General features: G+C 39.8%; 3 protein-coding genes across 10 annotated transcripts; 2 read left to right on the top strand and 1 right to left on the bottom strand.

The window, feature by feature from the left end:
- Window positions 1-94,676: 94,676 nt before the first annotated feature.
- On the top strand, window positions 94,677-110,888 carry LOC306653714 (uncharacterized protein; the record flags this gene model as incomplete). The annotated part of the gene is made up of 5 exons (XM_079126692.1): window positions 94,677-95,251; window positions 97,610-97,673; window positions 98,270-98,349; window positions 104,096-104,155; window positions 109,472-110,888. 2 exons carry the CDS (start codon window positions 94,677-94,679, stop codon window positions 97,611-97,613), a joined length of 579 nt encoding a protein of 192 aa, XP_078982818.1. The 3' UTR covers window positions 97,614-97,673; window positions 98,270-98,349; window positions 104,096-104,155; window positions 109,472-110,888.
- Window positions 110,889-112,019: 1,131 nt separating this feature from the next.
- Window positions 112,020-232,466, top strand: CHD2 (chromodomain helicase DNA binding protein 2; the record flags this gene model as incomplete). Of its 6 annotated transcripts, none has more annotated exons than XM_079127366.1 (39): window positions 112,020-112,607; window positions 112,946-113,076; window positions 132,076-132,307; window positions 136,518-136,604; window positions 138,239-138,300; window positions 144,437-144,544; window positions 145,289-145,429; window positions 146,564-146,697; window positions 147,987-148,212; window positions 148,633-148,733; window positions 149,890-149,934; window positions 150,102-150,280; window positions 152,821-152,945; window positions 154,984-155,200; window positions 156,935-157,024; window positions 157,724-157,914; window positions 168,601-168,789; window positions 172,822-172,984; window positions 173,236-173,388; window positions 176,151-176,222; window positions 178,951-179,100; window positions 180,132-180,280; window positions 181,200-181,296; window positions 181,725-181,817; window positions 184,454-184,624; window positions 185,988-186,163; window positions 191,250-191,291; window positions 192,533-192,672; window positions 197,340-197,478; window positions 197,626-197,776; window positions 198,887-199,009; window positions 200,761-200,889; window positions 201,817-201,957; window positions 204,044-204,178; window positions 211,252-211,430; window positions 213,953-214,052; window positions 216,196-216,409; window positions 225,344-225,590; window positions 228,953-232,466. In XM_079127366.1, the coding sequence occupies exons 2-39, from the start codon at window positions 113,015-113,017 to the stop codon at window positions 229,284-229,286; spliced, it is 5,487 nt and encodes a 1,828-aa protein (XP_078983492.1). In that variant the 5' UTR covers window positions 112,020-112,607; window positions 112,946-113,014. The 6 variants fall into 6 exon arrangements, with proteins under 6 accessions (XP_078983492.1, XP_078983494.1, XP_078983496.1 ...); XM_079127365.1 differs by lacking the exon at window positions 112,020-112,607 and adding an exon at window positions 113,940-116,748 and having other exon boundaries at window positions 112,633-113,076; XM_079127368.1 differs by lacking the exon at window positions 112,946-113,076.
- An 11,938-nt stretch (window positions 232,467-244,404) lies between these two features.
- On the bottom strand, window positions 244,405-286,398 carry RGMA (repulsive guidance molecule BMP co-receptor a). Of its 3 annotated transcripts, none has more exons than XM_079126785.1 (4): window positions 285,982-286,398; window positions 270,600-270,715; window positions 254,759-255,273; window positions 244,405-246,870 (listed from the first exon to the last, which is right to left on the bottom strand). In XM_079126785.1, exons 1-4 carry the CDS (start codon window positions 285,993-285,995, stop codon window positions 246,163-246,165), a joined length of 1,353 nt encoding a protein of 450 aa, XP_078982911.1. In that variant the 5' UTR covers window positions 285,996-286,398; the 3' UTR covers window positions 244,405-246,162. The 3 variants fall into 3 exon arrangements, with proteins under 3 accessions (XP_078982911.1, XP_078982912.1, XP_078982913.1); XM_079126786.1 differs by lacking the exon at window positions 285,982-286,398 and adding an exon at window positions 285,415-285,916; XM_079126787.1 differs by lacking the exon at window positions 285,982-286,398 and adding an exon at window positions 270,874-271,023.
- Window positions 286,399-288,358: the final 1,960 nt, after the last annotated feature.

Genomic DNA, 288,358 nt, shown 5'->3' with positions numbered 1-288,358 from the left:
ATAAAAGTCCATCAACAACTAATAAAAATACTTAAAAAAAAAAAAAAAAAAAAAGAACCAACACATTTTTTTAAATAAACAAACAAATTAGATGGGCCAATGTTAAATCTGGGCTCTTTTAAATCCCTGACCAACAGAAGACAGCAGAAATGACACCGTGACTGTGTCTAAATCTTAAGACAGTTTCTACTTCCTAAGTCATGGGACCCTGCTGCTGCCCTATCAGGAAGCCTAATTTGGTCTATGAGGAGAGACCACATGGAATGGCCAATGAGGGGGTCCCAGCCATCATCTAAAATCACCCACCAGACATAGGAGTAAAAATGCTTCCAGATGTTTCCAGACCCCAGCAGACAAGTCTTCCTCAGCTTATGAGCCTTCCTGGCTGAAGCCCAGATGTCATGAAGCAGAGACCCCCTGTCATGGCTAGGCCTTGCCAAATTCCTCCTTCTTTCTTCCAAGGATCCTGGGTCCTGTGAATGTTTCTCTCACAGCTCTTGGTCCCTCTGATGGGGAAATCAGCTCCTCCATCATAAGATAGTGCTTCCTGAGGTTAGAGGAGGAAAGTAACTTTCAGCAGCTTTCAGTATAATAGATAATGCATGCTTTACTAGACAAAAACAGAGACTGCTTTCTATGAAGTGCCATCCACAATCCCACTACAGGTTAAATAGATAATTGAGGCTAGCCTAGGCTTTCAGACATTTTATGTGAAGAAATACTGTCCAAATCCTAAAATCCAATGATGCAAATGAGTATTTAACAGTTGTTTGGTTTCATATGCACGTACTCTAGTACCATATTTTTTGCTGTTGTTTTCATTTTTGGAGGTTTTGGTTTTGGGGGTTATTTTTTGTTTTGTTTTGTTTTTTTCTAGTCCTGGGAATTGGACCCATGGGTGCTGTACCACTGAGCTATATGCTTAGTCCTTTTATTTTTTACTTTGAGACAGGGTCTCATTAAGTTGCTGAGCCTGGCCTTGAACTTGAGATCCTCATGCTTCAGCCTCCAAGTCTCTGGGATTACAGGTGTGTGTTCCGCCATGCCTGGCTTAGTACCATATCCTTTTCTTTTTCAATACTTTTATTTTATTTATTTTTATGTGGTACTGAGGATCGAACCCAATGCCTCTCTACCACTGAGCCACAACCCTAGACCCCCTTAGTACCATACCTTTTAAACTGTTATTTTTGAAGCACCAAAATGACTATTTTATCAAGAACACTAGCAATGCCCTGAACATCTAAAATAATTTTTTGAAAGTAGAGCTTATATAATGAATGTAATACAGCCAGAGTCTAGCCTGGTCAAACTTCCTGCTCCCTTCAGACTTCCTAGGATCCTCTGGGGAACCTGGGGTTCATGGAACATTCCATTCATAAATTAATCTGCATTTTCATGATCCAACACCAGGGGGCCCAAGGCTGGGCCTCAGCTGTGCTCCACATTCACCATTCTATTTGAGCTTAGGACGATCAAGTTTCCTGTTGCAAACAATTGAAGAGTCCCATTCCAGATCACCAAGTTTAACTCTTTTGGAAATCTGTTTCCATTAAAGTGAAAGTCACTGTAGTGTATCCTGGGAAATTAAACAATTTAGTAACATCATGCTTCAGTGAGATGAGACTTCTGCAGATCTCAAACCAGAAAACAGCTAAAAAGAATTTCAATAATAAGGCAATACACATGGGCCTTGACAGTGGACAAAGCATAAATAAGCTTAGAAAATAATAAAGAACATAAGAAAATAATTACACGATGTCTTTAAACATAATGAAACCATCTCATTAAACCTAAGTTAATTTAAAGGTCAACAATGCATAATTTATATGGACTCATAAAATGTGTTATGTAAATCATGATCAAATCAATGTCCTCTTCTTTTCTCATTTCTGTCCCGGTAACTGCAGAAATACCAGTGCACTGGTATATGTTATATGATAGCAACGAATTTAAAAGATAGCATGCTTTCCCAGGTTATTTCTGATAAAAATAATTCAAAGCCCATGGACACCAAGTTCACTGATGTTTCATCAAGTTCCATGATACCATATTATCAGAAGCAAGGAGCTGTTGGAAAGACCATAGAAGTGACAAGGACAGCCAGTTTCAAAACCTGTCTGGAAACTGTCCCATAGGCCTGGGGCAGGATGAGAGTCCCTATGGAAGAAGATACCCTGATTTAGTCAGCATTTACCTGTTCTGGGCCCTGGGAATACAGACGTGCACACAACAAAAACCCCTGCCTTCATGGAATTTACACCCTTGTGAGTGGATAAACACCATGGAGATAAGATCAATCAGGAAGGATGGAAAAAGACTGAAAGAATAGGTGGAGCTAGGGATTTGTTTTTAAAAAAGGTGGAGAAAGCCTATTCTAGGAAGAGAGGGCAGAAAGGGAAAAGGTGCTACTGCAAGTGCAGCAAACAGCAAGGTTGGTTTGGGAAGCACAGTGGTTAAAACAGGACACAAAGTCAGAGGAAAGGTAGAGTGGGGTTGGGACACACACTGGCAGACAGTACAGCTGACGACAAGGTGTTATGGATGGAATGATTGTGTCCCCCCTTAAATCCATATGTTGAAATTCTAACCCCCAATGTGATGGTGTTAGGAGGCAGGGTCTTTGGCTGGTGATTGGGTTATGAAGGTGGAGCCCAGGGAAAAGGGAATTAGTATTCTAATGAGAAGGGACACAAGAGGCTACTCCTCCTCTCTTCTTTCGCTCTCCTCTACATTATGTGAGGATGTGATGAAAGGAAATCATCTGCCAAGCAGGAAATGGGTCCTCACCAGACACCAGATCTGCCTGCACCTTGATCTTGGACTTCAAGCCTCTAGAAGTGAAAAGCTAAATATTGGTTGTCTAAGCCACCAGTCAATGGTATAATTTTTATAGCAGTTCAAACTGATTAAAACACAAAAATTTGAATTTTGATTGTAAGGGAGATGGGTCATCAGTGGTTTATTAAAAAAAGGAATAAAGTCAGGCATGATAGTGCACACCTGTAATCCCAGCAACTAAGGAGGCTGAGGTAGGAGGATTACAAATTCAAGGCCAGTCTCAGCAACTTAGTGAGGCCCCAATTAAGCAAGACCCTGTCTCAAAATGAAAAATAAAAAGGACTGGGGATGTGTCTCAGTGGTGGTACACCTTCAATCCCCAGTACCAAATAAAAAAGAAGGAATAGCAACATAGATTTCAAGTTCTAACAGAATTACTCTGGATGCTAGAATGAGAATAAGTTATAGGAGGCAAGGGTATAAGAAGGCATATTCCAAAAATATAGGCAAAAAAATAAGAGTAGCTTTGAAACAGCATAGTAGCTTATAGTATTCCTCCTGATGATCACAATTATAACCTCTGAATGAAATATAAAACACAGCTGTTTGAAGACACTGGAGAGTAACCAACAGCAGGCAAATAAAAGGGGATCTGACATTAAAGAAAAAGGGAATCACCCCAAGTGAGGTGAACACACACTCCCCGGTGTATCTGGCATGGCAGAAAGCCTGCTGTCTTATTGGTCTGTGGAATCAGAAGAGAGTTGCCAAAGCAATTTGTTATTGAATAGAGGAGTCACAGAATTCCAAAGAATGTAGGAAGTCCTAGAAGGGGGAACCTTTAATCTCCATATAAACTCCCCTTGTGTCTTTGGCTGACACCTGTGAGTGGCATGTGCACAGAGCAAGACTACAAAGGGTCCATGAGGTAGAACAGCCGGAAGGAAAAAAAGAGCTGAGCTGAGATTTGAGCACACACCCAGTACAGGGAAGACATAGTGCAGAGATCAAGTCCTCTCATGTTAAAGTTTAATTTTTTTAAATTTTTTTTAAAAAAGATCTTCCATTAAAATACCAGAAGGATCACATCTTAGGAGTGAAGACTAACTCCAGGACTGTGTTATTCACCTTAGAGTAAAAGTAAGGGTAAAACCACAATATTAAGATGACATAAAGTAATTCAACCACTTTGAAGAACAAAGCTCAATCTGAACATAGTCATGCTTGCAATCTCAGCAACTCAGGAGGCTGAGGCAGAAGGATCACAAGTTTGAGACCAGTTTCATCAATTTAATGAGATCATCAGCAATTTAGTAAGACTCTGACTCAAAATTTAAAATAAGCTAAGAAGGATTTGGGATATAGCTCAGTGATAAAGCACCCCTGAGTTCAATATCCAGTACCAAAAATAAAAAAAGAACAAACCTTAACATTCTCCAAAGGTAAATAACAGATTTGAAACCCTCTACAGCATTTCTCCTACAAAGTTCAATATATAATTTTGAAATTACTAGATATACAAAGACAAAGAAAATGAGACCTATGTGAGAAGAAGAAATCCAGAGAAAGCAATTCCAAAATGACCCAGAAGTTGGAATTAGCAGATAAGAACATTATCTGTTATGAATGTTTAAAGACATAAAGAACAACATTGCCATAATGAATGAACAAATTGAATCATTAGTGAAGAAATGTTTTGTTGGTTCAAACTGATTAAGAAATTCCCTTCCTGCAGCAACACGGATGAAACTGTTGATCATTATGTTTTAAATAAACCAGGGACAAAAAGACAAGTACTGCATGATCTCACTTATATGTGCAATCTAAAACAGTTGATCTCATAGAAGTCAAGAATAGAATGGTAGTTATCAGAGTTGGGGAAAGTGGGGAGTGGTGAGTAGAGAGGGGGAAAGGTTGATCTATGGGTTCTAGGATACACTTAGATAGGACCTCTGAGGTGCTATTGCACAGTAGGGTGACTATAGATAACAATAATGTGCTATATATTTTAGAACAACTAAAAGAAAGGATTTTGAAGGTTTTCACCCAAAAGAACTAATAACTGTTTGATATGTTTACCCTGATTTAAACATTGTAGTGTATTCATGTATTGAAACATTACGTGGTACCCAATTAATATGTATGATTTTTACATCAGTTAGAAATAAATACATAATGCCCTTCAATAGATGAATGGATAAAGAAACTGTGGTATATATACACAATGGAATATTACTCACCTTTAAAGAAGAATGAAATTATGGCATTCACCAATAAATAGATGAAACTGGAGAATATCATGCTAAGCAAAATAAACTATTCCCAAAGAACCAAAGGCCAAATGTTTTCTCTGATATGCAGATGCTAATTCACAATGGGTTGGGGGTGATGGAGGTATTTTGAACTAGACAGAGGGGAGTGAAGGGAGAGGAGGGGGTGTGGGGGTAGGAATGATAGAATGAATGGGACATTATTACCCTATGTGCATATATGATCATGCAACCTGTGTAACTCTACATCATGTACAACCAGACAAATGGGAAGTTGTACTCCATTTATGTTTGATGTGTCGAAATGCATTCTATTGTCATGTATAACTAATTAGAAATAAAAATATATTTAAAAAAGAAATAAATACATAAATTAAAATTCCTCCCATTAAAGTCTTCATTATTTACTGGGCACATATTAACATTTACTGGGTAATTCCTTAGCACCTGGCACAAAGGGCTTTCCCAGTTCATCCTCATATCCATCTTAGGGGTTAGTACCAACATTATCTCCAGATTATAAATAGAAGAGGATAAGCACCACTTGGCCTCGTTCCCATATTTGGGAAATGGTGAGCTTGAGCTTCAAACCCAAGACCTGACTTTGAAATGTGCACAAATGTCTTCCATTTTCTTTCACAAATCAATGGTTATTATTTTATATTAGAAAAAAAAGTGTCATTTTAATAAACTCCTAATATGTTTTCTCCATGTTAAAATTAAGAAACCAATGTTGATATTTTAGCATTAGAACATGGCTCTTAGGGTGAAGTGCCTCTACCATTAGGAGGAGGCATTATTTGAGATCATATTTTTGTGTTCCTTGGTTTTGTAAAGAAACCTGCGTTTTAATGACAAGGTACTGTCTGCAGTTTGCTCATCTAGAGATTGCTCAGTGCTGCATAAGAGGATTATAAATAGACACATCAAGTGCCTAATACACAATTCATGGCAGCTCTTATTAATATGAAAATCCCACTTGCAAAGGACTTTTTCTACCCAATTGAATTGACCCAATGAAGTAATCCTGTTAAAACCAAAAACCTTTCTCAAGAGGCCCAAGAGTTGTGTGTTACTTGCATAGATTTGCATATCAATCTATAACTAATGAAATTCCTCATTAAGGGGTGAGTTTCTCCAGGCTGCTGAATCCAAGACATGAAACATTTTGAACCAATCAATTTAACAGATTTGGCCTGGACTCTCAGTCGCTACTACCCCTTCTCCCCTTCAAATAATATTAAGTGAACTTTAAGTTTTAGTAAAACCCAAGTTTTACCTGGTTATTATAATGGAAGTGGGAAGATAGGCTAACTTGAATATCCATTGATTGGGGAGTGTGAAGAAAGGAAGCAAGAAGCACTTCAAGTCAGGATCCAGCCCAGATTCAGAGTTACAGCACCTCTCTGAAAACCAGATCTACCTAATGAAGTCCAGATCCCAGGCAGAGGCTGCCAGTCTTCTCCAACACCATCTCTCCTCTAGTGTCCTGTTTCCTTATCCAATCCCCCTTGCCCTACATCTGAATTTCCTTTAATTCCATCCTTACTTTCCATAACACTCTTTCCCTCATCTTCAGTGTTCCCATATATAAAAGGGATATAATAATAATTCTAGGGGCTAGGTTGTGGCTCAGTGAATGAGCGCTTGCCTAGCATGCATGAGGCCCTGAGTTCTATCCTCAGCACCACAAAAAAATAAATAAATAAAGGTATTGTGTCCACCTACAACCAAAAAAAAAATATATATATATATATATATAAAAAATAATAATAATTCTACCTCAAGGATTAAGAAGTGGGAGGCAAGCACTGTACTGTACTTGACAAGCACTAAAAAAAACAAGAAATGTTAGACTATTACTGCATAACAAACTACCCCATGGCTTAGTGGCCTAAAACAACCATTTTGCCTGCTCAAGTTTCTGTGAGTCAGGAATTCAAAGTGGGAACAGTTAGGTGGTTCTTCTGCTCCATGTGGCATCACTGGGGTCATTGACTCAGGAGCATTCAGTCAGATCCAGTCCAGTCGGATGAGCTGGGAGAGGAATTTTCAAGAAAGTTTCACTCATTTTTCTGGCACCTCTGCTTTTCCTGGTGATGTCTCCCTTTTCACGTGGTTAACTTGAGCTTCCTCACAACATGGTAGTCTCAAGGTAATTCAACTTTTTATATAGCCACTAGCTTCCAAAAGAAAGTGTTCCTAATAAGGCAGAAGCAGCCAATCTCTTAGAAATGACACAGTGTTGCTTCTATTGCATTCTATTCGTCAAAATGAGTCCCAAGGCTAGCACAAACTCAAAGGGAACAGAAAGACTCCACCTCTTGGATGGGAGAGTGGCAAAGAATTTTAATACATTGCACTGCTGTTTGGCAATCTCACCACTTTTATGCTCCACCTACTTAGGTATCTCCTAAATCCTACCTATGCTCCTAACAGTCCTCGCAAGCCACCATCACAGATTCTTTGATTACAACTTGGCATTCAAGACTTTTCACAAATTGCTGGACTCAACCTCTCTGGCCTGAACTCTGGTCACCACACACACACACACACACACACACACACACACACACACACATGTACACATAGGTCCTTGCACAATGCACACACTCTTCACAGAAGACATACACATGCACACACTCAAACACATGCCCACTGTCACCCCCACCTTCCCAGAAAAACCACCAGAAGAGGCTGAGCATCAAACCAAGCCATGCTTTTTACTTATCTAGAGTTAGAGACAGCAGTTTCACCTTGACTAAGCCCTAAGAGGATTACAGAAGGGAGAGTCCAAAGTCAGATACTTGTTGGGTTTTGGTATCCAAATGCAAGGGGTTTTAGGTGGGCTCTTTAATATGGGAATCTAATTAGGACTGGACAAAGTTCTTCATGTATAATTTGGGGTGGATAGGGTTTTTTTGTTTATTTGGTTCGGGGAATTAAACCCAGAAATGCTTAACCACTGAGCCATACTCCAAGCCCTTTTTATATTTTATTTTGAGACAGGGTCTCAATCAGTTGCTTAGGACCTCACTAAGTTACTGAGACTGGCTTTGAACTCAACCTCCCAAGCCACTGGGATTACAGGCATGCACCACCACACCCTGCTTATAGTTTAGGATTGAGGTCCACAGTGAGGCAACATCCTTAGAGTAAGCCTTCTCCTTCTTCTCCCTCTCCTTCTCCGTCTCCTTCTTCCCTCTCCCCCTCCCCCTCTCCCTCCTCTTCCCCCGCCCCTTTCTCCTCCTCTTTCTCCTCCTCCTCCCTCTCCTTCTCCTTTTATTTTTTTTGTGGTACTGGATATTGAACCCAGGGATGCTTTATCAGTACATTCCCAGTCTTCCGAGTCTCTGGGATTACAGGTGTGTGCCACCACATCCAACTGGAATGAATCTAGATTGGCACAAACTCATTTGGCAAGTGGACTTTTTTGCTTAGGTGAGCAGCCAACTGTCCCAGGAAGAGGGCTCTGTGCCCAAATGAGCAATCCCTTGTTTGAATAAATTGGTTTTCAGGAATTTCTAAAGCAAACAGTGAAGCATTTGCTGGTTGACAGGTTTATCTTCCTGGACAAGAATTTTCTGGAGTAAATTGTTGTGTTGACACAGGTGTTTTCAGTCTTCAATCCTGATAACTAAGCCACACGGATCTCAGTCCTCAGCACACAATCACTCTCCAGCTCAGCCAGGTTCTGAGTAACCTTCAGCTTCCCCAGACTCTGCAATATTTACATCCTCAGGCCTTTCCTATAAGAAGCTTATTTTCTCCCATTTATAATTGCAATGCAGCTGAGTGTGGTAGCACTTTCCTATACTTCCAATCACTCTAGGGAGACTGGGGCAAGAGGATTCTTGAGCCCACAAGTTTGAGATGAGCTGAGGCAACATAGTAAGAGCCTGCCCCTACATAAGTGAATGAATTATTGTAATGAAATATTATCACTGGAATGTTTGAGAATAAAAAGTTCAGAAGACACTATCATGTATAAATGGGGGTAGCTGCACGGGGGATGGGGAGGCAATGTATTAATTTCCTAGGGCTTCTATAACAAATTACCACAAACCAGGTGGCTTCAAACAAAAAAAATAAAATAAAATTTACCATCTCAAGTTCTGAAGGCTAGAAGTCTGAAACCAAGGTGTTGGGAGTATTGGTTCCCCCTGGAGGCTTTAAGGGAAAATCTGTTCTATGCTTCTCCTCCAGTTTTCTAGTGGCTCCCGGAAACCTTAGGCATTGCTAAGCTTCAGCTGCAAAACTCAGCTCTGCCTCCATCCCCCCATGGCCTTCATCTCTCTGTGTATGTTGCTGTGTGTCCTTTCCTCTACTAACGAGAGTGCAGTCAAAACAAGCCCACCATAAATCCAGAGCCCACCATAAATCCAAAATGATCTCATCTCAAGATCTTCAATCTAATTATATTTGTTAAAACTCTTTACAAATAAATTCACATCTAAGTTTCCAGATGGACTTGAATTCTGGGAGGAGCTGCTATTCAAGTCACTGGGGTATATATGAGACCTAACTCTTCAACTATCTTACCAGGAAGCAAACAGATACCTATACTCATAAGAAATAGCAAGCTAAGCATTGTTTTGACATAACAGGAAGAAATTAGAGGTTTAATCAGGGTTCCCCTGAAGAGCGAGAGAAGCTGTGTGGTAGATAGCTCTCTTTCACACTTGCTACGGTTTTCATCTGGAATGATCCCCAAAGGCTCATATATTGAAAGTGGGTTCCTATTACAGCAAAGTGCAGAGTGGAACTCTTGGGAAATGACTGGATCATGGGCTCAGATGTTGTTCACTGGCTAACCCATTGTTGGATTAATAATTTGATGGCATTATTGGGAGGTGGTGGAAACTGTAGTAAGTAGGACCTAGTTGGAAGAAGGAGACTACTGGGGGATGCTCTGGAAGGGGTATATCTTTACATGGCTCCTTCCTTACTTTTTCTCTCTCCCTCTCCACTCCCCACCCCCCACCCTACCGCCAGCTTTCCTCTGCCAGGATCTTCCTCCATGACATTCTGGACATTCTGCCTCACTTCAGGCCCACAGCAACAGAGCCAGCAAACCACGGACTGAAACCATGAGCCAAGATAGATCTTTCCTCCTTCACGTTATTTATATCAGGTATTTTGACCACCAGCCAATAAAAAGTTGACCAGCACAATACTTATACTACCTCTTTTTTTTTTTCATTTTTTTAAATTATTTTTCATACATGTATATAGGGTTATAATGTCTGTCTCATTCTACTGTCCTTCCCATCCCCACCACTCCCCTCACGCCCCTCTGCATAATCCAAAGTTCCTCATTCTTCCCTACCCACCCCCACTATGGATCAGCATCCACTTCTCAGAGAAAATATTTGGCCTTTGGCCTTTGGTTTTGAGAATTGGCTTATTTCACTTAGCATAATATATATATATATATATATATATATATATATATATATATAGTTTGTTTTGTTTTATTTTTGTTTCTGGTTTTTTTTTGTTGTTGTTGTTGTTGTTTTATTTTGTTTTTGTTTTGTTTTGTTTTTGCAGTGCTGGGGTCTTGTGCTTGACAGGTAAGCACTCTATGAACTGAGCTATATCCCAAGCCCCAGCATGATATTCTCTAGTTCCAACCACTTACCTGCAAATGCCATAATTTCATTCTTCTTTAAGACTGAGTAATATTACATTGTGTATATGTACCACATTTTCTTTATCCATTCATCTGTTGAAAGGCATCTAAGTTGGTTCCAGAGTTTAGCTATTGTGAATTGAACTGCTATAAACATTGGTGTTGCTGTATCACTGTAGTATGCTGATTTTAAGTCCTTTGAGCATAGACCTAGGGATGGAGTAGTTGGGTCAAATGGTGGTTTTATTCCAAGTCTTCTGAGGAATCTCCATACTGCTTTTCAGAGTGGCTGCACCAATTTGCCTTCCCACCACCAATGTATGAGTGTACCATTTTCCCCACATTCTCACCAACACTTATTATTGCTTGTATTCTTGATAATTGCCATTCTGACTGGAGTGAGATAAAAATCTTAGAGTAGTTTTGATCTGCATTTCTCTAGTTGCAAGAGATGATGAACATTTTTTCACATGTTTGTTGATCAATTGTATTTCTTATTCTGTGAAGTGTCTGTTCAGTTCCTTAGCCCATTTATTGATTGGGTTTTTTGTTTTGTTTTGTTTTTTGGTGTTATGTTTTTGAGTTCTTTGTATATCCTGGGGATTAGTGCTCTAACTGAAACTACCTCTTGACTCTAAATTATCAGCTTGCATTTCTTTGATAACCTGAAACTAAGAAAATCACCCACATATTTTTTCTTCTTTATACTTTTCTGAACTTATCTAGAAATTTTTTTGTCATTTCAAATAAATGAAAATCCCTATTATCCAGTGATAATTAGTTAGCACATTGGTACATCATCTCTCAAATTTGTTTAAATTGATTCCACTGTACATGTAATAGGGAAACTAGTTTTGTTCCCTCTAAATTCATAATGTAAACATAGTTTATATTATCTTTGAATGCTAATAGACATTTTCATTGGCTACATAAAAGTCCACCTAGTAAAAAGTCCATCATTTACTTAAATTGGCTTGGATTTTTTTTTCTTTCTTTCTTTCTTTCTTTCTTTCACATTTTAAATAATAATAAAATAAATATATTATTTATGAGCAGTGTTTTTGTTTATTTCTTTGCTGGGCCTAGGGATTGAACTCAGACCTGGTGCATGCTAAGCCTGGCTCTACCACAGAGCTATACCCCCAACCACTTATGAGCAATTTTTGTTTGTTATATTCAGATTATTTCCTTGAAATAAACACCAATTTCTAGAAAGTTATATTACAGAGGTGTGAATGTTTTAAATATTTTGGATATAAATGCCAAATTATATTCTGGAGCAGAGGAAAGTAACAATTTGTCCTACCAACAGATCATATAAAATATATGAATATCCCATTGGTATTTCTTCTCCACATTCTCTTCTCAGTGAAAACCTGTGTAGGAGGACACCAAATAGGCTTTTCCTGCTGCCACAGAAGGTGACCTGTAATCCCAGAGCAAAGAACTCTCAGATTACCCCTATGACTTATTATAAAGTACCCAACTGTCCTTTGATGCTTACCTCCAGTCCTCCATCCAACCAACAGAAGCTTAAAAGGGTAAAGGGAGATGAGCTATCAGCCTGGCAGAAAATGGAACATTTCCCCTTTTGCAAGCCAAAAGAAGTGTCACAGGGACAAGAAGGGCCTTTGAGAGAGACTGGCCTTCCTCTTCTAAGTACTGATGAAGTGAGAAACCCCCAGGCTACTTGGTTCAACTGTCAGTTGCCTGACCTTATGCATTTCTTCCTTAATTACAGATCCCTGATTTTACTCATTACAACAATGCACCCAGAAAAAGATTTTTATTTCCATCTCTTTGGTGGCTACATATGCCCTGGTCAATGCAGTGAAAGTAAAAATGTGGTCTGTGATTTCTGGTAAGGCTCTTTAAAGAGAAATGAAACTAAAAGAATTTTTCTCCTTTCTCCCTTCTGCCACCTGGAATGTAGCAAGATGTTCAGAGTTCTGGCAGCCAACTTGGAATGAAAAGAGTGCTTAAAAATGGCAGAATAGAAATATAGAAGAGTACTGGATCCCTGAGTCTCATGGAGACACTAAACAAGTCCTGAATGGCTTACCTCTGAATTTCATTTACATGAAAAAAAAAATCCTTATGTGCTTAAACCACCTTATGATTTTGTTTTTGTTTTGCTTTTTTATTTTGGAATCATCTTAGATTTAGAGAAAAGTTGCAGAGTTAGTATAACAAGTCCCCAGTTTCTCCTAAAGTTAATGTCTTACATTATTTTGGTACTGTGGTCAAGATTAAGAAACCAACATTGGTAACACCAACTTTTCTACTAATGTCCTTTTTCTGCTCCAGGATCCCATCCAAGGTGCCACATTGCATTTACTCATCATGACTTCTTGTTCCTCTGACCTGTGACAGTCTCTCAGTCTTTCCTCTGCCTTTTTATGATCTTAACCTTTTCAAGAATACTGGCCAGCTCTTTTGTTTAATGTCTCTCAATTTGTCTTTGTTTGATGTTTTCTCATAATAGATTGGATTTAAGGGTTTGAGGAGAGAATACCACCAAGAGAGAATACCCTTCTTGGTGCATGGTATCAGGCAGCACTGATATCAACATGATTTATCACTGGCGATGCTAACCTTGATCATGTTAAGGTGGTGCGGTGGCTTTCTTCCCTATAAAGTCACTATTTTTCCATATTCTCCACTTAGAAATGAGTCATATAATCTAACCTACATTCAAAGAGAAGAAAATTAAGCTTCACCTCTAGGCAAAAGGGAACAGCTACACATATTCTTTGGGAATTATTCTGCAAGAAAGATTAATCACTTTCCCCTCTTACGTATTCAATCATTTTTTATATCGCTATGGGTTCATGGATACTTACCTCCTTTCGGTGATATCTAATACTACTTTATGTATTATATTATTAAAATTGTTCCAGGTTGGACTATTGGGAGCTCTTTCAGCTTAGCTCCTATGTCCTTTTCCATATCTCCATCCACTTCTTATTTTAGTTACATTTTGTTTGTTTTGGTCATTTGGGGTTGTTTTGTTTGTGTTAGTGGTGCTGCTTTATTTGGTTGTTTTTGTGTATTGGAGGTGGAACTCAGGGGCTCTTAACCACTGAGCCACATCTCCAGCCCTTTTTATTTTTTATTTCTTATTTTGAGACAAGGTCTCAGTAAGTTGCTTAGGCCTCACTAAGTTGTTGAGGCTGTCTTTGAACTTGTGATGCTTCTGTCTCGGTCTCTCAAGCCACTGGCATTACAGGCATGCACCACTGCACCCAGCTTTCTTTGGGTTTTCTGATCACTTCTTTACTTTCAGGATCACTTTGTTTTTCCCTGTCCCATCCCTAGAATGAGTAGTTTCTCTAAGAAGCCTTGGTTCCTTTTATTAGAGAATAGTATTTAGAAACCATGTTCTGGACTTTGAGTGTGCTCATTATTACTAGGTGTCACTGCTTCTGGACCCTCTCAATAGATTTCAGCTTAGGTTATTAAACCAGCTTTGGGAATTTTCTGTTTTATACTGAGAATACTTTCTTAAACATTGAGCATTATTGGGAAAGTTTAATGCATACCCCTTGGAGTGTTGGGTCTATCTGAAAACACACTGTCGTCTTCTTCCTATCTAGAGAACACCGAAAGTGGTGAACAGGTTGAGGAGATAGTGACTGCAAGGGCTGCTTAGAGGTGCCCCTGATAGCAGGGGAAAGAAAGAAGCAGTGGAGTAGTCTTCGTTCTCAACATTAGGAATGACCAAGATATGTAAGTTTCTCGTGGGCCAATGTGTATTGAGAAAGGTAGGAATAGGGTCTAAGCCATACTGCATTTTCTCTGTCCAAGAGAACTATCTGCTAGGAAAAGGAATCACAGCAGTAAGATTTGGGTGGTATATATTGCTAAAGTAGGTTTTCCTGGTAAAATATGTTTCCCAGTGAGATTGGAATTTCAGGTAAATAACAACTTTTTTAAATAAGTATGTCCCATGCAAATATAATTTATCTGAAATTCCAGTTTAAGTCCTGTACACTTTTAGGTATTTGTTTGTTGATTGGTTAGTTGGTTGATTAGCTGGTTCATTTTTTGAGTCTTTTTTATTTTCTAAATCTTCAACCTCCCACTGGAAGCAAAAGTTGAAGTAAAGGTTGCTAGAGCTTGGCTGGAGGATGCACCATCACATCAAAGAAGTACGAAACCCTGAGCTTCATAATCCCTGCACCTGAGCCCAACAAAGTCTACCATAGAAAGGGCATCAGCAGCAGCCAAGAAAGATCTACAAAAGCAGCACCAGGGTCAATAATCAAGGCATGCCTGTTATCCTTCAAAAGGCAGCTCAAATGTCACATCATCTTTAAAGCTTCATTTACTCTGTCCCAAGCCAAACAAATAGTCCCTGGCTTATGTTCTCCAAAGCCCAGTGCCCATGCTGTGCAGGCCCTGGAAATCTAAAGAGTTAGGCATTATGAATCAGTGAAGTGGTTGCTCTGCGCCTCTCAGTGTGCCCCCTCTCTCTCTGTTCATCTTTACAACCAGTGTCCACCACAGTTCAAGACAGTTTCCAGAGACTCTAGGAATCTTTGAGGAGCAAGTCAATGAATGAATGGCTGCTCCCATTTTAGAGATGCAACAACCAAGGTTCAGAGCAATTAAAAAATAGAAATAACTTTTTTATTTTTCTATTGTAATGAGTCTACTTTGAACAAGGAAAATAAATAATGCTTCAGAAGCCTCTCATCATGGCAGGAGTCCATGAGGAAGCAAAATCACTTACATCATGAGCCAGGGAGCAAATATAGAGACTGAAAAGGGCAGAGGTCCCAAAATCCCCTTCAGGGGAATGTCCTCAGTGAACTGAGGGCCCTCTCAAAGGTTGCATCACCTCCCAATAGCACCACCCTGGGGACCAAGCCTTTAACACATGGACCTCTGGGGACATTTAAGATCCAAACTGCAGCACGAGTGGCAAGGTCTCCCCTTCCACCCAGCAGCTTCCTTTTGAGTTGGTGTAAAGAAACATGAATGGGGGGCTGGGGAGATAGCTCAGTTGGTAAAGTGCTTGCCTTACAAACATAGGGCCCTGGGTTCAATCCCCACCACTGCAGTAAAAAAGAAACGTGAATGGATCAAAAGCTCTAGGTTCCATTCTGTGACCCTGGGCAAATCCCCATGCCTCAGTTTTTTCCTCCATAAACTGACCAGGATGATGTAAACTAAGCCATGTCTAAAGTGCTGTGAACTTATTTCTCAGTTCATTTATCACCTAGCATTTATTGAAGAAGCCCTTCTATGCAGATCAATGGAGATAAAAAAAAAAAAAAAAAAAAATATATATATATATATATATATATAGTCCCTGAAACTTGTGGAACTCATAGCCTACTAGAAAGAAATGGACTGCAGTGTGACTGGTACCATACTAATAAAGAAATATCATTTATTTTTCATTTACACTTACCATATGCAAGTCACAGTCCCAATTCCCACTACCACCTTGTGAGTAAGGGTCATTTTATTTCTCATTGAGAGAAGTAAAATGACTTGTACAAGTTTTTTTGGCTAATAAATGATAGGGCTGCAACTAAAACTCAAATAAGTCTGACTCAAAAACTAGTTGTCATAACACAATATTCCTTCCCTAATAGAAGTATGTGAAAAGAATCATGGCAGCCGGGTATGGTGGTGCATGCTTATAATCCCAGAGGCTTGGGAGGCTGAGGCAGGCAGAGCTCAAGTTTGAGTTCAGTTTCAGCAACTTTAAGACTCTATCTCAAAATAAAAAAATAAAAGGGACTAGGGATGTAGCTCAGTGATAAAGCACTCCCTGGATTCAATACACACTACCTAAGGAAAAAGAAAAAAAATCATGGTAGTGCAAAGAAAGGTATAAAAAGTCCCTTCAAACTTTTTTTAATATAATACAAAATTCAGAAGCCAAGAAAGTAAATCAAATAATAATAGGCCTCAATTATAGGGCTGTTATGGTTTCATATGAGATGTTCCCCAAAAGTTCATGTGTGAGGCAATACAAAAGTGCTTAGAGGTGAAATGATTAGATTATGAAAGCTAAAACCTAACCAGTTGGTGGGCTGACTGGGTAGGAACTATAGGCAGGTAGGGTGGGGCTGGAGGAAGTAGGTCACTGAGGGAGTGACTTAGGGGTTTATATTTTGTCCATGGTAAGTGGACCCCTCTCTGCTACCTGATCATCATGTCCTGAACTGCCTTCCTCTGCCAGGTCCTTCCATGATCTTCTGCCTCAACTTGAACCCACAGATATGGAGTCTGCCATGGTCTGAACCTCTTGAAACCATGAGCAAAAATAAACCTTTCCTCCTCTAAGTTGTTCTCGTCAGATCTTTTGGTCACAGCAACAAAAAGCTGACTAAAAATGAGGGCTTACCATGTTCTATGTAGAGTACTATTACAAACAATTTCAATGTAATCATAATTTGATCCTCACAAAATCTTATGAGGTTGGTACTATATTCCCATTTTATAGATGAGGAAATGAAACACATAAAAATAAATGTCCAACATCATATGGCTTCCTAGCTGATCTAGAATTTGAACCCAGGCTGGCTCCAGTGCCCCTGCTCCAATCCACTCTGCTGTACTGTCTTAGTCAGAAGTAAATGACAAGTTTGAAGGAAAAAAAATTTTTTTGAAACTGATATTACAAAAAGCTAATTTCCCGAATAAATTAAGAGTTTCTGCCGGGCATGGTGGAGCACACCTCTAATTTCAGCAGCTCAGAAGGCTGAGGCAAGAGGATCTTGAGTTCAAAGCCAGCCTCAGCAACTTAGCCAGGCCCTAAGCAACTCTGTGAGACTCTGCCTCTAGATAAAATACAAAAAAGGGCTGAGGATGTGACTCAGTAGTTAGGTGCCCCTGAGTTTAATCCCTGGTACAAAAATTTAAAAAAAAAAAAAAAAAAAGAAAAGAAAGAAAAGAAAACTGGGGTAAAATATATGAGTAGATAGTCCATTAAAATTGGATGTGTGGGCTGGGGATATAGCTCAGTCGGTAGAGTGCTTGCCTTGCAAGGCCCAGAGTTCAATCCCCAGCACCACACACACAAAAAAAGAATGTGTAACAAGAAAAATGAAGATTTAACCCAAGATACCATTTCTCACGTAACGGATTAGCAAAGACCCCACAGTGTGATAAAACACTGTGAGGCTGTGGGGATGCAGTTTCACATACCTAACTGGTAGGAATCCAAATCACTGTAAGAGTTATGAAGGACAATTTCAAATCACAAATCAATATATCCTTTGGCCCAGCAATTCTATATCACAAAATTATTCTACAGAAAATTCACACATGCACAATGGCATTAATGCAAGTCAGTCATTGCAGCCTTCTTTGTGACAGTAAAGTCCTGCAAATAACCTTAGATGTCCTTCCAAAGGGATTAGTTGAATAAATTCAATGCATCCAAATAATGGAATATTATGCACTTTAAAAGGTTGAGGCAGCTCTTTATTGATTGATATGATACAATTTCAAGATATAGTAAGAGAAGAAAACAATGTACACAACACTACATGATATATTATTCTTTTCATGTATTATATATTCTTTCATGCAAAAAAAAAAAAAGATAAAAGGAATATTCTTGAATATACTTGTCTAGGTATATATTTTTTAAAAATCACCTTGGTACAAGATAGGAAGTGGGCAGATGTGGCAACAAGGAAAGAAATAAGAGCTTTCCCATATACCTTTCACCTTTTCTGAGGCTTGAGCTACGTATGTGTATTACTTCTTTTAAACATTTAAGCCAGGCCAGAGGTGCATGCCTGCAATCCCAGTTTCACAGGAGGTTGAGGCAGGAGGATCATAAATTCAAGGCCAGCTTGGGGAAGTTAGCAAGACATCATCTCAAAATAATAAGAGCCAGAAGCAAGAATGCACTTCTATAATTTCAGCAACACAAATACTGACGTTAGAAGGAGTTCAAGGTGAAGGTCATCCTCAGCAAATTAGTGACATCCTGTCTTAAAATAATAAAAAGTGCTGAGGATGTAGCTCAGTGTTAGAGAGTACCCCTGGATTCCATTTCCATTCCCAAAACCATAAATTTAAAAAAAAACACAGAGGCTGGGAATGCAAGTAGCATGTGTAATTCAGTGGTAGAGCACCCCTGGGTTCAATTCCCACTACTGCAAAATAATTAATTAATTAATTAACAAATAATTTACAAAGAAAAGGAAAGGCTTTTTAGAAGATGTACCCTTTGAGACTCTCAGGTCCCATGATGATAACTCAATGATCCTAAAATGAGACTGATTCTTCACGAAACTATCACGGCTAAAAAATAAAACAAAGGGGACATCAGAGATGCCAGTGAGCGCAAGGACATTCTCTCATACAGCCCCACTTAAAGAGTTCCTATTGCTTTTCCCTATTATACTCCTGAGACTCATTCAAAGCTAACACTGAAGCACCAGTGACATCTGGTAACATGGGTAACCGTGGGCAACCAGCTTCTCTCATGGTTGTCCTGGCAACGGTGATGTTCCTTCAGTTGGATTTTCATTGTGAAGTAATCATCAGGCTTTGTGGCAGGCTCCTTCTCATTTGCAGCTATTTACATCAATGACATTTATGAATGAGCTTCAATTAGATGCAATTTCAGTTGAACTGTTAAAAGGGGCTGTGAACTGAGTCAGATTTACATATCCTTCCATCAAGCCTGGAAAACCTGGTGAATTGCAAGCCTGCTGCCATTCAGGGATGGGGCGCCTTTTGCACTGCAGCTATCAAAAGCTGCTGGATTGCCAAAGACCTGCCATGCTCCAATTCAAGATGGGCAGTCTCTCCTCCTCCCTCTTCACAATCTCCCCCACCACAAGCAGCAGAAGCAAATTCAGCAGGTCCTTGACTTCAACCCAATACAGTATATAAAATAAACTTCCTAATCAACCAAAACTCCATAAAACCCATAACCCTATTTAATAAGCCCCCACTTTACCTTGGAGAAACCTCAAGTTGAGACAACTGTCTGTCTACAGGCAGGTGATAGAGCTAGGATTCAGAACCACATCTCAGAGTTTCTTCCACCAACTCAGGGACCAGGGATCAAATTTTTCTTTGTGCTGTTTGAAAGGTGATAGAGTTTCATGAAGTCCATGTGTCTTAGTGAAAAGAATGTGTGTTCCTGCATCTATCAGCCAGAGGTAAGTAGGAAGTGGCATGGTCCTGGGGTTCAAGGACCAGTCAGTGGATGGCAAGCTCCCAATGACATGTGGACCCTAAACCCCTGATCTGAGTTATATTTGGTCCACTCACATTCAAATGTATCATTACCTCCTTCTCCCTTCCATTATTCCATTACTCTATGCTATGTTCCCTGTTAGAGGAGAATCCACCATTCCAATGTCATGTAAAGTTACAGGAAGGAAGCAAAAGAAACAGGTGTTTAGGACAAACATTAACAGGTTCCCCAACCTGCCCACACTCCTGCCCCAAGTAGGTAACTTATGGCTCTCTTTGAGGCTTCAATCTTTTATGGTAACTTCAAATAGCTAGAGGTGAAGATGTTTAAGGGGGTTAAAGAAAGAGGGTGATCACCCACTTCTATCAGGCTTGGCAAACTCTACATGTGGAAGTCCCAGTAGCCAGGTTTTGCCTTCCTAAGGAAGAAGAATGGTATCAAAAAGTTACAGAAAAGCTTCACTACCTTCAGCCTCTTATTCTTTCCTTTAGGTCCACCAGTCTTCCACAGCAGGTAAAAAACGTATGCCCTGAAGAAGTTGAACTCTGGCATCCTTGTCCTTATGGCAAAGATTCTTAACTTGGGATTCATGTATTTATCCTTGAGTGGACTTTCAGTCATCAGTAAACCCAATGAAGGTGAATGCAAATGGTCGCACACATAGCTGGGTGTGGTGGCACACACCTAAAATCTCAGCAACTCTGGAGGAGGATCGCCAAGGTCAGCAACTTAGCAAGGTCCTAAGCAACTCAGAGAGACCCTGTCTCAAAATAAAAAATTACAAAGGCCCGCGAAGAAAAAAGAAGAAAAATAAAACCACCAATTATCCACTCTCACAAGCAGTGAGTAAGAGAGGAATCAAGTTTGGTTCCAACAAGTGATTTTATTCATGCAGTACACACTCAACATTCCTAATAACAGCAAGTCACATATACATTGAAGATTCACTCTCTTATTCACCTAGAGTCCAATCCCCATGGACTTACTCAATGCAACGTCTCTTAGCCAAGAAGTCAGTCAGAAAGACCGAGGGGATTCTTCTCAGCCATAGCCTCACTCAGCTCCTTGAATGTCTTTGGATGTCCTCAGGTATCTGATAAACCAGAGGCTGGGTGGCAGTCATCACCGCAGGAGAGGTGGTCAGTCTGGCTTCAGTGACAATGGTTGATTAGCAATCAGCGATAGAGCAGACAGCAGCCAGAGCAGTCAAGAGACAGAGCAAAGTGGAATCCTCTGGTCACGGTGCTGCTGACAGTTTGCTCCAAAAGTCCAGGGGTTTAAGTAGTGATTTTCAGCCCAGTCATACTCTGGTCTTTGTTGATAAAGACCAGAAAACGACTATACCAGGAGCCACCATTCAAATCATAGATATAGGTTCATATCGGCATTGTTCAGGAGTGTCATCCTGCCACACAGCAAGTTTGTCACCAGGCGCCTTTATTTTAGTTTTACAAGTCCAGGCAAATACCAAATATAACTTATTATTACTACATAACACACAAGTATAGCAATTCCTATTATTTCCTTGTCTCATTACATCCGCCCCCAAAAGAAAAGAAAAGATAGATGGTGATGCTAGGGAGGAACAAAAAGAAAAAGCAGGAGAAATACAAATAGACTATAATAAGGAGGTAAAAAATAAATCCAAGTAAATCAGTAATTACAATAAATTTAAAGGGTGAAATTTCCCAATTACAAGACACAGATTTTCCAGGTTGGATTTAAGTCAGTTATATCTACTATTTTAAAGAGAGGCCACACCCCTCAAAAAGAAAGAAAGAAGGAAAACATAGAGGAATCAAAAGTATAAAGATGGAAAATTGCCAGGTATGGTATGGGTATGTAATCCCAGGAGTTTGGGAGGCTGAGGCAGGAGGATTATGAATTTAAGGCCAGCCTCAGCAAAAGCAAGGCACTAAGCAACTCAGTGAGACCCTGTCTCTAAATAAAATACAAATAAGGCTGGGGATATGGCTCCAGTGGTAAAGCATCCCTGGGTTCAATCCCCAGTATTACCAAAAAAAAAAAAAAAAGAATATACCAGGTCAAAACTGGAAGAAAGCTAAGGCTAGGAGTTGTTTTAGTCACCTGTTGTGACTAAAGACCTGACCAGAACAATTGTAGAGAATTAAGGGCTCATGGTTTCAGAGGTCTCAATCCACATACAACAGATTACATTCCTCAGAGGCAAGATAAAAGAGCCTGGCAGAGCTGGGTGCAGTGGTGCATGCCTGTAATCCCAGCGGCTCAGGAGGCTGAGGCAGGAGGATCGTCAGTTCAAAACCAGCATCAGAAAGAGCAAGGCACTAAGCAACTCAATGAGAACCTGTCTCTAAATAAAATACAGAATAGGACTGGGTTTGTGGCTCAGTGGTCGAGTGCCCTGGGTTCAATCCCCAAGACCCCCCCCAAAAGACAAGAGTGTGGCAGAGGGAAGCAGCACACATGGTGCTCAGGATGCAGAGAGACTCCATCCTCAGATACAAAATGTATACCCGATAGCCATGTCCCCAATGAACTACTTCCTCCAGCCACATCCCACCTGCCTCCAGTTACCACTCAATTAATTCACAGATTAGGTTAATGCTATAACCCATTCATTTCTCCCCCAAGCCTTATTGCATTGTCTCACATGTGAGTTTTGGGGGAACACCACATCTAGACCATAATAGGGATGTAACTCAGTGGTAGAGCACTCGTCTACCACGCACGAGGCTCTGGGTTCATTCCCCAGTGCCACACACACACACGCACACAGAAAAACAAAGAATAACATCATGCTGATCACCTGACCATAATGCAGTTAACTTAATTACAAAGATTTAAAAAAAAACTGTGATTGAAATTTTAAGATACTCATAAATAATTCATGGACTAAAGAAGAAATCACAATAGAAATTTCAAAACATTTAGAATTTTACCATAACAGAATAATTACATTTTTGAGATGAATGGGATATAGCAAAAGTATCCTCTGAAAGGAAGTTTACAGCCTTAAGAGGCTTACATTTAGAAATAAGAAAGTCACAGGCTGGGCTAGGCATAGACCATTTGCCTAGCACACGTGAGGCAATTCTCAGCACCACATAAAAATAAAACAAGGGTATTATTTCCACCTACAACTAAAAATATATATATATATATATATAAATTATAAAAAAGAAATAAAGTCACAATATTAAGATGCTAAGTTCCTTTTGCTAGGAAGGATTTCCTTCTCGCCCTCTTGCCTCCTCCCATCTCTCTAAATCTCCCCACACCTTGCCAAACCCTTCCTCCTATTCCATGTACTTTCTGAGTTCTTCCCGTCTGCCAGACATCAGTTCCCTCTCCCACAAACTTTATCAATTTTCTGGAAGTATTTAGGTTTCCCTCTCAGCGTATTACTGGACTCCCAGTGTATTACTGGGCTGCCAGTGTATTCCGGGCTCTAATAAGACCCCACCTAGGTGATTGCTGATGCTCACAGGAGGAGTGTGAGATTCACCTGGCAGAGGAGTTTGCAATCTAAACAAGCAGTTTTAAAGCAGTGAGGAGGTGCAGCCACCAAAAGGACCATCACAAGGAGCCATGAAAACCCTTAGAGAGGTGCCTGCCCTGACTTATAATGAAAGGAAGTCCTCTGCCCAAGAAGGAATCACACTTAAGCTGGGCTTTGGAAGAATAGTCAAGCAGACAATGGGAAGCAGGGAAGAACATTCCAGCCTCTGAGAAAGAAAAATGGTAAGATTAGAAGAGAAACTGGCCAGGTGCCATGGGGCAGGTGGCACACACCTATAATCCCAGCAACTGGAAAATCGTAAATTCAAGGTCAGCCTCAGCAACTTAGCAAGGGCCTGTCCAAAAGATAAAAGGGCTGGGGATATAACTCAGTTGTAAAGTACCCCAGGGTTCAATGTTCAATACTACCAAAAAAAAAAAAAAAAAAAAAAAAAGAGAGAGAGAGAGAGAGAGAGAAAGAAAAGAAAACAAGGAAGAAGAAAGAAGAGAAATTACAACAGGTTCAGAAAATAGATTCATGAGAAACCTTAAGTCATTCCTATGAAGGTGTGGCTGTTGCAAAAATGAGAGCAGAGTGCTGGGATGGGGATCAGATCCTGAAAACCATCAGTGCCTAGTAAGATGTTTGAGAACAATGAGGAGTAATTGAGGAGTTACAGAAATGTTAGCCACTGCTAGTGACATCCAGAGTCATCGCTGCTCCATTGATTATACAGTAGAATTTCCAAGCAGGATTTTTTTTTCTCAGGAAACAGGAACATAATGAGTATCACCTTTTATATTAAATTGGAATAAATGAAACAAAAATTATGTGTCACAAATGTCCAGGATGCACATGATTCACTTACCCATCTGTCATGATGTCAGTATGCCAGCATGATTTTACAGTCGTCTGAGCGAGAGGAGGAAGGATAATTTGATCATTTCACACATTTTCATGGGGTGAAACCCACTCAGATGAGCAGATATTGTTGCACTACTCAGGTGCCAATAAAACTATCATACAAATGATGGTAATTAAGGGGCTGGGGCTGTAGCTCAGAGGTAGAGCCTTTGCCGAGCATGTGTAGGGCTCTAGGTTCAATCCTAGTAATGCAAAAAGTAAAACAAAAACAAATGATAATGATTAACTTCAATAATCAAGTATTATTCATCCTATAGAAAGGATATCCGTCACCCCTGAGCTGGACACACTGACCCTTTTGGATCCAGACATAAGCATTTATTAGGCAAGCCTGTCACATTCATCTTGAGGTGGTTTGTTATTACTGCCTTGGCTTAGAACAGAACCTCAAAAGCCTGTGCTTAAACACCGGCTGGGAGGAACGGTGTATAAAGTCTTTGACAAAATCATTTGAGTGGAGCATTTTCAGGTAATTTCTGAATACTGGAATGATCTGATACTGTTAATAAGATTCAATTATTTAAACTCCCCGGGGAGAGGGCCTGGGCGTGTAGTTCAATGATAGAGCAATGTTCTATCATGTGTGAGGCCCTAGCAATTTAGATCCCGTCTCAAAATTAAAAATTAAAAAAGAACTGGGAATCTAGCCCAGTGAAGCACCCCTGGATGCAATCCCAGAACTAAAAACAAAAGAAAAAAAATTTCTCAAGGTAGCTGATACACATGGATCTAAACAGCACTTTATTCTGTCTGTTAAAAATTTTAATCCATAGAAGATCTGGAACTTTGCAGGGACTTGAAGGCCAGAATTTTCCAGACCACAAAGTCAAAAAGCCTACAAAGACAAAGAAACATAAACCAAGAAAGCCAGCCATGAACCCTGCACAGACACTGCACACCCAGTTTTCCTGGAGGCCCTCAAAACAAGGGCACTCACTGGTCCCCTCTTGTAGTATAATTAAGAATGAACATCTTACTGAAAATCAAGGAGTCACAGATTACCCTCCTTGGGTAGGAAATATGTTTGCCACCAACTAGGAGAGTTTTGTTCTGACCCTCATCAATTCCAGTTTTCTAACAGGTACATTTCATGTAATAAATGGCAGATACAATTTGGTACAGTTAAAAAAAAAATGTATTCTGGTGTCTCCTCCCTAGCTCATGTAACCCAGGGAAGGCTGATCGGCTTCCTTTGCTCCTGTAGTAGAGTGCTGTAAACTGCCTGTTACCTTACGTGAAGCAAGGCAAAGGCTCAACACACACCTATCATTCTATCATTCATGTACTGACTCCCTTTTCAGCCAGGAGTACTTCACATCTTGCAGTCATGGAGAATGGACCAGTGTTATAACATCAGTCACCACTAGATGGCAATGATAGTGTTAAGTACAGTAACTGGTTATTAAGACTGGGTCTTAGAAATAAGTAAGTGTTATTTCTCTTACCAGCATTGATTCATTCATCAGCAAATATTTATTCAATGCCACTATGTGCCAGGCACCAAACTATGCAGTCGGGACACAGGGTCAGCAAAGGAAGACACAGTCCCTGCCCACATGGGCCTCAGGCTCTAGGCAAAGAAATAGGCAAAGAATCATACAAATTAAGAACCTGGGCACAAACTAAAAGAAAACAAAAAACTTGGGCACAGTGGTAATCCCAGTGACTCCGGAGGCTGAGGCAGAAGGGTCACAAGTTTGAGGCTAGCCTGTGCAACTTAGCAAGACTCCACAACTTAGCAAGAGTTAACACAAAATAGGGCTAGAGATGTGGCTCCAGTGGTCAAGTGCCTCTGGGTTCAATCCCCAGTACCAAAAAAAAAATGACAGAAATGAGTCACACAATAAGTGCTGTGAGACTCCTTAAAGGGACAACTAGCCTGGTCAGGTAGAAAGTGTCCCTGAGAAAAAGAGAAAAAGTTGAAGGAGTTGAGGGAGGAAGAACAGGAGTTGGTAGGGAACGCCCAAGAAGAGCTGGAAGGCTGGAGCTGGGGAGCAAATGGACATTGCCATGGAGGTGGGCTTGATTGGAGGTGCATTCCTCAAGGTCTGATTTGCAAGGCATTGACCTGTCTGGATTCGACTGAGGAGGAAGCCAAGTGGATGTAGGTAAACCAGTTAGGGAAGGATCACTGGAGGACAGGGGGAAAGCATGTGTCTCAGATTGGGGTAGGGGTAAAGGAAATGAAGAGATAGGCTTTACAAGTGTTAAAGAAATATAGTTATTTGCGACACTTGTTAAAGATGGTAAGGCAGATTTTCTTCAAGGGGACTATGGAGTCAGGTGTAGGGACCAATACTGCAGGGTCCTGAAGTGGGAGAGTAGACTCACCTCCAACTTAGACAGGTGAGGATTTACAACCAAGGAGCAGGATAAGGGGCCACTGGAGGGGAAATTACTAAAAGAAAACATCAAAGATAAGAGGTTTCTAGCTAAACAGACTGATAGGATTACTACTGAAGGCAGGCCAGGTGATAAGGTGATAGGATATCAGTGGTGGAGGATTTTCACTAAACTGACTTGGCAGGATTCTTGCTGGAACTATAGAGGAGAGGAGGACAAAGACAGAAGCCCCAAATGAGGCGCTATAGGGCAGAGGACTCAGAGGAACCTGCCAAAGGAGTTTTTTGGTTGTGTTTTTGTTTTTGGTCTGTACCTTGTTTGTTTTGTGTGGGTGTGTACTGCTGATGAATTGAGAGCCTCATGCATGTTAGGTAAACACTCCACCACCAAATTATTTCCCCAGACATTTGTTTATTTATTTAATTCTTATTTTGAGACAGAGTCTCACTAAGTTGCCCAAGCTGGCCTCAAATTTGTGATCCCCCTGTCTCCGCCTCTTGAGTAGCTGGGACTACAGGCATGCACCACTGTGCCCAGCCTAACTAAAGTTTTGATTAAAAAAAAAAAAAAGGAGTCCATATCAAGAAATAGAAAAAGGCTAGGAGTGCAGCTGAGTGGAAGAATGCGAGTGCCTTAAAGGCAGCTGGGGAGTCCCAGACCTTGATACCCAGTGGGGGGGGGGGGGGGGGGGCAGGAGAGAGCTAGCAGTGGCTCCCAAAGTCTGACTCAGGGTGGAAAATGGAGGGAGGGTGTCTTCACTAGTGCCTGGATGGAGGCAAAGGAAAGTCATGAGCTTATTTCAGACATGTTGATTTTGAGGGGTTTTGGAAATATCCAAATGGAAATGTCTAGAAGGCTAAGGAACATTTGAGTCTAGATTTCCAAGATAAAACTATGTGAGGTAGGTCAGGATAAGTCCACCACAAGCAACTGAAAACAAAGAAGCAAGGCCACCGGGATAAAGACCTCCAGTTTGCACAGTGGGAGGCAGCAAATGATCACTGAAAGATATGCTAGAGCCAGGCATGGTGGCACATGCCTGTGATTACAGAATCTCAGCAACCAGGGAGGCTGGACAAGAGGATTCAGAATGTTCGAGGCTAGCCTCAGCAATTTAGTGAGTATCTGTCTCAAAATAAAAAATGAAAAGGGCTGGGGATGCAGCTAGGCAGTAATGAACCCTGGATTAAATCCCTAGCGCCAAAAAAAGGAAGAAAAAGATATGCTAGACAACAGTAGGGATCTAACAAGAGGGGCTGAGGGTGTACTCCAGTAGTAGAGCACACAATTAACAAGGCAAGGGCCTGGGTTCAATCCCAGCACCATAAGAGAAAGGAAAAAGAAAACAAGAAAAAAAAAAAAAAAAAAAAGGCAGTAAAACCTAACAAGAGACAGAAGTCAGAATAGAAATAAAGGGATTGAGTATGGTGGCAAAGCCTGTAATCCCAATGACTGGGAAGGCTGAAGTAGGAGGATCACACTTTCAGCAATTTAGCAAGACCCTATCTCAAAATAAAATAAAAAGGGCTGGGACTGTTCCTCAGTGGTGGAGCACCTCTAAATCCAAAAAGAGTTTCCAAAAAAAGAAAGAATAGAAAGAGAGGAAGGTTTCAGGAGAACTAAAGCACGCACACATACACACAAAAAGGAAGATGGGATTATAAAAAGCGTATACCTCAATTTTCTTTCCAGCAAATTGCTCTCACTACCAAAATCACCCTTGGAGAAATGGTCACTCCATTCGCTGTCCCCAGTCACTGCAGAACTATTTAAATGACCTGATCCAGAACCCTGAGTGCGGGGATTTATATGGCTTTTTGTTGTTGTTTGTTTGTTTGTTTTGTGGTACTAAGGATTGAACCCAGGGGCACTTTACCACTCAGCTACACCCCCAGATCTTTTTTATTTTGAGACAGGGTCTCACTGAGTGGCTAGGCTGGCTTCAAACTTGTGATCCTCCAGTCTCAGCCTCCCAGTCACTGGGACTATAGGTGTGTGCCACAGCACCTGGCTGGGTTCTGGCATTTATGACATCACACACATACATTCTTCAGTTTACATGCTGTGAGAGGAGACTGCTGCTCCAAAGCAGGGTGTTTAACATTTCAGAGACATTTCCTTTGTCTCTCCGGTTCAAAGCACAACTTGACCCTTGATTTTTCCCAGGAGAAGTACATACAGATCTGGGTTCAAATTCCAACTCCTTCCATTACAAACTGTGACAACCCTGGGTGATTATTTATCCCTCTAAACTCTAGTTTCTCTAACATTAAAATAGGGTTGGCTGAGGGTGAAACAGGTGGTAGAGCACCTGCCTAGCATGCTCAAGGATTTGGGTTCAATCCTCAGCTCTGCAAAATAACAAATAAGTAAAATTAAAATTAAACAGGGCAGGGCATGGTGGCACATTCCTGCCATACCAGTGGCTCCAGAGGCGGAGGCAGGAGGATCTCAAATTCAAAGCCAGTCTCAGCAAAAGCAAGGTGCTAAGCAATTCAGTGAGACCCTGTCTCTAAATAAAATACAAAATAGGACTGGGGATGTGGCTCAGTGGTCAAGTGCCCCTGAGTTCAATTCCCAGTACCAAAAAATAAGAAGAATGCTTTGCAACTCTCTCTCATATAAATTTTAAAAAGAGAGGAAAGTTAAAGCAACTGTGGCAAAAGGGGTGATATGGATGTTTCTGTTGCTACTCTTGTAATTTTCCTGTAGATCTTACATTTTCCTAAATAAAATGTGTCGTGGGTGTATAGAAAAAAATATAACTGGTAGGGAAAGTGGGTGTGAGTATACATTAAATAAGATTGGTCAGCAGCTGAGAATCATTAAAATTGGATGATAGGTACATGGAGCTCACTGATATTATTTTCTACCTCCATACATTGTATATAATTTTTTTCATAAGTAGACATTTTTTTAAAAAAGGGTTTCACCATGGAGTGAAAAATGTGTGACATGTCACCACACAGTTCTCATTTGTTTGATCAAGTTTTTTTTTTTTTCCCCCTCAGTTTCTTCCCATATATTTTCATCAGCCCCTTTGCCCTAGGGGGATAGAGAGTACAAAGTTGTTTCTCTCCAGATTTACAAGATATAAGCTTGATTTTTTTTTTTTTTTTTTTCCTCTTAAAACAAAGCATATCACCCATGCCTGGAATTCTAACAACCTAGGAGGCTGAGGCAGGAGGATAGCCTCAGCAATTCAGAAAGAACCTGTTTCGAAATAAATAAAAACGCTCAGGGGATGTAGCTTAGCTCAGTGATTGAAAGCCCTTGGGTTCAATCCCTAGGAAAGTAGGAAAGGAAAGGGAGGGAAGGGGAGGTGAGGGGAGAGGAGGGGAAGGGGAAGGGGAAGGGAAGGGAAGGGAGCTGATGACTGATTGGAGGATTTGCACCATTCCTTGATTTGAGGAGCCGACAGCTAAGGACATCCCTTCCAAAGGGCATACCAACTCCAAGGTGTAGAAAACTACAAGGATGCTGGAGAGGAACACTGAGGCCACACTGGATTGCTCCACCCAAGGTTGCTGGGATGCTCCAGCTGCTGAGAGGGACCCTGGAGCAATATTCTGTCTGGAGGTTTTCTTATTTCAAAGATGGATATATTCTTTTTCTCCTGGAAGGTTTTGCGTGAGGATGGGGAGAGATGGTGTCTGTGTTCTACTCAGCATGAAGAAACAACTTGACCACCACTTATTATTTATTATAACTAAACAACTTACCAATCCCCACTAAATTATCTCATTCTTGCATCCTTTCCTTGTCAGATGGCAGCCTCCTTGAGAACAGGGCAGATTTTTGTTTGTTTCTCCTTGGCATCTTCACTATCTATCATACCTGGCACATGGTTGAATTTACAAATGACCATATATCAGAATCATATACAGGCTTATTTGGTTTGGTTTGACTTCTTGTTTTTCTTTCAAAATATAGATTCTTGGCATCCAGACCTATTGGGGAAGGGTTCCTGGTTTGTGCACAGTAGTGATCAAGTCAAGGAATGACCCCTCTATGATCTTTGTCAGTATTGCCCCTCATCTCTAATGTGGGCAGCTGACATTTGCTAAATCACACATAAAGTGTTACTAAGACACTTCCAAACAAAATCCTCTTATTCCATCCTGTACTCATTTCCACAGGGTACAATGACAAATTAGCCCCCATTGTCTCACAGGAAATTTTCCAAGACTCCTGTAGATACCTGAAACCATGGATAATTCTAAACTCTATATAATGCTTTTTCCTATACATATATATGATAAAGTTCTACTTATAAGTTAGGCACAGTAAGAAATCACAACAACTAATAAGAGTTGTAACTATAATATAATAAAAGTTACATGAATGTGCTCTCTCACTCTCAAAACATGCAATTTTTTCATGTTAATATTGTTGAACTACAGTTGACTTTGGGTGACTGAAATAGCAACAAGAGAAAACACAGATGAGAGGGGATTACGTTGTACCATAAACAGGGTGGCTTACATGTACTCTCTCACAGCTCTGGAGGCTGCAAGTCTGAAATCAAGGTGTCAGCAGAGACACGCTCTTTCTGAACCCTCTAGGAGAGAATCCATTCCATCCTTTCTCTTAATTTCTGATGTTGCCAGCAATCAGAGGTCTGTGACTTATAGACGCATCACTCCAGTCTCTGCCTCTGAAGTGTATAGTCAAACCTTCCACCTTCTTCCTCTTATGAACTTACATGAGGACACTCAGGAGCCACTGATTATCCACAATTCCTAACTTAATCATATCTGTAAAGCCCCACCCCCATAAAGTAAAAGTAACATTCACAGTTCCCAGGGATTGAGTTGTCTCTGAGGGAGCATCATTCAGCCTAACACATACCGAACTCCATCATATTAAAGGGAAGTGGATTTTTAAATTTTCCATGTGATTCTAGTGCAGCTATTAAAACTATTGTGATGAAGACTTACTATAGGTTTATTGACCGAATTAATGATAAATGGATGAATGAACAAACAGCTTCCTGTTGTGGAAATCCCCATCTCCCATTTCCTTCACTGTTGACTTGTAGTCTTCCATGACCATCAAGAATACTGGAGGAAGAGGAATTATACAGAGTCCCTTTCTCACTTAACCCCCCACCCCACACCTTGGGTACTGGGGAATTAAACCCAGGGGCACTCTACTCAGTGAGCTACATTCCTAGATCTTTTTAATTTTTTATTTTGAGACAGGGTCTCACTAAATTGCTGAGACGGGCCTGTAATTTGCAATTCTCCTGACTTGGCTTCCCAGTAGCTAGGATTCCAAGCGTGCCCCAAAATTCCTGACAGAGTCCCTCTCACAATGACTCAATGCCTAAAAAGGACTTGAAATAAAACACAAACAGAGTTTGGAATTTCTGAAGCTCAAACTACAATGCACCACAGACACCTCTCATCAGAGATGAGTATGTCCTTCCCTTTTGCTTAGCATTCATCTTCACTGGAATCAGAAGTCTCCCCAGCCAGCCCAGTCTCCCCCACTGCTGCTGGAGATGCTTCTGTGGTACTCAACTGACTCAATCAGGAACAACTGGTAACTGACTCACTTCTTGTTTATAATTTTATTAAGAGACTAGGCTGTTGAAATTCTTCAGCCTGAGGCTACTGAGGGATTTGGGGGGTGGTCTTCTTGTAGTACTGGGAACTGAACCCAAGGCGTCTGGGAGGAACTCTTGAATCCAGGCACAATGGAACACTGAAAAACCTGAGAGATTGGGTACTTTTTCTGGCTTCTGCTGAGTAGGACTCCTGCTGTAGAGTAACAGGCAGGAGTATGCTGGTAATTGCTTAACAACATAATCTCCAAAGGGGAAAGGTTTGGATATGCAGTGTTTACCTATTGCTGTGGCATAAGTACTGCCACCCGAGCCAACTTCAAGCTACCAACATGATGTCACTGCCAGCAGACTTGGGAAGAGATGCAAATAATCATTCCTACCAGCCAACTGCAGCACACCACTGCAGCTCCACTGACCTAAAAAAACACCTATCAACCTTCACTCAGTAAGAATTTACAGGAAGAGGAGCTGGACAATGTAGCTTTTAAGGATCACTACATAGAATCAATTTCCTAATTTCAGAGACCAAGTACTACCACTGAGAACAAATGTCAAATATCTCCAAAAATCCTTCCAGGAACATCGAACTGTTTCATCCTCCGAACAGTCATTAAACTTTTTTATTTTTACATCCCATTTGATTTTTTTTTTAAAGGTAAGACTTAAGCACTGTTCCCAATACTCAAATTCCTCATGCCAAACGGTGTAGTATTTGAATATAAATAAGGCACATCTTCACATACACTTTCAAACATTTCTAGATTACTTATATCTAATACAATATAAATACTATGTAAATAACTTACTTTATAATATTTGGGGAATAATGACAGGAAAAAAAGGTCTATACATGTTCAGTACACTTGTATTTCCAATTATCTTTGATCCGCTGTTGACCAAATCCTCAGGTATATAACCTGTAGATATAAATACAGAAGGCCAGCTATGCACACACTGACTCCACACATGTTCACAATAAGCCTCTAAGGCAAGTACTTCATCTCTGTTTTACAGATGAGAAAACTGAAGCACTGAGAGGTTAAGTAACATGCCCTAAGTCACACAGCTCTGAACTGCCTTTGCAATACCCCACAAAGAGTGGCAGAATAAACAGTGACTCCCAACCCAGGAAACTCTTCACATATTTGAGATATAGATTCTGTATAAAAAGAAAAAGCACTACTTAAATATGTTTATACATTATATTTAAGATTTTTTTATGGTACTTTGCAGCTATTGCTAGTAATGAAAACAAGAACTTTATGGTTTCTGGGTCACCCATGGCAATCAAAAAAAAAGTGAGAGAGGCAAAGCCAAAGACATCGACATCCTGATTTTTTTATAGGCTCACTCTGGAAGACACCAGCAAGGAACAGGCCCTTAAAAATTGCAACATGTGACCAGGCATGGAGTCCCATGACTGTGAACCCAGTGGTTTGGGAGGCTGAGGCAGGAGGATCACAGGTTCAAATCTAGTCTCAACAACTTAGGGAGGCTGTAAGCAACCTGGTAAGATCCTATTTCAAAATAAAAAGAGCTGGGGATGTGGCTCAGTGGTTAAGTGCCCTTGGGTTCAATCCTTGGTACCAAAAAAAAAAAAAAAGTGACATGTGACAAGCACCAGGCATCCTCCAGCCTCTATTACCATCTGACACAGGAGCTGAGAGCTCTGTGTGGACTTGTGTGATGTTAATAAACCTGATTTTCTAAAAGAAAATGAATAATTTCATGCACCATACAATGAGCTATGTACAGACCACAATTAACATGGTCATTGTTCAAAAGTTTAAATCAGGAACTAAATGTCTAAGAAATAATTTTTCATTATTACTAATAATACCTTAAGTTTATAGAGCATTTATGTTTAAAATAGTTTTTGTTTTTGTTTCTTGTTTGGGAGGGGTGGTCCTGGGGATTGAACCCAGGTGCACTCAACCACTGAGCCACATTCCCAGCCTTTTTATATTTTACTTAGAGACAGGGTCTTGCTGAGTTGCTTAGAGTTTCCCTAAATTGCTGAGGCTGGATCTGAACTCTATCCTCCTGCCTCAGCCTCTCAGGCTGCTGGGATTACAGGCATACACCACCACACTTGGCAAGATAGGTTTTTCATGTGTTGTCAACACAAGATAAGGAATTTGGAGCCAGTTGGACCTGTTTCTAGATTTATTATAATTTTTAACTATTTAATTTAATCTCATTTGAAATAAGTAATCGATTACAGTTCAATTCAAAAAGTATACACTTACAAAAAATAAAAATCTGGGCAGGTGCTGGCAGGTGGCCCACTCTAATAAGCCCCACTACTCAGCAGACTGAGGTAGGAGTACATCAAGTTCAACATCAGCCTGGGTAACTCAGAGACAATGTCTCCAAATAAAAATTAAATTTGGGAATAGAGGTACACTCCTGTAATTCAGACATTCCAAAGGTTGATGCAGAAAGACCACAAACTAAAGGTCAGCCTCAGCAATTTAGCCAGGCTAAGCCTTAAATTTAGTAAGCTCATGTCTCAAAATAAAAGATAAAAAGGGCTGAGGATATATCTCAATGGTAAAATGCCTCTGGGTTCAATCCCCAATGCCAAAAAAAATAAGACAAAAATTAAAAAGAACTGAGGCTGTAACTTAGTATTACAGCACCGGAGGTTCAGTTCCCAGCTCTGCCATTTTTAGGGCCCTGTTCCTTGCTCATGTCTTCCAGAGTGACCCTATAAAAATATAAAATCTATAAAAATAAGGATGCCTTTGGCTTCCCTCTCCCGTATACACCCTTCCCAACTCAATCACTCTAGCAACTCTCTTCTCTCCCTAGAAATAGAACAATGCTAACAGTTTCTTGATATCTGCAGAGGTATCTTGTGCACATACAGTACAAGCAAATGGCACAGATAACCTTGTACCATCCTACAACAATGTCAGCATTTAATACCCATGGGAAAGTTTGAACAAGTTTCCTTTCCGCTAAAAGAAAGCGGTAAAAGCCTGGTGGGGAGGATTACAGCCAAGAGTTGTGCAAACTGCCTAAATTAGATCCTGGCCCGGAGTTAGCGCTTCACAAAATTTCCCTTTCCTCCCCTTAAACAAGTATGAGGTAAGGGGGGTCTCAGGTGACTCAGGATCACCGGGCGCTTGTTAAGTCAGACTCTCCAGCGCACCCACCCGCACCCCTGGGTTTCCAACTCATAAGGTGCAGGTAGGCCCCAGGATCTGCGTTCCCAAACAGCTTCCTCACGCTGCAGATGTCGCTGGGTACAGGGCCGCTTGACAACCCTGAAGTGGAAACTTAAGGTGCCCGAGATTCCCCAGCAGGCTGCACCACCCGAGCACCCTACTCAGCTCCCTGGGTGTAAAGTAAGACAAGGCCCACGACGGGGAGGCTGCGAAGATTTCTAAGGTAAAGCACAGGCATGGGCCTTGCCCCAGGCTAACGCTCCAGAAATGATACTGATCAGGAGCTCAATGTGAAAGGGACGCGGACCAGCTAAGAATGCAGAGTGCAAGCCCTGCAAGCCCTGCCCGAAACCCGCCAATTCAACAGGGAGAGGATGTCACCGCAGCTGCATCCCCGTGACGCCGCCCACGCAACCGCCCACGCAGGTCGCCCCCTGCCACATCCGGCACAATACACTGTACAGCTTATTTTTAAACTTTTGTGTGGGTAATCTACAGGTGCCCCTTGTCGCCTTGCTGGCACTGACAGAAAAAAGATGTTCACAAACGTGGCACACAGGCCACCCAGTTCGGGGAGGCGCTGTTATGCGCCGGGGTTGGCAGCGAAATGCGGACGTGCAGCGATCTGGAAAGGAAATGGCGGAAACGGCGGGCGGGGCAGGGTGCGGCCCTCACCCCGCGACCAACCACCAGGGGGCAGGCGCGCGTCTGCGTGCCTCGGCCGGCTGGAACCGGTCTGGCCGGAAGTTGGGGCAGGGCCTTCGCTTCCGCAGCCATGCGCCACGTGGCTGGGAAGGACAGGAGAAAACAACAAGATGGCGGCAGGGGCGGGTCCGTTGAGAGGCCGTGAGGTAGCGAGCCCCTTAAAAGACGGCGTTCCGGGGGTAGAGCCGGATAAGATGAAGAGTGTACCGGGTGGAAGCTGCTGAGCCCCGCCTCGGAGGTTGCCTGTCCCAGCTTGTGCAGGAACAGCTGCGTGACGCTATGTGCCCTCCGCCTGGTCCGAGCTCGGGGGCTGGCTCTGAGCACCTGCTGAGTCACCACTGCGCATTCGCTAGAAATCGGCGCCTGCTGCTTTTTTTTTTTTTTTTTTTTTTTCTTTTTTCCTTTTATTTTTTCGGTCCATGAGACCATAGACGGCGGACATGTCTTCATTTGGGACGGGGTTTTTTTTTTTTTGAGGGGGGGGTTAGATTGCCGCAAAATGCTCCTCGTTGGAGCGAATGGAAATGCATTCGCCCCTCCTTGCAGCAGTTTTGATTACCGTTTCCTGCCTTTGTTCAAAGGGTCGGAACTGCCCTCCTCCAAACCAAGGGAGAGGCGTCAGTGTTACAGGCTTTAAAATAGCTCCTCCACCCTGTCCAAGTATTACCGGAATTTTGTTTGACTTGTAGACGTGTATCAGAGTTCAAAGTTCGTTATTTTATATCAGCCACTTGGACATTTTTGCCGAAAAGAAAAATTTACATGTCAGTTGCTGTGTGTGGTAAATTGCAGAAGAAAGCAAAATCGCCCAGTGTTCTAGGCGGTTCCATACAGGCGCCCATCATGTTGCAGCCCTTCCTGGATGTTTCCTTGCGCTCCATAATTCGTTCCTCCTCACCATTTTATATTAAATGAGTTTAGAAACACAAAAGTATCAGTGTAGGCTTAGAGTAAAGCATTTTCGCTAATTTGTGAGGCATGTCTCTGAAGTGATCTGACTTTTTAAAACTTGCCTCCCTAAGATTTGGAAGGTTTAATCAATACAAAATTTTGAATGTAATGAGGGCACACTACAGTGACAGCTCGCTAAAGACGTTACAGTACTTATGAAGGATCTTTAAGGGTTTCCTCGGTCTCCAGGGATTATTAATACTCGTGCTATGATCAAAACTGCATGGGGCTGGGTGTGGTGATGTGTGCCTGTAATCCCAGCGACTAGTGAGGCTGAGGCATGAGGATCACAAATTTCAGGACAGCCTGACCAATTTTGGTAAGGGCCTAAAAAACTTAGACCTGTTTCAAGAAATAAAAAAGACTGGAGATGTGGTTCAGTGGTTAAGAGCCCCTAAGTACGATCAAAAAAAAAAAAAAAAAAAAAATCTGCATTGGTAGTATATGAGGGACTAAGAATGGTATAACGCGTTGGGTTGGGGTGGGGGGTTGGGTCAAAGTTTTTTTTCCTCAAGGCTTAAATTTGTGTTTTTCACCCAATCAGAGGTTTGAGAGATTTGCAGCCACTCCTGTTTGGTTTGGGGGTTTTGTTTTCCTGTTAAATTGTGGAGCCACTCCTTTGTGTACCATGCCCTATGAAGCTTCACTTCAACTGGCAGAGAGGACTAGAGGTTCTAAGAGATTTTGTAACCTAGAGGGGTTTGGAACCTTTCCTATCCTCATGCTGAGAAAAGAATGCAACATCTGCCAGGGGCAGTGTCACACTGTAATCCCAGCATCTGGGGAGGTTGAGGCAGGAAAACCACAAGTTCAAAGCCATCCTCAGCAATTTAAAGAGGCCTGAAGCAACTCAGACCTTGTCTCTAAATAAAATATTAAAAAGGGCCGGGGATGTGGCTCAGTGGTTAAGTTCCCCTGGGTTCAATCCCCAGTGCCAAAAAAAAAAAAAAAAAAAAAAAATGCAGCTTCATAACTTTTTCCACCAAATGAGGCTGGCATTGGCTGGCGTTTTGAGTCGCTGTATTTTCCAGTGATTACCTCTGGGAGTGGGGACTTTTGTACATAGGGCTCCGCTAGAATCTTGGACAACTTTTTCTGAAAATGCCAGTGACATAAAGGGGCTCGAGATGTTCACCGCCAGAATTTCATTAGCACAGACTGTTAAAAGGAAAAAATGGGTCATTGAAGTGTTGCACTCCTGTAATCCAATCAACTCTTAATCCCAGAGATTTGGGAGGCCTCGAGGCTGAGGCAGGAGAATCACAAGTTCCTGGTCAGCTGGGCAGTTTGAAAAAGGGTTTGGGATGTAGCTCAGTGGTAAATTATCCTTGGGTTCCATTCCCAGTACCAAAAACAAAAAAGATGAAAATGCACTTTAGATTCTCAAAATATATTTTATCATAGAAAGTTTAGTTTAAAAAAAATCAGAGATATTAAAACTAAAAGCACCCATATTCTAATAATTCAAAGATATTTGGCCTTCAGTGCAGGTTTAGTTTTGAGAGTTCATACTATATGTACAATTCAGTACCTCCTTTTCTTAACTTTTTAGAATATTTTGTGTCAAGGGGCTGGGTTGTAGCTCTGTGAGTCTCGATTCAATCCTCAGCACCAAAAAAAAAAAAAAGTTTCATTTCATATTACTAAAGCAAATTTTACTCCAAACATGAAAAATACAAAGAAAAACAAAAAAAAAGCCAAAATGCCACTACTAGTAATTAACCACTATTAAAAAAAATCAGCCCATCTATGTCTTAAAATACAATATACATTTTAGAACCTAAATTTTGTGGTTAGTCATATATAATGTACATCTTGATATGTCAACTAGAATCTTCATGATTTTTAGAGACAGCACATTGATATATCATAATTAACCAGTTTTATTCTCTTATTGAATACCAAATCTGCCATTTTTTCTCTTATAAAGTTCACATGAACACTTCAGTGCAGAATTTTTTTTAACATATTAAAAAGTTTACAATAAATCTGAATTTTTATAGTTTCTTTGATATATATTTTGTTTTTTTTTTTTCCATATTGTTTAGTTAATTGTATTGCATCTGGAGCCTTCTAATAATTGCAAATCAGCAATCCCTCTTAGGTCAAATTGTATCTCTTCAACTTTGATTGCCTTCACTCTTTTAAATCAACATTTTTTATTTTTGAAAATTGTAAATTATGTATTCTTATACTATTTTTTATGTGGATATGTGTGTCCAATAAGTACCAGACACAGATGTTAACTTCAAGTAAATATTTTTAAAAGACTCATTTAACTGTATTAACAATACAGAACCCCCTTTTCCTTTTACCTATTTCATTTCTACATGTAGATGTGATGTAAAAGAAACTAATTGCTCAAGTTTTCTGTCAGTGTTCATCATGTATATAAACTTAATAGTTTCCAAAATTATGCATGTGTAAATGAATGGTAAACATTATTATTCTACAATAGTTTTCCTTTTTGTGACAAAACCCCAATGCAAAGATTTATCCCTTGGACTACAGTATTAGAGGCCAATTCAAAGCCTATAAGTAAATCTTTGCAAAGCTACTAAATAGTCTTAACTCTACAAATGCACACCAATAAACATGAGATTTTTTTTTCTAGCTATACCAGCACTATACAGCACTCTTTAGGTTGTCTCACATCTAAGATTAAAATCTATTACCAGAGAGTTCACTGTCATCCTTTCAAAACAGCTCTGGGTTTGTCTTATCATTCAGAGCTGATTATCATTTCAGAGCTGATACCCAAGGCAGAAAATGGATGAATATTTTACATTCCAGGGTTTTTTGTTTTGTTTTGATTTTGTTTTTTTAAGGGAAATTTGACTTTAAACAGCTTTTGGAAGCTAATAGCTCTTAGAAACCTAGGTGCTTAAGTTAAATATCTGCTACTAACATAAATAAAGATGTGGGAGAAGGAGAAGAAATGAAAGAGACAATCTTTAGGTTGTCTCACATCCTGCAATTCAGACCCGAGTCTTGGCTGGTAAATTGGCAAGTCTGGGGTACAAGCAGGGTCATGGCTCACTAGACCTCTGCATCACTGTCTTACCTCAAGTGTCCCCAGATCTCTTCCTCCTTGCCATACCTTGTACTACAGCCTTGCCCCAGTTTCTCTGAAGGCCCTGTGGGGCTGTGATTAAACACTGGGACAGGACTGGAGGGGACTCAGTGGTAGAGTACTTGCCTGGCTTGCATTAAGCCCTGGGTTCTATCCTCAGCACCACAAAAACAAAATAAACAGAACAAAACAGCAAAAACCCTGGGGCTTGAGAGTTGGAAAAAGCCAGAGCTGTGCTCCAGCTCTACCAGCTCTACCTTTAAACCATGTGACTTCTGGCAGGTTAGTATCTCTGGGCTTCAGTTTCTTTCTTTGTAAATGGTGATATTTCTTTGTCATGAGGATTAGATGATGAACAGTATAGAGTGCTTAGCAAAATGCCTGACACAATAAGTTTTCAGTAGATAGTAATGATTGTTCTTTGTTTATTTGTTTGCAGAACTGGGGATTGAACCCAGGGCCACCCCTCTGCTAGACACATGCTCTACCACTGGGCTACCAATCCTTTTTACTTTATTTTAAGACAGTGTTTCACTAAGTTGCCCAGGCCAGCCTCCAATTTGGAATTCTCCTGTTTCAACTTCCCAAGTAGCTGGGATACAGGTGTGCACCACCAAGGCTGGTTGATAGTAGTGATTATTACTCTTCTGCTTCCTTAATCCTTTGGCTCTAAGTGCCTCCTTTACCTTTGGTCAGTTGCTGGTTCCCAGCCTCTGGTTTAGTTCCCTGAGCTGTTTTCTGTTCCTTCTGTCAGTCTCCCCTTTATACATGCTCCTTATTCTCATATCTGCTTGGTAAACTTCTACCTATTTCATCAAAACTCAACTCAAACCTTATTATCCTGATGATGAAAGTGTAAACTGATATAAAGTCTTTGAAGGGGAATTTTGCCACTATCAAAATTTTAAATGCAAGCTAGGCACAGTGATGCACGCCTGTAAACCCAGCAGCATGGGAGGCTGAGGCAGGAAGATCACAAGTTCAAAGCCAGCCTCAGCAATTTAGCAAGGCCCTAAACAACTTAAGGAGACCCTATCTCAAAATGAAATACAAAATAGGGCTGGGGATGTGACTCAGGGTGTTAAGCATCCTTGAATTCAATCCCTAGTACCCTAAATAAGTAAGAGAAAGAATATAATCTGATAGTAGTTGTTGTCTCCGATGGACAACCAATTGTTTGGGTGAGGAAACATTTGCTTTTCACCGTATTCTTTTCTATTGCTAGAAAAAATGTCTAACCATTTGCATAAAGTATTAATTGTTTTTCATTTAAAAACAAACACATACAACTCAGGATCACAAGTTCAAGGCCAGCCTGGGCAACTCAGTAAGACCCAATCTTAAAAAATATAAAGGACTGGGGATGTAGCTCAGTAGTAGAACACCACTGGGGTATATCCCCTGTACCACCAAAACAAACCCCCAAAAAACTGCACACATCTGAATTCCAGCATCTCCTCCTGTGGGGGCCTTGACTGGTCCTCTCCTCCATTCCAGGGTGTTCCTCCCTCCTTGTATTCTCAACTCCCCACAGCCTTTGCAGTGGTGCACGCCTATAATTCCAGCATCTCAGGAGACTGAGGCAGGAGGATCATAAATTCAAAGCCAGCCTCAGCAACTTAGTGAGATCCTGTCTCAAAAAATAAAAGGGTTGGGGATGTAGCTCAATGGCACAGTGCCTTGGGTTCAATCCCCCATACCAAAAGAAAATTTTAAAAAGAAAAGGTCTGTTGTTGGTCTCTCCCATTGCTGCCCTTTCCCTATCCTTGTCTACAAGAGAATGTGGCTCTGTAGACTGGCCTTTATAATCTGGCCCTATCCTATATTATCAGATATCTCCAGCAAACCTCCCACCCTTCACATTTTACTGTTTTCACAGTTGATGGATGGTTTGTCTTGTTTTCTTTTTTCAAAATTTCCTCACATACTTCTTGCCTTTGCATGTGCAATTTCCCTTGTGAATGTCCTTCCCAACTTCTCTGCCAGCTTAGTCTCCTTTGAGACTAGCTCATCAAAATCATTTCCTGTCCCCACTCCCAACCTTAATCAGATCAGGTCAACTTACTCTCCCCAGGGTTCTCTGAGCAAACTGTGTGATCATATCATTTATGACTATTTAACATTTTACATGTTAGTCCACCAGAAAAAAGTGAGAACTGTTCAAGGACAAGGATTTTTACTTTATCTTAACTTCTCAGAACTTATGCCTGGCACATAGCAGGCACTTAATAAATAATTGTTGCATGAATGGATGAATGAACAAGTTAATAGTAAGTGCTCATAATATTCTGCTGGGCTGCACTTGGAGGCCATCATTATTTATTGGGGGCAACCTACCTGTGTGCTATGTTTGTCATGTTCACTTTTCAGCTTGGCACCTTGAACTGGAAGCTTTTTGGTGTTAACCACTCTAATGTAGGTGGAAAAACATAATTACAGGTGCCTTCTCTAAGCCCTCAAAGTAGGATTACCGGATTTTGCAAATAAAAATACAAGTTGCCCAGTTAAATTTCCCAAATACTAACTGAAAATTCTGCTGAAAAATTCTCTGTTGTTTACCAGAAATTCAAATTTTACTAATGTAACAGTTTTATTTGCAATACTACCCAAAGGTTGAGTTTCAAAATCATGCCTTCCTGCATTCAGACTCAGAAATAATTCTTTTTTTTTTTTTTTTTTGTGGTGCTAGGGATTGAACCCAGGGCCTTGTGCTTGACAGGCAAGTACTCTGCCCCAGAAATTTTTGGAAAATTTTTGGAACAGTGCAATTTAGCATCTTTATTACATACATATCAATAAGTCTCCCAATTCTGCTTGCCAAAAATTTTTTTTGCCTTACACTAGGGATTGAACTCAGAGGCTCTCTACAACTTAGCTATACCTGAACCCTATGGTTTTGCCTCATTTGTTTAGTTTTAGACAGGGTCTCATAAAATTGCAGAGGCTGAGCTCAAATTTGTGATCTTCCTGTCTCACAGATATTATAGCTATGCCCCACAACGCCCAGCTGCTTGCTAACTTTTTTTTAGTACCACAGATTGAACCCAGGGGCACTTAACCACTGAGCACATCCCTAGCCCTTTTTAATTTTTTTTTTTATTTTGAGACAGGGTCTCACTAAGTTGCTTAGGGCCTTACTAAGTTTCTGAGGCTGGATTTAAACTTGCAGCCCCCTGGCTCAGCCTCCTGAGTTGCTGAGATTACAGGTGTGCACCACCACACCTGGCTGCTTGCTAAAATTTTCAACATATATTTAAGCATTTTGCTTTCTTTGAAAACTCTTATATTTTAAGCATCAGAGTTAGATTCTAAATTATAGTAATTTGGCCTTTTAGTACTTTACAGAATTGGATTTGAGAGGGAGGATTCCAGTAAGTGCATCTGAATTCTGTTTATTTTTATTATTATTTTTTTCCATTTCTATTCTCCCAGGATGGGAAGCTATTCAGGGTCATTAGGAGCCCTACAGACTTGTCTGGGCTATAAAATGCCCCTTCCCTGCAGAGGAAAAATGATAAGAATACTTACTGTCTAGCTGCAGCACCTGCACCAACCTAACTCAGCAGCCATTGTCTAACACTGGAGACTAAGCTTTGCACAATAAGACTGCTTAGAATTTAGAAACACCATCTTATCTGAAAGGAGGTATTTTCATCTTCTGGATATTTTTTAGCACGGGTAGGCAAAAAAAAAAAAAAAAAAAAAAAAAATGCAGGCACCAACTGCTACGGCACATATTTTTGTTTCAAAGGTACAGTTAACATTAAGTCACATTCCCCTGAAGCTACAAACTGGATGATGGTTCTGCACACTTTTTGTTACCTGTAATTAATTTTCCCTAGGGTTCTAGAAAGTATTTAAAAAAAAAAAAAAAAAAAAAAAGTCATCCCTTTTTTAACATCCAAATTTGAAAATCACAGGCTAGATACTGTTTAGGCACTGTCCTAGGTGTCTAAACACATGCAAAAGATTTGCTTAGTACTCAAAAAATTACGAAGCAAGTATCAGAATTTACTACGTGGCAATTGTAATTTCAGAAAATTTTCTTCTGTGGGGGAAAAAAGGGGGCTTAGGGTAGAGGTGTAATGTGGCTTAATATGGCTGAGAAACATGGGGGAATATGGCCCAATCTGGGAATGGAAAGTCAATTTGCCAGGGTCATGATAAGACTAGAACATCACCTCCAAATTCCGTGAGAATCCATTCTGAAACCCAGGATTCAGAATACAGTAGGAGAGGATGAGTATGCCTGATGGCAATTTACAAGAGTCATTTACCACCACCACCAAGCAAACCGAACGGAGTGAAGGACAATCTTTCATCTTTGGAAATGTATCCAGATATTTACTTTGAGGAGACCGATATTTCCTTTTTATTTCGTTTCAAGGAGGGCTTCCAGTAAATATCCTTTGTTAAGAAGATTAATTCCAAAACAACGGAGTGGAGTAAAATACGTCCTGCATGCTCACATTGCAAAAATCCAGAGCACTGGGTTATTTGTTCTTTTCATGAAAATTTCCAACTTGAAGCTATTTTCTTTTTTTTAACTACTAAGAAGCAGGAAAAAAAAAAACACCTCAGATTTATCCTGCTGTAAAAACTAATCCATTTGGAAAGAATAAGTTTTCTGATTCTGCCCTACTTAAGTTTATCCTTTTTTTTTTTTTTTTTAATTTTTAGTATGCTTTATTTGTCAATCAATTCAACGGTCCAAATGAATTTTCTTTCTTCAAACTTCATTCACTCTCGCCCTGTTGCAGTGTGACTTTTTTTCGTGAAGTTGTTCCTTTTGTCTCCTTCCTGTGCTCAGCTGCTTTCTTTTCTTGCACTAGACATTTTAGGTTCGTTTGGCGTTTTTGTTTGTTTGTTTGTTTTTGGTCTTTTTTTTTTTGTTGTTTTATTTTTTTGTTTTTCTTAACTTGGTTTTGAGGAAGCCTGTGCATTCCAACACTATCTGCCGTAATAGATTAGGGCTGCCCTGGAAACCGACTTCGAACTGAAATTTATTTCCTCTAGGAAGATAAATGGTTGACTCCACTTCGCATTTTGGTTTCCCAGGAGCTACACACAAGAGAGACTAGCACAGGGACCTTGCGCAGGAAACGTTCGGGTGCCTTTAAGAGAAATCCGCGGTAATTTTCCACTGCCGCAGCCACCCTGGCAGACGCAGCAGGCGGTGGAGCGCGGCAGACTGCGGCTGCGCGGCGCGGTGCGCGCTTATGTTGCCTAGATACCACCTCCCCGCCCCCATCGCCCAGAGTTTTGTTTTCAAGATGGCCTCGAAGTTCAGTCTTAGTAGGCCAGGAACAAAACCAGTTTCAGCCAATGAGCTTAGCAGAAAGCAAGAATTGTGTGGCTGGCCTTAAGTGTGCTCAATGTCAATATTTACTTAGTATTATAATATTACAAAAGTCCTTTCAAATGTTCTACTTGGGAGAAAATTCAAGGGAGTGTCCCAAGGTGTATTAGCCATGATTTCAACCTTTACGTGGAAGGGCTTTGGGCTTCAATTTTTGTGATAACTTAGTTATTTCTTTTGATAAGAACTTTAGTTTTTCTTGTTAAACTAGCTCAAAAAGAGGTCTTGAGATTTAAGCTGGGTTATGATGCTTAATTATAGAAGTCATATAATTAACATGGAGTTCACTTAGTATAATAATGCCCCTAGTCATGTACACTCCTCTTTTAAAAATAACTGTTGATTTTTCTTTTTCTTGAAAGATAGTTTATACCCAGATATGATCTTATGGTACTATTATGATCACTATTATGTTGCTTATTCTTTTGAAGATAGAAACTATAGGAGAGAAGGACAGACACTGCAGATTGAACCCAGGGACACTCTAACCCTGAGCTATATGTCCTCAGCCTTTTCTTCTTTCTTTTTAAAATCTTGAGGGCTGGGGATATAGCTCAGAGTGCTTGCCTCGCAAGCACAAGGCCCTGGGTTCAATCCCCAGCCCCGCAAAAAAAATAAATAAAATTTTGAGACAGGGTCTCATTAAATTACTGAGACTGGCTTCCATCTTGCATTCTCCTTGCCTCAGCCTCCCCAGTCACTATATTGTGCTCGGTGGAGTGTGTTTTCATTTTTGTATTACAGAAGTGCTTCTGCTTGTAAGAAATAATGTTAATAAATATACTAATTAATATCTTTTGAGGTTTTTGACTCTGATAAACACCGTGCTATAGAGACCTGTTTCCCCCCATTTTATAGATAGAAAACCAGGAGATAAAAATAATTGCCTTAAGTGCTACAGTTAGTAAGCAGTGGAACTGGCAGAATGAGGATGCACATGTTAGGCTGCAATTGTGCTTTATTGTACTGCCTCTCTAAATATTGCAGGGAGTACATGATTTTCAAAGAGGCATGTGAAAGTATGTTTACCTATGATATGCCCCTCTTTGCATACAGAATTTTGTTGAGAACAGACTTTTCAGGTATTGGTGGTCAGGGCATTTAGATGCTTACCTCTGGGCAGAAAGATCCAAACCTAGCTGACCTTGTTGCAGGTGTTAAAAGAAATAAAAGTAGGTGAAAACATCTCCTGAGCTCAGTGCAATGGTGCCCAACCTATAATCCCAGCACTCAGGAGGCTGAGGCAGGAGGATCTCAAGTTCAAGACCAGCCTGGGCAACTTATCAGGACCCAGACTTAAAATAAAATGAAAAGGACTGGCAATGTAGCTCAGTGGTAGAGCTGCTTGACTAGGAAGCCTTGAATCCCATCCCCAGTACCACAGAGGTACAGGGTGGATCTCACTGATGTAGCTCAGTGGTGCCCCTGAGTTCAATCACCAGTACAACCAAACCAAACAAAAAAAAACACCTGAAACCTCCTGCCAACCCCCAAAGCCTCTTCACAAAGTAAAACATAACAGTTATTTTTTTTAAAATTGAGTAAACAAAGTAAAATGTGATGCACACATGGGCATTCTGCCAGGAGATTGTAAAGACAGAAAGAAATCTCACACTTTCACATACCTAAGCAGATACATCTCATTGCCACAAACATTCTCCAGATGAACCATCTAATCCCCAAATAAGAGGACTTGACAGCACCATTTGTTCCCCACAGTTAATTCAAAATTCACCTGGTAAGGTGGGAAGGGGTGAATTTTGAAGGCTAGGGGGGTGGGTAGAGCGCTTTCCTAGCATGCACAAAAGTCTAGGTTCATTCCGGAGTACTCGGGGGATGGGGGAATCACCTCGAAATTGGTAGCTGGTGATTTCTGTTAGGTAATTAGCTTTATCCAAAGGAAACAAACTTTTTTATAACAGAAGTGAGGTTTGTAACTTAGTGCAAGGCACCCTTCTAAGTTAGATTCTACCCTCTCACAGGAACTAAGAAATAGGGAGAGCACCTTTCTGGTGATTACGTTTCAAAGAGGAAGCTTCTGGGTCACTAAGAAAGTCATTTCCAGATTGTAAAGCTGGCAGAGGAAATCTTTAGAAAGATTTGCATACTTCCCAAAGGGGAAGAGAAAAAATTACCCTTAATTTTTTTTTCTGAGGTACTAAAATGAAGAGAGGTAAGTTTTCTTCCCTTTCTGTAGAAGGGATAGTTACTAGATTTATATTTACCCTACGGAATACAAAGACTAGCTTTTCCAGACTCAAATTTTCACCTTGATGACCCACCCTTTCCATGGATGTAATAATGAATTAAATATTAGGAAGCCAGGAGAAGTGTATAACCAAATGCTGAGGGTTAAATTCTCTATTTTGATTCACATTCTTATTTCTTGGTTTCTTTGAAATTAAACCTAATTTCTAGCAGATGCTGAAGTGAATTTGCATGCTGCACCAGACCACAAGAATGCATCTGAGAAATGCCAAACAGGGAAGGGGCTTTAAGATTCTTTTGAATTCAATCTTCACTCTTTAGCCCTCCTGCTTCACTTACAGCCTCGAGTATGCCTGACAAGGGGACCTCTTTTCCCCCTCACCTCCTGACCTTCAGACGCCTTTCCTTCTGACATCCACCTTATCATCTTTGCCAAAAGACTCAAGCCCTGTGTCTTAGCAAATGCTGATAATGCTGCCTGGACCACCTTCCTCCACAGTTTTTGCTTTCTGGTCTCAACTAGCAAGACAGTTCAGCTGTCTTATCTTCTGGATCTTTCCCTGACCCACCTCCCTGATCATGCACCTATAACTTATTTGGTATCTCCTGGGTTCTCAGATCACTTGGTAATTACTCCATTATAGCACACACATAGTTCTGTGTGTTTAGTCATTTTTAATTTTCTAGTTCATAAAAACTCTTTATTTCATAGTCAAAAGTCTTGTATTGTTTAATCTTTGGGTTCCCAGGACTTCACAACAGGGTACCTATATGAGTAGATCTGAGATTCTCTCTTTCGCCTCCTTTGGTACTGAGGATTGAACCCAAGAGTACTTTACCACTGAACTACATTCCCAGTCCTTTTTACTTTTTTTATTTTGAGACAGGGTGTTACTAACTTCCTAACAGTATTGCTAAATTGCTAAGGCTACCCTTGAACTTGCAATCCTCCTGCCTCAGACTCCCAAGTCGCTGCGATTACAGCCATGTACCACCATACCTGGTAGATCTGAGATCTTTAACTGGTAACCCACAGGCCTAGTCCAGCTTGCCAACCTGTTTGATGTTTGATTTGGCTCTTTAAAAAAAAAAATGTAGTTTTTTTTTTTTTTTTAATTTGTTGCCAATTTCAGCAGATGGATTTTAAGTCAAGGACTTCAGCTTCTCTTGATGAATAAGATGTAGCCACTCTAGGGCCTGACTCCACACGGCAACAGGCACCAGATACAGATATGTGGCTGCCACTTCAGATGGGACACGATCTCTCCTCTTTGTCACATCCTCTGCCATTCCCTACTGCTCCTGGATTGATACTTGGGAGGAAGTGTCATTTATATTGAGTCTGCACAATATTTTTCTCGGAGAAAAGTATCTCTCAGTACAAAATAAATAAATAAATAAATAAATAAATCTAAAGCATTTTTCAAGAATGATGGGTGGGAACCCAAATCTTACTGAAAATGAAGAACTGTCTCTGTGTATTAGGCATAAAAAATGTGTGTTTTCATTTTTCTTAAATTCACCTGCTTTGCTTATTAACATTACTTTCCTGGACCCTACAGATATTTGAGGTTTTGGTTTTAGGGCAGATACTCCAAAAGTATTTGAGGAGCAGCAGTGGGAGGAAGGAGAAATAAGTTCATCAAATGGTTGATTCCAAACCTTCTACTTAAATAAATTTCCCAAATTACCACCATTAGTCAGATCTTTCAATTTCACCCTGAACATCTTTTCTAAGGTTTGCTGCATTTTGGTTCGGTGTGCACATAATACTCAGATTCTTATCGCCACAAATTTAGGCAAAACCAGTGCAATAAGTTCATATGCATGCCTTTCGTCCTCGAGGACACCAAAGGAATAGACTGTACGCAGAAAAAGCTCAGTTCACACGCAGGTAGAACTCAGTTTTTCAGTGTTATTCACAGTAACTTATATGTGTTAGGCGTTTGTTGTGTAGAACTAAAAACTTTTTGCCAATTTTACAAGCCAGAAAATCATTAGTCCTGTTGCTATCAATGCTTGTCTACCAAAATTAGTATCTAAATAAATAATATCTTCTAAACATCAGTGAGATACATACCGATACACTGTGCAAAGCAGAATATTACTGTCCTGTCTCACATAAATAGACCAAAAAAACCATCTCTGTCCGAAGTTATACTGTTTTCAATTTCAGAGATTTAATAAAGCTTTTGTTTTCTTTCGCTTATTTATTATTAATTAAATTTTTTGTTTTCTGGGCATTGAACCCAGGCGTGCTCTACCACTAAGCTAATCCCTCCCACCCTCCCTACCTCCCATTTTTTTTGAGACTGGATTTTGTAAATTGCCCAGGTTGCCCTGGAACATGCGATTCTCCTGCCTCAGCTTCTTGAGTCCCTGGGATTTACAGGCAGGTGCCACTATGCCTGGCCAAGCTTTTGTTTTCATTGAAGGATTTAAATTATGATTTCCCCCTAAATTCTCAGAGCTTAGATTTACATTGTTTGAACTAGAGTCCTGTTTGGTTCAAGAGAATGGAGAATATTTTCTGAACACCTAAGTATTCACTGATCTTTGCAGAAAGGTAGAGAAATGTCTTTGAAGTTATTGACTATGGAAAGTGAAATCAAAGCAAAATGTTCCTCTTCATTCCTGGTTCATGCTGTGACACCAGGAAATAAAATTCAAGTCATCTGTCCCCTTCTTTTTGCCTGAAAGTTAAAAGTCATTAAATTATTGTTTTGCTTGGCCGTATCAGTCCCTTCCAAATCTGCAGAACTATGAGGACAGTGGTTGTGGGTGGGTCAGTCAGGAAAAGTCTGAGTTGATCCTACCATATTTTGCCTTTAAGAATTACTTTTATGGCCACTTAAAAACAACCCAGGGTATACGAGGATTCTCAAGGACAGGGATGCATCAGAGATTTAATGAACTAAATCATGGTGAAGTAGTTCTAGGAACTTGGAGAAAGAACTTTCAGCCATGTAAACATGTAAATCGCCTTTACTCTCAACTTGAGAAAGCAGAATGAACCTGTGACTTACAAGAAAAGGATATCAAGCCAAGTGAGAATCCTGAGAGCCTCATTTCAATGAAAAGACAAGTAGGGAGGAAGGGAAAGGAGCTGGACTGACCAGAAGAAAATGGAAATAAGCATCTCTCTCAGAGCCTGGCAGCTGACTAAAATTTAATTTGGTCTCTATTGGAACTAGACCATTTTGCATATAGTAGGGTTGTGTTCATTCTGTTTGGCTAATCACAGTCTTCCAGATATTTCAACCACCGTGCTTGGTTACGTTATTGGCACGAGGATTTTTTTTTTGGCACTGGGGTTTGAGCCCAGGGGCACTTAACCACTGAGCCGCATCCCCAGCCCGTTTTATTTATTTTTTTTATTTTGTGACAGGATCTCACTAAGTTGCTTAGGATCTTGATAAATTGCTGAAGTCGGCTTCAAACTTGAGATCCTCCTGCCTCAGCCTCCGGAGTCGCTAAGATTATAGACGTGCTATTGTGCCGGGTGGAATAAGGACTCTTGGGCAAATAGATTTTTAAATTATTATTTATTTATTTTTGAACACTAGGGATTGAACCCAGGGTACTCTACCATTGAGCTACATCCCCAGCCCCTTTTGTGTTTTAATTTGAGACAGGGTCTTTCTAAATTGCCCAGGCTGTCCTCAAACTTGTGATCCTCCTGCATCAGCCTTCTGAGTTACTGGAATCACAAGCATGCACTGCTATGCTTGGCTGGCAAATAGATTTGTTGTATAGGATGGAAAGAGAACTACACATTTACTGGTGGTTAGGTGTGAGAAACTGAAGTTTTGAGCATTTGACACTTTTGTAGGCATGCTGCAATAATTGTGTCCTGTCTACTAAAACAGAGTCATGTTTGAGCTCTGCAGGTTTTCATTAGCTTCAAAAATAGTAATGTAAATATTTTGATACCTGATTTTATTTTAAGGATATTGGCGATCAAAGAAAGATATTCAATTTGCTAAATTATAGCATGAATTTGAAAGATAGGGAAATGTTTTTTGCTATTTTGAGTCTTTCTAATTCAGAATCAGCATGAATTTCCACTCATGTGTTTGAGTAGATACTTCTATCATATGAAACCAGCCAAAGCCAAACCAGTCTCCTGTTATTGCAGAAATTTAAAGGCTGCATGAACTGATTAGTATCAATTAAAATAAAGAAATCTGCTGCCATTTTATTAAACACCTTATTTAAACTCCATGCCTTATGTCCACTCTCTCTTTTTCAATATCACCTGTCCTTTATCCTTATTCAGAGTCAGAGTGATGTGGAATCTATTCAGGGCTATTCCTAGTTTGACGAAGACGGTACCCTGCTGCATGCTAACCTCCCAGACTTGAGTAAAGAACCTACGTCTTGAATCCACACAAAACTTTTTTTTTCCTTTTCTTTCTGTGTTTCTTTTTTCCCCACATTTTCCCTTTTGAATATTTTTTTCTTTAAACACCTAAAACTGGGCAAATCCAAGGAAGAGGTCAAAGAAACAAGCATTCAAAGTGAGTGGTATAAAACACCCTTGCAGGAAGGTAGTGAAATATCTTCTAGAGTTGTGATTTTCGGGCTTTTGGACTGTGATGCACTTAAGTAAGGGCAAAGATCCCTTTGGGCAGCAGGGAGAGCTTTGGTTAAGCCAAGTGAGGCTCTAGGTTCCATGCCCAGCACCTAGGGGAGCAAAAAGATCCATAGTCCAGGAATATCCACAGTCATTTCCCTTGGAGTATAAAAGCTGAAAAGAAGGAAGAGTGCCCTCCACCCCCAGTTGTGTTAGGGAATAATTTTTAATCCACTGCTTTAGAAATAGGGATGTGGAAAATTCACTTATGGACTTTGATGCATACCTTACATTTAACTTTAGGAAAATTATCAGTCAAAAATTTTATTTACTCTAATGGTGAAACAGACCACAGCTTTGGATAGACCAGGTGTTTAAACTAAGTTTACTTCATTTTGTAGAATCGTTGATACAAGCCATCGGTCAAAGGAGCTTTGGGTCCCATTCTGTTTGTAGACAGTAAATTTAAATCCTTTGTCCTCGTAGACCAACTCAAAGGCAGTAACCTTGGCTACGGTTGCCACACAAGAAAACACACTCTCCCAGATTCCCACTTCTATATTCAGTTTTAGAAAATTGGTTATGTTGAAAGGGAAAAAACAATTTTACTTTGCCTCGGTTATTGACACCGAAAAGCACTGCTCAGCCTGTTCTAAGGGGAAACAATGAGTCATTCATGCTCTCGGCCCAGGTGGTGCACGAATTCCAGACAGAGGCGGCTGGGTTTAACCCCTGAAGGCCTCTCCCAGCAGAGCCGCAGTGCGCCTGCCGCGGGCTTCCAGCAGCCTCTCGGGGAAGCAGGCGGTCCTAAGCAGGCCCGGGCTGGGGAAGGAGTGAGGAGCCCTGTAACCAAGGCGTACCTCTGCAGTGCCAGTCCCCGGGGGCCTCGGGGCTGTTTGTCACCGTGTGATTGGCTCAGGAGAGGGGTGGAGAAATGAAAACACTCTGTCCAGGATATATTTAGTTGAAGTGCAGCTGGCAAAGCGCTTAAACAAGGGAGCTTTTGTCCTTATGCTGAAGTGCTTTTCTTAACTCCGCAAGGGTGAGAAACTTAAGCCACGTACTGATTTTTTTTTTTCCCCTCCCAGTAGATTTCCTTATTCTGAAAATGTAGGATTTTCTGGGGTGTGTTGTATAAGAGGAAACCGAGCAATCTTCACACAGAACTGACGCAAAAATTTAAAGCACAAGCCTTTGCTGGGAGACACAGTTAAGAAAATTTATTAACTCATCAGAAGTTTGCATTTTGGCAATTAATTTTCTGTCGGTTCAAACTGGAAATTGGGTATTTTCGAACGTCTTTACTTGAACTAATTTATGGAGTTAAAAACATAATTAAGTTTTATAAGCTGACAGAACCCCGTTTCACTTGAGTTGATTCACATTCTCCAGTAATGACAGATTTACTTCTGCGCTGATGAGCCCAGCTTCTTTGCCACAGATTACTGATGAGCCATGTAATGGCTCCTGTTCACATCCTCCTGAGAAAACGGCTGGGAACTGCCACCTTGCTGCAAGGCTTTACGACCAACATGTAAATGCTGTAGATTAGAGGCACATTGTCTATTATGAAGAAGTAATGTAGGAACTATTTTACATGAAAATCCCATTTGCAGTTATCAACCAAGGGCAGAAACTTCAAGACAAGAAACCCATGGTTTTGGTGATACTAGGAAACTAGACTATATTAGTATTCTCCAGAGAAACAAAACCAATAGGATGTCTAAATATCTATAAAGAGATTTATTTTCTGGAATTGACTTGTGATTATGAAAGCTAACAAGTCCAAAATTTGTAGGGTGTGCTAGCAGGCTGGAGACCCAGTAAAGAGTCAGTGTTGTGGTTCAAGTCCAAAAGACACACTGGTGGAATGCCTGAATTTCTCTCTGGCCTAGGGTGGGAGTTGGGGATCTTGTTTTATTCAGGCCTTCAACTGATGGGATGAGGCTTACCCACATTATAGAGGGTAGTCTGCTTTACTCAGAGTTCAACAATTGAGTGTCATCCAAAAACACCCTCACAGACACATCCAGGATAATGTTTGATCAAATATATTGGGCACTGTGGCCCAACCAAGTTGATACATAAAATTAATCATCACACAGGCTAACAAACCCATTTTGGGAAAAATGCACGGTGCCAAAGCAATAAGATTGCTTATCAGGTTGAAGACATTGTGACAATTTAAAAATGGGTGAGATGTGATCTCTGCCTTCAGGGACCTCTGTCCTGCCCTCTCCCCCCATCTTTCCATTCCTCCTACTCCTTTCTTTGGAATCTTGCCTGCTGAACCCAGGCACTGTGTTGTGAGGAAGCCCTGGTCACATGGAACATCCATATATGGGTATTTTAGATGATGGCCCCCAGCCAACACCAACATCAACTACTAGCCATGTGATGATTCTTCCAGCTTCAGAGTTTTCTAGCTGTGCCCAGATGTGGCAGAGACTACCCTCTACTACTGTGCCTTATCTCCACTTCTGACCCACAGAAACCATAAGAAATAAATTAGTTCTATTTTGTCATTAAATACTTAAATGCACAATTCATAACAAATGTAATACAATTATGGTTAACTTTATAAGAAACTATCAAACTATCATTCTGCACAGCAACCTGCAGTGTGTAAAGATTCTAGCTGCTTCACCCTACTAACACTTGGTACTGTCCAGTTGCTCACATTTTAGCCTTTCTAGTAGATGTGGATTTGGGTCTCATTGTCATACTAATTTGTATTTTCCTGATGACACCCACTAACCTTTGATCAGAAATGTCATTTCTCAACTTAGAAACCAGTCTTGCTTATCACAATGTTTCATAGCCACATATCATAAATCCCTGCTCCTACTATTAGTAAGTTTGTGCTTACAGTTCCCACTTGTTATAAAATAATTACTATTCAAATGAGTCTGAAGGTATTGTTGTTAATTATCCATGTCATGATTTGTCAAGTTAGTTTACAAGCCTCTGAAGGAGAGGAATAGAATCTGTCTATTCATAGATGTAGGTATCTTATGTGTGTGTGGTCCTGGGAATAGAACACAGGGTTTCACACATTAGGTAAGTGCTCTACCACTTTTTATTTTATTTTAAGATAGGGTCTTGATAAGTTGCCCAGACTGGCCTTGAACTTGGGATCTTCCTACCTCAGCCTTCCAAATTGCTGTGATTAGTTGTGGGAATCTTGATTGTAACCACACCGTCACCGATAGTTAACTAGCATTACTGTTATTACTGTTTAGTGAGAAACTTTGTTTTCCTTGCAGTAAGGTTACTTAACACAACAGTACTACAAGGTACATTTTATTGTCCTCAACCTATTCCTAAGGAAGAGAAGGTTTAGAGTTTAGAAAACTTGGCTATGACCTGTGAACTGAATTTGAACTCAGAAGTACCATTTTATTTGATCCAAACCAGGTTTTTTCTCACTTCCTTCTAATTTTGTGCCACAATGCAAGACAGTAATTTTGTGTGAACTAAATAGTGGAAACTATTCTAGACTGTGAGCTGGGAGACATACAAAGTTTTGTTTCTGACCTTGCCAATAGTCAATATTTCCCTTGTGAGCAAATCTTTCACAGAGATAGTGGACTGAGACGGACATCATGACCATATGTACATGTATGATTGCAGGAATGATGTGAATCTACATTGTGTACAACCATAGAAATGAAAAGTTGTACCCCATTTGTGTACAATGAATCAAAATGCAGTCTGTAAAAATAAAAAGACTGAGACATAGTACAGATCTCAGCCCTTATATAAAAATAAATCAATTAATTAAACGTTGGGTGAAGGCTTTATCCCACTCAAAAGTTGCTATATACTCTGCACTATTCTAAGCATTTAACAAATATTAACTTGTCTACATCTCATTAAAGCCCTGTGATACAGGGACTATTGCTTTTACAGATGAATAATCTGAAGCACAGACTAAGTAATTTTTCCAAAGTCACAAAACTAGTAAAATGGTAGAATCGTGAATTAAACCCAGGCAGAGTCCATGATGTTATTAAACTAGGCAACACTTATTGAAAGCTAAATTTTAACAATGACTGTATAACCTTAATCTCTTCTCATCCCTTCTACCTTCCTGACAGAGTCTTGCTAAGTTACCAGGCTGGCCTTGAGCTTGCAGTTCTTGTGCCTCAACCTCCCTAGTCTCTGGAATTACAAGCTTGCTATTGCTCTCAGCTAGAAAATTTATCTTGTCTCAACACCCACATATATATAGTCAGTGGTGGAGCCAGGATGGAAAGCCCAGGCAGCTTGTCATCAAAGTCTGCAGTCTAGTGTTCCCAGGAGCCAGAGTCCTGGGGGATGTGGGAGACCACCGCTCACTAACCCCCAGGGAAACTCCTGAAAACACCACATTATAAATGTGACCAGACTTTCTCCTGAAACTCCAGGTTGGCTGTATTTCATTCTTTCTTTTCCTCCCTTCTTACCAAACCAGTTGTCTGAAATTCCAAAATGAGAGCTGCAACTGCCCAAGGGAAGCTGCTGCAGGCACTGGTGGTAGTGGTGGTGGTTTAGGAGCAAGGGAGGGGAAGGTTCCCAGCATACACCTGTGCATGCTGGTGGATATCCCCAGCACACCTCACTGATCTCCATCCTCCTTGCCCAATGTTGAATTAATTATTTGGGATCAAATCTCACACAGAACAGTGAGCTTGGGGGTCCTGAATACTACAGTTGTCGTATAATTGCATTCAGAGTCTGATTTTGTTTCTACTTTTAAAAATTAAGTTATTTTTTAAAAGATAGAAAGCATACACTTGACAAAATGTTTGAAAAGCACAGAAAGTGAAAAATATGCAACCAATATGATTGCTCATCTCACCCCTGCCTCAGTTCCCTTCTCCTGAACTAATCTGTTTCTTTGTGCATTCAGCCAAAGATAGTTTTGCATATATAACTGTGTGTGTGTATTTTTTATATATAACTGTATATATATATATAAAACTGTGTATATAGTTATATATATATATATATATATTCAACCACACAAATAGGCACATACTATTAGTTACACACTGCTTTGATTTTCTGATTTTATTTCTAATTAACAATACAGTGTGGAGATTATTCCTCATCAATACTTAAAGCACCTTCTAGTTTCTTCTTCTTCCTCCTCCTCCTCCTCTTTCTTGTTCTTGTGCTGGAGATAAAACCCAGGGACTTGAGTGTACTAGACAAACACTCTACTACTGAGTTCTACCTCCTACCCTCTTCCTTTTCCTTTTTTTTTTAAGGGGGTTGCACAGTTTTCTGTTGTAGAAATTTGCCATAATTGAGCTTACCAGTCCCCTCTGATAGCCATTTGTGTGTTTCAATTCTGAAGCTCCAAAAAGCCACACATGTGTCTTTATTGCAGGGCCCTATAGGCCCCTCTGAAATCTTTTATATCTTGTGTGTTGGAGGAGGGAGGCTAGTTTATGGCATACCCTCCCCCCAGCCACCAAGGCACATGTTACTGCTGGTGTTTCTTCTTAGTGCTGTAGTCAGAAAAGAATTCATAAGCTTAGCGGAGATACAGCTCAGAAAAAGCATCCAGAAGGCAGCTTCATTGATTGACACCAGCAGCAATGACAGCACAGCGAGCTTTTCCAGCATCTCTGGTCAAAGATGCTACTGTCATCTTTTCCAGGAAGACGTTCAGTCTGAGGGATGAGGCTGGTTCTGTGACTCTCACAGGTGGAGGCCCTGCTTTATGATCCAGGGCAGTGTTTGGGGATGGCTGGGGTGGAGTTCTCTGAGTGCTACCTGTCTGTGGCTGTTTCTTGTGTGCAAAAGCTGGAGCAACTTATTTCAGTTCAGTTCTCACATTCTCTTCACTGACATCAAAGCTTCGGTGGGTATAGCCATTCCTCCCAGAAAAGCCTAGAGCGTGCTTCTGCCTGGCTTTGTCTGAAGATGCTGCGCCTGACTGCCAGCCCTGGGTGAACCTCTCAGTGATTATTTTTCCTTCCTTTTCACCTTTTCTCAGTGAAAACACTGAGAACCCGCAACCCCCCTCTCCAACACACACACACACACACACACACACACACACACACACACACACACACACAAATGCTTTTGCCATGATGGAGAAAAAAGCATTTTTATATTGAAGTCACTCAATATAAAAACTTGAAAATTACGATATAAAGCCATTGGTTCTCAGCACCCCAGCATCTAATTGTAACATACAGAAAAGTTGAAAGAATTATGCTGTAAATACCTATCCATCCACCACTTAGACTCCACAATGAAAATTTTGCTAGGTTTGCTTCCTTCATAACAAATTCTTCCATAGATCCGAGTCATTGATTTCCTTAGGCTTTTTAAAAATCCTGGCTTACATATTCAATTCACTTGCTTTAAAGACTTCAGAACTTAACACGTGTTTAACAAACACAGAATGAAGCCTGATATGGTGGCCATGCTGTAAATCCAGCAACTCAGGAGGCTGAGGCAGAAAGATTGCAAGTTCCAGGCCAGCTTGAGCAATTTACTGAGACTCTGTCTCAAAATCAAATAAATAAATAAATAAGAGGGGCTGGGGCTGTAAGCTCAGTGGTAGAGAGCCCCTGGGTTTGATCTCTAGTACCAATGAATGAATAAATACTGAATGAGTAATTGAATTCTATTCCAATTTAAGCAAGAGAGGAAAGAAAGGTTAGAGGTAAGTGGAGAAGGAGAATGTGGCTGTGTAGGAAAAGAGAGAATCAGAGGAGTGAAAGGGGCCAGAGAAAAGGGTGTGAAGACACAGGAAAAGAGTTTGCAAGTGAGTGTGGGTTGGGTCTGTGGTATGGGTTTCCTACCCAGGCAGCCACTGCTGCACAGTTAAGGACACTGCAGTGGCTCCACCTCCAGCACAGCATGGCTCTTGTTGTCCTCCCCAGCTGCATCTACTCTGGGGCTTCTGGAGGAACAAGCTTTCACATGAAGGGTTCCTGACCAGGACTCCAGTTCCACAAGCAACTTTGAAATGAAGGAGTTCTAGAATCAGAAACAATACCAGCTTTGAATCCTCCTTCTATTGTTTAATTTCTCTGAGCTTCTGTATTCTCATTCATAAAATGGGCATATTAAAATGTATTCTTCATAGGGTTATAAACTGAGACCAATGCATATATGTAATAATGTGTGATGTGTATTGAATGCCAGAAGCTTGTCAGGCACTGGGCTAAATGGTATCCTTATAGCAAAGAGAGTTCCATCACACAAAGCAGAAGACAACTGCTCAAAGCAAGCCATCTGCGGAGAGACCTTGTCAAAGACCAGAAAGGGTGGAGAGGAAGTACACATCATTACTGGCCTCATTTTAGAAATGTGGAGAGTGAAACTCAGGGCATGAAATCCATTTTTTTTTTCCCCCACATAAGAGAGTTTATTAAGCAAACAGGCAGTGTCTCCCTACAGGGTAAGAGAGAAAATGAGAGGAAAAGAAAGAGAGAGAGTGCGCACAAGAGAGAGTGAAAGCCAGGAGGAGAGAGCATGAAAGCGAGAAAGAGAGAGAGCTGAAGTCCCTTTAAAAAAAAAAAAAAATTATTTTTTGGTACCCAAGATTGAACCCAGAGGTGCTTAACCATTGAGGCACATCTTCAGACTTTAAAAAATTTTTTTTGGTACTGGGGGTTGGACTCAGGAGCACTCAACCACTTGAGCCACATCCCCAGCCCTATTTTTATTTCTTTTAGAAACAGGGTTTCACTGAGTTGCTTAGTGCCTCACTTTTACTGTAACTGGCTTTGAACTTGCCATCCTCCTGCCTCTGTCCCCGAGCCACTGGCATTACAGGTGTGCCAGGCTCATGAAGTCCCTTTTGCAGGTGGCCCTGCAGGTACTGATGAAACCAGGCCAAACCCTCCTGGCTGCAAAGCCCACACACTACGTTGCTATTAGCACCATGCCTGCTACTAAACCGACAGGCCTACCTCGTAGGGTTCTTGTAAGAACAAAGTGAGACAACTTGTGAATATGCAGCTACCTACCAGGCCCTTGAAAGTGTTTGTCAATGAATGAGCTGATGTCAATGAACTCCTGAAATTCTTGCCATGTTTCTCAATTGCTTTCTTTTTGGTGGGGTTGGGGGTACTGGGGATTGAACTCAGGGGTGCTTTACCACTGAGCTCCATCTCCATCTCCAGACTGTATCTGGGATTTCATTTAATTGCTTAGGGCATTGGAAAATTGCTGAGGTTGGCCTCAAACTTGTGATCCTCCAGCCTCAGCCTCCAGAGTCACTGGGATTGGGATTACAGTCATGTGTGATCCGACTCGGTTTTACCTGATTTCGTTCTGTGGAGGTCCTTTGGATGGGAAAATTTAATCCTGCACTATATCAATGTCAGATTTAACAAACAGATTATAAATGTGTTGGTCTTTGTGTTCTGACTTTGTTTATATTATAGCAACATTGAACCTATTACATTTTTGGCCTCTGGTCATACTGCAGGGCTGCAGATAATAAATACCAGACTTAGGGCAAGTCCTTCCTTTTCCTGCCTGTTCCAACCTAGCACTGGACTTCTCCAGTTTTTAAGGACAACATAATGCCAGGACTGCCCCGGAAGACAGAACTGGAGCCTCCGCATCCTCCTGCCTTTGATAAAGCCTCTCTGCAGACCAGTGGCACAGCCTGCTTTGAGTAGTTTGTTTTCTGCTTTGTGTGATGGAACTCCCTTTCCAAAGTTGAAAATAGTAGCCCTCTGGATTTAACCCTCCTGCAGTGAAGAGTTCAGGAGGCAGATGGTGGTGATGGTAACAGTATAGTGAGAATGAACTTTATGCCATGAGCTGTACACTTAAAAACTGTTAAAAATGATAAGTTTTATGTATATTTTATTGTGATTAAAATTAATTAATGAGTCTAGAATCACTTCATTTGCATTATAGTAATGTTTTTGTCTCATTTCTCTCTTAGCTGGTTAAAGGGACACCATATTTTTCAGTTTTAATAAGATGCACAAAAGGGAGCTAGGAAAGAGGCTTACGGAGGCAATGAACAAAGTGCAGGGCTTCAAGCCACTAGTTAAGGGCCTGTGGTTGCCACAGTGGTAGAAAGATGATTTCAGCAGAGTTCCCAATGGCCCTGCCCTGGAGTGAAATAACGAGATGATACAATAGTTTGGGAGACCAACTTATGATGCCTAATTGAGGAGTCTTAGGACTGAAGAGCATTTGGAATTGCAGTAGCTCCTGGGAGAGTTTGGGCCCCTAGTACTCTTCAAAGAAAAACCAGAAGCTTGACACTGTATTGGGGTTCACTTCTTGGCTGCTTCTAACTCCAACACCCTAATCAGGACCCAACAAAACAAAACAAAGCCTCCAACACATAAACTTCTGCTTTTAGACAAGACCATATTAAGCCAATCCATCGATTCCAAGGGATGTGTGATGTCTTGGGAGAAAGACTCAGAGCAGAAAATTCCATGGTTTATAATTCACCTCTGGCTGTTAACACTCACACTGTGCTGGAAATTATTATCATTCCTCTCTCTCTTTTCCTTTTCTTCATTCTGCAATGATTTAAAATATCAGCAAGTCCCTATAGCCTAATTCTTTTGTTTGTAGGGTACTAGGGATGGAACTCATGGGCACTTTACCACTGAGCTACATCCTCAGACCTTTATATTTTTTTGAGACAGTCTCCCTAAAGGTTGACCTGGTTGGCCTGGAACTTGCAATCCTTCTGCCTCAGCTTCCAGAGTTACTGGGATTATAGGCGTGAGCCACTGTGTCCAGCTCCTGTGTCTTAATTTTTGTATCAGGGAATGTTACATTTCTCTTTAGCTTCTCACTTCCAAGATAAACTCACCCCATTTATAAAAAGGGCAGGAGCAAGAGTTTCAGCATGTCAATTACAACTAGATATGACTCCCATTCCTATGTGTTCAGGACTGATGTAAAGGAGTTAAAAGCTTTTCATGCCCTTCATTATCTCTTTCCCAGAGGTGAAATTTAACTTAATGTCACAGCAACAATTCTGCAAGTTATGTCCCACATGCTGACTTCTCGTCACACACTTACCTGGCCATGGCTAACAGGCATCCTCTTTGTGGACTTTTGAACATTTGCACGGGCAACATGGTAGGGTGTCTATTGTGCTCAACTGGATAGGGTTCTATTCTGACCCTATCTTTCATAGCAATGTGACCTGTGCCTCCTTCATCTGTAAAATGGGGATAAAAATACCACTTTGGGGTTGCAGAAGGGAGCAGATGAGATAATATTTATAACTGGTAGCTCCTACCTACTAATGGAATTGGATTTTTTTTTTTTCCAAATGTTTGCCAGTCATTTACTTAACCTGTTCTTGAGAATTTTCTAGTAGAAACCTTTGCATAATTATCAGTTGGGGGTTTTATTACTGAAATGTTATCTCTTTACATATTAAGATGATTAATTCTGTTCCATATTGTTAATAAGTAGTTCCCCTAATCTAATGCATGCCTTTTGAGTTTTGATTTAATTAACTTATTTTTGGCCCAGAAGTTTTACATTTTTCTGTGTTCAGTTCCCCCATCTATTGAGTCATCCATAATTCATTTCATTGCCTGTGAGGCTAGAATAACCTACTTATTACATCCTTTCAAGAACTGTGCATAGATGGAAGGGAAGTCCACCTTATGCTTACAGCTTGTTGACAGGACTTAAGTGTTTATTTGTAGAGATAGGTTGAGAATTTATTCCATTTTGAATCTGAGCTATGTAACTTTGAAAGGTGCTGGGGATTGAACCCCGGATATCATTCATCATCAGCACACACTCTACCACTAAGCTATACCACCAGCCCTGAACCCGGTAGCTTTAAGAAACAACTCCGATATCCTTCTTCGTTCTTTACTTTCCTGGCACAATCTCTAAGTGGGACACAAACTGTTCAGAGTTGTCAAATGCCATTTTCTTTTTCTTTCTCTTTTCCCTGCATCCCAGAGTGGAAAATTGATTCTGTTTCTAACTTCTCAGTGGGTTCATTTCTAATCCCTTATTCAAACAACTAATCTTGTTCTCTTGATCACTGTTAAGAATGACCTGCTGGGTGTGGTGGCACACACCTGTAATCCCAGCTAGTTGGGAGGCTGAGGCAGGAGGATCACAAGTTTGAGGCCAGCCTCAGCAACCTAGCAAGACCCTGTTTAAAAAAAAAAAAAAAAAAAAAAGGCTGGGGATGTGGGAATGTAGCTCAGTGGTAGATGATCTCTGGGCTCAATACTCAGTACCAAAGAAAGAAAGAGAAAGAGAGAGAGGGAGAAAAGACAAGAGAAGAGAGAAAGAAGGAAGGAAGGAAAGAGGGAAGAAACGAGGGAAAAGGAAGAGAAGAGAATGAATCTGATTATATAAGTCAGGGTCCTTTAGATAAAAATAGACAATAGTTTATATTTCATATCTATCACTCTAAAGAGGAAAGGGGGGAGAGATAGAAATATTTTAAGAGATTGGCTCACATGATTGTGGGGGCTGGTTAGTTAGGCAGGCTGAAAGCTCAGGCAAGGTTTCCATATTAATACTGCAGCAGAATTCCTCCTTTTCCAGGAAACCTGCTTTTTGCTCTTAAGGTCTTCAACTCGTTCCTTGAGGCAATACTGAGGGTAATCTTTACCTGAAGTCAACTGATCATAACTATTAATAACACCAACCAAATTCCTTCACAGCAACATCTGAACTGGTGTTTGACCAAACAAGTGGGATCGGAGTCCAGTCATGTGGACATGAAATTAGCCTTTACACTGATTCCCCCAGTGGACTGACATTCTTTCCTTGTATCATACGTTCAGGAGGCCACCTAGTCTTCTTTTCCTTTAAAGGTCCCTCTCATCCTGTGCTTCCATGACCCTGAGAGCTTGTCTGCATGCAGGCAGTCTACTGGGTTTTAGTAAATATGTTGTAATATGTTGATAGTATACATTTGTGACCAGTCACTGAAAGAATGTTTCTGTGTCTGGTTTGCTGACTGTACAGATGCATTGTTCCAAAATTCTAAAATTCCGTTCTAGGAATGAGGAATACATTATATATGGCTTTGACAATATGGTTAATGGAGAGTTTCAGATATGACAGGAGGAACTGTTGAGTGTGTGGTTAAGCAGCTGTTGCCTGGAGGTGGTGCAAAGGTCTGGGCTAAAACAGGCCCCTTGTTGATCTTGGGAGATCTAAGCAGGGCCTGGGAAAGGGAGGGCTGGATGTGAGGTGGCCACCATGCTATTCAATCAGAGGAAGATGATGAAACCAGGGGTGAGAAACTGAAATGACAACTGCCCAGGTACTGGGAGTGTGAGAGGTGGAGTCATGCCATGTTAGCCACGGGGAGGGGACCACTTGGGTTGCCACTGCCACACTGGCAATGAAGTGCTGCTCATATATAAGTGCTACAGTTGAGTTAAACAAAAAACCCCTTCATTGGCACTGGTGGTAGGTGAGGAGACAGCACTGCTTCACATATTTCTCTTGCCGGAGGTAAAGTAAAATCTTCCCTCTCAGCATATTTAACAAGACAGGTCAGTCCTCAGGCTCCTGGAGACTCCCCGTCTTGAGAATAAGGGGAGTCACAATCATTTTTCCTAACTGAGGAATCTAAGGCCCAGAGAGTCTAGGTGTCCCCTTACACAATGCCTCGTTGCTATCTGCTAAGATCAATGTATGCACACGTGTTTGGGGTTAAGTTATGGCCCTCATTCATATGTTGAAATCCTAACTCCTGGTACCTCAGGATGTGAACCTATTTGGAAATATTTGGAAATTGCAGATGTGGTTAAATGAGGCACACTTGAGTAGGGTGGGCTCCCGTCCAATATATAGTGTCCTTATAAAAAGGGGAGATATGGACACTGAGCACACAGAGGAGGACTCTATGTGAAGATGAAGGCAGAGATGGGACGATGCTTCCACAAGTAGGAAACCCCAAAGATTGCCAGCGTGCCACTAGAAGCGGAGGCAGAGGCTTGAAGTAGATTCACCTCACAGCTCTCAGAAGAAACAGCTCCGCCAGCACCTTAATTTCAACCTGTAACCACCCCCCCCCCCCAGGACTATGAGACACTAAATTTTGTGGTACATATGACACATAACCATGTTTCAGTCAATAAACCACTGCACATACTTCAGGGGTCCCAAAAGGTTACATAGTGAAGTTATAGAAACTGTAGTCTGTGTGAGTATGCTCTATGAGGTTCAAACAATGGCAAAATTTCCTAAAAAAGCATTCCTCACAACTCGTCCCTGTCAAGTGCCATATGACCATGTTTTGTTACAGTAGCACTAAAGAACTAATATAACATGGAAGCATATATTACTCCTTTTTTTGGACATTGATTCAATTTCTCAATTTAAAATAAGAATGATTCTTTGCTTAACAAATACCTAAGAAATACCTAAGTAGAAGTTCTTATATACCTACCTTATTTAAAAAAAATAGTTAAGTTTCTTTTTTTTTTTTTTTCGGTATTGGATTGAACCCGGGGACACTTTACCACTTCACAATTGAGCTATATCTACAGTCCTTTTTATTTTTTTATTTTGAGAGAGGGTCTCACTAAATTGTTGAGGCTGACCTTGAACTTGCAATCCTCCTGCCCCAGCCTCCTGAGTTGCTGGGGTTACAGACATGTACCACTATACCCTGTTACCCATAGATTTCTCAGTGAAGAAGATTTTTTAAAGATTTATTATTTAAAGATACACATTATTTTGTGTTTATCTGTTCACCTACTGAAAATGATTACATTACCCACAGAAATGTTGACGATTTCTAATTTAAAAATCACAATCTAGGATTACTCAAGAGTTCTACAGAATTTCTCTGTAAAATAAGTAGTAATGCAATATTTAAATTTCTCCCCAAGCTACCCTCAAACTAAACTATGTTTCTTTAGTTTTTATTTTCTCAAGCATTTTCTCTATAAGAGCTGTTCTTAAAGTTACACTGCAATTACATTTGAATTAACTGCAGAGTTTTCTTTTAATTAAGTTTTTAAGAAATATGCTGGAATTTGTTTTAACATATTGAAAGACTGTGCTTCCATATGTTCAGCATCACCATCAGCAGTTCCCCATGAAGACCTTTTCTCCCAGATCTCTAGATAAGAAGCATTTTTAAAATTTTGCCAATCAACAGAATAATACAAAAGATAACTGACTTTCCCCAAGAGTCTCTTAGTAAATCTAATCATGCAGAGGTTAAAGTATAAAAGCAAAGATGGAAATCTTGTTTTGGAGCTTGTTTTGCTTTTGAAACAGAAAATGGTAAAACCATAGTCAATCATAAGCATAAAAATGCTTAAATTGATGGTAATTTGAACCATTAAAAGAGACTTTGGAAATTTTAGTCTGTTCTGTTATCCTCTAAAATCTGAGGAAAGAATTTTGTTGACTGCTTTGGACAGTGTTTGGGCATCAGAAACAGAACATCATTTGATTTGGATATTTATCATCTTGAAGTAAAATAACATCACTGACAATTTCACAGAAAAAGAGCAAGGAAAACTATTTGTGGGGTGATTTCAAAGCTAATGCATGACTTTAAGAATTATTACCTAATGAGAAATATTACAAACTTTTAGTGAATTTGTCATAAAAACAATTTCTATTACAAATATATTCTTTATATAATATTTGCATTTTGAACTCAAGATAATCTTAGTTATTACCACTAAAGATGATCACTGATGTTAAAATATTTAGATAAGAAAAAGTCTTCACCAAATTTATTTATGTTCCAGATCTGAAAGGGAATGGCCACAGTTTAAAAGTGTTTTGAGTTTCAGAAGCAACTTAAGTTCTGAACCATGTGCTGTGGAGAAGGAAGCAAAGAAGAATAAGGGAAGATTCCAGGAATTTACAGTTTGAGAAGAGTAATTATTAGGTAAGCCAGGTGGGGAGAAAATGCTACAGTATAGGCACAAAAATTCCACAGGAAGAATCCGTTAATTCCACCTGGGAAATGAAGTGATCTGTGAGCTTAGGGCTGAAGAGCTAAGGGCTTTTCATGGACAGCAAAGTGGGGGTTGGTGGGGGGAGGGTTTCCAGGAATCTGGAAAAAATTTCAGGGCAAGGGGCCAAGGAGGAGAAAACGGGTATGTACTGAGAGGCCATTAATAGTTTGTAACTGTGCTGGATGCAGCGTATGCATGTTGTCACATTTAATCCCCTTCTGTATCGCTGCAGCTTCTAAAATCTGGGTGTTGTTTTCTTCATTCTACAGATGAGAAACTGAGACTCAAATATGAGTGACTTCCCCAAGGTCAAACAGTCAATAAACAGCCAAATGGCGGCTCAACTAGGCTGGATTGACTCCAGAGCCCGTACTCTCTCTGGTATGCAGGCTGCATCTCCCTCCAGCTGGAGCAGAAAGATGAGTAGGGATGGGAAGTAGCATCAAACACTAGGCTATTTTCACAGAGAATGGAGTTAACTAATATTTTCTGAGAGGAGGAGTGATAGGATCTGGATTCTGCTCTAAGAAGTAGAACAGCAGGCAGATTTCTAGCTATGACATTAGGGGCACGGAGGCCATGACTGGTCTTTGCAATTTCTACCTATCAGACAAGACAACCAGGTCCCCTTTCTAAGGCTGTTGCTTAGTGTATTCAAGTTGCTATAAAAAGTACTGGGTGAAAAAAAAAAAAAAAGTACTGGGTGGCTTGTGTATAATAGACATTTATTTCTTCAAGTTCAGGAGGCTAGAAAGTAGATCAATGTACCAGCAGATTCAGAGTCTAGGGGAGTCTTGCTTCCTGATAGATTGTCTCCTTCCTCTACCATCATGTGGCAGAAGGGAATAAGGATCACTCCTGAGTCTTTTTTTTTTTTTTTGAGATAGGGTGTCACTATGTTGCCCACGCTGTCCTCAAACTCCTGGACTCAAGCAATCCTCCCACCTCAGCCTTCTAAGAGCTAAGATTATAGGTGTATATCGATGCACTGGGCTTCTTGGATCTCTCTCTCTCTCTCTTTTTTTCTTTAATAAGAACCATTCTATTTTTTTTTTTTTTTTTTGGGGGGTGCTGGGGATCGAACCCAGGGCCTTGTGCTTACAAGGCAAGCACTCTACCGACTGAGCTATCTTCCCAGCCCCTCCATTCTATTCGTGAGAACTTCATCTCGTGACCTATCACCTCCCAAAGACCCCACCTCCTAATGCCATCACGTTGGGTGGTAGGATTTTAATTTATGAATTTCAGGGAGACACAAACAGACAACAGATGTGTTTAAAAACAAACAAACAACAACAACAACAAAAAACAAAACAGTTGGCTGCACAGTCTGTCATGTCTCTACGTTTTTTCTTTTTTTTTTTTTCAGGAATTTTGGAAATGAAATAACTGAAAATGCTTAATACAAAGCAAAAATCTAACAATCTTATTTACTAAGAATTTCATGGAGCATCTGCAGAGACTGGTATCTTATTAGATTCATAGAATTTATTTATTCCGGGGATTTCTACAATTCAGTCTGGTGGCTAGGAGTTGACTTTGTTGTTGAGATAACTATAATGTGGTGTAATAAATATCAGGGTATAAACTGCTGAAGATGTTTTATTTTTAGAAGTTACCAACAAGGCTTAGCCAAACATTCATGTTGATTTTGCAGATATTTTGGTGGAAACCTCTGTTATAACAGTCTCAACTCTATACCACTTACTGTAACCATAGGACAACCAGATGCAGTTCTGATTATGTGCAAGTAGTTTAGGAATAGTAAGCTTTTTTTTTTTTTCCTATACTGGAGATTGAACCAAGGGGTGCTCTCCCATTGAGCTATAATTCCAGCGATTTTTATTTTTTATTTTGAGAAATGATCTCACCAAATTGCTGAGGCTGGCCTCAAATTTGTGGTTCTTTTGCCTTTGCCTCCCGAGATACTGGGATTATAGGTGTGTGCACCTGGTTTGTTTTTAATCTATAGAGTTCTTTTTATTTAATTTTTAATAATGCCTATATAAAACATTAACTTGATTTCTAAGTTTAACATGAAAAAAGTTCCTTCAAAGTTCATCCCTGTTGCTTTCTTGTGGTTTCTTGCCTCCCTTTACAGGGAACCATTTTTACTAATTTTGGGTTCATTGTCCATTGTTTCTTTTTGAAGATAGGAGCAAATGCATTTATTCTGTTCTTTACCTTTCGTTTTTGTCCCCTGATAATATATCTTTGGACACTATATGGTATAATATTAATTTTAATAACTGCAAAGTGCTGTACTGTTTGGATGTCCCACAGTTTATTCAAGCAATGCTTATTGATGAACAGTTAGGTTGTTTCCAGTGTTTTGTTTGGTTTGGTTTATTCTTCCCCCCATACTGGGGATTAAACCCAGGGATACATTACCACTGAGCTACATACCCAGCCCTTTTAATATTTTGTTTTGAGACAGGGTCTCCCTGAATTGCCTGACCTTGAACTTTTGACCCTCCTGCCTCAGTCTTCTGAGTAGCTGGGGTTACAAGTCTTTTGTTATTATAAATAGTGTGGCAAGCAATGATCCTGTACATAATGTCATTTCATATTGTTTTCTAGTATAAGTTTGAGATTGATTCCTAGTAAAGAGATTGCTGGATCAAAAGGCAAATGTATATGTGTTTTTGCCTGGTCTTGCCAAATCCCTTTCCAAACAGATTATGCCACTCTGCATTCCCACTAGCCATGCGTGCTGGTGCCTGCTGGCACACAGCCTTGCCAATAGTGTATGTTGACAATCTTTGGAGTTTTTGACATTCTGTTAGATGAGAAAGATCTCTAAATTAGAGTTTTATTTTTCATCTGAGTTACTTTGATCATTTTTTCTTTTCTTTTTTGGTACTGGGGATTGAATCCAGGAGCACATTACCACTGAGTTACATTGCTGGTCCTTTTCATGATTTTATTTTGAGACAGGATCTCTCTCAGTAGCCTCAAACTTGTAATCCTTCTGTCCCAGCCTCCCAAACTCCTGGGATTACAGGCGTGTGCCACCACACCCAGCTTGATCATCTTTTCGTGTGTATTAGGGCCATTGTCATTCTGTTATGTCTGTTAAGGGGACAGCTGGGTGCATTGTGCTGGAAACAGTGGCAAAGAACACTCAGGTGCAGAGTCGCAGTCCAACCTAGCTTTCTAGAAGTGGTAGTATAAGGTTGCTCCTACCTTACTCCTGGCTGTCCTAACATCACCTCAATACCCATTTCCTGCCACCCCTGAAGCAACTCACCCAGTGGGAGGCCCAGTGCTTCCCAGGAACACCCATGACTCTCCCCTTGTGTCTCTTGTGAGTCTCTAGCTTCAGAAACACAGGAACAACCTACTTCTGGGTGCCTCATCACAGCAGCGCCAGCGGGACACCTATACTGGCTCTCTTTTGGGGACAGACCCAGCATCACAGACAGCTCCTCAACTGTGCATGGAATCTGCTCTGATTTGGCTTGGCTTTATTTTGACTCCACCTTTCCCTTGGCTCCATCTCTCTCAGGTCTAAATCACAGAAATATCACCATTGCTCCATAGTTCACCTCTCTTTTCTCCTTTCCCTTCCCCCTCATAATAATAAAGCTAACTTCTCTACAGCACTAAGACATGTCACGCACCATTGTAGGGAATTTATGCATTTTCACAATTAATCCTCCCAAAACCCAACAAGGCAGTTCTGAGTATTTCCACTTTATTTATTCATTTGTAGTCCGGAGAAAACTGAGAAATGTGAATGTCTCTCAAGCTATGCAAGTGTTCTTCCATTATACCTACATCCTAGCCCTGTTACCTCCTTTTAAATAAGAGAAAATGGAGGCTCTTCAAGGTCTGAGAGTTGGTAAGTGGCACAGCCTGAACTCAAAGTCCTGCAGTTTGGCTTTAGACTCATGCTCTCAACTCTTTGATAGTAGTGCTTCTCGGACAAATGTGCACTGAGCTGCACATAATCATGTTCCCATGGCCCAACATGGGGCTGGTAAGAGACCCTAACCAGTCTCAGTGAAGACTAGGATGCAGACTAGAACTCTCCACAAACAGGTACTTCTAAATCTCTGAACAGCCATAATTAATGTTTTTTTTTTTTTTGGGTTCTGGGGATCGAACCCAGGGCCTTGTGCTTACAAGGCAAGCACTCTACCGACTGAGCTATCTCCCCAGCTCCAATTAATGTTCTTAATAATGAGAATCACATGTAAATCACAACCCCCTGCAGTGCTTCATGAATTCTTTAAAAGTAGATCCATAAGGGAGCTGGAGGTAGAGTGCATGCTTAGCATGTTATAAGGCTCTGGTTCAAACCCCAGAACCAAAATAAATAAACAAAAAAGATATGTGGTAGCGCAACAATGTGAATGCACTTGATGTCTTTGAACTAACTGCACACTAAAAAAAATGATTGCAATGATAAATTTTATGTTGTCTATTTTATCATAATTTATGTAAAAAAGGAGACATTCTCTCTCAGAAAGCAGTTCTAGCATGTGTGCATTTTAGTGTGTTACAGAGGGCCCTTCCTCATGTGTCTGAGTCACTTTGGGAGGAAATGTTCTACTTCGGTTTCCTTAACTTGCCCCTCTTTGCTAATCCTGGGAAACTCGCCTACCTACAGAGTGTGGGTACCACTTGAAGAGTGAACAGGGATCAGTCAATAGGTGTATAATTCTAGTTTATAGCATTATAAAATAGTACCACAAATGTTCAATTGTCAAGTTACACATGGGAGCCATGTTTCCCTCAATCTGAGCCTTTGGAATGACCCCATGTTTTTCCCAGTCACGAAAGTGTCTCTCCAGAGCCTGAGGTTCCACTTCTATTCTTAGCCATTTTGGGGTGTTTTTTTTTTTTTTTTTTTTCTTTTTCAATTTTATTGACAAATACATTATATAAATTAAAAGTGTACAAAGTGATGATTTGATATACACATATATTGTGGAATGATTACCACAATCAAGTTCATTAACACACCCACACATCTTATTGCTACCTTTCTTCCTTTTTCACTCTCAAAGACTTGGGATTCCCGGTCTCTTGAGTCTTCACTAGTAAGTTTCTCTTCCTCCTCCTCCTCTTTTTTTGGTGAATAAATGTTTTTATTAACATGTAATAATTGTACATATTTATGGGTTATAATGCAATAATTCCATACATTTTACAATGTGTAACAATCAAATCAGAGTCGTTTGCATTTTCATTTATTTAATATAGGCTGCTTCTTCTAAAGACTTTGTTTTATCCCTGAGGCTGTTCATTCAGTCATGTGGGAAGTTGCTCAACCCCTCACTGATACTTCTTCTATTCTACTTCCTCTTCAGGTATTTGAAAACCTACCCTGGTTCTCAGAAACCAAGACCAAATAGGACTTTCTTGTCTCCAGGCCTTTCTTCCTCTTAGGGGCCAAGATGTTTTTATTTACCTGTAGGAAAATTCGTGAGAATGGTTCTGAGGGTTGCTTTCTGCGATAGCTACAACTAAATGTTTGAACAAACCAAACATGAAGGTACCTTAGTTGTTCTGTAATGAGTCTGAGAAAAAAGGGCTAACGAACGAGCTCTTCTAAACAGCTCTCTTTCCTCTGCTCTATTTGAAATAATAGTTGGATGTAAAGTTAACTCTGATAATAAAATTACTTTTTCCATTATGATTTATTTAAACAGACTGCACTGGAGAGTTTGGTGAAGAAGGGGTTAAGATTGCAGTCCTGTGGCATTTCAGTGTAGCAGTAAAACTACACCTGCTGGGAGCTATAATTCTTACCCAACATTGCAGCACTCTTTCCAAACTGCAGGTTTCCCCTTGCCTCGCAGAGTCTTCTCACTGAGCAGTTTCCCTGCAGCCCTACCCACCAAGTACTCTGGAAGATAATTGTTCTAGCATTCTGTCTTCTCTTCATTTTTCGTAGTTTGTAGTGTGGTTTTTTTTTTGTTCGTTCGTTTGTTTGTTTGTTTTTGGTAACACAGATTGAATCCAGGAGCACTTAATCACTGTGCCACATCCCCAGCACCGCCCCCCTTTAAAATAGGATCTCACTAAGTTGCTTGGCTTTGCTAAATTGCTGAGGTTGGCTTTGAACTTGCAATTCTCCTGCCTTAGCCTCGTTAGCCACTGGGATTACAGGCGTGCACCACCAGTAATTTGAGGATTACTACAGGGCACCTGTTTTCTTCTTTATGCCTTGGGCATTTTTCTTTTATTGATTGATTTTTTCTTTTTGGGTACGAGGGATGGAACCTAGGGGAACTGAGCCATGTCCCCAGCACTTTTTAGTTTTTATTTCAAGATAGGATATTACTAAATTGTTTAGGGTCTCACTAAATGGCTGGAACTGGTTTTGAACTTGCAATCCTCCTGCCTCAACCTCCTGAGCCTCTGGGATTACAGATGTGCACCACCACACCTGGCACATTTTTCTTTTAATGGTGTGTGAAAAAGAAGGGGTAAAAAAAAAAATAGTAAAACAAATCTGACAGTCACATCATCTGTGAGGACTGCTGATGAAACATTTAAAGGGAGAGGTGGAACCATGAGTTTTTGGAGAACTTGAGATGAAGCATTAGAAACATGATGGGCAAGTGTGCAAGAAACATGGGAACCTGAGAGTAGAAAGTCAGGCCAGGTGGGAGATGTTCCTCTGCCTGCCCAGAGGTTGGCCAGGTTCTAACAGGAAGGAGGGAACTGGAATGAGTTCTGTGTCCCTGAACTCTTGGTGAACAGCCATTTCTCTACCTGTCTTAGACTAGGTTTGCAATGACACTGCTTTTTTCAGTCTGAATTTGCAAAGCTGCTCTGTCAACATATTAACTTTAGAAAGTGTGACTTTTCAACAGCATGCTGTGGAGGGATTGATTTCAAACCTGTTACTCCCCTGAGAGCAACTGGTCTCCTCACCCAGGTTCCTCAGTTTCTGTAAGAAACTTCCTCAGAGAATTCCGCAGGGATCTTACTCTGGGCTTTCCATTTTTGGACCCCATAGAAACCAATTTAAGTACCTAATCGAACTCTGCTTTGTACCAGCCACAATTATTTCATTAATGCCAATTTATTTTTCTTTCTTAGTGTTGGCAATTGAACCCAGGGATGCTTTACAACTGAGCTACATCCTAAGTCCTTTTTATTTTTTTATTTTGAGGCAGGGTCTCATTAGTTGCTGAAGTTGGTCTCAAACTTGAGATCCTCCTGTCCTCAGACTCTCAAGTTATTATTAATGTCAATGTTGCCACCTTATCTAGTTGGCTGATTCTTCAGGGGGAGGTTATTTCACCTACTTGTGTGTAATCTCAGCGGTCCTGCATAGATGGGGCTGCCTTTTGTCTTGGAAAGGAAAGTGCAGAGCTCAGTGGCCAGGACACCAGGGAAAAAGGATAGAATCCCTACCCTAAAAATGTGCTAAGTTTACTAGGAAGGATAAACATTATAGCATATTTTGGTTATAAGCTCTGGTTAGAAATCAGAAAAGAGATTTATTAGAAGAATATGAGGAAGTACGGGTGATCAAAAGGAAGTGAGAATGGTCAGACTCCAAAAAGATAAGAACAGGGAGGCTCTGGGAGTCTGATGTACCATCCCAGAACATTGTTCCTGGGATGAATTAGTTCTAGTTCTTTTCAATTCTGTAGATGTCTGCTCAAGATTCAAAAGGAGTGGGGTTATGGGAGTAAGGAGATTTGGGTTAAAAGATAAAAGATTTCAGTTAGACAGGAAAAATAAGTTCTGAAGATCTAATGTACAACATAGTGGTTATAATTAACAGCAATGTATTGTGTATCTGAAAATTGCTGACAATAGTTTTTTTTTCAGTTCTGGGATCAAACCCAGGACTACCTATGGGCTAGGTAAAGGCTCTATCCCTGAGCTACATCCCTAATCCTGCTGACAATAGACACACACACACACACACACACACACACACACACACACACACGAATACGCCCCCCCACAGTATGTGAGATAATGGATATGTTAATTAGCTTGATACAGTCGTTCCACAATGTGTACATACATTAAAATATCATGTTGTACAACACAAATATATACCATTTTTATTTGTTTATGAAAAAATTCAACTGAGAGGGAATTCTAGTTCCACTATGACAGAATAAAAGCTGAACAGACTGAATCTCCCTCAGATAACACACTATAAATAAATGATGGGCAAAATGCAAAAGATAACTACTCACTGTTTCTGGAGAATGAACAAAGTCAGGCAGTTTTTGGAGGGGAATTGAAACTTGAAAAAAGAAAGTGACAAAAGATGAATTTGGGGGTGGGGGGAGTGCCTGGGGATTTAACCCAGGGGTGCTTTACCACTGAACTACATTCCCAATCCATTTTTATTTTGGGACAAGGTCTCACTAAGCTTTGTAGGCTAGACTCAAACTTGCAATTCTCCTGCCTCAGCCTCCAGAGTAGAGTAGCTTGGTTTGCAGGTGTGTGATACCCAACCCGGCTGAATTTTTGTGTGCATGTGTTATTGTTATTGTTCTGAGAAAGGACTATATCCTTGTGTATCAATATGGATACAGAATGACCTTAACTGCAGTAAGAAACCTGTCATTTATATTGGTTCACTGAGCCAAGGGACATATTCCAGGGCAATGAAGGGGGAATCTTAAGAGCAGAGAGAGCCAGCGGAGAACGCCACAAATCAGTGTATGAATCTAGCCCAAGTCTAAGACTGAATCCTAAATCATATACAAGTGGAACAGGAAGAAAAAAAAAAAAAAAAAAGTCTAATGCTGAAATAATAAAACTAAAATTTGAACTGTTGCCCACTGTGAACAAGTCAGAATTTCCATTTTGATTCTACCCAAGGTAATTGCCAGCTAACCAGAAAAAGTACTACAATTTCCGGGGAGTATACAGAATCCAAAGTCTTTACAAAATAGCATTATAACTTCCAGGATACAATCCAAAATCACTCAATATAGGAAGAACTAGAAAAATGCAATCCATTCTCATGGGAAAAGTAATCAACAAAGAACAACTCTGAGGGAACCCAGATGTTGAAATGTTCAGATAAGGATTTTAAAAGAGTCAATATAACTATGTTCACTTAAATAAAGGTAACTATGCTTGCTTATTTATTTATTTAGTGTTGGGGATTGAACCAGCAGTGCTTTGCCACTGAGTAACATTGCAGCTCTTTTTATTTTTTATTTTGAGAGTGTCTTGCTAAGCCGCTGAGGCTGGCCTCAAACTTATGAATCTCCTACCTCAGACTGAGTGATTATTGGCATGAACCACCATGCCTATGGTGCCCAGGTTTTTGTAGTGTATACTTTCCACCCAACTTGCAACTTGCCCTATGTTCTCTTTCTTTCCCTATGTTTCTTGGGTTGTGTCTTAAGTTGATTTTAATAAACTATGTGATTTAAGCATTTTAATTTGGCATAGGAGCCTTTCTGTTCTGTGACCCCTGGTATTATTTTCATGGTAGTGTACTTATAAGTCTACCATTACTTCAAGATAATTTCCAATAAGGCAATACATTTCAAGAAAAACAGAAACACTTTACAATGATAAAAGAATCAATCATCAGGAAGACATAAGAATCGTAAATGTATATGTGCCTAGTAACACATTCTCAAAACAAACAAAAAGTGACATGTAAGAATAGATAATTCCACAATTATATTTGGAGAATATTTTACTTTGTTTTTTGTGGTCCTGGGTATTGAACCCAGAGCTTCTCACATGTTAGGCAAGTACTCTGCCATTGAGCTACATCCCCAGCTCCATATTTGGAGAATATTTTAAACACTTTCAGCAACTGATCAGCAAAGACATAGTCTGAAATATTATTATCAATCTCCTTGAGCTAATTTAGACGTATAGAACACTATTTTAATAAACTATGTTATTATGTTGTATATAATGATTATACAATACCCATTCCTTTCAGGTACACATAGTACACTCACCAAAGTAGACATATATTGGGCTATACAATAGTCTCAATGACTTTGCAAATTATTTAAATAACACAAAATACATTCTGTGATCAAAATGGAATTAAATCAGATACCAGTAAGGATATGTTTAGAAAAGTTGCAAATGTTTGAAAATTAAACATGTTTCTAAATAATTAATAGATCAAAGAAGAAATCCAAAGTGAAGTTAATGATGTGCTGGGGATGTAGTTCAGTGGCAGAGTGTGTGCTTAGCATGTGCAAGGCCCTCCCTGGATTCAATCTCCAGCACCAAAAAAATAAAAAATTTAAAAAATTAAAAATTAAATGAAACTGATGAAAATGAATATAGCACATGAAAATTACAAGATGCACCAGGCATGGTGGTGCACACCTATAATCCCATTGACTTGAGAGGCTGAGGCAGGAAGATCACAAGTTCAAAGTAAGCCTCAGCAATTTAGTGAGGCCCTAAGCAGCTTATTGAAATTCTTGTGTCAAACATAAATAAATAAATGAAAAGGGTTGGGGATGTGGCTCCGTGGTTAAGCAACCCTGGGTTCAACAGCGAGTACCATTAGAAAAAAAAAAATCACAGATGCATTTAAGTAGTGTTTAGAGGAAAATTTGTAGCCTTAAATGATTATACTAAATCAATATAAAAAAGGACTAAAACTAATGGCCGAAGGCTCCACTTCAAGAGCAATGAAATTAAAGTAAGTAGAATGAAGGAAATAATAAGGATGAGAGTAGTAATGAAAATGAAATAGCAAGCCATAGAGAAAATTAGCAAGTTTGAACTTGGATCCTTGAAAAGATCAACATCAATATTTGCCTAGCTTGATTGATTCATTAAAAAGAATGAGAGAGCTGAGAGTGGTGGTGCATGCCTATAATCCCATCTACTTTGGAGGCTGAGGCAGGAGGATCAAAAGTTCGAGGGCATCCAGGACAATTTTTTTTGGGGGGGGTAAAGGGGGAGTCTGGAAATAAAGTAAAAACAAACAAATAAATAAATAAATAAATAAAGATGGAGGTTGCAGCTCAGTACTTGCCTAGCATGTCTGAGGCCCTGGGTTTAATACACAGTCCCACCAGAAAAAAAAAAAAAAAAAAAAAGTGAGAGAATAGAAATTAAGGTATCATTAGTACAGATCCTACATATTAAACACATAATAAGATTAAACTGAGAGAAGGGAGAGATGAATGAGAAGCTAAGTTTGATTAATATGCTGGTGGGAAGTGGGGAACTCAGACAATCTCCAATGAGGTAGAATGGTTTCTCCAAAGGGAAACCAGGGGAATGCATGCTTGAGTGTCCAAAGAATAAAGGTCCACTATGGATTCCTAAATCACCAATGATAATATATGAGATAAAGTAAGAATAGAGGTATTTACAAAGTGCACATCGTCCTTCAATCGTAGCCCTTTTGCTCTTGTGCCAGAGGGTGAGAATAAAGCTGGCCTCATACTGGAAAAGGCAGTTTCCATTTCAAAGGTGTATGTGGAGGAGGGACTGTCTGACACAGGAACTTTGAACCATAATCACGGATCCTTTTGTTTCCCAATGCATAGGGCATCTGCTTACAAAAGCAGGAATAACAAAACTCACAATTCTTAGATCCGAAAATGTCATCTCTGAAGAGTTGAAAATAATTTTATTAAGTTATACAGAAATATGAAGTTTGAAATTTTCTCCAAATATTAAAGAGCGTTTTAACCAGGTGCAGTGGCTCACGCCTGTAATTCCAGTGACTCAAGAGGCTGAGACAGGAGGTTCCTAAATTTGAGGTCAGCCTTAGCAATTTAGTGAGGCCCTAAGCAATTTGGTGAGACACTGTTTCAAAATTAAAATTAAAAAGGCCTGGGGATGTAGATCAATGGTAAAAGCACCCTTTGGTTCAATCCCCAGTTTTAAGAAACAATATTAGGGACTGTTTTGTAATCTTGGCTTATGAACTTTGAAAAAATTCCTTGAACATTTAAAATAAAGCAAACAAGCAAAAACCAAACCTTCAAAAGTAAACTATCTTCATTAATTTTAATTGCAATAGTGAAAAAAAAAAAAAGACAACAAAGCCTAAAACACACAGCAAGAATAACATTGTTTTTAATGAAACAGCAGTAAAATATCATAAATAAATTTCCTAACTGCACAGGAAAAAAAATTAATACTACAAGGAAATGTTAAGAAAACACTTAACTACTAGTCCACAGTCTATTCTTGAAGCTCACAATATAAAATAAACACAGGGATTATACAAAAATTTATGACATTGTAAAATCAAATGGCAAAGATGTTAGCTTATTCAAAGTTGTTATTATTCCCTGTGTACACCAGTCTATAATCCAGAAATGAACTCAGCTGAGCTCACTATCCATATCTCCATATTTTTAATGTAAAGAATGTGGTTAGAATAGGGATTATACTCTTCTTCTGGGTCCCAGGAGAGGTGGAAGTCTTGGTCAGGGACACTTTGCCAACACAGACTTGCCTTAAGGCCAGTACCAAGTTGCTGGATAGATCTGGGTATTTTACTTGGTTTAGGGTTGCTGGAAGTTTCCACCCTGTCTGAGCTAGAAGTTCACAGATCAAGCTGAATTTGCTAATACCCAAAGAGCAAGTCCAAAGATAAGGTACTACTATTTATTATCACCTTTTATGTGTGTAGAACAATGCTGTTTTAAGTGTCCTTTCCCTCAGTATGTCACTTGATTCTCATCATTAAGTGTCCAGAAATGAAAATGGGGCAGATAGAATCATACATATTTTATGACTGAGGAAGTTGTGAGGGTAAGTCTCTGAGAGCCCAAGTCTTGAAGCTTATAACCAGCACAGCTGAGGTCAGAACCAAAGCCTTTACATTACCAGACTTCTCAAATTCTGCATGTACTGTTGGGGCTGGGACCAGGATGAGGCAAGTGGGCAATTGCTTCAGGCTCAGAATTTAAGAGATGCCAAAAAACTCAATAATCAAAATGAATAATGTTTTAAAAGCTAAAATGTATGTAAAACTATCCCTGATAAATATTGAAAATTTAAGTGAAGATTAGTGGTTGGCTTGTTTTAAGACCCCGTATTGGGGTATTTATAACTTAGTAGTAGAGCACTTTTGCCTAGTATGTGTGAGGCCCTGGGTTCAATCTCTAGCACTGCAAAAACAAACAAAACCCAAAAAACCAAACCAAACAAACAAACAAACAAAAAAAAACAACCCAACGATTCTTAAAGGGGGAAGAAAAAGAAAAAAGACCCTACATTGGGGTTGGGGGTGTAGGTGTACGGCATATACTTAGCACACGAGGACCTGGGTTCAAATCCCCATCACCAAAACAAAACAAAAAACCCTGCATTACTGTATACCTGGAACAATCTTTCCAAATTTGTCCCCTAGACCATCTCATCCCCTGCCACATGGGTTTATGAGGGTTGACAATGATGTACAAACAGACTGTGCAATGCGGGGGGAGTCATGTCTTTTGGTTGTAGAGGAGGTTCAGAACCTGGGCTGTGGTCTGACAGCCAATAAATGGCCAAGTTAGTGTTGAATCCTTGAGCTGATGGCGCTAAGGACCCCACGCTTTGCTTGTTGCTATACTGAATTTAACTACTCTCTCTCTCTCTCCTTTGAATCTGTACCTAATAAGAAGAAAACATTCGTGATAGATCACTACCGCATACTGAAAATGGTAAGCGCCCAAGTAAGGTTCTCAGGAGTTCTCAGGATGGAGCTGCTTCTAGTTGGCTGGTCAGGGCTATTGCATAACATGCCAGCATTCTGGATATTCTATTAGAGTGCCAGAGTCAAGATCTATTTTTTGATCAGTGACATACAGGGTGTGTCCTGCTTTTAAGAAACTATAATAAATGGAAACCTATGTTTACATAGTAAGTATGTTAAATTGTGATGATTTAGTTTGGCGAAATCATGTCGAAGTTCATTCAATATTAGTTTCTCCTAATCTATTTAATGATATTTGATTTACAGTTGGTGGGCATTTTGATGTCCTGTTGGGTAATTTTGATGTACCAAATGTTCAGTCAATTATTTGAGCCTCTTCAACTATGCAAAGTAAACAAAACACAACCTAAGTCAAGCTCTCTTTCTCTAGAAAAGCCATGTGGACTTTACTTAGGGAGATAATGATCCTTCTATCCATGTAGATGAATAATAACTTATGAGAAGAGTCAACTGAATACTAAATAGTATAGGCATCAACTCATGGAAATTTTTTTGGAGGAAGGAGGGTACCAAGGATTGAACTCAGGGGCACTCAACCACTGAGCCACATCCCCAGCCTTATTTTGTATTTTATTTAGAGACAGGGTCTCACTGAGTTGCTTAGAGCTTCGCTTTTGCTGAGGCTGGCTTTGAACTCACAATCCTCCTACCTCAGGCTCCCGAGCCGATAGGATTACAGGAGTGTGCCACTGTACCCTCTAACTCTTGGAAATTCTAAAGAGAGAAAGTAATCACTTTAGAAAAGAGAAAACAGAATGGTTGGCATGAATTGATCTGGTAGGACAGGCACCAAACCGAAATGTGAGCAGCACACATTTAAGGGCTGTGTGAATGGCTGTAAAAATGTGGGGATGCTCAGATGCTAGATAAGATTTCAGGGGACTGACATCATTCAGTTTGACTGAGGCCAGAATAGCTGCTTATTTAAGCTGGTAAAGCACCAGTCTTAGATCTGACTGGCCTTAGTGTGGATAGTCATAAATGAATGAGACTTGAGCCTTTCAGACAAAGTGCCTGGAGGCTATTTTCCATTAGAGAATTAGAGAACAGGAAGTTAACTTGGAAGATGACTGAAGAAAAAAATGGTCAGAGTGGTCCATGAAAAGCAAGGGTCATGCAATGATAGAAAGGCCCAAGTCCTGACAGCTACAAAAAGTGAGCGGTCAGTCAGGGGTGGTGTGTACCTGTAATCCCAGTGGTTTAGGAGCTTGAGGTAGGAGAATTGCAAGTTCAAAGCCAGCCTCAGCAATTTAACAAGGCCCTACGCAACTTAGTGAGACCCCGTTTCTAAATAAAAAAAAAAAACAAAAATAAAAAGGCTGGGGATGTGGACCAGTGGTTCAATCCCTGGGTTCAATCCCTGGTACTAAAAAAAAAAAGTGAATGGTCAGTGTTAGGTGCAAGAGAAAGGTCAAGAAGAGCATGAAGAGAGACACCTAAAACTGATGGTTATATTTTTAGAGGGGAGTGGGACTGCCTGATAGCATGGTTTTATGAGGAATGTACATGTCTGAACATGCCCTTGATCTTGAAGTCTGAGCTAACAGATAAAATGCAACCACATTCTAATTAATCTTAGTAGCTTGTGACTTATAACAAAACCTGAAATACCTTTGTAAGGACACTTAGGAAACTAGTTTCATTGACTCTTTTCAGGGAGGAGTGCTGGATGGATGAAAACAGGTGGGAGACTTTTCACTGTATACCATTTTTTATCTTTTGAATTTTAAACTAGATGCTATTTAGAAAATTAAAAATTAAAAAAATCAAAGAACAGAATACATGTGTGCTTAAAAAAAAATTACTCAGGAGTACTCAACCACTGAGCCACATCCCTGGCCCTATTTTGTTTGTTTCTTTTTTTATTTAGAGACAGGGTCTCACTGAGTTGCTTAGCATCTCATCCTTGCTGAGGCTGGCTTTGAGCTCTCAATCCTCCTGTTCTCAGCATCCAGAGCTGTTGGGATTACAGGCATGCGCCACCACACCAGGTGGAACAAATGTTTAAGAGTACAATCTTAGGCTGATCCAGTAAATAATAAACAAATCAGCAAACCATTATGCAATTTCTTTAAAAACAACCTTTTTGAGGTATAATTGACACACAAGTTGCACATGTTTAAAGTATATGGTTTCGTAAGTTTTGATATACACATATATCAGAGAAACCATCACCACAATCAAGATAATGAATGTATTTATTACCCTTCAGAGTTCTCTTTTGTTCCTGTAGAATCCTTCCCTCCTACTTCTTTTCACCACCCCTCATCCTCAGGTAACCCAAGTACTGATCTGTTTTCTAAACGCATCTTGTACAATTTTATATAAATGGAATAATTTAGAATGTACTCTTTTGTCTCTATTTCTTTCACTCCAAAAAATAGTTTTTGTGATTCATCCATGTTGTATAAATATCAATAGTTCACTCATTTTTTTAAGTAATATTCCATTTTATGAATATACCCCTTGGATGAATACCTAGGAGCAGAGTCATATGGGCAAATGCATTTAACTCTACAAAAAACTGCCAAATTTCCAACGTGGCTATGCCATTTTGCATTTTTATCAGCAAATTGTGAAAAGTTTCATTCATTCTACCTTCTCAACAACATTTAGTATGTTCTCTTTAACCCTTTTAAAGTTTTCAATTCTGTGAACATAAGAATTATTTCAAAGTTATCATAAGCAGTATTTTAATTGCTCATTTTAAGTTTTTATAGGTGTTCTGCATTTGGGACATTTATTTTAATGCTTGGTTTTCTACTATGTGTACAGTGGTATCTCACTGTGATTTTAAGTTGGATTTCCCTAATGACTAACAATATTGATCTTTTTTTTTTTCTTTTTTCATACCAAAGATTGAACTCAGAGGCACTTGACCACTGAGCCACATTCCCAGCCCTTTTTAATTTTTTTACTTGAGATAGGGCCTCACTAGGTTGCCCTAGGGTCTTGCTAAGTTGCTGAGGCTGGTTTTAAACTTGTGATCCTCCTGATTCATCCTCCCAAATCGCTAGGATTATAGGCGTGTACCACTGTGCCTGGCTTTAGCATTCCTTCATGTACTTATTTGCTATTTAAATATTTTCTCCTGTGAATTGTCTCTTCAAATGTTTTAACCACTTAAAAATGGTTATTGTTGAATGTTGAAGGTTTTTACATATTCATGATACAAATTACCTGTGACTTTGCATTCAGACATGCCTGGAAGCCTGTCCAATTCTGGGGCTTTTTCATTATACAAACTGCTATGATTTGAATGTGTTCCCCAAAATTCAGGTATTGAAAACTTAGGGTATTGAATCCCTAAATTCAATGTTAATCGTATTTCGAGGTGGGACCTTTGGGAGGTTCTTAGAATCAGATGAGGTCTTGAGGATGGGGATCCCCCATGGTGCTGATAGTGACTTTATAAGAAGAAGAGAGTTTGCTACACATTTTCTCTGTCTTACCTTGTGATATCCTTTGCCATGTTATGAAGAAAGCCTTTGCCCAAAGCCAAGAGGATGCCAGGGTCATAGTCCTGGAATTTTCAGCCTCCAGAATCATGAGCCAACTTTGCCTTTATTCTTTATAAGTTACCCAGTTTGTGGCATTCATTTAGAGCAGCAGAAAATAGTCTAGGACACAAACCAATTGTTCCCTGTAGTTCTAAAGGAATTTTGGAACTGGGTTCAGATTAGCTGTAATCTCTGAGACTTGGGAAGCTGAGGCAGGAGGATATCAAATTCATGGCCAGCCTGGGCAACTTAGGGAGATCCTGTCTCAAAATAAAAACTAAAAAGGGCTGTGGGGTACCGCTCAGTGGTATAGTGTTCCTGGGTTCAATCCCCGATACTGAAAAAAAAAAAAAGCATTCTGGGCTGATGAGGTAGCCATTCTTCAAGAAGACACCAGTAGTGATGCTTCCTCTGGTATCCTGGAGCCTTTGCATGATGTCTTTGTGCATGGAATAGGGCTGATTTGTGTGACTGATAAGATATTAAAGAAATTATGATGTGTTGCTTGTGTTTTCAGGTCCTAAAAGACATCATGGTTTCCAGCGTCCACTTTTTTTGTGCTTTTTTGGGATTGTTCACTCCAGGAAGAAGTCAATTTCCATGTCATGAAGACATTCAAACAGACTGATGGACTGCCTGTGTGATGAGGAACTGAGGCCTCTGGCCAATAGCCTTTGTAGTTAGCCATCTGCCCATCACCTGGCAAGCCGTCAGATAATGGCAGCCCTGACTGACATCTTGACTGCAACCTCAAGCAAGACCCTGAGCCAGAATCACAGAGCTGAGCTGCTCCTGAACTTCTGACTCACAGAAATTGTGTGCCATAATGCACATTAATTATCATATTAAGCAATAAGTTTTGTGATTTTTTTTGCATAACATGGTGAAGTTTCTATCATTTGCAGTGGAAACACTGTGAATGCCTACCTTCTGTTTTTTTTTTTTTTTTTTTTTTTTGTGGTGCTGGGGATTGAACCCAGGGCCTTGTGCAAGCACTCTACCAACTGAACTGTATCCTCAGCCCCTACCTTCTGTTTTTCAATGGGAGACTCAAGATGGAATGCAGTCCTGGGATCCCTCACTTAAGGGTGCAACTTCAGTTCCCTACAAACCTTAGTCCTTTATTTCTCATGGTGTTCTTTTTCTGTTGTTCCCTTGGTTCATTCCTTCCTTTAAATTCTCTCCTTAACACTGTATAGTCAACTGCTTTGGGCTAACATGATGGGAGCAGAATGTTGGACTAAAAATCACCTGAGCAAAATCAGGGGTGTTGCTATTTACAATAAATCCCAGCTACCCACCTCACAGGACGTTCCTCGAACATTTGTTTTATACTAAAACAAGTTTGTACCTGCCTTAGGTCCTTTCCTAATAGCTTTTCCCTCTTCCTTGGATTTTTTGTTTTGCTTTTCTGTGCAGGGAATTGAATTCAGGGCCTCAAACATGCTAGGCAAGTGCTCTACCACTGAGCTCTACCCCTAGCTCCCTACCTTGGATTGTTATTATAAAACTTTTCATTAATCTTACATACATTTAAATTGCAATTACATTAATACAAAAAATACTCTTGCATACTGAGGAATGTATAAAGCACATTTATAGAAAGGATAATAGCAAAAGGCAAAACTTGCATCAACAACACAGTTTAAGAAATAAACCGTTAACTGAGGCCCCTGGGGACTCCTTTCCTGAATTTTCAGGTTACTCACCAGAGGTTACCCACTTTCCTGAGCTCTGAGTTAATTTGAATTAATCACATCTCTTGATTTTTTTAAAAAGTCACCTGTATAGGTATCCCTGAACAATTATCACTTAACTCTGAAAACCTGAGTAGAAAGCACAAACCTAGGGGTTTTATTATAATATTATCACAGAATAAAGTTCCCAGGAGAAGACAAACGGAATAGTCTTTGGGGTACGGCCTGACTTCAGTTCCCTGGGAATTTACCAGAACCTGTCCTGGGCACTGTCCTGAGGGAACCCTGGGGAAAAAAAAAGGTTCGGGCGCATTAGCACATTGGCAGGAGGACGGCAGGAGGCAGGTGTTGGATGGGTGGCAGGAACTGGACAGGGGACTGGCTGCTTTGTTTTTATCTGCTTCTAAGCTCACCTTAGCCTTGGATGAGATCAGAGCAGAAAATCCCTGTGGGGAAGAAATAAGACTGTTCACCTGATCCAGGCAGCAAGGCTTAAGTGGAGAGAGGAAATTCTATCAATACATGGCCCAAGTTAGGTTATGAACAGATTAGAATCTGGTCCAGTTCACCTGGGTATTTAGCCCACAAGTAAAAGTAAAGGAAAAAATGGAAAGGGATACTCGGGCAGCTACATGCCTGCATTGTGGGTGGTACTGTTCCAGTTCTCACTGCAGCACAGGTGACAACTAGAATCTTCCTGCACCAGCCTCACAGGGATTCTTTGCCTGCTTTCTGCTCTGGTTTCCCTTTTAATTCCTGACTCCCTCTTTCTTTTCTCTTTTTTTTTTGGGGGGGGGGGGTGGTGCTGGGGATCGAACCCAGGGCCTTGTGCTTGCACGGCAAGCACTCTACCGACTGAGCTATCTCCCCAGCCCTCTTTTCTCTCTCTCTTTTTTTTTTTTTTTTTTTGTACCAGGGATTGAACTCAGGGGCACTCAACCACTGAGCCACATCTCCAGCCCTATTTTGTATTTTATTTAGAGACAAGGTCTTACTGAATTGCTTAGCCCCTCCCTTTTGCTGAAACTGGCTTTGAACTTGAGATCCTCCTGCCTCATGAGCCGCTGGGATTACAGGCATACACACCCACTCCTGGCCTGACTCCCTCTTTCTTGGTTTACTCCCTTGTGGAATCCTTTCTCCAGTAGCTTCTTGGAAAAGCATGGAGGTAAAGTTTCTGAGATATGGCATGAAAAATGTCTTCGTTCTATCCTCATATTTACTAGATGGCTTAGTTAACCATAGAACCCCATGTTCAAAGTTATCTTCCTTAGCACTTTTTTTTTTTTTTTTTTCCTTTGTAGTACTGGGGATCGAACTCAGGGCCTTGTGCTTGCGAGGCAAGCACTCTACCAGCTGAGCTTTCTCCCCAGCCCTTCCTTAGCATTTTGAAGGAATTGCTTCTCTATATTCTTGATCACAGCAGTGCTGTTGAGAAGCCTGAAGTTATTGTCATTCTTGGTCCTGTGTAAGACTTTTCTTTTTCTCTCCTACTTGTAGAATCAAGAGAATGCTTGTCCTCTGTGTTTTGGAATTTCACAATGTTGAGCCTTAGTATGCATCTATATCCATCTGCTGATCCTGGTTTTTTTTTTTTTTTTTGGCGGTGCTGGGGATCGAACTCAGGGCCTTGTGCTTCCGAGGCAAGCACTCTACCAACTGAGTTATCTCCCCAGCCCTGATCCTGTTATTTGACCAGACTTTTCCATGTGGAAATTATGTCCAATTCTCGGACATATTCGTGTTTTGTTTGAGAATTCTTTTCCATTTATTATCTTTGTTTTCTTTTTCTACAACCCTATTATTCAGATGTTGAGCCTTCATACCATGTCCCTACTGTTCTGTTCTTTTGTCTGTCTCTGTATTTTTGTGTCTTCTGTGAATTTTCTCCAACTTTATCATTGCTTAAATTGTTTTCCATTTTACCATAATGGTTTTTATTTCTGGGAGTTCTTTTTGGTTCTTTGAACTATTTGTTTTGGTGGCATCATTTTCTTGATTCATGGATGCAACATTGTCTCTTTTCTTTTTGAAAATACACCTAGGCCCGTTTGCTCATTTTAAAAATCAGGTTATTATGATTACTGAGTCGTAAGAGTTCCTTGTACACTTTGGAACCCTACATATAGTTTGCAAATGTATAGTTTGTAAATATTAGGTCACATTATGCAGGTTGCCTTTTCATTTGTTTTCTTTGCTACACAGAAGTTTTTAGTTTTATGCAGTTCCACTTGTTGATTTTTTGGTGCTGGGGATTGAACTCAAGACCTCCTATATGCCAAACATGTACTTATATACTTTATCATTGAGGTACATCCCAAGCCCACTACTTGTTGATTGTTGCCAGGGCTTTTGGTGACATAATCAAGAAATCTTTGTCAATAATTGATCTTGTCATAATCAAGATCAGTGTCTGGAAGCTTTCTCCCTATTTTCTTCTCCCTGAGGAGTTTTACAATTTCAGGTCTTATGTTTATGTCTTTAATTTGAGTTTTTTATTGTGTGTGGCATATGCAGGGTCCAATTTCATTTTTCTTCATGTGGATACCAAGTTTTTTTCCCACCATTTGTTGAAGGAACTATTCTTATTGTATATTCTTGACTCCTTCACCAAATATCATGACTGTATTTGGAGAAAGCTATGAATATACCTGTGGGTAAGGTCTCATAAGATGGCAGCTGGTCTGTATGCAACTAATTTTGCTGCATTCCAAAACAGCACTAAATAGGTTTTCTATTTCTCCCTTCCTCCTTCCTTCATTCCATCCTCTTTCTTTCTTGTGTGAAAAATAAAAAACAGCCAGGTGTGGTGGCGCATGCCTGTAATCCCAGTGGCTTGGGAAGCTGAGGCAGGAGGATCCCAAATTTAAAGCCAGTCGCAGCAATTCAGTGAGGCCCTAAGCAACTTGGTGAGACCCTTTCTCTAAATAAAATCTAAGAAATGCTGGGGATGTGGTTCAGTGGTCAGGCGCCCCTGGGTTCAATTTCTGGTACCAAAATAGTAATAATAATAATAAAGAAAGAACAGGGAAAGAGAAAAGAGCTGCACAATTTAAAAGGCTTTACAAATTTATTTCTGGGCTCTTTATTCTGTTCCATTAGTCTAAGGTGAGTTAACGTTTGGCTTTAATGGTTTGTTCATAATTAAAAGTATAGACTAGAATACTGTTTGGAAGTTCTGATTTGGACCTATTGTGTATTACCTGGCATTTTCCGGAAAAAAAGAGCCAAGACAGAACTCCATGAGAGTATTTACTTGGGAAGTGATCCAGGAAGCAGGAATGAGAGATTGTGGGGATGAGAAAGGACAGAGACAACAGATACAATGATGTGTTACCCAGTTGACCAGCAGTATAGGTGACTGTTGCTCCATTCCATGGGATAGTATCAATTTTATGAAACATGTCTCATAACTGTCTACTCAGGTAGTCTCCACAAACATTTTCCCCCTGAATTTCTGGGTGGCATATACCTAAATGCTGATTCTTAGTTGTTTTGCAGAACTACACAGATGTCAGAAAAGTTTTGGGAGACTAAGGCAGATTCGGGACTGAGGTGAGGCTTTGCCCTTCCACACCTGTATGGAACTTGACAGGTGATGGTAGTTGTGGGTAGAGTAAGAGGTGAGACTGAGAGGATTTGAAGCAGTACACAAAAGGTGTTTAATACATTGATCCTGAGCTTCATTGAAGGTTGACCTTGTACCATCTGTTAGGAGCGCCTCCCATGTCAGATCCTGTGGATCCTTCCTATTAGACTGATTAGATTCCTCAGAGAATAGTCTTCCGTTCTACCTGGAAAGTAAAGGTCACTTTTCCAGTTGTCTGAGAGTTAAATAGGGCAGATAGATGGTTGTAGTCTGTGCATTCACTGTCTTCTGGTCTCTCTGGATCCCATATTTTCAGTGTAATACCTGTACCTTCATTGTGCCTGATCTTCTCCAGGTCTTTCTGGTAGGCAAAACTTCAGTCTTCTGCTGGAATCAGGCAGGGCAGTTAGAGATCTAACTTCTTATTGCTTTCACTTGCTTCTAATTGCTTTCACTCATTTCTCCTTATTTTAGCTTTCTCCTTTATCTTCAGTCTGAATGGTCCCTAATTCGGGCAGTTTCTGAGACTTTTGAGGTTTTTCCAGTGTAAGTCAGGTTGGATACCACCTTTATCAGGTCTGCTAAATCATTTACTACTTATCCATCTATTTTCAGCTTCAAAAACTGTGTTGCTCTTTTCTTCTCCCCTGTTCTCTCTTATAATTTTTGTGACACAAGAAATAAAGAGAAAGAAAGAAACAAAGAAAGGATGGAAGGGAGGGAAGGAGAAAAAATAGAAATAGGAAAGAATATCTGTTCAGTGCAGTTTTGGGATGGAGCAAAATTAGTTCCATGCATACATCTGCTACCTTAGCCTGGACCCCACCCATAGGTATGTACATAGCTGCCTCCTTTGGGTCCTTCCTGTTTCAACTTAAATGCTGCCTCCTTAGACTGGCCTTCCCTGACCACTCAACTGAAATTAGGCCCCTATTTACACAGCACTCTCACTACTTGGTAATTTTAAATTTATTTATGGCCTTCTTATCTAGAATATAAGCTCCAAAAATAAATGAATAAATGAACGAATGAATAAACAAATAAAAATAAGCTTTAGAGCTGTGTGCATTGGCGCATGTCTGTAGTCCCAGCAACTCAGGAGGCTGAGGCAGGAGGATCACAAATTCAGGGTCAGCCTCAGCTATTGCAAAGCTCTAAGCAACTTCGTGAAACCCTGTCTCAAAGTGGGAAAAAAAAATTCTGAGGATGTAGCTCGGTGATAAAGTATCCCTGGGCTCAATCCCCAGAACTGGCAAGGGTTGGGAGCGGGGGAGGTAACTGGCACATGGAGAAAGCTCAATAGTTGTGCTTGAAAATAACATTTAAATATCAAATGAGCTTCAACCCTGTGTGCAACCTATCCAGAGCCACAACAGACTGCCATGTGTAAAGGAGCAGGGGGTATACAGAGGATATGACAGAGTGCTTGCAAGTCCCACAGAATATGAGGAGTAAGAGAAACTGCAGAGGAGGAGCAGAATATAAGAATCTGGAAAAGTCTGTCCTTGAAAACTATGTCCTTGACTTGAGTCAAGGTCATCCTGAATTTCCACTCAACCTCTTCCATAGCTGAGCTGACAATCTAGAAGGGATCCACCCCCTCCTCCGGAGCAAATGGGGGACATGAGAGACAGGAAGCAGGGAAAAAAGCAGAGCCTGCCGGTGCCTTGCCCTTCTTTATTTGCTAGTGGAGGAGTGGAGGGCAGAAGAGGGAAATAAACGTGTGAAGCATCAGGGAAGTTGGAAGGATAGTGGCAAGCCCTGTTCTGCAGCAGAGTTGTGTGCAGTCATGTTGCATTTGGAATGGAAGCTGCTACCTCCCATTTTATATAACAGGAATTCTTATAGTTATCAACCAAGGACATTTGAGGAGATGGACTTTCACATGGCTGGAGGTTCTGAGTTTTGTGTGACTTTTATTTCATTAAAAAACAAAAACCACCAGTACCACCACCACCAACAAAACGATTGCAGGTGGTTACTGTAACATATTTAGATTTTTATAAAGCATAGTTACCTTCCTTCCTAAGACTACTGACTTTCAGCTTAGCAGATTACTTGCAGTTATTATTTCCTTTTTTTAAAAAAATTAAAGTTGGGCAGGGGTTGTGGCTCCGTGGTAGAGCACTTGCCTAGCAGGTTTGAAGCACTGGGTTAGAATCTCACCACCACATATAAATAAATAAAGTAAAGGTCCATCAACAACTAAAAATATATATGTAAAAATTTTTTTAAAAAGTTGAAGTTGGTAATATATTCACATGGTTCAAAATTCAAAAGTCATAAAAGTGTATAGAGTGAAAAGTGCCTTTTTCAGCTGCCTCTGATATCTCTGCCTTTAAGACCATCAGTATAAACAGGTCCTTATGTTCTAGAAAATTTCCCTGTCATTCTGGGTTTTTGTTTTTCTTGACACTATTAAATAAGAATAGGACTACTTAGGGCACATGCATACATAGGGCATTTCCTCTAGGTAATCTGAGGTTAAGGTGTTGGTTCTTCAATTTTAACTATAAAGAAGCACCAGTAACAGGAGCCAGTGTGACTTGGGGAAGGTGGGCTTCCTTTTGTTTTTTTGGCAGATGTCATAGAGTGAAAAGGAACTGTGGAGGTGTTGGAACTTAGTCTGCCAGATGTCAGGAGCATTCTTCTCACTGTAAGGAGGGTTGACTAAACACATGGTATAGATATGCAAAAGAAATCATGGCTGTCATGTTTGATAGGAAACAATTTCAATAAGTTAGATAAGGGTCTACTTCAAAGAGGATATTGTGTGGGATGTAAACTTGGGAGAAGAAAGTTGTTTTAATAAGTCACTCAAGCTATATCTTTATAAAAGGAAGTCATTCTCATGCTGAACTATAGGCATCTTCAGTGAAAGAAGGAGCAGAAACAAAGAGAGCAGTTTATAGGAAGGATACTAGCAGATTAACAGCAATGGGGTGCGGGGAGGGGTGGTCCCGTTCTGGGAATTAAGTTATAATGGATCTGGCATCTCCTAACTGGAGGTATCCCTGATTTTGAAGGTGGAACACCTTTATGAGGCAGAAGAGGGAGAAATATCAATAATACTGAAGATTTCAGTGAAACTTTTCAGCAAAGGGATGGCTTTGGAAAGGAAACTGGGGTGGGCTGTAGCTATAGCTATAGCTCAGTGGTAGAGCACTTGCACAAGGGTCTGGGTTCAATCCCAGCATCAATCAGGCTCTAGTACTTCTTAGCAGTGTGAACCTGGGTGAGTTACTTAAACTCCTTGTTTCTTAGTTCCCTAAAAGGGATAGTACATAAGGACAAAAATCATCTCTCAGTGGAGTGTTGTGTGATCAATGGAGTTAATCCACAATGAGGGTTTAGAATAATGCCTGGCACCTAGTCAGCTAACTCAATGCTTTTCAGCCATTATTATTTTGAATAAAGGCCTGGGCAGACCAGTTTTACTGGCACAGAAGCACTTGGTGATGGATCTGGAAAGGCAGAATCATAGATGGATTTCAGGTAATGATAGAAGGGTAGAATGGGAAGAAAAAGAGAAAACAAAAGCATGGCAGGGACACACCAGGAATAGGGAGGAAAATAGGGTTCACAGTGGGACTATTTAGAAAAAAAAAAAAAAACAACAACTTGTTGCAGGTTTCTGGTGTTGAAAGCTTGATAGTATAAGTGAATGTCTTGGAAATCAAATGGGAAAGCTTAAATTTCTATTGAAGAAGAATTTGTGTGTGTGTGTGTGTGTGTATGTGTGTGTGTGTGTGTACCCACTTGGAGCTCAAAGTATATTGCCAAGGATGATCACGTGGCAGACCAGCCTGCAGAATACCTGAGATGACAGAGTGTACCACAGATAGGTTCCACCATATTTGTGCAACGACTGTGCCATTTTAAAAAGGGGCTAGAATAGTTTCTAGGCTTCATGCTTATGTAATATTCTTTGGTCTTAACCAGGGGCAGGGTCTCAAGAGAACTTGAATTGTTCTTACTACTAAGTCTCCTCCCCTCAGGGAGGAAAAAAAAAAGAAAAGAAAAAAAAAAAACCAAAAAACTGTTATAAATCAAAGCATCTATCTGGCATTCCTTTTTCTTTCCTCATGTCCCTTTCCATAGGGACAAGATTTCCAAATACTGACATTGTGAGAGAGAGGCATCTTTTACTTTTCCTGTTTCAGGAAAATTGATTTTTTCACTTTTCCCCCCTGTGATCTGCTTAGTTGTTTCCATATTGAAATGGGAAGAAGTAATTTTAAAAAGTGAGACTTACTGAAAGGAAATGAAGCTTGTTTTGCCTAATTCTCTGGGAGGTTGAAGAGGTAGATTGTGATTGTTGGGGTTCAAACTAACCATTTTAGCAAATGCTGCCCTAGAGTGTGGAATTCAGCTAACTAGAATTATAAGAGACTGATTCGTTAAGGTCTCAGGGCACTGGACAAATAGGTCGTCACACAAATGAGCCACAGGAAGTGTATAAACCCTCAAGTAAATAGTATCTCAATCGGGACACTTGGCTCGGGGATGTACTAGCCATATAAAATCAGTGCTCCTGACTGTGACCCTGAAGAAAGATCTTGCTTAGAAGAAAAATCTTGAGGACATGGCTGCCTGCCAACGGGCTAGGGACCTGCATCTTGTTTGCTCATCATCCTGTCAGTCATTTTCTTTTCTCATTCTTTTTCTTTAAAGAACACAAAAATCTGAATTAAGGAACATCGAAAAGTGAGCTTCTTTTCAAAGGTGAAATCGTTACATGTAGAGAGTTCTGTACTAATGATTCTGGCCTAGCCCTGCAGACACCAGGAACCCTCCGACTAAACCAGAGGGGTCCGCACTGCGGGGCGAAAAGCAACACCTCAGCTCCAAACCCTAAGGTTTAGCATCAGCCAATCGCGGTCCGGGACTTCTCGGGACAACCAAAAACGCCTACGGGCGGTGAATGGCACTGAGAAGAACCTATCCGCGTGGAGGAGGGGGAAGGGGTGGTGTTAGAAGTAGCCAATAGAATGAAAGTAATTGCTGTTGGGCGGGAGGAAGACCCCAGCGAGCGTGCGTGGGGCCGCTCCCGGGAAGCGATGGCAGGAAGCTCTCAGAACCAATGGCCGCTGCGAGCGGGCGGTGGTGCGCGTGCGCATTGGGGCCCCGGGCTGCAGGCGGGAGGCGGGGAAGGTGGGGGAGGGGAGCGTGCTGGAGCTCCGTGGAGCTCCTGCCGCCGCGGCAGCCGCCGCCGCAGCGAAGAGGCCATGTTGTGTGGTGTGTGGGGCGGGGGGAGGAGGAGGAGGGAGTAAAGCCGAGAGAGGAGACGGGAGAGACACCACACACACGGCACAAGATGGCCGGAGAGGCAGCAGCACCCCGAGCTGTCAGACGTTTTGCCGCGGCCAAGGTGCCCGCTGGCTGGCGGGAGCTGTACTCGGGCGGCCCAGAAGCCCGCAGGAGCTGGGTGGCAGTGGCTGAGACGAGGCCGGCCTTGCACGGGTGCCGGAGCTCATGGCCGAGGCGCCCGGGACAGCCGGGCCCACGACGCCGAACGTCGGGCTGCCGCAGCGGCTGCGGAGGCGCCCGGGGTCGCAGCCACTTGGACCCGGCGTGGGCGGGAGGCTCGTGCGGACGGTCAGTCCCGGGTCTCGAAGGTGGGAGACCAGAAGGTGCCAGTGGCGGTGCTCGTACCCGGTAAGTGGCTCCCCAGCTCCTTTTATTGTCCTTTGTCCTTGGGAGGAAAAGCAAAATGTCCTTGAGCGCGCCAGCAGGAGGGGGCGGCGGGCCTCTCCCGCCGGCTTTCCCCACAAAACCCTTCTGGGATCGCCGCTGCCTCTCCCGGGAGGGATGCGCCTCAGTGCCGCGGGCCGGGGTCGCGGGAGGAGGTGGGGGCACGCGGGGCCCTGCTGCAGACCCGCGGGTGGGCGGGGGTCGGCCTCGCTGCCCGGACCTGGACCCGGCGGCAGAGGGGCGGCGGCGGGTGACCGCAGGCGGGAGCCCGAAGGGGACCGCGCCGGGAGAGCCCCTGCCTGTCCCGGTGAGTTATTTTGTTATTTAGGGTAAAAAAAAAAATCCCTTTCAGGTTCTTCAACGGTGGAGCTTTTAAATCTCTTTCCGGTGGTGAGGTGGGAACTCGTCTTAGAGGTCGAATTTAAAAGAACAATGGAACCCTGACTACATTTAAAACAAAAATAAAACTTGTCTTTTTTTTCCCCCCATTGGGTGTTGGCTTTTAACTCTTTCAAAGCTGAGTTTTTGAAAAGGGCTGCAGTGTTATAGATGTGAACAGTGTTGTTGCTTATTAAATCTTTATGACGTTAAGGTCGTCTTTTAAAAATGCAAGTTGAAGGAGTGCTTCTAGTGTTTCAAAAATTACGAAGACAAGTTTACCGTATCGTCAAGGCAGTTTAATGGGAATAGATTTGATAATCACGGTGCTAGATGATGACGTTTGACTAATACGGTTTATTTTACGGAGGAATTATGCCAAGATCATTTGACATCCTGATGTTTGAATATGGTTAAATATACTGTTTGGTACTTTTAAAAAAGGTCGTAAGGAGCCCTTATCTATAACTTATCCACACCTGAATGTTAAAACGTAGTTGGGTCAGTCCCTAGTCTTTAAAAGTTGAAGTTCATCATCTTTTCGTTTTTTTAAAAATTGTATGTTGTTATAAACCATGATAGAAAAACTTTTACAAAGGAGTATTCTGACACCAAATCTCTTCGTGAAGTTACTTTCTCGTAGTGTAAATATTAAAGTAGGACTGCTCTCGGTAATGGACGATGAAGAGGAGCCATATTTGTTGCATTTGTTGCATGTATAAAAATCTAGATGTGCTTAAAAACGGAACAGTATTCTGAAAATACAGGTTTCAGAAAATTGTAACGTTCTGTATCGTCTCTAATGTTAAAAATCTTTGAAGGGTGAATTTAAGTTTAATGGTTTGAGGAACAAACCAGGAATGTACAAACCTTTGTGTACTTTAGAATATATTTGTCTTCATTCTGCGGAGCTCTTGTGTTGAAAGGGTACAGGTCTGCGTAAAAATAGTGTTAGGAAGTCGTACGTAGTACCTCTGAAATCAAAGATCCTGGTTTATTTGACCATATTCTTAAAGGTATTTTTTACCAGTAAAATTGCTTTTGAATAGCTTTTGGTATAGTGGTACATTTTACATCAGTTGCGCATATCTTGATTTTGCAGAATATGTTATTTCAGATTCTAATTTTAAGAGCTGAGTTTAGCCCTTCAAATCAAGGTATTTGAGGTTTTTGAACACCGAATGTGGTTTGATTCTAGGCCTTTAGAATCTATCCAGTTCTTTAGAATCCTTTTTGAATAGTGAAATGAAAAAATAACTGCTAGCAGTTTAACATCATAAGATCTTTTTTACATGATAAATGGGGGAGGAGAAAGATTGAAAATATCTGAGACCCTGGTTTATAATTTAGCAATGATCATACATACTACAAGTTTCAGACTTGTTTGAAAGATAAAGCTAATATCCCACTTGATGAGATCAAATAACTTGTAGTTTAAAATTTAAAGTAGCCAGTGGCCATTTTAAACTTCATTAATTTCTCCAGAAGGAGTTAATTTTTAATTACTCAAACTGTAAAAGGTATTTCTAGATGGTAAAGGAAATTTTGAGGTGATTGCATTCTTTAAAAATGGTAAACTTTTCCTTTGTTTTGTTTATTGCCAGGCATCAAAAGAGGAAAAATAAAAACAAGGTCATACTCTTAAATCTGTTCAAAGAGCCAAATTTTCTCTGTGTTTTTTAATTTCAATGCCTTAATCCCTAGTATTTGTCAGTACAACCAAAAGATGTGGAAAACAAAGACTGATAGACATTGAAGATAAGAAATATCTGCAGTCATAAATGTACAGGTTGTGTGCCCATGAACCATCTCTTAATTTTGCCCATAGATCATGTATTTGAAATATTTTCTTATTGTTTCATCACACTAAATCTTTGGCCAAGAAATGTTTAAAAATCAAAACACTGATATCATCTTCCTTTTTTTTTTTTTTTTTTTTTTAAGGTGACTTACGAGTTTAAAATTAATTTGCTGATGGTTCTGAACAAATACAGTTCTTTTATCCCAGGTAAGATCTGGTAAATTTTTATTGCTTTGACATAAAAATTAGCTTATTAGGATTTTATTTTGCTTTCTAATGATTACATTTCAAACAAGCAGTGAATGCTAATATATGATTTTAAAAGAAGTGATTGTGAATATGAGTAGGTATCTGAAATAATTAAAAAAGCCTTTAAACCTTTTCACTGAATGAAAAATTAAGAGAATGCATGCATGGCCATTGTAACGTAATGTTCCCATGAATACTTTAAAATACTGAAAATCTATTAGGCCTTTGTTTAATTTTGGGAACAAGAAAGACTGATTTATTTGGGGGAAATCTATGTACCAAAGAAATGTTCTTTTCCTTTCATCTCTAATATATCATGCAAATGGTTTTAATCTTCTATTTGAAAAAGTAAATACATTGGAAAATTTGAATTGATGTGCTGTTTATACTTATCAACTTTAGGGGAGGAACATTTTAAAAATTAGTTTTGAGCATAGATTTTAGTTTTTGTTTCTTTTATATAATTAGAAAGTTGTATTTTATTTTTACTTCTTATTGATTGGTTCATCAGTAAGTTATTTAGAATGTTTTTTTGTTGTTTTTTTTCCTAAAAGGTGTGTCATTTTGAAGACTGACATTGCGCTTTTATCTTTGAGGATTAAGGAAATCTTTGGGAAAGTCTGTATTTTATCTAGTAAGTAAGTAAATGTTTTTAACCCAACATCTGTACTTGAATAGTTCATTAAAATTTGGGTAGGTAGGAAAATATCACCAAAGTTTGTCAATGAAACATAAACTGAACTCTTATCTGTAAAAAAAAAAAAAAAAAAAAAGAAAGAAAAAGAAAAAAGATTGATTAAATTGCATCAGAACACTTGTATTACTATTAAACAGTTGATACACACTAAAATGCATTTGATTTATGTTGATGAATGTAATTATATGGTACAGGAAGACATTTAATACCTCCCAATAAAATGGTTCTTTAGGATTATGGTTAAATTTGTAGTAAGTCATCGGTATTATATCATTTCAGCGTAGAATTACATTCCTTAGCCTTTTTTTTTTTTTTTTTTAATGCTACAGCTCAAATTTTAGGGATGACCTAGATTTTTGCATTTGCTGATCGTAAGGTTCTTCAAACAGCTACCATTTCAAAAGCCAAATATGCATTTTCATATCCTGGTTTTTATTAAATGTATTGACGAGAGTAATTTTCCCTTTTTTTCATTAGTTTATTTTTAAACAGATACAAAAATTAGTTATTTTCCAGGAAACTAGAGTATTGCACATAAAGAGACTTTTGATTTATACCTTAGTAATTGTGTTTAAACCATAATGGGTAGAAGTAATAAACCATAATACCATGGACCCAATACATTAACATCTTAAAAACTGGATAAGTGGGTGAAGAAAATATGCACACTGGTACTTTTAAGGAAATGTTTTCATATAAAGGTAACATTGAATTTAGAAATTAATGTCGAGTTGTCATTAGTAAGTAATTAGGCAGAGGAATATGAAATACAATGAGAATTAGAGAAATTTTAAGAATTATTAAATAATTAATTAAGGGCACGTTTACTTTTGTTTTTGGAATATATGTGCCAAATAAAGCACAGTCTTTTTTTTGGTTGATGTTGGCTTATTTCATTGATACAAGTAGATGATAAGGGAAACTTACTGCTTTTGCTTTACTTCTCCTTTTCAATTCTTTCAGCAGTTCAATTAAATTTGTGTTTATTATTTTATGCAGAAAGAAGTTAAAATGTACAACTTAACCATAGTGTTTTAAAGATAGAACCTACCTAAAAAGTTGACTTTCTTCATTTGAAGGTTCTTTAGCACAAATGCCAAGATTAGATTTTTCTCTATGAATATTTGATAAAATATCAAATTGACATTCATGAATTAGGCACTGTTAGAAAAATTGAGAATTAGGTTTTTTATATAAAGCATAAGTTTTAAGTACAAGTAGGCAACATATTTTATAATGGGCTACCAAAAGGGTCATTTGATCCCATTGAAGGGAAAAAAATGAATTTAAGGTATGAATTTTAAATGAGGCTTCTTATCTTTACCTTCATATTACTTTTTTAAGAAAACTTCCAAGTGATATAGTAACCTAAATTAATCTCCAGTCTAAAGGAATATAACTTTGTTATAACACAAGATATAAAGGCTTAGAATAAATTACATTTATGAAGATCTGCATGTGCTGGGATCCTTAATGATAATGGTTGTATTCTGTGTTTGAATATTTATTGCTTGAGCCTATCTCATAGGGGACAAAATTGGCACATGAGCGCAAATGTAAATGTAGATATTCTTCTACATTGGTAAAATTATATTATCTATGAGATATGCATAGTAGATGATGTAGGTAGTATTATATTGCTTGAAATTATTTAATAGGAAAGGTGAGTTACATACCAGTGTTTCCTGCTTAAGAACCAAAGTGAAAAATATTTATATCACTCATATTAAGTGATGAACATTTTAGCATTTTGGAATACTTGAATCATAAAAATCTGATCATGTGATTAGATTGGATTGCATTTGATTTTCTGTTTAAAAAATTTCTTGACACTCCATAGGAAGGAAAATAGCTGTGCTGTAGCTAGATCACAGGTTTTATAAACTGTGATCCGACATTTAGAGTCTAGATTATATGAAACAGGTAATTTTAAATGTACATTTTCTTTAAAGTTTAGTTTTTCTATTCATAGTTTCTTAGCTATTTAAAAATTAAAGCTATGGACAACTAGTTAATTTGTTTTCTTCCTCTTGAGATTTTTATTGTTTGTGGAAAGGCATAAGTGAAAAAAATAATTTGAGGGCATTTCTATTCTGCTTTAATCAGAGGTGAGAAATATAACCAAAATTCAGCTAAATTGGGAGACCCGGCTTCTAACGTAGACAAGCTCTGTGTTCTTGACATTTTATTTTATAGACCCTCGTCATCTAATTTGTATGAAGGCTTTAGAGTTTATAATCTCTTAAGATCCCTCTTCACTCTTAAATAGCGATAAAAATAATCCTAAGGAATATCTAATTCTCATGCAGACTCATTTTTTCATTACAAGTTGTGTTATTTCTGTGGTGAAACTGTTGGAATAACAATTTCTGGGGTGATGGTATACTTGACTTTCTCATTGATTTTTAGGCATTTTCAAATATTAGTAGTAGAAATAAGCACACTGGAAAATTAAGGTGTAAAATTGTCTTTATAAACAATAAGGACTTAGAATGCTGCAATAAAATATTTTTTATCTTTCTAATAATTACTTTAATAAAGACATCTAATCTGTTGAGTATATTTTCATAAAATATTTGTAGCCTACCAAGATTATAAACCATATGATTTGTAGTTTGCATGCCTTGAATAATCTGTTTAATTTCCTTGAAGAATTTTCTGCATTTCAAAGATAAATGTTCTCATTTTTACCAGCTACCTTCCCCTTCCAGACTGAATGCAAACTTTTCAAATTGGCTATTATTGAATAGAATTATATTCAGAAAGGCTAATTAGCCTTTTTAATTTAAATTGAAGGGTATTATGAGTATAAGTAAGATGTTACTTGATGTTTATGTACCAATTAAGTGGTATATTCTGTATAGCAATCTGGTAAAATTTTTGATTTATTGTGCAGTATTGACAGATTCATGTTTCAGAAAACATTCTTTTTCTATTTGAGACTAAGTCATTTACTTGAAATTGACTATTTCCTAAGCAAGCAATTAAGTCTTTAAAGTGTACTATATAGCGATCATAATTTTAAGTTATCAAGCTAGTGGGATTTTTTTTAAACTTTAATGGTTTTTGAGTTGTCTTAAAGAACAGTTTTCTTAGGATTGCCAGTGATTTTGTTATAGCTATCATTACTCTATTTTTAAGATTTCTTATATATCTCGTGGCTCTCAGATTTTAGACTTAAACTTTCAAAGTTTTTAAAGGAATTTAAGAAGTAACTAAAACCTTTTATTCTAAAAGAACCAGTAACCAAATGTATTTATGTTAAACCTGTAATTTGTTATTAAATTGTAAATTATAATGAGAAATATTTAGGACAGAAATATAAGCAAAACATCAACTTTACTAGTCTGTTTAAGCTGAACTTGGCTCTTCCATCCTGTTTCAAAGGATGGCTAATAAGTATTACTTCAGACTTTTGCCAATGTTGAGAAAGGATACACTGATAGATGACATTGCTATCAGTAATTTTCCTGATGGTGCAAAGTAAGATCCAAGTTCTCTTGTTTTGGTGGTATGAGAACTAACTCAAAGACACATTTTTGTAGTACTATTAGCTACAAAATAGTAGTACTATTAGCCTCCTGAGTGGCTGGGATTGCTGGCATATTAATAAGTAGATTATCAGATCATTATGAGGAATTTACTTTAGAAATTTCTTTTACCAAGATTCTTTAGGTCAAGCTGGATGTGGTGGTGCACATGTGTAATCCCAGGGGCTTGGAATGCTGACGCAGGAGGATCCTGAGTTCAAAGTTAGCTGCAGCAACTTAATGAGACCCTGTCTCAAGAAAAGAAGAGGATTGGGAATGTGGCCCTGTGGTTAAGTGCTCCTAGGTTCAGTCCCTGTTACCAAAAAAAAAAAAAAGTCAGCTCTACCCTTCTTTAAGGATTAAACCAGTTATTTTTGTTGGTTGACTTCAGCTTTGTCTTCACAAAATCTTCTCTTCCTCATAGGATCAGATTAAATTTAGAAGCTTTAAAGTGTGTTTCTTTTAAATTGCTTTAACCTTTTGGGAAGATGTGTTATTACCCATTCTTTTTTTAAAATTTTTGGTACAGGGGATTGAACCCAGAAGTTCTTTACCATTGAGCTACATCCCCAGTCCTTTTTAAATTTTGAGACAGGGTCTCTCTAGGTTATTTAGGGTCTCACCAAGTTGCTGAAAATGGCCTTAAACTTGGGCTCCTCCTGCCTCAGCCTCCTGAGTGGCTGGGATTACTGGCATATGCCTCCGCTCCTGGCTAGCATCTACTGGTAACAGTAATTTTAAGTCAGATCTTTGCTATATTCCTTGATTATGATTTGTCAAAATGAAGAAATTTAGATTTGGTAAGATAAACTGGAATATAATTTTTAATTTGAAAGCTAGTCCTATGACAGCATTTTGGTACCTTAGTTTTAATTTAAATCTTAGAGGTACGCTGTGCTGTTTTACCTTCCAAAAATTTTATATTGTTCCGTGTTTTTATTGAACTTTGAAACAGTATTATTGTATCTCTACTTTTTTTTTTTTTTTTAATGTAATACTGGAGATAGAATTAGGGGTGCTCTACCCCTGAGCTGCATCCCTAGCCCTTTTTTTCTATTTTGAGGTAGGGTCTCACTAAGTTCCTGCTTCTGATTCTTTAGTGGGATTACAGGTATGTCCCACCAAACCCAGCTGCCTTTTTTTTCCCCCCTTAAACCCAGAACCTTTCAAATACTAGGCAAGCGCTCTACTATAGAACTAAATGCCCTATCTCTACTTATCATTGTGATTATATAGTTAAATTTAGGAACAGAACTAACTAAAAAGTATATGCCTCCATTCAGAAGGTATTTGAGATACGGGAAACATTGTTTCTCATGTTATCAGACATTTAAGTCTAACTAGTAAAAAGTATGGTAGTTTATTACCAAGTACATATTTTATAGAGGATTAGTGTTGTTTAGTTCATAAGATCAGTAAATTAGTAGTTAGAAATGATGCTTAAAGTTTCCTAACACTTTATCTTTGTTGGTTATGTACATTTTGTTGATTATAGTACATGATAACATGAAATAATGTGATAATATCGGTGGAAAAATAATCTTTCCTTTGAAAGGTTTGAAAGTAAATTAGATGAAAGACAGGAAGGTGAAATAATTGTGTATTGTTGAGAGTGATGTTGGTTTTATTTTCAATTCTGCCTGCCCATCAGATCCACGTAGGAAGCTCAAATATTTATTTAATCTATTGGAGTTCTTGGGGGCTGAGATTTATTTAGGCTTGTAATTTAAAGATGACTTATTCTGAAAGTGGACCAAATTTAAGATCCTTCAGAGCTTTTCTGTCTTCTGCATGAACTATTGTTCATGAATGCATGTTTAGTTTACCTTGGTGTGTTGGTGAGTGATCCTTAAAAGATGTCGAAATTTCTGTATAAATTATGGTATACATTTTGGTATGAAGAAGCTATTTTTGCTGGGTGTGGTGGTGCATGCCTATAATCCCAACAACTCAGTGGGAGCTGAGGCAGGAGGATCACAAGTTCAGGCCAGCCTGGGCAACTAAGGGAGACACTTTCAAAATAAAAAGAGCAGGGAATATAGCTCATTGGTGGAGTGTTCCTTGGTTTTAGTCACCAGTAACTGCCCCCCTCACCCCCAATTCATTTTTGTAGTTTCCTATGCATAAAATTGTATTATTTCTGTCTTCTACAGAAGTATGACTCCCCACACTGAAAAATCTAAAGGGCCCATACAACATAGTGGAAACATTTAGTAAGTATTATTTAATTTACATGTTTAATCTGTTTCTAGTTCTAAATATGAATATTTTGAGTTGGAATTACAAAAGTATAGAGGAATTTCGAAAAACTAAAAACAGTACAAGAATATCAGTGGTAAGATGTGTGAAGTTAATCACATTTTTACTTGTTGATATTACTTATTTTCTGTTTTCATTACTTAAACTGAGGCAAAATTAAAATGTAAACAAACCCACAATTGGACCTATTTCTAACATTGTCTTAGATCTGGGTTTGGAAACTCACCCTTGTTTTTGTAAATAAAGTCTTTTTTTTTTTTTTTTTTTTTTTTTTTTTTTTTGCAGCATACCTGTACTCTTTATTCAGATGCTTCGTGGTTGCTTTCACACTACAGTGTGAGAGTTGAGTGTCTGTACCAAATAGCCACATAATTTAAAATATTTACTATCTGGTCCTCTAAGGAAAGCTTGTTGACATTTGATTTATCTTTACTTGTTAACTTAATCTTGCCTTTGGATAATACAACATACTTTTTAATGATTTCAGTGTTGTAACTGCTTTGAATAAATGAGGTAATTCTGAACTTCCTTAAACTTGAAAGCCCCAAACTGAGAAGTAGCAGTAGAGTATGGTGGGTGGTTTTATTTAAATGAATTTGGATGAATCCTCAAAAGGATTTATTTGTCATCAAAAGGACTTTTAAGGTAATTGTATACTAGCTACTTCATAAGAGTAATTATTTTGAAATATTTGGGAGTCTAGATTCTAGATAATTTTTCTTTCATTTCTACCATGGTTTCCATTGTATAAATGACTACAAAGGCCTGTAAAATATTTATTCCTTTTTTTTTTTTTTTTTTGTGTTTTGATGAGGGAGATAAAGCATAAAGCTGGAAACTTTCTTAATGTGGTACAGTAAATGCTGAATAAATACTTGATTTATTATATAATTTCTATGAAAAATTGTCAGCTTGCATTTAGTCTAATAAAAATCAAAATGAAATTTATTATCAAAACAAGCTTTTAAATACTGATTTTTAGATATTTTTAGATATTAGTTTTTTAAATATTATCAAGTGTTAAATATCAATTTTTAGATATGCCTGAAAGCCAAAATTTTGACTCAGTAAAAATTGAGACTGATTATCTTCATACTCCCCCACTTCCCCAAACTCGTAACCTTGGTTATGTAGTCAAGTTTAATAGGGACAATTGGGAAAATTTGATTTAGTTGTAAAACTTTTAAAATGATTATTCCTTTTCTTGGTCACTATAAATGACCTTGTTCTCCTAGTAAGCTGATTTTTTTTTTAAAGGTACTGGGAATTGAACTCAGGGGCACTCAACCACTGAGCCACATCCCCAGCCCTATTTTGTATTTTACTTAAAGATAGGGTCTCACTGAGTTGCTTAGTGCCTTGCCCTTGCTGAGCCTAGCTTTAAACTGGAGATCCTCCTGCCTCAGCCTCCTGAGCTGCTGGGATTATAGGCATGTGCCACTGGGCCTGGCTTGATCTTTTTTATAGTTAGCTTTTATGCCTCTCTCTCTCTTTTCTTTCTTCTTCCTTTTTTTTTTTTGGTGCTGGGGATTGAATCCAGGGCCTTGTGCTTGCCAGGTAGGCATGCTAGCATGTGCACTATATCCTCACCCCAATGCCTGTCTTTTTTTAAGACTCAGGATTGTTAATGTATGTGTGTATATTCAAATATATACTATTGAGGATTTAAGTAATTTTTAAAAATATTTTATTTTTAGCTGTAGATGGACACAGTGTCTTTATTTTTTTATGTGGTGCTGAGACTCAAACCCAGTGCCTCATACGTGCTAGGCGTGTGCTCTACCACTGAGCCACAACCCCAGCTTGCAATTTTTTTTAATAGGACAGTAGAGTGCTTTTTCAGAGTTTTTTTTTTTTTTTTTTTTAAACATAAATTTTATCATGTTTAAAGATAAAGTACAGATAAGTTTGAAATCAGATTGGAAGCACCAAGAATCTCAGTTACATGGTGGGAAGGATGAATTTTTGCTCTCATTTGTAATTTTGCATCTGTTTGACTCTGATTTTGAAATAAGTGTTTAAATTTTAAAATAATATAAATTACATTAGTAACAGCTTTATTAGAACCATTCATTTTATTTTTTGGTACCAGGGATGGAACCCAGGGGTGCATAACCACGGAGCCATATTCGCAGTCCTTTTTACTTCTTATTTTGAGACAGGGTCTCACTAAGTTGCTTAGGGCCTCACTAAATTGCTAAGGCTGGCTTTGAAATTGTGATTCTCTTGCCTTAGCTGCCTAAGCCTTTGGGATTATAGGCATGCACCACCACTCCTAGCACAGTCACCTTTTTTTAAAAATTAAAAATCATTAATTGTTTCCATGTACTCCTTTCTTTCCCCTATATTTTTATTTGCTTTTTTAAAAATGGCAAAGTTTAGTGAGAAGTAAAGTTAGTTAGTTTGGGGATCCTTCCTTAAACCCAGTCCAGATAAGCCATTTCTTGCATTAATTACAGTGTATTTTCTGATGGTCCAGTGATTTTGGAAGAAATTTAGTGAAGTACAAATGGAAGAGAAGACTTCTATGTTCAATTTCATGTTCTTATCTTTCATTAGTAGAAAATTTGAGGGGGTAGTAGTTATTAATTATCTTGTTGGCTACTGAAATTTTTACCTTTGCTGTGGAACTTGTTCTTGGAACAAGAATATATTCCTTGAAGTATAAACTGGTGGAAAAATTCTAACCATTTATATTATGAGCTTGAACCTTATATGTGAACGCAGAAAAGAACTAGGTCTGGTCTGATTATGGGATTGTAGACGAAAGCATCATCTTAAATATGTCTACAGTAATTCAAAAGTTACTTGATAGGGAAGTAGAGTAGGGCTTTGATAAGTAAGACCTATTCAGTATTTTTTTTTTTTGAAGGATACTGATTTTATTTTAATACAATACTAAACTGCCTTTTTAAATTGGAATGTTTTGTTTTTAAATAATTGGCCCCATGATCCTGTGTGTTCCTCAGAGATAGACTTAGTTTTGAATAGAAATTATTTTCATTTAGTAAGGTTCGAGGTGCTTTTGAGTACTTTGCTTATTGTGGTAGATTGGGATGATATCCACAATTTGTTGAGATCTTTCTATATGCCAAATAATGTAAGTGTTACAAACATACTAACTCATTTAATCTTTACAATTGCCAGAATAGGTAGATACTACAATTATTTTTTTCCCAGATGATCTGTGGATTTTTGTTAGCAAGAAAATTTCTAGACTCACAGAACTCATGGCTGATTCCCTTCTCATATTTAAACAAAAGTTTGCTTATTTGTAAGTTTAGTTTTTATAAGAATTTGAAACTCGATGAATGTAAATGGATTACCTCTGATTCTTGACTTAATCCTTTTTCTTATTAGCAAGATTTTCATTTTTCACTTTGTATTGACTTTTCAGGAGTCCAGATTGATCTTGGCTTTACAATATCATGAGAGTTGTCTGCTTTCCTGGTAGCATTTTTTCTTTACCATTCTTTTTTCTATTTTAAATATATGATTTTGTGATAGCATGACAAATAATGCTATTTTCTAATCTAATATTGTCACATAAACCAATGCATTTTTGGAATAATTTTGGAGTGATTTTAATCTCATTAGATTTTATTTTGGTATTTTTACTATATATAACATTTTTTAAAAAATAATTATCTTGGAAAGAAATTTCATATGATTTTTCGGGATAAATTTCACCTCTTGTTCCATGAACAGATGGATATAAAGCATGAGTTTTTAATGTACCAAAATGAATAAATCACACCTGTAGCAGTTAGTGATTGTAACATGTTACTAATGAATTAGTTAATTTATATCACCAACAGCATTTAGACCTTGACCCTTCATTGTTACAATAGAGATTAAGGAGAATTTGGTTTATAATTAACTGTGAATAAGAAATGATGGAGCCAGGTGCAGTGGTGCATGCCTGTAATCCCAGCTACTTGGGAGGCTGAGGCAGGAGGATTGCAAATTGGAGGCCAGTTTCCTCAATTCAGTGAGACCCTGTCTCAAAAATTAAAAAGGGCTGGGGATGTGGTTCAGTGATAGAGAGAGCCCCCGGGTTCAATCCCCAATACTGCCCTCCTGCACAAAGGATGGTATAGGTTTGTATAAAAAATAGTCATCATTTCTTAATTTTAAGAAATGAGTAAGGCAAATTGAAGATACTTTACTAGGGAAATGAATGAGTTCTCATTTTAAGACAAGTGAGAACTACAAAATCAATAGAAATATCTTAGTTTTGAGGTTTACTACTGATCAGTCATTAATTTTAAATAGGGGTGGTAGGATCTTTTGGTTTTGTACATAATAAACAGCATATCCAAATTATAGTCAGAAAAGGAAATTAACTTAATGAGCAAAAATGACCTTACATTTATTTTCTTCAAGTTACTCATATTTCTGCAAATTGAGTTTTAGAGTTGCGAAATTTATAGAGAAGAAAGGGTTGAAACTTGTTTTTGCATTTATGTGTTATCAAGATGAATTCAGATCATTTTCTTAGTGGTAAAATGACTTGATTTCTTGCTTTTCCTTCAGTCCAAATTGTTTAAATAATTTGTTTTTCTTTGAGGAACATTTGATATTTTGGCAATGAAAGTATTTAGTTGTATATTATTTGGGAAGTGGTATCATTTTGTAGCAAATACCCAAAAAGCAAGATGGATATTTCACATTTTTTTCTTGGTGGCTTCATATTTTCTGCATTTTCAGATACATAAGTAAAAATTGTGCCATCTTTATAGGCCATTTGTATTTTTCTAAACAAAATTAACATGTTAGACTGAAAAAGTATGCTATGATCCTCTTTTTTTTTAATCCCTTAAGATTCTTTTCTATAATTAGTTTTCTTTGAAGGCACTTGGAAACTTTTCTGCATTGAGATTTAGAATCCACAGTGTTTCTGTAATTTTAGCTTTCCAGGAACTTTGAATTTGAATTTTTGTTTTACTTTTTGTATACCCAGTATGATGATGGCTAGTGTGAAATATTAAAAAATTTGACCCTCCAGTGCCATTTTTTTTTTTATTGGATACAAATGTAGCAGACAGAAGAACTTAGTTACTTGTGTGAGTTTTTCATTGATTCTGTTTTAGAAGTCATTGCATTTAATTTCAGTATAATAGTTTCATAATTGAAAACTGTTAATGGAATTAAAGTTTTGGGTATGATAGGATATCTTCATGGTGGGTGGATGTTTTCTGTTTGAAGGAATAAGATTATTGGTATTCCAACAGCACTTTTTTCTTTTAATTTTTTTTTTTTTTATCAAGCACCCAGTCAGCTTGAAGAGTCTCAAATGGACCCTACCACTGAGAAATCAAGATGGCAGTCCAACTATGGGGAAATGAGGAAAATGGATTAATACAGGAGTGCTGTGCTAATATACAACCAAGACAGGGTTCTTTTAACATGGATTCCATGAAATGAATCAAAGAAGATATAGGTTTCTTACCCAACACAAATGGACAGTGGATTTAATTTTCTAAAGACTTTTGTATTATTAAAACCAGTGCATTTTTGACCTTTGGAGAAGACAGCACGGTACTTTGTATGCTTGGAATTTTTTGCAGTTTGATTTGTTTTGAGTATAACTTCGTGGAATGTTAACTTTAATAAAATTTCTAACACTTAAAAATTTCTCAGTTTGGGCCTTTTTTTTTTTTTTTTTTTTTAAAGTAGAATTCTCATATGTTTAGTTACCGCCTTATTAACACTTTGACCTTTACAGTTGCCCAGCAGTAAAGTATCCTGAATAAAGCTGGTAAATAGAAAATGGTGTGCTGGAAAGTGTTTTACTTGACTGATTAATATTTAATGTTTTTGACCAAGCTGTGGAAATTTATCTGTTCTTTGGGATGATCATTTGATTAAAATGTGATTTTATTTTTTTTGTTTTGAGTGAATTTCCTTGAGTTTCTATTTTTAAAAACACCTTGCAGAACAAGTTAATCAATGGATAATCATAGAATCTTTAGTGTGCCATGATATTTTACTAAGCTTTTAAAATAATATTTGTTGCCCGCAAACTCAGGATGAGAAATAATTTCTCTCTGAATTATCTTGTGTTGATTGAAATGGTCCTTTTTATCTTTGCTTATTAATATTACAAATAAAATGTCTTGCAATAGAATATCCATCTAAATATTTAAGTTAAACTGATGTCTTATTGTCTTAATATTGGGGGAAAATGTGTTGGATTTATAGGGAAGTGTCTTGGGGTTATATTCAAAAAGTCTTAAATATTTTGTGGTAATATGTATAGTTTATGTGCATTTCAAACAGGATTGGTATCTTGTGTCTTATTACAAGTGGGAATTTAGAATGAATCACCATGCTATATTGTTACCTATTTTTGAATTTCAAGTACCAGGTTTTCATGTATTGCTGATAACTAATACCAGTCTTAGTTACTGTAATATTATAAAGGTGATATGCTTTATTTTGCTGAACAAAAATCATTAGTTATATTTGCTCATAACAATGAAGAATAGTTTGGGTTAATTTTTTGTTAGAAATAATGGGTTTGTGATTAATGTCAAATATAATAGTGGACACATATATGGTCAATATGCGTGCAGTGTTTGTTCTCATTGATTGACGTGGGGGCAGTTTGGTTGATCTTTGTGTATGTTCCAAAGTGGAATTGTGAATTTTGACTTTGACACTAAAGTTTTTGTAGAATTGAAACTTTGGATTGTGGATTTTATATTTACCTAGATTCAACTTTTTTGTTGGTTGTAAATCTAAAATGGATTTCTGTAGTAAGGGAAGGACATGTTTCTGACAGATTATAATTTTGAGTAAGGAAAGTTGAGTGGATTTTTTGGGGGGACATGAATGAATGTTTACTTGTCTGCATGGGTGCTTGAGATCATTGAGTAATAGTTTTTGACAACAAATTTTGTCTCATTAGATCTTATGGTTTTGATCTGTAGGAGACTTTGTGACATTTCCCTGATAACTTTGTCATCAGGTCTGACCTATTGTTAATCTCATTGTTGGAATGGGTGTACGCTTAAAATTTGATTTGAAATAATGAGGAAATGGTTGGGAGATGTGTGTTGTTGGTTTTGGAAATGGAGTTTCTTGGGTTTCTGGTTTAAAGGAGACCACGGTTGGTCCTTATTTTTGAATTTGAAGTATTTTGTTTTGCCTAAATTAGTGTGGAAACTAAATATTATTCTGAAAATTTTTTGGTGGGTGAAGTTTCCAGGGTTATATAATGGGTTAATGATTTTTGTGTACAAAGAAATACTGAGATTTTTTGGGAAAAAACGATTGTTAACTTTTGCTCTACTGCAACTGAACACTAGGGAGGCGCTCTTGAGTTGTAAAAATTACCCTTTTATTCCAGTTGGGATTGAAAATTCCCCCTTAAACTTTGTCTTTAGATGATTTTAAAGCATCATGAAGAAAGCAAGACTTGAATTTAATTTATAAAATTGAGGTTTTGCTTTGATTTGGAAAACATTTTACCCATGGGGGGTTAATTTTTTGAAAAGATTAGTACTTAAGCTGAGCTTTAGATTCTCCAAGAATTATCCCTATTTCAAAATGGCTTGATAAAACACCACTTCCTGTCCAGGGAGGAAGTTATTTTAGCTCAAGGATTGAAATATTTAGCAGATCTTTAGACAAAAGGAACAAATTACATTTCTTTCTGGCTTAAAAAGGGTGCTTGAGCCAGAGGGGGTTAAGAAGCCCTTCCCCCTCCCCCTGATGGGGTGGTCTGGAGGGGCAGGGAGGTGTGGGGTTGGGGGTCTTCAGGCTCCCTGGGATGGAGGATCTTTTTTTTTTCTTTTCTTTCTTTTTTTTTTTTTTTTGGTGGAGATGAAGGGGTGGGTCTATGGTACATCACCTGAGTTGTGGGGTAAATGTAGAGAGTGTCAATCAAAGGCAGAGCTCTCAGAGCTGGGAAGGAGGCTCTAGATGGCGGCTGTGCCTTAGAGAGAGCGCGCTCTGCTCCCTGCCTTTGCCTCACTTTACGCAACTTTCCCTAACTTTCGGGCAGCCTCAGGGGGCCCCCGCAGCCCCCTGCCTCTCCTAGTGACTTACTGGGGTCGATTCGAACCCTTTTTAGGGAGAAAAGCAGTTTTTAGGAGCTTTCTTTTCGTGCCTTGTTGGAAAGAAGCAGCCGTACTGAGAGCCCAGGTCGTTGTTTTTTCCAGCTTAGAAGCCATGGCGCACCTCCATTTTTGTGCGCTCTCCTAATGAGGTTTTTTTTCTTCCGGACCCGTTTTAGTATTAATTATCGCTTTATTTTTTGAACAGTTAACATATTTGAGGATTATTTTATTTATTTTTCGTTTTTAAAGGAGGATTTTGCCTTTATTTTTAATTATTTTGGACCTGATATTTTTCTACTACTAGATAGGACTCTTGCTTTGGACATACTACATGGATCAGGTAAGTTCACTATCATTAGTGATAATTTCTAAGATTTATGTGGTAAAGTTTGCTTTATTTTCTGTAAATATGAGAAATTCCTGGATGACGCAATAAGATACAGATTGTTATTTGTATCCAGTGTGTTACTTTGAGAAACTTTCCTTATTGATAGTGATGCTTTCAGTGTTTGGTTTATCCTGTTTCTTTTTTTAAGGAAAAAATGGAAATATTTCTATATTTTGGTGCTTACCATTGTTGCATTTTATCAATATCATTAACATCGTCAGGACTTTGTTCCTGATAATAAAAACCATCCATAGAAGCCAGGACCTTACCTTTCTTTCAACTTTTGACAGTAAATACCTGGGCACAGGACTTCAAAGCAAACAGATTCCCCCTCCCCCTTAATATTTAAGAATTAAAAGATGATGAGAAATAAGGACAAAAGCCAAGAGGAGGACAGTTCGCTACACAGCAATGCATCGAGGTATGAGCTATCAACTTTCTTCCTTTTTGTCTTTTTTGGGGGGGAACCTCAGCTTACAATTATTTACCTTGACAGACATGTATTGCTGTCTGTGTTATTATAAGTATTTTTCTGATTTAAGTTGGTTTTTTAAAGCATGACCTTGAGATTGCTAATATGCCACACCCTAATTTTTTGGTCGCAATTTGCGAAAGTTGAGTTGTGACTTAAGGCCTCTTAGAGCAGTCAAAAGGTAAGGTACCTTTATTCAAAGGGGCCTTTCCTGTAAACTACAGTTTTTCTGTTAGTAAATTTCAGTTTTTAGGTTTTTGTGCTGCAGAAAAATGACCTTGTCGGTTTAGCCATTGCTGCATTGCACCATTTTACATACAAGGCAAATTTTTTCTTTGAAGAATCTCGGATATCCAAACTTGTAACTGAGGGCCATAGAGGAGCCTTGTAGTAGTAAATTATAGTAAATAGACATTTGAGAAAGTTATATGAATGAAAAAATGTACATTTAAAAATGAAATTGTAAGAAGGACACTTTGACTGATGCCTCTCAGTTTATATTTTTATTTGACTCTACATTTCTTTTGATACACTCGACAATTTAGGAATTTTTGATGATTTATCAAAACCTTTACTTGGTAGCAGTTTCTGAATTTATGAAATCAAACCTGTAATCACAGAAATCCTGGATTGCTGTTAATATACTTTTGCTTTGTGTTACTGATTTATTTATAATTGTATTTTACATTTAAAATAATTTAAGGTTTACATTTATATACTTATGAAGATTGTGCTTTCTATTTGGTAGATGTAGTATTTTTTCCTCATATTTTAGTTGTTGCTGCTTTAAATTTATTGATTTATTTCGACAGAGTCGCTGGGAATGCTTTATCTTCTGAAGCTTACAAATGTACTGTTTGTTCAAATCATGATTTGTTTCACATTCCTTGGAGTAGCTTATTAGTGACTAGTAATAAACTCTAAGATGTTTTTGTTAAATGATCTGTGTATCTTAATTTCTAAAAGTACATGAATGCATTTGGGATATGTTCTTAAGAATTGTCATGTTGCAGATTTTAAATCATGCCGTTAACAAGGACATGATTAGTTATGTGAGTTTACTTTACAATTTTGATTTTTACTTTTTTTCTGTAACTATATTTTCCTAACCACTAGGCTAATGAATTTGGAAGTTTTGAATGTGATTTATTACAAATGTTGAATTTGCTTTAGACTAAAAATATTTTGAACCTTGTTTTTAAAACTATATTTGCAAACTTCTTTCACAGATTCAGATAATTTTGGATGCCTTTCAAATTGAATTGTCCATGTAATTACTAGGTTTTATGTAGGTCAAAAACCAACTAATCCTACACTGATTTTTCTGGAAAGTAATAACAATTTGAAGAAATAGTTTCCCCAGGTATATTTGACAGATTGTTAAAGATTCAATTCTAAAATGTTACTCCCTTGAGTATATGATTTGCATAGTCTCACATGGGGTTTTGGCTTTATATGTAGGGTTTGTGGTTAACTTCATTGATCAATGCTTTCTAATGTAGAAAACAGAGCAGTGCTGCCATTCTTTCAGTATTTTTACTCTCATCTAGAAAACTACTTGCAAGTTGTCATGAATTTGACTTACTTAAGAGTTAACAGCTGAATAAGAAACCATGTATCTAATGTCTTGCCAAGCATTCTATAAATCATACACCTGATGAATGTCCAAAAATATTTGAGACTCCTTGACAAGATGGAGTTACTTTTAAATTACTGTTACTCTAAGTTGCATACATTATTAATACATGTACATAATTATGACATCATTTCCTTTTAAAATTGTAAAGCTTAAAGGATGTTAGTGTTGTTTCAGTGTAGTACATTGTTACTTCTAGTGAGCTGATACTGAGTTGTCCATCTAACTAGTACTCCAATCCTGTGTCATTAATCTGTAAGGGCCCATGTTTTTATGGTGCAAAGCATAAATAGGGAATATTGTGAGAATCACCTTTGTAGCCCGAATTACAAGAGAGTAAATGGAGTTTGCAGGTTAAGTAAACTTTGGTCTCAGAACTAATTTAGGAACTCTAAGGAATGTGTGTGAGTTTAAGTAAACCTGGTGTTTTCTGTATTCGGAACTCCTGTAATACTTCATAATGATTATGTAAGCTTGTATTCTTTTGACATTAATGCTTAATATGTTATACTTTGTATACCACTATTTTTAAGATTAAAAAAGTTTACTTTAAAAAATGTGATTTTAAAAACATTTAATATTTGTAAAAATTTCTAAATATTTAAAAGTGTTAGCGATGGACATAAAAAGTGTAATGTACACTTTTTATCTAAATAATTTGCAGCCTGGGGAATAACTTCAGCAATATCAAAGAATGGAAAACTGGGGAGAAGAAAATGTGGATGGAACTGTGTGCACACAGTTCTATATTCTAAGACGCTACGCTTTGCAATTTTAAAACGTTTATTAAATATATGTCCAAATTGTCTGCCTTTGATCCAGATTTGTTTTTATAACCCCAGGTGCGAATAAAATCTTACCTTTCATAAGCCTTTTCGCCCTTACTCTAAAAGGTTAGGGATGATTAGGAATGGCATAATGCAGTGATTGTGGACTGGAACAGGCAGTTTAAGTGGCAGCCATTTTATGACGCTGATAATACTTTAAAAATCGGGATTTTTTGAGAGGGCTGAAAATAAAGGAATTGGAAATCTCAAATACACAAACATTTTTTCCCCCCCATTCTCTGTCTTTGGTGCTCTGATGCTGAAATAAAAGACAGCTCGATTGTCAGCGCAGGCAGCAGCTTTAAGCCCCTGGCTTCTTGGTGCAGGTCCAGCTCAGTCACAAAATGGCTGTTCCTTTGTGCCGCAGCGCTGACAGACATACTGCATTGCACTGTGTACTCGCCAAACAGCAGGAAGTTGCCGTGCTGAGTTCAAAGGCCGCCCGGCGCTGGCGCCGGGTGCTGATTGGCTATGCGCGCGCTTAGTAACAGCGGGGTCAACGGCGGCGCCTTCAGGCTGGCCCCGCCCCGTGACGACAGCGGCTCGCCGCCGGGAGGAGAGAACGCCGTGACGTCTATCCGCATGCGTGTTTTGGGCGCTTCCTTCTTGCCTTAGCCAGTCGTCTGCCTGGGGGAGGGGTAAAGAACCTGGTGGGGCTTTCCGGCGAGCCGCTGCTTGCTTCAGTGATTTTGCTCCTGGCAACCCTCAGCCCTTGCCTCTACCGGTCCACACCACACAGTGTTTTCCTTTGCTGGTTTCTGGGAATAGTTTTTCTCTCTTGGAAGCGGTTTCTACTTTTGGAGAGAAAAGGCACTAATCGAAAACCTTCAAATAGAAAAGTCTGCCAGTTTTTTTTTTTTTTTTTTCTTTTTTTTAAGTTTTTACTTCTCAGACCCCAGTTTTTTCTTGAAATCTCTGTTCATTTCCTTGTTCACTGAAGACATTACTTGAGTTTAATTTTGTTACCATTGACCAAAAGCGAAACTTTTCAAGGCGGGTGGGGGGGTATTTTTATTTTAATTGAAACGTTAATGAGTGCTAAAGCTGCTGTTGATACATGGCTCATAAACCAAGGGACGATTGTTTGAACTTGAACCCTTGCGATTTTACTTGGTACTGTACATTTTCTCAGTTGGCATTTGATGGAGAAAAACTGAGGTCAGTATGTGTTGAGAGACAGATATATATGATTCATAAATGGGTAGGTAAGTAGAAAATTAATTTTAAGAGTTACTAGTTGTTTAGTAATGAATTAAATAGTGGAAGAATATAGCATTAGGTATCCATTACTGTGCAAACTAGTCAGCAGCAACTCCTGAGTATTACTAGCACTAAGACCACAGCTTTGAAAAATTGATCAAACCCTTGGTAAAATCTTGGGAAATGCCTTTTCAGAACCTCAATTTAATTTGTTCCTGGTTAATAATTAAACTGCTGGGCTGATGCTTATGGCCTTTCTTGTTTGAACCTCTCGAAAGGAATTGTGATTTAAAAAAAAAAAAAGTCATATCTTTACAGTAGAATCACAAATAGTGAATTCAAGCATAAAGGAAAGGCTGTTAGTGGATTTTTCTGCTGTTTTCCTTATTCCTGCCTTATTTCATTATAATTTAGCAGTAAAAAATGAATAAGCTGGGGCTGGGGAGATAGCTCAGTCGGTAGAGTGCTTTCAAGCACAAGGCCTTGGGTTCGATCCCCAGCACCCCCCCCCCCCCCCAAAAAAAAAAAAAACAAAAAAACAAAAAAGATTAAGTTCTTGTGGAGTAGGCAGGCCCCAGTTCTGAGTTGTTTTAGTTGAGTAAAAAAATGTTATTTTAAAAGTTTCGGACTTCTTGAGGGTAGGTAGAGATGCTTTTTTCAGCATATCTGAAGTTTCTGAAAAAGTTTGTGAGGGGCAAACATCACCATAGTAGTGAAGTTTGTAGGTTCTCATAGCCTGGTTCTTTGGGAGGAATTCTTGGAAAGGTTTTTGGGAACTAGTTGAAAACTGAATTTTCAGTTATAGAGAAGCCTACCAGAGATTTTTGTGATTTTAAAGTGATAATATATTTCATATAAAATACTTAACATTCATAGTGACTTTAAAACTTAGATGAACATCGTGTTTTCCAGCATTTAAAAGTATTTCTGCCATCACAAGAACAAAGATAATAATCCCAAGTCCCATTGTGTGTATTAAGTTCAAGTTGTAATAAACTTTTAGTATTTGCTAAATGCTTTCAAATTGCTAAATATGGGGTAGGATTAAGTAGTCAACATTGCAGTTATTGTTCAGAATAATATTCTTTATGGGAGATGTTTTAGACCAAATAGATTTCATTACCACTTGAGTTAAAATGTACAGCACAGATTTACTATTCTGTGAATGAACTATTTTGGATCCATGTAGAACCAATTAATGTTTTTTTTAGAAAGTTCTTTTTTAGGTCTGTTCATTGATCTTTTTACCCTTTGTGGAGAATGACATTAAGTGGCAGGTGAAAAATTGTGATTAATTTATTTGTTTGTGTATACTTCATGTTTAAAACTTGGTGATTTGTAATTTGATTCTTTGATTAATACCCTTTGTAAAGCTCAAGTCAGGATAGGGAGTAGGCAAACTATTTGATAGAGAGTTCTATTGTTTATTTTATTTTATTTATTTATTTTTTTGCGGTGCTGGGGATTGAACCCACGGCCTTAGGCTTGTGAGATAAGTGCTCTACCAACTGAGCTATATCCTGAGCCCTGATAAAGAGTTTTAATTGTAAAAGTTGTAGCAAGTTATTGCTTTAGGAGTGAATATAGGAATTAAGTTGAATTTTATCTGAAACAGATTTCATAATGTTTATTGTCGAATCCTTGCCCCTCATACATTTCTGACAGTTGTGACTTGCACAACCTTTTGAGACCACCTGGGATTTGCACACATATGATTTGTTCCATCAACTTTGGTATAGTAAACTTGTTCCTAACCTGAAAACTGAGTAACTGCTTTTTATGACTTCCAGGAAATCCCCTCCCCTCCCCTCCCCTCTTTTTTATTAAGATTTTGTTAGGGCCCCTTCCCCCCAATTCCTTGAAATGGTGTTGCTTTAACAAAGAAACGGGTGTTTTTAAAAAGTCATCTAATCCTGGCATGGTGACATACACCTGTAATCCCTTTAATTTGGGAGCCCGAGACAGAAGGATTGCAAGTTTGGGACCAGCCTCAGCCACTTAGCAAGACCCTTAGCAACTTAGAACTTGTCTCAAAAAAAAAAAAAAAAAAAAAAAAAAAGTCATTTAAGAGTTATTTTGTGTATAAATGAAAATAAATTTGATAACTTCTTATCTTGGGTGTTTGTCTTATAACTTATTCCCTCCTGGATTTCATCTTGACTGGTCAATTTCCACCAGATTGACAATTATTGTTTCATAACTTTAGGGTTATTAGTTAAAGCCAAATTAATACACATTGGCCCACTTATCAAATGTCCAGGGTCTGTTTATTTTTTTATCAGTAATTTTAGTTCAGTACTACAAACATTGTTTATTTGTCACTAGTATGACCTGCCCCCTAATTAATCTAAACTTTACTTGATTAGGCAATTCTGGGGGGCAGTGGTCTTTCTACAAAAGTCCTGTATTTGGATACATTTGAATCCAGACTATGAAGTGGAGTGCCTTTCCTTATCAAGTAAATGATGGGAAACCTGAGTATAAGGAAGTCATTCATGTTACATTTTCTGATACAGTTTCAATTTACCATATTATAGTTAATATGTTTGATTATAGGTCAACTTGGTGTTTCAGACATCTTCCTGTACTGTATTTCATACTGTTAAGTGTTCTCCCTCCTTCCATTGTGGTTATTGAACCTTTGTGCATGCTAGGCAAGCACTCTACCGTTTATATTTCTGTCCTCTACTTTTTATTTTGAAATAGGTTCTCTGTAAGTTGACTGGGCATTTCTGGAACTTGCTGTCCACCTGCCTCAGCTTTCCAAGTAGCTGGGATTATAATTGTGCACCATAAAAAGTATTATAATTTGCTTTACTGAAGTCCTTGTAGTAAGGAAAAATATGATTACTCTGATTTTAAGGTCAAGAATGCTTCAGAAGAAGCCTGGCTAAGGTAACATTCTAAGGATAGCCCAGATTTTATACTTTAGATTTAATTCTGATTTCTCTCCATGCTTGTTAAGAGCTATATACAGATTTTACTCTAGTTCTTGAATTTTTAGTCCTAGTTTAGGTCAGTTAAGTGCTCATTGTTGGACTTGGCAAGTTTCTCAGTTTTAAAACTGATAATGGTAAACATCATTGGGTCACGAAGATTAAATAATATAATTATGTCTAAAAGTATTTAAAAGAACCTACCACATTGAAAGTACTCAACCAGTGTAAGCTGTTAGTAATATTTTTATTCTCAGTTATTTCATGTCATTCTCTTGTCCTCTTCCTACATTTCCTCAGTGCCTCCTAAGAGCCAGGTTTTTCCTGAGGGATGTGGTTGTTTTGGCTTATCCAGAGTCACTTTAGTCCAGTTGGGGAAGAGATTTGTGATAACAATTTTAGGAGGCAAGTCCCCTTTTTAGGTGTGTTTTAGAGTTAATCCGGGACTCTTAACAGCTTCTTGTATGAATCACAGCTCTGTTGGTGGTCACCCTGAGTAGATACCCTCCAACCCCAAGCTGGTAATTACTGTCCCTGTTTACTCTCTGCCTCCTTTCCCCTCTCAGGCTATTGAAGTACAAGAGTGAACAGTGAATATTACAGTGGAGTGATATTTGGATATAACAGCAGTAAATATTTATAACCATTGTCTAAATGGCTGTAGCTTGCTTCTAGTAATCAAGTCTTCCCCATGGCACTATATATTTGATTTGGCATAATTGCCTAATGTACAGCTTATATTTTTGGAAATATAGTGTTAATATTTGTGTTTTTGTTTTGTGCTACTTCTCAGTTTTCCTTTTTGGTTTGTGGATTAGCTCAAATCTATTTTTTGTTTCTATTTCAGACTTTGGAGAATGTTTGAAAGTACCAATGTCCAGCCCAGCTCTCAGGATTTAATTTTTAAAACCTCTCCGTATGGTTCAGATGTTCTTGTGTTTCCATGTATTTGTAGAGTCCCCATGTGTTCTGAAACTTATCTTGGAACCCTTCTTATATTCTTTTTTCTTTCTTTTTAAAATAACCATTGGTCTTTTTGTTGTCTCTCCCATCTTAATTCCCTTTTCCATCTCAATTTTAATAGTTTGAATTGGGAACTCTGGAAATAAGGTGAGGGTAGGGCTTTAGAAGGTGGTGGAGTTTATAGGTTTAATGAAAGAGGAAGAGTTTCTGAATTAAATGTCTACCAGTTCCAGTTCTAGGCATACTTTTTTTAAAAACATTTTTTAGTTGTCAATGAACTTTTATTTGTTTATATATAGTGCTGAGACTCGAACCCAATGCCTCAAACATTCAGAGCCAGCCCTGTAGGCATGCTTTTAATATGTGTGTACTGGTGGAATATTTTCACTCAAGATTTCTGAGTTTTTAATTCCTTGTGTCTTGTTAAACTCTAATGATTCTCTTTCTTTGTGTAGTTCTCTACTTAACAACCTTTAGATATCTCCAAAAGTTTAGGTTCTAGAATCAGTGCAGTTACATTCCATTCTGAACCCCACATTCCCTCTAACTTATAGACATAGCCTTCTGAAACCAGAGATTGTGACAGTGGACATGGTCTATCCTGTGGGACAGTTTAGAAGTTGGTGGTTGTCACCCGTGGTGGGTTATTAATTGAACCATTGTTAAAATAAGACAAAGATGATAGCAAACTTTGGAATAACTTATTGGCATGTATTATTTCTAAGTCTAGTAGTGCCTGATAGTTTGTAATCTTTTCATTTTGGATTTTAAATCATGATGAAAAATTTTATGCTCTGAACATTTTATAGGTACCAAACTAGTTTTACATTTACTGAGTGTTTACTCTTGTGTCAGGCATTGTTTTAACGGTGGATATATGTGTGTATTATTTTTTAATGTTTTATTTAATGTTGGGGTAACTATAACAGAAAGTTTTGTAGTTCTCCCTAAGGTTGGTAACAGTGCCCTAAATTAATTGTTTTTCTTGAAGACCTGTGAGTGGTCTCAGATCCCACTCTGCTCTTTTGTACCCATGTCATTCTATTCTTCAGTTGAGTTGTATGCTTACAACTATTAGAAATTACTTCTTTAATTAGCTTGTGCTGGTTGTACTTAAAAATTTGCATTTTAACTGAGTGTCAAGTCACTAGGTACAATGATTGTGATAGATGTTTTCAATGAAAATAAGTTTTCAACTTTGGGAAGACTGAATAGTATCCAGAATTCTAGTGTCTAGTACAAGCCTAGAACTTATCTAAGTCCTTTATATGTGTTAATTTGTGTAATACTAACAACTTTATGCGTATGTGGTTATGATTATCATCCTTATTTTATAGATGAGAAAATTGAAGCACAAGGGGGGGGGAATAAATAAATGATAGAATGAATTCATGTACTAGCCATTTGGTTTTAGGATTGCTTATGCATCCCGTTAACAGGTGCTTTCATGTTAGTTGGGTAATAACACACTGTATAGCAAATTGGGGGAAAACGGTAAAAATCTTGAATCATTCTGTACTCAATAAAATTTTGTACTTTTTTTTTCTTTTCTTTGTGGTACTGGGGATCGAACTCAGGGCTTTGTGCTTGCGAGGCAAGCATTCTACCAGCTGAGCTATCTCTCCAGCCCAAATTTTGTACATTTTAAAGAAACAGCAATAACAAAAGCACAGTGCATTGTGGATGTAATTGATGCCAGAAGTAGAATACTGTTCAAAAGGCCATGATTTTACATCAGAATGTTCAAGTAAAAATGTGACCCTGATGTGAATCCCATGGGGTACTTTAAGAAATGAGGAAAGGTAGGTGGATGGCGAGGTACTACAGACCTTAGAACTTTTTCCTCATCCAGTTCGACTCCATTGCCACACTTCCACTTTGGACTTGTCCATAGTTTATGAATATTTGTGTTTTCCTTCTAATTTTTGTTCAAGCTGTGTTCAGCTGGGCATGGTGGCTCACTCCTATAACTCAAACAACTTCGGAAGCTTGGCAACATGATTCACAAAATCGAAGCCAGCCTCAGCAATTTAGATAGGCCCTGAGCATTTTAGTGAGAACGTGTCTTAAAAGAAAAAATTAAAAGAGCCTGGGGATGTAGCTCAGTGGTAAAGTGCTGCTGGGTTTAATCTCCTGTATGAAATAAAAAGTAAAAAAGCAAGTCTCGTACCTGACTGAATTTTTACAGTTTGTATAGTAGGTTAGAGGAAATGTTATAAATGTTTTAAATGCTGTGTGGGTCTGTTTCATAGCCAGGACCGGGAATGTTTGCTCCATAGATTCACCCTTTAAGGAAGGAGTTCTTAAGTGTGGTGGATATTGAAAATCTTAAATGGTTATACTGTGCCTCAGTTCAGATATAGGTTGTTTGACATTCAAATACAGGCAATATGTGGCTGCTCAGTTGTAATTTTGAAGGAAGGGAGTGATGGGTCAAATTCTTGCAGTGTCTTTTCTTAGCTTTATGTAGGCATTTAATTCTTCAAATTTACTTGCTAAGAATTGTCACCTGGCTTGTCGTTTAAATATTCCCATAGTTTTTGCTGGAAATTTCTGAAATTCACTTGCTCTGGGATTATGGCCAGTGTTGAACAACAACCTTAGTTGATTGTACTGAGGCAGGTTTGGGAATATGGGTTAGTGGGATAGGGTTTGGGTCTCTGTTCTGCTGTGTTTTAGCAGTGGAATCTTGGGCAGGAGCCTCTGAGCTTGTTTATCTTTTAAAAATGGGTCAGGGTAGGACTATTGTCTTTTAGGGAAGTTAGAATTAAATAATGCTTCTGGGGTAGTGGTTTTCAATTAGTGGAAGTTTTGTATACCGCCCCCCCCCCCCCGCCCCCCGACATTTCTGCATTGTCTTTAGGTATTTTTGATTGTCACTACTAGAAGCTGGGACACTATTGGCATCTAGTGAGTAGAGGCCTGGGATGCTGCTAGACATCTGGTAGGACAGCCTTCCACCCCTGAAAAAATTATTCAGCCCAAAACATTAATAAATGCCAAATTTAGAAACCATATCTAAAATATTTAGCAAACTGATTGCCACAGTGAATGTTGGTTGTTAAAAGTGGAGGCCATTTATCTTTACTTTCTTTACTATGGTCAGATGGGACCTCTTTTCCTTCCTTGGACATTGTAGGCATAAGTTTCACATTTACTGTTAGGGTTGGTTGGCAGGACTTTTAATCTCCTTTGAACTTTGAGGTTGCTGTGAACACCATCTACCTTATAAAAGTCTTAAAATTGTAGCCTATAAGCAAGTAATACGGAAGTATAAGACCCATAAGGCTGAAAGGCAACTCTTGGTCAAACCAATTCATTTATTCTTAGCATCCTTAATGTAAATACTTTGTTTGAGATGGTTAGTTATACCCTTGTTAGTGAATTTCAGGGAGAACTTTCCTCCTAACTCCTTTGCACAGCTTGTTTGTTTACTTAGTCTTTTATTTGTAACCTGAGTAGAAAACTTGTAGTCCTTAGTATATAATGTATCTCTAGATTCCGATTAGATATTTGCTTGCAAAATAGTTTATATAGTTTTTATCTTATCCAGGCTCCTTTATAGAATTAGTTTACCCCTGATGATATATATGGCTGCGTGCCAGTTATTTGGTACATTATAAACCATTTAGAATGACTCAAATGTTAATGGGTTGTTGGGAAGCAGAAGTAGTTTGATAAAACCTAAGGTGACTTCTTTCTGGCTCCACTTGAGAATTTTAAAAATGTGCTTATCAAAGGAAGATGTATTCTTTTTAACCACTGGCCTTTATTGCAGGTATGTGTGTGTGCTGGATTTAGCCTTTTTACTCCATGAAAATTGTAAACATTTTGTGCACACTTTTTTGTTTTTATTTTTATTTTTCTTTTTATTATGGTATTAGGGATTGAGCCCAGGATACTTTACCACTGAGCTACATTCCCCATCCCAGCTCTTTGTATTTTTTTTTTTTTTTTTTTGAGACAGAGTTTCACTAAGTTGCCCAGGCTGGCCTTGATTCTGATCCTGCCTTAGCCTCCCAAGTTGCTGGTATTATAGATATGTGCCAACACCCCCTGTATTGTGTACACTTTTTTTATACATGTGCCTTTTCTGTTGTCAGAAGACAAATTTTAACAAATTGAGTTTGAGGATCTAATTGGATTTTTGTTAGGGATTTATGAATTAGACCAGTACCCCATCTTAAAGAGTAGGAAGGCACTCTGTTGGATATGACAGTCAATTTTTATAAGATAGCTTGAACAGGAACAAGAAACACAGTACAAAAAAGCATATTGGTTAATATCTACTTACTCAAGGTTGCTCCCCTTGTAAAGTTAAATAAAGCACAGGGAATTTTATTACATGCTAGCTAGAATCGACCTGTTTGGGAATTTGACTGTCATTTATTTCCTTGAAGGTAAGATGAACAATTTAGTGTAGCATAAGAAACCAAACCATACTGGTTTCTTGGGGCCTATTAGAGGAGCTCAGTCCGAATCAGTGGCCTCTCATAAATTAGCACTGGGAAGAAGGTTCATAGTGTTGACTACTTGCTGTTGGAATAACTTCTTAAAAAAAAACTATTGAACCCTAGGAAGGAATCAGTTCTTAAAAGGATAGCATTCTGTGAAATTATGAAGAACTTAGAAAATTTTAAATAATACAATTGAAGTTTTAATGGAAATGTTAGACATAGCTATAATCCTGTTTAACCCTCCTCACTAGTATCCCTTTTATGAAGTTGGCAAGTAAAAAACTGACATTTAAAAATGTATATATTTCATGTAATTTTATGTTTTTAGAATCTTAATAGTTTTTAAATTGTTAAATAGATTTTAAATTGGGAATGTACTTCAGCTCTAATCACCATTTAATTGCATGGGATGTATCTCCCACTTTCATACATGGATATGTAGATTTTTTTTTGCTTTTATGAAAAGAGCTCTGAATACTTTTGTTTTTGTCTACTGTACCAATTTGATTTACCTAGGCTAAATACCCATATATTGAATTGCAGGATTTGTATGTTTAAAGGTTATTGGTTAATGCTTTCACTCTCCAAAGCCTTTACTGATTAATTACTTTGAAAAATGGTGTATTGTTTTCCATCATCTTTTAATATTGGACTTTTAAATTTTTGCAAAGTAGAAGTGTGAAATAATCTGTTCTAATATACATCCCCCAGATTAAGCAGTGAGCCTTATTTTTCCTTGGATTTATTTACTGTTTCAGTTAGTAATTGCATGTCCATTTTCTCTGCCTAGTTTTCTATTGGATTTTTGATATGTAAGTTTGGGTGGGAGGGGTGGTAACTGAACTTGCTTTTCCACCGAGCCACATCCCCAGTACTTTTTATTTGGAGACAGGGTCTTGTAAGTTGTTTAGTGCTTCACTAAAGTTGCTGAGACTGGCCTCAAACTTACAATCTTCCTGCCTCAGCCTGTAGAGTTGTAGGGATTACAAGTTCACCACCATATGACATACTGATATGTAATTCCTCATATGTTGTGTATATAACTTTTTTTATGCATACAAATTTCTTTTCCCAATATTCCTTTGTAATATTGTTTCTGTATTCCCTTGTAATATTTTTTTATTTTTCAGAATCATAGGACTTGAACTAGAAGTTGAAGTGGGTTTAAAAAATCAGTTTAAGGAACTACATTCATTTGTTCTTTGCTAGAAAGAAATTTGTGATTTAGTAATGTTTACCCCTTCATTTTCCTAAGACACTTAAAAGTGATTGAAAAGTAATAGTTTATGCATCAGCTTCGGTTGGTTTAATAATCTGTTCAACTGAAGAATGTATGACCAGGGCAACAATACCACATAGAGGATGAATTCAGACCATGAACTGCCTTACAGTTATACTTGATCTTAATCTCCTATGAAGTAATTTATTGTATGGATTTGGAGACTTTTTGCTTATGCTTGACAAGTAAGTGCTTCACAAATATTAACTATTCTATCATTGATAGAAACTCATTCTGGAAATAAGTTTTATGGAATTCCATAGTAGATTGCTTTGCATGTTTCCAGATTTTGCTTTCACCAACAAAAGAGCCAAGATCTGCAAAGCAGTTCAGCCATTTTGTATGTTGGGAAAATAAACACTTCTTAAGTGTGGAAATGGTGACTTTTGATTGTAGACCCCAGAGGTTTCCTCCTTTAAGTCGAATGTTGCCGTGCTGCCCTCTTGTGGCCATTTAGGAAGTAGTGATTAAAAATTAAGCATTTAATTTAAAAATTAGGAATAACAATGCTGTTTGCTTTCATCATGTGGTTTAAGAAATATTTAAGAAATATTTACTCCATTTTTACCTATTTCAGAAATGATTTTGAAGGCATACAAAGTTCTTTTATCCTTGAGTGAAAGGCAGTGTTAAATTTCTCATAAACATTTATTTTCTATTGAAGTCCAAAATCCAAGTTTTCACTTCAGTTTGTTCCCTTATTTTTATGTTGTATTTTTCTTGGAGGAGTAGTCCAGTCAAAAAGTATAAAACTTGTTTGCAACTGTATTTTGAGTAGTTTTTAGATACTTTTATTTTTTATGAAGATTCTGTGTACATGGCAGATAATCATTGCTGAACATTTCATTTTTAATGACCTTATAACTGTAAAACCATTGAAAACCAGGTAGTTTTATTACTTTTATTTAGTGTGCTTTATTAAAGAACTTCTTATCCACATACTATATTTGACCCTTTTTATTAGAGTCTTGTGGGCTTTATACCTCCTCTGCTATTAATTGGCATAAAACTATTCTTCAGTACTAATGGTATTTAGTACTGTAGTTAGGTATTAATGGCAAATCTACATAGTCTTTCCGGAAACATCCTATACCTTTAGGGAATAGACCTTCAGGCCCCTAAATGTGGAGCTGTTTTCATTGTTACTTTTTGTTGTTGTTTGGTACTCATGGGCACTTGACCACTGAGCCATATCCTCAACCCTTTTTTGTATTTTATTCGGAGACAGGGTCTCACTGAGTTTCTTAGGGCCTTGCTAAGTTGCTGAGGCTGACTTCGAACTGGTGATCCTCCTGCCTCGGTCATTTGCATTATCATACGTGTATTCACTTAAATTTTTAACCCGTTTTGTGTAGGATTGAGTGTCTTGCTTCCCTTACCTTGCATTTGGCTCTTTTTGGATGGATTTATTTTGAATAGTGAATGAATTTAGTCATTAAAATTGTTTCAGACATATAGTGAACAGCTGTGAATTCACCAGTAAGCTTCAGTCATAAGATGTGAGGAATAGCAATTTCTGATAACATCTTCCTCAGCCCCCAGAAATAAATAGAACTGAGTGTTTGACATTTATCTTTTCTTGGGTGTGATTTTAACAGATTTTTTTTTTAATTACACAAGTTAATTCATGGAATCTATATTTCAGATAACTTCCTCAACAGTTCACACAAGTATGTGCTGATAGGAATATGACTGTGTTTTCTATGAAGAAGCTACTACTGTGCATTGTAATATTTCTAGTGGTCATTTTCCATACAAGCACAGAAAATACACAGCTGCACAAGAAGTTATGTACAAGGATATTTATAGTTTTATTGGTTATAGTGAACAGTTTGGAAATAATTAAATATGGAAGTGTATCTAAGGATATTTGTAGCTTTTTAGTTAAAGGAACATCTTGAAAATAACCTCAACTTACAAATAACCTAAGTGTATTATTAATGTGGAATGTTAAGTAAAATAGAGCTTATTTATACTATGAGGCAGTTCAAAGGGAATGAGGTATTTGTACGTATCCTGACATGTGCATACATTATATCTGCAGTGATTTCTGCTTTTTAGTATAAAAGACTAAAAACATTGCTAGTTAGCTACATCGTTCTAGTACTCTTATAGACTAAATGCTGTCTTTTGGGTCTTGATGGGTCTTTTAAGTTGAAATTGAAGATTTTCAGTCGTCTTTTTCATTGGAATGTTTTTTATTTTGTGGAAGTATATGGAACATATTATGGTCCTGTGACAATTTTATTTGGTGTGATTTCCAGAATGTGATTACACCCTTAAACTTTTGTCTGGTGTTAATTAAGCATTATAGTAACTGAAAAACTAAGCCAGTCATTTCAAAAGATAGGCAGATTGCATCTTCTAGTGAAGTCAATAAATTCCCCTTCTCTAACATACTCCATGCAAGGAACATCGAAGATGGGCTTACTTACCTCTCAAGTCTGTTTTTATAGATTAGGAAAAATGAGAGACAAGGGTAGTGTAGATGTTAACAGCTGGCCTTTGGGGTCAGTTTTCTAGTTCAGGATGTGTGTCATTGCTAAAAGTAAGGAGAGCCAGCAGAGCATGAGAGTTGAAGCTGACTTAAAATGAGGTTGCCTGCTTGTGGTTTTCAATGGTAGTAATTACTATGATACGACGTCAGCTTATCTAATAGGCATTGAACTTATGATAGGAGAGCACAGGTTCCACTGTTCCCTCAAAATTAGCTTGCTACATAAGCAGTGGATATAGGAGTTGGAGATGAGAAATATTAAGGCTTAGCTTATTTCATATTCTGTGGATGGTTCATGGTGACTGGAGCAGTGGGCAGGAATGGTTAAGTGATGAACCCTGAGGAATTGTCAGAGGCCAGGCTTTACAGGGTATGCTGAGATTGGCTGTTAAAATGACCATGCGTAGGGTACCTGCTCCCTGATCTGACCTTGTTGAGGCACTCTGCTGCTTTGCTTTGTGTGCACAGCTTCCAGGTTCCTCTCCATACATCCTTTTCAGTCTTTGGAATCCCTTAATTTATAAGAAAATTCTGGATCTGCTTCTGTACCTCTTAGTGAGCAAATGGTGAAAGCAAAACTAACAAATTCCAATGAGTGTCATGGATTTTGTGGTATAGGCTCACTACTAGTTGTGGAGAATGGAATCTGAGCTTGAATGTGAGATTCTTAAATTTCTGCTCTTTGGGGTAAGGCTGTAACATAGAGTGTTGATTTCATAGTTGTCATTTGATGGTCTCATGACTTCACAGCTAGATGACAGGATGGTATAGACCTAAGCAATCTACCCCTAGGACTAGAATGGAAACTGTGGATTCTGGAGACTCAGATTGCATTGCCCTCATCCCCTTGGGGATTGAACCCAGGGCTCTACCACTGGGCTCCATCCCCAACCCCAACTGTTCCCTGCCCCCTTTTTGAGACAGTGTCTTGCCAAGTTGCCCAGGCTGACCTTGAACTTGCCATCCATCTGCCTCAGTCTCCTGAGTTCCTGGATTTTTAGGTGTATGCCACCCTGTCTGACCAGAGCTACATTTGTTTTTTTTTTTGGTACAGAGGATTGAACCCAGGGGTGCCTAGCCACTGAACCACATCCCCAGTTCTTTTCATTTTTTTTTTGACACAAGGTCAAAATAAAAAAAAGCACTTAGCCTTGCTAAGTTGCTGAGGCTGGCATTGAACTTGAGATCCTCTGGCAGAGGCTGCACTTTTTAACCGTTATTGTCCAGCCCCCCCCCCCCCCCCCCCGCCCCCCTTGCCTGGTGACTTACCTTCTGATTGGACACAGGTGTAGAGTTAGTGACTTATGTCTTAATCAGCTGATCTAGTCAGCAAGGCCTGCAAAGGGCTAAATAATCAATAATTTTAATGAGAATTTAAAAGTTGTGAATCTCATTAACAGGGATGTCTGACTGGGTACATTGTGTAATAGGGATAAGATTTACTTTCTGAGTCTTTGAGGCTTTTATTCCATATGGTAAAATAGCATGTTGGTTTTGGAGCCAGTCTTGGGTTGCCTGCCCTTCTCACAACCTTCAGATTTTCTAGTTTTGTCATTGGTCAAGTTACTTAAAACATGTTTTTCATCCTTTAATAATAATACCCAATAAAATTGTTCTGGGGAATAACAAAAAATAATACACATAAAGTACATTTAAAATTCATATAAAGAATAATGCCTGATAACTGTGAGGTAATCAGACATTTTATATTTTTCTTCACCTTTCTTCCCTTCTTCAGGTAGAGACATCCTCTCTCCATTGCTTTTCATTGTTTCTTAACTGAAAGGTTCCTGCACTGGATGTGCTTACAATAGATCACACAGGGTTATTTGGGTCATTTCCAGTTTCCAGTGTTGTAACCTATTCATTCTGTATACATATTTGTCAAGTGATATGATTTCATTTCTAGTTTGGAAGATACTGTGCTGGTAAATAGGAAGATTCCTTTCTTTATCCTTTCAGGCTTCATGTCACAGGACTTATCTCCTGATTGCTGAAGTCAAGGACCTTTCTGCTCTGTTAGTGTTACTCTAGGTTCTGGATTTCATTTTGCCTGCCTGCCTTTGCTTAGCCCCTCCCCTCCATGTGAAAAGATAGTTATCAGGCAAAAGAGAACTGTTTGTCTCTAGCTATTGAGTTCCTTGATTTTAGTTCTTTTCACTTTATTTTCAGGGTGCCTATTTTTCACTCTTGAGTATATACATATATTATCTTTGAACTTGAGGTTTTTACTCTCTCAATCTCTGAACCTTCTGTTTGTTTTGTGAACCTTCTGTTTCAGCTGTTGCCCACCTACATCAATTCCTTGAGATATGTTTGGAGTGAAGAAGGGAAGGGGAATGTGTAGAGGACAGTAGCAGTCTTTATTGGATTGGGCAGTCTCGTTAGAATCAGTACCCTTTTTGCAAGCCTCTGGAACTTTAATAATAAAGCCTCTGGATTGGGGTTAATGTGTATATATGTCTTTTTTATAAAGCTTCCCAGAGGAGTCTAATTTGCACCTATTGAGAACCACTGATTGGATAATTGCAACCAGATTGCATTCTTTCTCTTTGTATTACATGCTTTGGTTTTCTTACAGATAAGCCAGTGGATTCATATTGGTAAGATTTCTGAACTTTATGTGTCAGGGAAGTCTGAGAATGACTTAAATACTTGTGAGTTTCAGTTTTACATTAGTAAAAGGGAGCAATATCTACCTTCAGGTTCTTATTTTTATTTTTTCCATAGTAGGGATTGAACACAACCTCTGTGTTTTATTTTGAGACAGGATCTCACTAAGTTGCCCAGGCTGATCCCAAATATGCGTTCCTCTAGCCTCAGCCTTCTGAGCCACTGGTATTACTGATGTTTGTCATTGTGCTCGATTCACCTTTGGGTCTTTGTAAAATAATTAATCTACATAAATCAGCTAGTAGATAGCATCATATAAATACTGGAGGTGGTAGCTGTTGAGGATGTTGAGAATAATACCAATAACATTGTTTGTATTATAAAAATTTAAAAAGGAATTTGGAGATTTTTTTTTTTTTGCTCTTATGTTATTAAACTTACTATCTGCTGACATTTTATCATGTGAATTTTTAAAAATACAGATTTATTTGGCAGTTCTTAAATCTCTGTCTGCCTCTCTTCTCTCCCTTTTGAATTAAGTCATTCAGCCTCTGAAGAAGCTTCAGGTTCAGATTCAGGCAGCCAGTCGGAAAGTGAGCAGGGCAGTGATCCAGGAGGTGGACATGGCAGCGAGTCGAACAGCAGTTCTGAATCTTCTGAGAGTCAGTCAGAATCTGAGAGTGAATCTGCAGGTTCCAAATCCCAACCAGTTCTTCCAGAAGCCAAAGAGAAGCCAGCATCTAAGAAGGAACGGATAGCTGATGTGAAGAAGGTATCTCCTGTGTCGTATAGTGCTGATGTGCTGCTGGCTAGGACCAGCCCCCAGACCATTATGTCCTATGAGTTTTAAAGTCACCTTTTTAAATAATACAGTACTCGTGGATACATATGTGATGCCGTTCTGATTTACTGTTTCAGTTAATAACCAAGCTTTAAAGAAAATCTTTAGTAACATAAACCATCTAAATGTAGGGTAAAAAGACAAATTTTTATACTTTTGGTCTTTCACTTTAAAAAATAGTTAAAAAATGTTATGCTGTGCTAATATCAGAGAACACCATTGATAGTTAATAGTAACTCCTTTTGATTGTGGAGTGCAGTCATAAAGCTTAGTGATAGATAATCGTGATCGAAGAGTTAAGACAGTTTTTGCTAGCTGAGTAATGGAAGAGAATGCTCGCTACAGAAAAAAACAAAATCTGAATTCTTTGCTTAGTAGAAAAGAGTCTTCTAGTAAAAAATGCCAAAAGGCAAAAATTTGAGTTGTGTAACATTTTCTTATTGATGATAAAACTTTAAAATGCATGTCTTTTGGTTGAAAAAACTAATTACTTGGTTTAATCATCAGAATGTAGTTTTTAAAATAATTTTGAGAGAATTATGATTGAGTCACTGAAAATACAAAACAATTGCCCTTTTTTTTTTTTTTTTTAATTTGGCATGGAGGATTAAACTTGGGGCCCTACACATGCTAGGCAAACAATCCATCACTGAATTACACTGCCAGCCCTCAAAGACTATTTCCTTTTTAAAAAAATTTACATTATAATTATCCATAGTAGTGGGATTCATTATGTCATGTCCATATATAATATTTGATTAATCTCATTCCCCAGTACCTTTCCTTTCCTTCCTCTAGCCTGTTGCTTTTAAAAATTAAAAATATAGTAGTGTAAGGCTTTGAGTTCAATTTTCAGTACTGGGAGAAAAAGAATATTAATGAAATTAAAGGCTTTATGCCAAATCATTTTTTATTTAAGCTTTACTCGAAGATCTAAATCTGTGTTCTGTATACTCAGATTTTCATAATATTACAAGTAGATTTAAATTACCTGCAAGTTCAACAAACCTGAACTTAGCCACTTTTAACTCTTGAGCCAGATTTAGGATCAACTGTGTTATTTCAGTTCTTCTCTTCCCAGCATAATTGTTGTTTAATGGTATATGACCTGTAGGAGCTTGTGTTAGGTTGGAGAATCCTGATGGCAGTCTAAGGATAGGAAAATGAAAGATGTTCTTACGAATAAACACACCACCAGAGAAACCCCTTTCAGACACCAGAGAAACCCCTTTCAGACACTTAAGTGTTGCTTCTTGTTGCTTCCTCTTTGTGTGGTATACCTTTTAAAAACACAGTTTAAGTGGCAACTTTTTTCAAAAAGGTCAAATAGAAATGTTACTTAGAAATTTTGTAGTGAGTATCATTAAACTCAGAAATTTGCCATCTAGGCCTATATCAGAAGGTCTTGATCAGTAATGCTTAGAGCATAATTTCTAAGCCTGGTTTCCCCTGTACATCAGACCAGGTGTTCTTTTCAGAAAACTCCAATGATTTTTTTTTTTCTACATTTTTTTTGTTGGTGCATTATACTTGTAATATTGATGGGATTTATTATTAGGCATTTGTTTCAATACGTTGTTGAATGAGATATGAACACAGATAAGTCTAGGTATAATTCTCTTTCTTAGAGTAGGAGCTCTTTACATGTAGAACTAAAAGGAAACTAGAAATCATGACTTGCATAGTAAGTTTGAAGTTTTATTGAAATCTTGGTTGACTCTCTGGATTCACTACTATTATCTCTAAGATCTTAAATATTTGCCTTCTTTAACAACTAAGAAATCAGAGAAGGCATTGTCAGGATTGAATTCATATACTTAGCATGTGCAAGGCCCTGGGTTCAATCCCTAACACAGTGGTGGGTGGTGGTAATGGTTGTAAGTGGACCTAGTAGCAGTCAGAATGACTGCATTGTGCCTTTAATGATGGTTACTCTAAAATGAGAACTTCATAAAATCCTTGCTTTTTGCGTACGTCCTTTTCATAAGGTGACATCCTTCACTTTCTCCCTCACATTCTCTCAACAGAAGAAAAGTTCTGTTATTCAGTATGATAACTCTGCAATGTAGCTTTTTCGTGGAAGAGTTGAATTAGATATTATTGGTCCTCAAAAGGACAAATACGATCACAAGATGATTTTAGGATGTAAGCATTACAGTATATTCTGTGATAAAGTTGCAATAGTTAAGCCAGAATACGTAACTAGTATATTAAAGTAATAAAACTGATTGTAGTTAAATTCAAATATGATTTAGCCATCCTTGTTAATAAAAGCTTCGTAAAAATTTGTGTTATCATGTAAATAATTTCAAAGTTCTAATAGAGGTCCCAAAAGGAGTGGGGGTGGAGTGCAGACACACTGCAGTGAAGCACTTTTTCTTTCCTTTGTCTGCCATATTTGTTCGGCTTGTTTTGCAGTCATTTGCTTCTTGCACATGCCTTTCCACCCACTTGATTATTTCTAATTTCTCCTGGTTAGGCCTTTTGTCTTTTAACTCCAAGATGCTGATTTTAAGATGATTAGCAAATCTGAAGACACTAAATTGCATGATTATATTGGATTGTAATTCTAAGACGCCTATTATTGGCCTTATTTTTTCTTTTTTTTTTTTTTTTTTGAGGACTTGTTTTTCAGTTCACTCCTTTTTTTTTTTTTTTTAGTTATTGTTAATAATGTCCTTCCTTAGTCTGGTGACATTGTGTTTTTCTAGGTCATCTTTCCATCAGTTTTGTGTTTTAAGGTCCAGTTTCCATACTTTCAAGTGAAAATATTTAATCAGTCTCAGACAGTGACTTTTCCCCTTGAATATATTCTGTGGCTCTCATTTCCAAATGTTTTCATGACATTGGCTGCCATTTGTGTTTTGGTAATAAACCTCTATTTCTAATTTTTTGGCTTTTAAGCATCTCTTCTACATGTTTAGCTGCTGTTAGACTTTTTTTGTGTTAACATTCCACAATCCAAGGGAATTCCTTTTGCTTATGAGATTTTTGTTAAAAAAACAACAGAATATACTTTGTACTAGTTATCTCTGGGGAAGAGAGTGAATTTTTTTTTTTTTTTTCTTTAATCAGTCCCTTAATTTTTTAAGGCACTGGTGAGGATTGTTACTAAAAATCAAGTCATAAAAGCAAAGGGCTAATTATGGCTGGAGAATAAAAATAGATGTGCCTAGTATAAAAGGATGGTAGTGGCTCTCCTTAGAATTTCTAACTAAATGTTAGAAATATCCATTCTGCATGTATCTGGGAAATACACAATCTGGGGAACTTAAAAAAATATGCAAATGCCCTGGTTTTTATTTCATTTGACTTGAATTTCTGAGTTGTAGTTTTGTAGTAAAAGTTGAATCTCAGGAATTAGGGAATTAAATTGGACATGGTGTCATACGCCTGTAATCCCAGTGACTTAGGAGACCACCGCAAGGACTATTGAAAGTTGAAAGCCAGCCATAGCAACTTAATGAGGTCCTAAGCAACTTAGCAAGAGCCTATCTCAAAATAAAACATAAAAATGGATGGGGATGTGGCCCAGTGTTTAAATGCCCCTGCGTTTAATCCCTAGTCCTCCCCCTCTCCCCCCCCCAAAAAAAAAAGAATTGGGGAATTTAAAATTCATCAGTACAGTCTTTGTCTTTAGTGAAATTGCTATTTTACCTAACCATGTATTCAACTCTAAGTGTGTATTTTAACAATGGGTATTATTTATTTTTGAGTACTGGGAATTGAACTTGGGGGCACTCCGTCACTGAGCCACATCCCCAGCCCTATTTTGTATTTTATTTAGAGACAGGGTCTCACTGAGTTTTTAGTGCCTTACTTTTGCTGAGACTGGCTTTAAGTTCATGATCCTCCTGTCTCAGCCTCCCAAGCTGCTGGATTACAAGTGTGGGCCATAGTGCCCAGCTGCTTTATAATTTATTAGCCATTAAATAATGAAAGGAATTATTAAACTTTGTGTTGTAGCATAATAATGCCTTTTCTTTTTAAAGATGGAGCTTTTGTTTTCATAAACAGAACTAGTCAACCCTTCTTATATTTAATTACTTGAATTCTTTTGAATTTAAATAAATGTTTCAGTAATTTAAATTGGAAATGGGAATTAAGAAAAAAAATTCATGAATGACCTATTATTTTACAGATGTGGGAAGAATATCCTGATGTTTATGGGGTTAGGCGATCAAACAGAAGCAGACAAGAACCATCACGATTTAATATTAAGGAAGAGGTAAGAACAAAAAGTATTTTAAGGGGGATACGTACATTTAAGTTCCCTATCTTAATTTATCCTTTGTGACTCTGAAATGTGTTACTATTAATAAGACTGAACTTAAGGCATGCGAGTTAAGTGACTTTAATGTAAGGTTTCTGTGACCGAACACAATAATTAAATACAAGAAACTTAACAAAAATATAATAGTGAATGTTCCAGTAGGATATTAGGATATTAAAACAGCTCAAATTTTTTTAAGTTAATTTTCTCAGTGAAATTGATTATAGCAAGAGTTTTTTTTAAGACCTCTTCTAAATCTCGATTTGGTTAAACAAGTAACTGGTTTGATGAACAAAGAGAATAATGGAAAGTTTTGGACTTATTGTTGAGAAAGGAAAGGAGGAGAGAGTTCTTCATTTAAGTAATGTATTTTATCTAATTTCTGTAAATTTAGTTTCCTAGATCATTTTTAGTATGAGATATAAAACTAGTTTCCAACATATTCAATCTCTGATCTAATTGGGAGAGATTGAATAGATTGGTGATTTTTAAAACTGGTATTATGTACTGGATTTGCTTATGTATAGAATCAGACTTCTTTTACCTTTCTCAGATTGTGTGATACTTTTGTGGATTCTTATCTCTATTTTAGATTTATAGACTAGATTCTGAAGAGATACTCTTGTCTCAGTTAAATGTCCCCTTTCTGCCTTCTTAGGAGGACTTTGATATTCTTAGCTATATAACATTCTTCTGATGAAAGTTATAATTTTGATAGTCAAAGGTTAGTGAATTGGATATGGGTTTTTGGTAAATGTACTTTAAGAATCTAATTCCCCCTAACATCTGCATTATATTTGTGATGTTTGATTTTGAATGACCTCTGAACTGGTTTGCTTTTGCTTTCCTTTTTCGTAGTGTCTAGCACTAGGTTACTGAGCCATACTTTGTATAACCAGTCACATAGTTGTGTAAATCTTTTTCTTCATTCTCAGTAGGACACAATACTAACAGGAATACTTTGCCATTTTGCTAATTTTGGGGGAAAAAAGGCTGTTCAAATGTCTGTGACTGTAAACTTGTCTTGACCTAGTGCTGTTAGCAGAGCACTTTTGGTTCATGATTAAACTTGCTTTTTAATAAGGTTCAAAATGAATAGATGAGCAGTCAAAAGCTTTAAGGCACACTGACTAAATGTGATATTTTTATTGATATCTTGGCTCTGTTGTATGGTTGCCACATGTGGTTTTTAAATCTTATGCTCATTAGAATTAAGTAGAATTTAAAATTCTATTCAGTAGTCACACAAGCCACATTTGAAGTGTCTAGTAGTCACATATGGTTGACTACCATATTGGACATGGCAGATATTTACGTCATTGCAGAAAATTTTATTAGATGTTGTTATTCTGGAAGTCAGGCTGAGGTACATACTTTCTGGCTTTAGACCTAAGTAACAGAGAGACATTAATTTTTAAAGCAAAAGAAGAGTGAGATCCACCAAATAAGCGCAAAGATTTTTTTTTTTCTGTCTAAAATCTCATATTGAATAATGCTATATTGAACAGATTGTTGAACCAGGAGGTAGCATTGTCCCAATGAACTGTACATTAAAATCTGTAATCATTTTTCCCCCTCACACACTGAAGGCAAGTAGCGGGTCTGAGAGTGGGAGCCCAAAAAGAAGAGGCCAGAGGCAGCTGAAAAAACAGTAAGTCTTTCATGGGGGAAATTACTTAATCTGGTAGTTTCAAACATGTCAGCATTCTAGGATAGCATTCATCGTGTCTTCAGTCTGTCCCAGGTCTGAGTCTGCTTTCGTTTCTCTTATGAGCTTAGGTGACTGTTGTCCTGCTCTGTTGTAGCAGTAGAAGCATTTGGAGCTAGAACTTAGTTTAACACATGGAAGGGTTCCACATGTGCTTTGCCTGGGGCAGACTCCAGCTTCTTCCATCTGGTTATAGCCTAAGTATCTCAGTTAAATTTTTCTTAAAAATGTATATTCTAGTTAATTAAGTAAAGAACAAATTTAAATTTGCCATTTTTTTTCTCTTTATAATTTGTCCTTTATGTTGGTAGAATTATATTGGTTGGGTACCCATTTTGATAGGAAATTATATACTATTGTTTCCACATAGTTTTTAATATTGCAGTTCATAGACCAGATAATTTTAATTTGGGGCTTAATGTAAAATTACTTTGTAACATAGGTTATGTGCTCATTATTTTTTATTTATTTATTTTTTAAATATGTATTTAGTTGTATAGGTATTTACTTATTTATATGTGGTGTTGAGAATCGAACCCAGTGCCTCACACATGCTAGGCAAGCGCTCTGCCACTGTGCTACAACCTCAGCCTGATGTGTTCATTATTTTTTAACTTAAAAAATTCTGCTTACATGGTGAAAATTTGATTTTTGAGAAATCATTTTTAAAACCTTCTTTTGGAGGGTACAGTTCCTTTGATTATATGAATTCTGTACATCATCTAAAAAAAATCTAGATATTTAAAACTTTGCAGATCAGTTTAGGATTCTTGTGTTAATTATCTGTGGCTTCTGTTAGGAGTTCCAATTACATACTCTCTGATTCTGAAGTATTACTAATTTTTAATTACTTTAAAGTCTTTTAGTACTGGTAAAGATTAGTAGTAATTAAAAAAGTAGTCTGGGCCCAGCACAATGGCACATGCCTGTAATCCCAGCGGCTTGGGAGACTGAGATAGGAGGATCGTGAGTTCAAAGCCAGCCTCCCCAGGATCAAGGTGCTAAGCAACTCATTGAGACCCTGTCTTTAAATAAAATACAAAATAGGAGTGGGGATGTGGCTCAGTGACCAAGTACCCCTGAGTTCAATCCTCGGTACACGCTCCACCCCTCCAAAAAAAAGTAGTCTAAGGTAATAATTTGAGTGTTTTAAGCAGATTTCCTTATCTTTCAGTCTAAGATAGAGTAATACTAATTTGGTCTACCCAACAGAGTTATAGAAACTGTGCTAAGATTTTGTGATGTTTAATGTAGATTATTATAGTACTTTGTAGAAAAGTCAAGTATTTAATATTAATTTGTCGTGCTTGAGTATATCCAATTTCCATTTTTGTTTTAAATATTTACTTACAGTTGGAGAAATAGCAATTGTAAGCAGACTCAGACTTTTTGACATTTTGGAAGACTTTTTTTCCCTCCCTCTGTCTGTATTTGGGAGATTGTTCTCTGTTTACTGATTTAATGGTTTTTTTGGTGATCTTTTCTGAAATGTGTACCTTGATCACTTTGTAGGAAGATACATGACTTGTCTTAGCAGGTGCCCTCTGATAATCTAAGCAAGGGATTGACTTCTCATTTCCTTTTTTGTTGTAGATGCACTCTTTATATGTATTTATATGGACATACACACAGTTTTTTTCTGAACCATTTGAGACTAAAGTTTATACTTCATGGACTTTTATCCCTAAGCATTTTTTTTTTTTTTTTTTTTTTTTTTTTTGCGGATTTGAACCCAGGGCCTTGTGCTTGAGAGGCAAGCATTCAACCAACTGAGCTATTCCCCAGCCCTATCCTTAAGTATTTCTTAAGAACAAGAACAGTTTCAACTTAAATAGATTTTAAACATTTTTGAAGTACTTTTGTCTAATTCATTTTTCAGTTTTGTCAGTTGACCCATTTTTCTACTACCAGTACAGGATTCATTCTAGCATCAAATGCTGTATTTAGTTGTCAGGTTTCTTTTATCTGGAGCATTTTTATAGTCTTTCTTTGCTTTTATGGCATTGATATTTTTTAAGAATGCAGTCTTAAAAGAGAATAGGTTATTTTGAGAATTAAGAAGAGACTTACTCCTCAGAGTTATAATGTATAAGCAATATTTAAGCTTAGATTGGTTTACTTAGCACTACGGGCCTGCACAATATTTAAAAATGTTTTTGGAAGTAGCAGTATTGACTATTGAGGGATTTTGAGTAGGAATCTGTATTTTTGGCGTATTTTGAGAAAATCTATCAAAGCTGAATCATGTACTAGTGAGGGGCCATGAGTTCTCCACTTGGTCCTTCTTGCAGTTCCTTACCTGGCTCAAGTAGGAATTTAAGATTGTAACTGCTGACTTAAAGTCATATATATAAACAAAAATTTGGATTTTATTCTACCCACTCATTCTATTTAAATCATTGAATTCTTTTAAAAATGCAATACTTGTCAATATTGTCCACATTTGGGCAGTGTTGTTTATAATTTTTGCTGACATTATGGCCAAGTAGTGCTTAATGACCCTCTGCAGTGTTTCCAGAATCCAAATAGAATGTGGAAATTTTGGACATAACAATGCAAAGTTTTTCTCATGGGATCAAAATTACTTATTCTTTTCCAGTGTTTTGAATTGGGAATCTGTCACAAACCTGTGACACAGTGGAAGAGACTTCTTGTTTATCCCAGATTGGAATTGTTTATTATAGGTATTTTCTCTTGGGAAAGTACTGAAAATTAAAAGAAGTTAAATTGTTTAGTTTCTTCTTTTTAGATATGCCTTGTAAAATAGAAGAGAAGGGAGTTCTCTTCTGTAGGCTCTTAGAGATGTTTAATAGTGAGACTGCAACTTTTGGCCACAGTTCGGGCCCATACTATTTAAATGTGGCTTTTGCTTATCACTTATTTCATATTTGTTTAGATCGGATTTGCCTCTCTCAGGATTGTGTTCTCCTATCCACTATACCCATTAATTTACATTCAGATTTCTTATTCGTGTTTATTACCTTGGGGCATCCTTTGGGTAAATCTTGGTGTTTTTTTCATCAATTCCCAAGAGTTTGGGGAAAAATTCCATTGATTCCCTCTTAAAGCTAGATATGACAATTCTAATTTCTTTTAGTGTATGTTAAAAATTTTTTTACTCATGGTATCCTATCTTAGATTCCTCTTCAGTGTAGCTGAACTTAAACAACATATGGCTTTTTGGGTTTCTTTATAAAATTTATAAGAAGCCAACAGTGTAGGCAAGTGGACAGCAGATTCATATGCTAGAGAGCCCTATACATCTGTAGCATTATAAAGTAATCTTTCTATAACTGATAATCACCTCACCCCTTCTGCAAATGATGTGATATTACTGATCCTAACTTTCTTCTTTCTTGTTCTTGAAAATTAAAACTTGAGGTAATTTATCCAGTTTTAAATATATATATATACACATTCACTCAGGCCTTTTAAACCTCCAGTGGTCCAGGTCCTCCTGAAATGTGTAAGATTGGCTTTAATTTTTCCTTACATTTTTGTCTTCAAAGGGTTTGATTTAGAGTAGTAGGCTTTGCTCTGTGGCCAAGCATTTTGTTCTCATTGGGCTTCAGTTTCTTTTTTTGGGAGGAAGGCTTTAGACTAGTTGATTTGCCAAAGTTTTCTTTTTTAAAATTTTTCTTTTATTAAAAGCTTCTAAATCCTCCTGGTTATTAATAAATTAGTAATTTAGCTGGAAAACTCTGACTTCAGTGTATTTTTCCTCAGGGCCTGTTGCCACTTAGCTTTCTACACTTAGAGAAGTGGACCTCACTGATGGCCCTGGTTTAGGTTATCAGTTCCTGGAGGAGAACATAAATTCGAAATAATACTTGACTTTTGTTTTCATCAACTGTTTTCGCAATTGTGACTAAAAGACCCAACCAGAACAATTGTAAAGGAGGAAAAATTTATTTAGGTGCTCATGAGTATAGAGGTCTTAATCCATGGACAGTAGACTTCATTGTTTGGGGCTTGAGGTGAGGCAGAACATCATGGTGGACGAATGTGGCAGAGGGAATCAGCTCACATGATGATCAGAAATCAAAGAGGCTCCCCTCACCAGATAACAAAATAAGCTCCCCTAAGGTATGCCCCCAATGCCTCTCCTCCTCTAGCCACACCTTACACCCTATCCATCTTCAGTTTCCACTCAGTTAATCCCATTATGGAATTAATTCACCGATTGGATTAAGGATCTCGTAACCCAGTCATTTTTCTTCTAAATCATCTTGCATTGCCTCACACATGAGCTTTTGGGGTACACTTCACATCCAAACCATAACAATTTTGGATCTTTCTTATCTGATGTATGCTTCCTTGGATCTTAATTGTTCATGTATTTTCAAATGTGTTTCTGTGAAACCACTCTTCTTCAGTTTGACTATGTGAGCTTCTTCTGAGGGGTAAACTGATTTGTATGTGATTCAGAGGACACTACAGACCCATGTGCCATTCTTCCAGTTGCAGGGGACATCTTCCTTCCTTCCTTTCTTTCTGGTAATCACTTTCTATCCTTGAATTCTTATGCCAACATTCATTGTACTTGGCTGTAGGGAAGCAGGATAAGACAGGTAATCAGAGTGTGGTTAAATATAAGAAAGTTTTTGTTTTAGATGTATGATATTTAGATATTGGATATTAGCCAATAACTAAAAGACCTTACCAGCCTGTGCCCTACCTGTCTGAATGATAGATCAATATGACTCATTCATTAATCAGTTTCTTTGCTTAATAGAAGAACATCTTCCATTTGCCAGGCTTTGTGCTAAGCTCTGATACAAAGGTGAAAAGGATGGATATGAAAGCACACAGTACTAGTGGAATTTGAGTAATATCCATAAAAGTGCTCCACTGCCTTTTCATTGAAGCTTGAATTTTTTTCCCCCCTTAAGCTTCACCCAATTCAGGTATAGGGTAACTCGTGCAACTTTGAGGAAGAGTCCGCAGAGTACCCCCCTTGGAATGAGTTTTCACTATTACCTATTCTCCTATGAAGAGTATTGGTTTGACTTTTCAGTTCTATAACAGGTAACTTTAGTGTGACCACATTATCTATAAAGGGACCCAGAGGAATAGTGGTAATTGTTTTGTATATAGAGAAACATTTGCCTCCAAGTTTCTTTTTCTAGGTTATTTAACACCCAGTAGTTGTTACATGTTCTTTTACTCCTCCCTATAGGTGAGAAAATGAGCAAGGTCTTTGTAGTATTTGGTTTGGTCTTTTTTAAAATTTTATTTATTTTTTATTGTAGATGAACATGATACCTTTATTTATTTTCATGTGGTGCTGAGAATTGAACCCAGTGCCTCACTTGTGCTAGGCAAGTGTTGCATCACTGAACCACAAACCCAGCCCCTGGTTTGGTCTTTAAGTAGGCTAAAACTGTTTGAGGTCCAAGGATACCAACAAGCCTCTCAAGCCTTCTAAATTCTACAGGGGCAAAAGAATACGTACCTTATCTAATAATTATTAAAAACTACATCTTTAGCTAACAGATTAGTTGGGTGGTAGATTTACCATTGAAAAATAATTTCAGGGACCTTCCTTAAATATATTCTGAAGACTTAAAATATTTAATAGAAAGGTTCTCCAATTTATACTCAGAACTAGCATTATGTGTGAATTTGTTAAAATTCAAAGTTTCAGGCCTCACTTGAGACCTCCTGAATTAAGGGCCCAGAAATCTTTTGTAACAAGCCTTTTAGGTGCTTCTGATGCATGCCTAAACTTTGGAAGCACTGATCCAATAAGTATTTTGGTTTAATTCTTGTCAATAACATAATAGTAAATAAAAAAAAAATATGAGAAATTTAAAATTTTCCCTCAAAACAAATTGTTTGAAAAATACACCCATAGTTTCCATTGTTTGTTTATTTGTGAGATGAATTAGGAATAGATATGTAGTCCAGGGAAGATCACAACCAAAATTTAAATAGAGCTAAAAATAAACCTCCTTTAGCATAATATCTCCAAATATGCATGTTCTGCCTTTTAGATAATCATATTGAATTTGTTTTGTCAGATTGTTCAGCTTGAATATTTTAGAAAAAAATTATTTTGTTTTGCTTTTGATTGCAGAGAAAAATGGAAACGGGAGCCCTCAGAAGATGAACAGGATCAGGGCACCAGTGCAGAGAGTGAACAAGAACACAAAAAAGTGAAAGCCAGAAGACCTGTCCCCAGAAGGTATGCTGTTGGCTTCAGACCTCTGCTTCTGGATGAGCTCAGTTTGCATTACATTGGGAAGGATGATGCCTTGCAGGAATGAGAGGAGTTGCGATTCTGAATTCTGAATGTCTGTGGTTCAGTTTGTGCTAGCCTATATCCTCAGTAAGCGGTTAAATGACTGGGCTACTTATATTAATTGTGGGTGTTTTTGTGAATTGTAGCTTTAACGGTGAATTTTATTGTTTCTCCATGGCAGCCTAGTTATAGGGGTGGAGGTAAACTTATCTTCCACTTAAATAAAAAAAGTCCCTGTGTGTTTGGCCAAGTTACAAGTTCTTTGTGGGAAAACTAATTCTTAAGTTTGAAACACTATTTAGCTGACTTAAAACGTACTTGATTCTTAATATCCTATTCATAAAAATCTGTATATAACATTAAGCAGAAAATCTAATTGTTTGAAGATGAAGATAGTCTGAGATGGCAGCAAATTTTGGTAATGTTTGATCAGACAGATGGCAGTCTCAGGTAATGATAACAGGAAAAGGAAGGCAGACAATCCCCAGGAAAATTTATCTTCTTGCGTGAGTGCTAGAGTGAGCACTCTACCACTGAGCTGTGCCCCGTTACAGAAATATATTTTTAACATTTGCCAAGTGACTCATATATGTACCACTATTCTGGGAAATATCATTATATAGATTTGAAGTAGATTTCACATGTAAGAATAAAAGCTTTGCCTTTTTTTTTTTCTTCTCATTCTAGGACCGTTCCCAAAGCTCGGGTTAAAAAGCAACCTAAGGCTCAGCGTGGAAAGAAAAAGAAGCAAGATTCTTCTGATGATGATGATGAAGATGATGAAGCTCCCAAAAGGCAGACTCGTAGAAGAGCAGCTAAGAATGTTAGGTAAGTTGTGCCTCAGAAGTTTTCATTGGTGTGAGGGTAAGAGTGTAATAAGTTAGATCTTGGTTTTCATGAGTCCAGGATTTTGCATTGGATAGATTAAAATAACATACTATATCCTAAAGTTACTTTCAGAAGTCTGGTTAGTTTTCTTGGAAAAGGAATAGTGTTGAGCCAAGAGGAATGGGAAATAATAGCAATAGGTCACTTTAAACTGCTTCAAGTTCATGTTCTTAGTGGCATTGTCTGCATTTTATTAACAAAAATTCTTTTAGGAACAATGTTCGGATTTTATTCTCACTTCTTAAATAGTCTTTTTTTGTGTGTTTGGTGCTAGGGATTGAACCCAGGACCTCATACATGCTAGGCAAGCACTCTATCATGGAGCTGTATCCCTAGCCTTTTAATTACTCTTTTGAATTTTGAGGTTTGGTTTACATATTGATATTTAATATTTTATCAAACTTAGTAATAAGATATGAAGCATTAATAGAAAGTGAAATACATAGATTCAAACATTAATATATTAATTTATAGTGTGAAGGATATTTAATTTTTAGAACATGCAGATTTTTTGTGGTCTGCCTAGAGTTCTGGTGATGATAATTTCTTGTCCAGTATGTCCAACTAATAATTACAAACTAGGACTCAGCTTTGTATATGCCTGTGTATAGCTTAGCAGTTTTTCTCATTATAATAATACAAGGTTAAAATATTTAAATTTAGATGTTACTTTTTCTCCAATGAAATAATTACAGTTTTTTTCTTTCATTGTGGATTTTCTTTGTGATAGTTTATTATGTGGTAATAATTTCATACTAAAAAATGATGATTTCATACTAAAAAATGATAGGCATGTACTTGTAGTTTTGTATTATTGTAATTTCCTTACATAAATTAGTGCAAATATATTGTTTTCATTTTGAAATGTGAGTTAGCCTTTTTAACAGTTAATCAAAGACTGTGAATCCATACTTCAGTGGAAGAAAAATTGTTGAGTCTAGTGAATGGGAAATCTGTAAAATAGTATGTTGGAACCAAAGGAATGTGGTTCCTTTATCTGGTGATATTGTAAATGGAGATGTTTAATCCTTAAACTATAGTTTTCTCAGCTATTCAGTATTAATTCTCATGCAGTTATAAAGAAGATGATGACTTTGAGACTGATTCAGATGATCTCATTGAAATGACTGGAGAAGGAGTTGATGAACAGCAAGATAATAGTGAAACTATTGAAAAAGTTTTAGATTCAAGATTGGGAAAGAAAGGAGGTATGTGTCTTTGGGAAGCAAAGCATTTTGAAATCTGCTTATTAAGGCCCAGATTTTATGTATTTTAACCTGAATGTGATACATTTCAGGCAACAGTTACGTTTGTTATGAACTGTGGATGTCTGGTTGTGCTAATCATGTTTCAAGATGAGGACAAAGGAGTACATCCTGTATGTGTTTGATATTTTAAATTAAGCTAGTAAAGATAAGTTAGTTCTCTATGGAGCAGTGATGTAGTAGAAATACTGCCTTTTTTTTTTTTTTTTTTTAAAGATACTGCTTATTAACCTTCAACAAATCTGTTTAGTTAGTTGTTTTTGAATTTCTTTTTAAAAATATCAAACTGATCAAATATATATTTGATACTAGCAAAAAATAATAAGAAATATCTGTTTGACATATTTCATAACTCTTTAATCTTTTTTTGATCCTTCAATTTGGCTTCACTTGAGGTGAAGAGAAACGAGAATTAATGGAAAGATTTGAGAGGGTGAGAAAGCAGGGAGGGGATTTCGATTTTCTGTTCTTATTCCTGGCAATAGGTATTTTTTGTTCAGTTTTGAGTTAGGAGGACCCTCCCCATCCCCTCAAAAAAGGCTCATACATACTGTTTTGTTTTTCCTTTTTATTATGTTTGGACATTGGACAAAGGATTTCTTTTATTTCCCCTGCAGACTTCAGAATACTTTTTTTCTTTTTTGATACTGGGGATTGAAGCCAGGATCTTGTGCATGCTAGGTGAACGCTCTGCCACTGAGCTTTATGTGTAGCCCTTTTAAAACAATTTATTTTGAGACAGATTCTGGCATAGGATTAAGCTTGAATTTGTCATACTCCCTTTTCAGGCCCCAAATAGCTGAAATTACAGGTGTATACTCTCATACCTAACTAGAGTATGTTTTAAAACATAAGTCAGGTCAGCTCTTTTTGTTTTGATTTTGTTTTTGTGGTACTAAGAATTAAACCCAGGGCTTAGTGGATTCTAGGAAGCACTCCACCACTGAGCTACACTGCAGCCCTGGGTTAGTATTTTGAAAATATTTGAAATTATTGATCAGTTCCATCTTGTGTTGTGAGTTTATGCTGATTTCAAATCCGAGTAGTTCATGGTTCTTCTTAAGAAGCTCTAGACGGTTGCTCACTTAGGAAGCTTTTTAGTGTCTGGTTTTATGCTATCTTTCTTTTTCTGAGGTGCTGGGAATCATACCCAGGGCTTTGTACCTGCTAGGGAAGCAGTCCCACTGATCTATAGTCAATACTCTTTAAAATTTAACTGAATCCTTTTGCAGCCACTGGAGCTTCTACTACTGTATATGCTATTGAAGCTAATGGAGACCCTAGTGGTGACTTTGACACTGAAAAGGATGAAGGTGAAATTCAGTACCTCATCAAATGGAAAGGCTGGTCTTACATTCACAGCACATGGGAGAGTGAAGAATCCTTACAGCAACAGAAGGTGAAGGGTCTAAAAAAACTAGAGAATTTCAAGAAGAAAGAAGATGAAATCAAACAATGGTACGTTCCTATTGTGAATTAAATAGATGTTTGCACCCTGAAAGAAAGGAGGACTATCACAACTATCTATGATCTCCGAGCTTGTCTTTTATCATGTGAACACAGCCAACGGTAGTTCTCTTTTGCAGCCCATTCTTTATAACACTTAGTTGTACTGTGGTTAGACTGTGGTGGCTTAGACGTGAAGCATTAATATTTTAGAACTCTCTGGGTTATGATAGACTTAAAACTAATCATAGTTTTACATAATTTTCAGTATATGTTTTAAAAAAATCTCATGCCTAATTACTAGTAAAGATTGCTAAAAGTACAGATGGAAATAACGTTTTAGCTTTTGTACTTTGAATTTTTGCTGTGATAATGTGTATAGATCCCCTAAATCTAATTGGTATGTGCTTTTTCTGTTTGTTTTCTCTCTAGGCTAGGAAAAGTTTCTCCTGAAGATGTGGAATATTTCAATTGCCAACAGGAACTGGCTTCAGAGTTGAATAAACAATATCAGATAGTAGAAAGAGTAATAGGTAAATACATAGAAACTTACTTTAGCCAAATTTGAACTTAAAGAATAATGACTTCTGTTTTTAGGATAATGTAAATTAAAAATTGTGTTCTCTAGTTTTACTTCTTGAGAGTAGGCACAGGTTATTTTAAAGGAAAAGCTAATAAAATTTATTCATAGATTTGGGTGTGAAAGTGAAAGAGATGTCAAGGAGATGTCAAGGTATTTGGCTTGAATGTAAAGATAAAAGGAGGAATTGATCTTTGGAACAGAAATAAAGAGTTTAGTTTGATATTTATAAGTTCGATATACTGTTTAGTCATCTATAAGAGGAGAGTATTTTGAAGGAGGGAATGTATATGAGCCATGGTTATAGCTCCTTTAGTTTGGTCTAAAGATTTAAATTTGGGTTTTTATCAGTATATAGGTAGGTTTTTTTTTTTTTTTTTTTTTTTTTAATGGTACCAGAGATTGAACCCAGGGCTACTTAACTACTGAGCTACATCCCCAGCCCTTTTTATCTTTTTATTTTGAGATCAGGTCTTCCTAAGTTGCTTAGGGACTCCCTAAGTTGCTGAGGCTGGCTTTGAACTTAAGATCCGCCTCAACCTCCCATATTGCTGGGATTACAGGCATGTGCCACTGTACCTGGCTCTAGGTAGCATTTTAAAGCCTAAATTTTAATGAGATCATCAGGAGTAGAGTATACATGGTGAGAAGAGGAAGTCTGAGATCATTCTGTTGTGTCTGAAAGAAACCTAAAAAGGAAAAGGATAGTGTGATAGGAGGAGACCTGAGAGAGATTGCTATCTAGGAGCCAGATTACATATGGCTTTAGTGGCGTAAATGTTGTTGGTCAGGGCTGGCTAGGACTGAGACTTAATCCTCAAATTCAGGAAGAGGATGGCACTTGTGAAAAGGAGACATGAAATGATGTGATGCAAGGCCTGCTTTGGTGTGTTCAAGAGAGAATGAGCGAAAGAAGTTATGGACAACTCATCTGGGCAGTTTTATTTTACAGGGGAACAGAGAAGTGGGGCAATAACTTGAAAAGGAGGTGAGAACAAGACTTTTAAGATGTGAGATAGTAGAGTATTTATGTATTCTTATTCATAGAACCTGTCTCTCTTTTTCTTGGTGTAGATATAACTTGTCTGTCTTATTTTGCATTTGTTTAGCTGTGAAGACTAGTAAATCTACGTTGGGTCAAACAGATTTTCCAGGTGAGCAAGAGATCTTATTTGTAAACATTGTTCAGTATTTAAGAGCACTTTATGTTTTGCAGATTATAGTTTTGCCACGGTGTTTCATTTGTTATGCATAAAAAGGAATGTTTTTCTCCACCTTTAATTTACAGTTGTTTATCTATAAATTTTTATATATGAAATAGCTCATACTCGGAAGCCAGCACCTTCAAATGAACCTGAGTATCTATGCAAATGGATGGGACTGCCATATTCAGAATGTAGCTGGGAAGATGAGGCTCTGATTGGAAAGAAATTCCAGAGCTGCATCGACAGCTTTCATAGTCGGAACAACTCAAAAACTATTCCAACAAGAGAATGCAAGGTATGGTGATTGTTTTGTTTTTTCAGGGGAAAAATGTACTGATACAGTGGTTTAGTGATGTAGATACTAAGAAGAGATAGTATCACAAGAGTAGATGATGATTCCCAACTTGAAGTGAAAGAGGATCATTTAAGTGTGACATAAAAAAATATAATTACAAAAAAAGCAGAGGATTAATTACCTAATATGTTTGCTGACTTCTTATTTAAAAACAATTTTTTTTTATTTGTGTATGGATACAGTGCCTATTTATTTATATGTGGTGCTGAAAATCAAACCCAGTGCCTCACACATGCTAGGCAAGTGCTCTACCACTGAGCCACAACCCCAGCCCTTCACTGACTTCTTTAGTTTTATAATTTGTAGAATTAAAAAAAAAAAGAATATATATATATGTATATATATATATATATATATATATACATATATATATAGTGGGGAATACTTAAAAGACTTAGGTACTTTAAAAGAAAAGTGACAGCAGGAAAGGGTGTGTCTCTGAATTTTAAGTTAGAAATTAAATATATAACCTTTCTTATTTGCTATATTGACTGTACAAATTCTCTTCTCTGGAATTTATTCCATCTGGAAAAGTGATATTCTTGGGTTCTCAGAGTAGTAAATGTAGTTATCAGACATGGGCTTTGTCTCTGAGAAATTGATTGATGTTAAATGGCACTAAATTTCTGCCTGCGGAATTCAGCGTGTTATTCCAAGTTAGGTAAATGTGATAGGCTGTGGTTGGAGAAGTACGGAGGTGGAAGTTGCTGAGCTCCAGTGTTCATTGTAGGAGTTTTAAGAGGAAACCATGGTGTTTGAACTGCTCATGGCCCTTGAAGAATGGATTCATTTGGGATAGTCATATAAGAAGGGTCCAGAGTGTTGCTTTCCCCTGAAACGTACCAAGAGAGAGAGATTTGCAGCATGATAGGAGAATACCAGACCCCTGTGTTGGAGAGGGAAATGAAGCATTTAGGTCAAAGTATGTGTGTCTTAACTACCTTGAAGGAAGGGCATTTTGACTTTATCCTATGAGTATTGGTGACTGGCTAAGGAGAGCAACACAGTAAGAGCAGTACTTTATTTAGAAAGCTCACCTAATGGTAGGGTGTAGGAGACTTTGGAACCAGAAGACCCAGCCAGTAAGAAATAGAAGTCCATGAATGAAGAAGTATCATGAGGGCATGGGATCTAGTGGTGACATGAAGGATTGGATGGGATAACCATCCAATGGATGGTTAACTTAACTCATCCATATGGAGTGAGTTTGGCAGGAGTGGATAGATGGTTGCTTGGTGTTTGGAGGGTGGAATCAGATTCCATTCTTTACCCAGTACCTTCTTTTTGGAGAACTAAAACCATTGATACCTTATCAAACACTGGGTGGGGTTTTATATCTATATCTATATTTTGGTACTGGGGATTGAACCTAGGAGTCATGTACCACTGAAGCTACATCCCAGCTCTTTTTTTTTAATTCGAGACAGGGTCTTGGTAAGTTGCCCAGGCTCGTCTTCAACTTGTGATCCTCCTACCTCAACCGCCTGAGTAGTAATACAGGTGTGCGCCACCACTTTATATTTCTGAAAATAAGCTCTGTGCAGAGAAATGTCCCCAGGAAGAACACTTTTGTGGCCAAATAACATTGGGATGTACTTCTGAATAAATTTTTCCTGTAAATCCACACTAAAGGCACATATGAATGGTTAAACATTGAAAAGTCATGAGTAAAGAAATTCGTATAACTTTTTTTTTTTTTTTTTTTGGTACCAGAGATTAAACCCAGGAGGGTTTGACCACTGAGTCACATCTCCAGACCTTTTGTCTTGTTAAGTTGCTTAAGCTCTTTCTAAGTTGCTAAGACTGACTTTGAACTCATGATCCTCCTGCCTCAACTTCCCTAGGCACTGGGATTATAGGCATGCACCACCAAGCCTGACTAGAAATATGTATAATTTTTGATCCATTGTTTTCTAAACTGATTTGGCCACAGAATCCACATTTTGTACAAACGAAAGAGGCTTGACTTTATTAGAATGTTACTTATTCTTCAAACTATTGGTGGTGAAATTGGCAACCAAATTGACACAGTTGGGGACTTGAGGCAACTGGACTGCATTTCAGAATTTACAAATCCTGTTGTGGTCATTATATGATTACATATTTAGCTGTGTTTAGATAACAGACTTTCCCATTGTTTTGTACTATTTAAGACTAGATAACATATAGATAACTGGAAAAATAGGAGACTGTCAATGCCATAAAGTAGAAATGATGTCAAATTGAAGAGCTATTTACTGTTATTCACACACTCATTTTAGGAAAGAAGCTAATTACATTAAGAAATATTTTATTTCAGGGTGAATTCTGGGCAATAGAGTATTAAGAAAGGGATGGTGGAATATAGGAGTGGTGATTCATAGGTGAGATTTAAATTTTTGTGTTTTAGTATAGAATACATAAATTGTGGTTAGCATTTTAACTTAGGAGCAAGGAGAAAATTTTCTCAGAGCTGGGCCTTGTTAATTTTTGTTTTTCAGGCCCTGAAGCAAAGACCACGATTTGTAGCTTTAAAGAAACAACCAGCATATTTAGGAGGGGAAAATCTGGAGCTCCGAGATTATCAGCTAGAAGGTCTCAACTGGCTTGCTCATTCCTGGTGCAAGTAGGTTGAAAATATGTTTGACATTTTGTTTACTGTTTTTCATTTCTTTATTGTTACCCTAATTACTAAGAGCTGGGAATCCATATAAGCCTTAAAACTTTAACAATGAATCAAGACAGACATGGTTTCTCTGTCTTTGTGGGATGTACATTGTGAAAGTACCTTTAACAATGATGTACATCCCATCCCCTGCTTGTCAACTCAGAATTTCTTCCTTAGTACTGTAAAGATGATTTTTAGTTATAGAGATACTTTTACAGTGATCGTTTCCTGAATGAGCCACTTTCTACACTTTGTTCTATAAAATCTAATGCAATATTTAATATTCAGTTAAGAAAATCAGGTATCTCAAGGAATTTCAGTTTATATGTCTGAGAATGGGTCTGATTAAACCATTCTAATGGCTTGAAAATGATTTTGCTTTCAGAGGTGAGTGCTTCCTGATCTTTCTACAGCATGGGTAAAAACCTAGATGGAGCTTTAAGAAATTTTATGTCTAACCTTTTTATGTTTCAGTTAAGAGCTCTTAGGAGCAAATGTGTCGTGTACTTTATCCAAAGTCACAAAACGTTTTTTTGTACAGTTTTTGGGCAGCATTTTTAAGACTTTAAACTGAAGAATTAAAAATCAACTGAAAAGGACCCAAGAAGCTATTAGGCCCTTGTCCCAGGAGTGTTACATTTAAGTGATGTCATATTTTGGTCTGATTTCAGAAAAACATGTGAATCAATTCAAATCTACTTTAGTCTGTGTATGTCAACAGTGGCAGTTTGTTAGGAAGAAGAAATAGTAGAGAAACTTAACCCTGCTTCCTATTCAATATTGTGGAAAGGTGAGGAAAGTGAGAGGGAAATTAAATCAAGGAATATATTCTGTGTAAACTATACAGAAAGTTGGTGTATCTGAGATTTGTAGAGGTATATTTCCTCATTCTCCCTTCTCTCAGTATGGTCTACTTTGTTCTTTTCTGTACTTTCCTTCTAAAACTAGCTACTCTACAGAGGACAATGTACTTTAAAACTTTTTTTTGTCTTTTCCTGGTCAATTAAATGTCTTGTTTTCAACTCAGATTGCCTCGAACCTTTTTATTTTAGTCCTCTCTGGTTCACTGGTTAAGCATATGTATGTATAAACCATAGGTGGCCTTATTGTTAAGAATCTTTTAATAATATTTGCAACCTTATATCATACACAGATTCCCAATTTCCTGCCAGATGGGCAACTTTCTATTTCTTGAACATACTTTCCTAACTCTAGCCATTTCTTCATTTTTTTTTTTTTTCCCTAGTAATATCCTATTGAAATCCAGGCAATTTCCTAGAGCAGTATTTCTTAAACTATGGTCAAAGAACACCTGCATTAGAATTTCCAAAGATGCTTGTTCAAAATACTGAATCCTGATTCCTTTCTTTGATACAGTCACTTAGTAGGTGTAGATGAGGTTCAGAAACTTGATCTACAGCTTACTCCTTACTTGGACTGTGGTGTATTTAAAGTAAGATCCGTGCACCTGTAGCCTGTTGGACTAGGAAATAGTGTATGTTCAGTTAACCCAGCGGCATGCAGAAAAATAGTGTGGGTAATTTGAGCTAAGACATGTGAATGGCAGACTGTAGGATTCGCCAGTAGTGACAACCAGTCTGCTTGTATTTTCTGTTTATGGGTTCTAAATTTATGTATTTATAAGTATGTATAAGTCCTACCTTCTGTGTTAAAAGGGAGATAATTATATTATCTGGGGAAAGTAATATAATTCACAGCCCTAACTGCAAAATAAAGAACATAGTCTGATCAGGCTCTCATAGTAGTTCACATCTTGAATATACTATAAATCATTTGTAATTCTGCTGTTTAAGACTTCTCCTTTCATCCTTATGTAAGAGGCTTCACTGAGTGTAGATAAGGGGAAATATATTTGAGGCTCACAACTGATGCCTTTGCTGTCACTGTGAAACATTGCATTGGCGTCATTGCTGTTTGTGCATATATTTTTAAAGAACTAATGATTGTCTTGTTTTTACTTTTTTCTTTTCTGCAGAAGTAACAGTGTAATTCTTGCCGATGAAATGGGCCTAGGAAAGACCATCCAGACCATATCATTCCTGTCCTACCTGTTCCACCAACACCAGCTGTATGGACCCTTTCTTATAGTCGTCCCTTTATCCACCCTCACCTCATGGCAGAGGGAGTTTGAAATCTGGGCACCAGAGATTAACGTAGTGGTTTACATAGGTGACCTGATGAGCAGAAATACGGTGTGTAAACAAAAAGAGTTGGGATAGAATCTGTTTTATAAATGTATATTGGAAATTGATCTAAAACCACTGTAGAGTTATTGATCAGGACTTTAGTAAAATTATTGTTCTGATACTGTGCTATGTTCCCAATATTAGGAGTTTTGTGTATAACAATAAATGCAGCTTAGACATTCTTTGAAACATATGATTAGTATTTAAAGAAGTAAAACAGCAAATACATGAATGAGAACTTCTCTTAGCTGTATGGCAATATTAGTTTTCTTCTCTCTGTTCTTTTTTGTACCTCTAAAACTCTTTGTATAAGATTACAAAATGGAGTTAATACCTTGTGGAAAGTTAATATTGTTTGAGTAGAGATACATTCCTGAAAATAGTCATGTTCCTAGAATTTGTTTCCTGGCCTTTTCAAATGATGAGGTCACATAACTAGTAAACACAAAGGAAAACAGTACATTTTAGGGCTGCAAAATTGAGAATATTTTGCTACTCAACTTGATCTTGGGTGTCATGAATTTAGAACACAGTGACGCGGATTTGTTTTTGTTTGGCATATCTTTCTTTCATAATACCTAATTTTAAAAAGCATGTGCAAAGCCTCATGTTGGGTTTTATGTATGTTAGTTACCTGTAAGCTTTGTGATAGTCATTCCAACTGACTGAAGAAGACTAATATTAACCCAGAGAAGACTTGTTCTGGGGCCAGCTAAAATATGGCAGAATTAAAGACTGGACACAAGTGTGTCTGGTCCTAGAGATTTGCTCTTTTACTACTATGTATAAACTTATTTGGGGGGAGATTGCTTGTAGTAAGAGCAAACCATTAGGAATCCTCAAACATTTTAGATATGTGCTATAATCACATGTTCAAATTTATTTTTATTAAATACTTTCATTAAAACTTATAAACCCCAGCAAATTTCATTGGGTCGATTTGGACTAAAAATATGGTAGTTGTTAGTTTTATTAATTTATTTGTTAACTAGAAAAAGAACATTGTGGAAAACAGCCTTAAGCACTGCTTTCAAGGGTGAAGGCAAAGTGAACTGAAAGATTGCTGAGTCAGTGAGTTGTTCTTCTGTCTTTTTTCCTGTACGGTGGTGATCTCCTGCAACCTCTCATTGTTCTCATTGCTGGTTTCTACTTGATAAACTGCAAGAACTTTGTCATTAGCCATTGTTCTATCTCCATGCAGATGTGTTTTCGTGTTCCTTTACATTGACATTATTTTCTATTCATGCTAAATTATATTTTCAACCTGTAAGCCTCCCTTTCCTTTTTGTTGGGGTACACATCTCTATTCTATGATAAAATGAAATTTTTACAGAGCTAGGAGTTAGAATTTGTTTTACTTCTTAATAAAAGTATTACCCTCCCTACACAAAGAATCACTAAATGGCCTTTATTTTAAAAAATTCTAGGAATATAGGAATTCCCTATTGTAGTTCACATCATGAGGGTTTAATTGCTGATAAATTGGTTTTCTTTGACAAATGTGTCTTAGAGGCAGTTTATTTAAATTCCAACAATAAAGTTTTTACTGCTTAGTGATTCATGTTTTAATTCTTTCTGCTCTATACTTTGGTTTTTAAATTCAGAATGTTTAAGCTATTCATTAAATTCTGATAAGATTTATTTTAAATGGACATGTTTGTTTTACATCTGTCATATGACTTTTATGATTTAAAAAGAAGCAGAAATTATGTCTTCTCTTAATGCTGTCTTCTCTTATAGATACGAGAATATGAATGGATTCATTCTCAAACCAAAAGGCTCAAGTTCAACGCACTTATAACAACATATGAGATCCTTTTAAAAGATAAGGTATGTAATTGATACTAAAGAGCCTAAATCTTGTTCAATCTGTCTTGTCCAAATACTAGGGCCTTTAGCTCCCAATTTGTCATGTTATTTTTCTTGCTGCCAAGTGCAAAAAACTTTCTCAAAGAATATTAAGTTCATAAATAGAAAGCAGAACCTTGCAGTTGAAGGGGAATTTAGGTTGTTATTTTGAGCATTTCCCACCATATCAATGTTGAAGCATTTTGCTAGAAATGTCTCAGAAATATTAAGCTCTTTTAATATCTCCTGTCTATATTACTGAGAGGTTTATGTGTTAATAGTACAAATATATTCAATTTGGTGACTCTTAGTTTTTGTGCTTCAAGGTTGGGGAGGCAATTAGGCAAGAAAACAGTCTTAATTAAAAGAATACAGAATCATGTGGTTTTTATTTTTGTTTTTGCTCAGCATACCAGGTTTTTTTTTTTTTTTTTTTTTTTTTTTTTGCTTTGAGGCATGAAGTATTAATACGAGCTGTAAGAGACCAACCTTTACCTTTTAAATGATATATTCTTTTGAGTTGATACCAATCTGGAAACTGAATAAATGGAAGAGTCAGTGAAGAATAAATGTATCTATGTATACCTTTGTGATGGTATTTATACAGAGATGATGAACACTTGAAAGCCCTTTTGGGTCCTTTCTGACTTGGTGGCTCGCTGTGTTTTGTTTCTACTTTAGACTGTGCTGGGCAGTATTAACTGGGCCTTTCTGGGAGTGGATGAAGCCCATCGGTTGAAGAATGATGACTCTTTATTATATAAAACTCTGATTGATTTCAAGTCCAACCATAGGCTCCTGATTACGGGAACCCCTCTTCAGAATTCCCTGAAGGAGCTCTGGTCCTTGCTGCACTTTATTATGCCGGAGAAGTAAGCTCCTTCCTGTGTATTTCAAAAGATACTAGAATGTCTGAAATGCCAATGCTTTTTTTTTTTTTTTGGTAAACCTTCTTAGTAGGTCTTGGGGTGTGGTTTTGGGAATAGCAAAGCATTAAAGTGAGGCAGGAGCAGCAGTGGTAACAATCTTCATAATAAGTGATAGAAGGCTGAAGGGTAGTGGTGCACACCTCTAATCCTAGGATTTGAGACTGAGGTAGGAGGATTGCAAGTTCAAGGCCAACCATTGAAACTTAGACCCTGTTGCCAAAATAAATAGATAAATAAGTTAAATAAATAAATAAACTGGACTGGGGATGTAACTCAGTGGTAGAGTGCCTCTGGATTCAATCCCAAGCCCACCCAGAAGCAATATAGGATATAGAAATTAGCCTATCAAGGAAGAAAGCTTATTGTCTATTATAAGTTCAGATTTAAAGCATTTGGGAAATAATTGTTAGATAAGAAACATCAGACCTTCTTAATATTGTTATAACATAGTGGAATACAAATCAAGTATATAAGGTACACAATCTGACAAATATTACAACAGATTTTAAATTGAAATCTTTTTATTTTCCCTGTAGTACTGGGGATTGAACCCAGGTCCTTGCACATGCTAGGCAAGCACTACCACTGAGCTTCATCCCCAACCCTTTTAATTTTTTTATTCTGAGAGTGTTTTAAGTTTCCCAGACTGGACTCCAACTTGTGATCCTTCTACCTCAGCCCCCTGTATTGCTGAGATTACAGGTGTATACTACCATGCCTGCTTAAATCTAAGTAATTGATAATAGACATAAACTTTAGGTCATAATCAATAACTTGTTAAAGAATTTTGGAATGTCCTTATTGGAAAATTTTTTATAGGAGAGGTATGCACGTTTCATAAAACTTACCTAATGGTGTTAAGTGATACTTAGGATGAAATCTAAATTTGTAACTCTGACCTGGAAGGCTTCTACTCAATTTGGCCATATGACAGTACTCTGACTCATAGTATTTGTTTGATCCTCATTATGCTTCAGCCAGTCTAGCCATCTTCTGTTCCTTAAACATGCCAAGCCATTGTTATTCTTTTGTCTTGTCTTTGCTCTTTTTTTCTTTACATGACAACCACTTTAATATTTTGCCTCATTTTATGTAACTTCCTTCTTTTAGAGGTCTTCTCAGTCTACCTGACTTCAAGTACCCTGCAAGGCATCTTGTCTCCCCTATCCCATTTTATTTTCTATATAGCACCTTTTTGTTTCATGTCATCAAAATATGCATGCAAAAATACTAATGATCCTGTTTGCTTTATTCATTGCTGGTCTAAACCATCTATAATAGCACCTGGAAGGCAGTCAACAATTAATAGTTGTGCCTATAGTAAATAGTAAATGCTCCGTAAATTTTTTTTTAAATGCAGAAAAGATTTGAGTGCCTACTGTGTGCCATACTCTCAGCAGGTCATTTGAACTACCTAATGAGAAAACGTTGAAATGGTCCTTTTCACCATGTGTCATTTCCTTTCATTTTAAATAATTTTATTGAGATATAATTTTAATACCATAAAATGTAGTGTTGTATTCAGTATTTAGAGTTATCAGCTTAATTCAGGATTAGAACATTTCCCTCACTCACAAAAGTTCCTTTTTGCCTATTTGCCCTTAAATCTCTACTTCTACCTCCAGTCTTGGGCAGCCATGAATAAGCTTTTCATTCTAGAAATAAACCTTTTCTTGAGGTTTCATATATGTGGAATCCTAATATGTAGTCCTTTTTTCTTTTCTTTTTCCTTTTTAGTTATACATGACAGTAGAATATATTTTGACATATTATACATACACAAAGTATAACTACATGTTCTTGTGATTGTACATGTACACTGGTTGTGTATTCATGTATGAACATAGGACAGTTATGTCTGATTAATTCTATTGTCTTTCCCCTTCCCCCCATCCAATTTGGTGAACAAAACACCCCTGAACACCCCAATTGTGAGTCAGCATCCACATATCAGAGAGAACATTCGACCTTTGTTTTTTGGGATTGACTTATTTCACTTAGCATGATAGTCTCCAGTTCCGTCCATTTACTGGCAAATGCCACTAATATGTAGTCCCTTGTTTCTGGCTTCTGTCATTTGGCATACTATTTTGAAAATCATCCATGTCTTAGAGTCTATTACTAGTTTGTCTATTTAATTGGGTAATAATTTTTCATTGTATGCATATCCAATTACCAGTCGATGGGATATTTTGGATATTTAGTCTTTGTGGACACGTGTTTTTTTTTTTCTGTTGGTTAGATACTTTGGAGTGGAATTGATGGATTGCTTGAAAAGTTTCTATTAACTTTTTAGAAGGTACTATGCTATTTTCCAGTGACCATAATATTCTAAGTTCTTTTTTTTTTTTTTTGTGGTGCTGGGTATTGAACCCAGGGTCTTGTGCTTGCAAGGCCCACTCTGTTGCAGTATTGTCAATCTTTTATTCTAGATACTCTGGTGGTTTTGCATCTCATTGTTGTGAATTAAATTTCCACAGTGACTAAGTGACTAATGATGTTGGGTATCTTTTTTTTGTTGGTTTGTTCATAAGCTATTGATGTATCTTTTGTGAAATGTCTATTCAAATTATTTGAACTTTTTGAAAAAAATTGTTTTATTATGAATTAAAGTTTTTCTTTTAAAAGTTCTAGATAAAACTTATTAATGTATGATTTGCAAAAATTTTTTTGGCTTGTTTTATTCATTGGCTTAATGCTGTGTTTTGAAAAGCACCAGTTTTTCAAATAAGTGTAGTTTATCAGTTTCTTTTTATGCATTATGCTTTGGATGTCATCTAAGACAGATTTGCCTCGTGAAAGATCACAAAGACTTAATTTTTTTCTAGATGTTTTAGTTCTTATGTTCCATTTTGGGTTACTTTCGTTTACAGTATGAAGTTCTATTTCTTTTGCAGAGGAAACTGGAAAATTGTTCTAATCTTGTTTGTTGTAAATATTTTTTTCTTTCTTTTCTGAATTCCTTTGTTTTTGTTGAAAATTAGTTGAGATCCTACAGTAATTATTTCTTCTGTTTTATTAATATGCATATCTGCTCTTGGGCCAATATCACATCACATTGATGTAATTTAATTTTATGCTATTTTTTTTAATGGAGAAATATGTTTGAGTTTCACTTTTTCCAAAATTCTTTTTGGCCACTCTAACTTTTTAGGATCAGTTTGTTAAAAACCTGCTGGAATTTTAATATGCATTATATTGAATCTTATATCAGTTGTTGAGAATTGTTAATCTTAATATTGAACCTTCTGTCCATGATCATGGGAAGGGACACTTTCTTTATTACTTAGATCTTCTATAATAGTAGTGTTTAGTACTTTTCAATGTACAAATCTTACATTTCTTTTGTTAAATTCATTCCTTCTTAATGTCAGTTGCATTTTAGGTTTTCTTAATCTTATCCTCAGATTATATTTGAGAATAGAATTACAGTTGAATTTTGTATATTGATTTTGGAGTCTTTAAACTTTGTGACTTTATTTCCAGTAGTTTTTTTATTGTTGTCATCATTATTTTTTTTAATATTTTCAGCATCAGGTTATTTTCACATATAGGCTGTTTCCCTTTTCCAGTGTGGATATTTTTTTGGTACTGGGAATTGAACCCAGGGGTGCTTTACCACTGATCTACATCTCCAGCCCTTCTTTCTTACTTAAAATTCAGTGGCACTTAACCACTGGGCCATATTACCAGCCCCTTTACTAAAATTTTTTATTTTGAGACAGGATCTCAGTAACTTGCTTAGAGCCTTACTAAGTTGCTAAGACTGGATTTGAACTTGTGATCCTCCTGCCTCAACCTCCCAAGTTACTGGGATTACAGGTGTGTGCCACCATGGCCATCATTTGGATAGTTTTTATATCTTCTCTTTTTTTCCTTAACATACTGGCTAGAACCTCCATTTTGAATAGAATTGGTGGTTATCTAGCAGGAAGTTATCTGTAGATATTTTGCAGATACCTTTTATCAGGTTGAGTTTGTTTTCTTGTATTCATAGTTTCTGAGAATTTTGATAATATATGTTGGGTTTTGTTAAATACTGTGTGTGTGTGTGTATACTGAGATACTAATGTGATTTTTAAAGGTTATTCTACCTACATGATAGAATATGTTAGTTACTTTTCAGACATTACCCTAGACTTTCCAGTATAAATCTGACTTGATGTTTAATCTTTTTTATTTGTTCCAGTATTGAGTTTGTTAATATATTATTAGAGCTTTTGGTGTCTTTTATTGAAATGTGTATTGTGTATGTGTGTGTGTGTGAGAGAGAGACAGACAGACAGACAGACATACAGACAGATACATAGAGGTAAGAGAGAGATCGTTTATCAGGATCATAGAATGGATTGTAAGTGTTACATTCTTCTCTGTTTTATAAAGGGATATTTTTAAAAACTTTTTTAGTTGTAGATGGACACAGTACCTTTTATGTTATGTATTTTTTTTTTTTTAATGTGGTGGTGAGGATCTAACCCAGTACCTCACTACATACTAGGCAGTGCTCTACCACTGAACCACAACTCCAGCCCCTAAAGAGAGTTTTTTTGGTTAAGTTTGGTGTTATTCTTTAAATATTTGGTAGAATTTACCATTTTAGCCATGTGGACTTCTTTGTGAGAAAACTTAATGACTTATTTTCTAGCTGTATTCTTATTTATGTTTTCTGTATCTTCTTGACTTAATTTTTATTGTTCTAGTAGTTTGCTCTTTTATCTTTCTAATTTGTTGACAAAAGTTAATAGTATTCTGCCATAATGCTTTCAATTCTTGAAGATCAGTGAACCAGATTTTCAGTTTCGTTAATTTCTGGAATTTCTTTTTCTTGGTCATTTTTAGCTAAGGATTGAATAATTTTGTTGATGTTTTCAAAGACTCAGTCTTTGGCTTCATTGGTATTTTAAAAAATTATTATTTTTTCCTATTTCATCTCATTTTATTCCCTTCCTTTGTTTTTCATTTTACTTTTTTTTCTCTTGAGGTGCAACTTGATTATTGTTTAAGATCTTTTCTACAACTAGGTGTTTAAAGGTATAAGTGTACCTCTGTGTAGTGCTTTAGCTGCATCCTAATAAATGTTACCTTGTTTTTAGTTTTCATTGTCATCTATTTGTGATTTCTTTTTTTTTTAATTTTTAGTTGTAGATGGACGCAGTACCTTTGTTTATTTATGTGATGCTGAGATTTCTTTGATGCATTTTTTTAAATTCCTTTTAAGAGATTATTGTTTACTCTCCAAGTATTTAGTTAGGGACTTTCCAAATGGCTTATAGTTAAACTTTGTCTTTGGTGAGAGACAGTGCTTTAAGTGAATTTATTATGTCTTGTTATATATTTTATATGTATGTTTATATATAAAAACATATATAAAACATATCTATATGTTTATATATTACATATGTGTAATATATTTAAGCATATACATGTCTATCTCTATATAAATAAAACCTTTTTCTATCCTGGAGAATGCTCCACATATACTTGCAAAGAATAATGATCTTTACTTTTTTTGGGTAGAGTGTTTTATAAATGTCCATTAAGTCAACTTTGTTAGTAGTGTTATTCAGATCTTTATCTTTGTCAACTTTATGTCTAGTTATCGAGAGTGAATTATTTTAATTTTTAACCATGTTGTAGAATAGTTGATTTCTTTCAGTTGTCCTTCAAGCATTTGGGGTTCTGAGTTAGGGTGTGTGTGTGTGTGTATGCGTGTGTACATTTGTTGTGGTATTACATTTCTAGTGTGTTGCCTTTTTTTCTTATATCTTTATTTTCTTTTTATTTTTATGTGGTGCTAAGGATCGAACCCAGTGCCTGACACGTGCTAGGCAAGTGCTCTACCACTGAGCCACAATCCCAGCCCCATGTTACCTTTAGGAATATTTGTTGTTCCTTAAGTCTTTTTTATGTGATTTTTATTACAGCTCCTCAGTTCTCTCCTGGTTATGCTATACCATCTTCCATAATTTAACTTTCAGCTTCTTTCTTTGAGTCTAAAATGTGTTTCTTGTTGATGACATATAGTTGGGTCTGCCTATTTATCTAAACTGTTTTTTTTTTTTTTTTTTGTCTTTTGATTGGTTGTATCTATTTTTTTGTTTTGTTGTATGTTTCCCATATGTTTTGTGTCTTTTTTGTTTTCGTTTGTTTCTTCTTTACTCCCTTGGTTTCAGCAGTTTTTTTAGTGTGCTATTTAATTAATTCCTGTGAATTTCATTTAAAAAATTTATTTTTACAGACTGCCTTTTAATTCATTGTACACAAATGGAGTACAACTTTTTATTTCTGTGGTTGTACATGATGTAGATTCATACCATTCACGTAATCATGCATGTACATAGGGTAATGATGTTTGTCTCATTCCACTTTCCTTCCCCCACCCTTTCTCCTCCCCTCATTTCCCTCTACATAATCCATAGTTCCTCTATTCTTCTCTTACCCTTGCATCCTCACCCCCCACTCAGTTATGTGTCATCATCCACTTACCAGACAAAACATTCAGCCTTTGGTTTTTTGGGATTGGCTTATTTCCCTTAGCATGATGTTCTCCAACTCCATCCATTTACCTGCGAATGCCATGACTTTATTCTTCATGGCTGAATAATATTCCAGTGTGTGTGTGTGTGTGTGTGTGTGTGTGTGTGTGTGTGTGTGTGTGTGTATCACACTTTCTTTATCCATTCATCTATTGAAGGGTGTCTAGCTTGGTTCCACAATCTAGCTATTGTGCTATAAACATCAATGTGGCTGTGTTACTGTAGTATGTTGATTTTAAGTCCTTTGGGTATAAACCATGGAGTGGGATAACTGCTCAAAAGGTGCGTCTATTCCAAGTTTTCTGAGGACTTTCCATACTGCTTTCCTGGGTGGCTATACCAATTTGCAACTCCACCAGCAATGTAGGAGTACGCCATTTCTCCCACATCCACGCCAACATCTGTTATTGCTTAGGATAATAGTCATTCTAATTGGAATATTTTCACTGTAAAATTATTTTCTTATTTATTTCCCTAGGGATTATGCATCTGAATTTATCACAGTCGTCTTCAGGTTAATCCTGATTGGTAAAAATTTAACATTTTTGTTCCATTACAATACCATTTTTATCCTTCGGGTTATAAACCAAAGAATACAGTGATATAATCATTGTTTCACACAGGTTTGTCTGTCTTTTAAGGAAACTTAGAAGAAAAAAGATATATATATATAAAGGGTATTTAGGATATATATATATCCTCCTTGGTATAATGATAACCAAAAACATCTCCTGACCTGGGGGTGGAGGGGATAATTGCCACCAATTTAGAACTGCTATGTTTTGGAGGGTTCCCGATGATGTCTTCCATGCTGTCCTATCATACTCTATCCTACCTGCCTCTTCTTTTTTTGCAGGGGAGGTACTAGGGATTGAACCCAAGGGCACTTCATCACTGAGGCAATTTCCACATTATTTTTATTTTTCATTTTGAGACATGATGTTGCTCAGTTACTTAGGGCCTCACTATGTTGCTGAGGCCAGCTTTAAACTTCTCTGATCCTCTGCCTCAGCCTCCTGAGGTATTGGGATTATAGGCGTACACCACCATGTCTGGTGGTATTCTTTTGTCTGTCCTGTTTACTGGCCACCTGGATACTTTTTTCCCTTCCTAGAGCTTTGAGAGTCAATAATGGTCACTCTTGAGGAGAGAGTCTCTCTCTGTAAACCATTCTGCTATATATTCTATAACAGGTATGCTATCCATCACATATAAGTGTTTTTGTAAATTTGTTTTTCTATAAGATATAGGTGTTCAAAAAATGTATAAAAATTTGGATATAATAGAGGTTATCAGTTATTAGTTCAAAATTTTTTTTAGTTGTAGATGTATACAGTGCATTAATTTTGATTATTTATAATGTGGTACTGAGGATCAAACCCAGTGCCTCACACATGCTAGGCAAGTACTCTACCACTGAGCCACAACCCCATCCCCCAATAGTTTTAAATCTTGCTTTCTGAAATGGGTAAGAGAAATTTTATGCATATTAAATCAGTTTTCTTATCATTTCCTCATACTTGATCTTTTTTATACACATGACATATTTAACTCTCTTACTACAAATAAGAATATGCTTTTTAGATGATAAGAATATGTCCCTGTATAGATAGTAAGTGGACGGAACCAAGGCAATGCCCTTTGAACTTCAGGCGCTAAATGAAAAAAGTACATCCTTCACAATACCATTAAGACCTCCTACATAGTAGGAAACATGAGCCACAGTGGTAATGTCCATGCTTGTTTGTGTAGGAATAGAATGTGATATGTAGCTTTTGCTGCTGACATGAATGATAAGGATTTGGGCTCCTAATGTTTTTTTCTGTTGAGCAACCATGGTATTTCACCCAGCATTGGCTGCATTTTTTGGGAAAAAATGATTTCCTGCTTTCATAATTAAAGAGGAATTTTGAATTGATTTTTCTGCTTTTCTGTTTTCAGTTGAATTATGTATGAAATAGTGGGTTGGATTTAGGCATACAGTTATTTTTTCTGTGAACTAGATATTTTCTCTCTGAAAATTTATTTTCCAAATACTACAGTAGCAAATTTAAAAAAATATGCCCAAGGTCCTGATAATTAAAAAAACAAAACAAAATCATTTCTACTTCTGTGAGAGAAAAATGTTAAGTGCAGAAGTCGATAGCAGGGAATGTATCTAAAATAATCTCTCTAGGTATGGTATAGAGCCGTGCATTCACAATTATGACCTTATATCTTTGAACATATGTTAGTGTAATTTTATAAATTAATAATTATCTATTGCAAAGCAGCAAACTTCCTTAAAGATTCTTTTTTGTTTTTTTCCTTAAAGATTCTGACAGAAAATAATTTTTTGCCCATGGGCCATGTTTTTTGTCACAGTTATTCATCTCTGTTGTTTAGACGGAAAGCAGCCACGGACATTTCACAAAATTATGGATGATATATATATCCTCAGTATGTGTAGCTAAAGAAAAAAAATGTATCTTATAACAATTCCTTTATTACAATAAGAATACAGTAGGCATATGAAAATATTTTTGTCTGAAATAGTAGCATAATTACAATAATAATCAGTTAATGAAATTGACTTCTTGAAATGATCTCCCAGGTATTCAGAAAATGACCTGATAGAGTGACTATTCTACTGATTTTCAGTTACTTGACACATTTTGTATGTGATGTATTATGTCCACCACTAAGAAATTCATTTTACATTAGATATTAGTTTTAAAAATAAAATAACATTGATATTAACAATTGAATCTTATTAGTTTTCTCATTTATTTTGTTCTTGAAATATTTAATTTAGTTGTACATTGTTGTCTCTAATGAGCATTTTAGATTTATACCACACACACAAAAAAAACCCATTTTGTTTACTTTCCTGAAGTTGTTTCAGGCATTGCCAAATGTAGTTAAGGCTGATATTGATCCACCTAGCAGTACCTGAGGAAGTACTCAACCATTCATGGGTTCAGAAATGACAGTGGACTATTGAAATTGTCATGTCTGTTTTCAGTTTTGGTATGTGCTGACTCTGATTTCTGTCTTTCCAGATGGTACATGCTTTTGAGTCTTGAGTAGTTTTATTTAATGTTGGTCTCCTGGTTTTGGTTGTTTGGCATTTGACTGGTCTCAGCAGAAAAGCACTACAGGTGTCACACAACAATTATTAGGACAGTGGTTCAGCTTCCCAGTCTAGCCTCAGTGAATGAACATTGTGCCTTTACCTAGTGAACTTCAGTCTGTACAGAACCAAGCTGATTTTTTTCAAATGCTTCAGTGGTTTTGTACTGGGAAGATAAAGCACATTTTTCTTAATCTTCATTAAACAAATTTCTCTCTTTTTTTTCAAAAGTAATGATAGTACCCCATTCTGGATTTCTTTCACAGATCCTTTAGTAGGTTAAGATTTATGTATGAGAAATCTATCTGTAGCATTTAGGTAGAATTATTATGAGTGCAACTATCCAAATTCATTAATTAAATATGTCCCCAAGTTCTGTTAGTATTAAATCTGGATTGCTTACTGATCTTCATGTTGGGCTATAATCTCGCTTATTGTCATTATAATCCATTAACTTTTTAATCTTGTCATGAAGATTATTGATAGAAGTTATATAACTTTATCTTCGCGCAGTAACAGCTATAATAGTATTGCAACTAATTATTATTTTTTTTACCTTTGCAGTTTATTTCCCCCAGAAATTGTAGCTTATCAAAAGATCATTGATGATTAATTTCTTTTATAGTATTTCATAATAATTATGTTTATTAGCATCCTAATTGGATAATCTACTGAAATACTTGATAAACTCTTGATTGAATCTGAAGAATTCAAAATCTCCTGTTATCCAGTGTAGACTAATGGATCAAATCAATTGATTTTCATTTTTCTTTTTATTTCTTTTCTGTTCAAAAGTTTGTGGTAGGTAAAATTTGTCTTTGCTTGTGGGAAAGTTTTTTTTTTTTTTTTTTTTTTTTTTTTTTTTTTTAGCAGCTTTCTTTCTTTTCCCATTTGATTTCTTGTAGAAGAAATTTTACTTGTAAAAATTATCTTTTTCCTTTGTGTAACTACTAAATAAAAATATGATCATTACATCCCTAGGTTTGAGTTCTGGGAAGATTTTGAAGAAGACCATGGAAAGGGAAGAGAAAATGGCTACCAGAGTCTTCATAAGGTGCTAGAGCCTTTCCTTCTCCGGAGAGTCAAAAAAGATGTGGAGAAATCCCTTCCTGCTAAAGTGGAACAAATTCTCAGGGTGGAGATGTCAGCCCTTCAGAAACAGTATTACAAGTAAGCAAGTTTTTGTCTGAATTGGGCCTTAAGTGATTGAGCTCAGTACCATGAAGCCATTAGATAGATATTTCACAAATAATTTGAGCTTTTTTTTTTTTAACCCCTGAAGCCTCAACATAGATTAAGTAGAAATTTATATTTGGTTAGAAAAGAGGTATTTTATTATTCTTGCTATTTTTGTCTGTGAGAATTTGCAGTTTTTATTATGCAAATGGTCTGAAGTGTATGTTATTCTTTCTACTAATCCCCCTACCAATAGACACAAGTGTCATTTATTTGTAAATATTTCTTCTTTGCCACTGATTAAATTATTTATTATAAAGTGCCCGGCTGCTAGTAACTTGAAACATGAAAATAAATGGAATATGTCTCTACCAGAATCCTGTTGTGACAGGGAATATAGACAAGAGACAAGTAACTAGAGCACACCATTGTTCACCAGTAGAGGCGTAAGTTAGGGCTTGTGAAGGTTCAGAAAAGGCACTAACCCTTTTGCTGCAGGGTGAATATTTGGTCCTTCTAGCATTCCAAGTGATATGGGCAAATTATATATTTGGTTTAGGCTATATACTAGCTTAAAATCAAAATAATGGATTTGTGACAGAGGACAGTATATAGTATGCTTATAATAGGCTTTAAGATTTTAAAAATTATTTTCTGACTTTTTGTTTTCTTTGTTCTTTTTGGTGATTCTGGGGATTGAACCAAGGGTCTCCCAAATGCTAGGCAAGTGCTCTACACCTGAACTATATTCCCAGGCCATCACTGATTTAAAAAAAAAAAAAAATTATTATTATGGAACTTTTCAAATACATGTAAGTAGGATAGAATGGTACACATTCATGTACCCATAATCCAGCTTCAACAATTATTAACTCCTTGCCAGTATTAGTTCAGCTGTCTTTTCTTACACCCCCCATTGTACTGAAATATGTTTTGCATACATACCATAAATGTTTTAGTGTGTACATCTAAAAGATAAGCACTTTTTTCATTGTTGTTGCTAGTAGTTATTTCAATACTGTTATTGTGCATAAGATAAATTAATAATTCCTTAACAGTTTGTTATTGTCCAGTGAGTTTTACTTCTCCTGGTTGTCTGTCTCTGTCTCTTACACACACGCACACAGACACGTGACATTTGTCTTGGTATCTACATTACTCCATACATTATGGTTGGTTCATATATCTCTTACATTTATTTTAATCCTTTTTTCCCCTGACTTTATAAATTTTTTGAGTGAAGAAGTTGAATGTATGTTCTATCAGTTTTTCTCACATCTTGGATTTTGTTGATTTAAGCTCTGTGGCATCTTTTAACATTTTCCTCTGAATCTGTATGTTTTATACACACATAAATATAGAGGCTTGATTAGACTCAGACTCAATATAACTATTTCTTAGAATGGAAAGATACATTCTTTCATGGGAGATTGTCTTTCTGCTTGTGATGTCAACAGAAGAGCATTGCCTATATACATTAATTCATTAGAGATTACAAAACAGTGTTATTCAGATTTTATCATGCTTTTCATTTAAGGTGGAATACATATGTAAAAAAAACACTCCCCCATGTGAACTGAGGCCAGTAGGAGCTAATTTGAGTTGTCTCTCTGACTCTACTTGACATAACCCTAATACAGGTATATTCCTATCTAAAATGCTTGGGACCAGAGGTGTTTTATATTTGTTTCATATTTTGATTTTTTAAAAATTTTGGAGTATTTGTGTATACATAATGAGAAATCTTTAGAATGGGACCCAAGTGCAAAAATGAAACTTTTGTTTCATACACATCTTTTATGCATAGTCTGAAGATAATATTATACACTATTTATAGTGAGCCTGCATTTTGACTGTGTTGTTACATGAAGTCAGTTGTGAAATTTTCCATTCGTGGTATCATGTTGGCACCCAAAAATATTTGCATTTTGGAGCATTTTGGATGTTTGGATTATAATGCTCACCATGTACTAGTTGCTAGCTTGTTCACTTCTGGAAGGATAAAATGTTCTAGATTCATCATGTATATTTCCTCCTCTGGAACACGAGTTGGCCATTTATCTAAGAAAATCTGCATACTATATTATAGGGAATGGTACTTGGAGATAACAAACTGGGGTCTAGACGTGCTCTTTACAAGTGTGCTTGATACTTTTGTTTTTTAGTGGTACTGGGGATTGAACCCAGAGGTGCTAGCCCTATTTTATTTTTTGTTTTGAGACAGGATCTCACTTAGTAGCCCAGGCTGGCCTTGAACTTAAAATCTTCATGATTCAGCCTCCTGAGTAGCTGGGATTATAGGCATGTGCTACCACATTCATGCTGGACATTTTGACAAGCATTTTCATTGACCAGAATTAGGAAATTTGTTTTTGAAGGTGTGAAACTACCATCATGAATTATTTATAGTTAAACAGTACACTTGGCCCTCTATATCTGTGGGTTTAGCATCTGGGGATTCAGTCAGCTATGAACCAAAATATTCAGGAAGAAATTCCATATGTACTGAAAAAGTACAAACTTTTTTCCTTGTCATTAACTAATTAAACAATATGGTATAAGAACTAATATAATGTAAGCACAGTGCTTACATTATATTAGGTATGAAAAATAATCTAGATATGATTTAAATTATTTAAGACGATATTGATAGATTATAGGCATATACTGCATTTTATATCAGAGACGAGCATCTATAGATACCCAAGTCACTTATATTGTAATATAGAGGTTGAATTCAATCTTATGGCTTTTATACCCATACCAAAAATCCCACTTCTCCAACTATACCAACCCAGTGTATTCTATACATAACTGTGCCAGGACTACCACTGACAATATGAATAATAAAAGTAGGTTTAAATTAATTTGTTTATTTTAAAGTATATTCCATGAGAAATAGATAATAGTTGAATACTTAAGATGGGTTTTCTTCTGTGTGTTTATACCACCAATGGAATATGTAGATATACTTATTTTGTTTAGTTTTCATTTTCAGGGATCATTTTGTTTTTTAATTATTTATAATGTTTATGGAATTCCAAAGAAAAGATATAAAACCTGGTATGTTCAAAGAAAGCTACCTTCCATCCTTGTACCCTCCATTCTTCTCTTTTTTCACGTTGTTGTTAGTTTTAACATTTTAATGCTTATCCTTTCTTTATGTCTTCATTTAAAAATATAACCATATGCCTTTTAACTTTTTAATTTTCTCCCTCAGCTGCATGGTAGCACACCTATATGTTTCTCTACCTTCTTTTTTTTTTTTTTTTTTTTTTTCCAGTTGAAACACACTCTGGTGTATATAATAAAGATACTTGTTTTCAGTTGCATGGTATCCCATTGTGGATCTATAATATAGCTTATTCAGTCAGTTCCCTAGTAGTGGCATTTGAATTGCTTTAAATACATTACTTGTGTAAATATTACTGCAGTGAAAATCTTGAGGTAGACTTCTAAAGTGTGGCTGAGAGGCACATAAAGAAATTTCACTACCCAGAAGGAGGATTTTTAATACTTTGGAGTTTATGGTTAAGAATTACACATGAGTGTGCTTAAATATGTGTATTTCTCCTCCCCTCATTTCCATTTTGATGAGTCATTTACAATTTGTCATATAAAATACTTTTTTATAACAGTTATAATGGTATATAGCTTCTAAACTTATGGTCTATCTTAATTTATTTAATTAATGTCTTCTTGTTATGACCTGTTTCCAGTTTCATATTGCAGTAAAAGCATTTCAGTGATAATCTGTTTTCTTTTTGTGTGGGTATTGGGTCTCGATCCTTTTATTATCCCTGTGTTCAGTGAGGTTGAAATACCAAGTAGAATAAGTAACTTTTCAGTTATGAATGGAGATTTTAGAGATTGTAGTTCAGTGACTGGGGATGTATAGTAAAAATCCCTCCCTGCTTTTTAAATTTCTCTTAGACCTTTTTGTTTTTTTAATAATATCATATATCTTCAGGTACCAGTAACTGTTTTTCTTGAATCTAGTAGTATCATTATCATTTTAATTTGCAGATGGATATTGACCAGGAATTACAAGGCACTTGCCAAAGGAACACGAGGCAGTACATCTGGTTTCCTTAATATTGTGATGGAACTGAAAAAATGCTGTAACCACTGCTATCTGATTAAACCTCCCGAAGAAAATGAAAGGGAAAATGGACAGGAGATTCTTCTGGTGTGTAGTTCCTATTGTTCACAATTACTTTCTCAAAATGAGTTTAGTTTCTATAGGTGCTTTTATCAATATACTCATTTTCCTCCTTGATGATACTTCCAAGGAGAGCATCAAAAGAAACTTAAACACATGAGAAAAGTTAAGTAACTGGGAAAAATCTAACAAGTATAGGATCACAGGTACCAGATTAAAAAGAACATTTCAATAGTTGTGTTTGAACATGGTGATTAGAATGTCTTTTTATTCTTCAGTCCCTGATCAGGAGCAGTGGGAAACTGATTCTCTTAGACAAACTGTTGACAAGACTTCGAGAAAGGGGAAACAGAGTCCTTATCTTCTCTCAGATGGTGAGAATGTTGGATATCCTGGCTGAGTACCTGACTATTAAGCATTATCCTTTCCAGGTAAGGTAGTTCATTAGTTTTGTGGTCCCCCCTCCCCCCAAACCAGTAAGAGTACTTGGCTTGTTAAGGTAGCAAACAAAAAATTTCCTGCTTAAAAATATTTAGTTTGAGCCAGGCACGGTGGTGCACGCATGTAATCCCAGCGGCTCAGGAGCTTGAGGCAGGAGGATCTCAAGTTCAAAGTCTGCCTCAGCAAAAATGAGGTGCTAAGCAACTCAGTGAGACCCTGTCTCTAAATAAAATACTAAATAGGGCTGGGGATGTGTTTCAGTGATTGAGTATCCCTGAGTTCAAGCCCCCCTTCTCCCCCCTAAAATGTAGTTTTTGAGGTGTCAGTTTTTACTTCATTGTCCAATTTAGGTTAATCTGTAATGAAAATGACTGTGCATATCATTCTTATTTTTTGGGTGGAAAGGATTAGAGAAAGGGGAACTAGGCATGAGGAAAGTATGTTAGATGGTTCTTACATCTTCAGGTCTGTGGTAAAAGTAAGAAGGATGTATGAACCCAATTCTAGAAGCCCAAATCCTAGAAAGAAAACAAGAAAGAAAGGAAGCATTATACTTTACCCCAAATGAAGTTGACCCTGGAGTGAGTCTAGAACAAAGAACAATATGGGTAATTGAAACCTTGCTGTACCCCAAAGCAAGTGGTGATGGTCTTCCCTCTGTGGAATTGTCAGTACAGATTCTTTCCTTCACTCTGTAATGTTCTATGGGAAAAGAGTTTGTTCAGCATAATAATATTTTGAGGGGGTGTTCAGTATATGAGAAGTTTATCTTTGACCTGTTTATAGACATGCAGATGTGATATATAGTTTTTTTGTGTGTGTTGTCTATTAAGGTTTACTTTATTCATTTTACATTTTAAGTTTTTTGGTTCTGGGGATTGAACCCAGGGTCACATGCCTGATAAATGTGTCCTTTCCACTGAACTGTACTCCTAACTCTTTAGATTTATTTTTTAAAATTATTTTTCTTTTTGAACTCTGAACTGTTGTACTAACTCATATAATGACAGTAGTATGGAAGGAACTTGGAGTCAGTGATTATCTTTTAAGAAGGCCTAGTTTTAATACTTAACAACAAATTATCTATCAGAATACCTTGAAAGACATTGTTACATTCAGAATATATTATGTGGTCTTTATTTTCTATTATGCTATCTTTTTTGTGTGTGTGTGGTAGTAGGGATTTAACCCAGAGACTTGTGTGTTCTAGGAAAATACTCTACAACTGAGCTTTATCCCCAGCCCTCTTTATATTTTTCATTTTGAGAAAGGGTCTTTGATGGCCTTGAACTTGGAATCATTCTGACCTAACTGGCACTAAAGACATATGTGACTGTGCCCAGCTCATTTGGTCTAACAACTGGTTTAGCTTAATATAACTTGCTGTTGTCAAAAAACAGCACAGTGCAAAGGGATCACTTAGTGTGTTGGATTGCTGTGAGTTTTCATTTCTAGGTAATCATTTGATGTCTTATAAATCAAGAATGCATTACTCTTGGCCTGAGAAGGTGGCTTAGTGGTAGAGGATTGGCCCCAGGCCCTTGGTTCCATCTACACACACACCCACACACCCACACCCGCACCCATAGTGAGTGTGTAACTCTTCTCTCTAGTGAGTAACTCAGCTGAGATTCTTCAGGTCTATCACATCTAATCAGTATCAGTGACTTAGGTAGTGTCTTAATGTCTTTTATTAATCAGAGTTTTAAAGGGAGTATTCTGATTTCAAGTATAGGCTGTGATCCTGCCATTTAAACATATCGTTGGTTCAGGGTTCTGAGTAGAATTGTAATAAATGTGAAAGAAAAAAAGGAGCTTCCTATATGTGAGTGGACTTGAGTTCAGGTGGGTTTTGGTCCAGTTGCAGAGCTCTGGGGAGATGTAGGTCCTTCATAGATTCTACCTGTAGCCAGCCATTCCTTGGGTCAATTTTGCCTTTTGTAAAATGGGGTATCTCAGTACTAAGTGCTGATGGTAAGGGATCAAAATGTTAAAACAACTTTAGCAAGAAATGCTTTATATGTGTAGCATACAGATAATATTTCTTCACTATTTGTTTTATGTATTAGGTAGTTTTACAATGGCAAAGTTTTTTGTGTCTAGAATTGACAATGTTCTCCAACAAAAATATTGTATGAACTAGTAAATGCCAGAGGTTCTCTTGAATTGATGTTGTAGTTTGGCTGCTTAGACACTTTATTCTGATTTCAAAGTGTAGTTTTGGAAAAGCTATTATATGTGATCAGTTAATTTTAAATTTTCAATGATTCTACAAAATATTTTTTTAAAGTAAAAATTTTTTTTTTTGTTTAAATAATACCACTTAATAGTGGTATTTTTAACCGCATTACCTAAGAAACATGATTATTTTTTGCAGGAGTTATTTACTAAGTGTCCATTGGCATTATTTCCTAATCTCTCCAATACTTACAAATATAGAAGTAAACCATGCCTCTAAGCACAGGCTGGGTTTTCATCTTTCTCCTTATAGGTCCTGGCAGTCATTCTGATCCTTGGACAAACCTAGATAGCTGTTTGAATCAGAAGCTTCTGACCTTGAGTTTGTAATTGGAGAGCTCAGGTCACATAGGGTATGCTGCTTACGTACAGCCCCTTCATAGCACTTTGCCAGCGCTTTCTGGTTATATTTACTCCGTGGGTGTTTGGGTGATAAAGATTGCAAGTCGGATGTTCTATTCTTAGTGTAGCTGATCTTCCGACCTTATGATTTTCTTGTGGTTTATTTTTACAGCGTCTGGATGGTTCCATCAAGGGAGAAATCCGAAAACAGGCACTGGATCACTTCAATGCAGATGGGTCTGAGGTACTCTATGCATGTCTTTGTTATTTGGGCAACTTGGGCTCTGTATCAAGAGGAGAGTCTTTTCAGATTTATGTATTTTGTTTCAGAAACATTTTGTAGTGTAGGTTCCTTGTCTCGAGAAGAGAATGAGAAATCTCTAATATAAAAGATGCCTATTTTTTTGTTTATATGCCATAAAAGCATATATATGTTTGTTTTGCTTCCTGATCTGAATTAATGACAGTTCTCTAGTGGCTTTGAGATATAAGTTCATGGGCTTGGAAGAACAGTAAAGTAATGGAGGAGGTGGGCTGATTAGTATGTTTGCCATGTCTCAAATTTGTTACGATGTAGCTTACTTAATGTTCCTGTTCTGCTTAGCAGCAACATTTTTAAAATTACCAAGTGTTCCAGTTGGAGTTGGTATTGTAAAGTTTGTAGTTTAGGATACCTCTACTTAAGAACTACTTAAAATAGATTAGAAACTCTGATTATACTGTATGTTGTATTCAAATTATCAAATACTGTGGAATTTGAGAGAAGTGAGAGAAAAGAGCTTTAGTGTAAATAAAAGAATAATGTACAGAGGTAAAGGAAGTAGTGTAGTAGAGAAGAAGAGTAAGAAGTGTCTGGAAGAAGATGTGAATTTCTAGAGTCTGGCTTACGTTTATTTTGCTTTTGTTTTTAAATAGAATAGATTTATGTTCTGCCTTCTGAAAAGCTTTAAAAATTCAGTGTCTAATCTATTATTAACAGAATATTATGCCTTCTAACTCTAGATTCACAGATAACCCTATTATACTGGTATTCTGGCTGCTTCTGTAGCCTAAAATTTTACTTCTCTTTTAGGACTTTGGGTATTAATCTGTTGAGAATCAAGACTCTGAGTCATTAGGGATGAGGAATTGAAATACTAAAAGCATTGGTAATCACCTAATTCTCATCCCTCTTTTTCCTTCTGTTTCCTCAACTGTCAAATTACAATGATTCTAAAACATAATTCATAATATTGCTATAATGATTAAATTTGATGAAGTTCTATAAAGCACTTGTCACATTGCCTGACACAGTACACACCCAATAAATGTTAAATAAAATAAATTTTTATTATATAGTGCATATTGAATTTGGTTTCGTCTTGCTTTCTGTTAGTTTAAAAGATAGTATGAGATAGTATGAGTTCCCATGACAGATCATATGCCTAGGAGGCACAAGGCCCTAGGTTTAATCCCCATACTTGTGCCCACCCATCCAACCAAAAAGTATAAGTTGAACGTTTCTTACTGTCTTTTTTTTTTTATTTTGGAAAAAAATCAAATCCTAAAATTTCTTTCTATATAATTCTAAATTGATTTCTGCTTTCCCTCATGGCTGTGTATAAATATAGATTCTGCACCATTTCCTGTAGTCTTTTTAAATTAATTCAAAAAAATGAAATACTATTTTGGAAAAAACACGCCATTTAATAAATTTGATGGTAAAGCGCATCTAGAAGGAAAATTGTACAAAGCCCTCATCCGAGAAACAACTTGCTTTTCACATCATTTGAGTGTATTTAATTTATACTGGATAGAACCATTTATTACTTCATATGTGTACCTAATTGGGATCATGCTGCATATTGTTTTGTTGTAACCTTTGATTTAAAATTTGGAGCACTTTCCCCATGTTATTAAACATATTACTTAATTTCTACTATTTCATTGTGCCTGTAACATTGATTTCAATATTTTATTATTGGATATAATTAAGAGCATATGAGCATTGAAAAAAGAGTTTTGCGGATGTTTTGTGAATTTTCAGTTAACTCATCCTAATCTATCCGCCATTTATCCTTAGGCTTCTCTTCAGAGAAGTATTTCTCACAAGGATCACAGACCATACATTGTCACACCTGTTGATTATTCCTTATTGTAATTGTTTAAAGTTCTTTCAACACATTTATTTCTCTTTATTTCCTGTTGCTGTTGAATCTTACTGTTTTACTGTGGAGACCTTTTTTTTTTTGCGTCTACATATGTATGTTAAATATGCCCATTTATCAAGATGTAAACCTACACTACAAGTTTTTATGTTCCATTTCTGTGCCAAAAAGGCATTTGCTTTTGATATATATGATCAAAATCCCTGAAAATAGAAACCCTTTTGACGTTTTCCTCTGTGGCTTATATTGTTTATTCTTTTCCTCTGGCCACATATTTTCCTGAGCTTTCTGCATGTTTTTGTGGTGGTGGAGGATCCTGTGCTCTTCACCAGTTCCAATATGTGATCTATTTAGTGAACTGATTCTGTATTCTCACCAGCCTAACAAATGAATCAATATGTACATAATCAACTCTTTGTTTTTATTAACGGCCTTGCATTAGTATAAACATAATCTCTTTCCCCAGAAAACATGTATCTGGGTAACTTGCTGGAACAATTCCCATGATAATTAAGTTTGTTTGACTTTTGGGTTAATTTCTTGTATAGTAGTTTTAGCCAGGAGATAAAACTCATTCTCTTGCCCCTGTTGCCTTATTAGATTTTACTTTATTCCTTTGTTCACTGCATTGACTCTTCCTTTTAATGAAATGAAAATTCCCTCTGCCATCAAGCCCCTGACCTTCTTTTAGCTTCCATAAAGTTTGTCCATCATATCTCACTTTTCTTCACACCTGCAGGGGTTTCCAGGTATAAGGGCTTATTGGACTATGAAACTGTTTCTGAGAAGGCCACTGCATAAAGTAGTATATTGCATTGTGTACAGGACTTCTGTTTCCTGCTCTCGACAAGGGCTGGTGGCCTGGGAATCAATTTGGCTTCAGCGGACACAGTGGTCATCTTTGACTCTGACTGGAACCCCCAGAACGACTTGCAGGCACAAGCCCGAGCCCACAGAATTGGTCAGAAGAAGCAGGTCAGTGGGGAGAGGCTTCTGGATGTGGCTTTGGGATTGGAGTAAGTGATTTTTTTTTTCAGCCCTTTCAGGATGTTTGTAAAATGCTTATTTTCTCCCATTTTTATTTCATTTTCCCTAAGTGTCAGTCTCTGTTTATTAAGTAGTACATACAGATAAGAGAAGATACCTTTGGGCCAAGATGAACCTAGTAAGGACTCTTAACCTTTCTGTTTGAAAGAATATCAGTTTTCACTTTCTGTGAATTATTCAAGAAAGATGTATGATGTAGACTGATAAGTATGAAAAGTTAGAGCCAAACCATTTCCCTGTTTTTTTTTTTTTTTTTTTTTTTTTTTAATTTTTATATATATTTTTTGGTACCAGGGATTGAACTCAGGGCCACTTGACCACTGAGCCACATCCCCAGCCCTATTTTGTATTTTATTTAGAGACAGGATTTCAACTGAGTTGCTTAGCACCTCACTTTTGCTGTGGCTGGCTTTGAACTTGTGATCCTCCTGCCTCAGCCTCCCATGCTGGTGTGATTACAGGCATGCACCACCATGCCTTCTCTTCCCTGGTTTAATATCAGGTAGTTACTAAATATTCTAGCATTGCTGAAAATGATGTGTTCTTATTCATGGCAGTGTTAGCTTTGTTAGTACATTGGAAAACCACATGCTTGTTTCTTATGTATATGAATCCCAAAGTCTGTTCTATTATTGGCTAACTCATAAGTTTCACTTACGGCCAATGATTGAGTTTTTGTAAAAATTTCCATTACTGAAACTGATTAATCTTTAGTAAGATTTTTTGTTATTAGAACAAAGCTGTAATAACATCTTTTGAAGCAATTTTATTTAAGAGTACAGCCTGCTACATTTTTAAAGAAGCAACCTACTTAATGCTGCCTACTTGGATGGATGGCTTGTAGTCATTTATGGTAATAGAGAACGCAGTTTTTTTCCCCTCTTGGTTTTTGACATAAGGTAACTTTTTTTTTTTTTTTTTTTGACCAGGCATAAGGGTAACATTTTCTTTTCCTACAGGTAAATATTTACCGCTTAGTTACAAAGGGGACTGTGGAAGAGGAAATCATAGAACGGGCCAAAAAGAAGATGGTTTTGGACCATCTGGTGATTCAGCGTATGGATACCACTGGCCGGACAGTCCTGGAAAACAACTCAGGAAGATCCAAGTAAGTGCTAGAAAGATTGGGGAAGTAGGCAGAATTCAGTTGATTTTTATAACCACATTTGGTATAATTCTAAAAGGATTACCTACCAGTCATTGTCAGTCCATTCATTATCTAAGAACAGGCCATAACTGCAAGAAAGATGCTATTTTATTTATTTTTGCTTTCCTTGTCTCTCCCTCCCCGCCTTCTGCTTACATGTCCCTCTTCTTTTTTTCTTGCCTATCCCTTGCTTTTGCTTTTGGCTCCTCATGTGACATACGACAGCAGCAACAGTGGAGCTGTTTGTTGGGTTTCAGCCCAGGATGATGTTGCCTTTGACTTTTCAGCAGTTACACCACCAGACTGAATTGGCAGCTGTTATTTATTTCACTGTTCATAAAAATATTTGTGTGGAGATTGTTGTGCTTTTTCCTAATGAGGACAGAAAGGTATAGATGGAAAGTAGTGAGTTTACATTTTGATCAGATTATTGTCTGCTGTAGCTATGTTAAGGTGAAATCAAATTAGTCTTTCCTAAATAGAATGCTTTCATGTAATTTTCCATGTACAGAAACCTAAGTGAGAAAAACTTCATGAATTGTATTTTGGGCTGGGGTTGAAAAGGTTGAAAATTATCAGTGAGTGAACTTTATAAATTGAAGGGCAGAGAGAACTCTCTTTTTTCATGTTGTTATTCATCTTTCTTGCTTAACCATATAAAGATTAGCCAACTGGACAGTAATTGATTTTTGTAGGCTTCTGATTTACTACCACATACTCATTCTATGGATAAAAAAATGACATATTTGTGGATCATTTTTCTTGAGCTATAACTTATCTTTCCCCCAGTTATTTAACCCCTGTTTAAATGATAGAAGTACATCTCCTTAGTGCTTATTTGACATTCATAAGAGATTGTAACTTCATTTTACTTCTATAGCTCTAATCCTTTTAATAAAGAAGAGCTGACAGCGATTTTGAAATTTGGAGCAGAGGATCTCTTTAAGGAACTTGAAGGGGAGGAGTCAGAACCTCAGGTACTTAACAATGAAGAAAATTTTTGTTGAGTAGATCATTTGTGAGAATCTAAATATTTTGGGAAGCAGAGTCTGAGTCTGTTAGAGACTTATAAAGTATTTGAAGGGACATAGTTTCTTTTTCTTTCTTTACAAAACCCAGTGCTTTTACTAAATTGAACAGGAATAAATGAATGAATACTTTTTCGATTCTGTCTTTTTTCCCCCCAATTTTTCCTGTGGTTTCTTGAGTTTAGCCTTATCATTTGCATAGTTTAAAACATTAGATATAAAAGTCATAGGATTGAGATTGTAAAATAAATAGGATTTCAGAAAAGAAAGTTGGTTTATTACATTTAACATTTTCAGTAAATGTTGAAGACTCTCGCTTCTTTTTTTTTTTTTTTTTTTTTTTTACTTTAAATAACTATTTCTTTCTGTTCTTTTAGGAAATGGATATAGATGAAATTCTACGCTTAGCTGAAACCAGAGAGAATGAAGTGTCAACAAGTGCGACAGATGAGCTTCTGTCACAGTTTAAGGTATGAAGATTTTACTGGGAAATGAATCTTGCATATTGATTCATTATGTAATATTTACTCATGTCTTTGGGCATTTTCTTTGTTCTAGGCACTTTGTTTATCCTCAGTATCATTATGATTTATAAGTATGTTGTAAATGTAATCTCCTGTCCTCCCCATAAAGGTAACCACTGAAGTGGGCTGCCTGCCTGGAGTCTTTGTGCAAAGGAGAATATGATGATAAAGAGGGCTAAGCACGTGTCAGTGGGATGGGTATAAAACCAGAGTATGGAGGGATCTGAGGAACACAAATGGAATCAGATGCTACGTAGCTGGTGACAGTTGGGAGGCTTGGTAGTTCCTGTTATGTAGAGATGGTTAATGGTGTTTGTTGTAACAAAATTAAATGAAGGCTAAATGTGGAAGTTGGGCATCAGATAAACAGGGTGGCATACTGAGCATCATTGGTATTACCAAAAAACTCAGGGGCAGTAATTTATGAAGATAGAAGGATTAGGGAGGCAAGATTTTTTTGAAAGACGTTACCATGTTGCTAGGTTGACAGAAGAACTTGAAAATAGGAAAGTATTGAAGGTTCTAAGAAAAGATGACCAGATGACACATTCCTCCAGAGTAGGCAGAAGAGGGTACAGTCAAAATTCCAGGTAGAGAATTTGGCCTTGGAAAGAAAAGGAAAAATTCATCTTTGGGAAAAGAAGAGAAGATATGGGAAGTTAGTTTGTGACTTTAATTACCAATAAAGTAAGTGAGATATTTGCTGAGAGATGGAAAAGATTTGGGACAGTTGTGGGCGAGTGTGGGGAGGAACTTGATAGGGAGTCAGCTGAATCTAGATGATAGGACTTATATGGTTTTTCTGTGGAGCTAGTTAGCAGGATCAAATGACTTTCTTCATTAGTACTTGTGATCAGAGAAATTGGATCAGCTGGCTGTCCTAAGTTAGAGATTGGCTTGAGAAGCATAGAAAATAAAAATGGCAAAGGTTTCCTAGATGGAAATGAGAATATAGTTGAAAGGATTAACCATGGGTTGATTCCACACAGGATAGAGGAGCAAGAGAGACCTGTGATGGTTAAGTGCAGTAGGCCCATTAGACTCATGGGAGGAGTGGTGAGGATTTGGAAGCAAGCACTACTGTGTGATGTACTCCATGGTTGGCCATCTGTGGAAGTTGTCTTCGTGGAGGAACAAGGGAAGAGTTTTGGGACAAGAGCTCAGGATTTGAGTTCATGCACTTTAGGATGTAGAGGACGCCATGGAAAAGGACAGAGATGGATTATTGTTATTTGTCTTAAGTCAGTTTGACTACAATAACAAAATACTATAGACTGAGCAGTTGATATAAACAGCAGAAATTTGTCTCACAATTTTGAAGGCTTCTGAGATGAGAGTGTCAACATGGCTGGGTTCTGGAGAGGAGTGTCTTTTGGGTTGGAGTGCTCCATGTCATCTTCTCACCGGGCAGAGAGAGAGAATGAGAGACTAGAGAGCTCTCCAGGGTCCCTTTCATAAGGAGACAAGCCCATTGCATTTGTTTTTCAGCTGGATCCTTAATTTGAGAGAATGGTCAGAAGATTTATTTTTGAATAGTCCCACATACCTCTTGTTTTATCTTGGAATTATAAATTCATCGTGTCCTTATTGAAAATTAAAGAGTTAATTTTGGCCAGAAGTCATGAAATTGAGTGGAACCTCCAGAAGCTCTTTTAACTTCACGATAGTCTTAAAGGCTAGGAAGAAGTCATTAAAAGAATGTGGAGAACTGGGATTGTAGCTCAGTGGTACAGACTTACCTAGCACATGAGAGGCACTGAGTTTGATTCTGAGCACCACATTAAAAAAAAAAAATAATAAAAGTAAAAGTAGAACCCAGGCCTGAGGCCTGCACACCACTGCCCAGAGACTGCCCAGAGTCGATTGATATTTCTCTGTAGCCCCAGTCTGGTTCTGGGAAATGCATGCATACTTTGAGGTGGTTTTCTTTCTGGGTATTTACTCTTTCAGTACACATATATATTGAATATTAAATAATGTTTGATATGAAACAGAGTATACTTCTAGGTTTGTTTAGGGTTGTTCCATTTTATACATTTTCACTTTTATTCCTTAGACCACAGTAGACTTTTGAGCATATATAATCATGACCTGCCTTTACAGTTTGGTTTTGATAAATGTCAATAAGGCAACTAGTTGACTAGATGGTAATGAGTGCTTTGAGTATAATGCATTGTTTTTAGATGAACTCCATTGAATAGCAATTTATAGTAATGTAAGTTCATCATGGATTAGTATTAGGTATTCATTTGTAATTAAATCCAAATTATTTGATTAGTGTTAAATTTATTAGAAAATGTATGGAATTTAATAGTCTTTAGTTAAACTTTTAAAAGTTTATATCTTTTCTATTTTTTCCTAATTTTCAGTAAAATTTCTAATGACCCTTGTGGGTTTGACAAGTTGATTTGGGGGGAAATATAAGATTAGTATAAATTATCTGATTATGTAGTCTTATAGGAGTTCTGGTTCTCACAGTGTCTTATTTAAATTAAAAGTACTGAGTAAGTCGATGTCTTGGCAAATGGTGTTTGAAAGTAGAGAAATGTCAGGTAGACAATGGGTTGTTCATTTGTTTTCAGGTTGCCAACTTTGCGACTATGGAAGATGAAGAAGAGCTGGAAGAACGTCCTCACAAAGACTGGGATGAGATCATTCCAGAGGAGCAAAGGAAAAAAGTAGAGGAGGAAGAGAGGCAGAAGGAACTAGAAGAAATTTATATGCTGCCTCGAATTCGTAGTTCCACTAAAAAGGTGATCAAGTGAGATGAAAGATATAAAAGTATTTCTTGTACTGTATAGACTGTTAAGTGCAGGTTATTCAAAGAAGAGGCCTTGCTTTGTTTACCTGACACACAGACCCGCAGAACAGTTCTAGAATGGGAAATGTAGCACAGGAAAATGGGAAATGCATAGAATTCACAAACAGAGACATTTGAGTTAAGTCTTTGGAATTTTAGATTTTTGTGAAATTGCTTTACAGGATCTGAGTTTGACAGATGTTTACATTTTACCTTAGAGATAAGAACTAGTAATTGTAACAGTTCAGATATAATCGCTTCTGCCTTCAACTTTTGGAGAGCCAAATCTTATTTTTGTCTTTAAATGTTCACAGCACGTGGTATAAATACTTAGTAAATGATTACATAACTAAAACCAAGGAACATTCATAGGTTGTACAGCTTATAACAAGCCCCATCTTATTTGATTTTTGTAGCAAGATTGATGTAGCGAAAACAAATTTTATTAATCATTTTGTTGGAGATGGCAAACTTCTATTTGTCCACCACCATAGTTTAAACATTGAACATTTATCAAGTGGCAGGCATAGTTTTTAATGTATTTTCATTTATTGATTCATTCGATTCATGTGAAAACTCTTTGTCATAGGGTCTATAGTATAGACCTTATGTATATATAGTATTTTTTCGTTTTACAAAGAAGACAAAAGCACAAAGAAGCAAAAATGAACCCATATTATATTGGATATTATATATAGTAGATATTATAAAAATATCCAAATATTTTTAATCCATTTTATATATATATATATATATATTTTTTTTTTTTTTTTTTTTTTTAATTTTGGCAGTGCTGGGAATTGAATCCAGGGCCTTGTGCTTGCAAGGCAAGCACTCTGTCAACTGAGCTATATCCCCAGCCCCTACTCCATTATATTTAGTCCATTTTTATCTCATCATATTGTAATGTCTCTGAAACCGTGTCTATCCCAAGCTATATTTCTATCTTTAGATGACATATACCTCCTTTTTTTTTTAATGGTATTGGGGTGGAACCCAGGGGCACTTTGCCTCTGAGGTACATCCCCAGCCCTTTAAACAATTTTTTTTTGTTTTGAGTCAGTTTCTCATTGAGTTGCTTAGGGCCTTGCTAAGTTGCTGAGGCTGATCCCAAACTTCTACTGCCTCAACCTCCTGAGTGGGATTGCAGGCATGCATCATGGTGCTCAGCTTGCCTCCTTATTTGTTAAAGGAAAATTGAGTTGTCTGATATGTTGGGAAGTTCTGAGTATTAAAGAATTAAGATGGGCTGATCTTAGTCTTTTCATCTCTTGACTCTGATACTTGGTAAAGTGTGATCTTGCCTTATTTCTCAGGCTCAGACAAATGACAGTGATTCTGACACAGAGTCTAAGAGGCAGGCCCAGAGATCTTCTGCTTCTGAGAGTGAGACAGATGATTCTGATGACGACAAGAAGCCAAAGCGCAGAGGGCGTCCCCGAAGTGTGCGGAAAGATCTTGTGGAGGGATTTACTGATGCGGAGATCCGAAGGTTAGTAGACCCTGCATTCTTACTTCAGCTTGTATGGAAGAATATGCTATGATATTTGGCTGATTGGATTCCTGAATTTATGACAGAATAGGCAGAGGCTAATACTTAGAAAACAGGCAGAGAAACTTGAGCCATGTTCCAAATCTTCAGGATGATTCTTCCTGCTGCAAAGTTTTTCTCACTTGAGATTTCTTAGGTTTGTTGCTCATCTCTTTTCTGTTTCCCTCCTGTTCTGTGGTTATTCAGTGCATTTTCATGAAGAAGGTTCAATTGGGTTTGTCCACATACACAATCTCAGACATATGTATCTGTATACAAAACAGAAGTAATAGAAATGTAAAATATAAAAATGGTACAATTAAGTCTACCTTTACTAAGTCTCTCCTCTGTTACCCCTACCTCTAATACCAATCTGATCAGTATTAGTACTGATTATCAGGATTGGTGGTGATTTGGTTTGTTTGGTTTATTAATATACACAAACCTATTGTTCTGCAGCTTTTTTTTTTGCCCCACTTAAAATCAGTTTAGACATCTTTCCATATTTGTGCTTATTTCACATTTATACCTGTCTGCCCCCCCCAAAAAACTGATCAAAAGTTGCCACTTCCAAATCATTTCCCCCCCAGTTTTCTTGCTAGCTTTTTTTTTTAAAGCTTTTTTGAAACAAGATTTTTTTAGTTATAGATGAACATAGTACCTTTATTTTATTTATGTATGTGGTGTGAGGATTGAACCCAGTGCTCCCCACACATGCGAGGCAAGCACTTTTCCACTGAGCCACAGCCCAGCCTCATTCATGCTAGTTTTAAAGCCTGAAGGAAATAGAAATTATGATGATAATTAACTTTATGGCCCAATTAGTATTGTAATTATATTAAATGGTCTTTTAATAGCATTATACTTAAAACTGTGTAGTTTTTGTTTCCTCCTAAATATTTCACCTATTCTTTATTAAATTTACTAGGAAAAATTGTAAAAATATATAAATCTAGGCAGATTAGAACATAACATGTCCACACGCTTATCATCTTAAAAATTTCGACTTTGTAACCAATCTTGTGTGTATACTCCACCTCTTCTTTAATCCTTATATTCAGTATTATTTTCAGAAGAATGTACTTTGTGCTGTTGGGTGGAATGTTACGTAGACATTTGTTAGCTTTATCTTGTTTACTGTTCAAGTCTCTCATTCCTCAGTGAATTTTTTTTGACTACTTTTTCTGTTATTGAAAATAGTGTTGGGATGGGAATATAGTTCAGTTCGTAGAGTGCTTGCCTGTCAAGCAGAAGGCCCTGGGTTCAGTCCCCATCAACACACACACACACACACACACACAAAGAAAATAGAGTGTTGAGTTTTTCATGGTTCTCGTATTGCTTGTTTGTTCTATCCGTTTTTGCTTCACGTGTTTTGGGACCCTATGGTTAGGAGCATATATTTTTTAAATTGGTATGTTTTCTTGATAGATTGGCCTTTTCATCATTATAAATAGTCCTTTGTCTCTATTAACAATTTTTATATTAAGGTCTGCTTTTTACCCTGAAATTATATAGCCACTGAATCTTCTTGGGTGTTTGAAACACAAAAAGATGGTATAGTTTTTCGCTTTTTCCTTACAACCTGTCTCTTTGAATCTAATTTCTTGTTTCTTGTAGGCAGCATATTGGTGTATTATTTAAAAAAGTCTTTTTTTCTGTCAATCTCTCTCTTTTTTGGGGGATTGAACCCATGGCCTTGTGTATTTGAGGCAAGCGCTCTACCAACTGAGCTATATCCCCAGTCCCTGCCAGTCACTTTTGATTGGAGTCTGATTCATTTACATTAAATGCAGTTACTGATAAAGTAGGATTTACATCTGCATCTTGCTCTTCATTTTCTCAATGTCATTTTCCCCCCTTTATTTCGCCATTAGTTTGTTCTGATAGATATTTTTAATTACTTTTTCTAAAAATAATTTTTCCCTTTTTAGTTATTTTCTTTGTGGTTTCACTGGAGATTAAAAATAACATGTTGACTTAAACATTTTATCTCAGTGGCCTATAAAACACTTTGATCTAACTTTATCCTTTGTGCTGTTGTCACAAAAATTATTTTTATGTATTATAAACTCATCCACAGTTTATTTTTTCCTCCTATAGAACTGGGGATTGAACCCCAGGCCTTGTACATCCTAAGTAAGTGCTATACCACTGAGCTAAATCCACTGCTCTTTAAAACAATTTTTTTTGGAGAGATGTGATCTCACTAAGTTGTCGAGGTTAGTCTCCAACTTGGAATCCTCCTGCCTCAGCCTTTCAAATAGTTGGAATTACAGATATGAACCTTATATACAGCTCAACACAGTTTCCTAAATACATCTGATCAGAGACAAAAAAAATTACAAACAGAACTACATTTATACTGTTTTTATTTATTCAGGTATTCATTTATTCATGTGGACTTGGGCTATTATTTAATGTTTGTCTTCTGCTCTTGAGCCTCTTTAGTGATTTTTTGAAAAAAATTAATTACTGTACTTTTCAACTGCAGGATTTCTATTTGACTCTCTTTTTTTTCCTATATTCTATTCAGACATTCTCTTCGGTGATACATTACTTTTTATTTTTTATTTTTAAATTTTTTGTGTGGTGGAACAGGGATAGATAATGGGGATTAAACCCAGGGGCATTTTACCACTGAGCTACATCCTCAGTCTTTTTTGAGACAGGGTCTTGTTAAGTTGCTGAGGCTGGCCATGAACTTGTGATCTTCCTATCTTTAAGTCTCATGGGTCTCTGGCATTATAGGTGTGCACCACTATACCCAGCTTTATTTGGGTGTGCATTACTTTTCTTCTTGTACATATTTGTAATAGCAGATTAACATCTTTGTTTGCCATGTTTTTTGAAGTCTGTTCCTTTAACTGAGAAGTTAGTTAATGATTGGGCAGAGCTTTCCTTTACTTCTTTGAGTTAAGATCTGCCTACCTTAGTTGAAGGACTTAGTGTGTGTCGGCATGTTTCAGTGCTCTGGGAGGCAGTTTACAACTCTGCCTTAATCTTCAGTTCCTGCACGTGCAGGTCATCAAAGTTAGCCAGAATTGAGAGATTAGGACCTTATGAGATCTTTCTTGACATGCACACAGATCTTGATTCTTGAGACTATCATAGCTTTTCAGAGTGCTGTATGGGCAATTTTCCCCTCAGTTTTCAATATTCAGTTTTTGATTAACCTCTTGTTACTCTAACTGGTTATGTTGCCCTAGACCCCTGTAATGTTGAACCTGTGCAAATAATTGCTTTTGACCAATGAACTGTGGACAGGGCTGTGCAGAAAGAGTCCTAAGTTACCTCAAAGAAAAACTTTTCTTTGAATGAAACTTCAAGGTGCTTAGTCAGGTCAAGTAGCTCTGTATGCAAGGGATAGGGTTTTTATGACATTCCAGTCCTGTTCTTCCTCTCCAGTGGCTGCTATGTCATAGGTTAGCATAACCATTGTAGTTGCAAGTGTTGGTTTTCGAGACTGTGCTGGAACTAATAGGAGGAGCTAGGAATAGAGCAGTTGATAGAAAGCTTGCTTTTTTTTTTTTTTTTTTTTTTTTTTTTTGGGATATCAGGGACTGAACTCAGGGATGCTTAAACATTGAGCCACATCCCCCACCCCCCCCTTTTTTTTTAATAGTTTATTGAGAGTCAGGGTCTTGCTGATGTGCTTGGGGCCTCACTAAGTTGCTGAGGCTGTCTTTGAACTAGAGATCCTCCTGCCTCAGCCTCCCAAGCTGCTGGGATCACAGGTGTGCACCACCGTACTCGGCAGCTTGATGTGCATTAACAGGCGCAGCCATTTTCTTAAACGGATGCCTCTTAACTATGAACATTTCTGATAGTTTTTTAAGTTTTTGCTGGTGTTCTTGTTATTTTTATGGAGGAACAGTTTTCTTGAGTTCCTTACTCTGCTATGTTGGAAATGCTTCTCCACCTCTGTATTCTTTTTTTTTTTTTTCTTTTGGTAATATTTTCCTTTTAATACTAATGCTGGGAGCTTTTTTCCCCCCTGGTATTATTATTATTTATCCTCATTATCATTTTGTGGTGCTGGGGATCAAACCCCAGGGCCTTGAGAATACTAGGTAAGGACATTACCACTGAGCTGTGTACACACCCAGCCCCCATGTTATTTTCCCAGTACATCTCAAACCATTATTTTCAATATTTATCAGCTAGGAGAAGTATAGAGTTGAGGCGTAATCCTCAGGTTTGCTTTCATATTTAATACTTCCCTAATCCTTGTATCCATGTTCTTCCTTTAATATTTCTTAGTTATTATATTCCATGCTGTTTTCTTTAGTTGTCACATCCTCTGTTTCCATTTTTCTTAGCACTCTCCTTACACTGTTACATACCATATTGTCATAGTAATTTGGCATATTGCAATGATGTCCTTGATGTATTGTGACATCTTGCTTTTTAGTGAACATGCCAGTGTGGTAAGCATTGCAAATGGGGAGAAGGTGTTAGCACAGGCTGTATATAGCATGGTTTAAGGTACTGACTGTGGAAGGAGATTGGATTTATGGTTGGAGACAAGGTTGGGCAATAGTGACTAGAATTTCAAAATAGTTTGGCCAAAGAAGTTATAAGTCAAATATTTTATTCTGCCTAATTTCAAGAAGTATTAGAGATAGTCCTTTAAGTGTTATGACTTTGTCATTGAACAGAAAATCATGAAAAATTGCCTTATGGAATTGAAAGTAAAACTAGTGGACTTAAATAGGCCAATGAATGATATTGGGGTTTTATCACAGTAGATTTGTGGTGGTTGAATCATTCATTACCTATTGAACCTCATAAACTCTTCTAAATTCTCAGTTCTCTGTTTTATCTCAAAGCAGTTTCATGATCAGTCACTGAAAATAAAGTTGAATCTTTAAGTTGACTGTTTTCAAAGATGCTCAACATATATTCATTTAGTGGTTGTTGCAAGGATTGGTCCTGGTCAATCTATTTTTAATAGTTTGATGGCTCATATTTCATTACAGGATGTGTTAGCATTAAGATAACTATGGTTTCTGATTTTTAATTTGTTTTATTGATCATATCTTAGGTTCATCAAGGCTTATAAGAAATTTGGTCTCCCTCTTGAACGGTAAGCTTAGTAATAGTTCTTTATCCTTTTTTTCAGTTTTATTATATAGCAGATTTTTTTTTAATAATATTTTCCTTTTAATACTAATGCTGGGAACTTTTTTCCCCTGGAAACATTCTTTCATAAGCATTGACATATCAGGTGCATGTCCTTTATGGGAGATGTCAAGATGATAGAGACAGACCATTCAGATTTATACCTTAGGGAGATAATATGAATAAATTTAAAACAGCTAAGTAGTTTCCAAAAGAGATTTTAGACATATATAGATGACAAGAATAGGTTATTTATGTTCTAGTTCTTAGATTTAGTAATGTCTTTTGACTTAGTAATCTTGTACTTTTAAACAGGGTGTCATGAGGATTAAAAATAGAACTTGTATCACCTTGCCAGTTGTAACTTACAAAATGGTTGACTGTTGATACTACACTGTAAGCATTCAAAATATGATTTTAGAAGTTGGCTTTTAACAGAAGACGTATTTCAAGTAGTTCAGTATTTTGCTTTTTATAAAACCAGCAGTTTATCCTATAAATAATGCACCAATTTAAAGCTTATGTCAGTTTCTCCTCTCTTACTCCTGAAACTGTTCTGGTGAAAATTCCAAGTTTGTGTCCTTTCCATTTGGAAGGAAGCAGTGATCTATAGCAGTGAGTCACAGCAAAACTGCAAATGTCAGGCACATCTTTCCTGGATTTGGCTGACCTCTAGAGGTGTTTATCTTTGAACTAGTTACCTTAACAACTACCCACCCCTGGATAAAGTAGGTTTGGTTTGTTTTGACATCCTAATTTTTAGCTATTGTGTTCATGTGCTTCCTACAACTTAGAGATGAACTGAATACATTGGAGAAGTTAGCTCTACTGTGCTTCTAGGAACACTGCAATGAGTGAAAGTAGAGTGGAGAAGGGAAAATGAATACAAAGATGCAAACTAGTGCAAATAGTCTTTAGGCATGGCACGTACTAACAGTAACAGCCCATTTGTTTAATAAAGTAAGTCTTGAAACCTCTTTTAGATTTTTGGAATTACTTTGGTTTTGTGAAATATTCTAAGGCACAGTTCTTTAAGATGGAAAATGAGTGAGTTAGCCCTTGGTTTATGTGCAACAGTTGTTATTGGAGCCATAGAATGATCCATGAAGGAAAGCAGAGAAAAGTGTCTTTGTAGGAGCAAGCTTATATGAGACCTACTGGTTTCTTGTGACATTTAGAAAAGTGTCCACATTTGTCCTTCCTTAGACTGGAGTGTATAGCACGCGATGCTGAGCTTGTGGATAAATCGGTGGCAGACCTAAAACGCCTGGGTGAACTGATTCACAACAGCTGTGTGTCAGCAATGCAGGAATATGAAGAACAGCTGAAAGAAAATGCCAGCGAGGGTAAGTCAACAGATAATCTTTAGTGAATCTTCAGACTCTGGTATTGATGTCTGGAATTTCTGTTGCTGAAGGGCTTGCCTCATGGTTTGAGGTGTGCATTCTGAGCTGCCTTTGCGTGAGCTCAGTGTTCTAAGATCCCACAGATCTACACACAAATGAAGTTGATTTATAAAAGGTATAGAGTAATAAATAAGATGGAATGGTTTTTGTTATTTTGTACAGAAAGTTTAAATGGGGTTGAATGATAAAAGACCTGAGGGACAAAGCCTGTATTTTGGTTGCAAATAAGGAGTGTTCTAGACCATAAACATCATTAATTGTTTGGATATACATACATATATTCTCATGTTGCTGCAAATGTAAAGAACTTAGAGAATTAATTGAAATAAATAAAATATTGGATGACAATTGTAAACATTTGTTACACTGAAATGTTCATACATGTAGAATTTTTAAATAATTGAACATCTGTGAAGTACGTTTTCTCTTAGGTATCAGAAAGTTTTATTTTTTAATTTTTTAGATGTGTAGGGATGCTTGTAAGAAGAGCTCTAAAATAGTCATCGTTGAATAATACCTCATAGAAATGAAGGTGTTGTCATTCTAGTTCTCCAGACTACCCTAGTTAGGGCCACCTGCCCTTTGGAGGCTTTGCTGAGCTGTGGTTCAGATGCCAGAGGCAACCAGTTACCTGAAATTTTGGTTAAAGACTTTCTGAGTTCAGTCACCTCAACTCTCTAATTTGCAAAGTGGAGTACTAGTAATGAGGTGGTTTGGATAATTAATTGAATAGTTCCTTACTCAGAGTGCTTGTTAGTGAGGTGTCTGCTTTGCAGTGTTGCCTATTATTTATTAAGTAAATAAATAAGTTATTTGTATTTTGGAATTGCCTTTTTTGGGGGGTTCTTTTTGAAATTAGTAGAATTTGATTGCTCTCCTCTGAGAGGATCCACTGTCTTCCTTGAGGGTGCTTTCTCCTCCTTTCCCTTTTAATAACCTTTGCTGTACTTCAATGAAGATAAATTAAAAATAATTTAGATATAGTATATATATATATATATATTTTTTTTTTTTGGTAAAGAAATATCTTGAGTGGTTTGAATAGTACTCTGAATATGTGGTTTTAGGGATGGGGGTGTAGCTCTTGGGGCCATGGGGCTTCTTTCTCAGCATTGTCAAAAAATAAATAAAAGTATGTGTTTTTATAGCATCCAAAAGTAACTTTAGGTTTATCATGTTTTTTTCTTTGTAATTATTTTGAATTAATAAACATGGCTCAAAAATGTAAATCACATATCACCAGTTTGTCTCTTGAAAAATTTAGAAAAACATATGTATAGATATAGATATATATATATGTGTGTGTGTTATATATAGATAATGTGTTTTCTCTCTTAAATACAGGGGTAGTGCAGTGTGCATACTGCTCTGTTCCTTGCTTTTTCCTTTTCAGTATTTTTTAAATTTTTATATATTTCTTGGTACCAGGGATTGAACCCAGGGGCAATTAACCATTGAGCCACATATTTTGAGACAGGGTTTTGCCAAGTTGCTCAGGGACTTTAAAGTTGTTGAGGCTGGCTCCTGTTTCAGCCTTCAGAACCACTGGGATTATAGGTGTGTGCACATTGCATTAGGCTCATCTCAGTTTATTTTGGAGATATTTCCATCAAATAGTTTCCTCCTCCCCACATCCCTTTTTTTCTTTAATCCTTTCTTTGGTACATAATAGTTATACATCATAAGTTGGTGCTTTTTTTTTTTTTTTTTTTTGAGGCCGGGGTGGTGTACCAAGGATTGAACCTCTGAGCCATTTCCAGACCTTGTTATTTTTTATTTTGAAACAGGCCCTAAGTTGCTTAGGATCTCACTAAGTTGCTGAGGCTGGCTTTGAACTTGTGATCCTTCTGCTTCAGCCTCCTGAGTCGCTGGGATGACAGGCTTGTGCCTCCATGCCGAGCAAGTTGGCCCTTTTTTTTTCTTCTCTTTGAGGGAGGATATGGGAGATTGAACTCAGGGCACTACACTACTGAGCCACATCCCCAGCCTTTTTTTGTATTTTATTTAAAGATAAGGTCTCATTGAGTTGCTCAGTGCCTTTCTTTTGCTGATGCTGGCTTTGATCTCAGTCCTCCTGCCTCACCCTCCCAAGCTGCTGGGATTACAGAAGTGTGCCACCACACCCGGCTAAATTGGGCTTATTTTGACATAGTCATGGAAGCATGAAATTTAATTTGCTCCACTTTTTGTCCTCAATGCCTCTTTGCCTCCCCTCCTCCCTCCATTTCCCTTCCACTGCTGTTGTGCTTTATAGATATATACATAAAGGTGGAATTCACTGTGGTATATTTATACATGCACATAGTTTAATTTTGTCAAAATCATTACCTGTTTCCTCTCCTTTCCTCCTGCCTCTCCCTTGATTTTTCTTCTTGTACTCCACTGACCTTTCCTTTATGGTATTCTACCCACCTGCCCCCTTTTTTTCCTCAGTTTGCTCTAGCTTCTGCACATGAAAGAAAATAGATACTTGATTTTCTGAGTCTGATTTATTCACTTAACCTGATGTTCTCCATTCTATATCTGCTTATTAGCAATGCTATAATTTCATTCTTCTTTTACATTCCTCTTTTTCTTGTGCATGTTTACATTCTGGATCTGGTTAATTGCATCCTCTTGACATTGTATAACTTGTTTCTAAACCTGTATTTCCTATAGACTGGTATTTAGCCTATTTTGAGTTTAGACTGACATTTTCATTTTTACTGTAAGATTATTGACATTGTTTCTGAAAATATTAACATAATTTATTTTCTTTATCCTGCATTTTTATACATACATTTCCAAATATCAATATTAATCTTCCTGTTAATAAGACTTGCCCAATGCAAAGTTTGATTTGTTTGCATGCTTTCTTTTCCTTATAATATTCCTACTAACAATGTACAGTATTTAAAAACTATTTGAAATTGTTCTTCTCTGTGATTATACCATCAGCCTAATTTATAGACCCTTTTGTTTATATTTCTTTTTAATTTTTAGGAAGTACTCTTATTATTCTGATTTAACTTTGTTTTTATAATTTCTAAAACACTTGCAGGGTCCAAAGTCAAAAGAGTAAAATAAGGTATACATGCTTGGAGAATCTTACTTTCATTTCTATTTTCCATCCCTGTTCTCAACTCCCTTGGGTTCTCATCCCTATTAGTTTTGAGTTTATTATTCCATTTCTTCTTTTGTTTTGAATCTAAACTTCTGTGTAGTTTGGTTTCCCTTCTATAGATGAAAACACAATACATACTTTGTTCTGCACTTAACTTAGCTTCACGTCTGAGAGTACTCCATGTCATGTAGAGATCATCCTCCTTTCTTTTACAATTTCCCAGAATTCTACCATGTAGATGTGTAGAATCTACACATCTTTTGTTCCCTGTTTTTGGGTTCCTTTTAGTCTTTTCCTGTTACAAATAAATTCACAAAGCATAAATATGGTGTAATGAAATATATATACACATACGTGTGTGTGTGTGTATAATATTTTATCTTTGCCAGCATGTCTTTGGGCTATATTGTAGAAGTGGGTCCTGCTGGAGCCTGGGGAGTGTATACATGCTTTGCTTTGATATTGCAAATCCTCCTTTATAAATCTTGTGTTGTTTACATTACCAGTGTTTGTTAGTACCCGTTGATAAGCCTCACAAACACAATATATTGCTTGGATTTTTGCTGATAAAAATGAAGTATATCTCAATTTTTCTTTTTTTTTTTGTAGTGAGCAAGGTTGTACATCTTCTCCAAGAGCATTGACATTTTGTTGTTCATAAACTGGTTCTTCATATATTTTGCTCACTTTCTATTGAGAACCATTTTATTTTCACAAAAAAGTGGCATTTTCTCGTAGATTTCAGTTTGGACTCTTTGGTTAGAGTAACTGGGTTTTATTTTTACTTCTAGGATCATTGTAATTCATTCCTTCATTCGTTTGTTCCTTCTTTCCTTTCACCAAGGGACTCTTTACCAATACGCTGTATTCCTAGCCCCTTTAAAATATTTTCATTTTGTGACTGGTCACAATAAGTTGCTGATGGCCACCCTCCAACTTAAAGTCTTCCTGCCTCAGCCTCCCAAGTAGCTGGAATTATAGGTGTGCATTGCTGCACCTGACATGGATCATTATAATTTCCAATGTAGATTAGAGTAACCTTTTCACCTTTATCATTTCAAATGGGTTAGATGTTAATGTGATCCCATACTTTTTCAGAAATATTATGAAGGTCAAGTATAATCATCTTTAAAACACTTGGTTTTTTAAAAAAAAAAAACTTGCTAATGGGATTGATAGAAAAACAAGGAAGAAAGAAGCTTCATCATAATATGATACCTTCAGAGTCTTTATTTTGTTAGTTTTATAAGAAAGTCATAAAATAGGAAGATTAAACTACAACTGCAAGCATCAGTATATTAAAAAAAAAACTCAGTGCTAAAAAAGGAATTGTTTTGCACAATTGTGATTTGCAAATATTAAGTGAGAAAATGTTTGTTTTATAGATATTGTATCTTTGAATTAACAGTAAGCCAGAGATGATAGAGAAGTGACTTTGTGATAAATGTTTTGTCTGGAACTTTAATAGTTTTCACTGAAGAATTGTGAAATTTGTATTTGTTAGGGAAAGGACCAGGGAAAAGGAGAGGTCCAACAATCAAGATATCTGGAGTTCAGGTTAATGTGAAATCCATTATCCAGCATGAAGAAGAGTTTGAGATGCTGCATAAATCCATCCCTGTGGACCCTGAAGAAAAAAAAAAGTGAGTATATTTTGTGGTACATGTCGGGTAGTTGAACATAGATTTGATATTAGTTACGTGTAGTTATGTAGTTTGTTCATTGTCTCTTCTTTAACATTTCAGAAAACTCTCTTTTGTAACATCCTCCTGTTTTTAAACCCCATTTAGATACTGCTTAACCTGTCGGGTGAAAGCTGCACACTTCGATGTAGAATGGGGAGTGGAAGATGACTCTCGCTTGCTGCTAGGAATTTATGAACATGGCTATGGAAACTGGGAGTTAATTAAGACGGACCCCGAGCTGAAACTGACAGATAAAGTAAGTAACTGCAATGCTAGAGATTTCTGCATTTAATGTATATTTTTAAATATTACTTATTTTTATCTACTTTTAAGAAGGGGTGATCAAATTGGATACTAATAGAATAGTAAATTCCTGGGATTTCTTTATCCTTGGAAATGTTGCCATTTTTAGTGGACTGTGGCACTGTCTCATGGGTAATAATAAAGGATAGACAAAAATAGCCAAGTGAAATTTTAGGAGAAATCTTAAAATACTGATATTCACTACAGGTCAAATCTCATTACAACAAATACCAGGGTAAGTATATTAATAAAAGCATTTTTGGGCTCTAGTTGTTGGCCCTTTCTTTGAAAGTATGTTTGAAACAACCATATTTCAGTTCTGCACACAATTAATGAGTGTCACCTCGGTATTTTTTGTAGTGAAATTAAGTTTTGACAGTACTTCTCCCACAAAATTGAGCCTCCCACCCTGTCTGTTGCAAGTAACAAGGCCATAAGTAGAGCTGAAAGCAAGGAAAACCGACTGGCTTAAATTTTTGTAGGATTTGCTCCAGGTGATGCTCCTAGCAGGGCTTTACCTGGCACATCAAACAATGCTCATCCCATCTGGGTTTTAGGAGGGTGACAGCACCCTATCATAAGAACTGAGACCAAATCCAGTTTGGCCTGACAGGTCCAACTGTGGTAGCAGGGAGCAGATCATGTCCTGGCATAGCTCAATGCTCTCCGGCAATGCTCTAAGAAGCATTTTCAATCTAAAATGAAGCTTTAACCTAGCTCCAGGGATTCCCTGCTCCTGGAAGGAGGAAATCCACGACGGCTGGGATGCTCTAGCAGATGAAGCCACAAGCCCCTCCTACCTGAGTTGTTCTACCCTGTTAACAGCACAGGTAGGAGCCAGTGGGAGAGCTGGATTTCTCCATCCCATTTTGTAAAACGAGAACGGCTCATGAGGGATTTTCAGTGACTGGGAGCCATGGACATGAGATAGGATCTGAGGCTTTATCTATTTTGGGTGGTCGGGGAGGGAAAGGACTGTGCTGACTTCTTTGTTATCTGTTTATCCTGATTTACTAACCGGTTATGGGTGGTGGTGGGTGCTTCTCTTCCTTTCCTGTTGAAGATTCTGCCTGTGGAGACAGATAAAAAGCCTCAGGGGAAGCAGTTACAGACTCGAGCGGACTACTTGCTGAAGCTACTCAGGAAGGGTCTGGAGAAGAAGGGGGCTGTGACAGGTGGGGAAGAGGTGAGTGCATTGCCAGCTGGGTGTTTTCTAGGGTTCCAAAGCTCCAACCCCTCAGATTTAGGAAGGAAAAGATATATCCTTTCTGGGCACTGCACAAAACAGTACCTTTTCATGATCAGATACTGTTTTGACATTCCATGATTATGGTTTGGTTGGTAATAATAGAAATGCACATTTAATAATTGACTAACATCTTGGCAACTTTTTTACAAACCCATTCTCTTCAAATATTGAATCAATCAATCCTTGCTCTCTTCAGAGCCACTAGTTCATATGTACTATTAACTGTTCCCTTTTTCTGGTTCCTCAGTTTTGGAACATAAGAATTGTCTATTGTGTCTAACTGGGCTGCTTGTAAAAATGAATCCCAGAGGTACAATGGACATTTGGAATTCACAGTTAATGTCAGAAACTGGGCTTCAGTTATGAGTACCTTACTAGCTTAGTGAGAAATACCAACTGAGCTGCTAAGTAATTTATCTGAACTTTATCTTCTTTTATTTTCCCAACTTATTGTTTCAGTTCAGGCCTAGAAAGATGGGGAGTCATGGTATGAGATACTACAAGTTATTTCCTCTACTACTGCCTGTGTGTGTGCCTTAAGTGCTCTCTTATAGATATGCCATTTGTGTTAGTTTCCTTGTATTATAAATAAAACAAATTTTAGAAAAAAAATTATACCTTTTTCTTGCTGAGCACAGTGGTGCACACCTGTAATCCCAGCAGCTTGGGAGGCTGAGGCAGGAGGATGGAGAGTTCAAAACCAGCCTGAGCAAAAGTGGGGTGCTGAGCAACTCAGACCCTGTCTCTAAATAAAATAACAAAATAGGATTGGGGATGTGATTCAGTGGTTGAGTGCCCCTGAGTTCAATTCCTGGTACCCACCCAAACCCCAAGAAATTATACATTTTTCAGGCAATAGTATAATAATGTAGCATATCATTCTCCAGACAATATGGTGAATATGTAATATAATATGTATTAGATTTTAGAAAGATGTGTTTTAGATTATCATATTTGAGTGGATAAATATTTTAACCTTATTTTTAGGTAAAATACTTTGGGAGTTTTTGTTGTTGTTGTTTTTGGTACTCGTGATTGAACCCATCGGTGTTTAACCTCTGTTCCACATCCCCAACTCTTTTTATTTTTTATTTTGAGACACAGTTTCACTAAGTTATTAGGGCCTCACTAAGTTGACTTTGAACTCATGATTCTTCTGCCACAGCCTCCTGAGTCATTGGGATTACAGGTTTGCAGCGCTATACCCTGCTGATAAAATACTTTGTTTCCAGGGTTTTTATTGTTAATATTGTCATCTTTAATATTATTGTCATTATTATGGTTATTATTAGTAGTGCTGGAGTTTGAACCCAGGGCTTTATGCATGTTAGACAAGTGTCATAGTACTGAGCCCCATTCCTAGCCCTAATATGTTATTTTAAATTCTGTTTTTGCATATAAGGTACTGCCTTCCCTTTTTGGCAAAAATTTTATCTTTAGGACAAATTCCAAAAATGTTGAACCAATAGGTTCAAGTAATATGGTTGTCTTTATATGGTATGGGATATGTATCTTCCCTAGGGTTTTTATGTTTCGTATTGTTTTCAGGTAAAATTAGTTGCTCTTTTCACTTCTTTGAATTTTCTTGTTTAAATTATGTAGCTGCTACTGCATCAAAGGATCAAATGTTATTTGTCATGCATTTGAGGGACTTGATTTGTAGTTTTATCATTTTCTTTTTTTTGTAGGCCAAATTAAAAAAGCGGAAGCCTCGAGTAAAAAAGGAAAACAAAGCACCAAGATTGAAAGATGAACATGGACTTGAGTTTTCATCTCCCAGACATTCAGATAATCCATCAGAAGAGGGAGAAGTAAAGGTATGAGGCTGTATTTTATTTGAGGATTATTATTATTATTTTAATTTTTAGTTGTAGATGGACATAATACCTTTATTTTATTTATTTATTTTTATATGGTACTGAGGATCAAATCCAGTGCCTCACACATGCCAGGCAAGCACTCTACCACTGAGCTCCAACCCTAGCCCTGTTTTTTTTTTTTTTTTTAAGATCTATTTATTGTGCCAATGGGTATAAAATCATTTATATATAAATTTATATCTATCTATACATATATATATTTTCACTTAATCTGTTGGAGAAGAATGCAGTTGCAGATTCATACATGATGGAAAAATGTGGGGAACCATGAATATTTTAATAATAAATAACAATTGGTACTTATCCTCATTTGGGTAATTAGGCCACGTACCAATACTAATATTGAAAGAAAGCCCAGGTCTAATATAAAGGCACGTGAACTATGTAGTTTAGTCACTTGTAGGTCCAAACAAAACTCTGTGAGTCAGGATTCAGATATTAGAACTTCATCCATTACTAACTGACTGGACAGGTATGCAATCTCTTTATTTTCTTTAGTCCTCAGTTTTTTTCTGTCTGTGGAATGGGAATGATAATGACTCTCCTTCCACCGCCTACCCCCCAAAACACTGCTAGGGATCCAACTCAGTGCCTCGCATGTGCTAGGAAAATGCTTGCCCACTGAGCTACATCCCTAGCCTGATAATACCTATCTCAAAGGGTAGTTATGAGAATTATGTGACATGATATAAGTAAATAGCATCTGCCTGCGTCGGTTATTACTAGAGAATTGAGAATTGGGCAAATGAGTGCTTTAAAGCTCTGTGATTGAAAATAAGCTTTTAGTTTTAAACATAGTGATGAATCACTGAAGATAGTATTCAAAGTTTAAGGCAAAAGTTTGTAACCCTATTTGTTTCCTAGGATGATGGCTTAGAAAAAAGTCCAATGAAGAAAAAACAGAAGAAGAAAGAGAACAAAGAGAACAAGGAGAAGCAGATGAGTTCTAGGAAAGACAAAGAAGGGGACAAAGAAAGGAAGAAGTCAAAAGATAAGAAAGAGAAGGTAATGATGCCATTCTGCTTATTGGAGATACGCAGAGCCTTTGAAATTTCTTTTTAGACTAGAAATGGAATGGAGTTTGAGGGCTCTGGACTGTCTTTTTATGAGTATATTCAAGAAGAAAAGATGGGACTGTTACCAGCTAGCATGCAAGTTCAGGGTGTTAATATACAAGGATGTTACTTGGATCTTTTATTACATGTTTTGGAAAGGGGGATATTTGAAGTGAGATAGGACAAGTGAGAGAATTTGCATGTACATGTAGGTACTTGAAGTACGTAGATTCATATTAGAAGAACACAACCCACAAATGGATTTGAATATTTGAAGAGTTGAGATTCAAAACAAATAGCAAGAATTTTTGGAGTAGACATGGATAGAAAACCTTGCTATTATATAGTCTTCATTTTGGGACCTTTTCAAAGTTCATTTCAAACCACAGAATTAGTGCAGTATTGTATGTATGCTTGCTGACTTCTGAGAAAACAATTGCAATTACTCATTTATCATTGCTAAAACACACAACTAACACCTGTTCAACCACCCAGTGATAACTCTTACTTCTTAATGAGTACCTTTGGAACTTTTCTCTTTTGCACATAGGAAAAAATGTAAAATAAAAATCAGATCAGACCATTTGAGTAACCTTTTCTCCCTGCTTAGCAATAAACAGTTTTTCCAGTGAATAAACAAGTATTAAAAATAGTATTTAATAGATGGAGAGGGTTCTGTTTGGCTATAACTTATTGGAAGCAGTTCATTTCTCCCATATTGAAATTGCTTTTCCCCCACTTTGTCAGTACTGGGAATTGAAGCAAAGAGGGTGCTTTACCATTGAACTATGACCCCAGACCTTTTTATTTTTTATTTTGAGACAGTCTCTTGCTAAGTTGTCCAGGCTGGCCTTGAATTTCTTATCCTCCTACCTCAGCCTTCCAGGTGTCTGGGATTATAGGCATTCTCTTCTCCATGCCTGGCTGCTTTCCAATTTTTAAAAGTATAAACCATATGAGATAAATATGTCTGCATTTGTCCACAGAAAAAACTTTTTTTTTTTTTTAAGTTGTAGGTGGACACAGTACCTTTATATTATTTTTATGTGGTGTTGAGGATTGAATCCAGGGCCTCACACATGCTAGGTGAGCACTCTACCACTGAACCACTACCCCAACCCCATAAAAACATTCTTATTTATTTATTTTGGAGATTGACTCCAGGGGTATTTTACTACTGAGCTACATCCCTAGTCCTTTTCATTTTGAGACAGGGTCTCACTAAGTTCCTAAGGGACAAGACAGGCACCTAAGACATTCTTTTTTTAAAAGTGAAATATTTCAACAACAGAAACACAAGAACAGTTTAGGAAGCATCCATTATCTACTGCTGTCATATTACAACTATTATTGACAATTTTTCCATATTTATTTCAAGTGGCTTTTTTTGGTTAATATGTCTTACATTCATTAATTCACTTACTGATACTACTGAAGCTGCTCTCCTTATAGCTTCCTGATAGCATTACTTTTCTTTCCATTTTCCTCATAACCATTACTCTGAAGTTGGTGTGACACCTTCCTATTCATACTTTTATGCTTGTACTTCATGTGACAGTCATATAATCATAAACAGAGCATCCTATGCATTACATGTTTTAGATGTTCTAATATGAAGACATTATATATATATATTATATATATATATCCTTCTGTAACTCTATGTAGTTTTGAGATTTATCCATGTTGATTGATGGAGATTTCAGAATATACATTCCTACATCAAAGGGTAAGCTGTTAATAAAAGTTGCTACATGATACTCCAGAAGAGTTCTATCAGTTTATAGTCTTAATCTCATAATGACATTTTTTATGCATTTTATGGGTGAAGGACTAGAAGACCAAATATAGCATTGGTGAAACTGAAGTTACAGTTAAGTGCTTTTAGAGTCAGAAGTGGAAATAATGTATGATTAAGCTATTAATCTTATAAGTTGGTATAAAGTGACTGTCATAGTTACTCACTGTAGGTAAGAAGTCTACATTGCGAGGATTGTACAAATGACAATGACTCCTTGTAATTCTTTTTTTAAAAGCCTAAAGGTGGTGATGCCAAATCTTCAAGTAAATCAAAGCGATCTCAGGGTCCTGTCCATATTACAGCAGGAAGTGAACCTGTCCCCATTGGAGAGGATGAGGATGATGATCTGGATCAGGAGACCTTCAGCATTGTAAGTGCTGAAATGAGGGATGCTGGTGTGTTACCACAGTGCTTGCTGTGGCTTTATCTTTTATAGGTGCAGCCACAGAACTTCAATTGGTATAAACATTGGTATGTTACTTAACATATCACATTGCTTATGATATCTGAAGACTGTGTGTTCCTAACTAGGTTGGCATGAAAAGATTAATTTTTTTTTTTATCTTGTTCTCTAGTGAGAAATAAGTCTAAGGATTAAATTTTGTGTCTTGTGCTCTTTGTTGGAAGGTCTTTAAGGACTCCCAGGCATTTGGGAAAGAGTAATGTTCACCGAGCTCCATTTATTGAGTGTCCTTGTGCCTGCGATAGGAGATACCATACTGAATAGGGAATTGTTTCTATCCTTGTAGACTTTGTAATTGAGTCAGGGAGATAGATAACTACATGAATGATGCTAGCACTACTGAAGTGGGACTGGGAAGGGAGAGAGCTTGGACAGTGGGAAGATCCTGTGAGAAGGGGACTTGACCTAGTCAAGAGATGTCAGGAAGGCTTAAGGAAGTTATATTCAAATTAGGTTATGAAGGAAGAGTGATAGGTAATGGAAGAGAAGGTGAAGGAAGGACATGCCAAGTCCAGACAATGTCATGCACAAAGGTCATGTGGCAGGATCCCACATGATGCATTGAACTGGTGACAGAGGCCTCGGAAGCTAGAGTGATGAGAGCAAGGCCATCTGATGCTGGAGGAGGGTCCTGCTGAGTACATTAGAGCAGTGATGAACGTGCTATACCTTATCTGCTTCCATGTTGTGGTGCTAAGAGCTAACACTTTACCTAGGAAATGTGGCGCCATTTCCTCACAATAGGTGAAGAAGGTGATGGGCAGACAGTACACAGATCAGGCCTGCCATGGGATTGAATAAGGTCATTTTATCTTCAGGGCACCTTCAATCCATGGTGGAACTGCTTGCATAGATTTTATCATGCCACAAATCCTCAGTTACCTCTATCCTATCTCTCTATGGTTTCTTCTGCCTAAATTTCCACAAGTCACAGTTTACGCGAATAGCTTATTTAGGCTAAAAGAAAAAGTAGTCTTTTTCTGAATTTGGAAATATTCCTGCTCTGTGGAGAATGGAATGTTGACTCCAAACAGTCTTCTCACTGTTTTGACCTCTTTTTCTGTATTCTCCAAAACCTACATGCATATGTGCATGTTTTTTGTAGTTAATCTCAGTTTTCTTAATTATCTTTTCTGCCTCTGAGCTCTCTGAGGGCAGTCATATGTATTATATAAAATTCACTTAGATGCTAGAAGTATATCAATAAACGAATGAACTGAGTAAAAATGAATTCATTATATACCCAGCTTTCTGATCCTAGATTTTCTTTAGCCCATTATTTATAAAGAAAAATAATATCTGATGCTTATATGGTACCATTTTAGAAAATGTTTTTACAAGCCAGGCACAGTAGTGTGTACCCATGGTCTCAACTACTTGGAAGACTAAGGTAGAAGATTTGCATTAGCCCAGGAGTTCAAGGTCAGCCTGGGTAGCATAGTGAGATCCTATCTCTAAAGGAAAAATAAATAAAATTTAAAATGTTCTTACACATAGTCTCATTTGATCTTGGTTTTATATTTGAAATATTTTTAAAATACAGAAAAATTTCAGGAATATAATAGACATTGTTATAGCTACAGCGAAACCTTGTCAAATACATTTTTAAGACTCAAAAATAAAGTGGAATCCCCTGGTATTCCTCACCTAAACCCATGCTTTTCTTTTCTTCCCTCCCATAAGTGTGTGATTCTTGAATTTGATAATTAGACTTATGTGTGGTTTCAGAATTTTACTTCTTGATGTCTGTAAAGACTGTAATACCTCATGTAAACAGCCAGTTACTATTGGAGTTCTTTATTTGCAATTTTTCCACAGAAATCTGTAAGGTAGGTTCTCATCTCCATTTTTCATATTAAAGAATAAGGTGAGTGGGTTGAGTAATATGTCCTGTGTCACACAGCCAAGACAGGAGAACAGAGTTTTGACCCAAGCAATGTGGCAGGAGGGCTTGGGTCCTTAATGACTGTACCACACAACTGCCTATGTATCAATAAACAAAATATAATATTGCTTTCCATGTTTTAAAACTTACAGTGCACTATGTGTATCCTGTAACTTGCTTTTACCCTCTCATATTTTTGAGATTTAACCATGTTGATCATTATGGTTCGGATTTAAATGCTTAATGTTACTTTATAAAAATAGACTTCCATAGTTCATTTCTTCTCCTGTTGATGGACATTGGGGTTTTTCCAGATGTTTACTGTAATGAAATTATTACAAATTTTTCTTGTACCCATGAATGAAACTTCTGGGCTATGTGGCTGGAGCAGAAATGCTAGGTCACTCATTGGGCATGTGCATCTGCTACTTCATTAAATATTGAATATCTCTTCAAAACAATTCCTTCTTGTGAGGAATTTGAGTTTCAGTTGCTTTCCTGCTCGCAGAAATAGTTGATAACTTCTGATTATAATTTTTGCCATTCTGAGAGCTATGCAATATTAATTGGTGGTGTATTTTAACATTGTTTTTATATTTATTGGGCATTCATGTTCTTGTGAATTGCCTGGTCATATCCTTTGCTCTTGTGGGCAATTTGATTTTTTTCTGTGAGAATCCTTTATATAGTCTGATTATTGCAGTTATTTACAAGTATCTCCCAGGTTTTGGTGTGTCTTTTTGAGTCCCCCAACTCCCCACATCCCTTTTAAACCTTTTCTTTGTGGTGCTGGGGATCAAACCCCTGGTCCCTGAAACTATTTTATTTTTAAAATTTTATTTAAAAATGTTTTTTCTTTTATTCTTTTGAGTCATACATGACAGTAGGATTTTTTTGACATATTATTCATACATGGAGTATAACTTCCCATTTTTATGGTTGTATGTGATATGCAGAGTTATACTGGTTGTGAATTCATATATGAACATAGGAAAGTTATGTCCAATTCATTCTTCTGTCTTCCCTATTCCCATTCCCCCTTCCTTCCCTTTGTCTAATCCAGTGAACTTCTATTCCCTGCCACCCTTACTGTGTGTTACCTTCCATATCAGAGAGACCATTTGACCTTTTGTTCTTTGGAATTGGCTTATTTCACTTAGCATGATAGTCTCCAGTTCCATCCATTTACTGGTAAATGCCATGATTTCATTTTTTATGGCTGAGTAATATTCCATTGTGTATATATACTATATTTTTTAAATCTGTTCATCTTTGAAGGGCACTTGGTTTGGTTGCCCAGCTTAGCTATTGTGAATTGAGCAGCTATAAACATTGACTTGGCCATATCACTGTAGTATGCGGATTCTGAGTCTGTTGGCTAAATACCGAGGAGTGGGATAACTGGGTCAAATTGTGATTCCATTCTGAGTTTTCTGAGGAATCTCCATACTGTTTTCCGTAGTGGTTGCGCCAATTTGCAGTCCTACTAGCAATGTGTAAGTGTACCTTTTTCCCCACATCGTTACCAACATTTTCAATTTGGTTTATCAGTTTGTTCATTTTGAGTATTTCTGCTTATTTTTTTTCCCAGGATCTCTATCTCTTTATTGAAGTGATCTTTTATTTCCTGTACTTTATCTCTGATTTCACTCCTTACGTCATCCTTTACCTCACAAGTCAGTTTAATGATGAATATTCTAAACTCCTTTTCTGACATTTCTTCCACTGTGGTATCGATGGATTCTGTTATTAAAATATCTTGGTTTGTTTGGGGCGATTTGTTTTCTTGCTTTTTCATGTTGTTTGTGTACCCATCTAACAGTATGGATCTGAGGCAGTAGAGTTTTTACCCTGGGACTTATAGTGTACCTGAAGGTTTCCATTACCTCACCATTTAGAGGGAGACAAATAATAACAACAACCAATGCAAACAATATGTTGCATTAAACCAAATAGTTCCTGCTATGACATCTACAGTGTTAACTGTCACAATAAACAGAAATGATATGATCAATTATTGCCTGCAATAAAAATGGTAAGTTTGCAAAAGGGTTTACAGTTCTGAGTGATATATGGGATGTGATGATTATGGGGGAGAAGGAGAGAAGATAGAAGTAAAAAATAAAAGGAAGAGTGAAAGAGAACAATAGAGATTGGCTATTAGCAGAAGAAAAGAAAGAAGGAGAAACAAGGGAAACAGATAAGTGAGAGGAAAATAATATATAAATAAGTAAAACTTTAAATGATTAAAAATAAAAAGATAAATATATAGCTGAAATATACTAATCAAACATCCTAGTCCTCAATCTGATGGATGAAAAATAACTGGCCTCAGAAATGCTGAAAATGAGGGGAAAACAAACCCATATATGAATGTGTATAGATATCCTTGAATCATTAAGGTCACAATTAAACAGAGAAGAGAAAATAGGGGGGAAAAATCTCAATGAAAAGTTAAAGAATTATTTCCTTTGGAGTTTAAAAGATTCAACTTTCCTTTTCAGCATTGTTATTGTGGTGTTTACTCTTACACCCTTAAGGTGGGGTTGCTAGAGTGAGAGAGGTAATTCCATAGGTGGAACTCTTGGAGGCAGAGTTTAGGTTTAGGTTGGCTCCGGGCTCTTCTCTCAGTGCCATTTGGTCTGGAGATTTAAATATCACTGCAATTGCCAGTCAGTGCTGGAAGAATATACCCCAGGGATCTCCCCTGGGTTCCAGTTCTATGGTGTGAAGCCAATTCTTAGTCCGCTACATCATCTGTGGACCCTGGGCACCCCATGTTTACTGGGTTCAGTCTGCAAACCCAATCTCTCCCATCTCTGCTCTTTCCAATTCCAGGCCAGGCCAGACTCTCTCCCAGCTTGTCCTGCATGCAGCTGGATTAGAGGGGGATGGGGAAAGCTGGGTGGGTACCACGCGTACCCTTTATAAACCTCTCTCCACCTTTGATTTTCTCCTGGTCACTCAGGCACACGCTTTTCTTGCAGTGAGGGTTTGTAAGACCTGTATTTCACCCCAAAGTCAGGTTTGCCGGGTATTGGCTCCCTCAGCTGCCAGCCCCCACTCTTTGGCTGCAAAATGGTTCCTTCTTCTGTACTCACATAGCCAGAAGAGATTTGGCTTCTTTCCTGCACAAGGATATTGTGCAACATTGGGCAATGCCTTTGATCTGTAAACTCTTGGTACCCAGACATGCGTCAGACCTTCTGAAAATGCAGGTTCCTTTAATTCCCTTATCTTGGCTTTTGGAGGGACTTCTGGGTGGTACATCTGGCCACGGTATTATCTGTGGCACTGGAAATTTCTTCCTATTTTATTACCCAAGTCCCCAGTCTGCTTTGAATATCTAGTATTAAATTCCAGTAAAAGCTCCCCAACCCCCTTTGTTGACCCACCTTGCTGAGAAGCTTCCTATCTGCTTTCTTGGTTTCATGCCATGAAGTAGCCAGGAAAGTGACTTGCTGTATTCCACCATCTTGAAAATCCCCTGAAACCTATTTTAAAATATGCACAGATCATAATTGCATAGCTGTAGTAATTACTACAAACTGATGGAAATTTGTAAGGTTTTCATTATTATGAAACTTCAAAATAGGTCTTAGTTCATTGTGTTAGATACCCAGTCCTACAATTCTGAGAAATTTCCTTGAATTGTTTTGTGATAATTTTGTTTTCTTACATTTATATTTATGCAATTCCTTGTTTTGGGATATCAGATTCTGGAGATAAGTGTCTTAATTTTGTCCTTTAAAATTTTTCCTTTTCTGCTTTTTACTTTCTGGTGGATTTCTTCAACTTTATCTCCCCTTAGTTCTCATTTCTTAGTTTCTCATTTCTCTTGTCATATTTCATTTCCAAGATATTTTCCCTTCTTATGGCTCTCTGAATGTTTTCATACTTTGTTTTTTTATCATTTCTCAAATGGTATTGGCAATTCTTAGTTCTCATATTTAAGAATGGGGAACTAAACATCTGATTGGAAACTCTGAATTTTTGTGGGTTGGATTTTGAGACCTTTTGCTGTAGGGTGATCCAACTGGGCTGCTTCCACTGCGAAGCCTCCAGTGTACCAAAGTCACCATCTTTTGGTTTTTCCTTGAGGTAGACAAATTTTGTTACAAATTCTAATCTTCTGACTGGAGAGTATGAAGGCCTGGCTTCCTTCATTCTGAAATCTGAAATCAGAATACTGGCCAGTGGCCCATGTCATATTCATATGTTCATTTAATCCTGTTGTCACTGTGATGTCCTTTCCCCTCAAGTATGACTGTATAGCCAGTATAGAGGCCTTTCTTCTGTTCACTCTAAAAAATAAACCTATGTCTGATAATGACAAGGCATAGTCAGAACTGGGTGATGTTAATTATGGATCTGGGTATCTGTTACTCCTTATGTAGTCTTTAAACCAGTCCTTATTTTATCCTTCATCACCACACCAGAGATACTGGCCTTTGGGGGAATTTTATAGTACAGATCAGGGTGGTTCTATACTGACTACACTGCTAGCTTAGGGTTTCACTTTCTCAGGTCTATTACTTCATTTCCCATGCTGCCATAGTTTTTTGTTGTTGTTTTCCCTCCCAATTCCCCTTTCTTTATGTGCTTATCCTTTTCAAATTAAGACAGTTTTAAAAATCTTTATTTCCACGAGATTAGGAAGGAAGAAAAAATATTTCTTATGTTTAGTTTATCATCTTTATCTAGAAGCCCATCTTTTATTATATGTCAAGCCTAAAGGATTTAGACATATTTTATCCTGCTTTCTTGGATGCCTTGTGGTAGGAGGTTTTCAGATTAGGTTTATAGTATTCTCATTTGATCTTCATAATGGCCTTGTGAAGCATTATAGTGATGTTTTTGCAGCTAATTAAACAGAGCAAGGTGTAAAATGTTACCCCATCAGTGATAGTGCTGTCATTTGTACCTTGGTCTCCTGGCTCTGTGTTTATACTTTTTTCATTCTACTGGCATTACTCGCTCCTTTTTTAGTGATTGTATGGCATGAGGGTGGGCTGTGTTTTCTCTCATGTGGGAAGTTAGGGCACGGTAAGCAAAGAGCAAGACTTTCTACAGATAGCTTATGTCTTTATTCCAGTGTAAGGAAAGGATGAGGCCGGTGAAAAAGGCACTGAAGCAGCTTGACAAACCCGACAAGGGACTCAACGTGCAAGAACAGCTGGAACACACCCGAAACTGCTTACTCAAAATTGGCGACCGGATAGCCGAGTGCCTTAAAGCCTACTCAGACCAGGAACATATCAAACTGTGGAGGAGGTAACCAACCTTGCTTTGGCATCTGCTCAGTTTGATTTGATGAGTGTGTGGGTTCTGATTTTGTTTATTAAACAAAATCACATCCAAAAATCTTTTTTCCTAATAGAATTCATCTGTTGGCAACGTGCCTTCAGACTTCAACAACTTCTTTTTCATTAAATAGGCCTTTCCACTATAATCAACCTTTAGTAAGGACAAGATATTAATGCAATTTATAAGAAAAAGCAGTCACATTAGATTTGCTGGCCTAGTTGCAGAATAAAGACTCTTTATACCTATAAGGAAACTGGATGTGCTGGAGTATGCCTGTAATCCCAGTAACTTGAGAGCCTGAGACAGAAGGATTGCAAATTTGAGGCTAGCTTCAGCAGCGTAGCAAGATCTTGTCTCAAAAAAATAAAAAGGGTTGGGGATGTGGCTCAGTGGTAAAGCACCCCTGAGTTCAGTCCCTAGTACAAAAAAAGAAGGAAACCTGTAAGGGATGGAAAGACCTTCTGGTGTAACTGTTCCACTCATCTAAGGTTGATACTCAAACATTCTGATAATATTATATCTGCTACAGCTAATTAGTTCTATGCCAAAACATGAGATGAAACAAAGGTTAAAACCATAAGAACTATCAATTCTCATTCCCATCTTATTCTTTAATAATTAAAGAACTCTAGTAGTTGCTTGTGTTGATAATAGTTAATCTAGAACTTTACAAACAGGTTGAAGTGTCTCTTGTTTGAGGTGCTTGGAGCCAGAGATGTTTCAGATTTCGTATTATTTCTACATAATGACTTGACTTGGGGATGGGACTCAGTTCTAAATAGAATTAATTTATGTTTCACATACACCTGATGCACATTGCCTGAAGGTAATTTTATAAAATATTTTTAGTATACCTGTGTTTTGACTGTGACCTTTCACATGAGATCAGGTGTAGAATTTTCTACTTGTGATGTCAGCTCAGCACTGAAAGTTTGGGATTTTCTGATTAGGGATGCTCAGCATGTTTCATATTTGAATTATTACTATACCCTGAATGCTGTAGTAACTTCTTTTTTATCTGACTAGAATATAACAAGAGTCATTCCTAGTGCTTGGATCCATGAAGTTAGGCTTCATACTGTGCATTTGGATCTGCCGTGTTAAATACTTCAGTCACTGTGATCTTGGCTAGCTATAGTTCATAAGAAAGTCATTGTTCTTAAAGAGTTCAAAGTAGTACAAGGTAAGACTTCTAAGAGACTTTCCATCATAAAGTGATAAAAGCTAGATATAGTATAGAAATTGTAAGAAGGAAGTACCTGCAGAAGGAGAGTCAGGTAGGGAAGCCTTCTGAGAGAAAGACCGGTAGGTAGGTACATTTGCGCTGCATGCATGCAAGCCAAGTGGAATTGCTTAAATGAACAGAATTCTTAGGCCTTTAGCAAAAGCTTGAAAGTAGGGAGGGCAGTGAGGTGACTGGGAGGTGTGTAGAGTTTATAGGCAATTTGTTAAGAAGACTGAAACTCTTTATAAGAGGCCTTAGAAATTAAGGTAAATGGCTTTCTACCTGATGCTGCAAATTTAGTAATTAGGGAGCCTATATGAGTGTTCTGCCCATTAGAAAGCTTAAAATGGTGTTCTTTTCCCCACTCACTAAAAAATACCCTAGCATGTGCAGTAACATCATGCTAAGGTGAGTGTGATGGGATTGGAGGAAAGGAGTCACTGAGAGTTTTAAGGAAGATGATAGGCCTTAGTGATGAGTAGGAGGAAAGAAGAACAACAGAGACAACCAACTGAATGTAGGTCCTAATGGGAGATGGTGGTGAAGATGGATGATGTGACAGAGTTCATAAAGTAGGGAAGATGGAGGAAAACTAACTTAAAGGAGTGGAATCATAGATACCATGGATACAAATTACAGTTTGTAAGCTAATGATAGAATACCCCTTTGTGTGGAGGTCCTCTCTGCCATGTCTCCGGTGGAGGAGGAAAGTGTTAACTGTCAGAGGAGGATGTTGGCGGTATATAACTCAATTACCCAAAAAACTTACCTACTTAATGAAGAGCCAATACTCTTTTTTTATAGGGAGAGGGGGTGTGATGGGTCTGGCCAGACCAGTTCTTGCCTCTTTCAACAACAACACAGAGTTGCCCAACTCTCCTTTATTTATAATATACAGGTAAAGGGGGCTAGGACCAGGAGGAGCTTCTTCTGTGATGGACAGAATAGGGTAGAGTTAGGGGAGCCATCCTCTTAGGGGGGAAATTCTAGAAGGAGACAGGGAACCACTCCCATGCAGCGTCACATGCCTCCCAGCAGTTCCTACAAGCCAGGCTTCTGCATCACATGGCTTAACCTAGTCTAATTCTGCTAAGGACGGCTTCCCACATCCCTTCAGTCAGATTCTTTTGATAGAAGCATATAAAGATATATTATTGATGAAAATACTGAGAGAATATTTTTGTAACTGTTAAGAATATTCTAAATAATTTAAATTCTGTTTGTTTAATTCTATAATTTACTAGGACTACTATTATTTTTTTAGGAATCTATGGATTTTTGTTTCCAAGTTTACAGAATTTGATGCTCGAAAGTTACATAAGTTATACAAGATGGCTCATAAGAAAAGATCTCAAGAAGAGGAGGTAAAGTGCAATTCTAATTCATTCAAACAAATAAAAATCAATTCCTCAGAAAAATTCCTTAATGACTGTTTTTACCTGGGGAAGTGGTTATAGACTTGTGGGTTTTGGGTGGTACCTCTAGAATTGTTATTGGATTTTTTGCTTTTGCTTTATAGTTGGAGGCACAGGTTTAATCAGGGTATGAGAGCTATCACAGGTCACAAAGTATGTGGCCTGCAGCCCCTTCTGTCTCAAACAGTATGCTCTTTGACCATATTAGCTGTTTCTTAGCATATTCAGTTTCTTAGCATACTTCTTCAGTAGTCAGGCAGTATGACTACTGCTTATTGGGTAAAATAATTCATTGAAGCCAAACCATCTTTTAAAATTGCGACAAGGATTCATTACCCTGTGTTCTTATATCCTGGAGTAATTTATTCACCAGCTTTTTCTTCTTCCATATGCACATGCCTTATGGTGGCTTATAAAGCAGTCTCCTAATAGGTAACAAGATTGTGAACAGAAAATACTTTTTCTTTTCTGGGCCATGTATTTGGTATCCTTCCAGCTTTTGTATGTAGAGGGGTCCCAACTGCTTACTTCAAGAAGTGAATGTGAGAACATGCCCCCAAATTGCCTCCCCTTTGTATAGAGTAGTAGGACAGGTACAAAAGTGTTTTGGTTCTTGCTACAGTATTAGTACTCCTTGTGTAGACATGCCTGTGTGCAAATCTACTGATTTGCCATGTGGACTCTACCCAAATCTGCCAGTTATGAATATTTTAAATACCTCCACTCATGTGCCAGCTCCATGAAAGCAGAAAGTTCTCTCTCTCTCATTCATTGTTCTGTCTCTCAATGCCTAAAATTGTGACTGGCCAGAGGGTACATATGCAGTATTTGTTGAACTTAGACTATACCCAGTACTTTGTTGGCCTATAAAGTAATAACCTCAGTTACTTGGTAATTTAATTTTATATGGAAGAGTGTGATATAGCTATAATACACTAATTTATTTGCATATACTAATGTTTTGAGTGTAAGATTTACATTATCTTATACATTATAAAAAGTCTGTAAAAGGCCCTGGAAGGAGTAAAGTAGTTATGAAAGGCCTTTAGGCTGGAGTGAAAGTTAACATAAGGGTCTGAAGATGGGCACAGTGATAAAGGACTTCATTAACTTAATTATCAGAAGTTAGTATATTTTTGTTGAATAACAAAAATTATGATGTCCTACTAATGGAGGTGGTATACATTGTCACAGCCTTTCTGGAGGATAATGCAGCAGGATTTCTCAAAAAACTAGCACACACCATTCTGCTTCTGAAGAATTTAGCTTAAGGAGATAATTAGGGATTTAAGTGTGTTAATGGAAATGACTTGGAAGTTCCAACAATAAGAAATACGTTACCATAGATCATGATTATATAGATAATTGGGCTATGCTGTTCAACCATTAAATGTAATATTGTAAAAATACACATTTACATGGACAATATTTTCACAGCATATTAAGTGAAAGAAGATAATACCAAACAATATTCGTTTTGTTTTATAATGTATAAAAATCATATAAAAAGTTTAGAAAGATGTGTATCAAATTATTAAGTCATTCCCTTGTTGATTAGATGTTAGGGTACTTCCTTTTTCCTTTTTTATGTTTTAATATTGAACATTTTACTTACGAGGTAAAGGAGTGATGTTATTCCAACATTTGATGCTCAGCTTGATTACTTTTGTGTAGGAACTAGTTTCAACTGGATGGTCGTGGATTGTTTGTTCTAGTTAGCTCTAGAAAGTTGGTAATCCTGGTTTTGCATTATCCAGATGCTCCTCTGAGTGCTGACAGCCTAGGTATTTTTTCCAGGACATACACAGGAGCTTCTAGCAGTCTGTGCATGTATTCTCACATGTACTTGTCAGTGGAGATTGGTTCTCTTTGTACTGACCTATAAGATTAGACTCAACAGATGGATCACTATTAGACTGTCAATACTGTGGGACCTCTGTGGAATTTATAAGCATTTTTGTTAAGAAAATAGTAAATGGAAGGTTAAAAGTCAAGAAGGATGAGGAAAATATTCAGAAGTGATGATATTTATTCTCCTCTCAGGAATTAAGCCTGGGATCTTAAGCTATTTTGGTTTCCTTTTAATCTACAGGAACAAAAGAAGAAAGATGACATGATTGGTGGTAAGAAACCATTTCGACCAGAGGCCTCGGGCTCAAGTCGGGATTCTCTTATATCTCAGTCCCATACCTCACACAACCTTCACCCTCAGAAGCCTCATTTGCCTGCCTCCCATGGCCCACAGATGCATGGACACCCAAGAGATAACTACAATCACCCCAACAAGAGACACTTTAGTAATGCAGGTAGGCCATTAAGTGAAGTTTTCAAAGAGGTGCCAAAAGCTTCAGTAATTTCATTTTCCAAAGACTGCATCTGGATGTTGGTGCTTTATTCTTCTCCAAGACTTTATTGTCTTCTCTTTTCTTGGTGAGATAAAGCATGAAATAAAGATCCAAAAGATTATTATTCCATCTTTGAATTAAGAAGAACATAGCTACAATAAACAAAAGCCTAAATGGGTAGACTTAGGGAAAGGTTTACTGTTCTCTATGACAGGTAAATGGCTAAGACTGCTAATACAGAAAGGATGCTTGTCATTTGTAACAAAAAGGTAATCAAATAGAGAAATGGGCAAAGGACAATCAACAGAGTGAAGAGACAACCCACGTAATGAGAGGAAATAACTCCCAAATTGTATATCCAATGAGAGATTAATATCCAGTATATATTAAGAGCTCAATAGCGAGAAAATGCCCTGATTATAAAGTGGCCAGAAGGATCTGAATAGATGTTTCTCTGAAGAGGGTTATAAGAGAAGAATTCTGAGTTGTCCTAAATTAAGTTACAGGCCAGAGAATGGAGGGAGGAAAAAGATAAGAGAAAGTGATTTTTAACTCACAGCTTCAAGCTAAACCAACTAGAAAAAGAAGTGCTTCACATTCTTTTCCAGTTTGCTGAAGACTATTCATCAAGGCCACATCACATTCTGCTTTTGGAACCAACCAGTCAAGAAGTAGCGAAACTTCTCTTTATGGACTAACCTCCTATCCCAGGAGTCTGCCCACTTTGCGTTGTCCTGCCCCTCTGGTCTGTAACCAATGTAGGTTCAGTGTAAATGATATGTTTCGTCTCCATAAATTTTATTATAAAACACCCAAGCCCTTTAGGTCCAGTGGGAAATTTTGACTAGCATCTGTACAGCTCAGTAAACTGTTTATTTCAGAGACCTGTTAGTCTCAAAAGTTTGATTGAATGGCATACAAATGGCCAACAGGTATATTTAAAAGTGCTCATCACTAATCGTCGGAGAATATGAATTAAAACCACAGTGATAAATCACCTCACACCTGTTAGAATGGCTTTTATCAAAATGACAAAGAAGAATGTGTTGACAGGGCAAGAAGAGATAATGCTTGCCCAGGGTTAGTGGAGATGTAAATTAGTACAGCCATTATAAAAGCATGTGGAGGTTTCTAGCAAAATGAAAAATGGAACTATAATATGACCCAGCAGTCCCACTACTGCAAGTATATATCCAAAGAAAAATGAAACCTGTATATTGAAGAGAGATTTACCCCCATGTTTATTGCAGCATTTTTATTCACAGTAGCCAAGATATAGAATAAACCTAAGTGTCCCATCAACAGATGCGTGGATAAAGAAAATGTACTTATACCCAATGGAATACTACATAGCCATTAAGGAAAATGAAATTCTGCCATTTGTGATGACATGGGTGAACCCAGAGGACATTATGTTAAGTGACATAAATCGGGCATAGAAAGTCAGTTACGGCATGATCTTACTTATATGTGGAACCTAAAAATGTTGAACTTGTAGAAGCATAGAGTGGAACAGTGGTAGCAGGGATTAGAGGGCTGGGAGTGGAATGAGGAAAATACTGGTCAAAGGATACAAAATTTCAGTTGGATTGGAGGACGAAGTTCAAGTCATCAGTTGTACAGTGTTACTGTACTATAGTCTTGAAAATCACAAAGGGAATATACTGTGTTCTCTCCAAAAGATAAATGTGTGAGGCAGTGCATATGTTAATTAACTTCGTTTAGCCATTCCATAATTACACATAATTTTAAAACATGTATGGGGTAAGTATACATAATTTTCATCATTAAAAAATTTTTTTAAAATTTATTTTTATTATAAACAAATGAGATACATGTTGTTTCTGTTTGTACATGGAGTAACAGCATACCATTTGCATATTCATACATTTATATAGAGTAATGATGTTTGATTCATTCTGTTTTTTCCTTCCCCCCTCCCCTCCCACCTCTCTTTTCCCTCTCTACAGTCCCTCCTTCCTCCATTCTTGCCCCCCTCCCACCCCCATTACGTGTCATCATCCGCTTATCAGTGAGATCATTCGCCTTTTGGATTTTTGAGATTGGCTTATCTCACTTAACATGATATTCTCCAATTTCATCCATTTGCCTGCAAATGCCATAATTTTATTATTCTTTATAGCTGAGTAATATTCCATTGTATATATTTACCACAGTTTCTTTATCCATGCATCAATTGAAGGGCATCTAGGTTGGTTCCATAGTCTGGCTATTGTGAATTGAGCAGCTATGAACATTGATGTGGGTGTATCTCTGTAGTGTGCTGATTTTAAGTCCTTTGGGTATAGGTCGAGGAGTGGGATAGCTGGGTCAAATGGTAGGTCCATTCCAAGTTTTCTAAGGAATCTCCACACTGCTTTCCAGAGTGGCTGCACTAATTTGCAGTCCCACCAGCAAGGTATGAGTGTACCTTTTTCCCCACATCCTCTCCAACACCTATTGTTGCTTGTATTCTTGATAATTGCCATTCTAATTGGGGTGAGATGGAATCTTTAGTGTAGTTTTGATTTGCATTTCTCTTATTACTAAAGATGGTGAACATTTTTTCATATGTTTGTTGATTGCTTGTAGATCTGCTGTGAAGTGTCTATTCATATCCTTAGCCCATTTGTTGATTGGGTTATTTATATTCTTGGTATAGAGTTTTTTTGAGTTCTTTATAGATTCTGGAAATTAGTGCTCTATCTGAAGTATGATTGGCAAAGATATTCTCCCACTCTGTAGGCTCCCTCTTCGCATAGCTGATGGTTTCCTTTGCTGAGAGAAAGCTATTTGGTTTGAATCTATCCCAGTTATTGATTCTTGCTTTTATTTCTTGTGCTATGGGAGTCCTGTTAAGGAAGTCTGATCCTAAGCCAACAAGTTGAAGATTTGGACCTACTTTTTCTTCTATAATATGCAGGGTCTCTGGTCTGATTTCAGGGTCCTTGATCCATTGTGAGTTGAGTTTTGTGCAGGGTGAGAGATAGGGGTTTAGTTTCATTCTGTTGCATATGGATTTCCAGTTTTCCCAGCACCATTTGTTGAAGAGGCTATCTTTTCTCCATTGCATATTTTTGGCACCTTTGTCTATTATTAGAAATTTGTATTTATTTGGGTTTGTGTCTGTGTCCTGTATTCTGTACCATTGATCTACCTGTCTATTTTGGTGCCAATACCATGCTGTTTTTGTTACTATTGCTTTGTAGTATAGTTGAAGTTCTGGTATTGTGATACCCCGTTTCATTCTTTCTGCTAAGGATTGCTTTAGCTATTCTGGGTTTCTTATTCTTCCAGATGAATTTCATGATTGCTTGCTCTATTTCTGTGAGATACATCATTGGGATTTTAATTGGAATTGCATTGAATCTGTATAGCACTTTTGGTAGTATGGCCATTTTGACAATATTAATTCTTCCTATCCAAGAATATGGGAGATCTTTCCATCTTCTAAGGTCTCCCTTAATTTCTTTCTTCAATGTTTTGTAGTTTTCATTGTAGAGATCTTTTACCTCTTTGGTTAGATTGATGCCCAAGTATTTTTTTTTTTTTTTTTTTATTCATCAATATCCTTGATGAATATAGATGCAAAGATCCTTAACAAAATATTGGCAAACCGTATCCAAAAACATATTAAGAAAATTGTGCACCACGATCAAGTGGGGTTCATTCCTGGAATGCAAGGATGGTTCAACATTCGTAAATCAGTAAACGTAATCCATCATGTCAATAGACTTAAGGATAAGAATCATATGGTTATTTCAATTGATTCAGAAAAAGCGTTTGACAAAATACAACACCCCTTCATGCTCACAACACTAGAAAAAATAGGGATAGTAGGAACATACCTGAACATTGTAAAGACTATTTATGCTAAGCCCATGGCCAACATCATTCTTAATAGAGAAAAACTGAAACCATTCCCTTTAAAAATGGGAACAAGACAGGGATGTCCTCTTTTACCACTTCTATTCAACATTGTCCTCGAAACTCTAGCCAGAGCAATTAGGCAGACTAAAGAAATTAAAGGGATACGAATAGGAAAAAAGGAACTTAAGCTGTCACTATTTGCTGATGACATGATTCTATATTTAGAGGATCCAAAAACCTCCTCCAGAAAACTTCTAGACCTCATCAATGAATTCAGCAAAATAGCAGGCTATAAAATCAATACACATAAATCTACAGCATTTTTATACGCAAGCGACAAAACAGCTGAAAGGGAAATGCGGAAAACAACTCCATTTGCAATAACCTTAAAAAAAAAATAAAAATTTTTCAATTGTCTTCTTTACACAAAGTTCATAAAAGGAATACAAATTAAAGTTTTAGGGGTATGATTAGAAAAAAAAGCAAAAACAAAACTTCATAGGGGATAGGGATAAATCTCAGGGGTAGAATGGACCCAGCTCCAGGTTCAATCATCAGTATTTAAAAAAAAAAAAAAAAGTTTTTATAGAGCTTATGTGTTGTTCAAAAGAAAAAAGAAAAAACTTGAACAATGGTTCGGCATGGGGATAGAAAAGAAAATTCAAACTGCTTATTAGGAAATATATTAATTAAAGCAACAGTGAGTCAACCATTTTTTTAAAATATATATTTAGATGTTGATAGACCTTAATTCATTTATTTATATGTGGTGCTGAGGATCAAACCCAGTGCCTCACACATGCTAGGCAAGTGCTCTACCACTGACCCACAACCCCCAGCCCCTTAACCAATATTTTTAAATTATTTAGATCAACAGAAATTAAAAGGAGAAATGCCAGTTGCTAAGAGTGAGCATTGCTACTGTCTACTTAGAAAATGATCTGAAATACCTGAATACATAGGCCTTTGAAAGCTATAATCCCTTTTCTGGTAGTTTGTCCCGTAGAAATGAAAACTCATAGTTGAGTGAGGATTCTATTCTTAAAATGTTGAAAGACTGGAAATAACTTGAATGTTTACTAATTAGGAGAACATTTGTACCCATTATTATTAATTATTAAAAAAGAATAAGCTGAATTTTTATATTTAAAGATGACAAAAAATGTTGGAAGAAAAAATAAGCAGTAGCAGCAACGAAAGTCTGTGTGTGTACATGTGTTTATGTGTGTATGCTTTTGAATTTGTCAAGGCAATTTTCACCTTTCTAAGTGAATGATTTAATGGTATTTAGTAACTCACAGTGTTGCACAGCCACTGTTTGTCTAGTCCCAGAACTTCTGTATCATTCCAAATGAAATCCCATACTGTTCAAAATCGTCTCTCCCTTTCTCTAGTCTCCCCACCCCTACAAGTACCATCTGTATTCTGTCTCTCTGGATTAATCTGTTCTGAATATTTCATCTAAATGAAATAATTACAACATGTGATCTTTTGTGGCTGGCTTCTCAAGTTCATGTTCTCAAGTTTTGTCCACATTGTGACTTGTATCAGTGCTTAGTTCATTTTATGGCAGGAGAATATTCCATTGAATAAATGTACAAAATTTTGTTTATAGATCTATTTATTGATGGACATTTGGATTGTTACTATTTTTGACTATTGGAAATAACACCAATGTAAACATTTCTGTGCAAATATTCAAGTACTTTCTGTGTGTGCGTGTGTGGTCTAGTGAGTGAATCCAGGGTCTCATGCATGCTGGGCAAGTGCTACATGCTATTCTACTGAGCTACAACCCCAGCCCTGAGTATCTATTTTTAATTTTTTTAGGTATATACCTTAGAGTGGCATTGCTGGTTCATATGGTAGTTCTCTGTTTAACTTTCTGGGAAACTTCAAAAAATAATAAGGAAAGGGAAAGTATAGAATAAGATTTGAAAAGCATATAGTAGGTATATAAGCATAGTAGAAGATTTATTTACAAAGATTCAAATATTTCAAAATAATCAAAAGAAGTGCATTTTAAACTTATAGAATTTCCAGGTGTTCTTATAAAAATTTTTAAACTTAAAAAAAAAAAAACTGTTTTCTTATCTTTTTTCTATTCTAAAAAATTAGCTATTTGAAAATATTTGCCCCCCAATTCTTTGAATATCTAAATTATTTTGGATATTTTCTATTGTGTTTTTTTTACCCCTCTTGATTTTCAGTCATGCAGTTCTTTGAGATGCCTAGTTATTTTTTAAATTTTTAAAATTTTTTAATTTGTTCTAATTAGTTATAAATGATAGTAGAATGGATTGATGCATTTTGATAAATCATACAAAATGGTGTATAATTTCTCTTTTTTTTTTGATTTTTGATCCTACATTATTGTAGGATCACATTGATCATGCAGTCATATACCTACGAAAGGTAATAAAGTCAGTTTCAGTAGAGATGCCTAGTTATTTTTGCTTGAATTGGGGACATGATGTTTTTAAAACTGGTAGAAGCCCTAAGATTCTGTAACCTTCCCCTGAAGGGGACCCAACTTCTCTGTTGAGCACAAAAATGGGAGGTGATTATTTTAGTCTGTTTCACCTTGCGGCTCACCCCTCTCCGGGACTTAGCTTTTCAGAGTACTCAACTGAGAGCCAGTTGTGTGAAGACCTCTCTGGCCGGTCTTCAACCCTGCTGTTTCCTTAGCATCATGAGACTGCCCCCAAACTGCACTTTTTTTCAGATGGTTTTCAACTTATTCTTTCAGGCTCCTGCTCTTGCAGATTCAGTAAATACCCTAGGAAAACTTGCCATGTATTTTAAGTCCCTCAAATCTCCAGTGTCATTATAACCTAGAAAGACACTCCTGCCCAAAGCTTTGCTGATTTCCCCATTTTTCCAGCACTAGTTCTCTGCTTAGGAAAAGCCTCTTGTTCTCACAGTCACATAGCTCTTAGGTGGCTGTGGAAGTCAGCTCTTAACTTTTTAAGGTTATCTGTTCCTTGAATCAGTCCATCTAGTCCTGATGGCTTTACTGACTCTTTGATGCCTTTAAGTGAATTATTTTTATCTGGTTTTTATCATTATCTTTGGCAGAACATAGTTCTGCTGCAAGCTACTCTAACCGGAAGCAGAAGTTCCACATCCTCTAATCTTAAAAATCAAAATAAATAAAAGTTGAAAATGAATGGCTCACCATTTTATTGAACAGAAGAAAGTTAATGACTGTACAGAATGATTAGAAAATGTTGCTGTGTTCTTGGGTTCAGTGATAATACGTAGACTTTTTTCATGTTTTTTTATTGGTGCATTATAGTTCATACTAGTGGAATTTCTTGTTATTTATTTGTACATGCACACAGTATAACAGATTATTTGGCCAATATCATTCCCCAGTATTTCCCATTTCCTCCTCCTTACCTTCCTTCTTATACTGCCCTTTTGGGTATTAGGTTGGTTTTGTGTTATTCATACGATGTCATTTATATTCTGAATCCTTTAAAAGAACTTTCTATCAAGCTAACTGCATTCTTGGATTTCTTACCAGCTCAGTAATTCCTAACTAGTGACCTACCTCATGGAGGGGTCAAGAAGGAAGAAAAGCACTGTTTGATTTATTCTGGAAATAAATGGCTCAGCTTGAGTTTTAAGCATTTCTGTTGTACCATGGATATTGACAATTATTTGATTCAAAGCCATCTTCAAATGACCCTTTCATTATAAGATGTCTGTCTTTGTTGCTCATTTTTAATTCTTTTGATGAATAGTCAAATTTTACTTCTGGTTTGATCCACCTGGATCAGCAGTGACCTTATGCTTCTGGTTAACTGTTACATTAATGGTAAAATTTCTAAACTGTATACCTTCCTTAATAATATAATTATTTGACTCTGTGGAAGAGTGCTAGAAGGCCAGAAAATTGAGAGACATTCAGTTAGAGAGACATGTATTTGGTGGCATGTCTTTGATCTTGACAATTGTAGACTGAAGATGGATTTTTCCATGAGTCCACATAGTTTCTTCCGGTTAATCCTCTGTATTAGTTTCTTAGGGCTACATGTAATGAATTACCACAAACTGGGTGGCTTAAAACATCAGAAATTTATTTTCTCACAGTTTTGAAGGCCAAGTGTCTAATATTAAAAGTGTCAACAGGGTTGGTTCCTGCTGAGGTTCTGAGGGTGGAACCTGTTCTGTGCCTTTCTCTTGCCTTCTGCTTGCTGCCAATAGCACCTCATGGTGTTCTTGACCTGCAGTTGCATTATGCTGATGTCTGCCTGCATCTTTACATGAGCTGCTTCTGGGTCTTGTGTCTCCCTCTGACTTTGTTTTAAAAGGATATCTGTCATTGCATTTAAGCTAAATGTAAGATCCTTAACTTAATATATCTGTAAGACCCTATTTTCAAGAAGTCACACTCAAAACCTCTGAGTGGACATACATTTTGGGGGTTGTAATTCAAATCACAACAGCCTCCATGCTTGGGTTTCTGCTACCTTTTCTGAGCCAAGTAAGTGTGAATCCTTTCCTTATGGGAAAGGGAAGCTACAGAAGTTAAATGGATCTAGTTTGGCCTCATCTTTAAGAGTTTGAGTGTTGATCCAAGTTCATAATTAGAAGAATCACTTTTCACCAGAGGAAGAGTTTCATCCTCTACTTGTGGATTAGGGAAAAAGAATAGGAAAATCAGTTAATGTAATCAAGATATTTTCAGAAATGACACAGCCTCACGGTATTAGGTGAAATAAACTTTAGATGTGTAAATGGGGGTATTACTTTGCAGTTGTGAAATTCAGTGGTATTGTTTTCCAGATTACTGTTTTTTTGATGGTCTGTGACAGATTGGAAGGTAAGCAGATCTAGAAAATGAAAAGTAGCAGTTCTTAGATTTTAGGAGGACGGGAGGTAGGGGGAATGTTAACACTCATTACTGGTATGTTAACCATTAGGAGATTTAATGTTTGCTTATTAACATGTGTCAGCCTTTCAGTTAAACCTTGAGATTCAGTCATTTCTTGTAGTCATGAGATTCTTTTTCTGCAGATCGAGGAGACTGGCAGAGGGAAAGAAAGTTCAACTATGGTGGTGGCAACAATAATCCACCGTGGGGCAGTGACCGGCATCATCAATATGAGCAGCACTGGTACAAGGACCACCACTATGGGGACCGGCGACATATGGATGCCCACCGTTCTGGAAGTTATCGACCTAACAATCTGTCCAGAAAGAGACCGTATGATCAGTATAGCAGTGACCGAGACCACCGGGGACACAGAGATTATTATGACAGGTGTGCAAAAAGTTCTGAGACATCAGGCACTGACCTCACCAGGAACTATTTATAGGAGGAAAGACTGTGACTTACAGGGATATTTGTCTGATGTTTAACTAAATATCTTGCCTTGTGCCAATTACAGGCCCAAGCCTGATAAGGTGTCTCACCTATCAAAGCATCTTCAGGGTGCTGAAGAGGAGTCTTGATGGGAGGCAGCTGACACTCACTATGCTGGGTAATGGTTAAGAGTAGGGATTTTATGCCAGGCATGGTGATAAGTTCACACATGCCTGTAATTCTACCTGCTGAGCAGGCTGAAGTAGGAGGATTTCAAGTTTGAGGTCAGCCTCTGCAACTTAGTGAGAACCTGCCTTAAAATAAAAAAAATAGAAGGATTGGTGGGGTGGGGGTCAGGGTAAGCTCAGTGATAAAGTGCTTGCCTAGTGTGCATGAGGACCTGGGTTTAATTCCCAGTTCTGCAACCCCCTCATTGCCTTCCCCAACACACACACAAAGGAAAGGAATGAAAAGAATTAAGCTCTGTGCTATAATCTTAGCACATTAGGTAGTAGGGATTCTGAGTTGAAATAAGCCAGTGGTCCTTGCTTTGCCAGAATTCCATAATTTAGGAGTCAAAGGCCTTTTGAAATTGTGCCTTCTCTATAGCTATATAAAACCACCAGTGTTATGATGAACCAGAGCTTTCAATTATTAGAGTTATTAGTAAGTATGGGAATGCTGATGAGGTTTTCCCTAAATTTTCTGAATTCAGGAATTGGCTATATATTTAGCCTCATAGCATTTGGTCTTTCCTCAGTTGCTGATAATGCTTTGTTGGTTGGTTGTGGTGCTAGAAATGGAACCCAGCACCTTATGTGTACCACCCAAGTGCTCTACCACCCAAGTGCCTTACCCCTGGCTTGCACCTTGAATTTAAAGTGTGAAAATTTTGTACATACACCTCAGTGTCTTCTGTTTTGAAAGATCTGGAAAAGCAGATTGCATTAGCCAAGCAGCAGTAGCCTGGTGTCAACCATCTCCTTAGAAGGAGTCTTTAGTCCTCACTGTTACCCTTCTGTATTTTCTCATCTGGCTCCAATGGGCACTTTCTCTTTCTTCCTTTATATAGATCCATTTGTCTATTTGGTATCATTTTTCTTCTGCCTTGAAGGACTTTCATTTTTTCCTTTTTCATTTTGGATGGTTTCTATTGCTGTGTCTTCCAAGTGCACTAATATTTATTTTTCAGTGTCTAATCTGCCCATGAGGCCTATTCAGTGTATAAAATTTACATTTCATTTTTTGTAGTTTTTATCTCTAAAAGATGTATTTGGGTGGTTTTCTTTATTTAAACTCTCAAAATCTGGAATATAGGTTATCAACCATTTCAGTGTCCTTGTCTGCTAATTATATCATTTGGGTCAGTTTCAATTGATTTGTTTATCTTTTCCTTATGGGTCTTAATTTCCCTGCCTTATGATTTTTGATTTGGTGCCAGGTAAAATTTACCTTGTTGAATGATTTTGTATTCTTATAGATATTCTGGAGCTTTTTTTAATAAGAAGCAGATTACTGATAAGATTTGTTAGGCAGAACTGGAATAGTACTAGGTCAAGGACTAAATTATTACCCACCCTCAGGCAAGAATCCCAATAATGCCCCTTGAATTTAGAAGGTTGTGTTCTGACTGGCAAGATCCACTGTTGGGCTTTGTGTGAGCACAGAGTACTCACTATTACCTCTAATCCCTCTGGGTGGTTCTTTCCCTGGCCTTGGGTACTTTCCTCACATGTGTGTCCTGATCAGTGTTCAGCTATGAACTTACAGCGGGGAACCCTGTGTAGCTCTTCAGACCTTCTGTTTATGCAGGATTCTCTTTAATTGTGCTGTGTCTAGTAAACTCTGCCTGCCTTGTTTCATTGGCATTCTGCCAGCCTTTTCCTGGGTTTTCTTCTCCTGTGTGGTATCTTTCCCTGTGACACAGTAATGAGCAAGGGCAATTAAAAGGCTCATTTTATTAGTTTTCATCTCTCAAGGAGCACTGTTATTCATCTGGTGTCTTGAAAACCATAATTTTGTACATTTTGTTCCTTTAAACCTAAAGTCACCTAATTTCCCTCCCCCTTTTACTGAGGTGAAATTCACACTGCATAAATGAACCATTTTAAAGTGAACAGTTCAGTTACATTAGTAAATGTTATGCAGTCTCTTCTATCTAGTTCCAAAACACTTGCAAAGAAAACCTCGTAATTATTACCCATTCTTCCCTCTTCCCAGCGCCTGGGAAACAACAGTCTATCTTTACCTTTATTCTGAACATTTCCTGTAGGGGGAAATCATATAATATGTGACCTTTTTATCTGCTTCTTTGACCTAACATGTTTTTAAAGTTTATGTACATTGTAGCATTATCATTATTTTATGACTGAATAGTACTTCAGTATATGGATAAATGTCACATTTTGTTTATCCATTTAACTAACTTTTAGTTGATGGCCATTCGAGTGGTTACTGCGAATAATGCTGCAGTGAATATTGGTATACAGGGTATTTGTTTTTAGTTCTTGTGTGTATACTTACCTAGGAGTGGAATGATTAAGTCATATTGTAAGTCTGTAATGTTTTAGAAACCACCAAACTCTTTTCCATAGTGGCTGAACCATTTTATATTTCTGTCTGCAATGTATGACAGTGTAATTTGTCAACATCTTCATCAATAATTGTTTTTCTATATTTTTAAAAATATAGCCAATCCTAGTGTATGAAATAGTCTCATTGTGGGTTTGATATACCTTTCTCTATTTATTACTGAGATATAGTGTCTTTTCGTGTGCATATTGGTGGTTTATCTTTTGAAAAATGTCTATTCAAGTTCTTTGTTTTTAAATTGGGTTGTTTGACCTTTTGTTGAGTTGTTTTTTAATGGTATAATGAGTAGTTTATCAGGGACCAAGCTAAAAACATTGAATTACTTTAACCTTTCACACATTTTTTACTGTCTTTGTTAATATCTGAGTTACTAATAACTTGCAAAGTAATTTCTATGGGTTTTTTCTCTGAACTTGGTCAAGGTACATGAAAATGTTTATAGTTGGTGTATTTTCCTGAAGAGAGTGTGGTTTACTAAGTCATCAATGATTGTTCAAGTGTATACTGTGTCAGTGAGTTCTGTGTCATTTTATAGGATATGTTTTGCCAATAAGTGAAAAATGACTTTTTTATTATTGCTTTAGTTTTTTTTTTTGGTCTGTTTGATTTTGCTTCCTGGTAATATAAGCATTTGTCCTTGAGACTATTGAATATGAGTATATGAGAAAATTTCAGTGGATGGGAATCTGGTTTTGGTCTTTTAGCTAATCTTCACATCTCTGTTTCAGGCACCATCATGACTCCAAGCGGAGGAGATCTGATGATTTTAGGCCTCAAAATTACCACCAGCAGGATTTCCGTCGAATGTCTGATCACCGTCCCCCTATGGGCTACCATGGCCAGGGACCCTCAGACCATTACCGCTCTTTCCACACAGACAAGTTGGGGGAATATAAACAGCCCCTGCCCCCATTGCACCCTGCAGTCTCAGATCCTCGCTCACCCCCTTCTCAGAAATCTCCTCACGATTCCAAGTCACCCCTGGATCACAGGTCTCCTTTGGAGAGATCACTTGAACAGAAAAACAACCCAGATTATAACTGGAATGTTCGGAAAACATAAAGGACAGCTCAGAAAGGGGAGAGCAGGAGTCATCATGTGGACGTTTTTGATCTGGTCCAACAGTGGCCAGGTATCTTGACCAGTGAGCTGAGTTTCTGGACATACTGCTGCCGTCAACTCACTGGCTGAAGGAGCACTTGAAGGAGTGGGAGGCCTTTCATCGGGCGGGCTTTGATTTGGGTCACCACTCCTGCACTTTGGCACCCCATCCCACTCCAGCCTGGTTCTGGCCTCCCACCTAATGGGTGGTAGGAGGAAGAGGTGACTTTTTGTGCACCAGCTTTATTGGGCTATTTCCCCATTGAAGGAATCTTGGATCTTAAGTGTCATGAATGTTAAACTGCCAGGTTCAGGCTTCTTGGACCTTGGTGCAGTAGTCAGGGGAAGGAATTAGTGCATGAAGGCTACCGGGACCTGCTGGACAGTGTGGGATTTGGTTCACTATGACATGATGGATGCTGCTGTTGGGGAGTGGGGTGAATGGGTGGATCTCACATCATAGGACTTAAAAGAGGAGCAGGTATACTCCTCCAATGTGTCCTTGGGAGAGATTATACACTCGGCTTCTTTACGTGAAAACTATAGGGTGGGAGTAGGTAGAAGATAGGAAAATGACTTCTACCATGGCCTCTTCCCTACCAACACTAATTTTCCCCACACTATCTTTGTACATTTCAAAGGTTTGGTCTCCTGGGTGGGCCTTCTTTCCCCTGTGCCAGGGAAAGTAGGGTTCCTCTGGCTGACTTTCAAGTACTGTGAGTTAGGCAACATGGATGTCAGTGTGGGTCTTCCTTGACTGGGGAGTGGGCTGAGTGGGTCTAGGGTGGGGATAGGGAGGGGAGTAGTGTGACCAGGACAGAAATCCCTGGTGGATTTCTGATTCTTGTGGTGAGAGGAAAACCACAGGTCCTGGACAGGGGAAGCAGAGGCAAGTCTGCTAATCAGCAGACAAGCACAGATGTGGGAGCACTTGTGCAGGTGGTTGGCAGGTTTCTTGATGGGGGCTTTAGTAGTGCCAGCAAATGGGGAAGCTTTCAGTATTGGAATAGGTCAACATCTGCGTTTTAGTTTCCTTTGCACAGCTTGAAGAAGTAGATTACACAGAATCACAGATCTCCTGGCATTCATGGGGTGGTCAGATGAAAATAAGTAACCTGTGGTAAAGAAGTTTCCATTGCTTGTTGGAAATCAGTAGAATTGTACTTGGTTTCCTTTAGTACAAGATCTGTAAAGTATGAACCTAAGTTAAATTTTTCCCAAATAGAAAGTGTCCACGGCCAGGGTGCCTGCGCTGTAAATGGTTAAGAGTTGTGCTGGAGTTGAATGGAGTCAGGACTGGGGGTCAGGTTGGTTGCATCATAAAGCAAGCTCCTTTCAGTGACTGATGCTTGGGCCTTTGGTTTTATTCATTTTCAATATAGCTTGCCAGTATTGTATCCAAAGCTTTTCTAGATGGAGACAGAAAAACTGACTTGAACATATAAGTGTCCAGGTTCTAAGCTAATAGGTATGTGTAGGGTTAAACTCCCTGAACTAACTTGTGGGGACCTCTGTAAGATCATTTATCACATACTTGCTGATGCCCTGGGAAGCACCATTAATGCCTTTACCAAAACACACCTGCATTGCCCACCCTGAGTGAAACAGATGTAGCCATGGTAAGCCATTTTTCCTGCATTACAGGACTGGTGCTGAGTTTCCAGATGAGTCGGGGTCCCTGCAGGTTGTGCTGGGAAGGCTTACCAACTTCTTCATCCCTCATGGTACTTGGGGTGGTTCACCCTGGCGGCGTACATGCATACCCTATAACAGAGCCTTGGGGTTGCATGGGAGGCATCTGGCCCCCATCCTCCCATGGGGAGACCTACCATGACTGCTTGGTGAAGGCAAGAAATCAAGTCTCCATTTTGACCACACATGGAAAAGGAAACCACAGATGGAACTTCTTGCTGATAATATCAATACTATCCTGTGTTCTGCCCATGCCAAAGAGGAATATTGGGTTGACTTGCTGGGCCCTTGAGTGTTGTGAAGTGGGGGTGGGAAGGGGATGAGCCCCCATGGGAAGCTGCAGCGTGGAGGCATCATCCATATTCACCCAGTTTTTTCTTTCAAGTTCTTGGTGGGAGCTGTTATTCCCAAAGATGTCTCATCATGAGGAAAAAAGGAACTTCCTTTTGTTCACTTTCCGGACTTCTAGTGCCATATGGTGTAGCAAAAGGCAATATGGGCCAGATCAGTGTTATATTGATTCTAAAATTACAGTATCCCCCATTAAACATCTGTTTTAGGTGTTGAAGTGTATTCGAAGAGTGGGTTGGGAGAAAGGAGGCATTTCCTCATTGGTTTTAATCAATCAGTACAAGTATATATTTAAATCAAAAGTTTGCACAGGTAAAAATTTCTCTCACTTGCAAATGGCAGAAACTGCCCCAAGAATCTGAGGATGGTATTACATGGAGCCCAATAGTGAGCGAATAGCAGGAGGTGAGGAAGGAGGGAGTCAGCATCACCAAACTGAAGTAAACAGGGATGGACAGGATGTGCCATAGCCCTAGAAGAGGACAAGGCGAACTCCTGTGCTGCTCACTGTGGTCTGTCAGTGGGACTGGAGGGAAACAGCTACGTCCTCTGGGGAGCCCAAGCTGATGGTCCTAGGTTCGCTCACTTGTTAGGCATTTCCTAAGCCCTTCCAAGGGAACCCCACACTTCCCCCACTGTGCTGCAGACATTCTGGCCCCCTGATTCTCTAAGTTGCATCAGGCCTGAGGTGCAAAGGCAATTCATTTGGGAGTTCACATGACAATACCGAAATCCTACAGACCAAAATCCAATCCACTTGTCAGCAGGAGCGGTGGCCCAGCCCAACACCAGTAGTCCTCTGGCTTAGCTGGGGGCAGCCAAGTTGGGCAAGGAGAGCCATGCTAGGGGTCCAGGCTGCTTTAGTTCATCTGTGCCCCACCCGCCTGGGGACAGGTGGTTTTTCTTTATTGTAAAATTGTGGACTTTTAAACCTGTTGACTAAACAGTAATTAATTTATATTTGTGAAAAATGCCACTGTCCTAGTGATTTCTGATGTAAATAATGTTGTTTATATAGTATGTATTAAATTTTCCTACATTGTAAAACTGCTGTACTTTTGATTCTTGTATATTAAAAGGTGTTAAGGATTTCTAGAATTGGGCTAACACGTTGCATTGCATTTTGATGTGAGTTGTGTGCTGGGCGCTTTCCTTGTTGGGTGCTGGGTCAGGTACAGATATTTTGGCAAGCTTGGAGGCTCAATGGAGCCTTTTATTGTTGGTTCCATGTCTTGACACCACAGGTTTCTTAAGATTTTCTATTCCTGAGTAGCTCTTGTTGAGTTTAACAGTTCCTTGGCCAGGCAGCCACAACCCACGGCCCTGCATTCGTGAGATAACCTGGAACTGCTGAAACTCTTAATATATCCCAGTGGTAGTCCTTCCAGGGAGGATCTTGGGGAGACCTGGCCAGGTGCTCTCTTTATCCAAAAGGAAATAAAAACACTTTGCCAGCTGCAGTTTAGAGTTAATTTAACAGTTGGATTATATATTCTTAAAGGAGGAAAAAGCATTTTATAATGGAAACACTGACACAAATGTTAACTCTGGCATTTGGCACAGGGGAAGGCTCAGCTCTGGTGCAGCCCAGACAGAGGAAGGGTGGCCCAGCCTGCGGGTGGAGATCCCCGTTGGAAGAAGAGTTGGAGAAATTTTGCCCAGACCCAAAGATTTTACTAATTCTTAAGTGACTTGGAAACCCAACTCAAGTCTTTGTCAAGCTCTTGATTCTTGATACCAAATAAGCTCGTGAGTACTCAGAGCAGAGGGGTCAACTGCTGCAACTCCACCCTGCCAGCCCCAGGGGACTTGGGTGCAGGGGCCTTGTTCAGCCTGGGCTGGGTAGGAAGGGGAGATGGAATTACAGTGCATGGAGTCCTTGAGTGGAAGATAGAGAGCTGAGGGTTCTTCCTGCCTATAAATAAACTTTACGCACAATCCTACTGCAATTCACAACTGTTGGAACAATTTGGGGAAACTAAGAACAAGTGCTGCAATAATCCACTTATTACGATTTACAATAGCAACAAGACTGAAGCCTACTGCTGCCAAAATGCCTGCCTTTTACTGGAAGCAGCAGGCATACAGCCCCGCCTTCTCCCTCCGTCCTCCCTGGCGGGGCCTCACATGTCTGGCATCATGGCAAGCCCTCCTCAATTAGCTCCAACAGAAAGGTCACTTATTGAAACCTAAGGCCCTGCAGTTTGCCAGAACAGCCTGGACTCCAGATTCCAACCTGTGTCTCTTAAAGCAACAGGACCAGCTCTGAAGTGGAGACTGCACCAGCCCTTTCCATCACATTTTCAGCTGGGAACCCCTGTTGAGGTCCATGACACCTCCCAGACTGACTTGTTCTATAAAGTGGGGCAGAGATGCAACTGGCTTGAATCAATCCTCTTCCTGCATAACCCCGAGTACTGGTGAAGCCTGCTGCCAGGAGGAATTTCCCCCAGGATCCATGTCTTGGGGGTTTTCTTGTCAGTTATGTGGCCATGTGATGTGGGGGATGACAAGTGTGATGGGCCACCTGATTTTGCTCTGACCAAACTGCTCTCTTTTTGTGACATGGACAAGTCTGAAACCTGGGCTTCTCACCTCAAAGATAGAATAATACCCCCTTCTCAGGGCCAGCTGCCTGATGGAGGGTTTACACATGCTATCTTCATCTTAATTGCCTAACCTCTAACCACAGTCATGATGGAGGCCTTCAGGGTCCTGATGTCATAAAGGGGCTGGGACATGTCCTTGTCTGGTTCTTCCTTGGTGCAGTGGGATAGATCACCTTTGCATCTTCATTTGCAAATGAATCTGGCATCTTTCTGGGTTGATGTGGTTTTCACCAGAGTGTATGGCAAAGGAAAAGGTGTGTAATGTTAGAGACAGTGTTCAGTCCTTGACTGGGAATGGGGTAAGAGGGCAGCTGAAGAAGTCAGGGGAGGTCCAGGCGGGAATTCGCCGGACCTGGAAGACAGGCCCAGGGACTAGCTCGAGGGGCTGAACCAACAGGAGGGTGCAGCAGGAGCTGCTTCATTTGGAGGAGTTCAAAGTCTAATGGCAGAGGTGGCCATTGGGACCACAGTAATGGAAAAGATTTTCTTGATCAAGGTCTCCACCTCCTATTAAGCAGGATACCCAAACCATACATCAGAAGGAAGGGGCCTCTGCCCCCTTGGAGCTAGAAGTCTAGTGGGGTGGAGTGCGGGAGAGGCAAACAAATGGTAAGAACATGAAATATCACATGAGTACCAGGGAGATTATATCCAAAGTTAAAGGAGAGAGTGCTGGGGGCTGAGCCCTGTCAGGGGTTCAGAGAGGGCACGTGGACCTGGGTGGGTGGGGGACGCGGGGCTGTGGGTGGAAGGCTTGGGCTTGAACTCTGCCTCTGTCCCTAATCAGCTGGTATTTTGGGGGACCTGCTGTCCTCTCTTCAAGCTTCAACTACAGGATACAGAAAGTATTAGCCCCTCACCCGACTAAAGTGGGATGAGGGAGATCCCTCATGGTGATGATAAACTGAGCTTGGAACCTTTTATTTATCAGAGGAGAATGGATGTTGGAGCACCTTGAGGTGCTGGAGCTCAGATGTCTTTTGCCATCCTGGTTGGGGCATCCTGTATTCTAGGATCAGCTTCCTTTTCTGAAACTGTGAGCCAGGACCCTTGAGTAGATGTGGTTCTAGAACTGTCCTTCAGAGGGCAGCAGAGGTTCACAAATGGCCTGCCTGTCAGCTAACCACTGAAGGCAGCCCCAGGGAAGGCAATGCGATAATTCTGTCCTTGGCTGCTCCCCTAGGCTGCCAAGCCCAGGACACATGAAGTCACTTTATCCCTGAAGGAAGTGTGAGAGGGGACCAAGAAGTGAAAGAGGGTTGAGGCTTCAGGGAAAGAGAGCCTCACCACCTCTGAGGACAAAGTCCTGAGGGGCAGTGCTTTTTGGCATGGCTCTGCCTCATCCTCTCCTCCAACCATTTTTCAGGGCTGTACAGGTACTGCTCCTCCTGCTCCAACCTCTCCCTATTCCAATCTCCCTATGGCAGTCCGATGGACCATTCCGAGCCATAAGGCACTACTGTGCTGCCCCTGCTGGTTTCCCTTGAGCAGCTTCCCCTGGCCCTGCTGTTCCCATACTCATTCCTGTTGGTCTTTTCCCTAGCACCATCAAAGCCCCTGGCCTACTCTGGTGCCTTCACCTGATGGGAGCTTCCCCGCCAACCAGCTCCTGCACCTCTATCTGACTCCTGCTCCACAGGTGTGGGGTGCTGGCAAGGTGTTTGTAGGTGAATGTAGTACCAGGTTCACTAGGCTTGCTCCTTGCCATCTTTGGGTATCCTGGTTCTTGGCTGGGTGGTGGCCTTGCAGATAGCTACTGGGCATGGAGCTTTTTTTTGGGTAGTGTCCAGAGAGGGGAGCATGTGGAGATGGAGGGCACAGTGCTACCTTCTGTAGGCCAGAGCTCATGTCCCTACTCCTTAGCCTCCCAGACTGAGGAGGAGGAGGTGTTGACATTTGAAGCTGTTAAGAGCTGGTTCTGGGGCTGAAAAGCAGCTTCCTAAGAGCTTCCACTGAGTTGGGTGTTAACCCTTTATCTGATGGATTGTGGGTTTTGGGAAGGGCTAGGACTAGGGAAGACAAGCTTGGTGTGGGCCAAGAGTAGAGGCAATTTGTGAACCCGTCCTGGTGTTATTTCAGTATTCCAGCACCTGAGACGGCTGTGCCGAGCTGGGATAGCTGTGTTGGGCACATGGCTCATGGTCCCTGCTGTTTGTGTGGGTGTGGTAGGTAAGGAGTAGAAAGGGCTGGGGTGGTGGCAGCAGGGTGAACAGCTCAGCCAACTTGCACAAGAGGGATCTGGAGCCCTTGCAGTAGCTGGACTGAGGGTTTGGTCTCTAGAGAAACCACTCACCTTCAAGTTTGGCAGCACCTCTGACCACTAGACTCTGGCCCAAACGGTCCTTGGCATTTATACCTGAGAACCTGGGGAGACAATGTCACCTCTCTGATGGCAAAATAGAGCTTGGCGCATGCCTGACACTATGTAGGGTGAATGGTCATTGTGTGACTGACACCTCACAACTACCCGTTCTCAGGGAGGCCAGGCTGATGTCCAGTGACCTGTTCAGCCCACATCTCTGCCCTCCCTGCCCTGGAGAGGCCAGAGCTAAAGACTCTGTGGCCCCCTGGCTTCTTTTAGGGTCACATCTCCCCACATTGCTCTGGGCTACCCCTGCCCGCAAGCTGCAACCTCTGTGCTTCCTCCTTTAATCCCATTATATATCACTCTAGCCCCCAACCCTAGAGTGCTTGAAGCTTCCTGCACTTCCTTCGGGCACCACTGATAGTGGGTGAAGATAGTAACCAAATAAACTGTTCTACCATGTGTACTTTCCAGATGTGGAGTTACAGGTATTTGATGAGAAGAAGGAAGAGATCTTTTTTTGGTGTGGTACTAGGATGGAACCCAGGGACTTTGTCACTGAGCTACACCCTCATCTTTTAAAAATCAACCTAAGCCAGGAGCTGGGGCATACTTCTGTAATATCAGCAATTTGGGAGACTAAGAAAGAATGGCAAGTTTGAGGTCAGTCTCAGCAACTTAGCGAGACCTTTTCTCAAAATAAAATAAGAAGAATGTGGGGAGCTACTAGCTCAGTGGTACACTAGTTCGATCCTAGTACTGGGGTCCGGGGATCAACAAATGCAAATTTTGGAGCATTTGGAAGGGAGGAAGGGATGGACCCCAGTACTTTAGGGCTGTATTGATGTCAAAGGTCAGAGCTAGCCTGGGTGATCTGGAAGATGCCTACTGACAATTTTCAGAGAATCTGAGAGTGGAAAGCAGACAGGGATGCTGTCACTGCTTGGCACCTCTTCACTTGGAGAGGGGCCTATTTTATGTCCTCAAAACATCATCATCTGTCATTTTATATTAATGTTGTTCATTTATTAGTTTTGTGGTTTTGTTTAGTCTTTATTAGTAAATGTGTCTTGTTTTTGTAGTTGAAAGTAGCAATAGTTTATACCTAGCCTCATAAATAATAAAATTAACACAAATCAGCCACGGAGGACCTGAAGAAATATTGGCCTAGGCATGATCTGTATACTATGTATGTTTGGGAACCTTGAGCAGGTGGTCATGTTCTACACTTGTGAATAAACAAAGCAACTTCTGTGAGCAGAATTACTACCAAGAATTACTGGGTACCAGGCCCAGGGCCTGTTGCTTTATTGTATTTTTTTCATTTAGTCTTCATGATAAACCACGAGGTAGGGCTTATCCCCCATTTTCACTTGAAATTCTTGAGGCCCTAGAGAGGTTAGATAATTTGTTTGAGATCACACAGTTAGGAAGAGGTAGGACTGTTAAAGAAACGTTGTTCATGACATATAATAAAGATAATAAGGATCTTTATTTAAGGTAGGGAACAGCTGATAGGTGTAGGGACCCCTGTTATGGTTTTTGCAATGTGGGGGGGGGGATTGTGTTCAACGCTAAATAAAACTCAGCAAGTGGGAATTTGGTCAAGGCACTGAGTGAGGTAAGTAGATGGAAATTACTGAGAGGAAATTTCTGGTAAGGGTGGAATTCTGGCTAAACTGATCTACCAGTATTCTTGCTAAAGGCAGGCCAGGGTGATCAGATATCACCTGGAGGTGGAAGAGACAGGATATGGAGGGTGATTAGATGTGTGGGATCGTTGGCCAACTCGGACAATGCAGAGATAAACACAGAAGCCCAAGTGTCAAGACCTAGTATAAAAGTCCAGGGGAGGATGATTAAAATCTGATCAAGCAGAGAACGTTAGTTGGAACCCAGATTCCAGCCCACTTCTTGCCACCATCTCATTTGATGGCATTTTCCTGAGGTCCCAACTGCTTTTGCACTGGTATTCTCTCATTTAGCTCTTCCAGCTGCCCCTATTGTTGCAGAGAACAATGAGGCTCAGATTCAGGATGTGACTCAAGGTCAAGGTCAGAGAACTGGTAACTGAGCTCTGGGAAGACCAGGGTGTGTGTTTCCCTTCACTGGGGTGGGAGGGCCCCTGCACATCTGTGACTTGCTTATTGTCTGCCTCTTACCACTAGGCAGTCAGCCCCATGAGGAGGGGGCCATCTTCTGCTCTGGTCACAGCTGTGTATATCCCTACCATTACCTAAGATCATTGGATCTCATTAAATATTTGCTGAATACATGACTGTGTCCCCACAGTGACCTGGCTAAGAATCCCTGCATTACTCCTTAGACCCTGAGCCTTGCCAACTTCAGATCTGGGTGATGTTGTCCTGGCCCTGGTCTTCTCTGTCATCCTTTCCCTCTTCTGGTCCAGATTTAGTGTTCTCCTATCCACCCAACCTCTCGCTGGGGCTCTCCTTCCTCTCCCTGCTCACCCTAGAACCAGACCTAGACTGATTTCACCCCTGTTTGTGGGTTCCTGAGGCTCCCTCTCTGCCCTCAAGCCAGGAGCAGGTGTTGGAGTGGGTGCAGGTGACAGGTGGGTGGGCTGGCTCTTGTGCCAGACCGTTACTGAACCCTTAAGCAGGTCAATTGGCCTCTTTTAACCCTTGTCTGCTCACCTGCACACTAGGGCAAAATCTTCTACCTTCTAGGGTTGTTGTCAAATTTGTCAAGACTCAAGGGAAGATTTGAATGTAGGGCCTCATTTCTATTTCTTAAGGAGGTAGGCGTGGTTGTAGGAGGACGGCGAAGGTGGCAGCTCACGAAATGTGTATGACTACAGTTTGCTCTGTGGCCAGGTGGAGCAGGGCAGTGGGTGATGGGCAGGGAATGGCCATCTCAGCGGAAGGCACCTCCAGGTGTGTGGGGCTGCTGGGAGGACAATAGCAGCTGTAGTTCCTGAGAGCACACGTGCTGCACATACAGTCTTCAGTCTGCAGGGGGCTTGAGGGAGGTGCTGTCACTGTGCCCTCATGGCTAAGACAGGAGGCTGAGAACTCCTCCCCTGACATGCAGTCAGTTGGGTGTCGCACTGGGACCCTGGGCCAAGATGGACTTTCCCCTCTGCAAGGGGGTCCCCCTGCCCATGCCACTGTGCATCCCTGGCCATCTAGGCCACCAAGCACGAGGTCACTCCCCCAGGCCTCTGCTTGGCCTCACGCAGGGGCCTGGGGGTTGGTTTAATGGCCCAAGCTCTTACACTGTGTCCTTAAGCAGGAGTTTTGGGACTGCTACTCCCCACCTTTCCACCTCTCTTAAGAGGTTAGAGTCCTATTCCTGGTGTGTTCCCCCTCACCCCGAGCGAGCACAGTTCCATTGATAAACTGTTACAAGCCCCTTTTGCGGATAACAGTTGACCCTGGCCTTGCTGCAGAAACAGGTTTCAGAGTGAGCTCCTGACAGTTTCAGAACACATCTTTGTCCTTCCGTTGGCAGATCTGTTTGGTTTCGTACATTTTGCTGTGGCTACATGGCCTGGAAAGGGCTCCAATCCCTGCAGAGGAATGAGCAGGGAGCTGGTTTGAGTTCAAATGTGGAAGAGTCCATGTGCCATCCGGGTTACCCTGGGCAGGGACAGGATGATGCTGGGCAACATGCCCACCTTGGCCTGAGGGATTTGGGTTGCCTGGAATCTTGTGTCAGATTCCTGAAACAACTCTGCCACTACTAGGACCATGGCATGCACATGGCTGCCTGCAGAGATCTCATAAGTCCATTCTGCTGAGAATTTCAAGAATGTTACTCTCTGTTCCCCTGCCTTCAGGGTCCTGGTACTAGCACCATGTCTGAAGCAGGAACCAAATGAAATGGCCAAAGAATTGAGAATGGCGACAATAGATAGTGGGGTCTTGACTCCATACATTTAGGAGGTGATGGTTTCCCAGGGGACTGCTGGAACCTCTGTGGAGCCGAGGTCCTTAGACTTCTGATTACAGGATGGGAGGAGGACAAGAGTCTTCCCATTGGCTTCTTCCCATTATTTCAAGAATGTGACAACCAATCAGACCAAAGAGATGTGACTTCTGGAACAAAACTAAGCGATGAGCACTGGAAAAGGACAGCAGATAAAGCATGGCACCCGCCCTGAGTTTCTGGTGGGAGGTACAGGTAGGTGAGGCTCAAGGAAGGATTCCCCCTCTCTCATTCTCATCAGTCATCCTGGAGGTAAGCTGGGCCAGGGGACAGGTAGGAACTGCCACCTGGAGGTTGGCTCCATGAATGAATCCATGAGTGTGGATGCACAAGAAGGGGAGGAGCCAGCACTTGGTGGGCGTCTAAGATTCGCATGGTGCTTCCTTCCCATATGCTTTCATATCATCTCCTACATCCATCTTCCAAGGACCATGGCAGGAGAACTGCTCCTTCCCTGTGCAGAAAAGAAACCGAGGTCCCCCACAAGAACATGGGAAAGGTCAGGAGTTGAACTGGGACCTTTCTAGCCCACAGAAACTCCACCTCCTTATCTAGAATTCTAGGGACTATATCATGCTCCTCCCAGGTGTCCAGATGGTCTTTTAACTTTTCTAAATGTTAGCATTGTTCCATCCATACATAATTTAGCATTTGCTATAAATTCCAATCCTAGTGGACCCAGCTGTCCTTTTCCAAACTTAGGGCCTAGGGCTACCCAAGCCATGGGTTCCCAAGATTCTCTGCTGGAAGGTGGCCTGTGGTAGTCTTTAGCCCCCTGTCATAGCTAGGAACGTCCCTGCCAGGCTTCCTGTCAGCCACAGCTGAGAGTAATCAACTTACCTTTATCTGGGAATTTTATCTGGTGAGCACTGCCTTGCTTAGAAAGAAATTTACATCATTTAAATTTAAAACTTCAAATCGAGGCACACAAGCTTTTCTCTGTCCCTTTCTTTCTGTTTCTCTCTTCCTCCCTCCCTCCCTTCTCTTCCTCCTTCCCTTCTCCCGCCCAGGACTCTACCACTGAGCTACATCCCCAGTACTTTTCCGTTTTTATTTTGAGACAGGATTTTGCTAAGTTGTTGAGGCTAGACTCAAACTTGTGATGCTCCTGCCTAGGCCTCCAGACTCCCTGGGATTACAGGTATATACCACTGTGCCCAGCTGCCCATGCTTTCTAACTTGTCCCAAATCTGTGCCTCCTGAGATCTTCCTAGCTGGAGTAAGGGGCACCACCTTCACCCCAGTGCTCAGAGCCCACATCTAGGGCTATGATGGTCTCTTTTCTAGCACCCTTGCTCCCTGTTCTGTCAGCTCCATCTTTACCCTAACCTCCAAATCCCATCATTTTGCATCTTCTCCCACACTGCCCCTGCCTGAGACTGGCCTTCTGCGGTAGCCATGATTCCCCATCTCTCTCCCAACAGTGCCCCCTTTATATAGACTCCGGAACTCCTTTGAGACAAAAGTCAGACACATCATTCCTCTGCACAGAGGCCTCTGTGGCTTCTTCTGGCAACTGAGATCAAACATCAAGTCTTCCCCTGGCTCTAGTCACTCTGTGGCCTCACCAGGGACCTCCCTCTGTCCACTCACTGCCATGGAGTCACACTGGTTTCTGCTGCCCCTTAAACTCCCTCTGGGCTGAGTGCACCATATCTGTCGTACTCATTATTCCCTGAGTAGAACATTCTTTCTAGCTGTGTGCATAGCTTGCTCTGAAAATTCACACAGGTAAGCTGCTCACAGGTATCTTTGGCCCAACCAATGAGGAACTTCTCTCCTTACCCCCTCTCAGAACTTCCCTTTCTTCCTGGTGCTTGCTTGTCACCTTGGAACATTAGATCTGGTAACTATTGTTTATTGACTTTCTCCCCATCAAGAATGTAAGGTGGCCTGTTTGGGTCCATGCTGTATTCCCGCAGCACAATGATGGGCACATACGAGAAGTTATTAAATGAATAAAAGGACATACCATTGCCAAGGGACGGGTCCTCCATTTTTTTGTGGTCTCCCTACATTGTGCTAGGGCCCATGTGCAAGGCAATTTATGAGCATTAGCTCATTGGGTTTCCATAATGACCTTGGGAAGCAGGTACTCTTAATTCCATTTTACAAATAAGAAATGCAAGGCTCAAAAAATCCAAGAGAGACCACACAGCTAGTAGCAGACAGAGCCAGTATGATGCCAAGTCAGCCTGAGCTGAGGGCCAACCCCCTGAACTGCACCAGTCTCAGGCATGACTGGTGCCTGGCTCTGATGGGCCTCTGCCCAAGTGTTCTGGGATTTATTTCACCCCATAGTTTGCTCCCTTCATTATAAATGACTGTCATTCTTTTTTTTTAAGGATCCTTTCTCTCTATGTTCTGTACTTACAAATTCTGGTTTGCCAAACAAGAACTCTAAGAGTTCTTTTATTTATTTGTTTAGTTTTGCCATGCTGGGGTTGAAACCCAGGGCCTTACACAGGCTAGGTAAATGCCACTGAGCTGCAGCCCCAGCTTCGATGAGAGAGTTCTTGCCACATCAGCGAGTCTGGATGGAGTGGGAGAGGTGACCCACCTCCCTGTGCTAATGCTCACTCACCTCCAAGCTCACTGACCTCCACTGGGCTCGTGGTGAGGAGTCTGCTCAACCCATCCTGTGGAGGAAGATGAAGACTTTCTCATAAGTCATTTAGCTCAAGACACTGTGTCCCATTTTCATGATGAAATGAAAATTTCCATGTTCATAAGGACAACTAGTAGCATGGTACTTGGGAAAGAATTTCTGCCCATTAAATCCAGGGTCCTGAAAAAATTCCAGACCAAGAATATTTTCTGGCAAGTGCCATATAGCATTTTCTTCTGATGCTGAACATGAAACTATTTTTTTCCCATCTGTGTGCCCTGGCTTCCCCATGATCTGTTCTCTGTGCCCACTAGTGCCAATGGCTCTGCTACCTCCGTGCTGCTCCGGGTGGTGTTACCCACTGAATGTGGGAGAACTGTTGTACTGCCAGTGTGAGTGCTAGGTAAGATTTGTGGCTATGCTTTGACTTCTGGTCTGGTTCCTTCCTTACAAACCCAATTACCATGTTTTCTCTGGGAGCCTAAGAGCAAGGCTCTAGAAAGTTCTCCCTACTACTTTGGGACTTCTTGTCTGCCTGGATAGGGGTAATCAGTTTGTATTCCTCTTCATGCTAGTCTTTCAGTTCACCCCCACCGCCAGTCAGGGCTTGCTTGGGTGGCAATGCTCCCAACCCACCCCATCTGATCTCTCTTGCTTTGGGGTAACACCACCACCCATACTGAACACCGATGATGTGGCACTTTATAGGTGCAAACTCACTGAATCTCCAAGCAACCCTATGTGACAGGCACTCCCTATTTTGCCGAGGAGGGAAGGGGGGCTCAGAGAGATTAAGTGATTTGCCCAAGGTCACACAGTTAGGAAGGTGGAGAAGGTGGCAGGATGTAGTTTGGCTTAAATATGCTGCTATTCTACTTTATGGCATTTAGTGCTAAGAGCAGAGACTTTGGGGGCAAAACAAATCTAGGTGAATATCTTGCATCTACCTTTGCTAAGGGACCCTCAGCAAGTCCATTCATCTCACAGAAACTATTTCTTCCTCTGTAAAGTGGGTCTGCATTCATTCTGCAGTCACTGGGTAGAGTTTTAGGAATGAAATGTGATCAAAGCAAGCAGTCAACTTGGCCCCACAGGTGTACGTGGTGGTCCCTGCTGCAGTGCTACCACTCTGCTCCTGTGCTGTGTGAGTGGGGGACTGGAAGGAGGGTGGCAGCCGTAGTCTCCAGTCTCCTGGACAGTGTTGCTGGCTGAGAAGGCGTCACCCTGCATCTCAGGCCAGCCCCCAACCTTATCCCAGGGGGCTCTTTATGTCCCTCCACCATTTGGCTGTCTGTAGGTTTGTGTTCCAGTGTGCCCCGAGCAAGGGAACCTGGACCTTCCAGGTCCCGCAAATAGCTTGTGGTTAGGACAAAAAAGTAATTTTAAGAGAAGCAGAGGGCTGTGGTTATGTTTCTACATCTTCCACATGCTGTCACGACACTCGTACATACACATGTTCCTACTCCATATATTAACTGAAGGGGACACCTGCCACCAAGTCAACACTCCTCTTCCCCAAAGGAACAAAAGTGTGTTCAGAAACAAACTCCAGCTAAAAGAAAATAACAGAGCAAAACAAAAAAAACCTCAAACTTTACTTGCATTTAGCCATTAATAAATAATTTACAGTATGTACATGCGGTGACACTCCACACAGGTCGCAGACACATGGACGCAGTGAGGGGTCCCCACTTCCAAGCAGAACGTGATCAAACACAACCAAAATAAAGTGCTTCAACTTTTTACTTCCAACATAGGGATCATCTAAAAACCCAGCAGGGAGAGGAAGGGGCTGGGTAAGCCCCTACCAGCCCATGTGGTTTTGGCAGAGGGAGCAGGACCTCTCTGAGGAAGGGGGAGACGCAGGTTTCGCAGCCTCCTGGCCAGTGTATGAGAGGTCCCCGGGGAGCAGCAGAGGGGCTACTGCAGATGCTGATGAGAGGAGGGTGGGGCTGCAGGCCACTGGCAGGACCGCCCACTGGGGCCAGCTACACCTTTGGGAGTGGAGTCCAGCCCTCTCTGGAACAGCAGCAGTGGTGGGACTTGTTCTGAGTTTTTGTGAAACAAAGGGGAACTCAGGGTTCCCAGTGGCAGGTCTCTTCTGTGGCCACAGGGCTTGGGAAGGAGACCCCGCCAGGGAACTTCAGGGCTGTGAGGCCTCTAAGACTGTTACTCTCCCCAGAATCCAGACACGGGTGGGCAGGGTGGAGAGTAGGGCTTCTGACCAGCAGTGAGGAGGCTGGTAAGGAGAAAGCAGAGGATGGGGCAGGCCAGCTGGCCCAATCCACTGGGTCTCCTGCCCATGCCCTGGGTTGGAACTTCCCTGTTGAGGAGCTGTTGCATCTGCTGCAGGGGAAGGAACAGAAGTCAAGGGATTTCTCCTCTGTGTAGACATTTAGAACCAAGCACTTCAGTTTCCTAAGCACAGTAGCGAAAGGGCCAAGGGCAGAGCCAGAGAAGGGCACTGGAGCTCGTGAGTGGCGTTGCTCAGACCATGTGCTAACACGCACGGATAGTCCAATTGCACAGCTGTCTGGACAGGAGCCTGAACCCTTGCCCATGGCAGCCCAGTGCACATAGTGGTCTCCCTCCAGTTCCCAGGGAGGCCACGAATGGGAAGGTACCAGGAGGGTACAACTTATCGGCCACAAAGTTATATCAATTTGCTAAAGGTGTTGAACAGCACCCGTGGGGGCATCCTGGCCTAAGGAAGCCCTGTCTAGGGAAGGAGCCTTGTGCAGCTTGGTTGGGGCATCCCGCAGGCTTCGTGTGTGCGAGTGTGCTCATGTAAGAGTGTGTGTGTGCGTGCGGTGGGCACAGGTGGCTCCAGGAATCAGCGTGCAGCAGTCAGCTGGGCCTGTTTCAGTGCATTGCAAGGGGGCAGAAGGAGCTGACTCTGTTCCCAGTGTCTTTCTGGAGGGGGCGGGGTGGGGCTTCGGCCTAAGGGGCTGGGTTTTGCACATTCACACTGCAGGGGTGGGGAGGAGGGGAGCTGCTCTCCCTCTCACACAGCTCTACTGTCACAAACATCACAGCACCAATCACCACAATCTTGTCACGTGCACTAGAGAGAGGGGCTGGCGCCCCACACCCCCAAGCCCTTGCCAGAGACAGCTCTGAGGAAACCATCCCGTGGGTCACCCGGCCAGCGGCTGCCTCTGCTCCTGAGCGTTGCAAGCCCACTGGGCCACAGACAGTGTGCTTGCCAGTCTGCACCCTGTTGGTGTCCCCAGCCCTCCAACTGAGAGTAGAGGAGTAGGAGCCCCAAGGCTGGGGGTGGAGTCTGTGCATCCCTCTGCATCCTACATGACAGCTGCCTACCTACCACAATAAAGGCAGCAGGGCGAGGAGCACCAGGGTGCTGAGGAGAGGCCTGGGGGCCAGGGGCTGCCCTGCAGCAGCCACCCCACCAGGCAGCTCCCGAGTCCTTTCATACAGGTGCAGTTTGTCTTTGTTGGAGTGGAGCATCTTGACGTCCTCCAGAGCATAGTAGGCGGCCAGCGTGAAGTTCACATCACCTGTGGTGAGGAGGTCGAAGACGCAGGCCTGGTAATACAGGTCCTCCACGGGCAGCTTCTCTTTGCACTTAGCCACGGCTGTCTCATATGGGAATGTCTCAGGGGCCGCGGGGGCGGGGCTGGCGGCCACTGGCCTGCGGGCATCAGGGCCCTCGGCGTTGGCTCGGAAGGCCTGGAAGTCGATCTGCTGGTTGAGCGGGCAGCCCCGCAGGCAGAGGTAGAGGCCCTGGCTGTCCCGGTCCTCCACGGCGTTAACCACCTCCTCAGGCATGCGGACCGCAAAGGTCAGGTAGCGGCCCACCTGGCGCACCACGATGGTGGTGCCGATGTACTTGGCCTGGATCTCCACATGCTGGCCAGACACCTTCTCGGTGATCTTCAAGCTGTTGGCCCCGTGCCTGTCCCCGCCATTCTTGGAGCCATCTGCGAAGGCGGCGGGGAGCTCGTCCATCTCAGCCTGGTACACCTTCTGATCCACACACTCTTGGAAGTTCTTGAAGATGATGGTGAGCTGCAGGGAAGTAGGCAGAGGAGAGTGGATCAGGCGTGGTGGGAGAAGGCCCAGCTCTAGCTTACGGTGTTCTGGCCTGAGAAGAGGGTCTGGAGTGCCGCAGGGTGTTACCAACCCTCCCTGCCCCAGGACGGTCACAGTTCAGCTTCACCAGCACTGTTATGCACATGATACTTTTCTTGCAAACAACTGGACTTTTTTACTTAAAAAAAAAAAAAAAAAAAAAAGGTAGGTCACTAGCCTAAACAGAAAATCAGCTCATTTACTATATAGAGAGGTGAACCATACAGATAAAAGCTCATATGAGAGAAAATCACCCAAAACAAGAGGTCATGCATCCACTGTGGTAGACTGACAAATGCTCCCCAAAGCTATGGGCCCCTAATCCCTGTACCCTACCGAGTGTTACATTTTATGGCAAGAGATACTTGCCAAAAATATAGTTGTGATTCAGTTAAGGACACAGAGATGGAAAAACCATTCTGGATGATCTGGGTGGGTCCTAATTGCAATCACAAGTACTCACACAAGGGTGAAGCAGAGGTGATGGGGAAGGAGGAGGGGAAGGACGTAGTAGCTTGGAAGAAGAGATTGGAATGAGGTAGGGGAAGGCCATGTAATGCCAGAAGGCACCACATAGACTATAAGGATTGCTGACATGAATGAAATCTGAAGAGTAAGAACCACCTTCTCCCACTGCTGCTCTCAGGGGCCAGCTGTTGTGCCACAGGGAGCTCTGGCTGCCTTTAAAGGCACTGCCCTTCTGGACCAAGGGAGCTAGACTTCGAATCCTAGCCTGAAGCCAGGGAGGCAGGGGTGTGCTGAGTGCAAGGTGGCACACAGGCCTTTCAGGGCTCCTATGCCCTGTCCTCTCACCCTTAATGCCAAGAGGCAGTGAATGGATTTTCCCTTGCAGCCTCCAGAAGGACCAGTCCTGCTAATAGCTTGATTTTAGCCTTGTGAGACTCACTTTGGACTTCTGTTCTCCAGCATTATAAGAATTAATTTCTGGTGGTTGAAATTACTTAATGTATGGTAACTTGTGGCAGCAATAGGAAACTAATATGGTTCACAAATGAATATCATCTTGCATGCCATAATTCCTGAAAGATTGCAAGCAAGTGGCTAAGCTGAACAGCAGGTGGATAGAGGAAACAGATGTTTAGAGAGAGAGTGAAGAGGCAAAATCCATGCAAGTAGAGGAGGGCAGAGGCCATTGTCCCAAGGCTGCTATAAGGGGTCACACCAAGCTGGGACTTGGAGAAGGGGAGCAGAAAGAAGAGGCAAAGAAGGAAGGTACTGGTCAGCAAAATGAGACTGAGGCTTCAGGCTGCATGCAGAGCCAGCCAGAGCAGGGAGGCCCATTTCCAGTGGAACCTACAGCTGGGGTTAGGGGTTGGGCTGAACGGCTGGAGGAGAGGCAGATGGCTGAGTGACCTCCTTAGGAACCTGAGAACCACCTGCACAGATACACTCACTGTGTCTAGCATGTGAGTCTTCTGTGGCCCTGCAAGGGCAGTGACGTTACCCTCCATTATAGATGAGGAAAACAGAAGCTCAGAGAGGTACAGTGACTTGCCCAAAGCCATACAGTCAGCAAGAGGCAGACCTGGGATTAGTCTCTGGACTTGCAGCTTCTGGGCTCTTTTAGCCACAAGTGCACAGAGTATGAGGGTAGGGAGAAGGAGGATCCAAGATAGGCAGCTGGGGAGGCAGGTGATGAGAGTGGGAATTTCTTCCTGTCACCCCAGGTGAGGTGTCTGGTTGTTCTTTCCTCCAGGGACAGGTAGACTATATGGATTGGGGACATGAGTGAAACTGAGAGAGAAATAACTCCTTTCTCCCCATTGCTGCTCTCAGGGATCAGCTGTTGTGCCATGGGGAGCTCTGGCTGCCTCTGAAGGCACTGCCCTCCTGGACTAAAAGAGTCAAAACCTGGAACCCCAGCTTGGAACCAGTGGGGTGTTGAAGGCGAGGTGGCATCCTGGCCTTTCGAGGCTCTTAGGAACTATCTTCTCACTCTCAATGCCAAACCCCAATCCCCCACCTTCCTACTGGGGAGAGGGTTTGCAGGTTGAAGGGACCCAGGCAAATGGAAGGGGGTTGCTGATGGCAAATATGGTCTGGCTGTGGCTGGATTCTCTATTTTGACACTCTGGGACCAGTGGTGATAGTCGGAAGGGGCATGATGACAGCCTGGGATGGCTCTTGGGGTGGAGGGCTCAAAAGTACTAAGGGATTTTCTGGCCTAACTGCAGGTGTATGCTGAGGACTTGGCCCCAGAGGTGCTGGAAACCACAGAAAACAAAAGTAACCCAAATGAGGGAGGGAAGTGAGGGTGTCCAGCAGAAAGACCTCAGCTCAGGCAGGAGAGTCGAAGCCAGATGGGGCCTCATTGGGCCTGGGGCAGAGTCATTGGCTAGGGAGTCTCTGGCTGCAATTTTAGGTGGCCTGAGGCATGAACAGGAAGAGTCCTGTTGTCCAAGGTCCTGGAGGCCAAGGAGAAGCAGAGAGTGGTCTCAGTCTGGAGCAGTGATTAGGAGGAGAGGCCTGGGGTCTGCATAGGGGCATATTGCTGCAGAACGTTCTAGGCTGAGGAAGCCCACAGGGTGGTGTGGGTCATGAGAGGTGCTCCTGCTCCGTGCCACCTCTGCTCTACAGGTACCCCACACTGGTGTAAAGTTAAGGGTGACCCAGGGAGTGTTGGCAGCCAAGGGGCCCTGAGGAAGACAAAGAGCCTGGGCCAGGGTGTCTGAGGAAGGACAACCTTATCTCTCCCCCATTTTAGAAAGACAGGGCAGAAGGAGCTCCATAAGCTGCAGGCTATAGTATGCCTTTTAGGATTTTGGGCACTTTGGCCTCTGTGGGCCCCTTCCTCCATAAAAAGTATTAAAAATTGCATTTTCTGAATGCATGATATAAAGACTAATACAATCTGGGCGGGATCATAGTTTAACCTTAAAAGAAATGGAAGCCTTTCCATGGGTCCCTGAGGGAGTCCACACAGCATTATATCCAGAGACCCTGACTACATAGCTCCTTACACACAGAACTTGATGTCCCCATCTCCCTCCCTGGAGCTCTCAGCCCGATCCTGAGGAGGTGGGGCACGTCTGGTTTGCTGTGGGTGGGATGCCAAAGGTGGACACAGCCTCTGCATGCTGTGTGGTGCCCTGAGCTTTGGACCACATGAAATTGCTGCTATTCTCCCTTTTCTGATCTGTGAAAATGGCAACTTCATATCGTTCAAACTCCTGCTTCTTCCCTCTCCAGCCAGCACAGCAGCTCGCCCACTGTGGCGCAGAGGCCGCCTGCAGGGGTGGAGTGGGCCAGCAGGGTGGTCTGGCAGTGGGTGGTCTTGCTACTAGGGGGGAAAAGGGGGCTCTGGTGGCCCTGCCCGGTGTGCAGGGCCACACAGACACTGGGGGGGGGGCACCCTGCTTTCCAAGTGCCATCAGTCTCCCTGGAACAGGAAAGGCTGGTTTCTCTCTCACCACCATCTCTGGCAGAGACAGTCTGCTGGAAGGCTGACAGGCTGCCTGACTCTCCTTGGCACCCGTGCCAGGGACTCAACCACAAGTAACAGCATGAAGGGGGCCTGTCGAAAGCCGGGCGGCGCGCTGCCAACACAGCCACGGGCGAGACTGCTGCTCTGCCTTGGCCGCCCCCTTCCTGGAGGGGCCCTGGGCTCTCTGCTGAGCTGCACAGGGCAAAACCCCAGGCTTCATCAACACCATGCATGAAGTCAAGGAGCAAAAAAATTTCAAGACCCCTGGGAGGGGTCACTGACCAAAGAGAGGAATTATGCAGTGTGACAAATTGGTGAGTTCTGGGGGAAGGGAGGGAGAGGCAGAGGTACTGAGGACCTGAGTCTGGGTTTCTTTGCCTATAAAATGGGCGCTTCTAACACAGCTGGGAAGAGGGACACAGAGTGGGGAGCAGGGCACAGAAGGGTGGGAAGCTGGCTGATATGTCTTTCCCAGGATGGAGAACACTAGATCTTGATGGTCCAATAGAACAGAGGGAGGAGCTAGGTGAATAGTGGTAGTATCATGAGAAAGGAACATAGGTCCTGTGTGAGGGACTGTGTGTTTGGGGTCAGGCTTCACATACAGAAGGCAGGATTCACAGCCACAAAGCTGTGGGGTCAGAATAAGGGCTGGGCAGAGGCTGGATAGGCTCTGGGAAGCCAGGGAGGGGCCGCTGGGGTTGGGTGTGCGTGGTGGGCAGGTAAAGTCTGGCTAGGTGAGGGACAGAGGGGGAAGTGGGTTCCTCTGAGCTTAAGAGTCAGGACTCTGGGTGGCTACAGGTCACAAACAGCCAAAGGACCTTGGCCTCTGTTCCTCTTTTCAAGGCACCAGGTTATCCTGCCTGCCTTCAATGCTGACTCCTCCAGTCTTTTCACCTGGAGATTCTCACTGTCCCTTCAGGGCCAGTTCAGTGGAATGTATTCCCAGGGCTCTGCCCAGGGCTCAAAGGCCCTCAGCCTCCTGCTGATCCACACACCTCTACTGTGGGCTGCGGGGAGAGGGACAGCCCTGAGCTCAAAGGCTGGCCCAGGAGAAGGGAAGGGTGACTGCTTCCTGAACCAGTGAGTGAACAAGCACACACACACCTGAATGGGGGAGGCCTAGGAGAACAGGCAGGGACAGGCCAGGGCGCTGGAAGCCTGCCACTGATGTTTCTCGCCTGGGCACCACAGGCCTCCAGTCTGGCCTGAGTTCTGAGACTGGCTTGGCCACAGACACCGACGCTGTCACTGTGTGGCCTCCAGCAGTGGCTGGCTGATGGGGCCTCAGAGTGCTCAGCCTGCTGAGATCAAAGGTGACCCAGGCATAGCACAAGGGCTGGGTCAGTCCAGCTCTGCCACACAACTCCAGGCCCTTCTGGAAATCTCTGGGCTGGCTTCAGGAGGGAGGTTCTCCCATCCCGGCTCAGGCGGTTCTGCAGTTCATAGTACTCAGCAGCAACTCTGGATCAAAACAGGCTTTTGAAACATGTGGGTTAAGGGAATAAATGATACCCAAGAATGAATGAATGAACAAATGAGCCATCAATTTGGTTCATGGACAGCACTGTTGTGCTCTCAGCTGAGAGCTGAAGGTGGTGCCCGGATTTTCTGAGCCAAGGCACATGTCCTAACAGTACACAGCCTCAAGTCTCCTGCTCCACCCTGTCACCCCCCAGCCTCCCTGATCACACCTCATAGCTGCTCCCAGCTCTGTGGTTAACTTTTCTGCCACATTTGGTGGTGACACCACCCTGGGTCAAGAGGGACAGCTGCTTGGGGTTCACATCCCTCTCACACTCTAGACCTCCTCAGATGCCCCTGCCAGACCTCAGGAGTCCTCAAGATGGGGCGGGGTATGTTTAGTATGTCCCCCCAGTATGTTTGTTGCTGGATTTAGATGCTGCTGCCTCAGGCTCCCAGTGTTCATTTACCTTGGCTCTAGAGAGGGAGGGTGGTGGGTAGGTAAAGAGGTAGCAGGGAAGGTGGATGGGTCCTTGACAGGGGCACCCTTGAGTCTACCAAGTACTGGAGAGTGTGCTGGCCTGGCCACAAATCTGCTGCCCACTAGGCATTGCAGCCTGGTGCCCAGGGCCTTTCTGGGCATCTGCTGTTTATTTTCTACCCAGTGGGAGGGCCCAGAAAGAGACCTCCCCCAGGCAGGCCAGGGCCACCAAAGCAGAGGGAAGTGGCAGGGATGGAGCATTTCCCTGGCTGCCAGGTCACCTCGCTGTCCTTTTCTGGGTGTGGCGGGGTGGGAAGGAACAGAAATGCCCTTGTGGGCCAGTCTGGCACTGCCTGACACTTGGTCTTCCAACATACTCTTCCTGAGAAAACAGACCAGTTGCCCTGTGGCCAACCCGGAAGCCCCAGGGGCTCTGGTGGACAGGGCCAGGAGTGCACGGAAGCCAGGCACTGAGGAGGGCAGCAGTGTCCCCACCACCTGGACTCTGAGGGCTCATGCTTGAGACCTCATATCCTGACAAGTCTGAATATGATGTTACTGGAGACCCCACAGATGTGGGTAGGGGAGGAAGAATCTAGGGTGGGCAGAATTTTGCCTTGCCTAAGCCAGGAGCCATGTGAGTAAGACTTGAGTCTTGTCACCCAAATGCCTACGTTTCCTTGGGTCACAAAATGAGTGGGCCCAGTGGCCTCTGTGGCAGGTAAGCATATGCCAGGGTCTGGAGTAGCCCCAACAGATCAAATCCTAGCTCAGTGGTTCCTGCCAACTGTATTTTAGGTAGGGAGGTAACTGTCTCCCAGATCTGTAAAATAGAGTTTTACCAGCCAGGCAGGGTTGGGCCCTAGGAGGAGGAGACAGACCACTGGGTGGCCCCCTTGGTGCTCACTGAAGCCTTTTCTCCGTCCTGACTGTTCCATCTCCCCCATTCCCAGATGCCCCACGCCTTCTCTGCCTCTCAGTGTCCAGGTCAGGCAGAGACAAAGGGCTGAATAATGTCTCAGGATCCCACAGCCCTGGCCACTGACCCTGCATCCCCCAAATGTCACCAGGTGTCAGAATCACTGGAGATTTAAAAAAAAAATAACCTATGTCCCACCCTGCCCAAGAGAAGTGGTAGTCTCAGTGACCTGGGAAGGGACTGTGTGTATGGAGGAGCAGTGTCACCATCCTGTATAATTGGTGCAGTTTACACACATGCAGCCATAGGACAATGTCTGGACTCCTGTCCTCTATGGCCTCTAGGAGGTGAATGGGCCCACTCATCCAGGGTGGTGTCTGCTCTATGAGAGCAGAGATGGAAACACATGTACCTTGTGTGTCCTTTTTAATCTTTGTGTGTGCATGTGTTTTACTGGAGATTGAACACATTGAACTGGGGAGCATTCTACCACTGAGCTACATCCCCAGACCTTTTTATTTTTTGAGACAGGATCTCACTAAGTTACAGACGCTGGCCTTGAACTTAAGCTCCTCCTGCCTCAGGCTCCTGAGTTGCTGGGATTACAGGTGTTGCACCACCATGCCTAGCTTTATACTGGGTTTTAACATTGGAATTCTGCCAAGATATAGTTTGGGGTCTTAAAAAAAAAAAAATTCCAATGTTTGAAAACAAGTGTTTAGGGGAATATTTCTCAACTCTTTTTGACTATGGACGCAGTAAGAAATTCATTTTACATCTCCATTTGGTGCTGTATGCACACATACACGCACACACGTGCACACATATATCTAAGCACACACATAGTAGAAACTAAATTTGCTATACATTTATCTTTACTGTGTATAATACGCTCACAAACTGTCTTTCTTAATGATTCTATACAAAGTTATCTAACTCTACCCAGCCCAATTTAAAAAAAAAAAATCTAAGCCAGGCACGGTGGCACATCCTTGTAATCCCTGTGACTCAGAAGGCTAAGGCAGGAGGATCACAAGTTCCATGTCAGCCTGGGCAAACTGAGACCCTGTCTCAAAATAAAAATAAAAAGAGAGCTGGGGATGTAGCTCAGTGGTAGGGAATCACTGGGTTCAATCCCCAGTACTGAAACAAAAACAAAAACAAAAACAAAACAAAAAATAAAACAAGGAAACAAATGAAAAAAACAACCCCCCCCCAAAAAAAAAATCCCCCCAAACTCTATATACATGTATGCTGGTTTCTCACACCACAATACAGATTTCTCAAATCATTAGTGGATAGTGGCCAGCAGTTTGAGAAATACCACACTCTGGGCAAAATGCAAATGTGGTTCTAGGTTGGTTTACCTCATAACAAAGAATCTTCAGAACATTTCTTTCTAAATCATTTTCCCATGCACTGATAAGAATATAGTGGTGCAGGAGGATCGGGGGGCCAATTCAGGATTCCAGTGACTGAGGGGCCATAGGCCTGGGTTATTCTCCCCATTCCTTACCTTGCTGGTGGCAGTGGCGGGGGAGCCAGGCAGCACAGGTGTGTTGGTGACCTGCACATTCAGGTAATTATTATCGATGAGAGGCCAGGCACCCTGCACCTTGCAGGTCTGGAAGTGGTCTGTGAAAGTCCTGAGGTGTGGGTCCCCAAACAGACCACAGTGCGTGTAGTTGGGGGTGGCTGAGTGCTTGTGGAAGCTCTTCTCATAGTGGCAGATCTCGGGGCTGTCAGAGCGCTCCTGGCTGTCTCCCACCGGCGGAAGAGTGCGCAGGCGAGGCTGTGAGGTGGGGCCATCCTTGGAGCAGTTGTGCTGGCTCATGAGGTCCTCTATGCCATGGACAGCCGAGTGGTAGGCCAGGTCACCCCGGCAGGTGCGGGCAGTCCGCCGCGTGCACAGGGCGTAAGTGCGCAGAGCAGCACAGAATTCGGGGGCGTCCTCAGAGGCCGGGGTGTGGCTGCCAGATGTGGCGCTCCAGAACTCAGAGTTGCACTTGAGGATCTTGCACGGGGAGGTGGCTGTGGAAGGAATGGACATACCATCAGGGCAGGGCTCAGGATGCAGGGAACACACACCCACAGTGCATGTTTGCAGATGGTGTGAAATTTCCACAGGCACTTATAAAAGGTGGCACCTGCCCTATACAGCCTTCTGGAGTCTCTTGTAGAGCTGGTCCTGAGCTGGAATGGCCAGGCATGCAGATCTGTATGTTGAAAGACCTAGTAGGGCCCCTCCCACAGTTCCCAGCTTGCATAGAAGAAGAGTGATCAGCGATTCCATGTGGCAGGACTGTGGGAGCTGACAGGTCATTCTTGGGCCTCTACCACTAGTGTAGGTTTTCATGGCTATCCTCAAGAATTTTGGCATGAAGCAACAGAAATATGGCAGGGATTTGAGCCCCACTGTTAAATATGTCCCTAGTTCTGCCACTGTGTGACCGTGTGCAAATTACTGAACTACTTAACATCTCTATTCCTGTTTATATTTATCTAGAAAATGGGAAATGGGAGCTACAGTGTGAGGTCACTGAGTTAAATGATTTCTCTCATGCCACTGGAACACAGCCAAGCTCAAAGAGCACTGGCTGCTATGATTGTATTAGGCCTGATCATTGGGACCTGGCTTCTGCCATGGTCACTGTAGCTCCCATCTCTATCTTGCACGTTGAGAAGCTACTGAGAGTGATAACCTTGGATCTGTCCTAATTTTTGTGTCTGTGTGACTCAGAAAGTCGCTCACAAGCTTTGAGACCTTATTGATAATAGATGACTATGCCTGAGAACTGAGGCTGTAACACACCTGAATCTGGTACCTGGACTTGTGGAACCTGCCCTCTCCTGGTCTCCTGGATTCTTCTGCACAGCCCACAGTGACCACAAGTGGCCAGGTATGCACACCTGCTGTAGGTTAGAAGCTTCCATACAGGTCCCAGGACAAAGGGGCTGGTGGATCAGCTGGAAGGTCCCATCTCTGAGGTCGCAGCCCCAATGCTGGCTGGTGGCCTTCAGAGGAGGAAGGGGCCAGTCATTGCCCCAATCATTCCAAGTTGGGACCCTAACTTAGTCTGTAACCCTAAAAATATCAGTTTGCTTTTCTGATGTTGGATTTACCTATAAAATCGACTAGTACTCATGAGCAGGCTAATGAAAGAACCCAGGAGCACACAGCAATCGCAGCAGTGCCCTTGTGATGCTATCTGCATTGGGTGGCTCTATACCTGGCCGATCCCTCTCCTGGACCTCTCCCACCCACCCAGGTGGGCAGGCACCCTTCCAAAGTGGCAATCACCTGTCCAGGACACACACCAGAGCACGAGGGTCAATGTGTTCCTCCTTATATGATCTGTGCTCACAACACTGTTGATAAACAAGGTCGTTTCAGGTGGTAACTGGGTGAATGTTTTTCTTTTAATTTGAGAAGTCATAATTATTTAAATGAGCACTAGGGAAATAATTTTGATGGGAAAGCTGCAGCTATTCCATTTTCATAGTTTTATTTAAATTGAAGAACTATACTGGCTCCACAGCATTTAAGTGGAGCCCTGTCTGCAGGGGAGCCCAGGCAGACTGTGGTGGGCCTGGGGTTCTGCACTTCTTTCAAGTCCCAGGGGCCCATGCTGCAGGTCCCCAGGGTCACTTTTGATTGGCCAGGCTTCAGAGTTAGGTCACATCCTTTGCAAGAGTCATAAGAGGCCAATTTAGAAACGGCTTGTCTGGGGTGTGCTAATGGGACATTTCCTCTGGGGCGAGGCAGGGGCTGGTGGCGAAGAATCAAGTCAAGGAGGCAGGTCTCCCAAGCAGCAAATGGCAGGAATGCACGCACTGCCTTATTACCAACTCAGAGCAGCCAAGGAGCCCTCAGAAGGAGGCCCCGCCATTGCTCATGCCACATGGGCCCTTTGCCTGCTTTCCTCCCTTCTCAGAGCCCACCATCCTATAGGAGCAGGGTCCTGGCTAAGTGGGCATGGCTGCCTGTCCACCCTTTGCTCACAGGTGCTGACAGAGGTCACCCTTGCATTCAAGGGTGCCTCCTTGGGCCTCCTATTCTTTGTAGGCTCCAGGAGGACCCAAAGCACAGCTCTCTGCCTCATTGATTCCTTTAAAGTCCTACTGACCCCATTTCTCAGCCATGGGAAGAATGTCTTTCATGCTACTGCCCAGAACTGGGTAAGGAACTGAGGTCTGAGAGGGACAGGGGTCGTACGGGGTAGTGGTCAAAGTGGGCACTGGAGGCAGGGCATCTGGTTCCAAGTCCCTCTCCTTTCCTTCCCTATGAGTAGTGGTGGGAGCATGAGTCTGCTTCAGTTTCCTTAACAGCAAAGTAGAGACAGCACCAGCCTGAAGGTGAGGATTAAAGGAGATGCTCTAAGCATGCCTGAGACTCCAGGACCATTGACTGTCTGGCAGCTTACTTCCCATGGGCACTGGATGGCTTCAGCCCACCCCCTCACTTAACTACACTCCCTTCACCAGGGAGGATGCTGTGGACTGAGCTGTGTCCCCCTACCTCTGCAAATCTGTAGGTTGAAGCCCTAGCCCTTGATGTGATGGTACTAGGAGGTGAAGTCTTTGGGAAATAATTAGGGTTAGATGAGGTCATGAAGGTGGGGCCCTGTGATGAGATTAGTGTCCTTACAAGAGACTTGCTCTTGCCCTGGCAGGCAGGCAGGCAGGCAGGCAGGCAGGTGAGGATACATTGAGGAGTCTGCAAGCCAGGAAGACAGCCCTCCCAGAACCTGACCATGCTGGCCCCCTGACCTAGGACTCCCAGACCTAGTCTCCAGAATGTGGGAAACACACATGCACTGCTTATTCCTTCTGGACTGTGGAGGTCTATCATGGCAGCCTGAGATGATTAAAATGGACAGGAAACCCTGGTTCCTCCTCTCCTCTCCTTTCTGGGCCCTCGGCAGAAGCCGCCTTATTAATGGAGGTATTCGTTCATCCACAGGCCAAAGGACCAAGTTGACTCAACCTCCCTACCTCCTCACGAGAGCCTGTTTTCGCCCAGGGTGGCCAGGCCTGAGTGACTCCCTGGGCTCTTCAGAAGGACAGAGGATCAATCGAGAAGGTGGCAAATTGAGCTCCTGGCCCTCCGTTTGGAGGATCCTTCCCCACCAACCAGGGCCACCAGGTCTCCAAGTCCTGGCTCCCAACACAAGGGCTGTTTCCTGCTCGTCCTAACTCCCTTCCTTACCCGAGTTTTCATAGCGCCCCCAAATGCCTCTTCTCCCATGGACTTTCTGGGAGATGGTGCAATCTGGACCACTGGGTCCTGAAGCACAGTTTCGTCAGTTTGCCTGTGACCTTGCTAACAGAACAGAACTTTATGTGACAAAGGGAAACAAGGACATGTGCAATTCCCCACCTAAAGAGAACTGGGGGAAATTCAGTGGCAGCAAGTAGCAGGGGACAGATCTGTGTCATGGGGCAATGCCCAATGGGACAGTTACCCCAAAGAGAGGACCTACTTTGGGAGGCAGTGGTGGGGCAGATAGCCACGGTCAATCCAGCTATGCCACGCCATTGCTGTGTGACCTCGGGCAAACTTACTGACCTCTCTCTGAGCTGTGGAGAGGCAGTGCTCTCCACAGGAGCGCTGAGGGGGACTAGAGTTACTGATGAAAGCAGAGCCTGGAGAACTCAGGAAAGAAGCTCCATAAAAAAGACAGTTTTGTGTTGTTAATTCTGTTCTGTTAAATTTATAGGGGAGGCTGTCAGAAATCACAGCTAATGTGTATTGAGCATGTACTATGTGCTGGATGCTGTACATGTGTCTCTTTTAATCCCTAAGACAGCCTTGGGATTTAGTATCCCCATTCATCAGACAGGTAAACTGAGGCCTACAGGCATTAAATAGGTCCTCTCCCAGCTTTCCTGATGGAGGGTAGATGTAAATCCAGCTTTCAGGCTCCATGTTGCTTTCTCACCCTCCCTCACATCCTTTCCAAGCCCGCCATGCCAGGCAGCACCAGGTCCTGTGGGGACCACGAGATGAACAAAGACCAGAGTTCTGCCTCCTGCCCTTGAGGGGGTTCCTCAAGAAGGGGTCATGTACCCATGACTCACTGGGAGAAGACCTGGGGTGTGACTGGGGTGGATACAGCAGTGGGGCAGGTGCATGGGTTGGGCCTCACCTCAGAAGAAATGATCAGGACAATAGGCCCTGCACTCTCCTGGCCCTGTGCAGGTGACATGTGGTGTCTGTATTGCATCTTCACTGCTTACCCTAAGTAGAGGATGGGAATTTATATTTTTATTTGATGAATGTAAATGCAGAGGACTCAGGAACCGGAGCTAGCCTGGGTCACACAGTCACAAGCGCTGTGGTGTTGAGTGGTTTCTATGCTTTTCAATGTGTATTTGCCACAAGAGTCCCTCCTGGAGATACCTGCTGAGAATGACCCAGCTCCCCAAAGGCCCAAAAGCACAAGTGGCTTCTCTTCCCAAGCCTGGTTCTGGTGCAGTCACATGCCAAAGCTATTCTAAGCCCTTCATGAAAAAAAGAAAGGCCTGCAAGGAACTGACCAGGAGCAGATGCTGCTGTGAAATGACCCATCTCTGACTCGTGGGGTGCCCTGGCTGCCCAAAGCACCCAGGGGACCGTAAGCCAGCCTGGCAAACCTTCCTTGGAGCTTCAGAGGAAGCCCAAGTGCTTCTACCTTAGATGGAGAAACTGAAGCTCAGAGCAGGTGAGGGCTTACAAGATGGTACTGACAGTGACGAGGTGGCACTAGAACCGAGGGTGCCTGTTTCCCTGTGCCTTCTCTTTAGATGGGAACACTGCTCTCTGGGGCTTTTGGCCTAAAGTAGACAAGCATGGGATCAGAGAGGTCTTGGGGGTTACCAGGGCTGGACAATCCCCAGGGGTGGTGAGCTCAGAGGCCTTTGACCCCCACAGAGCTATTCCACTGGTCTGTGTCCACTGCCCTAAATCACCAACGGTAAGCCTGCCAGAGGTCAGGGACCTGAATGTAATCTGGTCTAGCATCAAAAGCAAAAGCTGTGGTGTCACCTGCCAAGGAGATTCCAGAGGGGCTGGTTTTTATGTGCTGTATCTTAAAAAAAAAAAAAAAAAAAAAAAAAAGCACAAGATCTTAAATCCAGGCAATAAACCTTGGAATTCTGAAGTGAGTGTCCAAGGAAAGAAGGGAGAGGAAAGCTGGAGAGTTTGAAACAGATCTTATAGCAACTCAGGAAGCAGGATGAGGAAGCCAGCTTTTCATAGCAAGTCACTCTGAGTGCTTTCAGCAAGGCAGAAGGGAGCTTGCAGCCCTGGAGAGTGGCAGCCGACCAGGCCCACCTGGGCAATGCAGATGGGAGAGTGGCCCCTTTTAGCCCTGTATCCTCTGGGTGGATCCAAGACAGCCACTATGCATGGAGTGGACCTGATTAGAAGTTTTCCTAAGCTTCATTTTTGACCCATTTTTGTTCTTGGATAGCAGCTGCGCCTCACAGACATCCCAGAAAAATGCAAAGGTGCCTTGTAGAGCTTTATGACCCTTAAAAACACACGGTGAGGCATGGTGTGCTTTGCATGTTTTCATCTGACCCAGGCCTCTTGAGGTCTGAAACTTTCAGGACCAGCTGTCAGACAAACAGGAGAGCCCGAGGCCTGCAGAGACAGTGGCCTGGCCTTGCCCAGACTCACCAACAGGAAGCCCTTGGATTTGATCCTCCGCCAGGCAGGGGATGTCGATCAGAGTGAGGCCCAGGTGTGCTTAGAGGACAGGGTGGGCTCTCAGACCTCTCAGGGTGCAATGAGCCCTTAGTGCTCAGTTTGGGAGCCCTGGCAATCGTATGACCCATTGGCTCCTGACTTCTGCAATGGAGCCAGAGCTGCTGCTTCTCTGTGCAATCTACTGTACCAAGAGCACAAAAGATCACTGTGACCAAATGCAATGTTCACTTTTTAAGGTGCACCACAGAAATTTAGAACATGGGAGCTGGGGAGGATGCCAGAGCGTACCAGTTGCCACCTTCGGCTGCTCCAGAGGCAGGGACACTTCTTATAGCACCCTTGCCAGGGCAGGGCTGACCCCTCCTGCTCTTGGACAGCTCCAGTTCCTCCTCCTTCTCAGGGACTTACCTAGTATCTCCATTCTTCTCTAAAGCCACACAGACGAGATAAAACATAATTGTCCTGCATTTGTTATCTGATACTTATCAAGGACTGCCCCTGGGCTTTCCTGCATCACCTTCTCAGTCCTGGCCCTGCAGCTTCTCTTCCTGTGACCTCTCTGGACCATCTGTGCCATCCCAACACCTGACTAACTGGCCTTCCTCTGGCCAAGATACATCTTCCCCACTTGCCTGGGAATCTCCTGAGAATGAGGCCCTCATCTTTGTCCCGGCTGCACACTCAAAAACAGCTCAGAGATGATTTGATGCCCCTTTTTACTCAGCTCCCCACCCAATTCCCTGGGTCGTGGGATGGAGCATGGGCTTGGTCATAGGCACCTAAGTAAGTGTGCGTAGGTTACACATGCTTTGGGGAGCTGGGCTCCAGACCGCCTTCCTTGTGGGCTGAGAGAGAATCCACAGCGGCACAACTTGTCGGATTTCATTTTTTTCTTTTTAATAGCAGCCCAGTGCCTCTGGGAAGCAGAAAGCCAGAGCAGGGCTCTTGGAACACCAGCTGTACAGACCCAGGCAGGATGAAAATATTTATGCACCAGTGCAGCATTAGCTGCTTTCAGAGTCCTCCTTTGAACTGTTAATCAAGCCCAATCTTTCAGAATAATAGCCTGATTATTACCACGCTGTTTGCATAACAAAGAAGCCCAATAAAACTTATTTTGCTGTTCACCGAGGGGGTGTGAAGGATCAACCCTGAGAAAGCAGTCTTAGGAATGCGGTGAGTCGCTCCAGAGCCTGAGCCCAGGAATAAAGACAATGCAATTTGCCACCAAGAAAAGCCCAATAGACCAATAAATTACCCGCGTGCAAAGGGATTAGATCAGGTTTCAGTTGCAGTGTAGGAGGGGTGGGGTAAGCCAGGAGAGGGGGAAACCTGCCTTCTCTTAAAGTGGTAAGGCTCATTTCAAATAAGAGTCCCACGGTCAAGTTGTCTTTGTCCAACTCTGTGGCTTGCATAGTAACTGTCTGAATTCATTTACTGGCTGAAAGCTCTGGACCGTACAATGTGCTGGGAACTATGATTAATGCTGTTCCTGGAATAAGCCTGTTAGTCTCTGTGCTTAAGCAGAGTCAGCCATAGCAACTTCTGGAATGCAAAGCAAACACGTTTCATCTGACTACATGATTTAAACATGGAGGTTGCTGTGTCTCGGGGAAGTAGCATTTCAATGAGGTCTTGAACTTGACAGGTGATACAGGAAAGTAGGCCTCTGGAAATAGGAGCCTCCAGAATTACTGAGATCGCAAAGAGGCGAATGCTGGTTGGTTAGAGTGCAGTCAGGGGTTTGGGGTCAGACATAAAGCAAATGTCATTCAGCATCAAACTGCCTTCCTCTGCTTAGAGGGACAGGGACTCTGCAAACCCCACTTCTCTTTTGCCACCTAGTTCCCTGTTAGATCCTGGTACCAGGGTACGAGACAGGGAAAGAAAAGCTGGAAGTGGAAATAGTTGTACCTTCTGTCCCAAGGCTGTTCCTGCCCCCTGAACAATGTCCCTTCCCCCCATCAGACTCTGGCATCTTTGCACAATGTGTCACTCCTGAGCACCAAGACCAGCTGGGCAGCCCCTCCTTCAAGCTCCTTTTCCCTTGGTCCTTCTGGCCCAAGAAGTAGAAGCTGCGTCCTGCAACTCCATGTGCCTCAGTGGTCCCTCTTTGCCTTTTCAAACTCATCCAATAATTCCCTACCTTGGTTCCCTCTGAAACCCTGGGTGGGTTTTCTTTTCCTATTGATCTGCCTGGATCTGTCTGCCTGAAGACTTTAGCCTTTACCAGTGGATCAGAAGGAGCCCCTGATGAATTGGCAGTAAGAATGTGGATCACAGGATCACAGGATCACACACTATTTGAGGAAACCGTGTCACTTAAAGGGACATGGTTTCAGTTAGGAGAGAGGCAGGCAGAGGGAGGGAGGGGAGCAACTTAACAGAAAGTCACTGCCAGCCTGTGGAGACACTGGCCTCCCATTTCTCCTCCTCACTGCTGGCTTAGAGTGGCAGCAGACCCCAGCTGCCCCTTTAGCAACATATCATATCAAATCCTGAAGGGGGTGAGGGAGCTAGCATGAAGCCAGGGCCAACTTGCCCATGCCTAGCCTGAGCCCCAAGCTGTGGCCACTCTCTACCCTCTCCTGTCACTTGGCCCACAGCATGGCATCTAGGTGGGGGACAGGAAAGGCCCTACTGCCACTATCTGGTGAACTCTGATCTGAGCTGAGCTTGGGAGTCTCCTTCAGTTGAGAGCCGCCTGAGGCTGTCTGCTGGTGTCACTCCTGTAGAACCGTGCTCCATCATCCTGGCTGGTGTAAACATCCAGGTGTTTGGCATCAGATACCGAGAGGAACACACCCAGGAGACTGACTGCATTTTTCACCAGGTGCAGCAGAGCTTACCTTACTTAACCTGTGGCAGCCAGCGTGGTCCCCTTTCCTAAAAGACATTCCTCCCCTAGGCTTGCCTAAGAATGACGCAGGGAACTGACTCCACTCCAGTGTCTCCTACCCCTTCAATCCACTGGGAATTTTCTAAGAGCTTCCTCCAGGTCTGGCCTACTGGAGGAAGACGGAGGCAAGAGGAAGCTTCTGGAGAACAAGGACATACCACCATTTTCTAAACAGGTCAGCAGGAGGACGGTTTGAAAGCCTGTCTGCCTGTCCCCAGGCCTATGGCCACAGGCAGCCTGTCAGTCAAGAGGCTGAGCACTTCTTTGGGTAAGAGGGGCCCATTGTGGCCCAGGGCCAGGGCCAGGATCCATCCCAGCAGTGTCTTGCCTTAAAAGAGAGGCTCAAGTCACCCCAGGCACCACAAGGAGGGTGGGTATAGGCAACAATATAACTTCCCAAATGTCAATGAAACTTGCAGGTAAGTAATTTGGTTTTCCTATTTTGAGGCAATACCCCTTTTCTTGACTCTAGGGCTGGTACCAAAGATGATGCGTTTCTATCCTGGCCCTGCTTCTGGCAACCCTGGCCTCATCTGCTTAGCCCCAGGACGAAATGCGTTCAAAGTGGCTCTACTGCCTCCGTGATATCCTTGGGAAGGTCTTCCTCCTTAGCCTTCCTCAGACACTGGGAGACCAAAGTCATGTGGCTGGGTCCATGCCCAGCTGGCACACACAGGGGGCTAGCAAGCCTGTGTTAGTGGGACATTCCTCAGCAGACAGCAATAATAGGTGTCTGAGTATTCTGACTGCTTGGGTGAACTGGTACATGAAATGAATACAGAAGCAAAACCCAGTGGGCATAAATCTGACTTGAGAAAATGTGCACAATGATGGCCCTGCCAGTTTGTCTTCCTGATGACTGGGTGCCATGTTCTTCTTTGGAATGCTTAGGAAACAGAAAGGACTTTCGGGAAGAGGCAAAAGCACTTGGTCCATGGGAAATGTGGAGACCCTTCATTCCACTATCCAATTATATCCCCAAAGTACTTCTCACCCTCAACTTTTATAGCCTTATGTGCTACACAGTATAGTCTAATATATTACATAGAAAATTTAATCAGGTATATGGAAAAAGGACAGGAGTGTGGATTCTACTTCTGGCTCAGAGAGGTAATAAGCTGTGTGTAACACTGGGCAACCTCTGACCCTGTTTCCTCATCAGTAAAATGAGATTGATGAACTTTATTGGGGATGTGCTTAAAACATCTAGCAGAGAACCTGCTTCAAATGTACTCTAGCGAGAATAATATGAAAGGTAGTATATCTTAAGGAAAGTTTGTGAAATAAGTGGGGGGAGAATAGAGGTATTTTGGACTAGACAGAGGGGAGTGAAGGGGGCATGGGGGGAGGAATGATAGTAGAATGAATGGGACATTATTACCCTATGTGTATATATGATTACATGACCTGTGTTACTCTACATCATGTACAACCAGACAAATGAGAAGTTATACTCCATTTATGTATGATGTGTCAAAATGCATTCTACTGTCATGTATAACTATTTAGAACAAATAAAAAAAAGTTTGTGAAATGATAATTAATGATGGTTGTCTGTAAGATGTTGGACTGAGTATTTTTCTTATTTCTCATTTTTGATCTTTAGATTTAAAAGTGAGCATTGTTTTTACATGGAAAAATCATTCTGGAAAAACAACAACATTGTGGTCTTTGTCCTTTGAGCATGCATGCATAAACAAACAAACAAACAAAACCAGTCAAAATACAAAAAAATCCAAGGGCCCTGTAGTTCCCAGGACTATGCTGGGTGTGCTTGGGGTGGGTGAGAAGGACGGGGATAAAGAAAAGCAGAAAATGGGGCTCTTGTCCTTAAAAACAGAACTGAAGACTGAGAAGAGCACAAAATTCCAAGATCCATGAATCAATAAAGTCAAGGGACAGCTGAGCCATCAACAACCAAGGTGACAGGAGCCCAGGGCATCTGAGGGAGTGTCTGGATCCTGCAGGTGGCACTAGCTGGGGCCTCAATCATGTGGGCAGCATGGTGGGCATTCCTCTCCAAACTGTAATTCACTGGCAAAATGAGGTGGAGAGAGAGATGGAGGCAGCAGTTACAGCAAGGTGACAAGGGGCAAAGGCAGGAAGAGTCCCAGACCCAGATGACTAGACTTCACAGCAGCCCAGCACACAGTACTTCACAGGCGGGTAACTCAGACAGGTGAGGAGGGACTGAAACTAGGATGACCAACCATCCTGGCTGCCTGGGACTGGGGCAGCGTCTCAGGATTTTAGCTTGCAGTTAAACCCTAGGAAAGTTTTGAGCAAACTGGGATGAATTGGTCACGTAGGAAGAAACAGGACTTTGATGTCAGGCAGGCTGCATTTCAGCCTAGCAGCAAAATGGTATGGTCCCTAACAGGTATTCAACCCAAACCTGGGGTGCTCTGCCCAGGACTAGGCCTTTCACATTTCACCAAGGACAGGATCTTAGCTGGACCGCAGCTCCGCCAGCAACATGTGAACAGGTCCCCACGACTACCCACTCATCCTTATAACCCCTGTTCTCCATCTCACAGAGAGACCTTATTGGTGCTCCTGTATTACCCCATCTCAGGTTCCCAACTTTCCTGAGCTCCCCTCCTTTGAGTGCTGGGGTGACTACCATCAATTTCTCTAACCTTGCAGAGAAGTCCCCCTTCTCCAAACCAGAAGGCCATAAATCCTTTCCTCTTCTCCCCAACTCACCCTCAGGGCCCACAGGGCCAATCACCTACAGGAGTTCAAATCTACCTCTCCTTGGGAGTCAAGGCACTGTCCTGTCCACCCCCTCACACACTGGCTGTGAGGTGGCTCTATTGCCATCTGGCTTTTGTAACTGAATGTCCCTTGTTCTCTCGTCTATAGACTAAGTGATTGTGGTCCCCATTCATATGCTAAAACCTAACCCCAAGTCCCCAAATGTACTGGTATTAGGAATGTGTGTGGGGGGGTTCTGAGGTAATAAGGTAATAAAAAAGTCCTCATGGAAGGGAGTGGTGGTCTTAAAAAGGAGACCCTAGAGAGCCTTCTACCCCTTCTACCCTGGGAGAACACAGGGAACAGGAGCCATCTATGAGTCAGGAGGTGGGCTCTTACCAGACACCAACTGGCACATTGATCTTGGACTTTCCAGGCTCTAGGTCTGTGAGCAACAAATTTCTGTTGACACAAGACTCTTAGTCAATGATATTTTGTTACAGCAGCTCAGTTGGACTAAGACACTCTCCTTTTGCTACTCAAAGTCCAACTGGGAGAGAGAGTAATAATGTGGTAATAAGGCTAACTTCTTGCACATTTCATATGGCAGTTTTAATAGAAATATTCTCATCTGTATAGCAACACAACAGATGTGCTTGGACACTGCAGAGGGCTTTAGTCTCCCCAAGATTCAGTTTACCCACTGAGGACTAACATTTTAAAAATAGCTGCTGTATAAAAGTTTAAAAGGAAATAAACCAGGAATAAAGAAAAATTGTAGCACAGTAATTCTTAGAACCACTGGTCTTCAAACTTGAATATGCACCATATCTCCTGGAGTACTCAGAGAACAGGTTGCTGCCCCTGGTCTCAGAGTATCTGCTTCAGTAGGTCTGGGTGGGACCAGAACTAGCATTTCTAACAGGTTCCCAGGGGAGATGGATGCAGCTGGTCCAAGGACCACACTTTGAATAACACAGAGTACAGTATCCGCATGTAGTAAACAAGAAACTTGTCGAAAACATGCCTTGGATGTTTTCTTAGAAGAAGGGATTTCTCTTACTTGAAAAGTCACAATGGCCTCAAAGCTTAAGAAGTTTCTATAACTGTGTTTGAAGAGACTGCTATTTGTGGAAGGCTCTTCCCAGCAGCTTTTTACTGTCACCCCTTCTTGGGTAGATTAGCCACTTTGTCTGCCCTGTCCCCACAGCATCATCCAAGCTGATGCTCTTCCATTTTGTGTGACATAGCAGAGCCCCCTTTTCTTCATTGGGCTGTGTCTGCCTGAGGGCCTTGGTCAGAGGCTGTCACTGAGGCAGGGCCACAGGTTGGCCATACACATGAGTGAGTAAATGTAAACACTTAAAACAAACACTCTCAGTCTAGCAGAGAGTAGGCATCTTTCTGCACAGAACTATGTCCAATTTAATTTGCACTCCTGTGGGCTTACTCCTGGCAGCCATTCAAGCTGGTCAGCTCTGAACAAACCTATGCTTTCACGAGGCTGCTCAGCCAGTTTCCACCTGTCTTCATGGGAGAAGCCGTGGCACACAGGGTCCCAGAAAGTGTCTCTGGGCCTTGCCCTGCACTTGCCAGGGCTTTCTTTTTTTTCTAACTCCCCACTCTCCACCAGAAAGTGCAGGTTTTCTGACATTATGCCAAAGCCCTTTCTTGGGCCAACCTATCAAAGAATGTGACAATTAATCTCTTTGTTGTGGAAAGTACCCATTTCATCCCTTACTTAGGACACTGTCTTTAGACCCAGGTTTCTTGAACACACAAGTTCTGGAGCCCTTGAATGATTTAGCTATGGGCTCTGGGAAGCTCAGTTTTTATTAAGGAGGGCGATCTTGACCACATGCGACTGTCAAGGAGAAAGGTTAGCCATTTGGCATGGTGTAGAGCAGCTATCTGTTCCATCTGACTGGTTTTAGTTACCAGTTTTGAAGCCAAGAAGAAATGGGTTTCTTGGAAACAAAAGTGATGGAATTTAGGCTGTGAATTATATAACCCACCAGCATTCCTCATACTGTGCCGGAATACTTAGAAATAAAAGTTTTTAAGACAAAGAAATGAATTGAGAAACAACATAAACACCACCACTCAGCCCTTGCTGCTCCTTCCTATCTCTGAGATCTTCTGCCAGCCCCTCCTTTCCTCCTCTTCTCTCCTAATAAGTTAACAAGTGCTGCAGCTTTAAGAGCAGGAAGGTGTTGTTTTAAGGGCCCCTGAGCCCCCCTTCTCAATTTCAGCACTGAGCTGAGATCACATCCCCCATGGCAGCCAAGGGACAAAAGCCATTTATCAACCCATCTGATAAAACTTCCAGTGGGCTCAATCTTTAGCTAGACCAAACCAAGATGAACACAAATTGCAAACGCCTCAGAAATGGGGGTTTCTCTTTTTTAAAGAGGGTGATTTTCACTTTATTTCTTTAATTCTTGGGAAGGAGATCAACTTTCCAACCAGACTCTCAAGTAGACAGAGAAACTGCCTTTTCAAGGGAATGGGGATCTGGGGATGACACTGGACCCTCAGTGGAGCTTTTGATAAGCAGAGGGTGAAAAGGGGCTGAGGGCTGTCTTGGGGACACTGACACCTCCCCCATCTTGTCCTTGGCCAGGGACATCCCCTGGAGCTGGTTGTCCCCTGGAGCAGGTCGGCTCCCTGGGAGGCTCTCGGACCCTCAGCTGCTGAGTTGTCCGGCAAACTCCTAGCAGGCGCTGGGGGCCTTCGTGGCAGGACTGGGACTCGAAGGTAAACTGATCGCCCCTCAACTCAAGTACTACTTACTGCCTACGTGGTCCGCCCACTGGGAGCCCCAACTCGCAGCCAGGCCAAGCCGGGACTGCCCAGTTCTGCCAGTTCCTTGAAACCCAGTTGGCTGCAGAGCAAATCAAAACAACCTAATAGTCTAACTCAAGTCCTATCACGCAAATCTCAGCTGTGCTCAGGGGCTGCAGATCCGCGTCTGACTTCGGTGAGAAACAAGCTGAAATTTTTGCAAAAAGACACCTCTGAACCCCCGCAACACAATGGAAATGGCCGGGAGATCCCGCCTTACACGGAGGACCATTTGGCCCGTGACATTGTGTTTATTTGTATTTTTAGTAAGAGAAAAATGGGTATGAAGGGTTTAACTGGCGTTTCCAGTCTGTGAGCAGCATATGGCAAAAATGAAATAAAGTTTTACGAAACATTATAAAGAAAACAGACCGGGGATTTAAGTTTCGTGCCTTCCCCCCTCCCCCCAAAAGGAAAAAAAAAAAAAAAAAAAAAAAAAAAAAAAGTAAAGAAACCGGAGCGTTTGGGAAGGAACAAATGCTTCTCTGTGGAGTTGGTCTCCCTTCCCCCAACAAAAACAAGAGGTCCGGGCTCCGAGGAATTTGAAAGCAGCGATCTGCCAAAAACATTGTGAAAAACTATGGGGGATTCATTGGAAACAGATGGGCTTTTTCAGCTTTAATTCTGAAATTCTCTCCCTTTCTGACACAATAAAAACAAACAGGGGGCGACGCGGAATGTTATCAAACAGGAATACGAGCTCATTTGAACCGGGTCGGTGGGCTTCCCAGCGTGGGCAAGCGCTTGGGGGCGGGACGGGGTCCCAGGGGAGGAGACGGTGGGGGACTGGGCTGCAACCTCCCGGGTGCCCTTGGCTGCACCTCTGAACACAGGCAGGTTTGCACACTGGCGGGCGAAGAGCTGGAGAAAGTGCCCATAACACCGAGTTCGTGCCCCCTCTTCTCCGGCTTTCTGGAGTCTCCTAAGAGGTGCGTCCCGGCACACTCTTTCTCCGAAGGAGGGAGGGAGGAAGGCCCCTCAGGCCCCCCGAGATCTCCTTGCCCGACCCTTCCCTTCGCGGGCAGGGTCCCCCCTGGATATCCACTGGCATCCATCGTGCCCTCCGCGGGGCACGGGAGAAACAAAGACCCAAGGAAATGGGAGGCGGGGACCAGAGGAGGGCTGGCGAATTTGAGCTCCGACTCTCTCGCGAAGTGGTCCCGTGTTGTGCGGAGGCCGGGGAGCAGGCCCGGCGCACCCGGAGGCCAGGGAGCAGTGCCTTACCTGCCGGGAAGCTGCAGAGAAGGAAGGCGAGGGTCGGCCAGAATCCCAGGGCTGAGCGTCCTGCCCCTCTCCCCATACCCATCCATCCAGCTCGGCCTGTTACCACTAGCCTCTCCCTAGAAGAAGAGTTTAGAAGAAAAAAAGAAAATAAATCACGCTGCGGAAAAAAGGCAGCCTCGCTCCGCCGGCGGGAGCAGCGAGCCGGGAGGCTCGGTCCACTTCGGCCGCGGGGCCCGGCGCCCCCCCCTCGCCGCTCCCCGCGCCCCTCCCTCACCATCCATCACTGGGTTCCCCTCCAATGCCGCCGCGGCCCCGCGCCCCGCCGCCGTGCGCTCCGCCCTCCCGCGCTCGAGTTTCAGTACAGCCTGAGCGAGCCCAGAGGCCTGGGGAGGCGGCGGGGGCGGCCCGATTGCTGTGCTTGCTACAGGAACCTCGGGAACCCGTGGCAGCGCGCGGGGCTCTGCGACCCTCGCATCGTCTCTACCCACACCGCTTGCCCACGCAGGAAACGCCCAGCACCCCTCCTGGGGCGATCAAACCCCGTAGGGCTCAAGGAGGGCAGGGCGTCCCCTTAAACCTCCGCATAAATACCCAGTCCAAGTAGAAACAGCTTAGAGACAAGCCCCAGCCCTTCTTTCCACCCAGACTGCCATCCCAAAGCCGCCACTGACACCCCTTGGCTCGTTGCTCTTACTCAGTTGTGTCCTTAGAGCAGCAGGCTGCAAAATCTGCTTCTGAGTTGTGGGTCTGGGGGGTATGGTCCGCGTCTAGTGGGGGATGGACCGCTGGATCTCAGCCACTGACGCATCTCGAGGCTCCCACCCGCTGGGGCCACAGGCCACCCATCCGGACTGGGCTCCTGTCGCCTCAGGCATCTCCTGTAAGCACCTCCTCGCTTTCTGAGAATTTGCCCTGCCTGCACCTCTGAATAGGGGCCTGTGGGCCTGCGGCTGCCTCCCAGGGCACAGCTGCCACCTCAGGGGAGATGTGGATACGGTTATCCCCCGAGTGTGCAGGACCATAAAGACTGGCAGTAACAGAAAGGCCTCCCAAGTCCGATCCTGGGAGGGCTTCAGGGTGGTGATCTCCTTTTAACTCGGTGGCTTATTTTTCCGAGAGCAAAATGTCTCCTCCTGCAGCTCTTCTGTTGTGATATTTAAGGGACTGGCAACTTCCCCTGAGAAACATCTTTTGGATGAAACACAAATAGGCCGGAGCAAGTGTTTTTGGTCAAACCAGTTCCTCCCTCACCGCCCCCCCCCCCTTACTCCCAAGCTTGCCCATCTGGTTCTTTGGGGGAAATTTTTTTGGGGGGGGTTTATCCAATTTAGATGTTTCTATCTAAAGCACTATCACAGTCCTCACTTGCTGTGGGCCACACAAGCTGCAGGGCTATGTCTGCAATTTAGGACTGTGTTGCCAGGAGGGAAACAGGGAGGAACAGGCTGTGAGGAAAGGGAAGGAGGACCTGTGTCCTCAAAGACACAACCCCAGCAGCACTGCAACTTCTGAATCTGACTTCCCCAAAACAGGTAAGAAGGAAGACTAATTGTTCAGCCCACTCTGCAGTGGGGCAGCAGGAAGATGCAGTATCCGTAGGTCTAAAACTTCATGGACGCAACTGTTTTCCTTGATAGTTGAGATGCCCCTGTAGTTCCCTCAACTATTTTGGTCTTAGACCAACAGCCTCTAACTATCATTTCTCCAAACCAGGATTCACTTTTAGGCACCATTTACAAATTGTTGTTTAAAAATGTTATAGATTTGTTCAGGGAGAGCTCAACATCTCAAAATTCAGGTCTCAAATGGTATTCCTTTCAAGTACAGCTAGCCCTTAGGTCTAGACCCAACAGCTTATCGTGCAGAATCATAGCACCCAGCTCATTCCAGTAGCAATCCTGGCACACTGAGGCAGGCATACAGCCAGATAGCCAGAGGCACTGGGTGACCTTTCCACCCCTGAGGTCCAGCAATTAACACCATTTGCTGGAATTTGCCTTTCCTGAGCTAGTTCTACAGCCTCAGTCTTTGGATAATGAGAGAAATTAATACATTAGCATTCCCAGGAGCCCGGAGAGTAATGAACCACCATCAATGCCTTGGCATCTTTGGGTGGCATCTTCAGGTCTGAGACCATGGCTTAGGGTACTGAAGAGGTGATGCAGCCTTCTGAATATCCTGAAGCAGATCCTTGCTGTGCTGCCCTTGCCCAAGGGTAGACTTTGGCCCTCAGAACTTTATATCTTTACCTCCGTTTCTTCATCTGAAAAGGTCAGACTAATATCCTCCCCTCAAGAATGCAACTGAATTTAACTTGGGATGGGACAGTGGGCCCTGGGATTTCCCTAGCATCCCTGCTTGGGAACTGTCTGCCATTTTGGGAGGAGACTTAAATCTTATGGCATGAGCAAATAATTTGAGAAAGGAATACTAAGGCCTTTTGTTTTTCTTATGAGGAAAATGTGTAAGGATGAATCTGGACATGCTCAAGATGGGAATTTGTCCACTACATAGTTTAGACTATCAAGAGAAATCTAGCCTCAAATGGGGCAGTAGGGGATTACGTTGACTTCAAGGAATTTATCTGTATTGGTCAAACGGGTTAAATTATTGACAACTCCTCCAACGCTACACAGAAATAAGAAATTCTTGAAATGTTGGATTTTGGAACTCTATACTCCATGTACCATTAAAACTCACTTAACTCATCGTATATAGCTACTTGTGAACAAACAGTCCCATCAAGTCTGCCCACTTATGGGCAGAGGATCTCTGCACTGTGGTGCAGGCCTCAGGGCCAAGACCTTCTCAAGCATGGTCCCAGCTCTCCTTTCTCAGCCTCGGCTCTGGAGGCTCTACTGCTGGGCCCCCTATTCCTCTTACTGCCCACCTGGAGTGGCTGCTTGGTAGAGAAGCAGGCTTCTAAAAGAAGGGCTGGGTTCCACAGGAGGTTGAAGTCCTCCCTGGGGTGGTGCTGGACATGGACTCCAGCTTTGCCTGCTTCTAGGTATGAGTATTTCCAAATCCTGGGCCTGAGCCATCAGTTACATTCAGGACTGACTACATGCTAGTCCCTGAGGGATAAAGAAATAAATAAACCCCACTGTAGTGTGGGGTTAAATGTCCCCTACAGGTTCATGTATTAAAAATCAGGTCCCCAGGGTAGCACAATTGGAAGGTAATAGAAGCTTTAGGAAATAGTGTCATATTGGAAGTCCTTAGGTTACTGGGGGCATGCCCTTGAAGTGGATTGTAGGACTCTGGTCCCTTCTTCTTCTTCTGCTTCCTGGCTATGTGGTAAGCAGTAGGCTCTGCCAGTGCCATACACTACATCTGGTCAAGGGCCAAAGCCATGGGTCCACCCAATTTTGGACTGGAAACTTCAAAACTGTGAGCCAAAATAAATCTTTTCTCTTTATAAGTTAATTATCTCAGGTATTTTGTTATAGTGATGGAAAACTAATTCTAACACAGCTCCTAAGTTTGAACTGTTGGTAGAAAAGGATAAGAAAGAATGAACAGGAAAAGTGAGGTAAAAAGTTGACTAATCTTTACCAAAAAGGTGGTACCTATTTCTAGGTATCTCAAAGGATTTGTTTTTTAGTAATAGTGACTAACATTTTGATGCACTCTCACATTGTGTCAGGTGCTGGTTTGCATTTCTAGATACTTTCAGTTAAGGGATTTTTGATGATCAATCATCCTCATTGGACCGATTAGGAAAATGAGGCTGAGTGAGCTTAAGTACTCACTCAATTACTAAAAATTCCAAGCTGAGCTCTTCAAACCCCATGCTTGGTGTGCTGTATGGGCCATTATCAGGATGGCAAGTCTGTACTGGGCTTAAAGTCAAGGAAGGGCATAGCAGCCTGACAGAAGAGACACAGGACATAGGTGCCCGGGCCTCCAGTCCAGCCTTGGGTGCAGGGAGGGAGAACGGAAAGGATTCCAGGTAGAAGGAACAAATTCAACTTGTACAAAAGTGTGGCTTGCTTGAGGATATGCAAAAGCTGGGGTATGCCTGTAGGAGGGAGAGGTGAAGCTGGAGAAGGAGAGAGCAACAGTGGGGCAGACTGTGAAGCACCTGGGGGCCTCACCTAAAGCCTCAAGATAGGGAGGGTTACTTCCTTTGGGGGACACTGTAGTGGATTTAAAAACACATATGCTTTGGCCCCATTTCAAAGCAGCTAAATATGAGTCTCCAGGGGTTCAGCCTGTGCATCAGCATTTTTTTTTTTTTTTTTTTCAGTCGTGCAGGAGATGGAACCCAGGGCTTTGCTGTTCTAAGCCAGCACTCTACCACTGAGCTATATCTCCAGCCCTGCATCAGTGTTTCCTAAGCCACTCTTCGAGGGTGACACCCCCTGCAGGTCTTCCTTGGCTGCTTGGAGCTACCCCAGTTCCTTTCCAGCTATAGGACCAGACATTCTTTCTTTGGTTGAAACTGGTTTTGATTTAAATTTCTCTTACTTGTGTTAACAGACCGCTGGCTAATTTGGAGAAAGTTAATGGTCCAATATTGGTATTTTTGCCAACCTCAGAAATAACAGAGATGTGCTGCTAATGTCTCTCAATCCATCATTAAGAGCCAGTTCTTGGCTATGCATTTGGTAAACTGCTTAAGCATTTTGAAAACTATTTGCCTACACCATGTTATGAGAAACTGAGTTGCTTCACTGTACAACTCTTAAGTTTTTCTTTGAAACTTCAAGGGCTACCCTGGGGTCTGATCATCTCAGATTTGATGAGCCAGTCACTGTTCATGCTCTCCATAACCTCTAAGGTTTATGGTCTCTGATCATATCACCTTTCTGGCTTCATCTTTCCACTTTAAAGCCCTTAAGGAACAAAGCAGCCCCACTCTTGTGGAAAACTTTCTCTGGCTGATTACATTGCTCACCCTTCTACAGTTCTGAGATGTTTTTTCTGCAGGCAAAGGTAATAAAACTGCCAGGTCTGGGTATAGCCTGAGTAGAACAGTTTTGGCTTGGTTTCCAATGCCATTTCTGATGGTATTTTAGCATTTTTTTGAGCACTTGGTCCTGTGTGACCTCTAGCAAACAAACATTTTGCAAAGACCCCAAAGTTGTCTTTTGTGGCTATAAACACAAACTGAACAAAGTCCATTTTTCTTGGAATTTGGATTATGTTCTTGCAAATGATTTCATTTAGGCTTGAACCTGTAAAAAATTCATATGGATTTTCTTCTTAATTCATAAACTTGTCCTGACTATCTCTGCAGAACTTTTCACCAGTAGGACTGGAGCTATTAAAGCTTTCTCTCCTTCACATAGTCATGTAAATTTAAACTAAGTGTGCATGTACAAGTGATCCTGGTGGGTCCCCAGTTTAAAATTCATCCAGAAAAGTACCTGTTTATTGTATTTTTTGTTTCTTGTCTTTAAGGATAATTCTGATCTGTGGCATTTCCCTCCCACATTCTGTAGCTACTAACTATTGTAAGTGACCTTTGGTGTGGAACTTTGTCAGGAATTTTGAAAGTCTAAACATAATTCATCCCTGAGTTTCTCTGTCCTCTCTAGGCCTGCGTCTACCATCTCTATCAAGTGGTCCAGTTTCATATCCTCCTGTTAGAAAGCGTGTTGTGTTCATCCATCTAATTGGGACTTGAAAGTGTGCTTAGCAATACTACTTTTTACTATGTATTTCACGAAAGTGGCCATGAAAAATGACCCTTAGGTGGTTAGGCTCCTTTTGTGGACAAGAGGAACAGCGTGAACGCTGGTGCCACGTGGAAGGACAGTTACACAGTTTGGCCAGAAGGATGTCATTGCCATCCTTTGCGATCACCACCCTCTTAACTGCAGTGGGTCCTACAGATGGCTATAGAACCTCCTTGCCATATTTGTTTCCATGACAGTTTAGGGGAGGGCCTCTCCCTATTCCCTATTTTATTGCTTCCAAAGCATTTGTGAATCTTGCCATCATTGTTCTAGCATTAAATGTCATTTTAACTGTTACTGCTCTAACATTAAGAACCTTTTTTTCTTTTTCTTTTGCTCCTAAGAAAGGCCTCTCTTTCTCTGTGTGCATATTATTTCATTTGCTTTGGTGCTCCTTCCCTCACCATGAGAGACCCTTCCCTTACTCATTAAACATACAGAATTTATTTTAACATTTGCATGGTTTTAAACACACACCCATTTACCTGATATTCTAATAGCTCTCTTTAGAAACTGAGGAAGCATCTCACTCTCCATTTGAACTTTCAAATGCACTTACAACATATTAGCAGATTTTAGTTGCTCTTGAACATGTCTTTAAGTGTGTGTAATCAAACCAGTAATATTTTCCCCTCACACTCTGTTTTACTCATTTAAAAATAATTGAGTCCTGGGCTCTAGGGAAGGCTCTGAGCTGGGGGTTCTGTGATGAACAGTAGATAGTGCTGGCCCTATCCAGACCACGCAGTGTAGGATGCAGACATGAGGAAAAATTGGTTCAGAACAACGTGACGAGTGCTCTGAGGGATTTATGTCCCAGAAAGCCAAGTTTACAGCCCATCTCCTTTACTGCAAATCAACTTTGTAAAGTTGGCAAGGCTTTTGGAGATGAATATTGGGAATATTTTTAACAAATAGAATCACCGATTGCAAATCTGTCACAGATGTACAGAGTTCAGTTTGGTGACTGTTACATTTCCCATGGTGTTTTTCTCTTAACACCGGCCTCATATTATCTGAAACAACTTCCACCAAAATTTTACCTCTTGGATGATCTGGATCAGACTGCCCCATGGGTTAGCATTGATGCAAATCAGTCCACTTTTGGGAACAGAATCTGGGAGTCTTCAGGGCCTGAAGGTCTAACTCAGACAGCCTGGAACAAGTTCATGGAGTGTTCCCTTTGGAACATCCCCAGGCATATCCCAGCTGATAGGCATGGATGTACTTATTGTGCTTGGTAGATAGATATAAAGGAATTTTTTTTTTTTTTTTTGGGTGTTGGGGATCGAACCCAGGGCCTTGTGCTTGCAAGGCAAGCACTCTACCGACTGAGCTATCTCCCCAGCCCCCTAAAGGAATTTCTAAGGAAAGAAAATTCTGGGAAAACAAAATTTCTGGGCTTTCAGATTCTTTCAATCTAGCATCAAGTGTATTTTTAAAATATTGAAAAACTAATATAGGTATATGTTAAAAATCAATTTCTTATTAAATGACTCTCCCTGGAGGTAAGAACTGTTAAGAGTTTCAGGTGCATCTTTCCAGATACTTCCATGTGCTCATATAAAATTTACCTATCTGCCTGCCTATCTAATCTAATTTAATTGAATGCAGTCTACTGATAAATTTGCCAAAAGCTATTAGCAACCTTTTGGAGGCTCCCTCTCCAGTTGGTGTTTCCTACTCTAATTTCTTTCTTGGTTCAACAGTACCATGAACCCTTTCATTTTGCCAGGAACTAAGCAGTCAGAAGAGCTGAGTTCACCCACCAATATGTGGCCACGTCTATACAGAAAGAATGAAATATGAAATAGTCCACAAGAGGGGTGCAAAGTGTTTTTAAATAGCTACACTCTCTCCTCTCTCTGGACTTCCATTATCACTTTGAATTCACCTATTCTGCCCTGTCTCATTCAGAAACCAGACAAGTCACGCTTACCCAAACTTACACTGCATAAGGTAAGCAACTTCCTCAAGGTTACCCAGCTGGCTTAGTGACAGAGTAGGTTCTAGCACGTCAGGATGACTGGCTGCCATGCCATCTTTGATGAGCTCATCAGCTGCTTCCAGGCCTGTGGTTTCTCATTGATCTCTGCTTCTGTTAACCCCAAGCTATAGTACATGCTCATACTCTTACTCTGAACAGAAGCAGGACTATCTTTGTATTCCTTTGCTCTGTTCCCTAGCCTCAGTCCAGGCTGGGTAGGCATCCTCCTGATGATCTGCTAGCAGTTTCTGAGGTTATGTTTCCAGGGTATGTGGATTTAGGCCTTCTTTCCATCTTTGTGCACCTGCCCATCTTTCAAGATTCTCAGTAAACTCCTGGATCAGTCATGTTTCTTCTTTCAACATTTCTCCTGTTAGTTCTTACTGGGATTAGAGTTTCCTCTTGAAACTCTTGTATAAAACTCCAGATCACACCTACCATCTGGTCTACAGCTTGCAAATTCTTCTTCTTGCAAAGCCCCGTATGAAAGCAAAAGCATTTAAAAATTGCTTAACTGTCTGTGTTGAGATGGAAACTTTCAAGCCATTGTAGTATATGAAGGGAAAGAGAGACCTGGCATTTGGGATGGATCTATTTCCAGCTGTGTGGCCCAACTGTGTCCTGTCCTATATTTGGCCTCTCAGCTTCTCCACTTGCACAATCATGTCCTGGTTGCCCTGGGTCTCTGAGATCTAGGGATTTACTGAACTCCTGTTGGCTCTGTAACTAATTAGTCTTGCCTCTGCCTAACTCTGAGGAACCATTCTGAGGCTTCACCTGTAACATTTCTGCATTCCCTAAGTGAAAATGTTGCTGAACAAGTAGGAAATGTTATTTGAAGAGTGACATTTTTATGCTTCAGCATCAGCATGAAACAATACTATGGTGAACCTGAAACCATACCTTAAACACATTTAGTAGCCCCCTGTCATTTCTAAGCAGCTTTTGGTTACCTACCCACAACACACTAGGTTCCTGTAACCAATACAGGTCACACAGTGTTTACCTCTCCCTGTTCCAGTAAGTTCTTGGGAGAAGAACCAGCTTGGAACCATTTATCCACCAAATGGCAACTGTGTGAACTGACAGTGAATCTGTGTCTCCTTCAACCAGCAGAATGCTGGGGGGTTTGGATTAATGAACAATTTGGTGCCAAGCACAAATACCATAGACATTCAGCAATAGGAACAGATAACCAAGTTATTCATCAAATTCAAAACTGTTTAGAATGGTTAATGCAGAACTGAAATAGAGAAGAGCCCCAGCTGACCCGAGGTGGGGAAAGGGGCCAACCCAGAAAGAAGAATGAATGTGTTGCTCCATGTAACATTCTTCTGCACCACTGTTTTCTTTCTTACATTTGTTTGGGGTGGAGAAAATGTCTTTACTTTTATATTAGAGAGGTGATACGGGATGCTGCAGTCTGAACAGGCTCCTTGGACCTCAGCAAAGCCATCAACACAGTGGGAACATACTTTCTTCTCCCTTAGAAGGTTGATGTTAGGATTAGGTGAGTGCATCCAATAATAACTCACTTAGAAAACCTGCCTGGCACAGAGTCAATGTTGAAACAGTCACTAATATTTGTTTTATATCATGCTTAAGAACCATTTTTGGATTACAATAGAATATTATGCACAGAATCTTCTAGAGTCTTTGTACATGTGGGAACTGGGTGGAAATCTGCAGAATTCCCCAAGGACTTCTAGATAACCTTGACTTATGGGTGGGTTCTAAGTGCATTATCAGTTATGTTCAAGGCCTGGTGAGCACTCATTATGAGAAACAGTCCCCAATGGAACTGCAGAAACATCTTAGCTGTGTAATGGGCACAGCCTTCCCTTCTCCAGTTCATAAATGAGCCTGAGACTCACAATAGTTAAGTGACTTATCCAAGGTTACTGTGAATATAAATGGGAGGGCAGAGATTCAAATCCAGCCCTTGTGATGTTGGCAGTGTTTTTCTCGACAAACCACAGCTGCTTCTCATCTTCACCCAGGGTTTATCTTTTTCTGTCAGTTCAATAATATGTCCCATATGTATAATGATGGATCATGCATTAGAAATGGGACTGTGTTTAGAGAAATACTATTTTCCAGACACTAACAAAAAACAATCTTCCCTATTCCTCCTAAAAAACTCAGGAAGTGAAAATCAATGATTGAATTCTTTGTATGTCTTTTAGATGGCAAGTGGTATTTTTTTTTTTTTTTGGTAAAGTACTCACAGTGTACTTTCCTGGGCTTAGGAGCACTCTGAATGAGAGCAAAATATTACACAATGGAAAAATGTTTAAGTAAATCTATCTATATTATCAGTTCATTCAGTCCTTTCAGTTCACATGCCATTCAGAAGACATCTCAAATTTTAAGCCAGATGGCTTCTGCCCTGGGACATTTATCATTGACCCAGAAAGGCAGTGCCGGAGTGCTAGCTTGGCTTGTGTTTGCCTTGCTCTTGTTGATTCTCAACTCAGACTGGAGTTTGGGGGATGTGTTACCCACCAGACCCTCAATCAGTAGATCCTGCCATTAGCATCCACTTAGGAAGAAATCAGACACCAGGAATTTAGGGAGCTTCTTTCTCAAAATTTTCCCAGTAGAGAAAAATAAAAGCAACATAATGGATGAGGGTGGCATCTAGCTTACTGCCATATGATCTTGAAGTGGACAGTAAGGGAAGCATTTTAAAATCACTATTCCGAAATCTAAATATCAAACTATTTAGCTGTACTGATTGATGCATAACAAAATAAATTATGACCTCATGAATCTCATGTTCTGGGACAAGAGTGCCTGTGCCAATTTAGCAGAGCTGGACCTATAAGCAGATGTCACTATGAATCTGGTAATACTGGAGGGTGAGCCAGACTCTAAGCAATGTGTCTCTTTTTGTTTTGCCTCTCTTCTATCAATGGAAGCCTATTTGAGAAAATGCAATTGCATTAAAAAAACCTATTTATTATTTATACTCAACTTCCTCCCATAAAGGACATTGAATTAAATGCAAATGAAAGCACATTATCCATTCAAAATTTCCAAGCAAATATTATTGTTCTCTTCAAGGTAGCAATTATTTTGAGGAAACTCTGTAATTTTTATGAATCTGTGAATACAATATGCATTTCTGTGTGCTCTTCTGACAACTAGAAAAATCCTTGGGTGGAAGAAGCAAGTGTTGGATAGATATGTTCTTGCAAAAGGATCTTAATTCTCAGGGTGGCACTGTCAGGAGCTGAAAATGCAAACTGAGGGCCAATTTCTGAGTCATGAAGATGGTTCAACACTTGCCCAGCAGATTTCAAAAGCCAGCATTTATACAGATAAAATGGTATCCATGCAAGGGGCAATTAGCCAGCAAAGTCAAGTGGATCAAATTTTGATAGGAGCAAACTTCGTAAAAGCAACTTACACAATTAGATCTCATGATTTTTAAATAGACAATCTGGAGTGAAAAGATATACTATGATAGAGTTCCACTAGGAAATGCATAAAAGTCTAATTGTAAAGTGAATTCTACAGCAGAATGTCCACATCACGGCCGAGGACAGGTATAACATGACATATGTTTAGGAGGCCCTTGTAATAAGTCTCTGAGTTTGTATGGATGCAGCTAATCTTGTTTCAAGACATCATCAGTGAGAAAATTCTTCAAAATGCCTACAGAGGTTGAAAAATGGTTAGAATCCATCCTTAAAAGTCCAAGTATGCCAAGAATAAAGTAATGATGCTGAAACTTGCATTGAAGACTTAATATAAGGACTGATGAAGAGAAGACCATTATCAGGTAACAGGACAAATGGTTGCTGTCAGGCAGGGCAAGTTGCTGCAAAGACCTTGAGGTCTGAGAGTCTATGAAGATGAACAAACATAATGAGAAGCCACAATGGATGGTAACTACTAAAATGCACTAATGAGACAGAAGTCAACAAATTTTAGGGCATTTTTAGTTATATCTGCTTATCTCTGCTTTGGTCTATAGAGGATACAGAATCTATTGGAATTGGCCTTAATTTTATCAGATAGTTCACAGAATCTTTCATTTTTCATTTTTTGCTGATTTTCAGACTCTGGAAAATCCAGTATCTTGATTTCTGAAGGTTCTGATACTATTGCTTTAAACACAAAATTAAAAAATGAAAACACAGATCCATCCAGCATTTCTGTAATTAATTTTGCATAATTACATAATTACATTAATAATTGCATAATTACTGATTGCTCCACTGCCATTCTTTGCAATCTGGATATTGTAATTTTATAAATTGGGTGTGTACGTAGTGCATTTTTGTGTTCATCAATTATTAGTGATTTAACCATGTTTTAAATGTGACCATAAAAGATACTTGCATAAAAGATACTGTCAATATCTGCCCACATTTCAAACCTCCTTCTTCTTCCTGTCCTTAGAATTATAGTTTTATATTCTTGCTTTCTGATCCCTGGGTTCCAACATGACACAGCATTTTCTACTCATGGGACAGACCCGATTAAGAAACGGAGTCTTTTTTTGAAAGATGTTCATTCATTCATCACTAAGGAAACACATTTGCCTGACATTGTATGCACACTGGGGTGAGGCAAGTCTTTAATTTTTTCCATTACTCCTATTCATGGCTCCTTTATATTTGTTGCTAAAAGAAAGGAGGCTGAAATTGAGCTGTTATTTGGTCAAAATAAGTAAAAAAGGAGCTCTCATTTGGCTAGGGCTGGATATCAGACGGTGGGAAAGCCTGGAGTCTCTCTCGCTTAGGCTAAACTTATGTTTAGATATGTTTGTTGAATGACTAAACAATGAACATGGTTTGAAGAGGAAAGTCATTCTCCTAAGGAGCCCAGGAACACCTCAGACAAAAGTTATTTAAACAATTACCTTTAAGGGGAAGAGCCCATTTCATTTCACCAAATTAACAGATTCCAAGTAGCCTGAACTGTTTTCTGATTTTCTTTGTCTGCTTCTGCTCAGTCTCACTTGGGAACATCCCATCTTTCTCTCTGGATGGGAGACTTCTTGAGGGATAGGAACCATGATTCCTTCTTTGCTTACTCTGCATGCTTTAAGGCATGACCAAATTTGGTAGCTATACTTGGTAAAAGCAGTGCTTGAACTTAATTCATTTAGCAAGGTGCAGGAAAAAATAGCACTTTAGACTCAAAGAACCCTGGTTCTGCCCTTCACCTCTCTAGCCATCAGTTTCTTTTTCCAGGAAATGGAAATGACCCCACTGGTGTTTGCCAGCCAGATACTCGGGAGCACGAGCATCATCGCAAGGGTGGCTTGAACACTCCCTGTCCCAAGGTTAGGGATACTCAGTACCTATTTCTTTCATTTTGCATTTACTCTTTTAAGAATTTTTATATTGGGGCAGGTCAAGGTAGCACATGCCTACAATCCTGGCTACTCTGGAGGCTGAGGCAGGAGGACAGCAAGTTCCAGGCCAGCCTAGCCAACTTAGCAAGACCTTGTCTCAAAAGATAAAAAGTGCTCAGTGGGAGAGTGCCCTTGGGTTCCTTCTGTAGTACCCACCCCCATTCTTTCATTTGTCCTCACAGGAGGGCAGCTGTTGAAGAGCAGACCCAAGGGACCTTATTAGATAGGAGCTTCTGCACCCTCCTCTGTGTTATGACACACACTAGGCAGGCAGCAGTCATACTCTGCAAGAGATTTACAGAAGAGAAGGCAGACAGAGGTTTCTTGCCAAAAGTCAGAGATGCCCTCCTCGAATAAGATGTCAAACTACTATAGGATCCCTTTTGTCACAAGTCTTGTTATTAAACAAATGCCTGTAAACGGAGAGACAGTGTGAGACATCACACTGTGGGTGGGGTGGGCAGATGAGACACCAGTTATCCCGCATGTGTATTTGGAGTTTATCACCTGGGAGGGAAAGATGGGAGCAGAGCTTTTAGAAAGAGGAAGCTGGGTCCTGTCTCACCATCACCATAGCCCAGAGAGTCCCAGGGGGGCAAAGGGTCTTCACCACAAACAGAAAAGCACATTGTTCCCTTCAGAATGAGGAGAGCTCAGCTCACTGCTAATATCAGCTGGCCTGGAAGGTGGCAGCAAAAACCCGCCATGAGAATGCGGGCTGCTTGGATGTGTGGGTGCCCCACCCAAGCCTTTGTCCTCTCTGCCATCTAGCAGAGTCTTCCCCAGGTGTTAACAGGAGATCAGGTTCAGGGAAAGGGGACGTGCTGTGCTTGTCACCTGATATGGTAATGAAGTAGCAAGACCAACCCCCTTCATATATGTAAAAAACATCATTTCGGGGTACACTGTACCATTCCTGTACAAATTGGCATTAGGTCCTCTCCAAGTTCTCCTCCAGTTGCCCTTTAGACCACAGCCAATCTCTTTTCTAGAGGTCGTGGCTCAAGATCCACCTGAAAAAATGACCTATGATGGACCAGTAGAAGAGCATAGGCCCTGCACTGGGGCTTTCCAGATCTCTGCAGTAGATGCCCGAGAAAAGGGCATCTTCTTAAAACAGGTAACATATTACCTTTTGGTTTTGCTGGAAGATCCTAAGACCAGATGGAGAAGGTGATGGAGGTCCTTGAGGTAACAGCCTGCCACTCAGTACAACCCGCAATTCGGTCCCTTGAGCTAGGTGTGCTGAGCTCAGGGCGTCGAGGCGCTTGTGTTCCACAGGACTGTTGGTACACAGAGAACAAATCTTTCCTGGACGCAACGGATAGTTCCCTCCTCTCCACCTGTGCCGGAGTCTACTTTGAGAATACCCAACTTTTCAGCCTAAAAGGAAGGCACAGTTCACCATTTACGCTAGGTGGCGCTATTTCTCCCTCATCCGTCCCCTAGGTACCCAATTTATAAAATAAATACAATCCAACGCCTTCCGAAACCACACCACATAATAGCAGCTCACAGGCTTGCATTAAAATCCCAATCTGGGGAAATTGATTCTACCTCCGAGCTAATCTAATGCAATTACATTATAGATGCAATTAAGAGTTGCATCCGACCGTCCTTCATATCGGTCCTTCGCCTAAATACACCTGTACCCCGTCCCAGTTTATAACCTGGGATAAGTCACTGTTCAAGCCAGGCGCTGAGTTTTCGTGTTGCCCTGGCCGTCGTGTCCTCCTGCCCACTTAGGAACGCCGGGTCTCTTAGGAATCCCACCTCTTAGAGCTGAGCCCAAGATCCGAACCTTCGGGTGCACTGGCGCTCCCATGCAAGAACTGCTCAGACCTGAGCCCCGATGGTGCCCAGCGCCGACGCCCCGGGGCAGGCGCTTGTTTAGTTACACTTCAACCCCGAGCTGAGCGGGAGGCGGGGGCCAGAGCGACGCGGGCCAATGGGGGCTCACGTCGGTACAGCCGGATAGCAGGCTCTGTCCCAGGCTCCGTGGGCCAGGCCCGGCGGCCGCCCCAAGAAGAGATGACCGCGCGGGAGAGAAGGACTCCCATCCTGTACACAGCGGATCGGACGTGCTCCGGGTATGCCCAACCACGCGCAATGCCTGCCGCCCGAAGAGTATTTTAGGGGAATAAAGGAGAACCAACACCAAACCACAAAAACTTTCCTGCTGCCAAGAGCTAAGGCGATCCAGGCGAGGCAAAGCTCCAAATCTGGGCAAGATGAGACGCGGAGTTGGGGAGGACCAAATCAGTGCGGTGGCCCCAGCAAGTGTCGGCGGCGCCTTGGGGATGTCAGAGCTAGCCTGCCCGGCTGCTGGCCCGCGCTTACCTTGGCGGCTGCATGAGCCCCTGCAGCCCGCGGGGGGTGGCGCTGGCGGGGCTGCGGGCTAAGAGCGGGTGCCGGGACTTCGCTCGTAGGCCCCTGGGCAAGATGGGAGGGGCTCAGCTGGCGCTTGTCCCGCAGCCCCGGCCGGCTCAGTAGCGGCCCGGGGCGCGCCGCCTGCTCCCGGGCTGCATGCCTGCGAGCTCCTGGAGAAGCCGGCCCGGAAGCCAACGGCCAGTGCTTCCCCGGCCCAGAGGCTCGGGCGGTACAGCCCGCGCTTCGGAGACAACTGCAGAGTGGAGCGGCCCGGGCCAGCCCCCTCCCTCACCCGGCCCCCGCCCGCCGCAGCCGCTGAGCGCAGCGTCGCAAGGATCGTTTGCGCGCGGAGGGGAGGGGGCGGGCCGGGCTCCCCCGGAGCTGGCGGGGGGCGAGTGCGGGCGGGGCTGGCAAGGAGCGGGCGGGTGGGGAGGTGGGGCGCAGGCTCCAAATGCCCCGCCCCGCCGCGGCCCCACCCTCCGGTATCAGCACCAGTAGGGTGGGTGGGTGAGTGAGTGGGGTGGGATCAGAAGCGCCTGCCCGAAAGTCAAGACTTTCCTTTGGCTTTCGGGATAGTGGGGTGCGAGCTGCAAGCGCAGATCTCCCACCCACACCTCCAACTTTCCGAATCTCCGGTAGGGATGCGGTGGAGTGTACATTTTCCACCTTCAGGTCCACAGTGGTCAAGGGGAAATTATTCTGAGGTTTCTGGAAAAGACAATTATATCCAAGAAAAATGCTGCTGCACTCTTCAGAGATGCACCTTTGTTCTTTTGAGATATTACTTTTAAGAATCTTCTTTTTTTAAAAAAGAATGCATATGTATTACACGCGCAATGCACAAATACATTCTTGATTGCAATTTTACACAACTAATGAGTATCTTGAATAAAAAGGCCATATCATACGCCCTCCCCACTGCAGCCCATCCCCAGAGGTAACTTTCGGTCAGAGTGTGCGTCTGCCGTGGTTCTTTCCAGTCTCAGCGCTTTTCATGCACACGCACAGATTGCAAATGAAATATCACGGGCTTTTAAAAAGAATGTTTCATTATGCAGCGCATGCACACAGGTGAGAGAGGGACAGGTCAATAGTGATAAATCCCCAGGGGTTCCTGGAGCCCAGCGAAGGACCCTTGCTGTGAAGCAGCAAAGAGTCCTCCATCGCCATGTGTAGATTTGAAACTCCAGCTGGGGTGTGAAGTCAGCCTGGATGCACAGCTCACGCCCAAATTAGCACTGCGCAGAGAGTTGCCAGTACATTTTAGACAGGGTTATGACCTTCCCATTCTTACTGAACAAACTGTCTTGAATTTTGCTTCTATGAGAACTCTGGATTTGCTTAAAATGTAAAGGTACCCTCCACATTAAAACACGATCTTTTTTTATGTTTGTGGTCTTGAGGGATGTGGTTTTAACCCAATATTCTGTGTTTTATTGGCCGAGTGTATTTGGATAATCTATAACTGAGATATAAATAAAATCCATGTGATTTAGCAGGAAGGGATTGAGTATTGCCATGGCTGGTTTCTATGATTAGCTCTGACCTTGGATAAGTCTTTCAGCTCTGCTGTGCCTCAGTTTCCTTGTCTATAAATAGAGGAGTTGTACTAGATATTGAATGTGTGTGTGTGTGTGTGTGTGTGTGTGTGTGTGTGTGTGTGTATGTGTGTGTGTGGTGTCTGTCTGTCTTCCAGCCCTAACACTGGGAGAAAAACCAGTTTTTCCCCTTCTTCATCAAGTATGGAACTTCAGCCAACATGTCCTCTGTAGAGAAGTCTCCCTGTATGGAATCTTGAATCTCATGCCTTGCTTTCCCAACATCTCAATCTGCAATTATCCAGGTATTAGGGTGACCCTTCCCTGTCAGCCTCTCCCACCACACTGTCCTCATCAGAAGATAGGAACAGGAACTCCCTGGGGTCATCCTTGCATCCCTAGTATTTTAGTCCATTGCCTGGCCGGTAACAGACACACTACAAAAATCTTTGAATGACTATTGCTCAGATAATAGATTTCTTACAGTTCTACCAAATTGCCTGGCATTTTCAGAAGATCTATAAGTGGAAACATCTCTTTTTTCAAATGAAGATTTTGGAAAGAACCCTGTAGGGGTTTTTTTCCACCTTGGGGGACCAACAGTTCTCTTTCTGGATGAGGGCAGACTATTTTTAGTTCAACTGTGAGGCTTTGGAGGGGTCCAACAGCTATTTACCTCGATCAGTGCAGATGCCTGTGGAGAAGACACCGAATATTAATGCTACTCATTAAGTACCTGATTAAGTTGGAACTATGCACAGGCAGTTGGAATACACACATGAGCACTCAGATTTAAATGAGGCCATGGG

The sequence above is a fragment of the Sciurus vulgaris genome, assembly GCF_902686455.1.
Source record: "Sciurus vulgaris genome assembly, chromosome: 2".
Taxonomy (NCBI): Eukaryota; Metazoa; Chordata; class Mammalia; order Rodentia; family Sciuridae; genus Sciurus; species Sciurus vulgaris.
Note: the sequence above shows the minus strand (reverse complement) of the source record. Positions and strands in the feature narration are given on the sequence as shown.

What these genes read in the sequence shown, in the direction of transcription:
- RGMA (XM_079126785.1), bottom strand. An exon ending in TCTCTGCAGCTTCCCGGCAG is followed by an intron (nt 255,274 to 270,599) that starts GTAAGGCACTGC and finishes TTCCTTCCACAG; the next exon opens with CCACCTCCCCGTGCAAGATC. An exon ending in CCGCCACTGCCACCAGCAAG is followed by an intron (nt 246,871 to 254,758) that starts GTAAGGAATGGG and finishes ACTTCCCTGCAG; the next exon opens with CTCACCATCATCTTCAAGAA.